Raw genomic sequence first — 282,027 nt, 5'->3', positions numbered from 1 at the left:
TGCCATCCTTCTGCCTCAACCTTCCGAGGAGCTGGGACTACAGGGGTGTGCCACCACACCAGCTTAAATTACCCTTATTTGAATGGCTCCATTACCTTTGCATTTCTTTTAGTTTTAGGAACGCACATAGAGCTCCCTCCTGTTCGCTTCATGGAACTGACCGAACTGGACAATCTGGGGAGGTGCTGAAGACGGGAGGCATCCCAGAGACTGGACTGCACATGGGGGCCTTTTCTTAGACATGCGAGTCTCTTTCCAGTGCCTTCTTTCCAGTGAGATTCCTTATCCCCAGGCTGGAAACCAGCTCCCCAGGGAGCTATTGGGGAACCCCTCAGCCCTCCGCATCTGTCCAGCACCCAAGCTCCATGCCTCCTGATACTGTTTCCCAATTATTGTCTCTTGGGCTCCCTACCTGTGCCCACCCCCATGTGGATTATGTCCAGGCAAAGGCTGGCTGTCAATTCTGCTGTGTACCTTTTGCAGAGTGCTGATAAGGTGTAAAAGTTCAGTAAACCCTTTCTGATTCCTTTATGAAGGCTCAGAAGAGACGAGGTGGGGATGAACAGATACTTTCTGCTCCCTAATAATATGCAGGCTTAATGTGTAAGGGTTACAAACAAACAAGCAAACCTGGAGAACTTAAAAAACACTACATTTCAAATCACTTTCCACAACTGGTGCTGTGGCTTCAAGCTGAAACTGCAGATGAACTCAGACAGGAGTGGGAGGCTCTGTGGTCCAGCCTCCCTTTGGTCTCATTCTCTTCCTGGCTGAGTCATTTGCCTTCTTCCAGACGGTGCTTGCTGGTCCTCCCAACTTGCCTGTAAACTTCTGGGGAGAAAGGACAGAGCTGTATCGCTCTGTTCCTGTGTAATCTTTCCTTCACTTCTGCACACTCAGCCTCCTTCACTCGTAGCCGCCATCCAAAACTCTACAGCAATGTGTATATTAAATGCCCATCCTCGGTTTCTTCTTCTGCAAAATGGTGATAATAAAACCGACTCTGCCTCAGAGTGGCTGGGTTGATTGAGATGAGGCAGTCCCCCCGACCCTGTGCTTTACCCAGTGCTTCACAAGGTTAGTAACTAGCAGGGGCCATCTGTCCAGCCTGGTCTCCTGTGTGCAGGGCTACCCCCAGAAGTGGGTAAAGGTCACTCATTAAGTCTGCCTCTGCTCTTTCCTCCTTCATGCATCCAAATCAGCTCAGGCAGAGTCTAGTTAATATGCTTAATAATATCAGCACACATCAGAGATGGGCTTGCAAGACTTACTATTTATTCCCTAGAAGACTGTAAGACACAGAAAGCAGACTGCCTGGGTTCAAATCCCGGCTGCACTTTTATTACCCAGGACAGTTTTAGGGAGAAGGGGAGTGACTTGATTTCTGTTCTCACTACAGGGATTAACTTCTGTCCTACTTTACAGAGTTGCTGTGAGATGTCATGAATTCATAAATTTGAGGTTCAGAGTCTGTGTAAACCTTTGTCATTGAAATTGATACATGTATATACCAAGAAACTCAAAGTGTTGCCACCTGGGCTCAGTGGTAGATCAGGTGCTTTCTGTTCCTCAGGGTCCTGGGTTCACTCCCCAGGGGTGGAAAAATTGTTGCCAGTTAAACTGTGACCTTCATCAGCAGGAACTGAAATCACATACTTATTCAGATATGAGAAACAAAAGGCGTATTTTAAAATAGATCAAATACAGCATTGTTATTACTAGAGGCTGGACAGGAACAGGCTAGTATTTTGTGCCTTAGGATTCAAATCCCAGGACTGCATTTATTCCTTGGGTAACTTTATGCAAGATATTTAACCTCTGTGCCTCAGTTTCCTTCGCCTGCAGAAGAACAGTAAATGCCCAGCACCCAAGACAGTTGGGCAATTAAATATGTGAGCGCTCCGAGTACCTGGCACATAGTAGCACTGTGATTGCTATTATTTGGAACACAGTTATTGTTTCCAGGTCGGAGGTTGGCTAATGGAGAGGACACACCTGCTGGGCTTCAGGAAGAGGGAACCTGGGCTGCGCCTCCGCCCCCGCCCAAAGTCAGCCAAGTCTGAGACCCGCGCCCCGCCCCCGCCTGGCCCCGCCCCGCCTCGCCCCGGTCTGCCTGGCCCTCACAGGTCTCGCGCACTTCCGGGGCCGGCGGTTGGTCGGGCGAAACTATCTGCTACGTTACGTAGGGGGAGTTAAAAGTCTGCGCGTCCGTATTTTTTTTCAGTCTCTAATTTTTTCAGGCCCAGGTTTTGGTCTTATTGTAGCATTTAAATCTTCTCTCCTCACGCTCGGACTCCCAGCAGGGTGCCCAGCCCGCTGAGGAGAAGGTCCTGGCGTCTTGGCGCGGCGCCCTCCCCTTCTTGACCCGGAGCCTGTGGGAGAGGACGACGGCCGGCGTGGGGGAGGAGGCGGCCCTAGCGCCATTTTGTGGGAACGTAGAGGTAGTTGGGCTGCTCTCGGATCCCTCGCTGCTTCAGTTTCGGTGTCGCGCTTCCTAGCAGCGGCCTAGCGGGTGAGTCGCGGACGCTTCTCACTGTGGATCCCACGGGTGTCTCGCCTCCCGCGTTGGGGGCGACCTGAGGTGGGCCCAGAGGCCCGGTAAGGGAGCCGCGGAGCCAGGCCTACCTCGCCCTGCCCGAGCGGGCTCGCGCGGCAGCGTCGTTAGGGCCTGGCGCGGGCGGCTGCGGGCGCCGGAGCGGGGATGCCCGGCCCGCGGTGCCGAGCAGCCGCAGGCAGCAGGTCGGCCTGCGCCGGGGCCCGGGCCACGCTTGTGCCTGCGGCACCTCGCGCCAGGGGACAGTCGGTGCCCGCTCGGGCCTGGTGCCCCTGCGTCGCCGCCCGGGGCCGCGCTGGGAACTCCTCCCTCGGCTACACGCACTGGCTTCTGGGAGGCGGCGGCCCACTTCACGGAGGACCTGTCGCCGCTGTCCTAGCGGCTCAAGTTTGGAGAGCCGCCCCAAAATTAGGAACAGAGAGGGACCGTCCCCCTGTTGGCGTCCCCTGGCCCCCTGCCCCTCCATCTCAAGGCTCGGCTTGTGCCCTGCCTTCTTAGGAAGTCTGCCTTGATCCGCACTCGTACGAGCCCCGGCCAAGTTCAAGTTCTCCCGCGCCTTCAGGGTTATTTACTTTCACGGTTGTAATAAAATAACTACTTGTTTACTTTCTTCCCCTTGCTTACTCCCGCCTTTGTAACCAGTGTGCCACGTGGGGACCCAGTTACAGTTTCAGCGCCCGACGCCTAGTAAGCTCTTACTAAATGGGCACCGAATGAATGAACTGTTGAGGGAGGCATCAAAATTTTAATAGGAAAGCAACATCCTTGCCTTCGCCGCGGTTTTCGGGGATAGCCAATAGGTGTGGGAATTAAAAGAGCAAGAGTTTCTTCTGGAAGTCCGAACAGTAACGGGATGGTGTTGTCAGCTAACTAATTGCTTTGACGGGACTGTTGCTCATTCGCTCTCTCTTTTCCTTTTAAGAGAAGTAAGAAAAGATGTCTGAATATATTCGGGTAACGGAAGATGAGAATGATGAGCCCATTGAAATACCATCAGAAGATGATGGGACAGTGCTGCTGTCCACAGTTACAGCCCAGTTTCCAGGGGCATGTGGGCTGCGCTACAGGAATCCAGTGACCCAGTGTATGAGAGGTGTTCGCCTAGTAGAAGGAATTCTGCATGCCCCTGATGCTGGTTGGGGAAACCTGGTATACGTTGTCAACTATCCCAAAGGTTTGTTACTTTTTGGTTTTGCAACATTGCTGATGCTTAGTTGGGTTTGTGTCTTGTCCCTAGTGTTAGATGATGACCTCTTTTCATGGAAGAACATCTCTTATAACCCAAGTAAATATACACATACTTCACTGTTAGACTAGTTTCGAACACCACAAGTCTAAATTAGTGCAAATTGGAAATTACAGAACTTTGTTTTCCCAGAGAAAACTATGTATTTAATCAATTATCTGAATAAGCATTGCTAAGTTAATGCCATATCTAGGGACTTTCTAATGTCTTGCAGTTTTGAATTGATTCTTCTAAAGTGCCCCGGTATTTTGGTTTGATTATTGTCTTTCCATCATTCATATATCTTATCTGGCTTATTCCCTTCTCCTCCCCCCCTTAAAATGTACATCAACTGTAGTAATCCAAATCTTGAATTAGTGCAGTCCCATTTTTGAGCTTCTGGTCTTATTCTCGCAGCTGGTTATCACTGACATTATAAATCTAAGAAAAGGGCCATGGGGGTGGGTTTGTGGCTCAGCGGTAGAGCGCTTGCCTAGCATATGCAAGGCCTTGGGTTTGATCTTCAGCACCACATAAAACTAAATAAAAGTACTGTGTCCAACTACAACTAAAAAATATTAAAAAGTGGGGGGAACCATGAGTATTAAGAAGCATACCAAGAACATTTAGCAGTATGAATTTATGCTAGTTGATAAATACGTATGTTATTGCAGACTGGATGCCTTGGTGCACTCCAGTAGTCCCATCTGCCCAGGAGGCTGAGTCAGGAGGATCACAAATTCCAGTCCAGCCTTGGCAACTTAGCCAAACTCTGTCTCAAAATAAAAAAGGCTGAGAATGTGGCCATTGATAGAGTACCCCAGGTTTAATCTCTGTTGCCACACAAAAAAATCACAATATTGTAACAAAGTAGTTCACCAAACTTGGTCACTATACAAGACATTGACTTATGTTTGATGGTGTAAACTAAGTTTTTTCAGGAGGCTGTTTCTTGAACTATTGACTATAGATTTAATATGTGTCCAAATTTCATTTAAAGCTAGGCAAGATGGTGCACGCTTCTAATCCTACCTACTCGGGGTGCTGAGGTGGAGGATCGAAAGTTTGAGGTCAGCTTCAGCAACTTAGGAAGGCCCTAAGTAACTTGGCAAGATCCTGTCTCAAAATTTAAAAAAAGAGCTGGAGGTGTCACTCAGTGTTAGAACATTTGTCTAGCTTGTGTGAGGCTCTTGAGTTCAGTCCCTAGTACCCAGCCTCAAAAAAATCACTTAGTTCTCCCCTTCCAAATAACCCAAGGCTTTTAATAATAACCTCTGGTTTTCTTATTATGAAATTGATGCGTATTGTTGGATGTTTGGAAAAGACGAAAATTAAAATTGTCCTTAAATTCACATATGGAGATTAAAGTTAAATTAGTATGTAGCCTTTAAATATGCATTAGGCATTTCAATAATTAAGGAAATATATTTAGCCAAAAATTAAGTTTTTATGGTTTTTGTGAGGGAAAACCTACCATTGATTATAGTCTTGAGATATTACAAAACCTGAATTTGGGAATTCCTGAATGTGCCTTCATTCTGTGAGAGCTGACATTACTCCTTGCCATCTTTTCATTGTCTTGTTGTTCTTAGAATCTTCTTTTAGCTTCTCATTTCTAGACATAAGGGGTAGTATGTTTTTAAAGGAGAGCTAAGTGAAATTTTCTAAAAGGTGTCTACTAATTTTATTTAGATAACAAAAGGAAAATGGATGAGACAGATGCTTCATCGGCAGTGAAAGTGAAAAGAGCAGTCCAAAAAACATCTGATTTAATAGTATTGGGTCTCCCGTGGAAAACAACCGAACAGGACCTGAAAGAATATTTTAGTACCTTTGGAGAAGTTCTTATGGTGCAGGTAAAAATTTACTTCATTTAGCAGTTTTCTTTACCAGTGAATGAGCATGTAGCAATCTTACTACTTTAGTGGCACTGTTCCTTTGTTACAAGAGTTTTAATGTTTGTTAGGAAGTGTATGTACATAGGGATGCTCACAAAGAAATTTGGCTTTATGCTTATGCATTGCATTTGATATTATAAAAATGAAGCTAGCTGGACTAGGTGGCACACACCTGTAATCCCAGTGGCTTGGGAGCCTGAGACAGGAGGATCACAAGTTCAGAGCCAGCCTTAGCAAAAGTGAGGCACTAAGCAACTCAGTGAAACCCTGTCTCTAAATAAAATACAAAATAGGGCTGAGGATGTGACTCAGTGATTGAGTGCCCCGGGTTCCATCCCTAGTATCAAAAATAAATAAGTAAATAAATAAACCAACTGAAAAAATTCTGTTGGTAAAGACTTAAGGGAAATAGGTGACAGACATTTAGTTTGTTGTGTATATATTGATGAGAAATGTTTGCTTTTCCCATTTGATTAGTTAAGATTTATAACCAAATCTAATTTATATTTGCACTCATTCTAAAACATTGTTGTAATTTTATTGTGTAAATGAGTTTTGCTGTACTATTAACATAATCTGGATTCCCTCCTATTGGTTTTACCTGAAGACTAACTTGATTTAAATCTATCTCATTTGATTAAATCATTTAAATTCTCTGTCAGAGAACTCTGATTTGGGGGTATGAGCATTGTGTTAAAGTAAATATCAATTGTCTTTTCAGGTCAAGAAAGATATTAAAACTGGTCATTCAAAAGGGTTTGGCTTTGTACGATTTACGGAATATGAAACCCAGGTGAAAGTAATGTCACAGCGACATATGATAGACGGACGATGGTGTGACTGTAAACTCCCCAATTCTAAGGTACTTCACTTTTTCCCCTGGGAATTTTGCTGATCAACTTCCTTAGAAGACACTAACATAAAACATTAAGTACACTTGGAAAAGGTCATGGCTGGGGCTAGGGGTGTAGCTCAGTGGTAGAGCATATGCTTACCATGCATGAGGCCCTGGGTTCAGTTGCAGGGTGTGTTTGTGAATTGATCTTTTTTTTTTTGTTGAAGTCTTTGAACCTTAATGCATGCTGAATATTTTATGTTGCCTTGAAATATTTAATCTGTTATTCTTCCAAACTAAAAATTTATTTGTTTTGATTTTTTTTTTTTTTTTTTGGTGGTGTTGGGGAATCAAACCCAAGATCTTAGCATGCTAGGCAAGTGTTCTGCCACTGAGCTAAACCCTACCCCAACCCAAATATTATTATTATTATTTCTGTCAGGTTTCTTACAGTATGCATTCAAGCATGAAGTCAATCAGAATACATTAATCCTGTTATAAAGGCATATGGGAGCATCTGTGCCAGGATACTCATTGATCATCATAAATACAAGTATACTTTAATAATGTAAAACTGTATTCTTGCCGGGCGCAATGGTGTATGCCTATAATCCCAGTAGCTCAAAAAGCTGAGGCAAGAGGATTGCAGGTTTGAAGCCAGCCTCAGCAACTTGGTGAGGCCCTAAACAATTTGGTGAGACCCTGTCTCAAAAATAAAAATGGACTGCAGATGTGGCTTGGTGGTTAGGCACTCTTGGGTTCAATCCTGGTACCAAAAAAAAAAAAGAAGAAAAAACTTTATTCTTCATTAAAGGCTTACAAGATAGAGAAGTACTGATGTAAGAAGTAGTATGCCTACCCTTTAATGATTTACCTGTTGTACAAGGCAACATCCCTACCCTAATGCTCTTTGCATTGCTTATAAAATATTTCTGATGTTTTTCTTTCCTTTTGATTTTACCAGCAAAGCCCGGATGAGCCTTTGAGAAGCAGAAAGGTGTTTGTTGGGCGCTGTACGGAGGACATGACTGCTGATGAGCTGCAGCAGTTCTTCTGTCAGTATGGAGAAGTGGTAGATGTCTTCATTCCCAAACCATTCAGGGCTTTTGCCTTTGTTACATTTGCAGATGATCAGGTATTTTTCTTCTTACTAATTTCTCCCAGCTAATTAGGCATTTTCTCTTGAATTTTTTTCATTCAGCTAAGTTTTTGACTTTCTAAGGGGTGGGGTACATAGGCCTAGATATTAAGGAGATACTCTATATATTTTTTAGAATGTGGTCTTCAGAAATGTTATGTATCCTTTTTTTTTTTAAGTTGTAGATGGACCACAGTATCTTTATTTTTATGTGGTGCTGAGGATCAAACCCAGGGCCTCACACCTGCAAGGCAAGTGCTGTACCACTGAGCTATAGCCCCAGCCCTGTTATGTATATATAAAAATATATAAATATATATTTTTTAGTTTGACACAATACTTTATTTCATTTATTTATTTATTTTATGTGATGCTAAGGATCGAACCCAGGGCCTCACAGGTGCTAGGTGAGCGCTCTACCATTGAGCTGTACCCCCAGGACCTGTTATGTATCTTTTGAAAAAAGTTACCACTGTTATTTTTACTAAAGCTGAAAGGCTATGTTGAAGGTTTCGGTGAAATGAGTATTTATTACTTATTTTTCCTCCAGTTCAGATAAATTATGCTTAAAATCTAGTTTTTTATTGCTATTTTGAGGTATGAGTCAGTGGTTTAATCTCCTTTGTTTATATCCTTTATTTTTTGTAGGTTGCCCAGTCTCTTTGTGGAGAGGACTTGATCATTAAAGGAATCAGCGTGCATATATCCAATGCTGAACCTAAGCACAATAGCAATAGGCAGTTAGAGAGAAGTGGAAGATTTGGTGGTAATCCAGGTGGCTTTGGGAATCAGGGTGGGTTTGGTAACAGTAGAGGGGGTGGAGCTGGCTTGGGAAACAATCAGGGTAGTAACATGGGTGGAGGGATGAACTTTGGTGCTTTTAGCATTAATCCAGCAATGATGGCAGCAGCCCAGGCAGCGCTGCAGAGCAGTTGGGGTATGATGGGCATGTTAGCCAGTCAGCAGAACCAATCAGGCCCATCAGGTAATAACCAAAGCCAGGGCAACATGCAGAGAGAGCCAAATCAAGCTTTTGGCTCTGGAAATAATTCCTATAGTGGTTCTAATTCTGGTGCTGCAATTGGTTGGGGATCAGCATCAAATGCAGGGTCAGGTAGTGGTTTCAATGGAGGCTTTGGCTCAAGCATGGATTCTAAATCTTCTGGCTGGGGAATGTAGACAGTGGGTTATGGTTGGTTAGTTAGAATGGTGGGAATTCAAATTTTTCTAAACTCATGGTAAGTATATTGTAAAATACATATGTACTAAGAATTTTCAAAATTGGTTTGTTCAGTGTGGAGTATATTCAGCAGTATTTTTGACATTTTTCTTTAGAAAAAGAGGAAGAGCTAAAGGAATTTTATAAGTTTTGTTACATAAAGGGTTGAAATATTGAGTGGCTGAAAGTGAATTGCTGTTTGCCTGATTGGTAAACCAACACACTACAATTGATATCAAAAGGTTTCTCCTGTAATGTTTTATCCCTGGACTTGTTAAGTGAATTCTTTGCATGTTCAAAGTGGAAACCATTGATTAGAACTACATTCTTTTCTCCTTTTTTAATTTGAACCCCACCATATGGATTTTTTCCTTAGGAAAATCTCCTTTTGGGAGATCATGGTGTCACAGTGTTTGGTTCTTTTGGTTTTGTTTTTTAACACTTGTCTCCTCTCATATACAAAAGTACAATATGAAGCCTTCATTTAATCTCTGCAGTTCATCTCATTTCAAATGTTTATGGAAGAAGCACTTCATTGAAAGTAGTGCTGTAAATATTCTGCCATAGGAATGCTTCTGTCTACATGCTTTCTCATTCAAGAATTCGTCATCACGCTGCACAGGCTGCGTCTTTGACGGTGGGTGTCCCATTTTTATCCGCTACTCTTTATTTCATGGAGTCGTATCAACGCTGTGAACGCAAGGCTGTGATTTGGAACCAGAAAGCTGTTTGAACTTTTGAAACCTTGTGTGGGATTGATGGTGGTGCCGAGGCATGAAAGGCTAGTATGAGCGAGGAAAGGAGAGAGCGCGTGCAGAGACTTGGTGGTGCATAATGGATATTTTTTAACTTGGCGAGATGTGTCTCTCAATCCTGTGGCTTTGGTGAGAGAGTGTGCAGAGAGCAATGATAGCAAATAATGTACGAATGTTTTTTGCATTCAAAGGACATCCACATCTGTTGGAAGACTTTAAGTGAGTTTTGTTCTTAGATAACCCACGTTAGTTGAATGTGTTAAGTGAAATGATACTTGTACTTCCCCTGCCCCTTTGTCAACTGCTGTGAATGCTGTATGGTGTGTGTTCTCCTCTGTTACTGATATGTAAGTGTGGTAATGTGAACTGAAGCTGATGGGTTGAGAACATGGACTGAGCTTGTGGTGTGCTTTGCAGGAGTACTTGGAAGCAGAGTTCACCAGTGAGCTCAGGTGTCTCAAAGAAGGGTGGAAGTTCTAATGTCTGTTAGCTACCCATAAGAATGCTGTTTGCTGCAGTTCTGTGTCCTGTGCTTGGATGCTTTTTATAAGAGTTGTCAATGTTGGAAATTCTTAAATAAAACTGATTTAAATAATATGTGTCTTTGTTTTGCAGCCCTGAATGCAAAGAATTCATAGCAGTTAATTCCCCTTTTTTGACCCTTTTGAGATGGAACTTTCATAAAGTTTCTTGGCAGTAGTTTATTTTGCTTCAAATAAACTTATTTGAAAAGTTGTCTCAAGTCAAATGGATTCATCACCTGTCATGCATTGACACCTGATACCCAGACTTAATTGCTATTTGTTCTTGCATTGTCCAAAGTGAAAAGTTTTTCTTTTTTCTTTTTTCTTTTTTTAATCTAGTTTTTAATAAGTCTGGGTGACCGCACCTAAAATGGTAAGCAGTACCCTCCAGCTTTTTCTTAGTGCCTCTGTGCATTTGGGTGATGTTCTATTTACATGGCCTGTATAAATCTCCATTGGGAAATAATGCCTTCTAAAAATATTCTTGTTTGGGAGAGTGGGCAAAACATTATTTTCAAATGCTTTGTAGCAAAGCCTATCAATTGAAAAGAAAGTATCAGTACCTTTCTGTTTGGGATTTGAAAAGTGGAATTAATTGCAATAGGGATAAAGTAGAAGAAACCACAAATTACCTTGTGCCTGAAATCCATTAAGAAGCCTGATAGCTTTAAGAACCAGTAGGGTGGGTTGTCTGTCTGTGGAAGTGTTAAGTGAAGTGGGCTTTGCCCTCCAAGGGAGGGAAGTATAATAATGTTGAATAAACTCGCTTACAGAACTCAGATTAGACTCTCACAATGCATTGTTAAGAATGTAAAAGCAATAATATATATTGATTCTTTATTGTACTTTTATGTAAATGCTAATCCTGTGAGAATTAAGGATCTCGTTTTCTAACTGGAAGAATGTGACAGTTTTTGTGTTGGTAGTTTACTTGATGCCCTTACCTACTTAGATTACCATAAATAGGTTTGTCATTTTGCAAGTTGAGTGTTTTAAACATTTATAAATGAAATCATCCTTTAGACTGTGATTGCCACATTTGTTTTGTTATGCAGTTTCCTCTGTAAAAGGATCTTGAGTTGTTTTAATTTTTTTCTGCATCTGAATCTGCATGATTTCCAAACCCTGTACCATCTGAATTTTGCATTTTAGCACTTGCACTATTACTCAGCAGCAGTAACATGGTAACACTTAAAATGGTATTCGGGGACCTCCAAAGACTAAACTGACAAGCCTTCAAGGAGCCCAGGGGTAAGTTAACTTATCGATGGCATGGTTTTAATACCTTATTTACACTTGTTAAAGCTAGTTGCTGGTCATAGAAGGCTTTCAATGTTGAGTAGCCTTTTATTTAACATGTTTATGATACTACATAGTGGGTAGTTATTCTACCCTTAAAAAAAAAAATTAAAGTTTAGAAGTACTTAAACTATTTGGCAAAGATTTGTTTTTAAAAGTCTTATTTGGTCATCTAAATGCATTCATTCTAAAAATTTATTTGAACCACAGTTGAATAAAAATTTTATTGTCACCACAGTTTAGTGTCTGGAGTCTTACTGGAAAAACATGATTTCTTTTTCCTATGTGACAAAGATGCTGGAAAGTTACCTTTAAAAAGTGATTATCAAGAAATTACACTTTATATGCACAAGAGAAATTAGATATCTAAAGTCAGTGAATTTTCATATAATGTTAACTAACTAAATTGAAAAACTTAATTAAATATTTACTATTAAATTTTTTAGGGAAGAAGGCTGGGGATGTTCCTCCAGCAGAGCATTTGCCTCACATGCATGAAGCTCTGGGTTCAGTCCCCAGCAGTGCAAAATAAATAAATAAATAAAAAGTTTTAGGGATAGCCAACTAAAATCAAATTAAATTTTAAGGCTAAATCAGCACCTGTATTTCCATAATAGGAACAGTAAGTTGTTACACAGTAATTCAGTTGTGTCTGATAATTAGAATTTTTATTATTACACACAGGAGAGTATCTCTGAGTTGAATAATAGGACTGTCTACTCAGCTCTGGTAGAATTTGTCTATTGTTAAGCTTACCTGTGCCCGAGAATTTTGTGTTCAGTTAAGGAAAAGGGAAAAAAAAAAACAACTTCAGATTTATCTATAATATGACCACTTGTTTCTAGTACATTTCATTTTGTGGAAATACCAGATTTGATTTAGACAGTATTCTGAAGTTGAACATTATTTAGGTTATTTCCAATTGCTAGGAACATCTTATCTACCTGGGGAAAAAATGATTTTTCAAAGTTGCTCCCCTAAAACCCATACTCCTATAATATATAAAGCACTCTTTGAGATCAGTAAGAACAAGTGGGAAATAGACAAGCAATTTGCAGAAATGCAAACAACTAGTATGAAAAGGTGGGCTTTGTAAATAAATGCATCTTAAGCAGTGAGTTATATTGGGGTGGTGAAGGTGAATGTCGTAATACTGTGATGGCTTATGTCCCCTTCAATCAACAAGTAAGGGTGGCATTATACTATTAAATGGATTAGTACCTGTAACAGTGTCACCTGGAGTTAGTTTGGGTTATTTTGTGTGTGGGGTGGAGGTGGTAGCTGCTATGTCACATTACTGCTAAGATCTTTTACAGGGTTCTAAAAATGACTCATTTACTGATTGAACACATGCAAATTAAAAATTATTAATTATGTTCTCAATCCAGGGAATATAGTTAATGACTTTCGTGTACACCCCATACTGACCTGCTTCCCCACAATTAACAGAACCCCAAGACACTAATCCCCCTACAAACCAAGTCTCTGTCTTGTTGTCTAGAAATACTAGTGCCCCACCACTGTCACCTCTGCAGCTATCCTTGCCTCCAGTTTCTAAGCCTGCACAAAGCATGTTATCAGTTACCCTTCCCCCTGGATACTGCTTTTCATAGGCAGCAGTACATTTTTGATGGTCAGCAATTGGTATGTCGACAAACATTAGATTTCTAGCAAGAAAACCCCTTTGGGTTAATCCCCAACCAGACGCTGTTCCAATGTCATTTGTCCTCATCAAAAATTCAGCTTCTTTTCCTGGCAGACAAATAGGCATGATGTTGCTATTGATTACAACTTTGTTCTTCAATTTAATCAGTGCTATGTCATTGTCGAAACCAGCCTCATGAGTGTAACCTTCATGTATAAAACCAGCCTCAGCCCAGGCTTTTGTGTAGTTATGCGATAGTCTATTCAGGATGCCCATTCGAATGTCCAGGGAAGATACCTCTTCTTTTTGCCCATATATGGCGTGAGCAGCTGTTAGAATCCAGTTGTCATATAAAAGTGCACCTGCTGCTGTAGTTTGACCTAGTAACAGGACTTGCCAGGGGAAATCACCAGGCTGTGCCCTTTGCCCTCCATATATACGACCTCTTGTAGTCCGGGCTGATAGTCCACACACTGGGGAAGAAGCAGTGAGAGAGACTTTGTAAAAATCCAGTGGGGCTTTTTTCAAGTTTTTACCACTTTTGGTGGTGTGTGTGTTTAATGTCAGCCAAAAATTAGGTCCTACAAGTAGGAGTGTTTCCTTACATAGGTGCGTAAGACTATTCTAAAATAGCACAATTCAAAGTTGTAAATACTTTTGGTATTTCTTAGTTCCTCAGGAAATGTGAGTGAAATTTAAATTTTGGAAATAAAATATTTTTTTTTTTTTACTAAAAGAATTTGGTCTATAAGATTTGGGGAGCTGTGTGCAGTGCACATGCCTAGAATCTCAGCAACTCAGGGGATCCAAGACTAGCCTGAGCAGCTTCACCCCGTCTCAGAAAATAAAAAGGGCTGGGATGTGTCTCAATGGGAAAGTGCCCCAGGTTCCATCCCAGTACCATCCAGGACCCTTCAGGTCAGAAATTATTGTTTGTGGTCTGGTTGATTCTTCCAAACACTGAATCTTACTGTGTCCTTATTGCAGATTAATTATGCTCATTAATGTAGCATATGTTTCCCGTTATGGCAGTATACTTGTATTAAACTCACAAACGTTGTGTCGGCCAAATATAGGTTTAAAAAAAACAATTTAAGCCAAATAACAGAGGGGTAATGAATATATTATTACCTTTCAGATTTTTTTTTAAAAAAATCATTCTCAACTATTATTGTTAGAGCCAATTCTGGTTAAAAAAAAAAGCACTATTAAAAAGCAAATTGCATTAATGTTTAAAAACCTAGATGTCATTGAAAACAATTGCTTAGGGAAATAATGAAGTTATTAGCTTTGGGTTTTAATAGCATTTTTACAGAGAAGAAAAGTAACAACAGAAGAACTCGTGTTTATAAATGTATAAATGGTTCAAGATAATTTAAAAAATCATTTAATTTTTTATGCTTGCCTAGTTATAAGGTCAAAAATAATCAAATGACTGATGCAGTCAGCACTGCACAACCTCTCTGTGTGGAAGGAGGATAATGAGAACAGATTATTTGGAAATAATAACTTGGTCTAAGAGCCAAGTGCTAAAGTTCCATTTCTGCCTACCACAGCTAAAGCACTTCTTATTGTCTCCCACCCAGTTCTCCTTTCCGTCAATTACAAATCTTGTATAAATGTGTCCATTACCAGGCTCACAGACTGGGAGTGATTTTTCTCCTTTGGAGCTCGTCCAGAATCCATCAGCCTCACACACATATTTACCTGCAAATCATTGGAAAAGCAAAAATGTTTAACTGCATGTATAAGTTGGTTGTCATTTGCTTGAATACCCCCTTGAAAAATGTTGATTCTTGAGCATCCGTGGGAGGTAGAGGTGTCTGACTAACCATTTTACATGATTTCATAAATAGGAGGTCTCTGCATTACCATGTTTGCTTGCAAAGTAGAAACCTTTTAGATGTGTAACTTGAATATGTATCAAGATCTCAAGTGCTTAATGATAACGTTTTGACTTGTTAAATTAAACCATTTGGAATATATTGTGTGTTTGTAGTAGTCATTTACTAGATAAGATCTGTTTTCAGATTCTTGCAAATTGACATTAAAGTCACTTTAGCTGTAATATTTCACTTAGCGGTGGGAGAAGTGCCTTTTAATCTTCTGTCTTCCTTAGCCAAAAATGTTGGTTAAAGTTTATTTCCAGAACATGAAAGCTTAAGTTCTAAATATCGCCACACCAACTTTGCAAACCTTTCTTACCATTATTCCTCTTCATTGTATAGAAGGTCTCTGTGCAGTGGTACTGAATCTCAGCTCTATAGGTGGTCACTTCAGGACCAGTGAGATATTCCACTCGGCCATTGGGCAGCTCCTCTGGAGGGCCACAGTCCACCACTAGTGAAGAAATATGGGAAAGGAGGGCTGGGGGTAGACTCCGTGGCAGGGCACTTGCCTTACAAGACCTGAGTTTCATCTCCAGAACCATAAAATTAGTGAAAAGTTCCGAAGACCACTAGCAGCTTATCTAGAAGGTGGGCTGGACCACATCATTTCCCCCTATGTGGTTGGTATTATGAATTTCATCTCTAGGAATTAGTGTGATCTCAAAGCATCACTCATGTCCAGATTCTAATTAGATGGCTGGGCCAGGAGAGGAGCAGGGCGGTGCCTTCCCTAAGGAAATACCTGGAGTTCCTTAGTTCTCATGAAACAAAGACTGGCCAGGTGCAGTGCACTCGGGTTATTAAGGAGGATTACAAACTGCAAACTGACAAGGCCCTAAGTAACTTAGCAAGGCCATGTCTCAAAAAGGTTTTGGGGTGTGGCACAGTGGTAGCCCTCCCCTGGGCTCGATCCCTGGTGCAGAAAGAAGACAAGGCTGCCGTGTAGCAGCACTCTGGGAGGAGGAGAGCAGCAGGCCTGGGTCAAGATAAGCCAATGAACCCAGGGCCTTCTCCTGGTCCTTTCCAACCAGAACTTTAGACCACCTGGAGTCTGAGCAAAATAGTTGTGTTGAGGGTCGTCATTTCATCCCTTGAGTGTGGACCAGAATTCACAGTGCTTAGGACATCACTAGCCAATTTGTGATACAAATGAGATGGAACGATTTTTGTCTGAAGTCCTGGTTCTCTCCACAGTAGACACGAGTTGTTGGTGTAGTTCTATTGGGGATATTAAAGCTGCACTTTGGCAACCTCATAGCTGTGGGCCTGACTCTGTGTCAAGTTCTCCACCTTCCTCCTCAATGTCACTACAGCTCTTGATAGGGCCAATCTGCCATGCTGTAGATGAGAAGATGGGGCTGGTGTTTTGCCACCTGGGCACAGCAAAAAGTGGCAGGATCAGGGTCAAACCCAGACCAGCTCTTTACTGTTTCTCATTGGTGGAGATGTATATTTATAAAAAGAAAAAACTTAAGTTTCTTGTTCCATAGAATTTGTTCTATGAAAACCTTTGCAAAAAATACACACACAAAAAAAAGGTGTACAGACTTAAATCTACACATGACAATAGCAAAACTCTGGCAACAGAAATTGGATAAAGTAAAAGCACTGAAGTGGTTGGGGCTGTACACAGATCCAGGAGTAGGCCTCTTAAAGTCAGGCAGATGAGGGAAGGTGTCCCACCCAGGAGGAAGCAGAGTGCCATCATTTGGTTCAAGGCCATCATAATGAAATGCATATTCATAACAGGAGATAAAGAATGAAGGAATAGGGCTGGGCTGGGGCTCAGAGGTAGAGCGATCGCCTAGCCTGTGTAAGACAGTGGGTTTGATCCTCAGCACCACATTAAAATAAATATATTAAGAAAAAAAGAATGAATAGAGCCCCTCCACCCAATTTTTTTTGGGGGGAGGGCATTTCAGGGGATGAACTCAGCTTCGTTCAAGCCAGGCAAGTGCTCTTAACTGAGCTCCATCCTCCAGTATACCCCCCAAACTCAGTGGTAGTTTGGAGAGAGGTAAAAGATGCTTTTGCTGTATATTGTAAATTCCTTATTTTTTTTCAATTTACACGTTTGTATTTTTACAATTGAAATGCTATTTTTACGATTCATATGATTCTTAGTCTACAAAATGGTGCACCATTATCCCAGTTTGTGAGTGTGCATATGTGTGTTTATGTACATACATATGGACAGAATGACTCCAATCTCAACATGTGGCATCAAGTACATGTTCATACATGTGAGATATGTGTAACTGGAGGGATATACACCAAAATAATAACGGTGATTATACTCTCACTGGGTGGTGTGATGGGTTCTCAATGTCACTGTGTGTGTGTATAATGTATGCAAAGAGCACACTTTGACTTTTCCCTAGTAACCTCGTGCTGTTGGAGCCTCTAAGTGCCCACTGAGAAGGAGAAGCAAGTTTTGAATCAAAGCCCTGATATATGGGTAACCATTGTTTGGGGGGAGGGGCAGAGAAGTGACAGAAGCAGTAAGGGTAGCAGCAGGTGAGGGAGTTGTCACCACACGGCCGTACAACCGCACTCTGGCATGGGTCGGTCCCAAGATCCATCTCTCTGACAGACTGCAGTGAATGATTTCAGAGGCAAAGCACCCTAAAGAGAAATTCAGACAGTAATTTCCTTGTTTACATCCTCTAGTCACCGAGAGCTGGGCCCCAAAGCAGTTCCTATTCCAGTGCTTCACGAAAGGGAGGTGGCAGCCACATGAACAGAACTCATGTGTGGTGGTACACGGGGGGCCTGGACTTGGTGCACACCCAGCTGCCTGGTGCATATGCACAAGCTACACAAAGCTCTGCTAGGCTAGGTCACCTGTTAGGTATCTCAACTCTAAACATGCATCGGTATTTCTGCTGCAGTGATTTATGTTTTTTTTTGCTTTCCACAGTAATCCAAAAACACATTAGAACTCATTAGTTCACCCTTCCTTTATATAAAGTGCCCGAGGTGTGTGGTCCAAAGCTTGGGAAAGGCTGGCATGATCAGATACAGAGCCCCTGTGTGTCTTTCTGACCTGAGGCCAGTAGATCAGCCAGAGGAAGGCTACTGAAATATTGTCATGAGCTTTGCATGTAATCAGCTTTCCCATCAGTGGGATTTAGAGGGAAAACTATTTTGACTTTCTGAAATAAAACCAAACAGTAAAATGAAAAAGGATGGCCGGCTGTGGTGGCGCATGCCTGTCATCCCAGCTACTAGGGAGGCTGAGGCAGGAGGATCACAAATTGGAGGTCAGCCTCAGCAACTTAGTGAGACACTGTCTCAAAAAAAAAAAAGGGCTGGGGATGTGGCTCAGTGGTAAAGTACCTCTGGTTCAACCCCAAGGATACCTCCACACACACACACAAACAAAGAGGGTGGCATTGGCAGAAGCTTTATGCTTCAGAAGACCTCAAGGTGTCTTTTTTTGTTTTGTTTTTTTAAATCAAGTGAGAAACTGACAAGTTTATAGTCAAGGAATTGTAGGAAAGAGCTCGCAGGGTGGGAATTTTTTTTTTTTTTTTTTTTTTTTTTTGGGTTTGACCCTCCACAGGACTGTGGGTTGCATCGCCAGCTATCATTTCAGTATTATTACTTTTTACCACTGGGATTCAGTGACAATTTTGAAGAACATAAAGAGGATGTGTTAATCTCTTACCTGTGCCCCTAAAGCAACATGCTAAGCATTTTTTAAAATTATACTCCCTCTCCCTTAACAGTGATCACTATTTATAACTTTGCAGAATATACTCTTTCCCAGCACTGTCTAATTTTTTGTGGGCCCAGAAGTTGTTCCATGGGAAGGTCATCCGTTGACCAGAGGGAGGACCTTGATTTAATATGCGGTGTTGCCGCAGAGCTCATGGAACAGTCTGGTGAGTGCCTCTTTCTGTCGTTTCAGCCACTTTATGAAGAGTTAGCTGCTGCAGCGAGCGAACAAAAGTTCCCCTTTTAATCATCAGCTCTCCAAGTAGCTTGTGGTAAGCGTTTGCCTGTCATGTGTGATGCCCGGGTTCCATCCCCAATCCCCCCCAATAAATGTAAAAATAAATAATTTTTAAGAAGGCAGGATTCCCAAGGACGAAACTCTCCCTGGCCGTCCCTGTGGTCTACAAGCGGATCTTCTTTTTACTGTTGAAGCACTGACCGCAGAGCTGCCCTGCCTCTTTCACACTCTTTCCGCTTTCTTTTCACGCATCTGTTCACACGTGTGTGCACATCTCGCCATAATTGTGACCCTGTGAGTATGGTTTGTAGTAACTCACTTGCAGAAGCTCATAGCCAGTCTCACAGAAGACAGAGATGCTGTCTTTGAGGATGTACTTGGTTTGCACAGGTGAAATGTGACCATTAGGTGGAGCCATCGGATCAGGACACGGCTGCGCTGTGCAGAGGAAAGCAGGCTTAGTGATTTTGATGTGGTCAGTAGCAGCCAAGTCTGAATTTAGCAATCTGAAGTTCTTGACTTATAAAGCAACCTTTATGATGCAAAGAAAGTCTCAAAAGCAAGATTAAACTCAGTGGCTTGCACAAATTAAGATCTGTTGCTTTGCCGGGCGAGGTGGCACACACCCATAATCTCAGCCACCTGGAGGCTGAGGCAGGAGGACCACAAACTTGAGGCAGCCTTGGCAGCTTAGCAAGACCCTCAGCAACTTACCAAGACCCCGCTCAAAATTTTTAAAAAACTAAATGGGGTGGGGATGTAGCTCGGTGATGAAGTACCCCTGGTTCAATCCCTGGTACCAGACACACAGACACACAAAGACAGACAGACAGACACAAAGTTATTTGCCTTTGCTTGGCACTCAGCCGTGGATAGGTAAGAAGGCCAGGTGTGCAGAAAGACAGTGCAGCCGCCACACCTGCAAGACCAGCCCAGCTCGGCCTCAGAACCACCTGGAAGGGCCTCTCCCAGCCCCTTCCCCAGGTCTGTCCTGCTGCCCTCCTTCCTCCCACAGCCAGGAGCATGACACATGCGACTTAAAATCAAGTGGGTTTAAGTCATAGCTCCTGGGGACGGGGGAGAAGTACTAGGACAGCACTTGGACAAGTGGTTGGAAAGAGCCAGCTGCAATCAGGCCTAATGACACCCCATAAGATGCCAGGGTGACACAGGGAGAACACCAGGGCTCCGAGATGGCCAGAGACCAAAGCCCCGGGGGACTTGGGGAGCCTCAAAAAGATCCAGATGGGGCTGGGGCTGGGGCTCCGTGGCAGAGCGCTTGCCCGGCATGTGTGAGGCACTGGGTTCAATTCTCAGCACCATCTATAAATAAACGAAATAAAGGCCCAATGACAACTAAAGAATATTAAAACAAACAAAAAACATTCACAACTTCTTAAAAAAAAAAAAAGATCCTGGGGAGCCTCAGCCTTCCGTGCTGGCACCCACCACAGTACTCAAGCCCTGGGGAGACAGCCCTCCACCAGCCCCAAGCCCCTGCTTGCTCTCACCCCCAGGTTTCAGGCCATAGCCTGTGGCCCCACTTCTCCCTGAGGCTCTTCCCTCCAGCGACCTGCTAAACTGCTAGAGCAACTGGGTTCACCCCACCCAGCCAGGGTCCTGAGGTGGCTCTCATCACACAGGCCCAAAGCCTTCCCCCAGGGAACCAATCTCCAGGGATAGCCTTGGCGACCCCTTGGGGGCCCAGGGCTTCTAACTTTGAGGGTCTGTCATGAGGAAGAGCTGCTAGCACTGGGCACATGTCGTATTCCTGTAATCCCAGTGGTTTGGGAGGTTGAGGCAGGAGGATTACAAGTTTGAGGCCAGCCTCAGCAATTTAGCAAGGCCCTGAGCAACTTATTGAGACTCTGTCTCAAAATTTAAAAAATGAATTAAAAAAAATGGCTGGGGATGTGGCTCAAGCAGTAGCGCGCTTGCCTGGTATGCATGTGGCCCGGGTTCGATCCTCAGCACCACACACAAACAAAGATGTTGTGTCCGCCGAAAACTAAAAAATAAATTAGATTCCCTCTCTCTTTAAAAAAAAAAAAGGTGCTGGAAGGGCCCAGAGGGCAGAATCAAGGCCAGGGCAGCCCCTGCAGACAGAGGTCGTGGGTCCTGCTGACCCCCTGCGCTGTAGTTCTAGCCCAAACCCTCTGCAGCCCACACCTCACCCCCTACAGCTCCACACCCTGAATGGTGGCACCTTTGGGCTGGTGCTGACATGTCCCCTTTCCTGGGCCCAGATACCCTGCCACCCACTGGGTCCTCCATTGCTGTCTTGGGGGTCTCCTGTTCCAGGGCACCTTCCCTAGCATCCAGCCCCCACCTGGGCCAGGTCCCTCCTCTGGACTCTCACCATGCCCAGACCTTGGCTCTGAGGCTGTGCCTGCCACGGGAGGCTGGTTATGTTACTGTCCCCACTGGACAGTTCCATGTTTCATGTCTCTGGAAGGGAATGTGGGTGAGGGGGCCAGTGGGTGGGTGGAAGGACGTGTTGGGGGATGGGAGGGCGGGGGAGGAAGGCACCAGTGGAAGGCCCTTGCTTCTGAGGCCACCCACTGGTCTTCCTGGCTGGGCCTGGCCTGGGAAGAGCTCTGCTCTCCATGGCTCCCTGACACACGGAAGAGAGAGGAGAGGCTCTGAGCTTCCTGCCTGTTGGGACCCCGGCTCACCTGTGCTTGTGTAGTGGATCTTCCAGCCTGTGTGGGTCCCTGACTTGTCAGTGACAAAGAGGATGGTCACGTTGTTGCTCTTTGTCTCAATTCTGGGGGGCAATGTCTTCCCACAAAAAGGGCCATATTCCTCCTGGTCTGTCTGAATCTGAAAAAGGAGGAGCTCTGAAGTCCCAGGACCTGCTGCCGGGCTCCTGCCGGGGTGAGGGAGCAAGCTCTCGCTCAGGGGAGCTGGTTGGGGCATGTGGCCCGTCCCCCCCCAGCCGGCTGGCCTGGACGGAGGTGAACAGGAGCTGGGCTGCGGGCTGTGCTGAGGGCAGCGGCGCTGAGGGGGACCCCAGGGTCGGGGCTCAGGCCATACCGTGAGGGAGTCGTAGGGGCACTGGGCCTCGGGGTGGGCCTCCACGTCGAAGGACTCCACGAAGTCCAGGGTGACGCTGAAGCCCTCCTCCAGGCGGATGCCGTAGGAGCAGCTGGAGAGCTTGGGGTAGGGCCCCGGGTACTCGGGGCTGCTCAGCTCCCCAGACGGGCGGCGCAAGACCTGGCCCCAGCACAGGGCTGGGAAGAGGAGGAGAGCGGTGGGGTGGCTGTGCGCCCCCTGCCCGCCCTCTGCTGGGACAGCAGGGTGGGTTGCTTCTGAAGAGCAGGGCATGAGGACAGGGATGTGACCAGGACATCTGTGTCCCTGAGTCTGGTCAGGCCTGCACACAGCTGGCCCGAGGCGCTAGAGGAAACGAAACACCCCACCCGGAAGGCTGAGGGGGCCTTTGGGAGAGGGCCCCCGCCTATAGGCCGCCTGCGTCTGCTGCACCAGGGACAGAAGCCTGCAAGGGCCCCACTCCCGGCCCTAGAGGGTGGGCGTCCTCAGCCAGGGTCTCAAAGCTGGAGGTGGAGGGCATGGGGGGAGGGAGGTTCTGCCAGAACAAGAGGCACCCAAACACGGACGCAGGGAGCCTCCCCTCGGTCCCTAGGAATCCAAAAAGGGGAAAAGGAGGCAGGAGGGGACTTCCTGCTCCTTAGAATTCCCCACGCCCACCCCAGCAATTCCCAAGTGCACCCACCAGGTGGCTCCCACCCACACCTGCAAGACCAGCCCAGCCAGGTCTCAGAACCTCCTGGAAGGGCCTCTCCCGGCCCCTCCCCAGGTCTGTCCTGCTGCCCTCCTTCCTCCCACAGCTGAGGACCCTGCTCAGCACCGGCGTGGGCCAGGCTCCATCTACAGGGGGCAGGGGTCTGCCTCCCAGCCCCTGTCCCAGGGTGGGGTGCTGCATTGGGGCAGAGGCTTGTGAGAAGCGGGGTCCCTGCTTCCATGGGGCTGCTCCCTACAGAGCAGAGGGAATAGCCTTGTGTGGGGGGCACCAGCCCAACCCCTCTGTGAGCACCTCCCGGGCTCAATGCACCTCAGGTCAGGCTCCCTTGGAGCAGAACAGGACCCTGAGGGGCTCCCCAATAGGAGCAAGCCCCAGGATGCTGGGAGCTCAGTCTCTGAGGATGCAGTGGGGAGTCAGAGCGCTCAGTCCCTGTGTGAGCTTAGGCTAGCCCCTGCTCCTCTCTGGGCCTCAGTGCCCAACTCCAAAGTAGGGGGCTGCAGTAAGCCCTCTGGCAAAGGAGTCTGTGGCCCACGGAAGGGCTCCCACCAGGCTGGGCTTCATCGGGCTCTGTGGAGGGCAGGGACCTAGAGAAGAGGGCCAGGACACACACCACCCACCTCCCTGGACCCTTCACCCAGAGACACACAGCAGCGGTGGAGGGAGAGCCAGGTTTATTCTCAGGCCTTGGGGGCGTGAGCTGGGCGCTGTGGGCAGCAGCAACCAGAGCTGCAGCCCTTGGGCTGGGCAGGAGGAGCCAAGGAGGGTCAGAGGCTCTGCTCTGGAAAAGAGATCGAGAGGGGACAGCGAGCGGGGAGGCAGGGTCAGAGCCAGCTCCCAAATGCACTGACCATGCAGCACTTGGCAGGGGTACAGCAGAACCAGGGTCTGGGCCATGGAGACCAAAGGGGGCCAGGAACAGGTGGCTGTGGGACATGCCCTGACCCCCACTCTGAAGTTGGTGGAGGGAGGGGACCCAGGTATGCCAGACTTGGCCAGAGGAGCAAGGCCTAAGACCCCCATCTCCCCTCTCTGGGAGCTGGGAGCAGCTGCCCAGGAAGGGAAGGTGGCTGTGCCAGGGACTCTCAGAGCCCAGTGGGGCCAGGAGCACAGTGAGGACAGGGCACATGCTAAGGAGCTGAAGAGGGACGACCGGGCCAAGGCTCTGGGGGGAGTGGGTGTGGGTGGGCAGAGAGGAGGAAGGAGGTCCCTGCCAAGGCTCCCCAGAGCCGGTAGTCAGCGACGGCCCTGAGGGCTGGGGGCCTTGGGCAGGGTGGGCTCACCTGAGCAGGTGCGCTTGTCCTGGTGGAGGACGTAGCCGGCGCGGCAGGAGCAATAGAAGCCACCCAGATGGTTGTGGCAGTGGTGGTCACAGGCGGACTCCTCTCCCGGGGGCTCTCGGCACTCATCAACGTCTGGGGGAGAGGTGGGCCAGGCAGGGGCTCAGGAGGGATGGAAGTGGGACGAGCTTGGGCCTGGCCTGGGGCTCGGGGGACAGCGAGCTCAGTGGCTGACCTAAGAGGAGCCTTGGGTGCTGCGCCCAGCCTTTCAGTCCCAGCTGTAAATAGCACCTTTTTGAAACCAGTGAGGGCTGCACGCGCCCATGTCTGCCCAGTAGCGAGGGAACGCTCAGCGGCAGGATCAGTGAGGCGCCACCAAACCCTGGCCTTCTGAACACAGAGAGGTCATACAGCTGGTCCCTGCAGGGCCAGAAGCTGAAGTCTAGTGTCCACGTAAAGCCCACGCACAGCCGGGCCCCTGCGGTGGGCCTCGTTTTCCCACCTGTGCTTGGTCAGGAGCAAGTGAGGGCTCAGTCCGCAGAACTGAGATTTGCATTGCGGATGGTGTCAGCTGGAAGGGGAGATGGGAGGCTGCGGGCAGGGGCAGGGTTGGCTGGCTCAGAACCCCACAGCTGTGGACAGGCCACCTCAGGACCCTCCTCTCCCTCACCCTCAGCAGCATAGAAGGCCTCGAACCCCGTGAAAGGCTTCTCGTTGGAGTAGTCGGAGCAGAAGGTGACGTCCAGGCTGGGGCCCAGGGAGTAGAAGGTGTCGTTGCCCGGCGCCTGCTCCGTGTCCGTGCTCTCCTGTCCGCACAGCGTGGCCAGCACCTTGGTCCCCGAGCTCAGCTGTGGGGGCAGGGGTCACAGGGAGGGGAGAGAAGACCCAGGCCTGCCCTCCCTGCTGGCCAAGGCCAGACCCTGTCCCCAGGTGTCCCCCCAGCCCACAAGAGGGTCTTGAACTTGCCCCCTTCCCACAAGAGACCCCCAGTCTACACCCAACTGCACCTTGACGAAGTCGTACTCGCAGCGGAAGGAGGGCTCCAGGTGGAAGTGGGTGAAGTAGAGGCGCAGGCGGTAGCCAGGAGGCGCCCTCAGGGCCCAGCGCCATTCCTGGTGATTGCCATACTCCCTCGGGAAGCCAGGGGACGTCAGGCGCCCGAACACAGGCTCAGGCCACGTGGGGCCCATGGGGACGGCTGCTGAGCCCCCACCCAGCAGGCCCAGGAGGACCAGCAGCCTGCAGGCTGAGCCGGGGCTTGGCGTCCACCTTGGTGGCCTGGGGGCTCCCACCCACCTCATGGTGTGCCTCCGGTGGCCTGCGCACCACAGCCTGCCCCTCTCACCTTTGGTCTGTTTGCCCAGCACCTGGCCCTGCCCCCAGCCGTCCGCCCCAGGATTCCGGGAATGCACACCAGGACTCCTGCCTGTCCCGGGTCCCTGGCTAGAAGGTCAGGTGGCTCCAGGAGACCAACCTGGGCAACCACAGCCTGGGGACAAATCCCGGCCCTGCCCTTCACCCGTGGCATGTGACCTGGTGACCTGCGAGGTGGGCTTCCATGACGTGGACTTGAGGGGAGGCCGAGGAGCAGAGGTGGCTGCTGCCTCACCCCTCTCCAGGGCACCCTGAGCTGGGAGGGGAGAAGCCAGGAGCGCCCGTGGGTGGGAGCCTGGGCAAGGTGGGAGCGAAGGTCCTGCAGACACTGCCAGGTCTGCAGGGGAGTCAGGATCAGGGCACCAGGCCTTCTAGAAAGTAGCCATCCCTCATCCCTACCCCAGCCACAGGAGTGAAATGGAGGGTCCCAGCCCTAGCTGAGGGCAAGTGGGATGTTGAGACCCCCAGTTCCCTCACTGCTGAGCTCCTAGAATCCGGCAGCCACACAACATGATATTTAAATCTATCTATCTATCTATCTATTGGTGGTACTGGGGATGGAACCCAGGGCCTTGCTCGTGGCTCAATAGCAGAGTGTACACATATTTTTATATTTTGTGGTAGCAGGGATTGAACCCAGGGGTGCTTAACCACAGAGCCACATCCCCAGCCCTTTTTATGTTCTATTTTGAGACATGGTCTAAGTTACTTAGGGTAAGTTGCTGAGGCTGACTTTGAAAGCGGAATCCTCCTGCCTCAGCCTCCTGAATCGCTGGGATTACAGACTTGTGCCACCATGCCCAGCTGTATTTTTTATTTTGAGACAGAGTCTGGGTAAGGTGCTTAGGGCCTCGCTAAAATTGCCGTTTTTGGCTTGCAATTTGCAATTGTCCTGACTCAGTCTCCAGCATCGCTGGGTTTACAGGCTACCACACCCGGCTCTTTATTTTTTATATTTTATTTTGAGATGAGATCTCACTAAGTTGTGAAGGCTGGAGTGGGGATTTTAAACAAAACCGTTCAAGGAAACTCCCCAGAACTGGACCCCTTGGTGCTGACTGAATGTCCTCAGGGCTAGCTGTGGTGGAGCCTTGCCTGGCCTGTGAGCACGTGCTTGGTGTGCACGAGGCCCTGGGTTTGATCTTCAGCACCACAGAAAAACATGTCGTAGCTGGATGTGGTGGGGCCAGCCTGTAATCCCAACAACTCAGGAGGCTGAGGCAGGAGAGTTACAAATTCAAAGCCAGCCTCAGCAATTTAGTGAGGCCCTAAGCAACTTAGTGAGACCCTGCGTCGAAATGAAAATAATAAAGGCTGGGGATGAGGCTCAGTACCAAAAAATAAAATAAGCAACAAATAAATAATGAAAAACAAAGTGTCTCCAAGGGCCCCGAGAAACAGATAAAAATTTAGACATTTACACATACCATTTCAAAACACTGGAGGGAAAAATCATGTCCTACAAGGAGAGTAAGATAGCAGAGGGGGAAGGAAACTCCTAGAAAATCACACTCAAAGGGTCAGGAAAAGGGACACCTTGAGGGCTGAGGCTGTGGCTCAGCAGTGCAAGGTGCTGGGTTCAATCCTCAGCACCACATAAATAAAAACAAATAAAAAAAATAAAGGTATTGTGTCCAACTATAACTAAAAATAAAAAAGGGGGGACATCTTGAAACTCTCAAGAGCTAGAAGGGTTGTACAAGCCCACACTTGTAATCCCAGTGACTCAGGAGGCTGAGGCAGGAAGATCGCAAGTTAGAGGCCAGCCTCAGCAATTTAGTGAGAACCTGACTCAAATTAAGAAAAAAAGGCTGGGGATGTAGCTAAGTAATAGAGCACTCCTGGGTCCAGTCCCCAGTACCCCTCCCACTGCCAAAAAAGAAAGGAGCTAGAAGGGTACGGTAGTCTGACTCTCAGATGGCCTCTGGTGACTCGTGCTTTGGGGTGTCACACCCTCTTGTGGTCTTACACATACAACCAGGCCTTCTGGGCAGAGTACTGCTGAAGGGCTGGCGTGGCCTGGCCACACACGACGTGGCAGCGTCCACTCAGCTCTTGGAGCACTTGTTTTGGGGAAAGCTAGCCGCCAGGTCAGGAGGCCACTTCAATATCCTCTGGGAGGAGCTGAGGCCTCTAACTGGGGTGGAATGTCTGGCCACCCACCTGTGAGCTCAGAGTCCTCCACCCAAGGCTTTACCTATCAGTCAAGCAAGCCTGAGGGTGGAAAAAACATTTTCTTAACATGTCAAAACTTAAAAGCTTGCTTTCCACGTTCCTTTCCTCAGAAAGCTACTGTGGGATATGTTCCACTAAAACAAGGGGGGAACCAACAATGAGAAGACTTGGGGCCCCTGAGAGGGGCTTCCACTGGGGTAGTGAGGAGGCTGTGGACAGATCGTCTAGGAAAATGAAAATAAGCCACCTGTTGAGCCTAAAGACCATAAAAGGAGCTTTAGACAAGTGTGAAAGTTTAAGGGTAATCAGTGATGAATTCATTAAGAACAAAGGAAATGAAAACCAACCAATGACCAAGCTCCTGGGAGCTGTGTAGGAGGTCAGAGCCACAGAATCCCCTCGTCATCCGGGCCAGCGTGAGCCAGGCTCATGTTGATGTCACAGTGCAAACACTGAAGACCCAGCTAATCCAGACCGAGTTTCAGCTGTGGGGAGTGGGGCAGGGGCAGGGAAGGAGTCCTCATTTTCCCGAGCTGGAAATCAAGGGATTATGGTTTGAGCTGTGTGCAGTGGTGCGCACCTGTAATCCCAGCTCCGGAGGCTGAGGCAGGGGGATTGCAAATTCAAAGCCAGCCTCAGCAACTTAGTGAGGCTCTAAGCAACTCGACGACATCCCGTCTCTAAATAAAATACAAAATAGGGCTGGGGATGTGGCTCAGTGGTTAAGCATCCCTGAGTTCAAGCTCTGATACAAAAAAAAAAAAAAAAAGAGAGAGAGAGAGAGAGAGATTATGGCTAATATAAATCCAGAAGTAGTAATATGAGCATGTTATCTAGAGACACAAAAATAAGAAACACACAAACCAACAATTCTCTTCCACTGCAGACATACAACCACACGAGTTGTTTCCACGAGTTGTTCTGCCCAGACACCAGCTGAGGCTATCAGGAGATGGCGCTGTATCCCACAGGGTGAGGGCTCAGTCCCACAAGACTGGCCCCACTCTGATGCCGACCTACTATAAATCAGAGGTTCCTCTGGGACCCTTGGGTTCCATGAATTTGCTAGGACAGATCACAGAAGGCGGGTCAGCACCTGCACTGGGTTACTCTAAAGAGTGTTGCCAAGGCTCCGCTGACACTCACCTGTGAGCCGAGAACCTGCAAGCCACCAGATCTCTTTGCTTGGAGTGCTTACAAACCAGGTGTGGTGGCACCTGCCTGTAATCCCAGGGACTGCAGAGGCCGGGGCCAGTTTGAGGCCAGTCTTAGCCAAACTCTGCCTCAAAAATCAAATAGCTGGGGGCTGCAGCACACAGCTGTAATCCCCGCGACTCAGGAGGCTGAGGATCACAAGTTCGAAACCAGCCTTGGCAACTTAGTGAGGCTCTAAGCAGTAGTTGAGGGCCTTGGGTTCAATCTCTGGTGCCCAAATAAAAAGGTCTAGGGATGTAGCTCTGGGTTCAAGCCTTGGTACAGGAGGGAGGGGGAATGAAACAAGAAACAATAAAACATACAAACAACAACAAAAAAACCTTCAAAAGTGTTTACAAGGCCTAAACTCCACTCCCTTCCTGAGTCCTCTGGCAGATGGGGCTGTAAATCCTGTTCCTCTGATCACCCCATCTGCCCCGTGGCCCTACCCTAACTCACCTCATTAGCATACACTCAGGTGCCTTTAAAAGGAACGGATTTAGAACCCAGAGTTTTATGACTCTGTGTCAGAAATTGGGGACAAAGACCAAATATATTTCATTTTATATCACAGAAGATAAATTCCAAAATAATCAGCTCAAAGAGAATAAGGGATTGCTTCCAGCAAGGACGGAGTGCCTGGTGTGGATGGCCAGGCCAGAGAACGATCTGAACCCTTCAACCAGGGATGCAGCTAATTGAGAAGAAATTTTGCTGGGCACAGTGGCGCGCACACCTGTGATCCCAACGGTTCAGGAGGCTGAGGCAGGAGGGCCATGAGTTCAAAGCCAGTCTCAGCAAAAGCAAGACCCTAAGCAACTCAGCCAGACCCCGTCTCAAAATAAAATATTAAAAAGGGCTGGGGATGTGGCTCCGTGGTTAAGCTCCTGGGCTCAATCCCTGGTACCAAAAATAAAAATCAGGTAGGATCGAGTTTATTTCCCTTGTCACAAACTGGGCTGTTTTGCTGCCCTCTTCAGACTGCTGGGACCTTGGGGGGACCTGGGTCCCATCTTCACCAAGGCTGCTGCTGCTCCAGCATATCAGTCCCCTGCCCATCCCAGGGCAGGACCTTGAAGATGCCCCTTTGTGGTGGGTGGGAGAGTTCGGGTCCCTCCACCCTGCAGGGGAGGCTGTGCCCTGGCCGTCCACACCAGGAAGGACCGTTTCTGCCCTGGACTCTTCTCCCCTGCAGACAGGTGTCCTGACACAGGGATTGAGGACGAGCCCAGGGGGCGCTCTACACTGAGTTGCAACCCCCTGGTCCTTTTTATTGAGACCCCCAGAACTTCAGGGCCTAAGGTTGCCCCCACCTTTTCCTCAGCAGTGACCCCTGCCTGGGCCACCCTAGAGACAGGGCTGCCGGGAAGTGGGGAGTGGAGAGGGGTCTGGGCAGGTCCCCTGCCAGGAGCCCTGGCCTGCAGGGGTGGGATGGTTCTTAAAAGGGTGGCTGCCTGCTTGGGACCCCTGTCACCTTGGGTATATCACCTGCCTCACCTTCAGGGTGGGGAGGGGATAGCTCCATCCTCAGAGGACTGTGATCAGTAAGATGCCTGGTCCCCAGGCTGGAGCCTGGCCCTGCTGGACCCTACAGGAAGCAAGTGACAGCCTCCCTGACCACCAGTGGCTGTGCCCTGTGGCCGCGGCTGCTTCCTGGCCTCACTGGGGCCTCCCTGAGAGTTGGGAGACACCAGGGAAGACCCCAGGCCCCTAGCCTGGCTTCTAGGACTGCCTGGGACTAGGGGGTAAAGGGGAAAGATTAGACTGAGGTCAGACCTGCTGTGGGGGCAAAGGTCAGAACACGTTCAGAGACCAGTGGGCCTACGGGGGTGGGAGGAAAGCAGGGTGGGCAGAGCCCAGAGGGGCAGTAGCTGGCCTGAGGCCAGAGTCCTGGTGAAGCTGGGCCCTGGCTCCCCACCGCCATCATTCCAGATGTCCCCGAATCCCTCTGTCAACTCAGGGCCCTAAGGTGGAGGCCCAGGAAGGAGAGAAATTCCAGTGCCACCCCCCAGCCAGGGCTACTCCCTAGTCCCAGCGTCCTTGTCAGCCCCTCCACGGGACCCATCCCTGACCAGGCTTTTTCAGGCTGGTCTCCAGAGCCGGTGGGGCCAGGCCCTCGTTTCCCAAATCTGCACCTGGACCCAAGTCCCTCTTGGTGGCTCTTATATTCAGTAAGCCCCTGTCCTGGACAGCAGGAGGACGAGGCTCCCGGGACACTGAGGGCCACAGGTTCAGCACCTTGGAGAGGTAACAGCCGTGTGTACTACCACCCCTGCGTTCAGCCTGAACCCCTGGGGGTAGCTGAAAGGAATGTTCCAGAAGGAACTGAAGGTGGAGGGTGGGGAGGCAATGTTTGACTCAGGCTTGAGCCAGAACCCGGCCAAGTTCCCAGTGTGCTTAACAGGTCCCACGTAACTGAGCCCTCACCCTATCCAACCAGCCCCCTCTGGGTCACACCCAGTGCCCACCTGGTGCAGCGGTGGCACTTTTCATCTTGTGAGGTGGAAATCCTGGGATACTCGGGGCAGCCCCAGGAGAGACTGAAGCCCTTTTAGCAGCACCCCCCACCCTCTCAGTCCCAAGGCCCTGGTCCAGGGGTATGAACCTGGGACTTTGCTAATAAGGGTTCCAATGGCTCATCAGCTTCCTGGGACAGATTAGGGCTGGTTTGGTGACTGTCGCATCACTGGCCGAAGGTCAAGGGGCATGCAGACCCTCACTCACGGCAGCACCCACAACCACAGATGGGGCTCCTGCTGGGGCTGGCGACGGTTGGGGACACAATGGCAAACTTTGTTATAAATACACGTGTTTGCTGAGGGGCGAGAGGGCAGAGGCGCGTCTGTACAGAGCTGGTCTAGGCTTGGGCAGAACGCCAGAGAGACAGACAGACAGAGTGCCCAGCAGGGCAGGCCGGGCAGCATTCCGGGGCCTGTAACACTTGGTCAGTGGGCCAGAGCTGGCGGGGGTCTGGTCCGGGCCGGGGCCTGGGCACGCTGGAGACGCCCCGTCCAGTCCGCGGTCCTGGGCGGCACTGCAGCGGCTCCGGTCAGCGCACGTCGTGCAGGGCCTGGTAGGACAGGGGGCCGTCAGGGGACGCTCAGGGCTGCATGGCACCAGGTGGCTCCGGAGCCCGGCGGCGGCGCTCACCTTGCGGGCGAACTCGGGCAGCACGAAGGCGGCGCGGTGCACGTCCGCGTTGTAGTAGCGCAGCGCCATGTGCTCCACCTGCGCCGGCGACAGTGGCCGCGCCGGCTCCCGGAAGTTGGTGCTCTGGGGACCCAGGACACAGGGCATCAAGGCGGGGCTCTGCCCACCGGCGCCCGCCCTGGGGGCAGCCGCCAGCTCACCGGGTTTTTGCTGCAGAGCATGAATCCGATTTGGCCGCTGGGGTAGGTGGGGATGGAGCAGTAGGCGTAGGCCACCACGGGGAAGAGGGACTTGCAGAACTGCCGCATCTCCTTGATGAGGTCCAGGTGCAGCCACTGGCACTCGCCTGGGGGAGGCCCACAGCGTCAGCCCGCAGGGCCACCCGCCCCTGCCCCCTCAGCTCCCGGCAGCCTCACCCTGGCAGCAGAGGATGCCGTCCTCCTTGAGCGCCGTCCTCATGAGCTGGTAGTAGGATTCCTTGAAGAGGCTCTCCGCCGGGCCTTCAGGGAGGGGATGGACACGCCGAGGCTGAGATCTCGGGGCCACCCACTGCCATCTCACCACAGGCCCTCACAGCTGCCCAGAGGTGGAGCTCACATTTCAACCCAGGTCCGTGGGATTCAGGACCTGGCCAGGCATGGTGAGGCTCACCCCCTCAGTATGTGAAGGGCCCTCTACTTCATTAATCCCATTCTGGGGGGATTCTTGTGGTCAGAAAAACACTCTAGCCTTGGTTTTAGACTAGAACCTGTGGGGCGTGGTGGTGCACGCCTGTAATCCCAGCTGCTCAGGAGGCTGAGGCAGGAGGATGGGAGTTCAAAGCCAGCCTCAGCAAAAGTGAGGCGCTAGGTAACTCAGTGAGACTCTGTCTCTAAATAAAATACAAAATCGGGCTGGGGATGTGGCTCAGTGGCCAAGTGCCCCCAAGTTCAATCTCTGGTACCGCCCCCCCGCCCCCAAAAAAGGACTAGAACTCATTCTCTACCCCAATGTAGGCCAGTCAAGGGCAGAGGGGAGGCCAAAGAAGAAACTGGACCCTCAGTGGGCCAATGCCTAATCCCCACTCTCAAGTCCCCGGACCTGTGAACTTGGGGCAGTGGCCTGGTCTCTTCCCTCCTGTCAGGAGGGTAGCAACTGACGAGGGAAAGTGTAGCTGTAGTCGCAGGGACCCCCTGTCCTCTCCTTCAGAGGCTGACTTTAGAGCAGCAGCGGCTGCAGGCTGTGGAGGCCTCAGCCCTTGCTCACCCATGGGGTCCGAGGAGTCAGTGATGATCACATCGAAGGCATCTTGGTTCTGTTTCATGAACTCAAAACCGTCGCCCACATGCAGGGTCAGCTTTGAGCTGGAGTAGCCAACAGCCATGCTCGGCAGGAACTGCTTGGAGACCTGGATGACATCCTGAGGAGGGAACAGGAAGGGGCAGGAAGGAAGCTGGGCTCTGGAGCTAGTCAAGTGGACTCCCAGGAGTACTTCTGGGAGCCTGGTCACCTTGGACCAGCCCTTCCTTTTTGGAACCTCAGTGTCCACACCTTTAAAATGGGGAGAACTCTGGGACACAGTTCCTCATGGGAACGGGGTGCTGGCTCTTGCCTGCAGCTCAGACCTCATCTCCCACTACCCCTGTCCCCTCCCCACAGGCCAACTACCCCAGCTGCACCGCTTGCTTCCCATTTCCTATGTCAGAGGTTGCAGCGCCAGACCCTGGCTGCGAGAACTCTGGTCTCCGCCCCACCAGCGGCTTCTGCTCAGGCTCCAGCTTAAATGCTGCACGGGGAGGCCTGTCCCGGTTACCCTGCACTCTTGGGCCTGTGTCTTCCCACCTCCGCCACACTCCCTGGTCTGTCAAGCCTTATCACATCCCCCTCTGAGGTCTTCTCCAACTTGTAACATCATCGCCCAGGGTAAAGGACACTCCTGTCTACAACTGGACCCCAGCACCTCCAGCAATACCCAGCAGAGTCAATGAGCACTAAAAACAGGCCCAGTATAAAGAGTCCTACTAACTGGAAGTGTCCCGAGCCTATTAAGAACTAGCACCGTGGAGCTCTGCGTGCCATTTTCCCACAGAATCCTCCTCCCAGCACGGTGCAGCACCATGCCCAGGGAGCGCAGCCAGGTCTGGGCGAAGCGGGACAAGCAGGCATGCACTCACCTCATCAATCTCGCACTGGACCACAGACTCTACGGAGGGGTGCTTCACCACCTCCCGCAGGACGCCACCATCTCCGCCTCCGATGATCAGCACCTGGAGTGGGGGATAGTCAGAGGCAGGGGTCCTGAAGGTCTGAGTGGCAAGGAGCAGGGCCACCCTACAGAACCATCTGGAGCAGGGGGTTCTGGGCTCCGCTGAGCCACGAGCCGCCTAACTTCATTCACTACTCTCAGAAATGCCTTCCAGCCTCAGCAACCTGGCTAGGGCTGTCCCCTTTTCCTGGAAGCCCCTCCCAAGGTTGCTCTAAGGTTCAGGGCTCAGGGGGACTGCTCCCCAGAGGCAACATCTGCCTCCATCCACCCAGGGACTCCCCTCAGCCTTGCCAGCGCTTTCTCTGACAGGCCTCTAGGCAGCATGGGCCAGGCATGGGCATGTCCGGGGCCTCTTCTAGCCCAGCCCTGCTCCTCAGAACTCACGGCTAACTCCGGGCTGGAGCAGGGTACCTTTCGGGGGTTGGGATGGCTGCAGAGAGGCAGGTTGGCTATCATCTCTTGGTAGGAGAACTCGTCCCTCTCCGTGCACTGGATGACGCCATCCAGCACCAGCACGTTACCGTAGGTCTTACTGCGGGTGGAGTGACAGTCGGGGGCCTGAGTCTTCTGGGGTGAGGGAATGTGCCCCAACCCCGCCACAGGGTCTCAGGGGTAAGTCGAGAGGGTGACGCGTGGCAGGGATGGCAGGCCAGCCCACGGGGTGGGACTCGGGGTCTCCTCGGCTGACGTGTCCTGGGACTGACACGTGGAGCGTGGCGCACACTGGCTGCCTCCTGCCCGAGGCCTGCATGGAACGCCTCCCCCAGCCCCTGGGCACGGGTGCACGGCGGGGAGTGGGCCACGGCAGGAGCAGGGCCTAGTTCCTAAGAACTTCTGACAGTTCTGCAGGGGGCGGGCGGCAGGCAGCGCGCTCGGGGGCGTCGGGAGGAGGAAGGCAGGACAGCGGCTCGGCCAGAAGGGGTGGCTGGGCCGGAATTAGGGCAGGACGAGGGCCGGCGGGGGTCAGAGCTTGCAAGGGTCCCGGAGCCGGGCAGCTGCGGTCTGGCTGGGAGCCGGTGGCGGTACCTGCGGAAGACAAGGATATCCTGGTACCGCGAGCGCCGGTGGTGGAGCAGCTGCTCCACCTGGAGCGACAGGGCCTGGCCAGGCCACAGGCTGCACGTCTCGCGGAACCAGCCCTCGCGGATGGCGGCGGGGCCGTCGGGGCCGGGCTCCATTGCGGGCGGCGCGGGGCGCGGGCCCGGGACTGCAGGCCGCGCGGAGCCGCAGCACAACGGGACCAGCTCCGCCCGCCGCCCGCGCCGCAACCTAACCCGGCCTGAGGGGCGGGGCCTGCCGGTGGTGGGCGGAGCCCTAACCCTCCAATGGCGAAGCGGCAGCGGGCCCGCGGCGAATCGGCGGCGCGGCCTCGCCGGTCGCTCATTGGCAGCCAGTCCGCAGCGCGCCGCCAATTGGCTGAGGCGCGCTGTCCGTCGGCGACAGCACGGTAGTGCGGTCTGCTCCGGGGCCACGTGGGGGCAGGCCGGGGCTGCGGCCAGGCGGTCCGGGTCGCGGGCAGGTTCCGGGGCGGGCTGCGCGGGCGGAAGGGGTCCGGGGTCTCTCCTCCGGCTTCGCGCAGGCCAGGCCCTGCTCCCTCGCAGGGGTCCGGAGGGGCCGAGGGCCGCCCGTCTAGGTCCGGGCGAGCAGCTGGGGGACTCCGGAGGGAAGGCGCGGAGCGTTGGGGCGCTGGGACCTGCTGGCGGGGGCTCCAGGCTGTGGGCTGCAGGAGCGGGCGGCTACATTGTCAGACCAAGGGTTACGATGTTGCCGCGGCGGGAGTAGAATGTATCCTCCTGCGTCCGCAGGTGTGGCTCCGCGGTGGAGCCACGGGTCCCGGGGTTAGTTGGGGCTCACTGAAGATTTTTTTTTCTTTTAATTTGAAAGGTTCATCACAGCCTGCGACTTGATAAGCTGAATTCAGCCACTTCCCCTAGATTCCCTGCGTCTTGAACGGATGGCTGCCGAATAAGTTTTTTTTTTTTTTTCCTCTTCTAAATGAGTTTCTAAATTTACTGGAGTGTCCAGGAAGAGTCCCAACACATGCATATTCAGCATCAGAAGACTGGCATGCTTTTTTCTTTTTGACACATTGGGTCTTGCCCTTTGAAGGGTGGGCGGGAATGTGCTGTTTTTATAAAAATGTCAAGGAACTCCTCAGAATCACATTAAGCATGCTAATTACCAAATATTAAATGCTAATTGCTCTCTGCGCAGTTCGAATGCCAAGGAAGGAGATGAAGCTGGTAATACGGTCTTCATGACAGTGTCAGTGATGTTTTTTTGACTGACGTTTTATAGCCCCCACCTGGAGTGAGAGCACGTTCCCCCTCTATTAGGCAAGCACTCTCCTACTGAGCTACATCTCTGCCTTTTCCATTTTATTTTAAGAGAGGGTCTTGCTAAATTGCCCAGGCTCACCTGGAACTTATGATCCTCTTGTCTCAGCCTCCCCAGGAGCTGGCATTACAGGTGTGTTCCACCACAACCGATTTTCCGTTTCTGTAACTAGGATGAAGGGCACAATATTGTGTATCAGTAGGTGCAACTTCAAGAGCAATATGGGCCTTGGCTGACTGCATGCTTCTAGAGGGATGTAAGCCAAAGCAGTTGAAGAATTGCTAGGAGACTGCCTGGCGCAGTGGCACACATCTGTAATTCCAGCAGCTCAGGAGCCTGAGGCAGGAGGATAGCAAGTTTGAAGTTAGCCTCAGCAACTTAATGAGACCATCTTAAAAAATAAAAAGGAGTGGGGATGTGGCTCAGTAGTAAAGAGAAAACCCAAAAACTCCCAGGAGACAGTTCCCATGGAACTGTTTCAGAACTTAAGGATAAGGTGGAGTCACTCTGCCCAGCTAGTAGAGTTGGTCCAGTCTGTACTTGGGTCAAGGTGTTTGCATAGCCTGTACTTCCATCTAGACAGTCTCGCTTCTGGCTGTAGAGGTCAGTTTCCTTGTGTGTGTATCCTGAGCTGGACTAAGCTCCAGGAGCCTAGGGATGGTGTCTGTAGATGGGAGGCACCAGATGATGGGCCGAGTGAATGTCTGAGGCCCAGTGTCCTGTGGGCCAGTTGGCTTGGATTCCTATCTAGATAGGATGGGATGGGCATAGCCATGTACTAACAAGCTGAACAAAGCTGCCCCATGTGGATTGTCCAGTGAGACTGTGATACCCTTTGCCCTCTGTGGAGCCTTGGCCTTCAGGTTAGAGTGTGCAAGAGTTGCACACACTTTTCAGGTTCAAGAAATAAAGGCCCTGGAAAAGCTATTGACAAAATAGTCCCCAGATGGAGAGCACTAGATGTCATGCCAGATCATGAGGAGGAAAACCTGTGGTTTTTCCCTAAGTAGCCTCACTCCCATCTGAACCATAGATACTGAAAATCAGGGGAAAACCAGATTACCTATGAGACATTTTCCCCAATTCAGCGAAAGGAGCATGGGAGCTTAAGTGGTAAAGCATAGTTGGCTGGCTGATGGGGTCACTGTCCCAACCCCTAAATGGTGGTAACTTTAAAGGGGAAGGAGGAAGGCGAGGAGAGGAGAGCCCATGGCCATTGTCCAAAGTAATGGTTTTGATGGTTTCGGTGGGACTGCCACCAGGTGTCTCTGTTGTGGAGAGATTTATTAGGCAGTTGGCACTCAAGAGAGTCATTTTAAAAGCATGTGTTCATCCAGGCAAACAGCTGTGGCTGACTGGGAACAAATTTGGCCATTACATGGTCTGGCTTGGTGGAAAATGCTTCCCGCAAGTTATCAGAGCACGGGGAGCCAGAGCAGAGCCTCCCTGAACCGGAGCCCTTCTGAGTGCGCCTTACCTCCAGCTGGGGGCCTCCAGACCCCTTCCCAGAGCATAGCCTGGGCCTCTGTGGTTGTCACCGAGCAGTTCCTGACTGGAGCACGAGGCTTCAGCAGGCCGAGCCACAGCTGTTCTCCAGTCCCATGGTCATGTGACTAGGTTTTGGTCAATGGGAAGTGGAAAGAGGCTGGGTGCTCTTGGCTCCCTTCCAGCTGATTGGAATGATGATGTGATGGCTGGAGCCACTGGGTGGGGAGGAAGTCCTATGTTCAAACTGAAGCTGGCTTTCGTGAGCCACCATGCTGCCTCTGGACAAACCTTATTTACAAAGGGAAGAGAACATCTGTCTTGTTCTCAGAGTTTGACTTTCTTGTCACTTTCAACCAGCCTGGTCCTAGCTGATACAAACCCCGGCCCATCTGCAGACAGGGCTGCTTTTTGCTGTCCTCCTGACAAGGAAGTCCTACTGTGAAGGGCCACAGCAGCGTGAGGCTTAATTTGGCCCAGAGCCTTCCCTGCCTGTGGCTGTCATGCATAGTTGGCCCTCAATAATTTGTGAGCGAAATTTCAAAGAAAATGGTTCCTAATTTAAGTATTTGTGGTAACAAAAATAATGGTATTCTGCACTTTGTTGATTTCATTGTTTCAGTAAAATAAAATGGAATTCTTAAGAAATCATCAGTTTTGGTCACAATTATGAAGTTCAATGTTGTATTCAGAATAGTATAAAATAGAGCTGGTGCAGCAGCTTGTGAGGCTGAGGCAGGAGGATCACGAGTTCAAAGCTAGCCTCAGCAACTTAGCAAGGCCCTAAGCAACTCACTGAGACCCTGTGTCTAAATAATTAATTAATAAGTACCCCCAACACATATACACACACAAAGTACAAAGCAAATCGATGAAAACCTACATGTTTGATTATGAGGGTTGGCTTTAGAATGAGAAAAATCTTATAATATAAACTTTAAAGGTGAAAAACAATAGGAACTTAAACCCAAGGCTGTAAATTAAAAAATATGGGAGACTGGCTCAGGACCTACTGAAGATGACCCAAATATGCAGATGAAATGGTGTGTATCCGCTGAGAACCCACACATCCTGCTGTGTACGTTTCTGGAGAGCTGGGTCAGGGCCTCCTGTATGCTGGGCACGTGCTCTACCACTGAGCTACATCCCAGCCCATCTTGTATACCCAAATCATCTCCAGGTTACAGATAATACCTAATTTATGTAAATAAAAGCCCACTGCTCGGTATGGGTGTAATTAAAAAATATTTTCCCTTCCAGGCCGGCTGAGCTCATGGATATGGAACCCATGGCTATGGAAGACGCCCCTACAACTGTGCATCTGTACCCACAGTAAAAAGCCCACAGGAGATACACAACAACCGGCGATTAAATTTCTTGTTTGCATTTTTCTGTGCCATCCACATTTACTACAGTAAACATGTTTCCTCTTGTTTTTCCAGTGCTGGGGATTGAATCCAGGGCCCTGCACATACGAGGCGAGTGCTCTACCACTGAGCTACCTCCCCCTCAACCCAATGTTAAATTTCTTTTATAATCAGGAAAAGACAAAAAGTTTATTTTTTATTTTTTTTTTTTAATTTATTTTTTCTTTCTTAAAGGAAGAGAAAGGAACAGAGATCAAGTTCTCCAGAAGCCACACTGGCTCCAGGGCACTCCAGCCCCTCTTTGCAGCGGCATACCACAGCTTCACCCACATTATCCCAAAGCCCAGATAGGAGTCAGAGGCCCACAGAACCCTCCTAAGGTGAGCAACACCTCACTCTTTTGAGTCACAGGCTTTTATCCTGTGTTACTCCCTTGGGGGTTCTGGCTTTCTCTAGAAATCACAGTGACCTTTCAGGGCACTCTCCTCTCTCACGGACAGCTGAGGGTGGTGGCGTGAACGGGACGGGGCCTGTCCTTCCTGCCAGGGCTATGATGGCAGCAAAAGAAGAGTCAGGAATCAGCTTTCTTCCAGAAGGAATTAGTTTTAATGGTTTAAAAATGCGTTTATATAAAAGCAGCACCACCATTTGGTGCTTCCAGTCCCTGGGGTCCCAAGGGTCTCTTCCAGCACTATCTCTTTGGCCAGTTGTACCTAAAGCCTCTGCAGAGACAGTAGGAAAACAGAGTTACTTCTTCCAGAGCGGCTGACAGTTGAGTCTCAGCTGCTTTATACAACATACAACCCTCTAGAAGGCAGAACTGAAGAATGGCTTGCTTGGGCCCTGGGGACTGAGCTGGATGGCAGTGGGGTGGCGGGGGCAGAGTGCGGGGCCCACAGCGATGGCAGAGGTCCTGAGCAGAATTTTTCCTGTGCCAGGGCCCAACCTCAGGTACTGCTCTAGTATCATCTGGATTTCACGCTCTTAACTACAACATTCTTCAGCAATGACAACCCACATTTGCCAATTTTTTCTTTCTTTCCCAAGAAACAGGCTGACCTAAGAAAATTTCATACATATTTGCTCTGAGGTGACCTCAGGAAACTAAACAGGAAAGAGCAAAGAATAAGGGGTCTGAATGCTGGGATGCAGTAAGTGGCCATATGACACGTGGCACACAGCAAATCACGTCCCCTCCTGTTTTTCAAGTGACAAAGAGAGGCCTGGCTGTGGAGAAAGCCTCTGCTCTTCTAGACAAAGCCCTCTGAGCTGTGCTCTGCTGCAGGTACCCAAGTGCAACAGGGAGGGTGCTTTCCTGCTGGGCTCCAGGGCCCGCGCCTGGCTGCTTCCACATACCTGTCTGATTTTCCAGTTGGAAAGGACATGCTTTTGTTTCCCACTGACTGTTTCAGTTTTTTGGCTGCAAAGCACTTCTGAAAAGATAAGAGATGTTGAAGGTGGGGGACAACCTTGACCAGCAGAGGAGAACACCCAACTCAGATGGCTAGGGAGAGGGGGTACCCAGCACACGGGTGAGCCCTGGTTTCCAGCAGTGGGCACCCCTGTGCACTTCAGAGACAGAGCTAGGGCAGGAACAGGAGGCTCTGCACAGCCCTGCTCCCATATGCCAGCCCCGCTGGGCCTGGACCCCACAGGGGGTACACACTGGCCATACTGGCACCTGAAGGGGTGCTTCTGACCTGATGTTAGAATTCCCATGGCTACCTGGCGCGGAGGTGCACGCCTGTAATCCCAGTGGCTCAGAATGCTGAGGCTAGAGGATCTTGAGTTCAAAGCCAACCTTATCCACTTAATGAAGTCCTAAGCAACTTAGCAAAACTGTCTCAAAATATAAGAAGGGCTGGTGCCCCTGGGTTTAAAAAAAAAAAAAAAAATTCCCATGGCTGCAAAGAGAAAAACTGCATACCAGGCTGGGTGGGAGCCATGCCTGTAACCCCAGCAGCATGGGAGTCTGAAGTAGGAAGAAGGAGGATCACAAGTTCAAAATCAGACTCAGCAAAACTGAGACACTAAGCAACTCAGTGAGACCTGTTTCTAAATAAAATATAAAATACAAAATAGGGTTGGGTGGCTCAGTGCCCTCATTCAATCCCTGGTAAACCCCCTACCCCACAAAAAAAAAAAAAAAAAAAAAAAAAGGGACAACAAACAACTGCACGCCATCTTTTACAGCCACTTTAAAAAAATGGCGGAAGCAGCTGCTGGGTGCCATCTCCCCTGGGAAGGAAGGAGCAGGAGAAGTCACAGAGGAAGAGGACTGCTGGATGGTGCACCCTCTCAGCAGAGGGGCTGAACCAAGACTGCGGGGAGCGCAGTGCTCCTGGTGCGGCCTTACCTTGCCAGACACGGCTTGCTTACTGGGGTCAAACTGGGAGGAAGGTTTGGGTTTGCTGTCTCCTGCAAGGTAAGAGATGAGGCCAGTGCTGAGGCAAGGAGCTTACAACAGGGCCCGCCCGGGGTTCAGACTGCTGGCGGCCAGCCTGCCACCTGCTTTGCGATGACATAAGTTAATGTTTCCAATCGCTGCTGCTGAGACCAGGCTTAGTTCTCACAGACCTGTTTCCAGGCTGTTAGGGGCAGGTGGCTCCTCTGACATCAAGATCCAGCGCCACAGGCAGGGACAGGGGCTCCTGATGAAGTCCCTGTGTGGACTGTCCTGCTCTCTTGCTCCTCCAAGGGCTGTGTTGCCCTGGAGGCAGCTAGAGGGAGCCAGGAGTTTGGGCTTCAGGTGCTTTCAATCAACAATAGCTGTGAGTGTGTGTATGTGTGTATGTGTTCTGGGCACAAGTGACTGTGAGAAAGGACGAAGCCATTAGTCACACGGAGGGCTGAGAGCTAGTTCTGGGGAAGGGGGCTTCTGGCGGTCACTGGCCACGGCCACGTCCTGGGCAGGGCTTGCTGTGCCTAAACTGTGCCTTCTTCACTGGACAGCTTCCTCCCACCTCGCATGGCCAGATGTCCCAGAGTGGGGCCCCAGTCCTGTCCTCACCAGCAAAAGCCTTGAAGTCCGACTGGCTGTAGTCAAAAGGGGTAAAATCTTTTGCTGTTGGATCTGAGTCCTTTGGCTTCTTGGAAGTCCTGAGTCGTTTCTTCTCCTGTTTCTGCTCCAGGGTCCTCGGGTCGCTTGTTGTTCGCTCTCTCTTCTTAGCAGCATGCTCTAGCTGCAGGGCGAGCACACCCAGGGAGGGAAGCAGGAAGTGCCTGAGAGGGGAAGACCTGCCGCTTCGGTGACAGGTGAGGAGGGCCTAGAAATGCCTGGGCCACAGGTTGTAGAGTTTGGATTTCTGGGGGAACATCTACACATTATATGATGGGGCACCCTAGGATGGGGCTCAAGTCTAAACACCAAAATCATTTGTTTCATTTTCTTTTCTGCAGTAGAGGGAGTGAGCCTACTGCAGAGAGCTCCAGGCATGCCCCCCCGCAGCCCTCTTCTGTGCTTCCTATGCCCCTATGCACACAGCACAACGGGACTGGACACAGTATGCTAAACGATTTTTGGCACAAGCCAAGGTTCGAAGGTATGGAATGTTCCCCTGTGGTGGCGTGTGCCTGCTCAGGGAGTTTGGATTTGGGAGCATTTCAGATTTGGATATCAGGTTGGGAGGCTCAATCTCTATCAGCTGGGGACTCAGCTGCCTGTATCATTTAAACATGGCTTTGGTGGGGGGAGAGGCCATGGCTGGGTACGAGCAGCCTGGCACTTCAGGACACTCTCACTTGGCTAGTGCCAGCAGGAACAAGTTCCTACCTGGACAGTGATGTCAGTCATTAAGAAAGGCAGGGGTTAGAATTCCAGAGTGCTCTGGGGGTGGTGAGAATGAAGCATTTCCCGGGGCCACACTGCCACCCACAGAAGGGCCTTCTGGCAGATTTGCTATCAGTAGCAGGAGGCGCCATCTAAGGGAAAGGACAGCATCAACCTGCTTGAGGGGAGATGAGGCAGGCACCAGCTGAGGAGCCAAGGTGCCAGGAGTCACCACTTCCTCTGATGCACAGGGGACCCCTCCTCCTCAGATGATCAGGGAGAGCCTGACCGCAACAGGGCGTCCTGTTTCTCACAGGTAAGAGAAGCCAGCACATACCACTGCCTGCTGGCGCACAGAGGTGGCCTGCTCCGCTGCGGCTTTGTACTCTTCCTTTGCCTGTTCCTGGGCAGCTGCAAGAAAGAACAGTCCGTGGAGCTGCCGACCCGGAGCCAGCTCTCCAGCCCTGGCGGTGAGCACAGCTGCCCTCCTGCCCACCGGCCCCTGCAGCGGGCTCAGCCTGGCTGATCTTCTCACCTACACCTGGGCGCTCAATCTCATGTTCCCACCTTCTTGCTCCTCTCCCATGAACCCAGGCCAAATACCCAGCAGTGTCCCTAACACCTCCCTGAGGATGCCGGGTAGGATCACAGCCCTCTGTCAGGGCCAGAACCAAAACCTCCGCTCTTGAACCAACTCCTCTGCTGTCTCCATCTTTCCAACTGCTCAGGACAAAACCCTCCGGCATCTAAGTCTCCTCCTTCCTGTCACCTGCCACATCTCACTGCCAAAGGCTGAGTTTCTGCTATGGGGCATATCGGGGTCCAAACAACCCCTCCCCTCCTGCTCATCTGGTCCCTGGGTGTCTCCCAGCAGGTCCCGCCTTCCCTCTACAACCCACTGCAACATGACAGCATGAGGGACCTGTGACACATCAGCCCCTCTGCTGCTTCCCAACCCACTCAGGGTGAAAGCGGGTCTTTCCCATGCCCTGCCTGGGGTCCCATCTTCTGCCCCTCTTCCCAGCCTCTGTGCTGCTGCTATGGGCAGCCTTGGCACTCCTTGAGAATGCTCAGGAAGCTGCCACCTGGGCCCTGGGACTCACTGCGAGGTCAAGGTTGGTCCAGACCCTCTTCTCCTAATCGCTCCAGGACTTAGGCTGCCTGCTCCAGCCACGGCCGAGTGGCGGCGGCACCACTTTCCTCGTCTCTCCTGCAGGCACCTCCTGGCTTTCCCCAGAACACACATTTGCTATCTCCTGTCCATCCTGCCAAGGCAGGCTGCCTGAGGCGGGGCTGGGCCTGTCGTGGTCACTGTTCTTTCACACTTTGTGGAACAACTGAGTCAAGTGCCTGACGTGCGAGGGCTATTCTTATCAAACACTGCGTTTACAAGGAAGTGAGGCTACCTGTTTGCTCAGCTGCCTTCTTCTTGGCAGTTTCTTTAGGTTCTTTTTGTACCTGAACCTGGCTGGCCAGCTTCCAACGGTTGCTGATCTATAATGAAAACAGACAAGGCAAAAACACTCCCAGCGCAGCCGTATCAGAGCGCCTCCTCCACGAGGCAGAGGTGGGCATGCTGACCTACCAGCGCCACACGTTCCAAGCCAGAAGTTCCCCATCCAAGGACACAAAAACCAAGTTTCCTGCTGGCCTTTATTTATAAGATCCTTATTGACAAGGACAAAGTGCAACTGCATCCCCGGCGCTAGGCTAGAGGCTGCACACCCAGCAGCTCCTTCCATGCCTTCGTCACACTGGGATGGAACTACCTCACCACCATCCCTTCAGAGGCAAGGGAACAGGCCTGGGAGGCTCTGTGCCTTGGGAGGGACGTGATCAGGGAGTAGTGGAGCTGGGAGTCAAGGCAAGTCCCACTGTTCTGTGTGACCTGCTGTCAGCTGTGGTGCTGGAACACATCAGGGTGATGCCACACAAGGGCAGCAAGCACAGCCAGCTGCTCGTGCCACAATTAGCAGGAAGAAGGGAGAAGGCACAGCTCGACCTGACCCCCAACTCCAACACCAGTAGGTGGACCCTCGGCACCATGGCCAAGACCTGCTGACATCTGTGCCGCCAAGGGGGGGCCTGGCCTTTGCTGTGAGAGTGGGGCTTCCGCAGGGAGAAGGGGCTTTCAGTTAACGTCCCTGGCAGGGGCCCAGCACAGGAGCTCATATTCACAATGCTGCTAAACACACCAAACAGTGGAGGCAGGGAGTCTGAAAGCTTCAGCTGAGCTCTAAGAGCTGAGAGTGACGCACAGTGCAAAACTGCATCAAGCTGCACGTTAATGCTGTGCACATTTTTTACATTTTAAATCTCAGTTATGAACACCACAAGACAAAATCTTTTCTTGCAATGCTGGGGATGGAACCTAGGCCTCCCACATGCCAGGAGCCACAGACCAGTCCAAAACCTGTTTCTTAAGAGGTTTCCAAGATTCTGCCTGAAGTCTACCTCTTGAAGCTTCTCTTCCTAGAAGCAATGCTTAGACAGAAAGGGCTTTTGCACCCACAGAAGATCTCAAGCCCATCCACATGGAACCTCTCTAAAACAGAAACCTAGTTTAAATAATTAAGAAGTCCCCTTTCTTTGTGAATTGCACTTAGAAAAGGTGCCGAATCCACTTACTTCATAGATCTTCGAGGAAGGATCGAGCTTTGCTGCCTGAGAGATGTGGCCCCGGTGCTCTAGCGAAGGCAGGAACTGTGGAAAGGGAGACAGTCGTGGGAACTGCTGGGAGATGGCACGTGGGCCCAGTCAGGGTGCTCACAGGACTGTTGTTGGGGTCACTTAGAAGGCCTTAACTCATAGTCCCAGCCAGGACGCTGAGGACAAGTGACAACTGGACTCACAGGCTTCCCTCCCCAGAGATCCGCTGTTTCTTTTCAGGTAAAAGGCACACCAGCCAGGAGCACATATGGCCAGGACTCACCATCCTAAATGGGTTTTCAAAGGACTCCATTATGTTCTGGGCTTTTTTCTGTGCAACTGTTAATGGACTCTTTCCATTTTCCTCAGCAGTAGGTTCCTACAGGGACAGACAAAACTCCATGACCATATGTGACATCAGGATGCAAACAAGAGAAAAAGAACAATAATGACATTAGTAATATCAGCTAGTCCTTTAAGCCTTCCTGTGTACAAGGCCCTGTGCCTGTAACAGCACCTTGTAGGGCTGCAAAACTAATCTGCTGAATTGATAAATTTTCCGTGTCCCCACAACCTATGAGGCACGAGGTACTGCTCTCGTCTCGCAGCCTCTCACTGAGGCTTGGAGCAGCTACGGAAGTCTTCCAGAGCCTTGTGGCTAGCAGTGGCAAGACAAAGATTTAATCCGACACCTGCCTGGTCCGAGAGCTTAAAGGCTTTTTTTGTGTGTAGTACTTGGGGATTGGACCCAGGGGTCCTCTACAATGTTTTGTTTTTTTTTTTAAATCTTTATTTTTATGTGTTGCTGAGGATCGAACCCAAAGCCTCACACATGCAAGGCAAGTGCTCTATTGCTGAGCCCCAGCCCCAGCCCTCTCTTGTCTTCTTTTCTTTACTTTTTTGAGACAAGGTCTGGCTAAATTGCTGAGGCTGGCCTTTGAACTTGTGATGCGCCTGCCTCAGCCTCCCCAGTTGCAAGGATTACAGGTGTGCACCTGCAGGCCGGGCTGGAGGTTAACTGACATAGGAAAGATAATTATGGATCTTTATGGGAAATCAATTAAATTATGCTCCCCGTTCTGCAGAGTCCAGGGAGACCACAGCCCCTTCTGACTAAATAGCATTTCCATGTCAATGCAGCCTGGAGTCTGTGCTCACACTTACTGCTGAGCCTCTGGACGGCTCATGCTACCTTGTGGTCAACTGAAGCTCCTAGTCTTCCCTGCCCTCTTCTGCAGTGCTGGGAACTGAACCCAGGATTGAGCATGTGCTCTGCAACTGAGCTACATCCCAGCCTGACTCTTTTCCCGTGAGCTGCCAAAGCAAGATCCCATCTAAATTCATGTAATTACGTTAAAAAGGAAGTGAAGTTCAAGGTAGTAAGTACATTTTACAAGCGACATTTCATCTTGGCTTTGTCCAACATTCTGGCATGAAGGGATGACTACAAATTTACTCCTGTAACCTCCTATACCACTTAGTTTTTGTCATCTGAACATTTGGCAAGCTTGATTACTGTCTTTACCCAACAGGCAAGATTCTTCTCTCAGTTCTTTCTTTCTGAAAAATCTCTTGTTCCCAGTACTCCACCTGCTATGGTGCCCAGAGTTGCCCCTGCATGTTCTGCTTTTATCTCTGGTTTTTTGAACACTCACCCATCCTGACCAGCTCATGTACTCAGCCTTCCTTTTGTGAGGAACCTGGAGCTCCAATCACTGGTGGAAACAAGGAGCCCAGGGGTGTGAGCAGGAAGGCTCCCCGTCACAGCTCAACATGTTCTGGGAACAGGGCCCTCCACAGGTGAGTGACATGGAGTCTCCAAAACAGTGTCACTAACTGCTATGACCACTCCACAGACCTGCCTTAGCTGCACTTCACTTCCTCTCAGGAACCACAGTGCAAACCACTGGTAAAGTTTGCTCTTCTTGGAGAGTATATGTAGACAGTGCTGGGCACAGGCAGGAAGGTGCACACAGCACGGACTCCATATTTGATTAGACAGACAGTGAGTTGGATGTGGCAGGTGACAGGAAGGAGGAGCCTTGGATGCCAGAGGGTTTTGTCATGAGCAGTTGGAAAGATGGAGACAGCAGAGAAGCTGGTTTACTCAGGGAGGTGTTAGGGACACTGCTGGGTATTTGGCCTGGGTTCATGTCAGGTGGGAACATGGGATGGGATTGAGCAAATCAATGAAATGCATCTTTTAATCCAGTAGGCTTGAGAGATGCCCCTGCTCAAGGCATCGAGATGGGCAGCCCCTGCTGGTGGCTGTGTCTGAAAGCTCTGCATCTGTCACCTCAGCCACACCCTCTCCCCTACTGGGCAGTTTTCCCTTGAGGGGAAGCCCCGGCGTGTTCTGCAAAGGACCTCCTTGGAACCCTGTCTCCCTGCACTTCTCCCGCTGCAATTTCACTCTGGCGTTAGTCTCCAGGGTGTATGAATGCTCCTGGCAGACAGCCTGCTGGACGAACCCCACAATACCCACAAAGCTACCTCACCTCACCGGAGCTTCCTGTTACTTACATTAAACAATGTGATGACGGCTGTGGCGAGAAGGCATTTGGTATCCAGCAAGGTCTCCTCTTTTTGGTTAGTGAAGAGGTCCGACTGTTTCTGAGCTGGCACAGACCCTAGCCGCATGAAGTCAGGAAGGTCAAAGCCTGTGGCCTGAGGCAGAGCGGCTCTGAGCCGTGCCAACCCCACTCTTCCTGAGCCCAGGGGTTTCTACTTACTGGCAGTGGGGGTGACTGGGTAGCCATCTGGAGTGGCATGGGAACAGTCATGAGGGCCAAAGAGAACATTCTCCAACCTCTGCATCAAAACAAAACCAGCAGGCCACATGTAAATCTTGGAAGCAGCAGGAGCTGGCCCGTAAGGTTTGTGTACATGGACTCTGATGGCTGTCCCTTCCACCCACCACGGGGACAGAGGCAATGACACTCCACCTCGACAATGGGCAGTGGCCCGCTCTTCTTCACTCCAGCTGCAGCTTCAGACTAAGGAGGAAAGACAAGGGGCAGTGAGGGAGGCTGCATAAGCTTGAGGACACGTCTCCCCGCAGACTGTGGTTCCCGGGGACGTGTTTCTCTAGAACCCAGAAAGACTGCTGCGTCCTCATCCCTCCCAGTGCCTGGCACTACAGATATCTGGTGCTCAGGAATCGTGCAATTAAAGGACAGAGCTCTTTATCACGATGAGGCACCACAGGAAAGATTCCAAAGAGCGTGCAAGAGTGTCTTCTCTAGCGGTCTGGGGCTCCCTCTACTTGGACAAACTGCAGAGCTAAGAAAGACATTTATATTCTTTCTTGAGGTGCTGGGGATGGAACCCAGGGCCTTGCACCTGCTAAGCAACCACTCGACCATGAGCCACAGCCCCTGGCCCCCAGAAAGACATTTTAACATGACAAGTGCTAATGTGTTCATGCTCAGATTCTTCTTTGATTTTCAGTCTTTCTGGACCAATTATCTTTCAAAAAAACTACCACATGCTGCTATTACTACTGAGCCAACACATTGAAAACTGTCCCAATATTATAAACCAAGAGAACGCATGCTGTTTTATGGAATGATTTGCTGCCCAACCACATAATGGAAGGTAAAGCCAATTAAGAAGGTGAAACAAGGGCTGGGATTGTGGCTCAGCGGTAGAGCGCTCGCCTAGCACAGGCGGGACCCAGGTTCGATCCTCAGCACCGCATAGAAATAAAGGCATTGTCCATCTACATCTAAAAAATAAATAAATATTTTTTTTAAAAAAAAGGTGAAACAAAAAGCCTCAAACCAAGACATGCTGTCATGTCTCCAGGACCCACGAGACATGCTCATGTCCCTACTCCTGTGCACTTTGCACTTCACCATCCTGTGGATGCCTGTGTTGCAGGGGCCGTGTCACTTTCCCCGAGTCTGTCTAAACTTCAGCCTCTCCTTCACACATATTCTTTTTCTGAATCTCCGATTTTTTCTTTTCTTTTCTTTTTGCTGTGCTGGGGATGAAACCCAGGGCCTTACACATGCTGGCCAAGTGCTCTTCCACCAAGCTCTACCCTAGCCCTAGATTCCCACTTCCTACCTTCCCAATCACCTAGGTTTTGAATGTGGAGAAAATGGTTTTGGATTCCACCTTCATCAGGCCCCAAATTCAGTTTAGATAACAGGTCTACATACTTCATGCTGAAGAAAAACTGGCACCTGTTACAAAGTCCCTCTGATCTTTCGATCTGCTACCTCCTATATCTGTTCTTTCCATTCCGTGACAACCACACACTCTCAGAGCATTCTCTCTTAACATCTGGGCCACTGCTGGGCTTCCAACATGAGCTCCCTGTACTGAGATCCCCACCTCATCACATTCTGCCAGATTAACTGCCTTACAACAGCTAACTAGCCCAGTCACTAGATGCTACTGGCTGTCAGATCAGCAGAGATAAGGTCATAAAATGATCAGGATGAATTTTAGCTCCTTTTTAATATGTGTGGTATTGGGAAGAATTTTATCTTTCGACTATCATAAAGTAATGCACAGGTTGGGAGTGAAGTTCAGTGGTAGAGTGCTTGTCTAGCATGTGTAAAGTTCTGGTTGATCCCCAGCACCACACACACACACACACACACACACACACACAAAAGGCAGCTAAATCCAAAAGGACACACCTACTTAGCAGGATGAACAGCCTGTTGAGTTGGGATTCTTACCTTGAGCAGGGGCATCTCTCGAGCCTGCTGGATTAAAAGATGCATTTCATTGATCTGCTGTCGTACAAGAGGCGGTACTGGGTTGCAGCAAGCTATGATGCCCTGCGGTTCCCTAAAGACAAGGGAGAACATGTTCAACTCACTTTAGAAACAGTCCTTAGTGACTTCCCAAGAGAATAATGACTAAGAAAAGCCAGGGTCCATGGCTAAGAACCAGAAGAGAGATGATAGGAAGGCAGCCAGGCCAGTGCTTACACTAGGCCCTCTCTGGCCTGAGTCCACACATGGGAGAGCTGGAAACAGACACTCTGGCACTGCTGGTTCTCAGCTCTACAGGATGAGCAACAGACTGGATTCTGATTCTTACTCATTCTTCAAGTGACATTACAAAATGCTCAAAATCATGAGGTCTTGCAGGCACATGGTGCACACCTATATATAATCCCAGCAATTTAAGAGGCTGAGACCCTAAGCAACTTAGTAAGACCCTGTCGTAAAATACAAAATAAGGTCTGGGGATGTGGCTCAGTGGTAAAGTGTTCCTAGGTTCAATCCTTATATAAAACAAACAACAGCAACACATGAGGTCTTCTTTTTTTGGTTACCAGGGATTGAATCCACGGTTGTTTAACCATTGAGCCACATCCCCAGCACCTGCCGCTTTTAAAGTTTTTAAAAATATATTATTTAGCTACAGACAGACATAATACCTTTATTTTATTTATTAATTTTTATGTGGTGCTAAGGAATGAACCCCGTGCCTTACGTGTTATGTTTTATTTTGAGACAGGGTCTTGCTAAGTTGTTTAGAGTCTGGCTAAGTTGCTCAGGCTGGCCTAGAAATTGTGATCCTCCTGCCTCAGCCTTCTGAGTAGCTGGGATTACAGGTGTATGCCACCATGACCGGCTATGAGGTGTTAGTTTGGAAGAAAGTACAGCTGAGGCTTTTCAAGATTTTTTTCTTTCTCTGTAAGTGGCTGCTATAGCTGCCAGAGACTCAAACACAACATAAGACGTAATTATTAAAACATTCCAGTTTAGGGCTGGGGATGTGGCTCAAGCGGTAGTGCGCTTGCCTGCCATGCGTGCAGCCCGGGTTCGATCCTTAGCACCACATACAAACACAAAGATGTTGTGTCTGCCGAAAAACTAAAAAAAAAATAAATAAATATTAAAATAATTAAAAAAAAATTCCAGTTTAGAAGTTTTAGATCTTACATGGCAGCTCTTGGGCAGTAATTTTCCATTTCTTGGACTTGCTACCTTCTGAATTTAGTACACTAATCTGAGTAAACAGCTTTGCGTTAGAGTAAACAAAAAAGCCCAACTCTGAAGGACTTGTGGTCTACTGAGACAGCTGGAATACATTCACAAGCCCAGACTCACTTGGGCAGTTCTTCGGCTATCTTCAGCATCATGTGGTTCGGCAGAACGTATCTGGAATAGAACACATGGGATAACATAAAAATTCAGCTAGTAAGTTCCATTTGATGCTGGGGACATGACACAGGGGCAGAGTGCTTGCCCAGCATGAGCAAGATGCTGCGTTTGATCTGTAGGGCTGCAAAAAACACACACACACACACACACACACACACACAGAACTATAACACAGAGGCAAAAACCAGCCTTCAGAGTGGAAGAAAGAAAAAAAAAAAAGTCCAGGTGGATGTAGAGGCTCACATCACACCCCTACAGACCCGTGGGCTGAAGCAGGGTGAATGCAAGGCCACCTGGGCAACTTGGCGAGAACCTGTCTCAAAAGAGTAAATAAAGACTGCTGTGGATGTAGCTCAGTATTGTGGAGTGCTCCTGGGTTCCATCCTAGGGCTACAAAGTCCCTTTCCTGTCATCAGACAAGCCCGGCCTAGAAGAAAGGATTAAAGGACTCTGGATTCCCTTACCCATAACTTTCATCCTCCCTTCGAGCTGTTTTATCCCTCCAGGCAAAAAGCAGCTGGAAAGCTGTCAACTGCTGTGAGTTGAGATGCTTCTTTTGCTTCCGATACAGTTCAAGGTAGGACTCATCAGTGAAGATAGGTTTGACAAATTTCTGTAGAATGTTAAATATGCAATGATCAATAGATTGAAAATTGTGCCCTGGGCTCTTGAAAATGTTTGGCTCTTGTCACAGATGTGAAGAACAAAAGTGAGAACTAGATCCTAATCAGAAGTGAGCGCTGACTGTGGGGCTTGTGTGGGCCTGGTGAGGGTGTACCTTGAGGCAGATGTCCCTGCTCCGCTGCCACACCACCTGCAACTGGACAGGCTGGTCTCCACCTCGCTCCCACAGCTCTACCCTCATTCTGTCGTAGATGTAGAGCAAGTAATGGGTGTCGTCCCGGGCATAGCTGAGCATTTCTTCAGGCAGAGGGCTAGAATTTAAACACAGGGCTTGGTTCTGCTTACTGCCCCAGGGACAGCAATCCACTCTGTCTACTCACTGGATGCTAGGGCTTTCTTGAACCCTTCTGGTTTCAAACAGTCTTTTAAAGCCAGCTATTATGGTTATACCAACATTTCTTGCATTGTTTTTTTTTTTTTTTTTTGGTACTAGGGATTGAACCCAGGGGCACTTAACCACTAAGCCACATACATCCCCAGCTTTTTTTTGTATTTTATTTAGAGACAGGGTCTCACTAAGTTGCTTAGGGCCTAAGTTGCTGAGGCTGGCATTGAACTTGTGATCCTACTGCCTCAGCCTCCTGAGCTGCTGGATTACAGGTGTGTGCCACTGTGCCCAGCCTCATTTCCTGCATCTTAATATGACAAACCTTTACTTTAACAGTCAGGTGGAAAGGGAGGCAGCCCTAAGGTGACTCTCCAGCTGTATGTCCTCCTGAACCTAATAGTCTTTTTAAATATATATTTTTTTGTCCTGGAGATTGAACCAAGGGATACTTATCCACCAAGCCATATCCCTAGCCCTTTTATTTTTTGAGACAGGGCCTTACTAAATTGTATCCTCTTGCCTCAGCCTCCTAAGTAGCTGGAATTACAGGTGATGTCATCACCAGACCATTTGTGAACTTTGTTGGTCCAAATAAATTTTGTTACTATTTAGAAATTCACACATGTTGAAATGGAGAGAAGCTCAGAGGCAACTTACAAGGCATGGTACCTCAGGGAGGTAGCCAGCCATGATCAAACCTGGGGCTGTGGTTTCCAGAAAGCAGGGTAAAACTGCTACAACCCCGTGCTACTAAATCAACTGCGCACCTGAGTCTTCTCTCACACCTCAGGAGATAACTCATCCCTGCTAGAGCCAGCAGAGTTGTAAACAAGGCGGAATGGCACTGGTCAATGCTGACAAGGCATGCTTCTTTTTTCAATCGCTACTTCCAAGAAGCAAAGTGTAACAACCAACCTGATATAAATTCCACATTTCCATCCTAAACTTTTCTATTTGTGTTGCAAAAAACTCCCAGGAAAAGTCTAATACACTCATTTGAAATAAAGCAGTAACATGAACATATTCTTCCCGGCAAGAGGTTAGTGGACCCCAGGCCTTGATCTTGCCACCCCACCCACGATCCTGCCAGGTGCAAACTAACCGTATCCTCCAGTCAGCTAGCTGGTACTGCTTGTTTGATTCCACGTTGCAGTAGAGTTTCAGCAGGTGATCGAGCGAGTGCCTGCCCAGGTTAAGAAGGCGTGCTGCCTGGTGGGTATCAAACATGTTTACTACGTATAGCCCAAAGTCTTTCTGTAGCCACTCAATGTCGGAATCGGCACCATGGAAGACCTGAAAACAAAACCAACGCCATGTGATACACCAACAGAAGCCCCTTGTCTCTGAAGACAAAGCTGCCTCAAGGCCATCAGCGCCTGGGATTGGAGGCCAGCCTGGAGATGAAGATGCATGTAGTTTTAAATGCTTCCTTTAATTTGGGGCCCAGCCTTTGTCTGTACTTCTATTATACAAGGTTACAGGCTGAAGCAGCTCTATTGGCTTTAAGCAAGTCCTCAAGTCCATGCAATCCTGATGGATTAGGTTCTTGGCTGCAGCTGCTAACATGACCTGATATGGCTCCAAGTGGCAGCAAGCTAGAGACAAGAAGTTAGCATGTGCAGGGCAGGAAATGACATGATTTCTTTTAACCGTGTGCTCTAGCTGAAAGACTGCAACCCCACCTCACATGCTGGAGCTGGAGAGGGCCAGCTGACCTTAACGATAGCTGGGTCTGTGAGGCTCTCGTTGAGGATATACATGTCACTGCGAAGCTCCAGGGTGTCCACGATGAAGTCTTCTGTTCGGGTGGAAATCTGCATCAGGCAGGTGAGTCCCAGGAAGCTCCTGTAAGAGTGGTGCTAAGACAGAGAGAGGGAGGGGACGGGAGGATGGTATCCGCTAGCCTTTCCTTCACCAACTGTTTTATCTATTAACTTATATTTGGTGCTGAGGACGGAACCCAGGACCTTGTGAATGCTAATCAGCATGTGCTCTACCACTGAGTTATGCCCCAGCTCCTCCTCCACCAATTTTGAAATCAATTATACAGCAGCAAAAAATTCCATTAAAATTTGTGCTAATTTCCTACTTCTCAAGTAAGTGAATTCCCGAAAATGTAAAAATTTCACTCAAGGGTCAATTACAAGATACCTCTAAGTCTACAGCAAATTCTTGACAATTCAAGAGTTTTTCGTTGAGTTCCACAAGTTTGTCCAGGGAGGATACAAAATGGCAGGGTGTTTCTTCTACAGGTCTGTACAACTGGAGCAAGTACAGTGAGAAAAAGAAAAGAATATTAAAACCACCCTCACTAAAATACCAAGCAAACTATAAGTCCAAGCAGTGGCCTAAACTCCCTACTTTAAACATATTAAAGGAAACTCAAAATTAGATCAAATAATCTGCTTTCACTCTTCTTCCCAGGCCCCTCTGACATCACTATAACTAGGCACTAACCTGGGGTTGTGGCTTCTGAAGCACTGACTCTGGGGGTGTGAAGTGATCTAGTTCATATTGATAAGGATGTGCAAACCTAATCAATAAAACAAAAAGAAACCATTTGATTAATTCCATCAGTCAAAGGAAAAGCTGTTCTGATACAACATGTAAAAACAAGTGAGAACCAAGCATTGTGAAACTACCTTCCCTTTGCAAAAGCATCATTGGTGCAGTGATAATTCATGAGCATCAAATAAATAAGGCAATGTGTGATGGCCCTGACCATAGGACAATTTGTCTGTTTCTTCAGGGAGAATTGAAGAACCGAGACTTGATGAACATGGGAGTACTTTCTTGCAAACACTGGATGGTTGGTGTTGTAGATGACACAAAAATGCAAAATACATAATTCCTTATGATTTGGAAAAATAAACTGATCTGAGAGAGAGTGGGGCAAATGTTCTGGTTGACCTTGGGCTAAATGTTTTTTCCCCTTCTTCTCTCCTGTATTTGCATAAACACCCCAAGCCTGTGGTGAGTTTGAGGGCAGAGTTATCTTTCATTCCCTCTATTTCTCCAGCAACTTAGTCTGGCCTCATAGTGTAGAGAGGGGGCAAGGAATGAATGTAAACAGCCCCTGGCTATGTGTGAGAAAGAGGCCAAAGCCAACTTCATTATGCCAAAGCCCATATGTCTATTCTCTCTCCCTTTTTTGAGATGGGATCTTGCTATGTTGCCTGGGCTGGTTTCAAGCTCATGGGCTCAAGTGACCCTCCCAAGTAGCTGGGACTATAAGTGTGCACCTTCTTGCTGTGTTTTTGATGCTGGAGACTGAACCCAGGGCCTTGCACATGTGAGGCACACACTGCCACTAAGCAGCATTCCTGCCCATTTATCTATTTGAAGTGAAGTTTTCGCAAGATGCTAATGCTGCCAGTGAACAACCCTATTCTTTGCCTCACCTTAAGGTGAGTCCCTCCTGTGAAAAGGCAGGGTAGCATGGGGGAAAGGCAACTTGAAGAAAATGGGGGTTTACAGTTCTAGTCTCGGGGAAGTCAGCATCTTTAATATCATAGCAAATGGGAGCTAGAGTACCTGCCACTGCTTGGTACTTGGTGAGGGTTACCTGGGACAGTGCTGTGTTGGTCTCTGTGAACACAAACAGGATGCTCAGTTGCTAATATTTGTGTGAGAATGAGGCAAAAAACCACCTGTTTGACTTTTTCACATACACATTTTATAAAAGTGAAACCAAGTGAAAATGAAGCAAAAATTTGAGTAGAAGGCTTAGACACAGGCAAACTCTTACATGTCCTGCTCAACCTGCTGGGTTCGCTGCTGATGGATGAAATCCGCCAGGGCAGGGGGTACATCCAAGTCCTCAGGACGGTCCTGGGGGCGTTCCCGCCTTTCTTTAGAAAGAGCTGGAGACCCAAGCAGTGACAAAAATACCATCACAAAGGGACACACACCTTAAGGTCTTTTCTAGCTTTCCGGGTATCACTGACTCCCTTTGAAGAAAGGAAGGCAGAGAAACCTTCACCCCTTTGCTGCCTTTGGCATCAGATGGAAGAGAAGATTCACACACAGCAGCACATGCAATACTCACGTGGAGGGAGTGGCTTCTGAGCATTGGGCTTTACGAAGATCTTAGGAAGAAATGGAGTGTTGGAATTGTCAATCTTCTCTCGAAACTTGAGTTGAGGTCGGATAATGTTTTTTGCATGAAGTAGTCGAAAAGTTTCAGATTTTGCTTTCCTGCCATATTCTCCTGCCTGTGATCAATGCATACAAATGTCTTATGCCACAGCAACCTGATGAGTTAAAAAAGCAAACTATAACCAGGCATGGTAGTGCATGCTTATAATGCCAGTGACTCGGGAGGCTGAGGCAAGAGGAAGGCTGATCCTGAGGAGGATCATAAGTTCAAGGCTAGCCTTGGCAACTTTGTAAGATCCTTACAAATTTAATAATAGATAAAAAGGACTAGGGGTGCAGCTCAGTGGTAGTACATCCCCTGCATTCAATCTTTAGTACCAGAAAAAAAAAAAAAAGTAAATTCCAGTTGATGGTCTTCCAAGGAGATAAAAACATTTTGAGAGCTACTCATTTCATTTAGAATGTCTGTGCATGGGAGACTAGGAGTGCAAAGTGGAAGGGGTAGAGTCAGGCTCTATATATTTATGAGAACAAGCTAAACGAGGCAGTGCCAGCTCTGCCCAGCAAGTCAGACAGAAGTACACATTCGAGTGGGCAAGAGCCCTGTGGAAAAGCTTCCATGAAGGCCCTCGTCAAAACTGAAATGATGCCCTCACCTTCCGGTTCCAGCTGGACACTATTGTTTTGGGGACCTGTAGTCCTGCAGGGAGGACAGGTTGTTGATGCTTATTCACACCTGATGCTTCATCCAGCAAAATACCCTAAGAGCAAATGAGATATTAGGTTAGTATCTTCCTTTTGAGGTTAGCAAAGTTAATTCCCTGACATTTTTAAGAAATTTATTTGCAGAATTATGTGAGAGAATATGTACGTATCAATGCACATATGAAAACATATCTTAAGTATATACAGTTTTTATTTGTCAATCAAAAAATAACCTTTTTTTTTTTTTTTTTTTTTTGCCACAGTGCACACCTATAATCCAAGCAACTTGGGAGGCATAGGCAGAAGGATCATAAGCTTGAGGCCAGCCTTAGCAACTTAGTGAGACTTTTTTTTAAAAATTTTTTTAAAGTTATAGATGGACACAATACCTTTATCTTATTTATTTGTTTTTATATGGTGCTAAGGATTGAACCCAGATACCTCAGATGTGCTAGGCAAGTGCTCTACCACTAAGCCACAATCCTAGCCCAGAGACTTTTTTTTTTTAAAGTAAAAAAGGTTGATGATGGCCAGGTGCAGTGGCGCATACTTATAATCCCAGCAGCTTGGGAGGCTGAGGCAGAAGGATTGCGAGTTCAAAGTCAGCTTCAGCAACTTAGCAAGAAAGCAAGAACTTGTCTCTAAATAAAATATAAAAAAGGGGTGGGGACATGGCTCAGTGGTTGAGCACCCCGAGTTCAATTCTCAGTACCAAACCAAACCAGACCAAAAAACGTTGATGATGTAGCTCAGTGGTAAAGTTAGGGCGTTGGGGTTGTGGTCCAGAAGTAGAGCACTTGCCTTACACCCCCCATGCACACACACATGTGAACACACACACACAAATGTGCATCATTGTGTGAGAGGTGGGGTGATTAGGGAGTTATACCAAGCAACTGAAGCATTATATGTTCACAGACAGGTAGGGCAGTAATTACTAACTCCTGACCTGATTGACCTTCTATAGCTATGAACTTGGCTGAATGTCCAAATATGATTTCACAATGTAATGTGGCCACTAAAATAAAGATAGAGGACTGTGTCTGTTAAATAAAGAAATATAGGGGCTGAGGGTGTAGCTCAGTGGTATAGCACTTGCCTAGCATGCACACAACCCTGGGTTTTGTTCCCAGTACAGGGAAGTGGTGAGTGCCAAGGGAAGTACACTAGTTAGAATGAGAATAACAGTAGCCTGTCTAGTGTGCACAAACAGGCGTAGAAAATCAGTTTGTGCACTATTAAAAGAAATGCACCCACATGACAGATGATAGTATGGCAGGACCTAAAGTCATAAAACGTGAGACTCCTCTAAAAGATTGTGGGCATTTAGGCTGGGAAGAGATGACCTCCTGGGACAGGAGAGCAGGATGTCAATATCTCCAGGGCTGTCACTGGTTGAAGGTTAGACTTACTTGAATGATCTGTGAGTATTTCTATAAATATGCTCTCCTGTGGATTTTGAAATAAATTGATACTGACCTAGATAGATATGAATCTCCTTTCAATTCTGCAGGTTGGGGTGTTAGAGGCAGATTGTGAAAAACAATAAAAAAGAACTAAATTTTGGCTGGGCTGGTACAGAGGCTGCCTCTCTTGCAATACAAACAGAATTTGCAAATCAGAAAAATGGATTCATAGACACTTAAAAAAAAAACAAAGAGGTTTCCCCAGGGAGTGATTTTTTCTTTCTTTTTTTTTAAGCCAGTGATATTTTAAAGACAACTGTTGTTACTTTTGAAGAAAAAGATGCCAATTATCAGAAGGAGAAGTTATTTCCTATACCAAATGCTAAAATCTCTTCCTTTTCATTTTCTAAGGTGCCTGGGTTACTCCTTGCTTTCATACAACACTCTTCATTTGTCAGTGAAGTGTCTGGCAAAGTACTCACCACTCTCTCCAGAATCACATCATTGGTGTCCACTAATAAATCAAACTTGTCCTCCAGCTCAGTCACCTTGCTCCGATCCTTAATGTTGCTGCGACATCCATGGTACTGCATCACCCTACTCATGCTAAGGAGAGGAAAGCTAAGGTCAGTCTGTGCATCTTTATCTCATGATTTGAAGGAGAAACTTATCTCAAAGCTTCTTACACATGAATATATATATGTACACATATATATGTGTACATATATTTATATATGTATGTGAGTGTTTGTACACACACCGGGGATTGAACTCAGGGGCACTCAACCACTGAGCCACATTCCCAACCCTATTTTGTATTTTATTTAGAGACAGGGTCTCACTAGTTGCTTAGCGCCTTGCTTTTGCTGAGGCTGGCTTTTAACTCACAATCCTTCTGCTACAGCCTCCTGAGCCGCCAGGATTCCAGGCATGTGTCATTGCGCCCAGTCACATGATACTATATTAATAATGTATGCTGTGTTTATTGTTTTAACATGGCAAATGTGAGTTTTTCTAATTTTTCACACAATAGTTAAACAAAAATTAATGTTTATGTATTATCTGTCCTAATACACTGATTTTCAAGTTCCATGTTAATTCAAAAAGATCTGCTCTCTAAAAGTGCAAAAGTTGATATCTTTTTTAAAAGTTAAACTAAGCTGTGTGCAATGGTACACAGCTGTAATTCTAGCTATGCAGAAGTCTGAGACAGAACAAGTTCAAGGCCGGCCTATGCAAGTTAGTAACACCCTATTTCAAAATAAAATATAAAATTGAAAAAAAGGCTGGTAATGGAGCTCAGTGGTAAAGCATCTGCTGACATGCATGAGGCCCCGGGGTTCAATCTCCAGCACCACATACACAAAAAAGTTAAAGTAAAAATTATTTCCCTAATGAAAATATACTGTGTCATTTTTACATTTCATCGTTGTTTATAGTGCACAAAACTATGATTGAGGAGAAACAAATTTCAGAAAAAAATTATCCATCTCTTTGTTTTCATTTCCTTCATTAATACAAGAAAATATATAGTACTCACCATTGAAGCAACCTGTCTCCCTGTGTCTCACAAAATGCCTGGAAGCCAGGAAAACTTCGATAAAAATCATACTCATCACCAAACTGTGGTAAGCCTCCAGATGCCTTTGTGACTGCCACCACTGATCCAAGAGCGAACTGTCAAAACCCCAAAGATACAGCACATTTAAAACAAAGATCAGCATTTGCTCAGTAAGTCCCTGTTGGAAGATATGCCCATACAGCATGTTGTACCAGTACTGAAGAGAAGCGATAGGCATCCAATCTTATCTGTACAATGAATAACCCACTTGGTGCCACTCTACCCCCAGCCCTGTTCTGGGCCGTGAGAATTCAATGAACCAAAGAACCCAGTTTGGAGCCAATGTTCTTGAAAGACTGTGGGGTGACAAAACACATACACATACAGGGGCTAGGATGTAGCTCAGTGGTAGATAGCCTGCCTAGCACCGTGAGGCCCAGGGTTCAATCCCTAGTACTGCAAAAACAAAACAACACAAAGCCATATAAAGTCATGTGTCCCTCTGCCTCCTTAGGTGATTTCACCATCACACACACCAGTATACACACACTAAGACAGCTGTGACGTCACTAGGCTACATTATCTTGTATGTGGACTCTTGCTGACCAAAGACAAAATAACTTATATTTAAAATGGACCAGGTTTGATCTTGGCTCCACCATCTATGATTTGTAATTTTGGTTAAGTTATTCCACTTATTTGGACCTTGGTTTCCTCCTCAGAAAAATGGGCATAATAAAAAGTATCTACCCCACAAGTTGCTGTGAGGATTGAATGAGTTAATAAAATCACCTCCCACAGCACCTGGCACATCAATGCTATTATTACCCAAGTTCAAATCCATGTGCTCTATACAAGATTTACTGTGCTTCTGTGTTTTTACCTTGACGAACACCTAACATCAATACAAGCGTCCTCCAGACTCGTTCGGTGACCGATTTACAACTGGCTCAGTGGCTATCAAGCAGCACTCTACTGAAATTCTTGGGTAATGAGAAATGACCCGTCACCGACAAAGGGGGCGGGCGCGTGTAGGCCAAATGTCAGCTTTCCGAGCTTTGTGTACAAACGTCTCCCGCCAGCCAAAAAATGAGAAAGGAGGTGGAAATTAAGTCGCGGTGTGGTAGTGGGTGGCGCCGGGACCACACCTCGCGGTTCGGGGCCTGCTGGGGCCAGGAAGTGCAGTGGACGGTGCCGCAGGTCAGACACGGCGGAGCGGGGACCGCAGGCCCCGTGGCAAACTTGCCGGGCTGGCAGTGCCGCGGCTCGGAAAGGGCCACCTTAAGGCCTAAGCCTGGCCGGAGGTCGGCTCCCACTTGAGCTGCTACACAAGTAACTCCAAGGAGTCCCGCGTGCCCACAGGGAGGGCCTCATACTGCGTCCCAGCTCTGGGGCAAGGATGCTGGGGTGACAAGGCGGCACCTCCGAGGGGGCCGCGGGCCCGTGCGGAAGGCGCAGCGCGGCCGAGCCCGGGAGCCGGTCGAGGGCCAGAGGCCCTCCCCGCGACAAGCAGCCGGAGCTCCGCCCCCGGGCCGCGTGGGCTCACAGAGAGCGGCGTCCCAGGCGCCGGCGTTCGCGGCCCGGTCCCCATCGGGCTCGGCTGTGGCGCGCGGCTCTTCCCCAGGCCCGCGGCCTCCTCCCGCCCCAGCCAGGGGGCGCAGCTGCCGGCGAACCCACCTTCACGAAGCTGTCCGCGTCCGGGAAGCCCGGCAGCACCATGTCACTATCAGGCTTGGTGGCACCAGTGGCCGACGGGGACTTGGGCTCCCGGGGACTGGGGGGCGCCATCTTCCTGGCCCGCAAGGCTCTTCTCGCGAGAGTGCCGCTGACGCGCGGTTAGCGCTCTACGCGTGCGCAGGGGCCCCGGTCCACGAGCACGGACTGGCCTGAGCTTGAGCTGGAGTGTCAGGTCTCGTAGGCGTGTTCACGTACTCCTATAGCCTTACCGTGTATCATCCCAGCAACCTTGTGATCCTAGGCGGGACCGGAGGACTCAGTTCTTGCATTTAAAGCCAGCTCCCGCCAACCTCTGGTTCCCTTCCGCTCTCACCGCGAGACCAGCGCCTGCAGTTACTCCCACCCCTGAGGCATCGTGTCTTTTCCCTTGGCCTTCACTCCTAACAGCCTGTACGACCTTGACTTATGATTGTTCAACTTAAGAACTTCCCCATTTTATGTCCGTATGAAATCACAGCCATACGACCATTCTGTTTTTCACTTTCAGTTACTAAAAAAATGACATGAGATATCTTTCCATCTTCTAAAGTCTTCAATTTCTTTCTTTAGTGTTCTGTAGTTTGTAGAGGTCTTTCACCTCTTTTTAAAAATTGAGTTTTTTTTTTTTTTTGGAGGCTATTGTGAATGAGGTAGTTTCCTTAATTTCTCTTTCAGAGGATTCATCACTGGTGTATAGAAATGCATTTATTTGATTTATGGGTATTGATTTTATATCCTGCTACTTTGCTGAATTCATTTAATTTCTTTCAACTGTCTAATTGCTCTAGCTAGAGCTTCAAGAACTATGTTGAATAGAATTCGTGAAAGAGGGCAACCCCGTCTTGTTCCAGTCTTTAGTGGGAATGCTTCCAATTTTTCTCCATTAAGAATGATGTTGAGGGGCTGGGGATGTGGCTCAAGTGGTAGCGCGCTCGCCTGGCATGCGTGCGGCCTGGGTTCGATCCTCAGCACCACATACAAAAACAAAAACAAAACAAAACAAAAAAAAGATGTTGTGTCCGCCAAAAACTAAATAATAAAAAAAAAGGATGATGTTGATACAGTGAATCGAAGAGCATTCTGTCATGTATAATTAATTAGAATAAACAAATTTTAAAAACTATATGCAAAACTCTTAGTGTGATCTGTAAAATTTAGTGCTCAATTACGTACCATCTTGTATAATTCACTAGATTCTGATAGTAGAGAATGTGGACCATACGTGTCTTTCTATCTCACTGTGTTTTGTTTGGTGTTAAGCATTCATTAAAGGTTAATAATGAAAAAAAAAAAAACTGATATGAGCTTTCCTGTGCTTTGTTATAAAATAGGCTTTGTGTGTGTGGATTTTGCCCAACTGTGGGCTAATTAATGTAGATGTTCCCAGCATGTTTAAGGTAGGGTAGGCTGTATTAGGTGAATCTGAGGACAGGGAGAGTGGCTCAGTGGTAAGTGCCCCTGGGTTCAATCCTCAGTATCACAAAGCAAGCAAGCATAGAAAAATTAAATAACTTGTCCCAAATCACACACGTAGTGTGAGATAGAGTTGAGATTTGAAACTCAGTCTTTTGCCCCTATAGCCTTGATTCTTTTTTTTTTTTTTTTGGTGCTGGGCATGGATGGATGGTACAGGGCCTCACACATACCAAGCAAGGGTTCTGTCACTGGGCTACATTCCCAGCCCAGCCTTAGCCGCCTCCTCCTCCTCCTCTTCCTCCTCCTTCTTTTTTGGTACTGGGGATTGAACCCAGGGGCACACAACCACTGACCACATCCCCAACCCTATTTTGTATTTTAGTTAGAGACAGGGTCTCACTGAGTTGCGTAGAGGGTCACTTTTGCTGAGGCTGGCTTTGAACTCACGATCCTCCTGTTTCAGCCTCCTGAACTGCTAGGATTATAGGTGTGCACCACTGTGCCCCTCTCCAGTTTTGATTATATTGCCTCTTAGTTCTAAGGCCCTGGTTTATGAAAGCTGATGAATGCAAGGATCTTGTCATTCTTTTCTGCATCCTCTGGTCACACAGGATTACATGAAACCATTTGTGATTGAGGGTTAGACTTTTTTTTTGGCGGGGGTGGGGTGGTATGAAGGATTAAACCCAGGGGCACTTTACCACTGAGCCACATCCCCAGCCCTTTATTATTTTTTCGTTTTGGGACAGGGTCTCACTGAATCTCTTACAGCTCCCTAATTTGCTGAGGCTGGCTTTGAACTTGTGATCTTCCTACCTCAACCTCCAGAATTGCTGGGATTACCAGGCGTGCACCACTGCAATTGGTGGTTAGACTGTTCTTAAAGGCCTTCATTAGCTCTTCCCTGCCCCTGGTAATTCATGTCTACAAAGCCATAAGACTTTGCTTAGATAACTTAAAAACCTATTAGATTCACCACAGTTCAGACTTTGCTTTCCTAATCTTTTATGAAAGATAATAAAATATCACTGAAGACATGAAATTGTCTCATCTGGAGCCAAGGAAGTTATGAGGATCATATTTTTGGGAGCAAAATGGGTTATACATGGTGTTTTAGTCATCTTTTGTGTTGCTGTGGCCAAAACACCCAACAACAGCTTAGAGGAAAAGTTTCTTTGGGGCTCGTAGTTTCAGTCTCAGTCCATAGACAGCTGCTGACACCACTGCCCTGGGCCCAAGGAGAGGAAGAACATCATGGGAGAAGGGTCAGTGGAGGAAAGCTGCCGGGGGTGGGGTAGGGAGGGAGATCACAGGCAAGACCCCCCAGTGGCCATCTCCTCCAGCCATACCCCATCTACCTACAGTTAACACCCAGTCCCTTCAAGCTAGGATGGACTGATTAGGTCACAGCTTTCACAGTCCAAGCATCTCCAAACATTCCTGCTTTAACACTGGAGCTGTTGGGGTATCTCATATCCAAACCCTCACACATGGTACGAGACTTTCTAGCTGTGAGTGTGCAAACTTACTAGTTTCACTGTGGGATCCAAATTCGTTTTGTGATTTTAAAATATTTTATTTATTTATTTTTAAAAATCTTTTTCAAGGGCTGGGACTGTGGCTCAGTGGTAAAGTGCTTGCCTCGAATGTGTGAGGCACTAGGTGTGCTCTACCACCTAGCTATACCTCCAGCCCTTAATCTTTTTATTTTTTAATATTTTAGTTGTAGTTGGACACAATACCTTTATTTTAATGTGGTGCTGAGGATCGAACCCAGGGCCTCTCAGGCACTAGGCAAGTGTTCTACAGTTGAGCCACAACCCCAGCCCTTAATCTTTTGTTTTTAATGCAAGAGTTGTCTCATGAACCTTTATGGAGCACCAATCGGAGATGGGTCTTCTGGCAGTTTTGGGGGAAAGACATATGATTCCTATCCTTTAATTATCTTCTTCCTCCTATATTAGTTCTCTGAATAGTTTTTGTTGGTGCTGGGGATCAAACCCAGCTTTGTGCATGCAAGGCAAGCACTCTACAAACTGAGCTTTATCCCTAGCCCTCTGAATAATTTTTAAATGACGAAGTATTTTTATTAAGTAGAAGTAGACCAAAGAAATTTATTTTTTTTATTTTTATTTTTTTTTTTTAAAGAGAGAGTGAGAGAGAGAGAGGGGAAGAGAGAGAGAATATTTTTAATATTTATCTTTCAGTTTTCAGCGGACACAACATCTCTGTTTGTATGTGGTGCTGAGGATTGAACCTGGGCCGCACGCATGCCAGGCGAGCGCGCCACCGCTTGAGCCACATCCCCAGCCCCGACCAAAGAAATTTAGAAAAAAATAATTCCCTTAAACAACTAAAAATTTTCTCTGGAAGTTCTCTTTAGGCATGTTCTTTCTTTTGAGGGAATGTAGGGCTGGGTATGTAGCTCAGAGATAGAGTGTTTGCCTAGCATACATAAGCCCTTGGTTTGATCTTCTGTACCATAAAAAAATAAAAAAACCCCCAAAAGACCAAAAGTGCATGTGCCATCTGTAGGATGCTGACCAGCTCTACTTAATGCCCCCTCTTATTACTCCAGGAGCTTCCTCTGCCCACATGCCTTCTGATTTTCTTTCCGTCTGTTTGCTACCTATTGCCCACTCCTGCCTTGAACCTCGCAGCATCAGGTCCAGAGGCCTTGAGGGGACAGTGAGGAGGCTCTACTCTCTGGCATCCTTTCCCCTTATCTTCCTGTTGTTCCTTTTATTCTCTTCTGATCACTGAGCCACACATACTGAGCTATGAGGTTTGACCCTGCGAACGTGCCATTTCTCTGTCAAATGTGGCTGGACACCGCAGCTCCATATGGGTCAGGTTAACACTTGCCTTTGCTGCAGATATGATGCTTCTACACACCTCAGCATCTTGCGCTTCCTTTTCTGCTAAGGCTGTCCCCATGTGCGTCACCTGACAAAATCCCACTCCTCCTTGAGCTGTCCCAACATGCACTTTTCCATGAGGCTTTCCTGGTATTCTGGCAGAATTAGTGCTTCTGTGTATGGCTCCTCTTATCACTTAGCGGGGGTAGAATTCTCAGTTCTGCTGCAGGATACCCCACAGAAAGGGACCACGTCACATACATCCTTGTGTCTGTTGTACTCCTCTCATACTAACTGTGACCCCCTCCCCTTTAGTGGTGCCAGCATATGAATCCAGGGCTTCCCACAAGCTAGGTAAGTGCTCTAATGCTGAGCTACATCCCCAACCATCCCTCTGCTTCCTTTTTGAATTTACTAATAATTATGAATAAAAAGCTGCTCGTGTACATGTTTTTAAAATTCTGATGTCATTTATTGGCACAAAAATTATTCAGATACAACATGGTGTCTAGACGTGGCTACATCCTATACTCTGTGCATTTAGTCAAATATTTACTTTGCTCATAATTCTGCACACAACCTAGCCTGTCCCTCTGTGTTCAGTACTTCTGTGATAGCATTTGTGTTTTAAACCCTTGCTTCAAACACAGTGCATTCAATCCACTGAACATGGGGCCAGCATGGGCCCCAATGTGTGGGAACTACCAGGCATCTGCACAGACTGCCCTCCTGGCAGTTCTGGTCTGGGTTAAGTGTGAGCTGCAGCAGCACTGGGTCAGGCAGAACACTGACCTGTCCTGGCTTGTCCTGCACATGTTGCCACTGCTGTCCAGCGACCAGTGAGGTAAAGGGAGGAACTTCTGCTTCTTCATAGTCTAGGACCCTGATCCGTGTTCTCCACTGCCCCAGCCTTTTTGACTGTGCCGAGTTGCTGGACCCACCTTGAGAGGAGCGGCCAGGCCAACCTCTGTCAGAAGTCATTTGAGCTCTCTTGTGAGTAAAATCGAAACCCGTATTTCTGAAGTTATGGATCTTCTGTTCCCCAGAGTCGATGGCTTGATCGTGTAGTATTACTGTGTTTCACTGACCTGGGAGCCGCATCAAGCCTTGTGTTTCTGACAATATCTTCTTTAACAGCAGCTAGAAAGTTGGTTCAAACCAACTTCGAATATACAGTAGTTCTTTTCATTTACATTTCAAAATATTAACAAACTTTTTGACCATAGTTTCAGTTTGGTGAAGCGTGGACCAAGTATGAAAGCCTCAGGGGAGATACTGTGGGCATAGTGGGCCTCCCGTCACCAGAAGGGACACCTAGGAAGGGATACAGCAAAGGCAGAGACACATGGTTCAGTAACCTGAGCTTCTTCAAATCTCTACCCTGATGCTTTGAAAATGAAAAGACCAAGGTCTGACAACCCTGTAGCATTCCCTGGACTCTCTCACGCTTAATCGTGTGGGACACACTCCTCTACAGTCAAGGGCCAATGCCACTGAGGTCCCACAAGGACATTCCCTGCTGCCCTCTCTCCAGTTTCTGCCTTCAAGTGTGCCTTGGGCAGTTAATCAAAGGAAACCCGGATAGTCCCTCAGGCCACATGCAAATCATCAATGTGTCTTCATCTTCTTCCGGTCACTGCTCTAGCTTCTTTCCTATGCCCTTCCTGAAGTGATGGCAAAAATTCAAAAGAGCCCCCACAAACAAGCCAGCTGGCAGCCCTGCTGTTCCAAACCACTGCTCTTTGGGCAACTGTAACTTATTTTGGTGGCTGCCTTCTGAATGTGCATCTGCAACTCCCAGTTTTCTTCCTTATGGAACAAGGGGCACAAACAGTGAATACCAGCTCTTAAAGGATCAACCTGTCACTGCCCTGTGATTACTTCACTGAATCTGCTTTAGCTTCCGAGGCTTGGGGCCACAGTTGGGGTCCTCACTGCTGATTTTAACAATGCATCCTTGAGATGCCCACTTACCAGCCAATGTAGCACTGGCAGAGGTTTTCATGGGATGTTGCTTGTTTGATGAGCAGCTCAACTTGTGTTGGAACGTCCAAGGTATCATCATGGGAAAAGTCCCGACCTGGCACAGAAGAAAGAGCAACACAGCCATCAGCACCTGGCATTAACAGGTCCCTTGTCTGCTGTTTTGTACAAGAGTCTAAGCAGCCGCTGTCAGTCAAACCTCACATGTGAGTTTGAAGGATGCATCATGACTGCTTTTAAAAACCCATCTCCAGCTGACCTGAGGGCACACTGTCTTGTGTCAGTATAGGCTCGGTTCAGGGAAGACAAAGTCTTGCAGTCAGCTAAGTTCAGGAGTGGCGAGGATCTGGCCTAGGGATCTATCCCAAAATCCTTTTTTGAGTTGAACAAGCACAACAAAAAGCCTGTTCTGTTTGAAATCCACAAGCCTCCAGTTTTGAACAGCAACCTCCATCGCAGATTCATAATCTCAGCTTCAAACAAGCGCTCTGTGCAGTACGGCTGGCCTAAGGCACTTCTTTGGTGACATGCCTTTCCACTTCCATAAGGGCCATCTCAAGTTCTTTCTCCCCGCTGACACCTGAACCCCTCCTCCTGTTTCTCACCCTCAGCAGATGCCCTCACCTTCCACTTTTAAGGTAATTAACCATCACGAGCAGCTCCAGACCCTGCTGATGTGTGAGGTCATGTCTGCGGAGCTGTGCAGCTGGCTTCAGCTCACATAAGCTGCTCCCCCAACCGCCTGGGAGGAGCACCCCTATGCCTTGAGCAGTGAGAATGTGGAGATGGGGCAAGCCAGCCATGGGCTGTGTGTGAACTATGCGCATTGAGTGCACAAAGTGGACTGAACCGACGTTGCCCTCTGTTTGGGCAGGCCTTGCTCTGGTCTTTTGCAGCTCATGAGATGGGCATGGCCTCCTAGATGTCAGTCAACCTGCTGACAGCAGACATCATCAAGCTAGACTCAACCCCCTGAAACCTAACCCCTTCCCTCATTTGAATGTCTTCTTCCCCAAAAAAGGGGTCAGCACATGCTCTTCTCTCTTTCCACTGACCCCTAAGGTCAGAGGAGCCGTCACAGGACCCAAAGAAAAAAGTATTTCTCTGTCTCTGTGTGATTATCTCATGCAGCCCAGTTCACCTGGAGCGACCTTGAGTGTTTAGTGACACTGACACTACTGCTCCGCCACCTCACTCAGGCTAATTCTTTCTCAGGAGACTGGCAGGACTATCTGTTCTCTTTCTTGTATTTCTTGCTTTCTTTTGGTAGGACTGAAGATCAAACCCAGGACCTTGCGCATGAGAGCATGTGCTCTACCACTGAGGTACATCCCCAGCCAATTTTAGATTTTATTTTGAGACAGGATCTAAGTTGCCCAGTCTGCCCTTGAACTTGTGACTTTCCTGCCTCAGCTTCCCACATCTCTGGGTTGTAGGCAGCAACCACCATGCTAGTTCAACTCCACCTAACTGCCCCCTTTCCATATTCTGTAAGCGTGCTCCTCTCTCACTGAAGGAAAACAGCTGGGGCCAGGGGTGCAGCTCTGCCCCCATCATGGCTCTGGCTGCCCTTTGATTCTTGCTTTTCTGCATAAACTACTTAAGAGCATTTAACCCCTCGCTCCCTTCTTCTTCCTTCGCTCTCTCATCTCCTTAGCTGCTTCAGTCTGGCTGTCACTCATCATAGGTCTCAGCTGGTCACCAGTGACTTGGACCTGGCTTGATTCCTGTTGTCCCTCATGCCCCAACATCAATACTTCTGATTTTTTTGGCAGCGCTGGGGATGGAACCCAGGGCCTCAGGCATGCTGGGCACACTCTCTTCCATTAAGCTACATCCTCAGCCTGATCCTTTTGACTTGAAAACCTCTTTGAGATCTCTAGCACCCGGCTCCACTCCCACCACCTGAGTCTAATCAGTGCTGCATCTACCTGGACCCTGAGGCAGCCTCTTCCCTGGTGCACCTGCACACCCTCCCTCTGGCCCTGTCCTCGGGCCACAGCAGGCAGTATTCGCCACACATGCTGGGCCTGCCCACTCCATGCCAAACCCGCCGGTTTTTCCCACCGCTCTAGGGTGGAAACAGAGGCCCGAGCTCTGCCTGGTGTGCTCTGTGCTCCTTCTACCCTGCGTTTCTGGCCTGCCCTTGGACCATATTTCTCGCCATCGCCCCCTTGCACGTGCTGTTTCCCGTGCCTGCAACAGTGTCCTCTGAATTAGCTCCTTTTTCAGAGTATCGCTCATGGGTTGTTTCCTTAGGGAAGCTTTTCCTGCACTTTTTTTTCTTTTAAAATATTTTTTAGCTGTAGATGGACACAATACCTTTATTTTATTTATTTTTATGTGGTCCTGAGGATCAAACCCAGTGCCTCATGTGTGCTAGGCAAATGCTCTACCACTGAGCTACAGCCCCAGCGCTTTCCATGTACTTCTGAACTTGATTAAGTTCTCCTATTGTGGGCACCACAGCCCCAAGTCTTTTCTCTTCTATTTAGTAATACTGTTCCTTTCTGGACTCTAAGCTCCCTGGAGGTGAAGAACCTGTTTCCACCACCTTGGCCCTTTCAGCATTAGGTACATGCTGGATAAAAATGCCCTGATTACAAAAATTAAGGTGGGAGACTCCAATGCTCAGTGCCCAGCATCCTGTGTCTTGTCTGACTCTCAGCTCCCTCTGAGGGGGCCACTCAGCATCTTCTATAGGAGGAAACAGGCTCAGGCACAGGCAGTGGAGCTGGAGTTTTGCTTCCTGGTTTGTTACCCTTCATGTCATACCCTCCCAATATCAGTGTGAGAAACTCCTTTTCAAAAGCACCATCTCTGCATTCTATTCTCTCCCCTCTGTAATGGCTGCCAGAATCTAGGCGGTCAGTCCAAGTGCTCTAACATCATACCATAGTGACAGAAGACATCTCCCTAAATTTGGCTGATTTTGGAGCACACAGAACTTCCTATATCCTGAGTTAAATGAGGCAGAGTTATGTGATGGTGGTATCAATCATTAGCAAGAAGACCCATAGGGCGTGCTCCAGTGCTGGCCACAGAGGTAGTCTGTGAGCCACACAGGGTCGAAACAGGCGTGCAGCCCCTAGAGTAGGGCTGCCTACCCACTGGAGGGGAGGACTGTCTCCTCAGACTTTATGTTCCGTTTAAGTGAACACACTCACCAGTGAGCTTATCGCGAACCCGGTTAATAATCTGAATAGCTTTCTTGTTTAGGGCTTCTGGCTTCACCAAACCGTCTCCAACTGGAATATAAAAAGTAGGAATTAACAGTAAGAACTGTCATCAGAATAGATAAAAAAACGCTCCTGCTTTTTGTAAACATTCAGCTTTTGAGCATTGAGCAATCCTTCCTCTGTATCCACCTCTGTCCTCAGAATGTAATGAGATCATGGAACCTTTCCTCTCAAAGGCCATTTTGTTACTGTGTCTTGCTGACCCACTCGTGGTTCAACACAGCTTCTATTTTCTTAATGAGCTAGTTGTTGGTACAAACCCCCAGAGGTTGAACTTACTGAAAGAATGAATAGATTCTGGCACCGTGGTCCCTGTTTTCTTATGAGCTGGTTCTCCAAGTTCCACACCATCCAAAATTTCTAGGGGGAAGAAATCAATTAGCAAAACATACAAAAACCACAAAGTCATTGTTAGCGCAGCAACTATGGCCCTACGCTCCACAGTCCTTTACTATGTGCCTCTCCTGTCTCAGGTGGAGGACAGAACTTTATGCTACTCTTCATGTATTAAAACCTTTTGAAATCTGCACAAGGGACCCCAAAGGCTGCAGGTAATAGGAAGCTGGGCAATCTGAGTATCCATAATCCTGTCACGGGGCTGTAGAAGTAGCTAGTGGTAGAGCACTTGCTGAATGTGTACCAGGCCCTGGGTTCCATCCCCAGCACCGTAGGGGCAGGCGTGGTTGGGGATCCTCACAAATCCTATCACAGTGTCCAGGGTATAGTCCACACTTGTTCACATGTGACTCTGAATCAGCAAAACTCTGTTCCTTCTTATCTGACGAGAGTCTTTCCATTCAGTCAGGATGAATTGTCCTTTTTCTAGATAGGTGGTTGTTAATGCCTTTTGCCCAAGTGCCCCTTAACTGCTAGAACTCAGATTGAATCCAAGAGTGCTCTGCCACTGAGCTATATCCCTGGTGCTTTTTATTGTGAGACAAGGTCTCGTTAAATTGCTGAGGCTGGCATAGAACTTGCAATCCTTCTGCTTTGGCCTTCTGAGTTGCTGGGATCACAGTGTGTGTGTGTGCCACTGTGCCTAGCCCCACGCCACTTCTCGTTGAAACCGAAGTGCTTGAGGACTGAACAGAGTGTATTAGTCTCTCCCCCTCTCTCTTTTTTTATCCCCAGTACTGGGGACTGAATGCTGGTCCTCATGCGTGCTAGGCAAGCGCTCTACCCAGCCCCGTTCTCTTATAATGTCAAGTATATTATGGTCAGTTCAATAATGTGATTCTGCACATCTGCAGGACAGCCTTTGTTTGTATAGTACCTTCCCTAACTTATTTGGTTTAGTTAAGTAACTAGTTGCAAATGTCCCATAAGGTATTTGTAGAGAATATTTTTGTACCCAACAGTGTATTTCAAAGTGTGAACTTCGTAGGATGTTGTTAGATGTCAAAGAAAAAGGGTAGGGGAAGAGAGAGAAAGAAAAAAAAAAAAAAGCTAACAGAGCTAAACACCTGACTCAAGCACTTCTGTGTTTTTAATATACAAAAGGTACTCTGGCTCTTGGAGGGCCACATGTCTTCCTGGACTACCGCCTGTGAAGGACACACATGGAAACAGTGTTTCCCATGATTTCAGGGCTCCTTCAGAGATATAAGCAGATTTCTGCTGCTTCTACCTCCCTTGTAGAACTATTATTAATGCTTCAGGGGTGGAAGGCATAGTTCGGTGGTAGAGCACTTGAGGCCCTAGGTCCCATCCCCAGCGGAGCAAAACAAAACAAAGCAAAACATGTGAGGAGCGAAAATCTCCACCTGATGCTGTTGAAGGGCTTGCTCAACACTGGCTGATATTCAGACATACTTTTAACTGTTTTTATAGACAGATTAAAATCAGATGATAAAAATCTTGGAGCTTAAGGTACCTACTCCATCCCGCTAGATAGTAAATAAAAAACAAGTTAGTGCTTGGTGCTTGGTAAATATTTTTAGACCATGTTTCTGAAGTTCAACAATGCCTGCTGGGTGATGTTAGCAGTGTAGCATCTCTGCCTGCGCTATCACTGTCAAGAACTTGAGAAAAGCATGCTGACATCCTTAATATTAAGTAGCCAGAACCACTTTGAATCTTGCCTTCCAGCAGAAGGAATGTCTCCCCATTCAGATGCTCAGCTCCTTGGGTGCACTCACCTACTGACTGACCTGCAGAGTAGGAATCTGTCCGCGTTCGAGACCGCTTGTTGCCTTTGGTATTTGCTAGGGAAAGAAAGAATTAAAAGTGCCTCAGACTTTCACTTTGAAGAAATTGGTTGATATACTTGCTTACAATTTCAAAAATGAGATTTTCCCAAAAGGTACAATTCTGAAGAAAGAACAAAGAAATATTACTCAGTAGTAAAAGGGGTTGTGAGCATGGAATAGGACATCCGGGAGGTTACTCTATACTGTAGAGTTGGATTTACAGCATCATATGGAAACTGTAAGGTCAAAGTCTGATTTAATCACAGTGGATTAGAAGCCTCATATTGGTGAAACATCCTCAAAGGAGGCAGAAACAGGCTAGACGATAGATACTGCAGTCTCAAGTTACAACTGTTCACATTTTTATTAAAATTCCAGCTTATCCAAATCAGCTTATCACTAGGTACCTAAGTTTATCCTAAAAAAATCTTTTTTTTTTTTTTTTGGTACAGAGAATGAACTCAGGGGCACTCGACCACAGAGCCACGTTCCTAGCCCTATTTTGTATTTTATTTAGAGACAGGGTCTCTCTGAGTTGCTTAGTACTTTGCTAAATTGCTGAGGCTGGCTTTGAACTCACCATCCTCCTGCCTCTACCTCCTGAGCCGCTGGGATTACAGGTGTGTGCCACCACACCCAGCCCATTATTTCAATTAATATTGGAGTTTTCTAGTTTAGCTATTAAAAATACTTGAAATTCTTTTCTAGCTACCTGAATGCTCTAGGAGAAGAGAAAGCAATAGTTGGTAATACAGCTCAGGCTCCAGGCTCAAAGGAAGAGGTCAGTGGAACGTAATGTGGCAGGTACTCTAATTTGGAGGGATGCAAACCCCAGCCTCCCACACTTGAAAACACTTACTGTCCATCAGCCTCCAGTTCAGCAAGGGATCATAGACAAAGGCCTCCAGTACAGCCATGACACTGTCCTTGTGTTCCCGAAGCACTTCCATCACCGTGTGGCATGTGATTCTGTAGTTGCCATCTAGACCTGTAACCTGGAGAAGGGACAGAACATTGCACCTCAGGAGTCATTGGTGCCTCATGACCAACAGTGATAGAGTACCTGTCACCATCACCTAGGAAGGAAGCATGGCAGGACTGTGATACGTATGACACCAGGTCTGATGTGAAGTGGTGAGACTTTCAAAGACCACTCCTAATACGTGAGAATCAAGAGGAACCTGCTACAGAAGTCATGTGGCCATGCTGGGGAACTGATGAGCTCTAATGAGCAAGTCTGTTGGTCCCATTTCAGTGCAGTGTGTTCCCAATATCCACTCACCTCCATAGCGTTGGTCAACATTCTTGTTAGTCTAAATGGAATCTTCTCTGGAAATTTTTCTCTGGTCATAGCAACCTATGGGATAATCAAAGGTAAAAACAAATGTTTAGACAGTTTTCTTTAACTAAAGTAAGGTGAAGGCAGGTAGCTTTCCTTTGTCTCATCTGTACTGATTCACATGACAACACAGAAATGAAGCAGCTTGAGTTTAGTGAAGGGACTGATTATGGGGATCTGAATGAGGCTAGGAACCCCAAAAGATGGAGAAGGAAAAAAAAAGAAAAAGAAAAAGAAAAGGACAAGGGTATATTGCCCAAGTGCTTGACCAGCAAGCAGCATGCAGGGTGGTGGCAGATTCCTTCACTTAGCGAAGGGTGTGTGGAGAGTGGCCCCTGCCCACAGGGCTTAGAGTCTGACCTCAGCCACGGATTTCAAGGCTGCAACTGACTTGATCTTGTCGGCAGGAGTGATGCGGGAGAGGAGGGATGTTTGGGGCTTATGTTTGCCTGAACTGTCAGAGCAGAGTGAGGTCTGTCTGACATGGTTTCAGAAACATGTTTACCTCAAAGCAGTCCCCAAAATCAATGTGCAGGATCTTTCCACTCAGCCGGTCCAGCATCAAGTTAGATGGGTGTCTGAGAAGCAGAAGGGAGAGACGGGAAGGGTCAACAAGCAGCACTGACAAATGAATCAGTGAGGATGTAAAACTCCAGACCAGGGGCTGGCAGACAATAGTTCTGAGGTAAGTCTGGCTCCCACCTGACTTTATAAGCCACGTTTTATTGAAAAATGGCCTTCTTCATTTCTGTACTCTTTCTAGTTGGTTTTATGCTACAGTGGCAGAGCTGGCACTGTGACAGAGGCCACATGGCCCACAAAGCCCAAGATATCTATCATTTGCTCTTTACAGAAAAAGTGCCTGTTCCTGCTCTGGAGCCACAGTGAAGATTTACCTGTAGGAGTCATCAGGAGAATCTGCTTCTCCAGGGTCTTGGGTCACCTGACAAACAGTTTACGGCAGTGAAAGCCCCTCAGTGGTAAGTCTCTGTCATTACTATCATGTAGCTATCACAGGATCTGTCTCCATGAGCCCCTGAGCCAATCCGGGGAAGGTCATCTGGCTTTTGTCAATAGGTGTTCTACTAGTTTTTTTTTTGTTGTTGTTGTCATTTATTGTATTCTTTTGAGACAGGGTCTTGCAATGTTGCCTGGACTAGTCTCTAACTTCTGGGCTCAAGTGATATCCCACCTCAGTCTCTCTTTTTTTTTTTTTAGCAGGGATCGAACTCAGGGCACTTGACCACTGAGCCACATCCCCAGCCCTTTTTATATTTTATATAGAGACAGGGTCTCACTGAGTTGCTTAGTGCCTTGCCATTGCTGAGGCTGACTTTGAACTCATGATCTTCCTGTCTCAGCCTCCTGAGCTGTTGGGATTATAGGTGTAGGCCACCCAACCCGGCCCTGAATTATTTTTTTAGTCAGTAAGTTTGGATGAAATTTATTATGCAAAAATATCATAAGGATCTATTTTGGTTGGTTTCAATTGCAGAAACAGAATCAACTATCTTAGCATCATATTAATTATTTAATATTTACTAAGTCAATGTAATCAATCTTATTTATTGTAGCTTATTTAGCACACCTAACCAACCTATGGAGAAAGTAGTACTCTTGAGCTACAGTTTTGTTTCTCTCTAGTTGAAGTGTTATCCTATTAGAATAAACAGATGAAGGCTAAGGTTGATGCCGTAAAAGAGGTCTAAGTAGCTGGGCACAGTGGTGCATGCCTGTAATTCCATCTACTTGGAAGGCTGAGGTAGAAGCATTGTAAGTTCTAGCCAGTTTCATCAACTTAGAGAGATCCTCTCTCAAATAAAAAATTAAAAGGGCTGGAGATATAGCTCAGTGGTAGAGCACTTGCCTAGCATATGTGAGCTCCTGGAGTTTATTCCCTAATACTGCAAAAGCAGAAACAAAAACAAAAAACCCCAAAGATGTCTAAAGTAAAAACACAAATAGTTATTTGCCAAAAAGTCATAAATCTCACCGGAAAACAAATAAAAAGAAAACTACTAAAACAAAAGGAGACTAAAAGAAATAAATTAAATTCACTCACCTATCTCCTAGGCCCAAAATATATCCAACCATTGACATGACTGCTAAAGAGCGAGTGTAATTGGTTCTTCGGTCAAACCACACCTACAAAACAGGAACATTAGTGAACCCAAGCGCTGGAAACTTTATTCCAACACAGCCAGACCCCAATCCCTTCTGTTCTTTTATTCCATTAATAATCAGTGGGAACATAGGATGGAATAAAGATCCCATTCATGAGTATAATAAACAACTATGTCTCAGAATAAACTTAATTGGAAACATGTTAGGTTTCAGTGAACAAGTAAACTTTTCTTCTTAAGAACATAAAAACTTAAGTGAAGACTTTATGAAAAGACCCACTTCAGGATTCATTTAAGATTGCAGAGATGCAATACCTTCCAAATTATCATTTGATACATTTAATATAATTCCAATATAATTTCAGTGGCATTGAGAGGCATGGTGGCACATGCCTGTAATCCCAGTGTCTCAGGAGGCTGAGGCAGGAAAATCCCAAGTTCAAAGCCAGCCTCAGCAACTCAGTGAGGTCCTGAGTAATTTGGAGAGACCCTGTCTTCTCAAAATAAAATATAAAAAAGGCCTGGGGATGTGGCTCAGTGGCAAGGGCCCCTGGGCTCAATCCCTGGTTTAAAAAAAAAAAAAAATTCAGTGGCATTTCAACCTTGACAAAATGCTCCCAACATTTATCTGGAAGAAAAAATACGTGAAAATAGCTAATGTGAAGAGTCTTATATTAATGGTATGGTACTTATGGAGGAACAGGCAGAGGGAATAATGAAGCAGAAGCCACAGAAAGATATCCCTGGGCATGGAGGAATTTAGTGTATAATAAAGACAGATTTTGGGCTGGAGTTGTGGCTCAAGCGGTAGCACGCTCACCTGGCATGCGTGCGTCCTGGGTTTGATCCTCAGCATCACATGCAAACAAAGATGTTGTATTTGCCAAAAACTAAAAAATAAATATTAAAATTCTCTCTCTCTCTCTCTTAAAAAAAGAAAAAGAGTCTAGGGATGTAGCTCAGTGGCCAAGAACCCCTGAGTTAAATACCTAGTACTAAAAAATACAAATGAAGATGGAATTTTTCAAATAGTGGGGAAAGATGGGTTATTTGGTAAATAGTGTGGTGGCAGCTAATCATCTTTTAAAAAACAAGTTACACTGTAGTTTTATTGATTTATTTTTATTATTGTTATTTTTTTGGTATTGGGGATTAAACCTAGTGGTGCTTTAACCACTGAGCTACAGCCCGAGCCTCTTTTTTTTTTTTTTGGAGACAGTAAATTGTCAAGGCTGTCCTCAAACTTGTGATCCTTCTGCTTTAGCCTCCTGAGTTACTGAGATTACAGGTGTGCACCATCAAGCCCAGCCCACCTTAGTTTAAAAATACATTCTAGATCCTTCCAGCTCGTAAGTGTGATGATTGAGTATTCTTGCTATTGTGTGAGATATGCCTCCCTCTGAACTTTGTTATGTTGTTGGCACATTACCCATCTGACGTGAAAAAAGAAATTCCAAACTGGGTTAGAATTTAATTGTAAAAGCAAATCTTATAAGAAAATATAGGTAAAAAGAGACATCAGCTTGAGGTGGAGAGAGCCTTTCTAAATGTAAAGCCAAAGGCAGAAACTTCAAACTCGGATATATCTAACTTTTAAAATAATGTGTAAAAAAGAAAAACCCCAATCCCCAGAACACTAATCAAATTAGAAAATCAAATAAACAGGAAATTTACAACATATATGAAAAAGACCAACTACCCTAAATATAGAAAAAAAGGTTAAATACTATCATAATCAATAGGAGAAAACAGCAAACTATTCAATCTAAATAGCATGTGATTTTTGCTATAAAAGGCTGTACATAATCCACAGTTAACAGTAGCAAAGAGTAGCTAATCGGCCCTTTTAGGAGTGGGTCAGAGGCAGCTGAGTGGCCCTACCTCCGAGCTGGGGCTCTTCAGCCACAGCAGCTTGGCCAGGTCGTCCCCTGCTGTGTTGTTGACAGCGTGCTCAAACACTTCCACCTTCTGCATCAGGGTCAGGTGGTCGTAGTCTGGAGCCATCTGCATCAGGACACATGTTCAGTTAGAGCAGCCGGAGGCACAGGGCTGGGCCAGGCAGACCTGGTTCTAACTTTGCTGCTAGTCAAGAGGAGATGGGAAGTGCAGCATAGTGGCCACACTGGCTCCCAGGGCATGGGTGGGGACACCTGGACTCACCTCAGTCCAAGCCTAGTGCAGTGGACGAGGGGAGGAGGTTTTAAGGTCTGCATAACAATCCTTCCTAGTTCTTAGATGACTACTCACCAGGCCTTCCAGAGCTTGGTATATGTTAGATAAATAGATGCTGCCTATATTTATCTGTCCAGTCCCATACAGGACAATGAAAACATAATTTCCAGGCTTTAGAAGACTTTGATTTCTTTTTAAAATTTATTTATTTATTTATTTAGGGTACTAGGGATTGAACCCAGGGGCACTTAACCACTGAGCCACAGCCTCAGCTGTTTTTAATTTCTTTTTGAGATAGGATCTTGCTAATTGCTCAAGGCCTCACTAAATTGCTAAGGCTGGCTTTGAACTTGTGATCCTCAGCCTCCAGAGTCACGGGATTATAGGTGTGTGCCATCATGCCCGACTTCTTTTTTTTTAAAAAGAACCTCAGGCTGAACCTGTTAGGCCTCACAAGCCATGCTGAAATCTTTTTTTATTTTTTTTAATATTTATTTTTTAGTTTTCGGTGGACACAACATCTTTGTTTGTATGTGGTGCTGAGGATCGAACCTGGGCCGCACGCATGCCAGGCGAGCGCGCTACTGCTTGAGCCACATCCCCAGCACCATGCTGAAATCTTATGCAACTTTATTCTACTTTATATTTTGCATTGCTGGAACCATATGGCAGGCAAGCACTCTACCATGAGTTTCATCCGAAATCCCACTTTGATTTCATAGAGAATGTTTTCTGCTTTAGGATTCACCTCATTAAACCTTCAATAGCAAATTCCCCCAAATAGACTTCACTGATGGACACACAAAGAACAGCCCTGTGTGGATCCCTGATGTGTGAGTCCTGCCTCCAGGACCCTGAGGACACTGGGCAGCAAGCCTCCTCATACCCGCAACATGATGCGATGCTCAATGTTGAGGAGGATCTTCTTCTTTTCCCTGTAGTCCCGGATGAGGGCATGTAGCGTGTCACAGTGGGGGACCCAGCCAATGAGGCCTGAGTTGGTGGACAGAGGGATGACGGCATATCTCTGGATGCTGGTGCCACAAAAGAACAGGGTCATTTTGTACAAGAAGAGCATATTTATGATCCACTCAGAGCACACACAGATTTGGTATAGGGTGTACCGGGTACCCAGGTGCTTAACCACTAAGCCATATCCCTGGTCTTCAAATTTTTTATTAGGATCTCACTAAGTTGCTTAGGGCCTCACTAAATGCTGAGGCTTACTTTGAACTTATTATCCTCCTGCCTCAGCCTCCCAAGCCACAGGGATTACAGGTGTGTGCCACTGCTCTCCACTGCAGACTGTCTTTAATGAGCCCTGCATGTGGTTTTTGTGAGAGGGGGAGTGAGCAATACTTGGTGAAGAAAACAACATCACAGAAATAGGGTGCTTGTAACATGAAAGCCACTCTGGCTTTCTCATCCTGCCCAACAGACCGGTGGCTCTGGAAGCATCATGTGACTATTATCTGAGATCAGGAGAAGGAAAAGCAACAGGGCCAAGGATAGGAAGGCTCTGGCTGAGCTTACGCCCCACAAGGAGTAACATACTGTATAATCTTGATTAACAGTCTGTATAATCTTCATCTCATCTCAAATCACTCCCTTCTGAATTCTTTGGAGCTTGTTAAAGGCATATCCCATGTGGAGACCCTTTCTTCTTGTGTTTGGCAGCTGGGTTACTGATAACCTCCTGCCAGGTCATAACTTATTTGATAAAGGAGCATGGTTCTACGCACAGTCGTAGGAGGGCAAGAAGACTTCTCAAAATTTTGCCATTTCCACAGCACTCTGAATACCTGAGGTTTTTCCGAAGAGATGTCGGGTCATTGGCCAAGAGGGTGTTAACCAGGCCGAAGAGCTGCATCACCCGCTCGTCCTGCCGCAGGTCTTCGTGGCCCTTCAGGAGGAACACAAACTCATGGCCGTTGCTGCCTGTAGGGATGGTGGCAACTGTTAGTGCAGAACACAGGTTCTCACACCCGTAGCTGAGACCAGCAGAGTATCCCAAAGATCCCATAGACTACACACACACTCTCCCTAATCACAATCCCCTACAAATGGAAAGAACACTCTACAACTGAGGAAACAGCTCTGCTTTTGATGTCTACCAATGACCAAAGTTGTTTAAATTTAAAAAAAGACTGTTACCAAGGATCAGGAAACGTCATGCAGAGATTATACATTTTCCCTCTCCCTGACCCACTCTGATCTGAGAAGCCCAACTCCTATGGCCCACATCCCTTGGAGTTCCAGCTGGTGTGGCCAATGAGGCACTGGCAGGAAAGGACAGGAAGAGGTGGAGATCAGGATATTTGCCCCCACACCCTGCCTTGGTCACAGTTCTAGAAGCAGCCATGTCCCTCCACCTGAGTTACAGCTTCTGCTAGCTGGCCTCTCTTCCAAGGCAATAGTTCTTGTTGGGCTCCTTGCCCTTTCAGGTCTGGAGGGATGGTGGGAAGGACGAGGAACAGCTTATTTGCTCACTTCTTTCAGAAGCAGTTTCTTCATTAAACTTTTTAAATCCAACACGCTGAGAACATGACTGACCATGTTTTCTTTTGTTGTTGTTGTTTATTTTAAAAAAATTTTTTTTTTTCAGTTATAGATGGATACAAAACTTTTATTTATTTTTACGTGGTGCTGAGGACCGAACATGCAAGGGAAGTGCTCTACCACTGAGCCACAACCCCAGCCCTGTGATCATGTTTTTTATTGGAAGATACCAGCCCCTGGAGAGACCACTACCTGTGCACCATGATTGATCAGTGTTGGTGAAAACCATTACACTTGAGAAATGAGCGTCATTAAAAGGGAGAGACCTCAAGATGCCACCCCAATACACAAGTCTCCTTCAACCATTTCAGGTAGGTATCACTACCCCTAAGCCAAATTCCAGACGCCATGTGTTGAATGTACCTCCAATGAGGATTCATTGCTATTCTAGTTTGTTTGCTTTACACAATTATTTCCCACAAAGGGAGAACATTCAAGAACCCAGATGCTCTTTCTTCAGTGGCATGGAACCTCAAGTCTGCATCAGCTGCCTCTGCTGGCTCATTTCAACACCTGCCCACCACCACCAGGGCTCCACACATGAGATCTGGCTTCACTTCAACAGGTACAGCTCTGAGTACACTCGGAGCCATGAAGAGGTCCTGGAAGGGGAGGGCCACTGTCCTCCATTCTTGTCCCAAGAGGTGGGGAGAGTTGTAGCACATGAAAGATTAGCAGCTGGAATGGCAGGCCATAATTTCAGAACAGGGGGCAGGGACTCATTCAGGGAGGCAGAAGTGCAGTGATCCTTACCCATGAGAGTTAGCTTCCGGGGCCTCTGCTTGGATGTGATAACTTGCAAAGATGGGGCTATGGACTGAATGCGAATGATTGGCTGGTTGGGGTCATATGTTCCTGGCACAGCCAATTCAAGGTCTCGGCACATCAGAAGTTTTGGGGAAACATACTGCAGCTCTAAGGATGTAAGCTGTGAATAATTACCAAAAAAATTTAGTTAGAAAATTAAACTCCAGGGAGGAATTTAGATATAATTTAGGTCTTTTTCAACAGACTGCCAGAAGCAATTAGTTTTCTACAGGTAAAAGTGAAAGCAGGCTGGGTGCGGTGGCACACGCCTGTAGTCCTAGAGGCTCGGGAGGCTGAGACAGGAGGATTGCAAGTCCAAAGTCGGCCCCAGCAACGGGCGAGGTGCTATGCAACTCAGTGACACTCTGTCTCCAAATAAAATACAAAATAGTGTTGGGGATGTGGCTCACCCTGAGTTCAAAACAAAATTCCAAAACAAAAAACAAAAAACAAACAAAAAATCGTGAAACCAGATGCTTAGGATGAGTATCAGGAAGTTCACAGATAATAAGACAGAAAGGACCACCTGAGGAACCTACCTGGGGTAGCTGCTTTGAGATCCGTCTGAACACATGGTAGTAGAGGTCCCAGGCTTGCGTGAGGTCCTTGACATTCCCTGACTTCATGTACTTCCTGCACCATTCTTGGGCCTCCATTAAATCTCGGCCATATGCCTGAGAAGGAAAGCAGGGCAGATGTGCAAGTGGTCAAAGTGGCCACCAAAACAGGAGCTAAATTAAATGTCTGAGCAGACCACAGAACTCCCTGGGAACAGACTGTGGCCAGAAAGTGCTAGCAGGTGAGCACAAGCAGCTGAGCAGTTCCCCAGTCCTGGAGCTTCCCGATCATAAGCAAGACTTGTTAGGTTAAGGGAATGTCAGAGGACAGGTGGGGTGGCCTCTCTTTTGATTTTCCAATTAAAATTTCAAGAGGAGGGTTGGGGCTATGGCTCAGAGGTAGAGCGCTTGCCTAGCACATGCGAGGCCCTGGGTTTGATCCTCAGCACCACATTAAATAAATAAAAAAAAAAAAAAAAAAAAAAAACAAAGGTATTAAAAAAATTTAAAAACAAAATTTCAGGAGGAGCTAGAAGTGTTCTAAGTGATAGAGCTTGTGTAGCATGCATGAGGGGCCTTGGCTTGATTCCCAGCACTGCACCATTAAACAAAAGGAAAGTAAAAAAGAAAGAAAAAAAATTCAGCACTGTGCTACACTAGTGCCATGTGCATGGTGGCATATGCCTGTAATCCCAGCAATTTGGGTGGCTAAAGCAGGATTATCACAAGTTTGAGGCCAGCCTTGGCAATTTAGGAGGCTCTAAGCAATTCAGTGAGACCTTGTCTCTAAATAAAAAATAAAAAGTGCTGGGGATGTGGCTCAGTGGTTAAGTGCTCCTGTGTTAAATCACCAATACAAAAAAGAAACAAAATTAGGCAGGTTCTTGAAACTTAGAGACAATTAACTTCTGGTGTTTTTTATCCCTATGACCTCTGGAGTCCTTGTGTTAAGGCAGAAGAAAGGATAGAGGGAAAGGAATCATGTCCTTGGTGTTTTCCATCCCATACCTGATTAAAGGACGTTTCCTTCAGAGTTTGGGGGCCCCGTTCCATCATAGCGTGCAGGGGTTCCAGCACCTCAAACATGCCCTTCACATTCCTCTCCCCGAAGTACAAACGAGATGCCTCTTCCAGGCCTTCGTGCCACATCTCATGCCACAGGATAGCCACCCGGATCAGCTCCTCGCTCACCTGGATCAAAGTGGGGAAAGAAAAGCACCAGGGATGAACACTCTCAGGAAGTCTGACTTGGAGAATTGGAGGGACGCATCTGGTGGGACAGGGAGTGTGCGGTCCCATGGTAAGGAAGACCCTGGCTGGCTCTGGACTCACCATCATGGCCTGCTGGACCAGGGTGTTGCTGTGCTCACACATGTTCTTCAGAATCTTGTTGGCTGCATTGTGACGGGCTGTTGTAGTTGACTTGGAAGCCACAGTCAGAGGGTAGATGAGGGCCTGAAGCAAAAAGGAACATTTGCAAGAGACACATGTAAGGAGCCTGAGGGGTTTTCCCTGTATTGGGGACTGACACAGTGGCACTCTATCACTGACTTATAACCCCAGCCTTTTTTTTTTAACTTTTAAAATTTTGAGGCAGGGCCTCTTTAAATTTCCCAGGCTGTCCTTGAAATTGTGATCCTCCTGCCTCAGTGAGTAGATGGGATTACAGGTCTGTGCCACTGTACCCAGACCAATGCAGGTTTTAAGGAGAATGGCAAAAGACATGGTGAAGGTGACATTAGTACCATGAGTCTACCACAAAGGAGAGCTCCATCTGGAGGCGACTCTTTCTTTTCAGGATGGTTGCTGGGTCCTTGGGACTATTAGCTGAGTAGACCTTCCTAGGGCTGGGTGGAGCACCTAGCTCCCAGTTCCTGTACTTGTGTTTCTCAAAGGCTGGCCATCAAATCAAAGGTCAGTGATTAGATGAGAAACTGCCCAGATTCTCCACATACCTGGGGGTGGTACCGACCAATGTCTGTGAGAAGCTGGTGAATGAGGCGTCCCACCAAGGGTCTGGGTGTATCAATTCTTGCAATGAGCTGAGGAATAACCTGGTATTCAAAAAGTCACAGTATGTGGCATGTCAGGCAGGGAAACAACTCTAGTTATTCTTCTAAATGAAGATTGATCCTTACAACTTGTTTGGTTGATACTTTAAGCTCTGAAATGGTTCATTATTTTCAGTTCTCTAAAAGAAACTAAAGAGTATATGTAGTCCAGACTTTGGGTCTAAGTTCTGTATTCTTTTTTTTATTTTTGTAGTTCTAGATGAACATCTTGCCTTTATTTTGTTTGTTTATTTTTATTTGGTGCTGAGGATCAAACCCAGTGCCTCACACATGTTAGGCAAGCGCTCTGCCACTGCACCCCAGCCCCAGCTCTACATTCTTAATATTGTAAACACATGCTGCCTTGCCCCTCTGACCACTGCATGGTTCCAAGAGAAGAACACAGGAGACAGAATCTGGGCCACCCTCACCTGTAACCAAGTATCAATCTGGATTGCTTTCACCCCTTCCACCAAGGCTTCATTGACATCTGGCCAGTGACCATAATCAAACCACAAAGTGAGAACTCTGGAAAAGACAAATGAAAAGTCATATAAAATTTAGTTTTCCAGCTTTTTTTCCCTGTTTTTCATTTCTAAGGCTCTGGAGAAGAGAACCTATGGCTGTGATGAGTGGCAGGGTTCTGGACTGATGTGCAAGGATTATTCTGGGCTCATAAGCATTCCCAGATCATGGCACAAGCTCAGACACGGAGAGATGAGCCAGCGTGACCTAAGAGAACCAGACTGGGACAAATGAAAAGGGCAACAGGAAAGCCTGGCACTCAGCTGGTCAGAGACTCACAAATGAGGAGGCCATGGCTGTGCCTGTCATGACTAGCCTCTGGACTGACAATCGGTTTGGGCCAATTGTTCAGCCTTGTCAAAGTTGCAGGAGAATTTTTAAAAACGCTGTGATGAACAAAAGCCTTGGTCCCTACGTAGTAAACCACATAGACAGCCCTCACTCCACTTCTAGGTTTTTGCAGGTTCCATCCTCCTAAGTGGAACCCGGCCATTGATCATTCCTCAACCCACAGGTGGAGAAAGGCCCAGAGCCGAGCTTGGGTGTACTGGCCAGAGTGGGGAGGGCTTAGATGACCTGGATGTGTGACATGGGTGTCCCGTCATTAGCAGGATCTTCCAGAGTTTCACCTTCCCCTTCCCTGATACCTGAGTGTATCCTGGAGGTTGTTGCCTCGTGACAAGGAGATAGAACGGAAGAAGCCCTGGACGGCCGGGACAGTGTACATCAAGAGGGTTTTGGATAAATCCTGTTAGAATACACATGTGTTAGTGACACTTTTATCTCAGCTTTCTTTTTCCTGTGATGCTGGAGATTGAACTAAGGCCTTGCACACACTAGGCAAGTGTTGTACCACTGAGCTGAATCCCTGGCCCTTTGCCTCAGCTTTCTCATCTGGATAGTGGGAATAGGTGCATACTAAAAGCACTTCCTTCAAAGGGCAGTTGAGTGTTCAGTCAGTTGTGCATGGAAAGCCTTTTTTGGTGCCTGGAACATGGCAACTGTGTCAGAACTGTCACTGTCTTGGGGTATGGTGGTTTCCTGAACAGAGTGGCAGAGGGTGGGGCTGCAGCTTTGAGTGCTGTTCTCCGGACCTGATGGCTACCTTGGTGCATTACAGACTGACAGCCCAAGGAGAGGTGGAAGGGAAGACAACAGGGCAAAGATGATCCCCCAGGCCCTGTCCTCAGAGTGGACTTGCAGGTGGACGCTGCCCCCAAACAGGCATAGCACAGTTAAGAGAAGGAGCTCATTCTCCAGCACAGGCCATGACAGCCCCCCGGAACAGGGTGTGGTCTCCTGCACTGCTGCTAAGGTGGCCAGGCAGGGCATCCAGCTCCACCTTGCACTTCAGAGAAGCCTCGGGCTCCACTGAGCTTGGACTGCTCAGAGGGCTGCGCCTGGCTGGTCCTCAGGAGGAGAGGGGAGCCCACCTCAGTGACTTTCTTCTGCAGAGGGGATGGAGTGGGGCTGTTCTCAGAGCTCTCGGCTTCACTCTCACTATTGCTGCCCTCTGTGCTGGTGGCGGCAGCAGCAGTGGCAGCAGTGGTGGACGCTGTGGTGGTGTTGGTGATGTTGGCCCCACTGGCATGACGCAGTTTCTTCTTTTCGTCGCGGGCTTGGTTCTGGTGCTTGTAGTGCAGCACAGCTTCGAAGTTCATCACTGCCCACGCATGCCAGGCCTGGGTAGGGCGAGAGCCAGGGGTAGACGCTGGGCTGTGAGCAACAGCTTTAGTTTTCCAGCTTTTTTTTCTATTTTTCATCTCTAAGGCTCTGGAGAAGAGAACCTATGGCTGTGATGAGTGGCAGGGTTCTGGACTGATGTGCAAGAATCATTCTGAGCTCATGAGCATTCCCAGATCATGGCACAAGCTCAGACATGGAGAGATGAGCCAGTGTGACCTAAGAGAACCAGACTGGGACAAATGAAAAGGGCAACAGGAAAGCCTGGCACTCAGCTGGTCAGAGACTCACAAATGAGGAGGCCAAAAGTGATGGATGTATAGAAGTTTTCATTTAAACCTTCCAGGTAAAGAAGAAGACTTCCTCGCAAGGGGAAGAATGGGACAGAGGCGCACAGAGGGCAAGCAGTGTTCAAAGGAAACAAGCAAAGAACATGCCTGCAGTTTAGGGGACGTGCAGGAAGCAAAATGCAGGAAGGCTGGTCAAGTGCCAGGGCAGAGGGCAGAGGAACAGTCACACTAGGTCCAAGGGCCTACTTCTAGGCCCAGGAGCCCACTTCATCTATGGGAAAATGAAGCTTTACTGGTTTTTAAAGTAGACAATATGGATTATTTAAAAGAGCAGATGTTGAGAGGCAGCTGTCACATTTAGGGAGTGGTGGTGAGTCCTAATAAGTCACATGACAGGGGGCAAGGGAAGGCACACACTGAGAGGTATAAGGAGGACCACTTCTGCATGGTACAGAGAGGCTGAGGCAGAGTTTTGACTCAGGGCATTGTAACTCTGCAGTGACGATAGCATTTTAAGATAATCCACTAAGAGTTGGACTTTCTGGATAATCAGGAAATTCCCTGTCTACTGCTAAAGATGATAACATAACTGTGCCCATTTTCCCAATTAAGCAGAATGGTCTTTACTTGACAAGTTAGAATGCTACAGTGACTCAAGTTCAGTTCCCCAGACCTTCATTTATTCAACATATGCCTCTTACATATGGAGGTGTCAGGCACTGACCTGAGGTCAAGGTGAACAAGACCAAAATGCTGGCATACACACTATGGGGATTGATGGTACAAGACCTAGAACCAAAGGGACCCATACTAGAAAATGCTTTTAAAAACTAAAACCAATTTACCTGGAAGCAAGTTTTTCCTTGTGATCTGTATTTTTCTAAAGGGTGAATGATAGGTAACTAGTCAGCAAGTCCCCTACTAAACCTCTCTGGACTCACTTCTTTGGCTTTTGACATGCAGCTGTCCTTGAAAGACAAGTAATTCTCCTATTACAGAAGGGGCATTTTTGGATCATCAAGAAGCATGCTTAGACAAGGAGAGCTTTTTATTGTGAACTCTTCTGTGGCTTTCAGATGCAAGTTTTGACCCCAGAGGGATTAATTCACAAAGTATTAGTAAGTTAAGGAGATTCTGGAAAGAAACTGATGATACATGCTATGTTAAGAAGGAGGCCCTTTGGAAAAGATATTTAGAAAATGAGAATGTGAGCTCTTGCCAAGGATGTACTTCCAAGACTCCCCAGTACCAGCCAGTCACATCTTTTGTACATTTCTGTTTGTCCTTTTGAAAAGTTTCCTGTAATATAACAGGATGTTACCCAGATCTTTCCAATAAAAACAAAGAAAGTTAATTTCTTAGCTGAGGAGTAGCCGAGGATGGAGATCAGAAAGGATCTGGGAAGGAACAGATTACCCAGGGGGAAAATAAAGTTCCTGAGATTAACTGTGTGTCCAGATGCTCCTAGGAAAACAAGGAGCTAAGAAGTGAAAAGACAGCAGCAGCCCAGTGCCACACATAGGACATGGCACGATGCCTACTTCTCAAGTGAGGAATCAATGAAATGTGTAAGGGAAATGCAGGCTCCTCGGGCCTCCCTTTTTTTTTTCTTTTTTGATTTTTTAGTTGTACATGTACGCAGTATCTTAATTTTGTTTATTTATTTTTATGTGGTGCTGAGGATTGAGCCCAGGGCCTCATGTGTGGGAGGCAAGTGCTTTACCACTGAGCTACAACCCCAGCCACTTCCTTGGGCCTCTTGACAGACAGGCTCCAGTCACTTGGCTCCCAGGGGCCGGGCTGAGGGGTCCTGCCAGGTGGCTGTGCCCTGCCCCCCTCACCTTGTACCAGCTGCGGTCATGCTCAGTGGCGGCGCTGTAGTACTGCAGCACTTTGGGGATGGTGCTCTCATTGATGCCCTGGAGGTTCAGCTGCCACTCCCCGAGTTTCAGGAAACACCTGAAAAGAGAAGCAAGCCCCCATGTTGCTCCTCCCTAAGAGCCCTCCTGAGGGGGACAACAAACTGCCAGGGGTGCCTTAACACCTTTCTGGTGCAACCCAAAGGAACCAGCAGAATGTTCAACCATTTGGAAGGAAGGAGACAGGGTCTGGGAACAGGTTTTCAGGTACCATCTTTTCTTCTGATCTCTGTGTTGCAATGACAGCATAACCCAGGAACCTGGTAAAGGTATGTCTGCATGGACCTATTTAGCCCAAATCCAATTTTCATGGGGAACAGCTGTTGAGTTATTTTTCCTATTGATTGCCTACGGCTTCTCCCTTACTCTTCCCCCTCCCTCCCTTTGTTAAGGTGATGACGGCACCAGCTGGCGTTTGCACCTGCTGATGTGTTCCAGGCACTGCTCTCAGTGTTTGACGCTGTGGCCTTTCCATAAAGTCACATACCTTACACCACCCTAGGAAACAGGTACTCTTCCTATCTTCCAGAGAGGTTAAACAGTTTATCTAAAGTCAAATTTATCCACACTTCAAATTAGCAGTGTACCTGACACCTGAAAACAAAAAGTCTAACCCTAAAGCCAGACACCAGGAGAGGATAGCACTTGGGCTGAGTGCCCTTGAGCTGCTGAACCCTGGGAAAATGAGTGGGGACTATGGAGCACCGCAATATGATGGCTGCCTGGGATCCCTACTGCAAAAGGTGAGAGGTATGGGCAATAGGCCCCCCAAGGAGCCTGAATGTGTCCTACTACAGAAGCTGCTGGCATGGCAGGGGCATGGTCCTCACCGGGCCATGAGCTTGTGCAGCTCCTGCTTATGCTGCTGGTCCTCAGTGGCAATGGCATGCTGGGCCTGCTGCTGCATGGTCTGGACAAAGTGCTGCATGTGCTGGAAGGCATCGATCTGTGGCAGGACAAAGGCACAGAGAGCCACTTGGCATGTGGCAGAAGCTTGCAGGCACACAAGTCAATCCACACCAAACAGAATACCCTAGAACACAGGATGCTGTTGGGAGAGGGCCAGGCTTTTCCAGAACATTCATGATTCATTCAGCTTAGGTCTTAGCTCTCCTCTGCCAACTGTAATTACCAGTTTAACAAGTCCTGGAAGAGCCACATGTCTGGCTATCCCAAATAATAACTCATGTGAAGTGATCTGAACAAGTGCTTACTTAACTATCAATATACTGCCCTGAGGGAATCAGACTCATGGGAAACTGTCTCAGGCTAGTAAAACCTTGGTATTTGTTTACAAAGCTATGGTGCCCTGGTTGCTTCAGCAGAGCAAAAATTACAGATTTAAAAAAAACAGATGGAACTCCCTGGTACCTGAATAAGAACAGAGAAGGAGTAAAGGCCCTCAAGTGCTTAGTGGAAGAAGATGACACTAGGTAAGCAGCCACCCAGGGACAGGGGGCTTGGGAACAGAATCTTCAGAGAATCCTCTTGCAGTCCCCTCTACTTTTCCCTCTACTGCTACCATGGGGTCTGACTCAGTGAGCAGTGGCATGTGAGTTACCAGGGACCAGACAGCTGTACCAGGAAGAGCAGCACAGGCCTCAGATCCGGAAGTACTACACGAGCCCTCTGTGCCCAGACCTGCCAGCATCTTGACAAATTCAGTCCGTAGCTTCTTTTAACAGACTTCTAGGATGGAGACGGAATGCATAAACGTCTAAAGCTCATATGGAGAATGGTAAAATCTAAATCCACTAACATAGGAGAAGAAATATTATGTGAGAGAACGTGAAAAAGGATATGTGTTCTTTGTTATACAAGGAGGGGAAAATCCACTTTTCCAAGAATAATAGGTCTCCTTATGGTAAATCGTATAAGAAGTTTTTTTGTTTTTATTTTTGTTTATAGAACTCAGAATCAATTGGTTTCAAGATACAGGGTTTGACCCCAAGCCGGAATGACATGACCCTGTAACAAGCAGCTCATGCCTGAGGACAGGACAGACACAGGTTCCCACAGTGAATAAGACACCTGTCTTCCATAGCATCTGCCTTCACAGAGTTCCACTTCTCACCAACAGCTTAGAAAAAGAACTACATAGCATTCCCCCACCTGGGAAGTGATACCTGTCCTTTAGGTTTTCTTCTAGGAGTCCTACACTGGCCAGATTTACATCTGATTAAAAACAAAAACAAAAAACAAAATGACAGTGGAAGCAACACTAAAAAGGACAGCCACTAAAAAGGAGATCATGAGTGCGACTGTTAAGCAGGCAGGAGCAACCCCAGGAGCTCTGAAGCCAGGTGCTTTTTAGAGCCCAAACACTATGTGTTGCTGACAATCCAGACAGGGTGTAAGCTCTTTTTGGAGCTCAACAAGGAGCTAAACAAAAAATAAATGGCCAGAACTGGGGAATCTGGGTTTGGGTGTGAAGCCTGAGATAAAAATTTTATCCAGCAGGGGAGAATCTGCTACCTTTTTACTCCATAGCATGAGGCAACTTATTTTATACTTTTTGCAGTACTAGAGGTTGAATTCAGGGATGCTCTAGCATTGACTTACATCCCAGCCCTTTATATTTTACTTTGAGACAGGATTTTGCTTAGTTGTTTAGGTATCCTTGAACTTGTAATCCTCCTGCCCCGGTCTCCCAAGTTGCTAGGATTAAATTATGTGCCACCAACTTATTTTTAAGGAACTGAATATATTCTACCTAAAACTTTTTTTCTCCATCCCAAAGAAATGAAGAGGGGAAAATGATTCTTTCCATCTTATAAATGAAGGACAGTCACTTGGAAGAAACAGCTTTCTCAGGCCCACAGGACTGAGGCTGGGCACAGTCCTCTGGTTCTTGAGAGCACTATGTCTGGGTGGTTTGTGGGCTGGAAGGACCTTAGCCAGTGAGATTTCACGCATGGCCCTCCCATCTCTGGTTCCACGGTGGGATCACGCACCCAGCTATCCCTGATGCCTTCCTGCAGGCAGGGTCTGCTTTCCCCCAGGACATCGCACTTGCTGCACCACCCTGTTTATAGTGCAGGAGAGCAAGGCACAATCACCAAACTTTCTCCAAGTAGCTCCTGGACCATGAAGAAGTGATGCTGCCAGATCTAGGCTTGAAGTCCCAGCACCTAGCTTTAAAAAGGTTTTTAAATTTTTAATTTCTCCAGAACTCGGTCTCCTAAGAAAAGGCCATATTCTGTGGAGAAGTTGGGCGTGGGCATATATTGAGAGAAGCCACTCCTGAATTGAGTCACCACCCAAAAGTCTTCTTCTGCCTCTTTCGGCAAGACAGTCAAAGACTTGGAGGCTGTACACAGAAGGAAACCAGACTTTTCAGATTCACCACCTTCTGTTTTTCTCCTTAACCTGGAGAGGTCAGGACTGAATCAGAAATGCTCTGGCCTGAAAGGCTCACATAGCTTGAAAAATAAAACAACAATTACAAAATCCCAAATATGCACTTTAGAAGGAAACTCAGGTCATTAGTAATGAGGTAAATCCCAGTTAAAGACCAGGTTCTTAGAGAAGGCTGTTGATACCACTTTAGGTGACACTGAACCAACCATTCACAGAAGCCAAATCCTAGGCCCAGTCTGAGGACCCTTGGGCATGCCTTCTCCAGGCAACCCTGTTTTTTTTTTTTTTTTTTTTTTTTAAATATTTTTAAATATTTAAATATTTTAAATATTTATTTTTTTTTAGGTGTAGATGGATACAACACAATGTCTTTATTTTTATGTGGTACTGAGGATCAAACTTGGGTTCCACCTGTGCTAGGTGAGCGCTCTACCGCTGAGCCACAATTGCAGCCCCTCTAGACAACTCTGTTTTAACCACTCTTTCCACAGCCTCAGCTCTGCTGGGGACCACAGTGGGGAGGGGAGGCCAGCATAGGTACTCTCTTTGGGGGAGCCAAAGCAGGTGGTTTTGCCCCAAGGGCATACATTTTGTTAGTCACCAACATCACCCAGGGAGATTGTTAAAAACAAAACCCAAAAACAAAACAAATACCAAGAGCCAAATCTGTTTCCCAGCATGCCCTGCATGCTGCTGCTTTTGAATCCAAATTGATGATACAAAAGGTGACCAGAAGTCTGGAAACCAAACTGGTCTTATGAAAGATTTAGTCTATTTTCACAAATATGCTACCTTTGTTTTGAACAGCCTATCTTCTCTTCAGGGACAGAAACTGTGCTTTTTCTATGATTCAGCACTTTCTAGATACCAATAAATACAACTGGATCACACTCATTGGTTTGGTCAAGGCACGCGGATATCTCCTCGACCGTGACTCACAGGGTTAAGTCAGGAAGAGACTGCCTGCCATTGTGGATAGGTGGTTTTGACCCTGGCTCCTTTTTGGCCTTTAGGGAGGCAGCGAGATTAGATGAGTGTTCTGAAGGTGGGCCCTGGTGGCTGGACATGGGTACAGACCTTGCGAGCGCTCTTCCACATGTTCTTCATGTAGGCATAGGTCACCTGAGGGTGGACTGTGGGCAGAGGATGGTCGAGCTGCCGAGATGGATCGACTCCCAGGAGCAGCACTAAGGTTTTATGAGCAAGAGCCTTAAGAACAAGACAGGCCAGGTTATGAACAGAACCAAAGTAGGCGCAGCACCCGCCACATGGTGGGGGAACTCACCAGCCTGCCGCTCTTGCCACACAGGCTGGCGTACTTGAGCCAGGTTCTCATGTCCTCATGAGGACTGACCACGAGGGACCGCACCATAAGGATTTTCTGCCAGTCCTCCACGATACGCTGGCAGCCCTGGACACACAGAGGGGAGGGTTAGACACGTCCTGCTCTAGCTCACTCCCCACAAGCCACAGCAAAATCGACTCCCAAACAAAAAGGAGACTCATTAATATAATCTCAACTTTCTCAAAATAAGGGCACTGGGAGTTGAAATACTTCTTAAGAACTTCTCAACAATTCGAGAAGCAGTAGGGTGTGGGGTCTAGAGTTTGAATTCTGGCTCTGCCACTTGCTATGTGACTTTGGGCAAGTTACTAACCTCCCTGATTGATCTCTAGGGTGGAATAAAAATAGTATCAACCTCACAGGGATATGGTGAGGATTAAACAAATTAAATTATTTTCAATTTCTTTTGTGGATTGTGAAAAATACATTAATATTTTGCTTTAGTCTTTGATTGAAGATGACTATCACTGACAAAGAAATTAAATTTGAAATGTATTGTTCAAAATTCAAAAGACTAAGTGTATAAGAAGTTTAAGTAAATTTTCAAATGATCCTGTTTGTAAGTTGGTGATGTTTATAATTCTGAGGTTATGAAAGCCTAAGTCTGGGACATCCTGAATGTTGGTCTTCTTTATTTCAGTACATATAGAAGGAAAAGTGCCTCATTAATTTACACAGTTCTTTGTAATCAGAAAAAATAGAGTGAATTAATTATCATCAAAGGGGCTAATCTCATTTTATATCAAATTACTGCTAGGAGTGAAGGCAACTTTTCCTTTTTCACCCTTGCTAGTAAGAAGGAAGGGAAATAGGTTCCTAAGATATGTCAGGCAAATTCCACAAATCTATGGAGCTGCTCTCCCTCTCTCTTTTTTGGTACCAGAGATTGAATCCAGAAGTGCACTGCTGAGCCATATCCCCAAACCCCTTTTTTATGTTGCGTTTTTTTTTTTGTGTGTGTGCCAGGGGCACTCGACCATCAAGCCACATCCCCAGCCCTATTTTGTATTTTATTTAGAGAGAAGGTCTCACTGAGTTGCTTAGCGCCTCACTTCTGCTGAGGCTGGCTTTGAACTTGTGATACTCTAGACATAGCCTCCCAAGCCGCTGGGATTACAGGCGTGCACCACTGTGCCAGGCTTTACATTGCATTTTCAGTCAGGGTCTTGCTAAGTTGCTTAGGGCCTCACTAAATTGCTGAGGCTGGCCTTAAACTTGCAGACCTCCTGCTTCAGCCTCTTGAGTTGCTAGGATTATAGGCGTGCACCACGCCCAGCCCATGGAGTTTTCTCTATAGTGATAAAACTGAAAGTCTAACAGTGATCTCCAGATTTCAGATTTGACAGGATGTTGTCTTGAGCCTGACCTGAGAACCTAAGGCAAGAGGACATGTGGTGCAGCTGAGGCTGACCTCTCAAGCTGCCCTGTGGCAGACACTGGTTGGGGATTTTAATTTAAATGTCTTGGCCACAAATGGCAGTCTTCCAGCCCAGGCAGCTCATGGAGTGTTTTGACAGCAAGCCATCCATGAGAGCCAATTTCCCCCACGGAGTCATGCTTTCAGCCTGGATAATACGCTTTCCATCCCATGAACACAATGATTTGGAAAGTTAGGGGAGCAGAAAAAAGTACACTGAGTGATTGTTTTGGTTACTTCTCACTAACGACTTGTTTGTCCCAGGTGCTGAAAAACTTTGGCTCCCTGGGAGCCAAAAGAGCATCTTGTTGTCTCAAGACAGGACAGTTTTGAAGGTTTAAGGTGATGATGCTGACCTGAACTCGTGAAGTCAGGCAGGAGCCTCTCCTTCCCAGGACTCATTCCATCCATCTCCCTTCCAACTCTGTAAGTCCCACTTGTTAGAATATCTGAAGATTCATCAGATCTCTGATTTAGAAATTCTTCACTCTACGATAGGCACTTAAGAAAACCAGGGTGTGTACAAGTGGGAAATGCTCACTTTGTGGAATTCTTTCTGGTGCCCAGGAGACAATTTTCCATCAAAACATTTACTGGGCATTTCATAAATACTAATAAAACATGTAAAAGAACTGTGTGTGCCTATTTCAGAGCCATAAATGACTTGATTCGTAAGATGTTCCTTTGCCCACTGCTCTTTCCTACCCAGTGGAATGTGCCCTGAGCTTCCTAGGCAGGAATGTGGCTTTGAGTCAAAAGGCTTGTCATAGCCTACTGAAAAGCTTGGAAGCACAAACCTTGACTGGTCTGGAGAGAGCATTTGGAACTAGGTGTGGATCTGGTCAAGAGGAAACCACCATTGGGGGTGGGGGTGCTGAATATGAGAAGCAGGGGACTGACAGTTTCTAGAGCAGTAAAGGTACTTTGTGTTGTCTCTCTCTCTCTCTCTCTCTCTCTCCCCCTCTCTCTCTGGTGCTGGGGAACAGAAACCAAGGCCTCATACAAGCCAGACAAGCACTCTACCACTGAGTTACCCTGCCAAGCCCACTCTCTCCCTTCCTACCTACTCAAGGAGGAGGACAGATATTTTTTCCAAGGGTACTTGAGACTGCAGACTTCCAGGTCTGGAGTCCACATTTCCTCAGGCTACAATGACCAGAATGCTGCATTAAAACTCTAAGACAGTCCTTGGAAAAATTCTTCTACAAGGGGAAACTAGTAGAAAAGTCTGATCAAGAGGCTAGGTTGACTGCAACCTGGCAGGAGATAGTGAAGGAACACATTGGACAATCTGTTTAAACAGAGGGATGGGGCCTGGCATGAGGCTGCACACTTATAATCCCAGCTACATGGGAGGTTGAGGCAGGAAGAGCACAAGTTGGAGGATGACCTTAGTAGCTCAGAGAGACCCTGCCTCAAAACAAAATTTTTAAAAAGGGTTTAAGTGGGAGCTCAGTAGTCGAGTGTGCATGAGTTCTGTCCCCAACTAAATAAAACAAGGGAAAAAAAAAAAAAAGCTGCCAGATGCTGGGGGCCAGTACATGTGTTTAGATACTGATTCTCAGCTTTGGTTGCAGGGGGCCATCTGGGAGCTAAAGACACCAATCCTGTGTCTAATCCCAGAAATGGTGACTTCATGGGCCTGGGCATCAGGATTTTTAAAAGCTCTCCTAGTGATCACACTGTGCAGCGAAGGTTAAGAACCACTGATTTTGAGGTTCTGATTCCCAGCTGGTTGCTCAGAGTGTCACTTATTGAGGTTGTTTTCTTTGATTCCTAGAGAAGTTGGAGGAGGCTGGAAAACTGGTCATTCTCCCACAGCTGACATTTAGGTGAAGAGCCTTGAGTGCTCTGCTCAGCATAGGAGGCAGGAAAACTCATGGAGTGAGCACAGGAGGTGTGGGGCACAAGGGCCCCCCCTCAGCGGGGCAGGAGGGTGAACTGGGGCATCTCCAGGCTCACCTGCAGTCTCTCCCACCAGATCTGGCGGATGATCTCTCGTCGCTCAGGGACAAGTTTGTACTGGATAACCTCCTCCAGCTCAGAGAGCATGTGGCAAGAAACCATGGCCTGATGAAAGCAAAGCACATTCCAACCTAATTACCCAAGGAGCAATCCAGAGTTGGGGTTAACGTAGCAGCCCTGGCATCTGGGTTTCCGATGACCCGGGCATACAAGCTAGTTCCCAGTAGCCTGTAACATCTTTACTAGTTCACTCTGAAAACAGAGCTGAGATAAGCTTCCAAAATGATAAAGCATGGAGTGTCCACCACTCACCCCATAGGCCCGACTGTAACTCTCTCCTGCCATGGCAGTTAGCTCAGCATCCAGCAGGTCCCGGGCCTTGTCAATGCACTATGAAAAAAACAAAGAACACTGGCACTGGGCTCTCGACTTGGGCACTTACAATTCTTTTAGGACTTTCCAGCTAGCTGCAACTTACTTAAATGTTAGTCATGAAGATAACAATTTACCAGAGAAGGGAAGTGACCTCTTCCTAGATCTGAATGGCTAAGAGGGTAGAAATGTATGGTGTCCCAAACCTTAAACTCTAAGGAAACATTCACAGTCTTGGGCGGTGAGGGCGAGGGCAGATGTACTGTGAAGCAGAATCGCTGTGTTCTTGCATCGCACGAGGACGTCTGGGACCTGGCTTCTTTCATCTTCCCTTGCGGGGCATGCCTGTGAACCACTCAGCACACTGCCCAGCTCCAGCTGGTCACCTCTGGCTTCAAACTTCCCATCCTCACCACGGAGCCCTCTGTGAGGCCCTCCACGGGATGCGGCCTCTTAGAAGGCCTAAGTCTGGACTCCTGTCACAGACATCAGCCTGGGGATGCCACAGGACTGCAGTTTGGAATTTCCTGTGCTGCCAATTAAAACCTCATGTGGAGCTATTACCTTTTTGAATGTGTAGGGCTAAATGGCATCCCTGTCCCTGAAGTACTCAGATACATGAGCACCTTGTGTAAGACAGTCTGGAGCCTCACAGGGCAGATATGATTGCTTCCCTGGAAGGCATTTAAGGAGCACCACCCTGCATGGCCAGAAGACTCTCGTGACGGCCTCTGTTACTATGGAGATTGCTGGCTCTCTGATTCTTCCTTTGGTGAAACATCTTCTCTCTACTATAAGGAGTGCTAAGTCTAGTTGATAAAAAGGTGCAGCAATGATCCAAGAAGCTAACTCCCAAAGCCACGGCAGCAAAACAGAAGCCCCAGCTGATGTGCTGGCATCTTCTCAGTAAACTCTGTGCATTATGACCCAGAGACAAGCGTGCTCTCAAGCTAAAGTACATGAGTCTGTTTACACTGGTGCCTGTGCCCAAGAGTACTATGGGATAGCCTTTGCTCTGCTGGAAGGTGCGAGGACGTGTAGGTTTTCACCTGTTGTGCCAAGGAGAAGAGGTCCTGATGGAGTGCCAGCACAGCTCTATAAAATGCCCCATCATGGGTGTCCCGAGGTATCATGCAGGTGTACTCTTCCATGCTGTCCCACTGACCTAGTGCACACATAAGAAAGCATCAGGGTGGTCAGCAGGCTGGGCTAAAGGGGTGTCTCAAATAAACCTTGCCATCCTACTTTCCTTTTGCTTGGGGTGCAAACAAACCAAATGAACTTGAGCCCGATGCACCCAAATCCTACAGAGGCCCTCTATATGCTGTGCAGGTTGATTTAACAAACACAGCTACATCTGTCTTAAAACTGGATTCCACTAATGCCCCAGGGAACTCCTGAAAGACAGAGAAAGTGCGTGGGCTGCACCTCATTAACCTGAGAACTCTGGCAGGCTCTCTGGGCAAGATGAAATTGCTTCCTTCCCTACTAGTGATGGCCCTTGCAGGGCAATGCTACACTGGGAAATTATATTTTTCTCTAAGTAACTGAAAATGGCCATTATACAGACAGGGGACAGGACTAGACAAATAGTTTGCCCATTTTACTCTGGCAGTATCTTTGCCTCAGGAGGGAGGAGTAAATATTTTAAGAGGTTGTTCTAACAAAAAGGTGGCCGGGTCATAGTGTAGTGGTCTGTGTCAAGTCAGACTAGGGAGATGGCAGCCTCCAAGCCCAGGCATTCACTTCCCCTGGGGGGCGGTGAGCTCACATGAAGTCCAAGACTGCCAAGACCATCTGCAGAAAAGAGGGAGCCTCATTAGCTGCAGGCTGCAGGGCTACCCATTTTACAAGGCTTGTCCATTCTGGATGCCTCTGGGCAGATTCAAATAGCAAAGGATGACTGCTCAGGAAGCAATTTGTTTTTGAAAGATGTTTCAATCCAGCCAAGAGCCCATGACAGGAAAGAATATAAGCTCTGTGACTCAAGAAGGATAGAGTGGAGGTGGAGGATGTGTCACCTGCCTCTAGACTCCAAGCTTTCATCTGGCACATTCTATGGAAACTTTCCCTTCTCATCAAGAACACCTCTGGAACATGCACTGTCAAGCCTCTCAGCTGGGGCCTGGCATTAGGAAGCTACACAACTGTAGGAATTAAAAGGAGGTTTCTGGATTATAATACTCCAGGAGAAGGGATAAGGTGGTCAAGTGTCAGGCAGCAGGGAGAACAAAGAAAACAAAATGGTCAAAATATCTGTAATTGTTGGAGAAGGTAACGGGCAAACATTATACCCTTCTCTCCATGTCTATATATGTTGGGAAAGTTCTAGAATAAATGGCAAAAATAACTAAGAGATAAACAAATGCCTTTTCCCTTTATTCCTGTCTGGGGCAAAGACATCTTGGGTGGTGCTCTAACAGCCATACTGGACCATGAGGTAGCAGAGCATGCAATGCAGAAATACAGAAAAGGGCTATTGATGACAGAGCTCAAATGCCAGTCTGGGAATGCCTACCTGTAGATTTCACTTGTAAGAGAGAAAAACAAACCAGTATTTTGTTGAAGACAAAACAAAATCCCACTGTGGTATAAGAAGAAATGTATTTGGCCTCTGTCCCTGTCTCTTAGCACAGAGCTTCATAAACCCTGGAATTTCCTGAGCAACAGGAGTCAATTGCAGAATGAGACCCAAAGGGTTGGTGAACACATCTGTGTGCTAGAGGGCAGCAGTGCATGCAGCTCCTTGGGAAGAGCAAAGAGTTTCCCAGAGTCCTGTGAGGCACCTGGGGAGAAGACTGAGGGAACTCTGCTTTACATTAGGTCAGTTAGACACACAAGTCACAGCTGGGCACCTGAGACTGGCATTTGAAGTGGGGCTGAGTCCTTAACCTGTGGGATCCGATGCTATGTGTACGTAGACTATGTCAGAACTGAACTGGGTTACAGGACACCTGGCTGGTTCTGCTGGAGAAGCTCTCAGTGAGCGGGGAAACCCTCGCACACTGGCGCCCGAAGTGTTCTGCGACTATGCAAAGTGTGGTTTTCTCACCTGCAGCTTCTCAGTTCTGATGCTTACTAACTTACTTTCCTCAACCTCCCACGAGGATCTGTTTTTACCCACGACTCCAAAGTGAGTAAAAATCACTAGGTGGAAAGGACAGAGTGAGGATGCAGAAGCAAGAGAATTTAGACTGCTCTAACACTTGCATAGACCTGCAGCCATAGCACCTTGGCTTCCTTTCCCCACCTTGCCTGGGGCCTGGGGGGGAAGCCTCACCTAAACCCCAAGCAGCTGCAGCAGCCATCCGGGCCATCTTGGCTTGAGTCTCATCATTAACCAGAGTCCACTTTTCACAGCACTGCTGATGGAGCTGCCCCCTGAAGGAAAAGAAGCACATCATCAGGGTGACCAAAACTGCTCCACAACCCGACAATCTTCCTCTCCAGCCCGGAGGGTTAGCTGGGGCCACAGGGACCTGGAGTAAGAGGGGCCAGCCTTGAGCTGGGAGCATTTCAATAGAAACTACATTTTACTAGGCCCTATAATAGAGAAGTGAATAGCTATTTGTGGTTTCTAAGGCCTGGTGCTCATAATTTGAGAGTAAGTTTATCAGGGATAGGGACCGCTCTAACTCTGTGATGTGAAATGTCCTGAACATCTGGCCCCTTCATAAATATTAAATAACCTCTCCTTTGCCAGTGAACTCTGGGCTCTTTCCCTTTGGCAGGCCTACAGAGAAAGCAATCTGAAGAGACACATCTGGATATTCATTTTGGGCTAAAGCTATAGGGAGAAGTGGCTCTTAAAAGCATTATACAAATGGTTTCAGTCTGAGATGAAGCCCAAATGAAAAAAATCTGAATAGAAGAAATGCTCTGGGATGAGCATGTTTACCAGAAACCTAGATACTGCCTACTCTCAGAATTTTTCACAATTACTAAGAGTGTGGGTAAAGATTGTAAGATTAAGATACAAATGGTGCTTAAGAGACCCCAATACAGAACAAAAGTGAAAACCCTTTCCAGTTCAGGAACTTCCTTCATTCTTTCCTGTACTGGGGATGGAACCCAGGGCTTGTGTTCACCACACAAGTACTCCCTCACTTTGAGCCTCACCCTTAGTCTCTTTTATTTTATTTTGAGATAGGGTCTGGCTAAGTTGCCCAGACTGGCCTTGAATTTGCCAGCACCCTGCCTCAGTCTCCTGGGTAAGTGGTATTACAGGTGTGCATTTCTAAAAAGCTTTTCTGTGATGCTGAAGTTGCTGGTCAAGAGGCCACAGTTTGAGAACAACTGGCTCAGAGGAGAGGAGCAGCTCACTTGTTCAGTCTGTTTTGGGACCTGCCTGGAGATCCCTGGGGTCTCATGGAGGTAGAAGAGGAAGCTCTATAATATCTCAATGGCACTTCCAAGTCTAAAATTCAAATGGTTATGGCTGGTGGACACGGGTAAGTTAGGCTTCCTTTACTCTTCTGTCAGGGCCACTGGTTTCTGTGACACAGGTCTAGGGATCTAGCTTTTCTTCTCATGAAGAGGTAAGGAAGCAAGCTCAGTGATCAAAGTCCATGCTGTTACCCCAAGGGACACACCAGGGAGGGCTGGGCAAGGGCAGCATCCTGACAGCATCATAGGTACTACCTTCACTATGTGGCTGAGAGCAGCTATCAGAGCCCACATAGGACATTTATATAGGAAGACACCGAGGTAGGGCTCCTTTCTCCCACAAACATTTGATACAAAAGAGAATGCAGAATGTACTGAGCCCTAACTCTCCAGGGTGGGTGGGGAGGGGGACAAATAAACCAACAATATGAGATTGTGGAGCAATAATTAGGATAGGTGTTCTGACCCTCGTGCTGCATACCAGGGAGGACAGAGCACAGGGCCGCCTTCCAAGACTCTGACTTTCCCACCTAGAGCTGTGGCAGAAGCTTGGCAAGTTCTTTCATTTGCAACTCCTGTGTGAGGTGGCAGCCAGGGATCTCAATCCAGAGGAATCTGTTTTCAAAGACCCAGAGGCTGTATCTAAATAGCGTGAGGAGGGGGTTCACTTGGTTCATCTTGGCTGCATTGGCACTGCAGGGGTCACAGGGCCAGGGGGTCTCCTGGAGGCAGATGAGCACAGGAAGTCTTAACTACTGGTCCACTCTAGATCATTCCTGCTGCCACTTCCAGTGAACTCTGCTTCAGGCAGGGTCAGGACATATGCTCAAAGCAAAAGAAATTTAGAAATTGCACTCTAAACAGAATCGACTGGACAAACTACATCTGAAATCTGCACGTGGTCAGGGAAAGAATTCTGCTTCTTTCACCTCTTTTTAAATCTCTCTCCATCTCCCACATTTGTAAATCCCTTGGTCAGCACCACCAGCCACTTACACTTTATAGGTAATTAGAAAATTGGAAAGAGCCCAAGAGAGCAGAAGCATGCGGGACTGAGAACTGTAATGTCAGGAGACCTGTATCACTGTGCTCTTGGAACACCTCTGGCGAGGTCTCTCCCTCCTGTGAGCCTCCGTTTCCTCAACCACACACAAGGGGACTGACAGATCACATCTTATCCTTTCAATGCATCCAAGTGATCCCTTCCTAGTCTAGCAAGGGACAGGTCATCTCCAATTCCAAAAGGGAGTGGGAGTGGAAGACAGGGTTCAGAAAGGTTTCCAGGAGGAAGAAACAGTGGAGAGGACTCCAAAAAGAAGGAAAAGGAGAAGAAAAAGAGGAGAGCAACCCAGGGAAAAAAACGAATAGGTGCACGGTAGGGAAGAGAGTGAATGATTTAGCCTGAGCTCGGATATGAGATGGAGTCCACTGAGCAACTGGCTGAGCTGAAGCCACAATCTGAAAGGCTCTGCAAACCAGGCTGTGAGACTTACGTCAATCCAAAGATCACAGGGAGACACCATGGCATACCAGGAATTGATTAGAACTGGGTTTTAAGAATACTTACATCTTGCTTTATCCTTCTTTTAACAAGATATGACTATGATGCAGATTTGAAAATAGGAGAAAGTGTTTTTGGCACCAAGTGGCTAGTCCTCACTACACCTGTCTTTTGCGTCAGATCAGTGCTGTCCAGAAAGCTTTCTGTGATGATGGAAATGTTCTGTGTCCCTGTCCCCCAGAACCATCCACTAGCCAGAGGTGGCACTGAACCCCTGAAATATGGCCAGTGCAACTGAGGAGCTGCATTTTAATTTTTATTTAACTTAAAATAATGACATGTGGCTAATGGCTGCCACAGTGGACAGTGTGACTTTAGAAACCCATTGATTTCAGCAAATAGAAAATATTGTACACTGGTGAAGCTCATTTGATAGGGCATGCTTCTTCAGTTTATTGAAGGGAATGAATGTGGAATATTGATTTATGAAAATAAATAATGATACTTTTGAATCTTCCTAATAATGATTAAATTAGACAATTAAGCTGAGTTGAGATAATTTTACAATATTATCGATCTACTTACCTATCTATATGTGATTCAATGCCCAAGGCTAAATTCACTGATATGAAATTTTTGGAAAAAAATTTTTAAGTTGTAGATGGACAATACCTTTATTGTATTTATTTATCTTTTATATGGTGCTGAGGATGGAACCCAGTGCCTCACACGTGCTAGGCAAGTGCTCTACCACTGAGCCACAACCTCAGACCCAGATATGAAATTTTAATTTAATTTAATTAATTTATTTATTTGAGAGAGAGAGAGAGAGAAAGAGAGAGAGAATTTTAATATTTATATTTTTAGTTTTCGGCGGACACAACATCTTTGTTTGTATGTGGTGCTGAGGATCGATTCTGAGCCGCACACATGCCAAGGCGAGCGCACTACCGCTTAAGCTACATCCCCAGCCCTGAAATTTTTATTTTTGAAATTTATTTTGAAATTTTATGCAAAACATGACAACACCTTCTATCTTGGGAATTAGTAATATCTTTCTATTGAGAAATAAAATCAATAATGAATTTACCAAAATAATATGTATAATTATGTACAGAAAAGACCACTCCTTTAGAAGCCTTACTTTGATTTTGCTCACAGTATTTTAAAAACTTTTCAAGGTATCAAATTTCTAAATAAATAAAAATTTGCCCATATTAAATAGACTAGATTTAGCCACATGATGGAATATTATGAAGCCATCAGAAATGAGGTAGTAGCTCCATTTGGAACAGTGGCCAAGAATTGGTAAGTAATAAAAGCAAGGCACAAATAATAACAGATACACCATTGTTAATGTATATGCTTATGATGGGGGTTCAGGATGCCAAAATATGACTCCTTAGCATAGCAAATATTTTAAGAAACAGGCATCATGAAGGTCTCCCTGACCTTCCTCTGTCTTCCCTAATCAGTTCATAATACAGTCAAGGAATAAATGTCAAAATGGAGTAGCAATGGTTCAGAGCACTTAAAATGCAATCAGGAGGCCACTGTTAATCAGATCTGGAGTAGTACTGTTTTCCTCCGTGTGGCCGGCCACACTACATCTCTGTGACTCACCTCCACTGTCCTCACCTCTTTCCCAGATGCTCTCTTAGCTGGAGTAGCTCTCTCCTCTCAGGCCTCCCTTCAGGCTACTCTCTAATTTGCTCTTTTTATAATGGAAGCCTGATGATGATGCTCTCCAAACACAAGAGCAGCTTTCCAGTAGCTCCTGGGTTTAAGCCCCAACTCCAGCAGGGCCAACGAGCCTCATGCATTACAACCGCCCTGTTGCCTGCCCTGTGAGCTCTTAGAAGGCAGGACTCTGACTTGGTCCTGTTGTGTCCTCAAGGCAGACACTGGTGATGAATGAGCACTCACTAATGGTGGGTTGAACGAACAAGTGGGCACACTCAGTGTCACATTCAAGAGACAGTGGGTACAGCCTGCTACTAGGGAAGCAATGAGAAACTGATGTGACTCCCTTTTTGAATATAAATAAATAACAGCAGCTTCTACCTCAAGGCCTATCCTAAGGAAGGGGGCGTGACCCTTGTCCTTGGAAAAATCCACAGAGACTTTCTAGGCACATACCCACCCTGCTGAGTTGTTTGTCTGCAAATAACAGGAGAGACCTGCAGCGCCAGGTGTCCCTGACTCAGTTAGGCTAGGTGAGGACCCATAGCAACTACCTAGCAACCACCAATCACCATGAGACAGGGAAAATACCTGGGATGCCAGATGACCCCCCCCCAGTAGTTTATAGTGGTTGATAACATGTTGGGAAACCACGTAGTTTATGGTTTAATCCGTACACCCCTCACGGATTAAACCAATCAGTTCAAAGGAATCCCTGTCTTGTACTAACCAATCATCCTTACCCAATTTGTTCCCGCCAGTGAATGTGCTTGCCAATCAATGTTAAGAATGGTGTTTGATTTTCCTGTGGTATGGAATGATTTGCTGTGTGATGTTGTGACACATAGAGTATCCCCCCAAAACCTATAAAATTTCACTGAACAAAGGACCGGTTGTGAGTCCAGGCTCGAGCTTGCAATAAAGACTCTTGTGTGATTGCATCGGATTCGGCTCCTGGAGGTCTATTGGGGTCCCATGAATCTGGCATTACAGCAGCACAGCATTTTGTTTCAGTCATTTAAAACCACAACTGAGCTATTAAAAACGACAGCATGTGGGGCTGGGGCTCAGTGGTAGAACGTTTGCCTTGTATGCTTGAGGCACTGGGTTCAATCCTCAGTACCATATAGAGTTAAATAAATAAAATATTGTGTCCATCTACAACTAAAAATATTCTTTAAAAATGGCAGCATGTCATTTTGCTTTAACGATTTCTTTCTTTATTATTACTATTATTATTATTATGTAGTAGTAGGGACTGAACTCTGCCACTGTCTGGGGGAAGACTCATCACCAGCCTCTCCACCTGCCAATCAGGCCACCATCCCCATGAAACTCACCACTCGCCCAAGGCCTCGAGGCAGCGCATGCGGCCAAGCATGAGCTCGGGGTCATCCTTGTTGGTGTCCATCTTCTTATCGTAGGCTACAAGGGCATCCTCCCACTCGTGCAGTTTCTCATACCAGGTGGCCTGGATCTCCTGCGGGTCAAGATAGAGAGTTGCTTGAGGCACAGAGAACAAGGAGTGGCAGTTTAGATCCCAAACCTCCCTCTCACAGCTCAAATGGACTTGGACTGAAAAGAACTTCTGCCCACCTGGAGGTAAGTTGTTTAGTGGAATGGAAATGCCCGCTGCTTGGCACACTGATAGAACAACCCTGGGCCCTGGGACAATCTGAGAGCACCTATTCCATCCCTGGCACTTCCTGCCCAGACACAGGTGTCACCAGACCACAGCATGTGGAAACACATGCGAGGACAGGGGAAAAAATTCAGGAACAGTGAGGTCCCTGACCAGAGCTCCTGCAAAGGTGCCAAGGCCAGAATCTGCCAGAACACTGATGCTGGGCTGCGTGGCAGGGATGGTAGCTGCTTTCTTGATGAGCCAGGAAGAACAGGCCACATCTGCTTATTTGCTGGAGGCTTATTTGTTGTGGCCCTTTTAGAAGTCCCGAATTCTCTGCATTCTTAATACATATTTAAACTTTCAGGAAATAATAATTTAAAATACAATAGAACACTACCACTTAAAATTCTTTGGAAAACCTTTGCCTTCTTCTCCAGCCTCCCATCCAATGTTCCTCCTGTGTAGCGCTTGGCGGCTTTACTAGTGTCAGCAGCCAAGAAAGTGATTCCATCACGCTGGCAGATGGAGTGTGCCACGCCGATGGTGAGTGTCACCCACGTGAGTAAGAGGTGCTGCAATCCTGAAACTAGAGACCAGGGTTCGCCACATGGCCAGACGGTCTTATGTGTATTACATCTGCCTTCCACCTCTGTCTGTCCTCTGGCTTCTTCATCAGCTCAATAAATGACTATTTCTCCATCAGACCAGGGTAGTGGCCCTCTAGGGAGTTCTATAACAATATGATTCTGCAATGGAATCTGTACGACATGATGCAGGACCTACATTAGTTTTCTCCCATTATCCTCTACTCCTCCCTATCTCCTTTTTTTGGTACCAGGGACTGAACCCAGGGATGCTTATCACTAACCCATATCCCCAGCCCCCTTTATATATTTTATTTAGAGACAAGGTCTCGATAAGTTGCTAAGTGCCTCACTAAGTTGCTGAGGCTGGCTTTGAACTCGGATCCTCCTGTCAGCCTCCCAAACTGCTGGGTATACAGGTGGGTGCCTTGGCACCTGGCCCTAGCCCCTTTTATTTTTGAGACAGGATCTCACTAAATTGCTTAGGGCTTCACTAAGTTGCTCAGGCTGTCCTGGAACTTGCGATCCTCCTACCTCAGGCTACTAAATTGCTGGGATTATAGGCATGTACCATGGTAGCCGGTTCTTCCTCCATTTCTAAATAAAACTATTTGTGTAGTATCTACGCTACAGCCACTCTTCTGAGCTGCCTGAAAGAACCTCTTTTTCCTGAACGTCAATTAGGAGGTACAGCCAGGTGCAGTGGCATACGCCTGTAATTCCAGCAGCTCAGAAGGCTGAGGCAAGAGAATCGCAAGTCAGAGCCAGCCTCAGCAACTTAGCGAGGCCCTAAGCAACTCAGTGAGACCCTGTCAACATAAAAAGGGCTGAGGGGTGACTTAGTGGTTAAGTGTCCCTGGGTTCAATTCCTGGTACCAAAAAAAAAAAAAAAAAAGTCATAGTAGAATAAATCAGACATAACTTTCCTACGCTCACATATGAGCTACACAACCAGTGAAACTCCATATCATGTATGATTACAAGAATGGGAATTTATACTTCCATGTATGCCAAAATGCATTCTACTGTCATATATATCTAAAAAGAACAAATAAAAAAACAAAATAAGGAGATTGCTTCTGCAGACCGTTAACTTCTTTCTACCTCTTTCCCCTACTTAGTTTTGGCAGCATCAATGTCCTACCTGCGGTCCCTGTACCAACTGGTGGGGCTGCCACAGCCAGCCTTCCCCCATTGCCAGCGGGGTTGCCAGAATGAGCGTTTGTGGCTCCATGCCCATTTTAGGTAAACTAAGCTTCATTTGCTAAGACTGCCTAGATCATGCCCATTACGCCTACACATGAAAGACAAAATCTACAAGAGTGACTTACAGAGACAGTGTAAAATGAGAAGCCCTTAGATGAGCAGGAGCTTCCTGTGCTGGATTTCTATACCAGGAGCCAGTGAGCAATGCATGGCATGTACCTGGTGAACCAGCAGAAAGGAGCAGGGGCAGCATATGGAGCAGGTCAAGTAGGGGGCAGGATATTTTGAATTGCAACGAATTGCAGAAACTATAAGGTTGAAGCAATGAATCACACAAAATTCTAATGAGATTGCTGTTACATAAATTGTGCTGAGAAAGCACAGGCTCTGCCAAGAAAAAGCAAACCATTGTCAAGCTTAATGTGATTCAGCTCCCTAAATATAACAGAAAATCCACCGAGGTTTAGCAGTAATCCTGGAGCTAATGGTCACCTTAAGAACCTGAAGATGCAGGAACTTTCACTGAAGCTTGGCATCTGAACCAGGGTACAAACTGTCTCTTGGCAGATCACCTGAACACCAGATGTGTGTGGAGCCCTTGTGTCAATCAGTATTCACTGGAATCCAAGCTCTAAGGATGTCAGGGCAGAGCACAGTGTAGTCTAGTGGAGACAATAAATGCCCCTGGGCCTGCTTCTTCCCTCTGCAAAGGAGCACTGTGGCAAAGATGGACCAGGCAGTTCTTCCTATTTTTTCATCATCTGGAGAGATGCTAACTTAGTCTAGTTACAGATAGTACATGCTGGAGATGACAAAAAATCGCCTTAAAAGTCTTAGTCCAGTTACTAGCCCTTCTAGGAGGCAAAATGCTAGACAATCAAATAAAAGCCTATGAGGTACTCATTTTCTTAATTCTAATCTGTAGCTCTTGATTAAGGCAAGTCATCACAAATGACCTACATGACTCATAAAGGACTCCTCATCAATATGTGGACCCAGAGCATCTAAGCCTTCCAGGAATTCAATACTAAGTTCATTAAGTTATGCTTTATATATTTTTGGATTATCAAAGGACCCTCTCCAGACCCCTAAGAGTAATGAAAATGGTTTAGTATTGGTAGGGCAAAGACAGCACAGAGAAGCAGCTATGTAAGCAATAATGGAATAAAAAAATCCTTCAACATTGGGCATAAATTACAGAATGCATTTTGCCTGGAGAATTGGCCATATTTTCTTCCAGAATGTATACAGAGTGGTCACTGTGGACCAGACACATGTGATCTGCCACAGGGACATAATAACTCAGGTTAAATGCCAGGCTTTGAGTCCAGACTGCCAGGGTTCAAGTCTTGGTTCTGCCATCTGTTTGTGCTGTCAGCTCAGACAGATTCATTTTTTTTTTTTTTTTTGGTACAGGGGATTGAACCTAGGGATGCTTTACCACTGAGCAACATTCCAGACCTTTATTTTTTATTTTGAGACAGGGTCTTCCTAAGTTGCTGAGGGTCTCACTAAACTGCTGAGACTAGTTTCCAACTTGCAATCCTCCTGCATTAGCTTCCCAAATAGCTGGGATTATAGATATGTTTCACTGTGCCTGGCCCAGATAGGTTCTTAGCCTACTGGAATCAAGGTTTCCTCTGGAAAATGGATAAGAACAGTAGCTACTGCATCGCATCATTGAGGACTAAATTAGATGAGGTACATACAGCACTTGGCAAAAGGTAACACACTAAGCTTGATAAATATCAGCAATTCTTTATTAGATTCTACCCTCACCATTTATGTTCGGTTTGAATGTAATCCCTAAGGCCATTGTCTTTAAGATACAGGCAAGCCAGTGTTATACTGTTATAAATTGGGAAAGAACAAAAAACGGAAAGTAACTTTCTCAACATCTTGGCCAAGTGCCTCCCTTGCCAGTTCTCTACCTCTAGCTTTTCTAGAAGAAATGAGGCACTCACCAGCTCTCCAAAGTGCTTCATGGCGTATTCCAACACCCCGGCAGCTGCCTCGGGCTGCTGTAGCTTATTATTAATGCTGAGGAAACAAAAGGAAGAGGGGGTTACACTTGGTGAGTCTGAGGCAGGAGGTGTGGGCTGTTGGGGGGCAGATGGTTCACCTGAACGCAGGGATACAGTAGGGCAGATGCAGGGAAGCCTCAATTACCTATCACCATCTGGAAGGCTCGGTTTGAGGGGCTTCATATGAGAATTTTTTGACCCGTTCTCCCTAATTTTGAGGAGCAGTAAAGTGAATGCTAACACGTGGGGCTCTGACCCTGTCACCCAGCATAGCCAGATTTCCTCTCAGAGGCTGTCAAGCAGGCAGCACACATCTTTTTTGTTGTAGCAGTGCTGGGGACGAAACCCAGGGCTGGGGACGAAACCCAGGACGAAACCCACGCACCCTACCATTGAGCTACAACCCTCACCCTGCGTGTCCCATTTTTAAAAAAAATAATTATTTTTTAGTTTTAGGTGGACATAATATCTATTTGTTTTTATGTGGTGCTGAGGATTGAACCCAGTGCCTTATGCATGCTAGGCAAGCACTCTACCTCTGAGCCACAACCCCAGCTCCCTGCATGTCCATTTTTAAAAAAATCTAAAATCCTGGGCTGGGGATGTGGCTCAAGCGGTAGCGCGCTTGTCTGGCATGCGTGCGGCCCGGGTTTGATCCTTAGCACCACATACTAAGATGTTGTGTCCACCGAAAACTGAAAAAAAAAAAAAATAAATATTAAAAAATTTTCTTCTCTCTCTCTCTCTCTTTAAAAAACAAACAAACAAACAAAAAAAAAAACTAAAATCCTGGATCCCAAACTGTCCCCACTGTAGTGCACAACCACATGAGAGTCCTCTGAACCTTTAACTCTTACTTCTCATCAGTTGCCTTCAGAAATAGGAAGAACCCAAATCAATGAAAAAGTCAGACTCTAGGTACGGAGGCTGAGCATCCACCCCATGCCAACCCGGGGGCAGGGCTGGGCACTGCACCAACTGCTCCCCAACAGTGCCCGGTATCTTCGTAGTGCCTCTAAAGGGACCAGTGAGTTCCTCAGGCTGGCCTCTGGTGAAGAAGTGCTTGTCCCTAAGATACTCTGTTTGGCTGATGTCACCTGCAGGCCACTTGGGGCCCATGGAGCTAAAGGACTGCATCCCTGTGGGGACAGCTGGGCAGTGCCACTGGAAGGCCTGATGTCTGGAGCTGGTTAATCAGGGAGGTCACATGGGGACCCCAAAGCAGGAGAGCTACGGGGCTTAGACCCTTGTTCTAATAGGAACTTGTGCAACTAAACCCAGCACCAACCACAAGCCTGAGCTGTGGAAGAAGGGGAACAGGGAGAGTGAAGAAGCAGGCTGGGGACAGCCACAGAATAATGATTTCACCAAAAATGAGACATATCAACTTGGGAATCTGGACTGATTTAACAAGCAAGGATCTGGTTTATTGCCTTGAGTACAAACTGTCTACTTGAGTAGGATTAATATTAAGTGGTCTGGGGACAGGCCAGGATTTGGGTTTGATGTGGTAATATGGTAAGAGATTGCTGTTATAAATATTATTTTAAAAATCCAATTCCATCATATTTCTTCCAAAAAAACTGAGAAGGAACTGCTCAGAAATCTGATGAGCTAAAGATGTTAACATTTGTGAAAGTAACAATCAAATGGCCCAGGTTTACAAAGTGCATTTCAAATAATCTTTCCAACCTGTCACTCCTTTGGCCTCATGTATCCCTGCGTCTGTGGGGAGAGAAAGGTAAGATCAGCCCTGCCTTACTTATCCCCCTTAATGGGGAGATGGAGGCCCTGGAAGGGGGGTGATTTTCCCATAGGGAATCAGGATGGCCCTGCAATATCTACAGTGATTGTACGACTGATAAGAATAAACAAGGGGTGCAGCAGCTTTGGGTTGGAATCAGAAGATAGATTCCTGGAGGTCTAATTCTGCCACTTACAAACCAGTCACCTTTTCTGAGTTTTGAACTATCTATAAAGCAGGATAAATCCTACCTCCTCCACAGTCTTCAGGGAAATGAATGGAACAGTGGGTATGAAGTTGTTAGAGACACAGTTCAATGCTTGTCCACAGGTAGGTTTGAGTCTTAAGCTAGCATTAGGGATCACCAGTGTGAGCTCCAAACTCTTCTGAATAGGTTATTTGGGCATCCGGGCTCCAGCCTCTAGGGTCTGCAACCAGAGGTGGAAGTCTATGCCATGTCCCTCTCTTTTGCTTGTAGGAGTAGACAGGTGATCTGATGGGGGAATCTAATGGGAGGACACACTGGTGCTTCCTGTACTAGTCCTAAGCAAAGCAACAAACCAGAATGTTCTTCATAAGCTAGTCTGCTGCAGAATTCAGAAATATTTTTCATCTCCAAAAAGTGAAACCAAAGTTTCCTTTAGTTAGCTCTATGGAGCTTTCTACACTAAGAATGAAACTAAATCAAAAGGGTTAAACTCTATCTTGGACTTACTGCAAAGTAGGTCCCGATGCCTCTTGGCCCAAGCAGTCTGGTACTAGACTCAGGTCCACTCACAGGGGGAGGTGTGAACTGTGTGGATAATTACCACTACTAGGTATAAGTGTGTCATTACTTAATTCCTTGAATCCAAATATAGTTTTGGGAAGCATTAGGAAAACAGAAAGCCTGTATAGAGTTTACATGATATGTAATTATATATTTCCTATATGCTCTTCAGTGGATCTTGGGGTGGCCTTCATTGGGGTAAACTCCTAGAAGGAGAATAAAACTATTCTGATGTAGAAGATAAAGTACTGTTTGCCCAAGCAGAAGGAGCTAACTCTAAGAAACACACATAAAAATCCAAGAGTTCTAACAACTGCCTTCCAATCTTGTGTTCTAGAACATGTTCTACTTTCAAGAACAATTATAAACATTACCAAAGCTTGACTCATTTGGGGGATAAAAAAACACAAAACCAAAACCAAATAAAAGCCTGTTCTTAATCTACTCAGCCACTAATTATGCAGAGAGCTTAACAACAATTAATCAGAAGTAGGAAGTAGTGGTTAGAGTCCTCAAAGGAGAAATTCAAACATGACTTTAACACTGCTGTGGTTTTGAAGTGCCTCCTCCATGACAGACCAGCACAGCACTGCAAACCAAAGATGACATTTCATCATGTAGCCCTGACTCCTTTAAGAGAAAGCCCGACTGAGTCATCTTCAGTGATTGCAGGGGACAGGGGCCTGCAGCAGGGCTTAGCTGGAAGGAGAGAGAGAAGCAGGTGGGGCTCCATGGGGAGCTACTAACCAAGCTTTCAGCAATGCCATGATACTTGGGGTTGCACACTGACCTGCACAGGACACTCCTAGGTTTCTACTCTGGGCATCAATTGGCACCCATAATACCTGTAAACTAGGTGGGTAAAAGCCAGGGAGGATGTTTCAATTAGTCAACTCTCTCTATAACTTGCTGTACAGGAGAAGGGAGCCCTCTTGGGCCTTCACATTAACTCCCCCACTGACACTGTGGCAACACCCCCTCTGACCCCAAGCTCCTACCCATTTCTATTTCCTTTCAGAAGCTACTAATACACCTTAATGCTTCCCATGTGACAGCTGGCATGCCACCGCTGCAGGCTTTTTTGAAGCAGCTCGTTGGAGGCTGCCAGGCTTAGAGGCCTGGGTTGCAAAATGTAGAATAAAGGCTCTGTGGAAACTCAGGAGTTCCTACTATAAGTCCCTAGTTTCCTGCTTATTAGGTTAATACAGGGAGTCATTTGAAATATTCCTCTCCTAAACTCGGTTGTGGTTTTATGAGGCTGAAGGGAGACTGTGTGGTCAGCTCATGTGAAGAAGTCACCTTTGCTCACAGCTCCCTTAACAAGGAGCTCCCGTTTTATGGGGCAGCTGGGAGTTTTGAACACTCCCGTGTGCCCCTCAGTCTGTCCATGTTAATGCTGGAAGCTTATAAAGGTAAATCATTCAAAGCCCCAGCTCAACAATGAGGAACGTTTAATGGTACAAACCAGACCCCACCGATGCCAGTCTCGCAAAAAGGACCCCACAACAAGGCTCTGAGGCTTGGGCAGCTGGGTGCCCACAATGCATAAGTGAGGGATGGACCAGAGTACCCATGTCCACTCCACCTGCAGTGGCAGGAGAGACTATGGCACAAGCTCTTCTCAGCTGGGAAGTTCTGATGCCCACTGCTCTCTCCGTGGCTGTGCAGTCTGTCTGCAGTCTCCATTTTCCGGGGACAATTTCCCATGATCTTACATAGCTATGAATCTATGGAGCAGACAGACACAGCCTGCCCCAAAGTAAAGCCCAGAGCCCACAAATGAACCTGGTGTTAGAAAGCTAGACTGAAAAGAGAACAGAGTGAACTGGGATCAGCAGCAGAAGAGGCATATTCCTTCTTGTGTATTCCCTACTCTGAGGCCAAATTTTTACTGAAGGAGGCTGAGCTGAAGGGCTGGAAAACTGAGGAAAGTGCTCTTGAGCATTGAGAAGAGTGAATTAATAAGGATAAGCAGCTGCCTGGATGCCTACAAAGACCAAGCAGATCACACACAATGCCTTCCTCCCTACTATGTGCAAATGCAGAGGCCCCGAGAGAAGAGCACCGGGCGTGCTTGTGCTTTAGAGGTGAGGACCGTTCGCGGTCTGGGTAGGTGGCCATCGAGAGGTGGCTGAGAAGGCGGGAAGGGAGCATAACTTCTGACTGAGACCCTCTGCTTGAGCTGTCCCTCAGTGTTCTTCACAGGGAGCAGGAGGGTAATGAGGGATCAAGATCTCAACGCTAACCCAGAGCAAAGCAGCCTGACACCATTCCTGCCCCCCAAAGAACACTGTGACCCTAAGGGTTTCCTTCCTCAGTTGCTGCTCCATGTCCCTGGACTGAGATGAAGTCTAGGCACTGGCTTGGTTGTCCTTCCTGGTGTGGCCCTGCTGGTGATCCCCTCACCTCTCAGCCTCAGCACCTTGGTGACCTCCAGGCACAGTGTGAGGGGCCTCCATGCCAAGCCAGGGCAGGGCAGAAGGTCCTCGGGCAACGGAGCAGCTACAGCACATCTGGGAGCGCGGTGCCCCCCTGGGCCCCCTCCAGGCCCTCGGGAGGACATTACCTGACTGCTTCCATATGGTGGGGCCTCCTTCCTCCTGTCTATTTCTAGATTGGACTACTGTCTGCATTTTGTTTGATTCCTGGTCAAGGAAGAATTCTCTGAATTCCCATGGCTCTTGGTTGGTGATAGTCAACAGGGGGCCGTGGCAGGTCTGAGTGGGGCATCCTGACCAGCTCCAAGACCACCCTGGACGTTACTTTGGGTCCATTCCACTGTATAAAAAAGTTCTTCTTGTTTCTTTTACAGAGTGGAAACCGCTTCAGATCCCCCTCCCTGCCCGTGTCACTTCTCCCAGCACTGAGACTTAGCTCTGTGCCCAGTGACTGATTAAAAACAGAACAGTTTGGTGCCCTGACAGAGCCAGACAATCTGGGGTTGGCTGGGCCCTGATGTCTTCATCAGGCAGCTCCTCTGAGCAAAGGAGATGGTCTGAGGAACTCCAGGGTGGACCAGCCTCTTTCTGAAGAGTACTTTAAAGCAGAGGACAGCAATGAAGGCAGAAGTCGAGGTGAGAATGGAACTGCGGCACACAGGAAGCAGGGGCGGGACATCCCAATGCCGCAGGAGGGAGAGTGGAGGTCAGAGTGGCCCACCTGAGAGTCAGAGGCAGGTGACGAAAACAGTACCCAGGTCTGGTAGAGTCTCTGGTCCTTTCTCTGTATTAAGAGAGAATCTGCCCCATTACAGGGTTTCAAACCTGGCATGTGCTCCTGAGCTCTCTGGGACCAGGGTACAAAATTCTTGGTGTGAATGAGGTGGCTGGCTCTGGACACTCCAAATAGGTTCCTGAGGTCTTAGCCCCACTGGAGCCTCAGGGAAGGGCTCCTACTGCATCCTGGCCCTCTGCTGGTCACAGTGACTAGAGGACAGGCTAAATCTCCATATGACAAGGTGTCAGTTCTTAAGAATAAAAAAGGCTCAATAATATTCAAGATGTGAAGAGGGGGCAAGAAAGTCTGTCTTTTCAGGGTTGATGGAGGAAGTGTACCTTTTTCTCTTAATTAAGAAAAATTGTGGGAAGGGAAGTTCACTGCAATAGAATCACCATTTTGAAATAACTCCACCTGCACGTGTTCTGTAATAATTAATGTGTGTTCTCTATACAGTGGTGACCAGGGCAGTTTTATATTCTGCCTTTTCACATAACACATGCATTTTTCTCTTTTCTCAGACTCTTTAGAACTCCTTTTAAAGACAGCGAGGTTGTGTCACCTGCTGATCCAGGGCTGGCTGAGAGCAGCACCTGTTGAAGCTGTGCTGCTCATGAGCTCTCAGCTCAGTGAGCGATCTGTCCTCTACAAGTCTACAGAGTTGGCTCTGGGAATCGGTGTCTACCCTCCACCCTGAGGACGTACACTGCCCAGAGACGGGCATCCTCCACACCCACCCCAGGCTCTCCTGGCTGGACATGGCCTCAGTGCCCTAGCACGACCCAGCATGGAGTACAGAGAGGTGCATGGTCCTAGAGTGTCGAAGCACAAGCTCTGTGCTGGCTGCATTGCCAACTGAGAGCCTGTCAGAGGTGTGCTGTAAAAATGATGAACGGCCTGTCACATTTCCAGGCTCTGGCTGATTTAAGGAGCTATTGGCAGGCACATTGCTCCCAGCATGTCAGCCAGTTAATTACTTCCAACTTTATCTTTCTTGTCAACACTTCTTGACAAATTGGCCATTATCTTTTTATTCTACAACAATGAGCACTACTCCTTTTCTGGTGATGCCTGGAGGGTTTTCTCCCCCTTTCTGCTTCTTATGTCCAGAGTGAAATGAAGAGCTCTGGGAGGGACTATTACAAAGAAGCTGCTGGGAAAAAGAACAAAAGCAGGGAGGCTGCATTGACCCGACCTAAGCTGATTTCCATCTACCTTAACTCAAACAGAGAGCAGAGTTTGGGAAAAATCCACATTTCTTGGCTTCTGAATGTCCAAGAGCTCTGACTCAGTCTATGTGTGGATGCAGCTGAGAAACCAAAATGAAGTGAGCTGGCACCTCGTGACCTGGCAGCCTCCAGCTCTCCGCACTTAATTGTATAAGCAGATATGACTGAGGCTTCCACTGTGTTAAGGAGTTGGGTCCACTATAGGACGGTCGCCTGGGATCAAAGGGAAAAAAAATGTGCCTACCTTCTCGGTGAGGAAAAAGCTGACATAAGAGAAGTGTGACACAATATAATCGGAGAACCTAGATTCCCAGGCAATGAACTATCTGAAAGAATTTCGAGAGCCGGGTGCAGTGGTGCACGCCTGTAATCCCAGCGGCTCAGAAGGCTGAGGTAGGAGGATTGCAAGTTCAAAGCCAGTCTCAGCAACTCAGTGAGGCCCTAAGCAACTCAGCGAGACCCTGTCTCTAAATAAAATATAAAAAAGAGCTGGGGATGTGGCTCAGTGGCTAAGTGCCTCTAGGTTCAATCCTTGGTACCAAAAAGAGAGAGAGAGAGAGAGAGAGAGAGAGAGAGAAAATTTTGAGAGACCATTGGTGTCACCACTAATAATGGGATGAAATCAGAGGCAGCCAGATGCAGAACCTGAACCTGTTCTAAAATGTCCACTTTCTTCACACCTCTGAAATCAGGATGCAGCACACAATTCAAGGTTGAATTCAACTCTCAAGCACAGTTTAACTGTAGCGGTTTGTTCCCCCTGCCCCCCACAACAGGAGTTCATAAAAACCAGAGGCCGTTTCTCTAACTCACTGTTAGGAGCAAGCCCCATTAAATCTCCTGGTGTTCCAGAGGAAGTGCCAGATGCTGAAGACAAGTGGAGGCTCACTATGGAGACACAGCGCACTTCTCCCTTACTGTGCAGCAGTAAAGACTTCTAGCTTCAGGAGACACCCAGAATGCATCTCAGCTTCCCTACTGTCAGGTGGCTTCTGTACTCAAAAGCTGTCCTTGGGCTTGCAAGATCTCGACAAGGCAAGCTATTAGGGGGTGAACCCATGGGAAGTCTCTAGAGCAGCCAGGAGTCAATTTATGTCATCCTGATGCTGATGAGGCTTGACCTGTGGGGCACTGGAGAAGAAAGGGCTGGAAAGATACGAGCGGAGCTTGTGCCTTCACTACACAGGTGCCCTCTGCCTCCTACATGCTAGGCACACACTCTCCACTGAGCTGCACCCAACCCTTCCTTCCTGAGGCTCTTCTACAAGGGGCACTTGTTCCTAGAGGCACACTGGTACCTGTGCAGTCAGTGTGACCCAGACAGGGGATTGTATTTTGCTGAGCAAATCCTCCCTCTCTGGACCTAAGGCTTTTCCCCCAGCAGCAGTGCGAGATGAGGACAAGACTGCATACCTTTTCTGGAAGCCAGGAAACTGTAAAAGCATGGCTCTTGCTTCCAAGGAGCACAACTCTGACACCTCTGAAACATGTGTTTACAATTAACACACAGAGGGAAATTTGCTGGCCCTTCTCACCCTTCTCCTACAGACTGCAAAACCCTGCCACCCTTGCCATTAATTGGCTGCTCAGGAATGACTGGCACATATCCCCTGACATTCTTAAAGAATGACAGGCATGTTTCCAGTTTGTGGTGCCCAAGTCAGAATGAAGGTGGCCCAGCCCTGCAGTCACGGGGTGGCTGGGGCACAGACCTATAATCTTGTCCTGCAACCCCAGCAGGGTCTTGTCTCTGGCTAAGAGTGATCTACTGAAACTGCAATGTAATGAGCTTTGATTTCCCTTTGAGACAGATGAGACTATTAGGTTCCTAGGCAAATTTTGGAGAATATAGCTATCTAGAGAAAGGCTGGTTTAAATATATATATATATATTTAGTTATAGATGGTCACAATTATCTTTTATTTATTTATCTATCTATCTATCTATTTATTTATAGGTGGTACTGAGGATCGAACTGAGGGCCTCATGCATGGGAGGCAAGTGCTCTACCACTAAGCTACAATCCTAGCCCAAGATAAGGCTGTTTTTAAGGAGAGATGTCACTTTCTTTGTTCCTTCTTCAACACTGGTGATTGCCCATGACTCCTTAGGCTGATGAAGGCAAAATAATTTTTTATTTTATTATTTAATGTGCTATTTACACAGGCCTCCAGAATAGACAGGAGTGGGATCAAATCCCCCTCAAATACTCTGTGATCCTGTTGCTGATATTCACAAGCAGAGGAGGAGGGGTGAGACTCAAATTGGTGGTTTCCAGGGGAGTGAAACGATTCTACAGAAGGATGCCACTTCAAGTCACTGACTACAAAATGACCTCAACTCTTCTAGTGCTTATTTTTTTTTTCATTCTATGACTAAGACCTAAAGGAGAAAAATGGATGCATAGCAGGAAAGAATGTGAGGACCTTACTATGACCAAATACGGAAATGACCATGGAGAGAGGATGTTTAAGGGGTGGGAACCTCTGACTGGGGCTCACAAGCTCATTCGACAGGTTCCAACAGAGTGTTCTGCCTCCGCAGAGTGCACAGGTTGGGATGAAGACACACAAAGAAAGAACAAGACAAGCTGAAATAAGTGCTGCGGAGGAGAACACAATGAAGAGAACAGCAAGTGTCCAGGGAAGAACATGGGACTTATTTCAGATTGGGAGATCGGGGAAGGCTTGCCCAAATGATCTACCTGATACTACTGGACGTGGACTGTGTCAGGACTCTGGTCTGTGTCCCATGTGTATCACCTGTTTTTAGATAAACTTTGGAATTCAAGTCTACGAAGTACACAGGAAAGCATACACCTAAGCAAACAGCTCCAGGAACGAGTGTTCATACATCCTGGGATCTCCTACCCAGACCAAGAGAGCCCAGTGAGCCGCGCATTAGGGCTGGGGTTGTGGCTCAGTGGTAGAGCGCTTGCCTAGCATACACAAGGCACTGGTTCGATCCTCAGCACCACATATAAAAATAAATAAAGTTCATTAAAAAAATTTAAAAAAAGAGAACCCAGTGCGCTGCCCACTCCCCAGCCTCCTCCCCAGGGCTAACCACCACGCCAACTTCAAAGGTTGGTTTGTCAGATTTTGAATATTGCATGAACACTATGTATGAGGAGACCATAATTTACCTAACTGCTGATGGATGTCTGGGTTGTTTGGTGCTTTGCTACTATGCGTGATGTTACCATGCACGTTCCTGCATGATTTTTTGGGAGCACGTGTGTTCCCATTTCTGTTGAGAAAATACCAAGAAGTGGAACTGCCGGGTTCCAGGGTCTGTTCAGCTTTATAAGACACTGACAAACTGTTCTCCCAAGTGGTTTTACTGCTGACATTTCCACCAGCAGTTCGCCAGAACACCAACTGCTCCACGCTCCTGCCGACATTTGGTATTTTGAGTCTTTTCCATTTCAGCTCTCTGGCTGGAGTGCAGGAGCATCTTGCTATGGTTGCTATTTGAATTTCCATAATGACTAATGAGGACCAGCCTTCCCTGGGTTTACAGGCCTCTGGAGATCCTCTTCTGTGAACTACGTGCCTGTTCACATCTCTTGCCATGTTTTAGATGGGCGGCTTTTCCTGATCTTATTGTTTGTGAGTCTTTGCATACTCTGGACACAGTACATACGAGAGTCTATGTTGGAAATATTTCTTGCCATTTCATTCTCTTCATGGTGTTTCCTACGAATAGAAGTGAATACTTTTCCTTTATGATTGGCTAGAGATTCTGGTGTCGTGTTCAAGAAATCCTTGCTTATTGCAAGCTCTCAAGATAATCCCCTCGTCTTCTATGCCATCTTCTAGAACCTGCTTTATTTTACTTTTCAAGTTTCCCTCTTCTGAACTCGAGGTTCTGTGCATGTTGTGAGGGAAGGATTGAGAGCCTTTCCCTAGGAAACTCTCAAGCTGACCCAGCTGTACATAGGGCAGACTGTCATTTCCTCGCCATTCCACAGTGCTACCTTGTCATAGATGAACTATCCACATTCATGTGGGTCTGGACATTTAATTCTGTTCCAGAGTTGTCTCTTAGTCTATCCTTGTACCAAATATACTGACTTAATTACTGTAACTTTATGACAAATCTTGATATCTAGTAGCACATTTCTTCCAAATTTATTCTTATTCAAAACTGTCTTGCGTTTGTGACAACATGGATGAACCTGGAGGACATGAAGCCAAGTAAAATATGCTAGACACAGAAAAAGAAACACTGTGTGAAGTCACTCAATGCAAAGTCTAAAAAAGTTGCTCTTGCAGGAGTAAGATCAGAATGGTAGTACCAGGGCCTGGGTGGCTGGGGGAGGGGGTGCTCCCTGGAGTTGGGGAGATGCTGGTCAAAGAATACAAATTTTCAGTTAGGAAGAATGTGTTTAAGAGATCTATTATACACCATGGTGACTGTAGTTAATTGTATTCTTGAAAAAATGTTAATTAAAAAATAAAAACTGTTTAAAACCGTCTAACCCAAAACTGTCTTAGCCCTTCCTAACCTTTTGATTTATTTAGTCTAATCCTCACAAAAACCCCAATGAGGTGAGGTATCTGGGGTTCTTTGATTTCTTGTTTTCAAGGTTTTTTGGGGATCAAGCCCAGAGCCTCATACACGCAAGGTAAGAGCTCCACTACTGAGCCTGAACCTCAGCCTGAGCCCCAGCCCCACCCCCTTGTGAGGTAGTTCTGATTTTTATCTCCATTTCAGGGATTGGAAAACTAAGAAGTAATTTTCCCATGGTCATATGGAGCTATCAAGTGTTAGGAAGGGAACAGAGGTCAAATTGGTCTAATTCTAGAAATAACTACTTAAGCTCTTCATGTCTGACTCCTGAACACAACAGCCAAGGCATTTAGCATGAAGGTATACAATTAAAAACATTCAGTGGACTGGGGTGGTGGCTCAGTGGTAGTGAGCTTGCCTAGCACATGTGAGGCACTGGGTTTGACCCTCAGCACCACATAAAAAATAAATCAAGTTATAAAAGATGCTTAAAAAAAACGGAGTGCTCTAAGTTACTTATTTCCAGTTAAAAATCTTATTTGGCAATCACAAAAGGCTGCTTTCCTGGTAAGACTCTGGAAAACAAAGAGACAAAAGGCCAAAGCTGCTTGGATTCCTTCCACAGCCTTTGTCTTGAGAGGGAGAGTCACACTCCTCACCTGGACACATGGGGTCCCTGGGGCTGGCTGCTTTCCCCATCTTCTGCTTTAACTCTGCTGAACCCGTCTCACTTCTGGACTCTCAGGCCACGTGCACAGCCTTACCTTTCCCCACTGAGCACGGCCTTTCACACAGCTGCCCTGTGCTCGGATGTCCTCCCCATTCCTGGCCACTTTCTCCTCTCCTTTAGTATGCTTTTTCTGGGTACATGTGCTTGGGAGGCCCTCCAGGGCCACCTGGGTTGGGCACTCCTTCCCCACTGTGCTTTATTCCCACATGTCACATTGTCCTAGAGTTCAGTTACCTGTCTTTCCAAGACTTTCCTAGACCATGAGACAACTGAGTGTTGGAAGGGACTGATGGGGGCTGGGGTGTGTGCACCATCATTGTGCTCTGCTGCCTGAATGCTGGTTAACAGGTTTGATTTTTTTTTTTCCCCCTAAGAGGAGTCCTGAGAAAAATGATTTTGTTTCTGGTGCTGGGCTTTGAATCCAGAACCTTGTGCATGCTAAGCATGTGTTCTACCAGAGCTATACCTATACTCCCAGTAAGAACAATGACTCAGTAGGTCCAGGGCATATTCTTTGGTAGAGATAGTGCATTAGAAGGTTTAGGGAAGACGCATCTACGGGTACACCTTCTCTTATGGACTCAAGCACCCAACTGAGACAAAGAAGGACTGAGTGAGTGACAGAAAAGCCAGTCAATGGCTATGTATGGTTTGGCAGGCTGTGATCATTGTTGTTGTTGTTAAAAGCTGGCTTATTAGCAGGCTGTGGCTATTAAAAAATGTTGGAAGCTAGGGAGATAGCTCAGTTGGTAGAGTGCTTGCCTCGCATGCATAGGGCTATAGGGTTCAATCTCTAGCACCACACACACACACACACAAAGATATTGGTACTAAATCAACAATGAGACAGCCCCTTCTGAGACAGACTCATTTCATATTGAGACCTGGGTACTAGGGACACGGCTTCCTTTCTTTCCAGTATTGAAAGTGATGTTTGGCAGCAAGCAGAGGCAGGGTATACCAGAAAGGAGGAGCACTTTCCCTACTGGGGCCTCCTCCAGCAACTGAGACTAGACTCTTCAAATGGTTGGAAGGAGCCCACCTGGAGACCCTGACCTCTCCACAACTCTTGGGCTGCTCCCCTGCTTCCAGTCCTTGGCCAGCCTGGGGCAGTGCAGCTCAGATCTGAAGTCTTCGAGAACTTCCAGTCTGGGGGAAAGCTCACTGACTCTTTTCATGAAGAAACCAAGCTTTATTTTCATAAACATCTTCCCTAGGAGCAGCAAGTTAGCCCTCTTTCACCATCAGTGAAATGAGAAAAACTATATGGTATCCAGCCCACATTTCTCACATTTTCTCAGTTAATTCCCATTTTCTTTTTCTTTCCAGTAATAATAGTTACATTTTTTATTATTATTATTATTATATTATTTATGAACTGCAAACATGTGCCTAGTATTAGGCTATAGATTTTTTTTTTTATTAGCTACACATGACATTACAATGATCTTGGCAATTCATTCATTTGAATCATGGGGTAAGTTAATTCCCACTTTCATGGTTACTGTGCTAGTTGAAAGGTAGACAATAGGATGAAGACAGCCTCACCGAGAAGGGAAACCATTGTAGTCCCCCAGGTCTACAGCTTCCCTCTATGGATTCAGCTGTGCTCAGGACAAGGGCGGACTTGTCCTTCTTTTAGAAATTTAGAATCCAGGACATCACAGGGTTGTGCATGTTTAGGAAATTAGATAATATTTGGGCATGAGAAATACCCTTAATTATTTTTTTCAAAGTTTGGAGGAATTTATTGACATTTGTGCAGCTTAGGTAATTTAAAAGAATCTTTGAATAAGAAAAGCAACATCCTTATCCCCAAGCGGGTAAAAAAAAATGAGGAATGTGAGGTCTACCTGAGCCCCTCCCTACTACTTTTCAATTTAGAAACAGAGTTGTTTGGTTACTCCAGCTGTCCAAACAGGAATCTCTCTCCAGGGAGCTAGAAGCCCTGACTGGAAAAGAGCTCCAGGGATCATGGCAGAGAAGAGCTGAGGCCTCAGGCTGGAGTGGGGAGGACCCATGCTGAGTATCAGCTGTCAAGCAACTGCCTCAGTGGCTTGCTCTCCAACATGGAAACAGAAGGAACAACTGTTCCAAAGACAGCCACTGTCCTAAGGACATTTGTATGTAGTTTCAGTCAAAAGCTTTTTTTTAAGAATGTCTGCTAAAATTTCATGATTTTACATTTGTCTTCAAAAGAGCAGTGTCCTTCAAATATAGTGTATGAAAAATTACATACCACAGTTTTTCATATATCGACAGAAAATTAATTTCAAATTACAAACACTACTGCATAAAAAAAGAGAAATGAGGTTTTTGATAAGAACTTAGTAAGTGATGGGGAGTATTTTCTCTATTCTTTGATACATGTTCCAAGTTTTGAACCATGGGCTGAGGGGAGGCCTGTTCTGCTCTGCCTGAAGACTGACAGCGTGGGTGACCAATCCAGAACCACAACTGGCATGGCTGAGTCTTCATTGCTGCTGTGATCTTCTAACAAAACCATCAAGCGTGAGAAGCCAGTATTAACTGGCCTGTTCTTTGTTGAAAGAGAAAGACAACTAACTGCACACCCCATGGATGCAAACTACAAAGTCTTTCTTGCTTCTTAAGAGATTTACTCTGTCCTCCTATTTCTAGATCTTTCTGAGTTGGAGATTTTAAAACCTGAGACAGTGCTAAAGCCAGGTTGAATAAGGATTGTGGAGAACACTGAATGATGATCAGAGAAAGGGCCATCCAGCCTAGTTGACAGCATACTCCGCAGGATGCTGAACTACATTAGAAGCTCATGTAAACAGCGTGGATAATAGTAACAGGCTCCCTGGGTGAGTGGAGTTTCATTCCCAATTCTCTCTCCTACCTCGCCTCACCCCATGGTTACATAACCTTTAGAAAGGAATTTGGAAATCCCTCTGACCCTGCCTGCCTGCTGACAGAGCCGAGCCAGTGGCTGGCAGGGGCATAATCTAACAGGCAAAACTGGAAACACACAAATTCACAGTCCTTCGTCTCAGCCCAGAGACTGCAGGCAAGGAAAGACAGACTCTCCCAGTCTCCCTCCTCCCTTCCTCTGGCCTAAGTTTGCGCTGACTTCACCGGACAGGCACCTGACCCTCCCAGATGAGGTGGGAGGAGTTATGGCACTGTGCAGGGCCACCGTGGGGGTGGAGGTGCAGGCACAAACAATATTTAAGATGCTGACTTGGTGGAGCATTCATGCTTGGGAAGGCAAGCCACTGGTGTCCAGTACACTCCACTTTCAGCAACTCAAGCTTTGACAAAGGCTACGGGAGGGCAAGGAAAGAAAGGGGACAACGAAGTGTGAGGCCATCCAGAGTGAGCGTGTAAGGCGTGAGCAGCTCCTCAGGCCTCCACTGGGCCAGTCTAAAGGTCCCCAAAGGCAAAGCCTTCTTTACCAGGCCCACGAAAGATGCTGAGCAAGACTCTTGCAGCTGGGACCTGGCTCTGCATTTTCATTGTGGCCTTTGCCAGCCACCCAGTACAGCTGCAGAAGCCCCCTAAACATAAGATGCCAGCAGAGCTCAAAGCGGCCTCCTGCTGTAAGGAGGTGAAGGAGCTCAAGGCCCAGGTCGCCAACCTAAGCAGTATGCTGAGCGAACTAGGCAAGAAGCAGGAGAGTGACTGGGTCAGCGTGGTCATGCAGGTGATGGAGCTGGAGAGCACCAGTAAGCGCATGGAGTCAAGGCTCACAGATGCTGAGAGCAAGTTCTCTGAGATGAACAGCCAGATCGACATCATGCAGCTCCAGGCGGCACAGACTGTCACCCAGACCTCAGCAGGTAAGGAGGTCACACCTCCCCTCAGAGGGGATCCTGGTCCACAGCAGTGTTTCTAGACAAACTGCTCATCAGGGCAATTCCTGGGGCTCTTTTGGGATATACTTTCCCTTGAGGAAAGATTTATGAAGCAGCTCTTTTGGTTTCTGCTGTTCTAAAAATGTACCCAGTGCCTTCCCAGGTCTCTGAATCTCTCAATTCAGCATATTATGAATGCATGAATTCCCACCTTGGAGCACTGGGCGATTCCATGGTTTGCCCAAAGTGACACAGCAAGTCTTAGAAGAAGGGTTGTCATCTTTATGATTGGGGTAGCTATGCCACTTCCTTCTCAAGAGCTGTTGACTACACCCAAATCCCAAGAAAGCAGGAACATCTGTTGCTCTGGATGTAAAGTTTTGTCAAAACCAGTTCTCTGGTGTCCTTAAGATTTAGCAGGAATGGACACTAATGGAATTGTGTGTCCTCTTTCTGCAAACCCACTCCTCTCATTGACTCAGAACTCAGTGTAGAGACTCCACCTGGCCTGTGAAGAAGCCCTTTGTGCTCAGGAGGGACAGGCTCCTCAATTCTGATGTTTCCATTTCCCTCCATGGTCTCAAAATTCTCCCAAATATCATATGACATAAGTAAGTGCAATGTTGAATATGGATTTTAATGGCTAAAAATAAGGCACATTTAATGTTTTATTTTGCAAAACAACTTTCAGTTGCTGCTTAGCTTGGCACATATGGGCCATCATGAATTTACTGTTTAAGAGATACATTTGGTTTTCTGAAATTACCAGGGAAATATTAGTTGAAAGGAACACAACCTATAGACAATGTAATTTTAACTAATATAAAATCTATTGGTTATATTATAATCCAAATTGAGAAAAAGACATGATTAGCTTCTAATGAGTAAGTCATTGGTTACCCTTGGTTTAAATGATGGAAAAGTTTTAAACATGAATTTAAGCTTGAAAATCCTGTTATCTAAACCCACATGTACCAATCACTTCCTTAGCATGGAATTCCTGACCTTTGGCTTGGGATTAAAAAGGATTCTCAGCCATTTTGCAGATAAGTGAGTCCTGATTTGATCTGAAAAAAGAAACTGATGTGTGGAAGGTCAGGCTGAACAGGAGTCTGATGGAGCCACTTTCTGCTCCTCCGAACCAGGAACTCTCACCACTCAGCAAGAAGACTCCTGGAACTGAACTGTGGCCCGACTGCCCAGCCTCCCACTGGTCTTGCCCAGGACACCAGTCCTTCCTTTTTCTTGTCTGGCACCAGGTGCTGAGCCACTACCATACTCCAGAAGTCGGCAGCCCCTGGAGAGAGTAGCAAGTTCAGACTTTGACTAGCAACAGGAAATGCAGAACTCTGAGGGTGATGGCAGGGTGCTCTGGGAGGAAACTGAGGCACTTCAGACAGCTCTCATGGTGGCAGTGTGGCCATCAGTGTTGCCTTGTGCTCTCTCTAAGATCCCAGCCCGAGAAAACAATTCTCAAGATATCCTAGACAATGAAAGCTCTTTGCGCTTTGCTCTCTGAATCCTACCAGAAAGGCTTTTTCTTCTTGATGCTCTTTGATATTAGAACAGGAGAGAGTCTAGTGCAAGGCCACAGCCCCAAGGGCAGCCAGCAAGCATTTAAATCAACCCCAGAGGAAAAGAAAATCTCATTTCCTTCTTTTTAACAAAACTTTCAGGGGAAGGCCTCAAAGACATTTCTCGGGGTTGGCTTTCCTTTGAGGATCTAGCATTATTAGGTGGGAGGGATGAGTTATGATATCTACCTCCCTTGAGCAGGATCCCAGCTGGCAGCAGCCACCACCTCTGAGAAACACTAAAAACAAACAGAGGAGCACCATGGAAGCAGACCCTCTGAGACATTCCTGACTTCCCATGTCATAGAGGTGGTAGCCCAAGAGCCTGGAGCTACTCACAGGGGCATCAGGCACATGCCTTCACACATGGCACCATTCCTAAACTTCATGTCCTAAACTACAGCAGGATAAATAATTTACTTCAGACAACCTGAAACCACCTATTTGACCTGGTGACATGATCCTGGTGAAGGGCTTTCCCACCCTCTACCCCACCAGTGAGGTCAAAACACGTCCCCTCTTAATCTCCTGATGCCAGCTCTCCAAATCCAGATACTGCCTGGGCATTGACACCCATGGGCATCCTGTGGTAGAAACAAAGCCTCTGTCTTTAACCGCTCGGTTTCATGTGACAGGCAGCCCTGCCTGCCATGCTGTCGAGCTTCTGCTTAGCCCACATGTACTCTGTTTGCAGATGCCATCTACGACTGCTCCTCCCTCTACCAGAAGAACTACCACATCTCTGGGGTATACAAGCTTCCTCCCAATGACTTCCTGGGCAGCCCTGAGATGGAGGTGAGATCATTGCAGCACACTGTTCTCCAACATCAAAGGCACAGAGACAACAGGGATGGTCATGGTCCATTGAAAGGGAGCCTCAGAGAAGCAGACATACCAACCACCTGAGAGCTATCCAAAGCTCACCTTCTGGGTCCGTCCCTGGCCCCTTCAAATCATCATTGGCCAAACACCAAACCTTCTAACATAATTTTTATAGCCACCAAATACTAGTTCAAATCTCTGCCATGTCCTAAAGCAGTTACTTTTTGGAAGGAGAAAGAACATGAAGGGGACACATTATAAGCTGTACACACACTCACCCCCATCCCTGATTTGGAAAATTCTTTCTAAGCAAACTACCACCCAGCTCCAGCTTCCCAACACTGGGGACAGCACCGCTAACACAGGGAGCCAGTGTGACCATGGGAGTACATTCATTGCTAGCTCTGTAGGGACAGGAAAGAAGGTGGGCAGTCTGCACTTTCTGATTAGCTTCTAATGAATAAGTCATTGGTTACCCTTGAACATCCTCTTTGTTCCAGGTGTTCTGTGACATGAAGACTTCAGGTGGGGGTTGGACCATCATTCAGAGACGAAAGAGTGGCCTTGTCTCCTTCTACCAGGACTGGAAGCAGTACAAGCAGGGTTTTGGCAGCATCCGTGGGGACTTCTGGCTGGGGAATGAAAATATCCACCGGCTCACCAGACAGCCAACACGGCTCCGTGTGGAGATGGAGGTGAACTCCAGGCCTGGGGCCCTGGAGCTGGTCCAGGACCTCTAACACTATTGTGCATGACTCCTTGTCTGTTCAGTTGAGATCATACATTCACTAAGATAGTTTTCTGCAGGGTGTAGTTCAGTTGAATAAGAAAAATTTTTCCCCCTTTCTCAGCAAACCAGGCCTCTGAGTAGCACAGGATGAAACTGACGCAGGCTAGGACAGAGCAAAGCTGTTGGCTGGGCAAAACACCATTGTCTCTGCTCAGGCCTGGGGCACGAGGTCCTTAGAGATACTGGTTGGTGGCTCTCTAGAAGGCCTTAAAGCATCACCACATCCTCGTGTTGCTCTTTTATATCTGAGTGGGATTCAGCAAAAGTACACATCTATCCCTTCAACCAGGAACATGAAACCTTTTGTCAAGGCCTACGGTGAATCCTGAGAGTAGTCAGACCAGCACCTCGCTAGCTGATTCCCAGTTAGTATGCTAAGCAGGAGGAAGCAAGTGACAGGTCTTGCTAGATTCACATCTAGAAAAAGATGTTTGGCTGTAGGGCTGGAGCGAGAGGAGCAATACAGGGAGGGTATGACAGCAGCATTCTGCAGTCCCCTAAGGCTCTGATTTTCCCCACAGGACTGGGAGGGCAACGTGCGCTATGCGGAGTACAGCCACTTTGTTCTGAGCAATGAACTCAACAGCTACCGCCTCTTCCTGGGGAACTACAGTGGCAACGTGGGCAACGATGCACTCCTCTACCACAACAACACAGCATTCAGCACCAAGGACAAGGACAATGACAACTGCTTGGACAAGTGTGCCCTGCTCCGCAAAGGTGAGGGGGGCGGGTGGGAAGGACAACCCACCTGCGGATGTTGCAGCTGTGCAGCTGGAGCTTGGGCTCTGGAGTCCCTTCTGTTCCGCCCTGTCCACCTTAAGGGGAAGGCACCCCAGCTGACCAGCCCCATCTGTTTCTTGTGCCAGGTGGATACTGGTACAACTGCTGCACGGACTCCAACCTCAATGGGGTTTACTACCGCCTGGGGGAGCACAAGGAACACTTGGATGGCATCACCTGGTATGGCTGGCATGGGGCCAGCTACTCCCTCAAGCGGGTGGAGATGAAAATCCGCCCGGAGGGCTTCAAACCGTGAAAGGAAGCTGCTGTGGAGCCGGACTACAGAAAGACGCAAGCGGAGACTGGGAAGGGCAGAGCCAGCAGGAAGAGGGTATCAAAGGGCAGGGGAGGGAGTGGCCTATAATCCCCAGGTGAGACAAAGGCTCTTAGAGGTGGACAACAGAATTTTGGTTCATGTGCTGCTGAAGCGGGCACGTGCACCTGACAAAATTACATGTACCGAGGATGTTACAGTACATGGGATGAAGGGTTTAAAAGCAATGGGTCCTGCCACATCCTCCTCAGGGGGAGACTGCGTGGGCTTTCTCTGCCCTGATCCCTGCCAGAAACTTACCTATGGGAAAAAGTAATCATGAGCTCACTTTTCCATTTTCTCTAAGGCATAATTCATGTGAATGCAAAAACCAAATCCCTTTGCTGAAAAGAACTGTATTATTTGATTCTCAAAGGAGGCCTTGAGTATTACAGGAAGAAGCAGAGTGGGTACTGGAGGAGAAGAATTTTTATTTTAAAATCCAATAAAATTACCTTCAGAAGTCTACACACTTTTTAAAAATACAAAAACTGTTAGGCTAGTGATGAGTACCCCAGGGTGGACCTGCTGGGAGAAAACTCAAGACCCTGTGCCTCATGATCAGACTCTGGGTACCTTACTGCTTACTTGAGTCAGGCACCACTGAAAGGGAGGACACGGGGTCTGGCATGACAGGGAGCACCAGCATGAGAAGGGTATAGTCCCTCATGGACGCTTGCACAAAACCACCTCAAAACATTCATAGTCAAGACAGATAAGTCTATTTTTATTCATTCCGTAAGAAATGGGCTCCAAGAGCTTCCCTTTTTTATCTTGTCTATAAGAAATGGCTGAAAATGAAGGTAGATGGCGCTATGGTCAACAATTCATGCTGTATATAAGCATCTTGCTTTGGTAAAACAAAATGTTGAGTTTGTGTTTTAAGCATTCGAGGTATCTTTTCCTTCTACAAATAAACACTCTTAAAACTTGAGTATTTTCTTTTGAAATCATTATTATTACCACTTAGAATATGGTAAAAAGTTCAACTTAAAAACCTGAGAGTGCTGGGCATGTTGGTGCATGCATGTAACCGATCTACTTGGGAAGCTGAGGAAGGAGAATTGCACGTTTGAGGACAGCGTGGGCAATTAAACAAGACCTTCCCCCCCCCGCCCCCCCCCGCCAAAAAGAAAAATGGGGGAAAAAAAAGAAAGAAAGGAAAAGGGGGACCGGGGATGAAGTTTGGTAGCAGAGCACTTACCCAGCATGCACCAGATTCTGGGTTCAATCCCTTCTACAACACGTGTGCATACCAAAGAGGGAGCACTGAGAAAGAGACTCTGAGTTTATTTCGGAATTCAGGGAAACTAGGGAGGAGCAGGAAGCCAAAACAGAAAAGGCAAGGGACACAAAGGGCAGCAACTGACTAACCTGTACAGAGGACACCGCTTCTAATCAGCTTCAAAATATTTTGCAAACAAACACTCCTACTTAAAAATATAGAAAGGAAAATTATTTTTAACCTTAAGAGGTGTCAAGTAATGTTAACCTTTGGGAAGTCGTTTTTCCTTTCTCAAAAGAATTGTCCTCCTGAGCCAGTCAGTCAGGATAAGCTACGCCATTTCTCTTATTCAATATTTTTTCTTATACCTATAGTCCTTTGAATGTTGGGGGCCTAATTCATCTTAGAAACCAGAACCTTGGGGATTTCCAAACAAATAAAATGAGCAGAGAAGAACTACACTGGAGTAGGGCTTCCCATGAGACAGATGTTAAAATAGAAACTTTCTCAGGCATGCAGGAGAATCTTGGGCTGCTAAAGACCATATGCTTAAGAGAAAGAAGAGGAGTAGAGAGAGCAAGATGCCCATGGAAGGAGGCGCTAGTAATTGCCTTCCTCATCATCTATATACTCCACAACTAAAAAAACCTCTGAGGCTTGTAACCTAAGTCAACTTCTGTGGTCTCCTTCATCCTGAGAAACTGTGATCACAAAGAAAGCGGCAGAGGGAAAGGGTGAGCAGTGGTCAGATCTGCACAGAACGCCTCCTGCTGCTTCCCCAGTAGTGGAGATGCCAACAGCACCTCCTTTTCTCAGCACCTGTTCTGCTGCAGGTGATACTGAGGGTTCAGCCTAACACTGTCCCTTACCTAAGAAGGAACAGAACCACCAGGAGTCAAAAGCAAGCTCCATGTTGCCTCTGAAGGGAAAGCACTGTTGTTTTGAGCAGATCCTTGAAGGTATCTGGGGAGGAGGCACACAGAACAGCACTGTGCAGAAGGCAGGGCACGTCAACCAAAGGCATGTCCTCATCACGAGCACCGGCCTGTTTTTTTGAGTTTTAATTTTGCAGATGTCTCAATCAGGAATATTTTTAAAAAGATGCTTACTCATCAGGAGCTGGGCAGTTAGTACTCTATTCTATGTAGGACAAAGAAGAAAGGCAGCCAGCAGACCCCACCTCATGCTCTGGCTAAGCCAAGAAGAGCCCCACAGTTATGAGTATGTATTTTCCAACAATTCAAGACCCCCTTAATCCACTGCTCCCCTAAGAAGCAATTATACTTACTGATGTATGTGAGCTTTAAGGACGTGGGAGTAGTTTATATTTCTCAGTGTTAGTCTGGCTTGGGGACTGCATGTGGGATTTAATTTGTCCTGGAGCAAATAGGTAAAATGATCAACAGGTAGACTGAACCAACGCAAAAGTACTATATCGCCAGCAAAGCACAATTTTTCAAAACAAGTACAAAAACTAAGAAATAGCTATACAAAGATGTTTTTGTTTAGGGTTACCTGTTTCAAATAGAAATTTAGGCAGATGATTCAAATATATGTATTACAACAAACTCTAAAAGAATGAATACACTGATGAAAGAAATATAGGGTAGGAAAAACAGAGCAGTGGGGAAGGGCAAATAACTATTATTCCCCAAATACGTGTGAAGTCTGAAATATATTGGGGGTGGCTCTAAGTTCTCTAGCAGGAATTCAGCAGTTGAAGAGTACTGGGGTAGTACAGGCAGCTTCCCTGAAAGGAGCTTTGCTTAACATCGCTCTTCAAAGTCTTCCCCAGTAAAGATGAAGCAACAATCACAATAGTGTGCAATCACAACTGTACTTGGGAAAGGCAGTTTTACAGTGTCGTGATGAAAGCTGCATGCAAATGGAGACAAAACAGAAAGGTATTGGGGAGAATGGGAGACCAGCTGAAGGGAGGCAGGACTTAGAGCTGTGCTGAGTCAGCTGAACTGGCCTGAGGGGATGGGAAAACTGGCTTTCCCTCAAAATAGAGTTTAAAAAATAGTCAAGGCCTGGCATTCTGGTGCATGCCTATAATCCCAGCGGCTTGGGAGGCTGAGGCAGGAGGATCTCAAGTTCAAAGCCAGTCTCAGCAACTCAGTAAGGCTCTAAGCAACTCAGTGACAGCCTGTTTCTAAATAAAATGCAAAAAAAAAAAAAAAAAAAAAAAAAAAGCTGGGGATGTGGTTCAGTGGTTAAAGTTAAAGTGCCCCTGGGTTCAATCCCCAGTACCAAAAAAAAAAAAAAAAAAAAGCCAGGATCAATTTAATTTATAATGAATCTTGAGGATTTATTTTAAATTACATCAGCTTGAAAAGCTAAATGATCTTACTGAGGACATTTAATCTGTATTAACTTTAATGCTTCTCAGCCTCAAATATGGGGAAAAACCAAGGGAGGATAAGGAGGTTTCAGGTGGGTCTCAATTAGAAAAGGGTCAGTCTGAATATTAATACGAATCATTAGTTATGACGCTGAAGTTAACAAACCCAGTTACCATATTTTCTATCAGTTCTCACATGCGATTGCATGAGCTGGAGATGGGAGGAAGAGATGCAGATCTTCTTACTACCGTGCCTAATCTGACACTGAAGCATGCCTCCTGGTGGCCTGTTTGTGACTATCTCTAAGTTCTGCAATTCCACCTCTACTTTCTGGTCATCAGTAAGGTAGGGTGTTGAAAGCAACACTTTGCAGCATCTGTTCAAGGCAAAACTAGTGGAGAACTCGGCTCCTCGACTACCCGTTCAATGGACTAGGCCCATGCTTGGCCAAGTCCCTCAGTCAGTGGACAAACTGATTAGCCAATGATTTTCCCTAAATTACCTACAGCAAAATAATGAACCATGTGAGTATTTCCATGAAGATAATTAGATCCAGAGTTGATATTCTTTGATAATCATTAAGGGAAGTGAATGGTTCTCTAGGAATTGAAGCTAATGTTTCAGACTCTTTAACAATTTCATAACAGCAGAAAATTTATTCAACAACCTCTTTATTTCTATGCCCAAAAGACTCAAAACCATCATATGAGAGGAGAAAATTAATCAAATTAGGGGAAAAGACCATCAGATCTCAGACTCTGCTCTGCCTTTTATACTCACAGGATTCCCAAGAAGACCCAGGCGCCAGATTCAGTTGCCAAAACCTCCTGTGGCTGGCATTTGAAGCCCAGGAGCCAGTACATTCTAATCCTGCCCAGAGAACGCAATCTAACCCAGACATCAAACCTATCTTTCCTAGGCTGCTGCAGTCATGGATTGCTTCTGGACTAACCCACCCCATGGAGAAACAACAGGCTGGAAAATGACGGGAGCTCAGGTGGGAAGAGTCAACAGATGACAATTATGACGAGACTACCAGGGAGAGCTATCTGCAAGCACATGTCACTTAAATGTGCTGGCCCACAACAGATGCCGCCCAATGACTCCAGAAAGCAAGGGGAGCAGAGAGGTCATTATAGCCTACCTGATGAGAGACTCGAGTATGGCGGGGGTGGGACCTTTCTGGAACTCCAGTTCTTTATAGTGCAGTGCTTTGGCATATGCTCGGCACTTGGCAGCTCTTTCACCCAGAAGAACAATGCCGTTGTCATCTCTCAGTGGCAGGGGGCCCTAGAGGAGAGCAAAATTCCACAGCATAGGAAAATGGCAGATGGGCACAAACAAGAGTGGTCTGTGTGGAAGCTTCTCTTCTCCCAGCAGCTGGCTCCCTGGTTAGCCTCCACTGGACAATGGGGAAGAGTCTCACCTTGTCACTGTGCTCCATGAATTCAGCCAAGTTTAAGAGGGTTTGTGTGACTTCAGCGATGTCTTGAGAGGTGAGGGCCAGTTCAATGCTTCTGATGAGCTCATCTTGCTGGTCTTCATTCAGTTCAGACCAGCAGGACACAAACGCAGCGTTGAAGAGATCCCTGAAAGTACAGAAGGAAGTTGGAAACCCTTCCCATTCCTCTGCTTAGTGCCACAAAGTCACACTACCAATCTGCTTCTGGTACTGTTGACCTGAACTTGTGGACCAGTGCTGTCTGACAGAACTTGCTGAAATGGCTGAAATCTTCCCTGAACGACATGTCAGGCAGCTGTTAGGTGTTAAGAGGATAAACTGAGGTATGAGTAACTGAAAAACAAAATTTTAAATTTTACTTAATTGTAATTAAACTAAAATAACCACACATAACTAGTGACTGCTCTGTCCTACAGTGCAGGTAAAGATACTGTGACAAACGGGAAACATGGGAAGGTGGGATGGGGAAGACAGCCATGTAAGCCTGTCTCCACAGGCATGTTCCTTGGCAGTTTCTGTACCCTTCCTCTTCACCGGAAGGGAAGAACAGAAGCAGACTCCTAACACAAGTAACATTACACATTTAGAAAACAATATTCTCAAATGATTCTTGGGATTTTTTTTTTTTTTAATACCAGGGATTAACCCAGCTGTGCTTAACCACTGAGCCACATCCCTGCCCCACCCCTTTTTTTAATTAAAAAAAATTTTTTTTTTAGTTATACATAACAGAATTATTTTGACAGATTACACATACATAAAGTATAACTTAGTCTATTAGGTTTCCACTCTTGTGGTCATACATGATTCCCTAGTCCTTTTTTTATATATATATTTTTTAAATATTTTATTTTTTTTAAAGAGAGAGAGAGAGAGGGAGAATTTTAATATTTATTTTTTAGTTATCGGCGGATACAACATCTTTGTTTGTCTGTGGTGCTGAGGATCGAACCCGGGCCGCACCCATGCCAGATGAGCACGCTACCGCTTGAGCTACATCCCCAGCCCCTATATTTTATTTTTTAAGTTTTAGGAGGACACAATATCTTTATTTTATATTTATGTGGTGCTGAGGATTTAACCCAGTGCCTCGGGCATGCTAGGTGAGCACTCTACTGCTGAGCCACAACCCCAGCCCCCCAAAAAGAATTTTTAATAAACCAAATCTTTCATAGCTGTTTCAAGATTTGCTATTTAAAGTATTTCCCCTGTACATCATTAAAGTTCTGGGTAGAGACAAGACTTGCTCAGTAAACTGAGTATCAAAGATCAGAAGTATGCTATAATAATATCAGAATTTTTGCTAATAGTAGTAGAGCTTGACCGGAATCTGGGCACAGACATACACATCTATGCACCTGCATAGCAGGTCCAGTGTTAAAAACCCATCTGAGATGCTGGGCCAACAGCACATGGGTGGAACATGTCTTAGCACTACACATGGGTGGAACATGTCTTAGCATGTGTAAGGACCTGGGTTTAATCCCTAAGACCAGAAAGATTTAAAAAATAAAGTGAAATGATATTTTCCCAGAAAATTCTATTTTGCAAAGATGTTTGCAGCAGTATCTTCTGCTCCTTCTGCTTTTCTATAATCTTGCTACTCCCCTAGCAAAAGGTGGTATCCACATATCCATACCTTGAGGCTGTGTTGACCTTTGTGACTGCCTTGAGGCAGAAGTGACACTACACAATTTCCAAGGCTAGGTTGTAGAAACAACATGCACTTTAACTTCATTCTCTTGAGGAACTTACTCTTGAGCCTAGACATCTTCTGTGGGAAAGCCCACATGACCCACAGAATCACTGATCCACACGGAAAGGACCTAAGGCCCTCTGCCAGAGCTGAGTTCCCAGTCAGGAGCCCCAGCATGCAAGACATGCAAGTGGACATCCTGAAGGTGGACCTTCCAGTCCCAGTTAAACCAACCTTGCTGACACCAGGTGGGGCTGAGACACGCTGTCTCAAGTGCTCCTGAATTTCAGATTCATGAGCAAAATAAATGACTTGTTTTATTGTTTGTTTTTTGAGACAGGATCTCCTTATGTTACCCAGGCTGGTTTTGAACCTGTGATCCTCCTGCCTTTACCTCTGAAGGTGCTAGGATTACAGGCCTGCACCACAGTGCCTGGCATATTTTTATATGACCTTTTTTTTTTTTTTGTAGGATTGAGGATCAAAACCAGGGTCTCCCTTATGCCAAGGAAATGCTTTACCACTGAGCTGCAATCTTTTGCTTCATTATGAGATGATGCCTTTGTATCTACTTGCTATTACGTATTAAAATTTTAAGGTCAGGGGCTGGGGAAATAGTTCAGTTGGTAGAGTACTTGCCTTGCATGCAGAAGGCCCTGTGTTCAGTCCCCAGAACCAAAAAGAGTTAAGGTCAGTGGGTATACTTTTAGAATTCAATGAAAAAAAATTTTTTTTTAGCTGGGTGCAGTGGTGCATGCCTGTAATCCCAGCGGTTCAGGAGGCTGAGGCGGGAGGATTGCAAGTTTAAAGCCAGCTTCAGCAACAATGAAGTGCTAAGCAACTCAGTGAGACCTTGTCTCTAAATAAAATACAAAAGAGGGCTGGGGATGTGGCTCAGTGACTGAGTGCCCCTGAGTTCAATCCCCGGTACCCACCTTCCTCCCCGCAAAAACAACCAAACAAAATTTGAAACTCAAAAGAAGTCCCATACTACAATTAGTCACGTATAAAATAAGAAATAAACTAACTTTCCTGATCTAGATCAGAATCCACAATTTCTGCATCTGTTTTGTGATAACTATAATGCAGCAATCAATAATTAGAATATCATTAGTAATGGAGATAGGTTACTTTCAACTATTACAGAGTTGTTTTCGGAGTTTTAAATGTAATTAAGTTCAAGGAAAGGAATTTATCTGTGGTTTATTAGTAAGATTATGCTTGATGCTTTCCCTGTAATGTGAAATTGTTCAACTGCCTTTTCTTTTTTGTTCCACAATTAGCCAAGTTTAAAAAATACTATCCCGGGCTGGGGATGTGGCTCAAGCGGTAGCGCGCCTGCCTGGCATGTGTGCGGTCTGGGTTCGATCCTCAGCACCACATACAAACAAAGATCTGCCGAAAACTAAAAAGTAAATATTAAAATTAAAAAAAAAAATACTATACCTTTTATTATCACCTGTAATAAAAACTAAGTCACTTTCTCTGTGCTGATCTTTTTATCCCAATGGGAACCCAGGCAGAAGAGAGCCGGACCCACCATACCTGGCCATGGGGTTGTAGGCCTGTGCCAGGGCCCAGCACGAGCGCAGGGAGGGCGAGGAGGAGTCCTTCAGCAGCTCCAGGCTCAGGCGTCTCAGCCATTCCAGCCAGTCATCTTTGGAGACCCTCCTGGCAGCTCCCCAGGCCTGTGAGCCCAAAGGTGACAACAGAAACCATCAGTCTCCAAGGGCCCATTGTAAAGAGCCCTCATTCACTTGATAATTTTTCTATTACTTTGATTTATAAAATTATACCTCTCATGATGAAATTCCACCAGAGCACAAATACAAAAGAGTAATATTTAATTAAAAGGCTCAAAGCAAAAGCAGCAACCTCTGGAATATACCACATGACAGAAAAGGCCTGTTTTATAACTAGCTTGTGCTACACTCTGACACCAAAGCAGAGAGCTCTATGGAAGCAGAATGGACAGGGAGTGTCAATATGCAGGTGTGTTCAACAAGCCTAATGGCCTCTAGTGGTGCATGGAGGAAGCTGGGCACTCTGCAATGTAATGAATTTGTAACTGTGCTTGGCACAGCTGGCTGGGTATGAGTGCCTATTTCTCTGCAGTTAAAAACACCCAGCTGGGATCCTGGTCCTGCCTCTCAGCAGTTGCACCACCCTGAGAAAAACACATATGTTGTGTGGAGTCTCAGGCTTCCTTATTTAGGAACAATGTATCCAGAGGTAAGCCAGGAAAGATGAACAAAAGTGGTAACTACTATTAAAATAACATCCATCTAAACTGCCCTGGCCCTAACTAGAAGCCCTACCTTCCTCTTCTAAGCCCTTTCCAGCAGAATAGACATGTCGATCCTCTCTTAACTGGGGAAGTCATGTCAGTTAGTGCAGCAGTCTGTAAACTGGACCAGTAAATCATCGAGGGAGTGAAAGAACCCCTATGTGCTACACCACCAAACATCAACAACTTGACCAATGGGATAAACTGGAGATCTGCTTCTTCTCAAGACTTACCAATGGATGATGCCACATAAACTAGTAATTTTTGTCAAAACAAACTGAACTAAAGTACCACAAGAGGCAAACCAAAATATTACACTGACTGAACATACAATGAGAATCCCTGAATAAGGAGAAGTAAGACTACCTACCAAAGACCTCTGAAACCTGCTAGGTGACACAGAAACATTGAATCCTTTTCTGTTCTCGGATTCGGGTTGCTTAACCACAAATTGGTCTGTGCGCAGCTGTACTGTGAAACAGCACTTAAAAAGTTGAACCCAAACAAGGAAGTAGTATGAATTTCTTTCTCTAAAGATATGAGGTTGGGCCTTGGGAAACAAAGGTAACTTAATACAGTGGTTAAGAGAGTGGTCTCTGGAATTGTCCAGGTCAGATCTGGAATCCTGGCTCCACCATTTACTAGTTGACAAATTGGGCAAAATATTTAACCTCTCAATGCCTCAAAGTATAATCTGTAAAATGGGGACAGTAATGACAGTACCTAACTCAGGGGGTTATTGTAAAAATTCAAAGTCAATGATTAAATACATGAAATGCTCACAACATTGCCTGAAACATGGAAAACTGTCAACAAATGTCAGTTGTTGCTACTGCTGCTGTCATTACTGCTGTTGCTACTACTTGATAAATGGCAGCCAACAGGTCTTCAAAAATCAAACTTAATGGGCGACTGCACTGTCTATCACAGGCCAAATCCCACTTGTGGGCCTTTCCTCCCTGTGCCTCTGACTTCTCCAGGTTCTATAACTGTAAACTCTAGCCAGGTTCCTCTTGCCACCTACCCAATGCTAATGCCTCCTCTGGGGTGCTGGTCCATGATCATGGGCAATGCCAACTTATTCCTTGTGAAGGAGAGGCCAGATAGACTATCAAATGACAGCAGAGCTGCTGGAAATCCTACAGGCCATCTTGAGATATACACAAATGGTATTGTTTTCTGTACTGTGTAAAACCACTATTAGCATAGACAACAGAACAGTAACTAAGGTGGCAAATGTTATTTTGAAAGCTGGTTAAAGAGATAACTATTCCAATCTCTGATCATCTTTACATGAGGGTTATGTGGAACACAATTTACTTTTTGATGAAATGGATTCAATAATCAGCTGTGGAGAATTCTGCTTAGGGTTTTAAAACTTGATCTATTCTCTCAGGTGAAGTAAACTACAATCTTTCATTTGTCTGGCATGACTTATGCTTATTTTCCAAGTCCTGGGTAAAAAGTCATACTTCCTGAAAGCACATGTCTATAGTCCCAACTACCTGGGAGGCTTAGCTAGGAGGATCTCTTGAGCTCAAGTATTCAAGACAAGCCTGAGCAACAAAACAGCAAGACCTCATGTTAAAAAGAAAAAGGAAAAAAAAAAAAAAAAGGGGGGTGGGGAAGCAACTTCCTGAAAGTGAGCCAGAATATTGGGGGAATCTGCTAAAAGAGAACAAAGCTTCCTAAAGCAGGCGGACAGCTATCTGGAATAACATTCTGAACTTAGGCAGGATGAAAACATCTGTGTGGAAATGTGCAAACTGGCTTCCTTGCCTGCCCATCCCTCGAATGTGAGGTGTCAACAGGTGGCCTCAAGAACTGCCTGGGAATGCCAGGTGACTGATGACCTGTAAGTCTCAATTAGCAGTTAGGAAATCCCCATGGGAAAAGCAGCATCCCTCCGACCCAGCAATATTTGACCACTTTCAGCTTAAATTAGCAAGTATTTCCTAGTGGGGTCACCTGACATTGTGTGGGTAGACTCTGACACAAGATAAGTAGAACACCTGCAATGTTCCAAGGCTAGGTGTGAGCACACACACCCATGCACACAAGACTGTGTTCCAATCTTTCTGGGCTTGGCCAAAAGAAGAGGATGAGTCAGCTGGGACATAGGCTTGCCCAGTTTTTTATTTCTCTCTGTGCGTGCACATGAAGAGTAGCTGTTGTGTCAGGTTCTAATAAATGAAGAATAATAACACGTTAAAAATATAAACTAGAACTGCCTGCAGTCTCCAGAGGCACTAAAGATTAATACAAAATGTGGAAAATAAGCAACCTGGGGTATTTATTTAAAAGTTGGTGAAGTAACTATGATTACTCTGCTCAGATTCACTAGAAATGCTATGAGACTGCCTGCTTTCAAGTGGACGGCCAATGACACACAGGTGAAAAGCTGGCCACACCCTGGCTTTGGTCAGCAAAGACAAGTCAGTACTTAACCTGCAAAAATATAAAATCTCACTACTCAAAGCAGCACCATGTTGCCTGAGAACCTGTTAGAACTACAGAGTATCAGGCCTGATTTCAGACAATCTGCATCAATGTAAGCATTAAAAAATATATATATATTGGAACCTTGAGGTGTTCTACCATTGAGTTATATCCCTAGCATATTTTTAGATTTTATTTTGAAACAGGGTCTCACTAAGTTGCCCAGGCTGGCCTTGAAATTGTGATCCTCCTGACTCAGCCTCCTGAGTGGCTGGGATTACAGCTGTGTGCTACCACACCTAGCAAGAGTAAGCATTTTAACAAGATCTTCAACAACTGATAAGCCCAATGAAATTGAGAAGTTAGCAAAGCTTTGCTTTAAAGAGCCTGCATCAGTCTTAGTGCTAATTATGGGATTCACCAGCTTTGTTCTATTCATGTAAAAAATAAGAGTGTTATTTGCAAAAGGTTCTACTGCTGAAGTTTCAAGGGAGCACAAAAGGATATTTGGTTCTCTGCTTTTCCTCTATTAAAAAATATGATGAGCTTGACATCTGGATAAAGACAAAACAGCCTAAGTTCATGGTATCTATATTACTGAGAAAATGCTGGGCTAGTTCCTGGGTGATTTAAACTTAAGAGATCAAGAGCTGAAAGCTTTGAACGAGAGGGATAAAGACAGCCGTCTTTCACGAGTCCTCTGGAAGCAATGGACCTGCCTTCTGAAGGTTGATGGTGCTGACGTGCAGTTTCTTCATGGGTCCTGTTTCTACTGGTCCACTAGCCAACGCATCTCCTTGGCCACTCCTCAGCATTCGATGCTGGTAAATCAAAGGGTCCTCCTCTTCATCTGCAAGGGTGTATCCCTGCAAACAGATTTACAAAAAATTCCTGCAATTCCTTTAGAGGTTGTCAGTGTAGAAAACAAGCATAAACCTTGGGAGATCAGACATTCTGGAAGAGGCAGGGTTAACAAGCAGTAAAAGGTTGCATGTATGGACAAAGTGAGCCGAAGGTGGATCAAGTTTCCCAAGACAGACCATTTTTTGTTGGTCACTCCTGGTCACCAGCAAGCTCTCACTTTAGTAGTGTGGGCATGCAACCATGCAACTGGCAAAACAAAACAACTATGAGCAGGGAAAAAGTGATGACATGTTTAGAGCAAAGGTGGCAAACAACCTGCCCAGTTTTTGTATAGCCTGAGAACTATGAAGGGATTTCACAGTATCAAATGGTTGAAAAAATAAAAACAAAAAATTAATACTTTATAATACATGAAGATTGTTAGAGAATAAAAGTCTGGTGTCTGTAAAGTCTTTCCATAATGCAATCAGCTCACGTGGCTTATGGCTGCTTTCAGGCTGCAGTGGCGGAGCCGAGCAGCTCAATAGATACCATGTCTACCAAGAAAGTATGCCAATCCTGGTTCAGAGTTAAAAAGCTAGACATGCTCATTAGCTAAGAGGACAAGAATGCCAACGAGGAAGACAAAGCAGAATGGAAGTGTGTTCACCTTGACGATTCTGCAGATGAGCACGTCATAGCGCTGATGGTTGATTCGGTGTCGCACCAGAACTTTGTTCACCATTGGAATGAAAATTTGGTACTATAACAGGAGTGGAAAGAGATAAAAAAACATTACTTTGGAGGGTGGAAAGAAAAGAATATTACACAATTACAGGATAGCTATTTCTGCTGGGTGTTCTACAGAACCCTTTATACTACACCAATCCATAGCCTCATCTTCCATCTGGCTTCCTGAAATAGCTTCTCCCAGATTTCTGTTTTTACCCTTGTCCCCATAGCCTATTCTTCCTCCCAACATTGAGTAATCATTTTAAAATATTAAGTCAATCATATTTTTCCTGTGTTCAAAATCCCCCAAAGACTTCTGGTCTTGCTCAGAGTAAAAGCCACTTACAATGGGCCACAATAGTGTCTGCATGCTAGTGGGCAGCAGCATCACCAGGAAGGCTTGAAACTAGAGACTGCTGGGCACCACAGTCGGAGTTTGATTCAGCAGGTCTGGGTTAGGCTGAAATTCTGCATACCTAAAAAGTTTTCTGGCAGGTGGATGCTGATATTGCTTGTGAATGGACCACATTTTGGACCTGTTTCTAGTCTTTTCCTACCCACCTGCCTCATCTCTATTACCTCAGATCCAAGCCTTCCTCCTGTCCCCTCCTGAAGTCATGCTGCTCTCCATCTGTGCTTGCTGCCAGCTCTTCTTGCAAGCATTAGCCTGGGCATCTGCTGCTGACTCTGGGACTGACCATTACTGTATTTAGGTCTCTAGACATCCTCCCTATCTACACTGAGTAACAGCATTTTCCCTGCTTTCACCCATTACTCTTATGAGACAAAATGGGTTTCCTTGCTTTGCTCCATTGGAATGTGAGCATTAGGAGAGCAAGACTTTGTTTTATCATGTTATTTCTAGAATGCCACTTAGCCCACACAGGTGGCTTAATACATATTTGATGAACAAATGAAGAACAATAACAAAAAAGTAAATAGTTCTGTTTTCTGAAGGTGCTTAGGACCTACAAGACTAAATAAATGGAGAAGCTCAGACAAAGTCTTTCTCTTGAAAGAGGAGTACTTGTTTGTTCAGGACTCCTGTCTTACCTTCTTCCCCAGCTGAAAAACAAGTGAAGACAATGTGTCCATGGCTGTGGAACGCAGCTCTGGGCTCTGGTCCAGTGTACGAACAATCGGGTGAATGATCCGGGAGGCATAGTCAGTGAAATCCAGGGACTCCGTCAGGCGGTCCACTGTCTCCAATGCCGCCCTACAGCATCGGGAGCATACAGGGATTGCTACACACAACCCAGAGGAAGACAAGTGCCTGAGCTCCCTTAACAATCAGCACTGAATAAATGGGAAGCAAGGGCTTCTGGGGTACATGAGTGACATGGATCCAACACATGCTGCAGTGGGACAGAGACAATTAAGACTTCCATAAATCTAGGACAATTCTGGACTAAAATAATGAGGGTTGAAAGTCTGAAAAGAAAAAAAGTGAAAGAAAGAAAGATGGCCTGGACATTTGCAGATAAATGGATGGGGTTAGAGAAGATAATGCTAAGCTAATCAATCCCAAAAAACCAAATGTCGAATGTTTTCTCTGATATAAGGAGGCTGATTCATAAAGGGGTAGGGAGAGGGAGCATGGGAGGAATAGAATAGATGAACTCTAGATAGGGCAGAGTTGTTGAAGGAGAAGGGAGGGAGCATGGGGTTATAAATGATGGTGGAATGTGAGGATCATTATTATCCAAAGTACATGTATAAAAACACGAATTGGTGTGAATATACTTTGTATACAACCAGAGATATGAAAAACTGTGCTCTATATGTGTAATAAGAATCGTAATGAATTCTGCTATCATATATAAATTAAAAAAGAAAGAAAGAAAGATGACCTGGGAACATAAGAAAAGGACATTTTCTACAAAACACCAAAAGCTTAATGATTGTTGGTCCTCAAGGGCAGGTGCTTACTTTCGAGATGGCAGTGGAACTTCAGGGGCATCGAACAGCTTCACGATTGGAGGCAACAACAAATGCAGATAGTCATCCAGGTTGGCACCAAATAGCTGGATTGCTGCCAACAACTGCAAGAGGGAGTAAAGCACAGCAGAGAACGAGTAGAGTCAGGTGTCAGGCAGCCAAGCACAGGATGGGGCAGTAGGATGCTAAGTCAGAGTTCTGGGGGACTCTACCAAGCCATCTTGAGCCACTCTGAGCGATATTCTTTTTTTCTTTTTTAAATATTTATTTTATATTTTATTTTTTTGGCAGACACAACATCTTTCTTTGTATGTGGTGCTGAGGAATCGAACCCAGGCCGCACGTATGCCAGGCGAGCGCGCTACCGCTTGAGCCACATCCCCACCCTGAGCTATATTCTTTTGGTGATCCCTTCCCAATTTTATTTGCTTTCATATCACTTTGCCTTCTGTGCTTATTTCAATTGATAAGAAATAGAGAAAACTTGTCTAGGATAAAATATTTACCAAGAACAACCCTAAGAGGAGACAGAACTTAAGGATAATTAAGAGGGAACGGCAAACTTGGCGTAAACTGCCAACAGGCAGCATCAGTTGTCAGTGTTCTTGATTTGGTCTTATGGAGTGAACATTGACTTGTCACACAAGATGATCTCACTTCTCAGTTGATCTTCCAAGGATTCTGAGGAAGCTGGATATGTCCCTGGAGGATCCCAGGCTGCTCACCTTGATGGAGACGATGCGGCCTGGGCTGTTGTCATGCATGAAGACACGCAGCATGTGCGGGATCAGTTGGGGCAGATATAGCTTAAATTCACCCCCAAGAGCTACCACGATTTGCTCAATGAGAAGAATGATTGTGCTCTGGATGGAAGTGTTCATCACCCAGAATTCCTAGAGAGAGGAAGAGAAAGAAGAACAGTCAAATGTCTCCCTGCTGAAATGTGAATGCAGAACTAAGATGGCCAAAAAGAAGCGAGTACGGTCTGCCCCAGAGGAACTCCTCCCTCCTCTCACTGGGGCTTACATAGCCTACTGTCTGTCAGCTAGAGAAATGAAACCACACTTCTCCAGGGCTCCCTCACTCTCCTGTGTTTTGTTCACACTATACCTTTTTCCTAGAAACCCATTTCTTGCTCAGCTCAGCCCCATCTGTCTGTTGAGCACCTGCTGAGCCTTGTTTCTTCTGTGAAGGCATTCCTCTTCCTCTGCCATTTGGGTCACTTTACACTCCACCTTTAAGCACCTGTCAAACTCAACATGCTTCACACCCTCCCCTACTAGACTGTAAGACAACTCCAGGTAAGAAGCCATTAAAGTTCACCTCTGATCCCCAGAACCTGCTAAAACACCTGGGATACTATAGCCACTCAGATGCATGCTTACAGAATGAACAGATGACTAAGTCTCACTCATTCTAAGAGCTCCAAAGTGACACAGGGTGGACTATTTTGGCATCACCTGATCTTATTGACATTTCCTATCCGTCCTGGAATTACATTTTGCTAGATAGCATCTGATATCTATCCCAAAAACCTATCCATTAGGCCTGAATAATGCCACAAAATGAACACTTTTAACATCCATGCAATTATAATTCACAGACATTACTAAAACAAAAATTTGGCCAATGGGCCACAAATCTTGCCTTGAAAATTCAAGGCAGACTGGCTTAAGTCCCTAAGAAAAGCTGTCATTTTAAATCAACTCAAAAAGAATAGTGCCAACTGCCTTCTTTAAAACCTCCGGAGTAGGAGCGTTAATGATAACAGAAACCCTCCTAATGATGGAAACACATGAATATTAATACTCTTGGGTCCCTAAATAATTCAGGGTAGAAGTCAATAAAAACAAGGATAACTTCTCAGACAAAAGGTTTTAGAGAAGGATAAAATATTTTTAGTGGGCTGGGATGTACGTAGCTCAGCCATGGAGTGGTTGCCTACATGTGCGAGTCCCTAGGCTCAAACTCTAGTACTGCAAGAAAAAAAATTTTAAAGAAGCATTAACAATTTAGAAAATAAAACCCAGACAAGAAGAGGCTGATAAAACTCTCTCTCTCTCTTTGCTGGGAAAGAAGTATTCTGAGAAAGCTATGTTCACTTTAGATAAGAAGCTTTGCTAAAGAAACACCGCAGACCTTCAGGCCCCTCAGTTGGTACAGGGCTCATTCGCTTGGCTGCACTCTGCCTTCTTCAGAGAGAGCCCACCTACCCGCAGCCGCATCACCACAGGCTCCTCACAGGTTCTCTACTCAAAGGCCAGCAGCCTGAGGGGGGATGTCGGCTGGATCACTGTTCACAGAATGTTCTCTTCCCGGGCTCAGGGGAGCTCATTAAAATGCCCAGGATCAACAGCCAAAGGGGGAGCCCAGCTACACCTTCTCTACCCAGGACAGAGTGGAAGATGTATCTTGCAGCTGTGAGGCTTTCGGCCTCAAATTCTGTTTTGGTCAGATGTCTTTTTGAGGGAGTGAGTCAAAGATCACTTCAGCTCCCCACCATGAGTACACTGCTTCCTCTGTGTATCTCCTCCCCCTAAGACCACCCACTAAGCTTTTTAGTATTCAGCCTCTATATTCCCAGTACAGAGGCCTCAGTGGTAGGAGCAGCTTTTAAGTATTTATACATGCAGGAGTTCTGCTCTGAGAGCCAGGTGCTAGGAGTTTCATTTAGAAAGACAGCCATTTTGATTCTGGCCCTGCTGCATCCTCCAAGCTAACTAAATAGGAGGGAAGGACAGAAACCATTGTCCACCTCTGTCCAACGCAACTTTCCCAACAGAGATATGTACATTACGCAGAACAGCAGGGAAAAGGATCTTGCTGGAAGGGGCTGTCTCCTGACACCTGCCTAATGCCTGCCATAAACGACCCTGGTCCAGCCCTCAGCAGTGGTCTCACCTTTTTCCTTTTGCAGTTCTGGAAATGGAACCCAGAGTTGCTCTACCACTGAGCTATATCCCCAGCTCTTTTTAATTTTTATTATTTTTTAAATTTTGAGACAGGATCTAAGTTGTCCAAGTCGAACTAGAACTTGTGATCCTCTCGCCCTGACCTCCTGGATAGCTGGGATTACTGGCGTACACCACTATGCCTGGCTGGCAATACTCATGCTTTTGGAAAGCAGGGCAGAGCTTCACCTTGTTCCTTAGTGCCTGACAGGAGACTGCGGTATTTAATATCCCTAGGAAAACCCAATCCCAGTCCCCTCTTTAGGCCGTGGTTTTATGGGCAGTAAGAAGAGGGCTTTTCTGGGAATAGAAAAGCACTGTTGTGATATTAAAACAAAATTGCTTTGTTATGTGTGAGGCCAGTAATTCAAGAATATCTCTGCCAGAACAATTACTTTGGGATTCCTCCTCGGACTTCACATCTTGTACTCACGTACTGGAGCCAGGAGCCTGGAGTGACAGCCCCTCCTCCTCCCCAAAATGCAGTGGGCTACTCTGCTCTACTTTTTATACTTGAGCTGTAACAGCTCCACAATGACCAATGAAAAGAATGTGTATGTCACCCAAACTTGCGTCTGAGCTTCCCTTGACCCAAACACGGAGGAACAGGCAGCAACTTCTACTCACTCTCATGAGGGTGACTATTTCATCCATATAAGGCCTGATGTGGCTCTTCACAAAAGACACCAGCATTCCCAGCTGCTGGAACAGAAACTGAAAGAGAAAAAAGGTTGGCAAGTTGGCACCAGGAGGGGCGCACAACTCCCAGGCTTGCCCTGGGTCCACATAAACAAATGAAGACCACTGTGGCTTGTTCTCTGCACCACCTCATCTACTGAAATTATGCTCCAAAGACCAGACTTAAACCCCTAGGTGTTGACAGTTGTGGGCCTTTGCACAGCAGGCCAGCTGGTTACTGCATGACAGGGGCTCTTGGCCAGGCCAGCTACTTTGAGTCACTTTGTCACTTATTAGCTTTGCAACCATCATTTAACCTTCCTGTGCCCAACCCGTTCACTTGGAAAACAAGATAACTTGTAAGCAGGAAGATGCCGCAAAGCACTAGTATGGGGACCTGAACCCTGCTCAGTGCCCAGGGAGTGCCAGCTAACATGGAAGGATTTCTAGAGTCACTAGAGACCAAAAATGGCCACTGAAATTTAATCACCCATAAACATTTCTTTTGTCTATTTTGCCTTAATTTATTGTCATCTACTTTCTAAATTAAATATAGTTTACTCTTGATTATGGGTATTACAACTCATTTACAGTAATTAACTCATCAATTAATTAATTGTGACTCTAAGAAACTGAGCCAAAATAGCAAGCAAACTTGGGGAAGGGCTAGTTAAGGAGACCGTTCAGGTTGGTACTCTGCAACTGTAAGGAGGACCTGGGCGAGGAAAATCCAGTTACTTCCCAGGTTAAAGACCTGTCTTCAAGGTATAGATTTTTATTTTATGCTCTTCAGATAATGCTACATGTCATATTAAGTCACAAATCGTTCTAAAACTCCCTTTCCCCAAACTTTACAGTCCTGTATGCCATTAACAAGGATAACATATATATATATGTAATTTATACATATTATAAACACACGTATATTTTCACTCCTATTGACATCGTAAAACTTGAGTCAGTTGAGGATAAATAAAAAGTATTCAATCCTCAGCATCATATAAAAATAAATTAATTAATTAAGGCAAAAAACAAAAATAAATTACAAAAACAAAAAATATACACGAGTATTAGATTATTAAGCTTGAATCGTTTCACATTGAGCCAGACTTTCAAAGGGCTACATCTGAAGAGAAATCATAATTAACAAAATCTGTTCAATGGGCAAAGGAGACAGAGAAATGTGTCAGTTTGGAAGTGGGGTCCCGGTGGAAGACACCTCCCCTGAGAGATGATGACCCTAGGCTTCCTTTCACATGGGTCTATTTTAACTACCTATGTGGCTTGGGAAACTTTAAACCAGCCAAACAACTTCAAGTTCTCCCAGATCATTTCACAAAAGCAAAAGCACATTTCCCCCTCTCTGGAGAGATGCAGCTTCAGAGCAGATGCTCTAGTATTGCTTCACAGGCCCCAAATTATCAAACACAAGGAAACAGACCACTGCCAAGCGTTGACTCAGAAGAAACAAGAGCAACAGAACTAGGCCCATCAAGGATTTTATATACAATGGCATTAATGAGCAGAAAAGTACAAAGTGAGTCTGTTTAAAATGTTCACAGGAGTAAAAATGAGAAGGAAAAAATGTTGGTAAGGAACAAAATACTACCAAAAAACACTAGGCATATTTGAAAAAACCTACTATAACTTCAGAATAAAATGCAGTTGAAATTAAAAACTCAAAGGCAGGTTAAAAAAAGACACAGTGGATTGGGTTGTAGTTCAGTGATAGAGTGCTTGCCTAGCTCTTGTGGGGCACTGGGTTCAATCCCCAGTGCCACATGAAAATAAATAAATTAAAAAAATAAAAGTATTGCATCTATCTGCAACTAAAAAAAAAAAAAAAAAAAAAGACACAGACCCTGGGCATGATGGTGTGCAACTGTAATCCTAGCAATCTGAGAGGCTGAGCAGGAGGATCACAAGTTTGAGGCCAGCCACAGCAATTCAGCGAGGCCGTAAGCAATTTAGTGAGACAATGCCTCAAAACCAAGAAGTCTAGGTATGTAGTTCAGTGGTAAAGTGCCACTGGGTTGTATTCCCAGTACTGCAAATAAATAAATAAAATTTTTAAAAATAATTTAAAACACACAGCAAAAGAATTAGTGAACAGAATTGTGAATTTAAATATCCAGAAAACATTTCTGAGAATCAAAGATGGAAAATATGGACAAGAAACCAATAAACACTAAGATCACATGTCTTATACATTTCTAGTCAGAATTCTTTTTTTTTTTTTGAGAGAATTTTTTAATATTTATTTTTTAGTATTCGGCAGACACAACATCTCTATTTGTATGTGGTGCTGAGGATCGAACCCGGGCCGCACGCATGGCAGGCGAGCGTGCTACCGCTTGAGCCACATCCCCAGCCCTAGTCAGAATTCTTGAAGAAAAATACAGAAAGGTAGAAGTCCAGTTTCTTAAGAATTGACAAAATACACCAATCCTAAAGAAGCAGGAAGCCCTGAGTCTCCCTGATGCACAACACCAACATTTCAGAATGACAAAAGCAGTGAGGAGACTGGTACGATCTCCAAAGAGGGGCCATATGAACAGAACCTCATTTCTCAGCTGTGATAAAAGGAGTCAGTAAACACTGGGAGACTGTCTGCAGCTATAGGAGGATCCAGAGCCACATTCTCAGCTAAGCCAAGATTTCATTTTATTTATTTATTTATTTATTTATTTTTTATTTATTCTTAAGTTTTAGGTGGACACAATATCTTTATTTTACATTTATGTGGTGCTCAGGCTTGAACCCAGTGCCTTGTGCATGCTAGGTGAGCACTCTACCACTGAGTCACAAGCGCAGTCCCAAGCCAAGATTTTAAAAGAGGGTCAAATGAAGACTTTCAGAAAAGCCAGAGACTTTATTTCAATGAATACACACAAAAGGAATCTGCCTTGGGAAGAAGGAAAACAGTCTTAGGAGCAAGCACTGAGGTGGAGGACAAAATGTGGTCAGGAAGGGACAAATGTGAATGGATATAAACAGACTCTGCAATGTTGTTTAATTTGGCGGTAAATAAATAATACTATAGACAATAACATAAGAGGGAAGGAAGATGGTTTGAGTAATTATTCAAAGTTTTATACTGTTCATGGAAAGGACGGAAACATTGATTAATTTTAGACTTTGTGCAAATCAAAATTTTAAGGGCAAAAAAGATAAAAGTTAGATCTATTCCTCATACTAGGACATAGTCCAAAGAGCTCAAAGATCTAAATGCAGAAAACAAGGCCAATCGACTACAAGAAGAAAGATACAGATGAAAATGATGTGTGTCCAGCACTTCTCATGATAGGATTATTATAAATAACAAAAGACTGAAACACACACATATACCCATCAACAGGGACTGGTTAAACAGGCATGGCATGGCATGGTATGGTTCAGCTCACACAATGAAGTGCCATGTAAGTGCAGAAAGGAAATTCTCAACACAAGGCTCTGGCATGAACTCCAAGATATGCCATTATGTGAAAAAAAGTAAGGTTCAGAAACGGTGTTTATAGCATGTTACCTTCTGAGTAAAAAAGATGGAGAAAGACATTTCCTTATATTTTAAAAAACACACAGTGAAAAGGTAAATTTTAAAACTGACTAAAGTGATTCCCTTAGGGGGAAATGTAGAAGGCAGAATGATGATACCCCAAAGATGTCCACACCCTAGTCCCTGAGACCCTCACATGGCAAAGGGTCTCCTAAAGATATGGTAAAGGTTCAGGTCCTTCAGATGGGAGATCATTCTGGATTATCCAGATGGGCCAAATCTATTACAGGAGTCCTTACAAGCAGCAGGTGGCACTGGTCGGAAAGAAAGATCTGGGGACAGAAGAAGGTTCAGAGAAAGTAAGTTTGCTGATTCTGAAGATGGAAGAAAGGGGAAAGGAACACAGCTGGCCTCCATAAGCTGGAAAAAGCAAGGGGATGGATTTGTCCCTGGTGCTTCCAGACAGGAACATCACCTGACTGACACCTAGAGAACTATGTGGGACTTGAGATTTATAGAGCCCTAAATAAATCTGTGTTGTTTTGAGTCACTAAATTTGTGCTAATTTGTTACAGTAGTCCTAACATATAATACAGGAAGGAAGAAACAAGGTACAAGATCTTGCTAGATATCTCATTTACAGTGTGACTTTGGAAATGTGCTAATGTTTTTTGAACAGCTAAAATAAAAGTTAAATTCAAGAAAACTAATTTAAAAATTGAAAATAAACAATTGTTTAAGTACAAACCAAGTTGGTTGCACCACTTAAAGAACAATTTCAAATGATTTTAAACACAGTATTTTGGTTGTATATTCCTAGTGGGACAAATACTAAGAAGGATGATGCCAAAATACAAAACAAGTCTTAAATTGTATTCAGTAATCTTTTTTTATTCTTCCTCTCCTCCAGTACTAGGTATTGAACCCAGGGGTGTTCTGTCAGTGAGTTCCATTCCCAGACCTTTTTAGTTTTCTAAAAATTGAGATGGGGTCTTGCTAAATTACCCAGGTTGGCTTTAAGCTCATGGGCTCCAGTGATCCTTCTGCCTCAGCTTCACAAGTAGCTGGGGCTACAGAAGCCTATCATTGTGCCCAGCTATGCTTTCAGTAATCTTATTGTTAATACTGAAATTGATTGTTTACTATTTATATGTATGCAAAATATATATATAGCTGGGCACAGTAGTGCACACCTGTAATCCCAGTGGCTAAGAGGGGTGAGGCAGGAAGTTTTCAAGTTCAAGGCCAGCCTCAGCTACTTAGGGAGTCCCTAAGCAACCACCATCCACAAACACTAAAACTCTCATGAGAAAGGCTCATGGGGGCGCCTGAACTCACTGATTACCCTTCCATGAGGAGCAACAGATCATCTAGAAAATATCTATTCACTAAATGTTGAAGTAGGAGGTATACAGTACCATCCAATAAGTATTTCTTCCCCAAAAGAACAGAATATGAACCTAATCAGGTATCTAAATCTAACCAGTTTATAGCAAGCTGGACCAAATACAGATGGGAAATTCTATAAGTTAAATGACCTATATATAAAAACATATGTCATGAAAAAAAGTGGAGGAAACGGGAAATAGAGAATTATACTCATTAAATGCCATGTGCAGACCTTATTTTGATTCTGATTTGAGTAAAGCAAATATTTTTAAAAAATCATTTTAAGAAAATAAGAACATTTGAAGAAATGTTAATATTAAATGAAATTAAGGAATTATTACTAATTTTGTAGGTATTGTAATTGTGTCATGGTTGTAAGGGGATAAGTGTTTATTGGTGAAATAATGACGTCTGGAATTTGCTTTAAAATACTCCAGAAAGAGGGCTGGGGTTGTGCCTCAGCAGTAGAGCACTCGCCTCACATGTGTGAGACCCTGGGTTCGATCCTCAGCACCGCATAAAAATAAATAAACAAAATATAGATATTGTGCCCATGTATAACTAAAAAAAAATATTTAAAAAAATACTCCAGAAAGAAAGAGTGTGTGTGGTGGGGGGGGAGAGAGAGGGAGAGAGAAAGAGAGGAAGAGGGAGAGAGAGAGAGAAAGAGAAAGAAAGAGAAAGAGAGTCAAAGTGCTATTAACTGTTGATGGGCATAGAGAACCTAACAGGTTGTCTACTTTTGTTTATAACTGAAATAATTTCATTACAAAATGTTTTAAAAAATCAAAAGCGGTCAACAACTAAAATCAGAAGATGAAATAAAAAAGAAAGCATCATGTGACATAGTAGAAATAAATCCAATTGTATCAGCAATCAAAATATGCTAATATTAGGCAAAATAAATTTTAAGATATTTCAAGATAAAGAGGGTTATTTCATAATAATGAAATTAAATTTACCATGAAGATATAATTTTAATTTTGCATGCCTATAATAATATAACCTTAAAAATACATAAAATTGGCTGAACTATGAGAAATTAATAAATCTACTACTAAAGAAGACTTTAAACTTACTTCGCTCAGTGACTGAAATTTGAGCTAACAGAAAACTAATAAGGATATAGAAGATCTGAACAAAGTATGTAATCAATTCAGGCTAATAACATGCAGAATCCTGTGCATAACAGTAGCCAATACATACTATCCCCACCTCACAGGAGACATGAAAAGCCATTACGTATGAGACCATTAAGGCAATTTCAGCAAACAGAGAATCATAAGCACAATGCAATTAAGTTAGAAATCAATACAAAAAGAGAAATTTAAAACCTTATAAATTTCTATGTAAAATATCCACTTCTAACTCACTCCAGGGTAAAAGAAACAAACCATAAACATTAGAAAATATTTCTGAACAAAAATGAAAATACATTATTATTATTCAGCAGTGAAAGAGAAATAAGCTACCAAAATACATTACAATATGGATGAACTTCAAAAGTATGATGTTAAGTGAAAGAAGCTAGACACAATATCACATGTCCCATGATTGCAATTATAAGGAATATGCAGGAAAGGCAAATCCATAGAGACAAAAAGCAGATCTGAGGTTGCCTAGGGATGGGATAAGCGTAGAAAATGAATGCAAACAAGCAGGAAGTTTTTGGTTGTGGCAAAAATTAGACTGTGTGATGATTGCTTAACTTTATAAATACACTAAGAATGTGAATTTTATATTTAACAAGGGTGAATTTTATGATATGTAAATTTTATCTTAGTAAAGTTTAAAAATGTTTTTGGAATGCAGCTAAGTAATACTTGAAGTTTATAATCCAAACAAATTGCATTAGAAAATAAGATTGACAATTAATGACCTAGAATTCCAACACAAGAATTTTTCTTAAAAAGAAAAAAAAAAAGGGGCCACACATGGTGGCGCATGCCTGTAATTCCAGCGGCTTGGGAGGCTGAGGCAAGAGTATTACGGAGTTCAAAGAGAGCCTCAGCAACTTAGCGAGGTCCAAAGCAATTTAACCAGGCCCTCTCTCAAAATAAAATATAAAAGGTCTGAGGATATAGCTCAGCTGGTAGAGTGCTTGCCTCATATGTACAAAGTCCTAGGTTCAATCCCCAGCACCACAAAAAAAATTAAAAAAAAAAAAAAATTAAAAAAAGCAGAAAAAGAAGAAAGTAATAATAAAGAGCAGATTAATTAAATAGAAAATGAAGATACAAGAGATAAAATTAATAAAGGCAAAGTTTTTTCTCTGAAAAATAAAAAATACTAAGACAAATTTCTAAGAAGCAATTATAAGATATAAGAGTGACACCTATAATTCCAGTGACTCTGGATGCTGAGGCAGGAGGATTGCAAATTCCAGTGACACCCTGTTTCAAAATTAAAAAAGGGCTGGTGATGTGCCTAATAATTAAGTATCCCTGGGTTCAATCCCCAGTACCAAAAAAAAAAAAAAAAAAGAGCAAATGATGTCATGACAATAAATTTTCTCATTTAGAGAAAATTAAGTTTCCTAGAAATACGTGACCAAACTGTATCAAAAATTTCTACAAGAAAAAAAAAACATGAAAAGTTAAATAGATCTCTGAATCTATAGTTTAAAAACAAGCCAGGCAAGGTGGTGCACTCCTGCAATCAATCCCAGCTACTCAGAGGCTGAGGCAGAAGAATGACAAGGTTGAGGCCAATCTGGGCATCTATGGACACTCTCTCAAAAGAAAATTTAAAAAAGGGTTGGGAATCCTCAGCACAGAAAAAAAAAAATTCTATTCAAGAACATAGGTGCAAAAATTCTAAACTAAATATCAGACATAAAATCAATATGTTAAAATATATATCATAACCTTGGTGGAATGCTTCAACATCAAACATATATCGATGTAATGCAACATATTAACACACTGAAAGAGAAAAACCAAATGATCATCATTGCAAATAGATAGAGAAAAGGCATTTGAGAGGCTGGGGGTATAGCTCAGATGTAGGGCACTTGCCTACCACGTGTGAGGCACTAGGTTTGATCTTCAACACCACATAAAAGTAAATAAAAATAAATAAATAAAGGTATTGTGTCTATCTACAACTAAAACATTAATTAAAGGCATTTAGTAAATTCAATATCTATTTATGATAAAAACTCTTTGACAAACTAAGACTATGAAGAAAAACTTATAACCCATATAAGGCCATCTACCTAAATCCTGCAGCAAATAGTATACGTAGAGGTGAAAGTTTATCAAGTGTCCTGTTAAGTATCCCTGGGTTCAAATAAGAAACAAGGTTCAAGATTTCCACTAGCACCACATCTAATCAACAGTGCAGCAGAGGTCTGAGGAATGCATAAGGAAAAGTGATAAATGATTTACTAATTAAAATGAAAACAACCAAACTACCCCTTCTCCCTGTTTCTTTTCCTTCCTTTGTTTTTTCAGACTATATGATTATCTAGAGTAAAAATTTGGGAGAATCTATGAGTGAATTGTTAGAATTAACAAGAATTTAATGAGGTCAGGTGGGTACAGTGGTGCACACCTATAATCTCAATGACTCAGGAGGCTGAGGCACGAGGATTAAAGGTTGCCTTGGAGATTTAGTGAAATTCTATTTCTAAAAAGGAAGAAGGGCTGGGGTTGTAGCTCAGTGGTGGAGTGTCTTTGGGTTCTGTGCCTAGTACCATAAACTAAAACAAAAACAGGGGCTGGGGCTGTAGCTCAGTTATAGAGTGCTTGCCTAGCATGTGTGAGGTTCCTCAGCACCACATAAAAAAATAAACAAATGAAATAAAATAAAGGTATTTTGTCCATCTATAACTACAAAACATAAAAATAATAATAAAAAAATAGAAACAAAACCATTCAATAATTTGATAGTTGTAATACAATATTTAAAAATAAATTGCAAGCCGAGCATGGTGGTTTGCATCTGTAGTCTCAACTATTTGGGAGGCCAAGGCAGGAGTTTGAGACCAATCTGGGCAGCACAGTTAAACCTTGTTTCCAGGAGAAAAAAAAAAAGGCACTTCTAAACTCCAAACACAAAGTTTAAAAAAACACTTTCAGCCAGGTGCAGTGGCGCATGCCTATAATCCCAGCAGCTCAGGAGGCTGAGACACGAGGATCACCAGCCTCAACAAAAGCTAGGCATTAAGCAACTCAGTGAGACCTTGTCTCTAAATAAAACACAAAATAGGGCTGGGAATGTGGCTCAGTGGTGGAGTGCCCCTGAGTTCAATCCCCAGTACCAAAATAAAAAGACTACTATCTCCTTTAAATGTATATCAAATTGGTAATATGATCACAGAGGAAAAATAATTAATTCAAATATCTTTTAAGCACAGTACTCTGTATATTCTTAGTATAATCTAAGAAGAGCAGGAACTGCAAAGCCAATTTGAACTTTACAGATTAAACTACTAATTGCAGGTTGTTGTTGCTAATGGTATGGGTATAGTAATCAAGTAGCCACTCTGCACTTTCTGTGGTTGAGACAAAGAAAGTGGTGGTGGTGGGGTCATCTTTACAGAAAAATGCCAGCTAAGACCAGTGGAAGGGATGGCAGAGCTGGAGAGACGTGATTTTGCAACTAGCACTTCAGGAACTGATTTAAGCAAGGGTATCAACAAACACTAAAATCACTGGGTGAAAGGTAGTTGAGGAACAGCACAGTCACATCATCTCAAAGTGAAATCCCATGGGTAATTATCAATGACAAAGGAAAAAAGTTAATTTTATAATAGAGGAGTCTGGTAGATACCAACTTAATCAAGTGCTGAAACTTAGAATGGGCAATAACTAGACCACTGACATTATGAGATCCAGTATGACATATGTGACTTCCCTCATGTAGGATTTTCACTAAAAATGTGAGACTTAAGTCTATTCATGAAGAAGCTACCAGAAATCCAGACTGTGAAATATTTCACAACTGGACTGAACTCTAGAACAACACTGTCCCTCTTCCCCACAAGACCGTGCTTCTTCAGCTATCCTGAGAGGACAGACCAGGAAACTGGACTGAGCTGACTATACAATCAAGTGTCAGAAGTTAAGAGAAGGAATGGCAACAGGCCCCAGCAAGCCAAACGCAGTGCTAGGAACCCGAGACACAGACAATCTGTGCATGTGTGGCAGGGCAGAGAGCAGAGTGGGGTTTGGGGTACTTACTTCCCGGATGGCCCCGTCACAGACCCGGATGACATTAAGGAATGTGGGCATGACTTGGGGCAGAAACTGCACACACTTGAGCCCCAGGGACTTGAAGATGAAGGTGATGGCCTGGACAACCATGGTGTGATGGTGAGAGAGGGACTGGTCTCGGAAGATCCGCATCAGGGCCACCATGGACACAGCTGGGTAGAACTCGTCCAGAGGCAGGTTTCCCATGTTGACCAGCATTTCACTGGTGCTATAGTCCGCTGGGACAAAATGACAAAGAGAACCATAAGCTATCGGTGACATGACTTTAACTTCAAGCAGAACAGGGCTAACAGTAAACTAAAACCTCCTCAAAAACATTAGCATTCCTATTATTTTCCTGGGTATATTGTAGTAACACCACTGGGAATACAGGGTCTGTTAGGAAGTGATGAGCAGCGACTCCGTGAGACCCTGTCACCATCAGGGACCTGCTATTACCCATACCACCAAAGCCTAAAACAGCACATGATGGGGTTTTTAAATATTGCTGTTTAACTCTTCTTACCATTACCGTTCACAACCTCAAAGCTAAAGTCATCAATAAAAACAATTATTCACACAAATGAAAGTAAAGATAATTAAATTAGGCAAGCCCATCTGTTCCACAGCTGCCTGACCCCTCTAGGGAATTCAGACAAGTTAACAGGAAAATGCTCCCTGACCTGAACAGCAAAGATTCCAAGCACTCTGCCCAGGGTATTAACATGCAGCAAGGGTGAGAACTGAACCAGGTGGAGAGAAGGATGTGGCTGCAGCTGTGTTCTTCACTTTCTTTCTGGTACTGGGGAAGGAAACCACAGGCACTCTACCACTAGCTATATCACCAGCCCTTTTTATTTTTTGTTTTGAAATAGGGTCTCATTAAGTTGCTCAGTCTAGCCTCAAACTTGTGACCCTCCTGCCTAAGCCTCCTGGTCACTGGGATTACAGGTGTGTACTACCCCCAGGCTCAAGCTTTGCTCTCAACAGTGGTGATCTAACAAGATAACATCAAAAGTACACTTTTCTAATATCTAGAAGGAAGAAGGAATTGGAAACAATATGATCCTACCTATAGTGTTTAGAAATAAATTACTTTATTTTAGGAAAATAATACTCAGCTGGAATAGTTGGGACAGTTAGTATGAATCTTGATTTTCAGGAACAGGTCTGCCCTGATAGACAGTGGGCCAAGTCTAGAAAACTATCCTGTGTCCCACCCCTGACCCCATTCTCTTGGGCTACTTGTCAAAGGCAATAGGGCTCAAGAGCCAAACCTTTCATGGATTTCTATTTGCTACTAGTTTTTCTATGCCCTCGGCCTTGCATCTGATGGGAGAATGAAGTCTATCATTTTCTTCCTTGGGTGCGAAAATAACAAAGAACCCCAGAGAGGCACTAACAAAAGAGTAAGAGATGAACAGAAGTGATGGGGTGATAATTCCTATCCCACTCATTGGTACCAAGAAAGGAGTACAGAGAGCCTCACTAAGCCTGTTAACCACTGGAAAGAAATCTGGACAGACGAGGGGACTCTGGCCACACTGTGAGTGGTATCCCCAGCCCACTGAAAAACAGGAAACCGTGGACTTTTCATTTTTTTTTAATCATTAATTTTTTAGTTGTAATTGGACACAATACCTTTGTTTTATTTATTTATTTTTATGTGGTGCTGAAGATGGAACCCAGGGCCTCGCATGTGCTACGTGAGCGCTCTACCACTGAGAGCCCTGGGTTGTGGTTGCTCTAAAAATGTGCTATCATTTCAGTATCTGGGCCAAGTCTCTCTCTAAAAATGACCAGTAAGGGCTTCTTGAGTCAGAATGTGGCAGATCGTTCACAGCCCCCCAACTTACAGGAATCCTGACTTGACTTGGATTCTGACAGGCTGACTGCAGACGCGTCCCGGGACTGGTCAATCATGCCGATGTTCACTTTGTGCTTGTAGGGATCCAAAGCCCCTAAAAGCCCTAACACACGGATAGCCTAAATAGGAAAAGAAAACATTCACCACAACATCTGATACCACAGCTTTCACAAATATTCCTCTCAAGTTCCAAAATCCCTAATTCATAAACCAAAATGCACACGTTCATGATCAAAATGGAGAAGGATAGGAAGTCTGATCCTACTGCTTCTCTCTCCACAGTCCTAGCAAAGCCTCCTAAGACCAGGTTCCCATGTTTCTTACCTCTCTCCTTGTGCCCTGGTTCTGTTCGGTCTTCAGAAAATTCAGCAGCACCTCAAGCAAGGTGGGGTACTTCCTGTAGGGCTCCACCACATAGCCAGTGCTGGCTACTAATTGCCCCAGGGTCCACAGAGCCACCTGGAAGGGCAAAAGATCACTTGGTTCATTGAATCAAAGAATAGAAAGCATAGTCATACTCTTCATATCAGGATTGTTAGAGCCTATTATAAGAAAAAAGTTTCTAGAAGAGACACTGTGAACAGAAATCCTGAGAGGGCATAAAAACATGGCTGTTCAAGTACAAACACAATCACTATATCAAAAGATAAATACTCTCAACTCTCTTAAAGGAAACAGAGTTCTTTCATATCCCACATGATTTATAAGTGATTCAAAAGGAAATTAAGGTTATTTTAGATTTTAATCTAGTCATCTAATAAGCTCAAATGATGGGAGGGTTATTTGAAGCTGTCTGAACTACAGCCTGTGGCCAAGGCTTTGTTTCTCCTTCAGGAGCTGAGGCTCTGATAACAGAACTACATTCTCCTTGGCACAGGGGAAATGGTGCTGCTCATCACTAATGCTGAAAGGGGTTGCAGGTCAGGATGACTGTAATTCTAGCTCCAAGTATTTTTCAAAAATTTTTACTTATTCAACAAATATCATCAAATGTCTACTATATATCCAATTCTGTGCTAGGTAGGCACTGGATGGAGAAATGGAGGTGAATAAAGAGAAGCAAGGTCACTGGCCCCGGGGGTGGGGGTGGGGGGGTCTTCCCTGCTCCAACAGGAAGTGTAGTGCTCACCTGCCTTTTGGCCAACAGAGAGGAGTCCTGGAGCATGTCCATGATGATGATAAAAAGTTCATCCACCCACTTCCTCATTTCTAGGCCACTGACCTGCAAAATAAAGAGGGAAGTAGAAATTACACATTAAAAAGGATTTTGACTTCCTCAGAGGTTAAATATTCCCTTCCACAGTGTAAAAAAAGTGGTTGTCATCTCACCTGAGCCAATTCTCCTATAGTGGCCAAGACGTTATTGATCACCCCTGGGTTTGGATCAGGGTCCGGATCTTTCAGTTTCAAAATTAAAGCCTATAGAAAGAAGGTAGGAAAATATGATTACACGATAGAATCTAAAAGAAATATATATATATATATTTTTACATAAGTAAAATTCACCCAAGAGGTCATTTCAGTCAAATTATGTCTAGGCTTTATGAATCTAGGATCTTCTGGATTCCCAACTTTTCTTTGGATTCCCTAACTTTTCTCCTTATCAGGTACAAGTCTAACATCTGAGAAAGCTGGGAAACACCATGATTTAAAAACATCTCCATGTCTCCTCTCAGCTCTATCTCTGATCATTTATCCAGATGAACAGGTATTATTAAAAGAAAAAGAATGAAACAAAACAGGATTGCAGATATAGCTCAGTTGGTAGAGTGCTTGCCCCACATGCAAAAGGCCCTGGGTTCAATCCCCAGCACCACAAAAGCAAAACAAAACAAGAATAAAACAAAAGAAAAACTTCACATAACTCTAATGCATTCAGATTTGAAGGTTGTTTCAAGTTTTAAATCTCATTTTTCTTCACGTTGGGGAGACTATTTCAGGCAGCTGTCCAACTCCTTTCCAAGCACATTTGACGAGGTACCTGAAGCATCATATCTTATACCTTATAAGATGAGAATTTTTCTATAACTGGTGAGATTCTTGGTACTCTTTAACTGAAGATACTTGAGGTGGTCCTTGTCCCCAAGCCTGGGAACAATGACATGATCTCCTTTGTTCAGTGTACCAGCTAGCACCAAAACACTCCCACGCTATCCCAATCAGGAGAAGTGTCTATCTTGCTGTCTTTTGTGCATTACCTTCAGAATAGGCTCCATGTAGGGGCGGATGAGTCGGGGGGCATTGGAGACCAGGTGCCCCAGCATGCGGGCACTCTGTTCTTTGATTCTCCCAATGCCACTGTGCTCCAGCTCTGTCAAAATCTATGGGAAAGAAAGGCTTACTATGGTAGAGGACATTACAGAGAAGAACTGTGCATTACTAGGGAAAACGTGGCAGGGCAGGGGAGAAAGAAACCAGGTCTCCACAGTGGATTAAATCACTGCCAGATACCCAACAAAGGACTTCTCTGCAGCTGACATAGTAGCCTTGGGATACAGCTACGATTGGAGAAACATGATTTGAATGCTGCCCCTGCTCCTTCCATCACAGTACTTAAGTCCCACAGTCCTCTCTTAACAGTGCAGCAGAGAGAGCTGTGATTAGGGTTTGCAGAAACGAGGACTGAAGAGAGGGCTCCTTGGGAAAAAAATCTTTGTCTAAAAAGTAAATCAGTAAAAGGGCCTATAAATAATGACAAAGGAATCAAAGAACAGAATAGCTTATGATGATGAGAGAAATGTTAATATTCCATATCTGTCTTAAGCACATCTAAATAAATCCAAGAGTTAGAAATTACATCAATGGGACCCCCTTGAGCCTTACTGAATAGAAGTGACATGTTTGTTCTCATTGACATCCTTAAAACACAAGGCACCAGAACATCATGCTCACAGCAGTACAGGTGGCTACAACTTGATACAGACTGACTTATGGATAGCTGAAGTTGTCAGAAGGAAATCTCTGAGCAGTGAGGAAAGAAATATCAAAGCCCCGGTTAACTCTACTACTACCCAGAAGAATCTCATTGTCTGAGGTTATTGGTTTAATAACCCCGATCTCTGGATCCCCATGACAGCCTGTTTTTTTCCCAGTCACAGCAGACAGCAGCAGAAAATGGAGATACCAAGAACAGACCCATGACAACAAAAAGAGATGGCCGGCTCAAGGAAATGTGCCCTGAGGAGCAAAGCACAACCCTGTGGGCAGGGCAGAATAGAGCCAGGGAGCTTGTTGCAACCTGATGACCAAGACCTTAAGAAAAAGCTAGCACTGACCAAGCATGAACACGTACAATTTAATTTTGGAAAATCTATACTGAAGTTAAAAAAAAAAAAAACATGTATTTTTAAAATTTTGAATCTTTAAGGGTTAAAATCGGTACCTTCATTCAATAGAGCTTCCCATTCTCCAATAGGAGAAAACTGAGATGGCCTGAGAACTGTTAGTCTCAAGAGGGCAGAAGCCATGACTGGGTGGCTCACAGATATCCTGCCAGAATCCAGTAGGACCCAGGATACAGCAGGTGCTTCATAAAGTCTTGCTGAATGAACAACATGCTATTTTCTCATTAGGAGATATTTCCAAACTTGCTGAATGCAATACGAGCTGGCAGGCTCAGCGACGACTTCTTTTCCTTACAAAGCTTTAGTATCTTACAAAGACTTAACATGACAGGCAATCCTAACAAGGGCAGCAGTTAAAGGGATAAATCACTAGGCTAAACACAGAGATGCCAACATAATTACAATTTCCTAATTCATTGATTGATGATATAATTTACAACCCCTTTTACTGTGGTTGTAAAAGTGACAAATCGTGACAAATTGTGAATAAATGACATTTCTCCAGGGTCTAGAGTTACATATATTAATGATTTTCTGTTTAAGTCCTTTGTATGTTACAAAAAGCAAACATTTCAAAAGAAGCCTGGGGTAGGATCAGGAAGCAGAGGGCGAGGTGGGGACAGGGTGAAGGTGGGAGGTAGGAAATGACTGGGTGAGTGACATAAAAGACCGGGAAGAGGTAGGTGGAAGTAATTTGGGGCAGGAAGGACTGGACCAGGTATCACTCACAGAGAGCTTCCTTGGTAACTGAAGACAAAAATTGAAAAGCCAGGAGCTAGGGTTGTGGCTCAGAGGTAGAGCGCTTGTCTAACATGCGTGAAGCACTGGGTTTGATGCACAGCACCACATTAAAATAAAAAAACACAAAAAAACTAAATAAACAAAATAAAGGCATTGTATTCATCTACACCTAAAAATATTTTTTAAAAAAATTGAAGAGCCAGGTTTCAGCAGGAATTGAAAATTCTGCCTGATCTAGTAGTTACGCCAGTCTGAAACTCCTGCAGGCTGTAGTCTAAGCTGTGTAGCTTGGCAACTCACATTATTTAAGAATAAAAGCCAGGGACCCCCAGTCCAAAGGCAATGGCCACTGAAAAGGTGTTGGAACCATGCCCACATGTTATTTTTAAGAACAATGACCTCTGTGCTTGACCTGGCATCAGCAAGAAAAGTTGTAGAACAGACGGGAAGGTACCAGTGGACTCCACCAGCCGCAGCAGATGAGTGAGTGCATGAAGAGCACCGAGACAGGGGATCACTGATGACTGCCAGGAAGAAAGAGCCACATGAGAGATTATCCTGGAACTAAGATGCACTCTGGAGTCACACTGACAAGAGGCTCATGAGGTAAAAAGCACTAGAATTATAATAACAAAGCTAGGAAATAAGGAACTCCTGAGTCAAATGTGGCTTTACCAGTTATCTCCACTTTTCCCCCTCTTTGTCCTCCATGCTTCTTCCCTAAGCAGCTCTCACTCTCCACTGCCTGTAAGTCTGTCACCCCCATTACCTGGATGAGCATCTTTCGCAGGAAAGGCATGACGAAGGCAGGGTTCATGCTACTGAGTCGGCCCACAGTGCAGATGGCCAGCTCCCGGATTTCAAACACCTGGTCATTTAGGGCTACAAACAGGGCCTGCAAATTCTCTGCCTGGGCAAGGTGTGCATCAAAGCGCTCATCCAGGGATGCCAAGACGCAGTAGCGGATGTCAGGGTCTGCAAGAGTAATTAAGCCTTTGAACCCCTCTTCACCATTCCATTTCCCAGCTTCTACTTCCACTGCCATCAGCCTAGGGGGCGGACTCTGGACAAACTGCTCTCATCTAACCTACTGCTATTCTTTTCTCTCCTTAGGAGTAAAGGAATCAAAGGCAGATTATCTTATATCAACAGGCTGTAACAGCCAAGCCTTATGCCTTCACAGGGAAAAATCTGAACATCACCTGCTGCAGTTCTCCAGAGAGGCCATGTAATAAAACCAGCAACTTCCAACTGCCCCAGCTTTTGAATCTCCCAGACTGCTTTTATCGTAAACTTTACCAGGATCTGTGATTCCAACCACGAGCAGTTTGCTGAGCACATCTGCCACCACCTGCACAGCAGTCTGGCTGACCACATGAGCATGGCCACTGACAAGGTGGATGGAGGGCGTGAGCAGGCGGGAGCACGTGCGGGCAGCTTCCATGCGGATCTCCTTGTGCTCACTGTTCAGGAAATGATCCGCACAGTGGCGGACAAACTGGGTCAGGGAGTGGCCTGGATAGAAAAGCAGACAGAAAATAGAGTAAGCACTGCTACTTTGACAGGTAGGTCTGCAATTTGTTAGCTGCACTTTCCATTTTGTGGCGACTCATTTCATGTTGCACAAGGTGTTAATCAATAAGCCTGGCTCAGAACTCTTCCCTGGTTTCCAGTCAGCAGAAAGGCAGGAGAGGTGGAGAAGGAGAGAGAAGGTGCCCCAGCTCTAATCCTTCCTGTAGTCCTTCCAAAAAATATCCTGACTCAAACTCTTCCACTTCCAGAGGGGGCAAAAACATTTTGATCAAGATTATCTTGTCTATTTAGTTCCCAGATTTGAACATCAAAAAGGGAATAGGCTAGGTTTAAATTCAGCCCATTTTATTCATTAGAAAGAAATTATGGTGGGTGTCAGTGAATGTTACATGGGGGAGCCATGATGGGAAGCCACAGCTGGCCATTAGTCTCAAGACAGGGGACTTAGGTTTTCTATACTCCTTGTCTCTCTATAGCCCTGATAAGCCTTCCCTACATGATCTGAAATTTTGCAAGTATCCATTTTTCCTCCAAAAAGCTTTCTCTCTAGGTATTAATGTGGATTTATCTGCAGCTTCGAATTCCAAACTGAACTACATAGTATAGCATTCTTGGAAATCATACTACCACAGGAACAAACACCTAAAGCCCCTGCTCATACATTTTCAAGCATAAATATTTCAGTTCCGTGGAAGTGGGAAGGTGAGGAGGTAAGGGGTTCCATCTCTGATTTTTCCATTTCTGAAGCATTATTTCCTTGGATCAATCTACCCCCCAACACAGTATGGGACAAAGAAGAAAACAGTAGGTATTAATGGTACATGGACAGATCCTGGGAAGGAGAAGCTGCTACAGAATCAGCAAGTGGAAGACCTTGGCAAAATCCAGGAATGATAGGCAGCTTTATCCCTTTCTCAGATTCCTGGCATCGATCCTTGCCTGGGCAAGAGTCACTGCATTTCTTACCTTCAAACTCAAAGCTGCCAAGGGTTCGGAGGGCAAGAGTGATGCTGCCCACATCACTGGCCTCAGGGAGGGTGGTGAGGCCAGGAGAGGCCAGCTGATGAGCCAGGCCCTTGGGCATGCCCGGGTGCCGGAGGGGTTTGTGCATAAGAACCAGAGATAACATCTTCAGTAGCCCGTCCTGAATGTCCTTCTTCAGTTGTGGAATCTGGCGGCTCAGGTCATAGAGCACAGCAGTGAGAGCAGGGCTAAGGGGAAGGAAACCAGTAATAAGGGATTGGGCACATGACGTTCTATCAGTTCTTGGTAGAAACAGCCCTTCCTGCCAAGCCAAGGGATCAGGCCCCATCACTGGTTGGTCTCCAAGTAGAAAGGATGTTATAAAATAGAGTAAATGTGCTGAATTCTCTTGGCCTGGTCTTAGATTTCAGAAAAATCTATGGGTTTCTGGTCTTCATCACAGGAGAACTTGTTAAAATAATTCAGCCACCACAGAAGACCAAGTCTCAATAAGCAAATGGGGAAGGAGATTAAGACATCATCCTTATTTTATAGATGAAGAAAAGTAAAAAGAGAGCTTATCCAATTTGCTCAATAACTTAAAACAACAGCTACAAATATTTACTGGGTGGTTCCGATAAGCCAGGTAGTGTGTTAAGAATGGCCATTATGAACTCTATTGACTCAATCCCCACAACCACCCTGCACAATAGTAACTACTACTATATTCATTTTTCAGATGAGAAAACAGAGGCTCAAATAAGTAACTTAATCAAGATTGCTTAGCTAGCTAGTGATTCAACTCTAGTCAAACTAGAATCCAAACTAGCCCGTGTCTAATCTGAGCACTCCTGCTTATCCAAACCAATATGCAACAATCATGCCATGTCTTTCCAGTGCAGTCCTGACACCATGAGCCAGGCCTCTCGCTAACTAAGGCAGGAAGGGCTCAAGTTTCCAACACCTACCTCAGCCCCACTGCCAGCATGGGCTCCAACAGCTCCTTGATGTCCTGCTGGATGCCTGGTCCCATTGCTCGTGCCAGCATGCTGATGCACGTGAACACTGTGGCATCCACCTGTATTGCTTTCTGCCTCCTACAGAGAAAAAGAATGGCTAGTTCAGTCACAATGACATTTTGTGATGTCCCACCTCAAAAGCACTTTGTGGCAAGGGCAAGTTACTCAGGCAGGGCCACCACACATGGGTGTGCAGATTGTTTGCTCACAATTTGAGGGGGCCCATCATATTGTAGTCACTGTGGATTTAACCATTTATGACAACAATCCAGCAGAGGGCATTTAAGCGCCTTAAGGAAGGAGCCCCTTATCTACATTCAGAGGCATCATGTGGGTGCTGACCAAGGTACCTATTCAGGAAGCAAACTATTCAGGGCAGGGATAGCCATCATATCGAAAGAAGTTCTTCTCCCTGTGATGAGAAAACTGGGCTTGGGAATGAGTGGAACTTAATAATTCACCAGAACAATCCTTGCCAAAAATAAAGGGAAGAGACACAACCCTATTAACAATGACTCCCGGCCTTAGCCAAGGGACCATGGCGCTTCAATGTGGTAGGGTGCTGAAAGTTTTGCTAGTATTTTATTTATAGGAGGTTCTTTTAGTGATAAGGAAAAAGATACTGTTTCTCTTCAGTTCTACTCAAAGACTCCTCACTTTAGTTCTTCTATCAAAATAAGACCCCTGAATGCCATGGGCAAAGCCAACTTAGATAATTTGTAAATAGTAATATAGAAAACAATGTTGGCAAGTAACATGTTCTCAGGATATTCAACTTCTTCAATTATTTACATATATGTCATTTCACTTGGAAAAGGTTAGAATTCCACTAAGAAAGGGCTATTTTTTAATACAATCTGCAATTCCCTGCAGTGAAACGATGCATGGAATGGGCTTAAGCTCTGTGGACCTGGGATGAAGCATCCTTGTTCCCCAACCAAAGAGTGCAGAAGGTAAAATCATCACAGAGATGCTTACTTATGGGCAAAGTCCTTAGGCGGCAGGGCTGCTCGGATGATGTCCAGCACCCGAGGCAAGTACACTTTAAACTCAGACCTCACAGCCACAGAAAGCAGTCCCAGGGCCTGGAAGGCAGCTGTACGTTCCTTCTCCTTCTTGACACAGCTCAGGACGTGGTTCATGGTATCCTGGAGGTACTGGGTATCTGTGCAAGAAAAGACAAGAGTGGATGGCTCAAGGTCAGAGGTCTACATGTGCAAGTCAGAGTTCCCAGAGAGTACTCAGGTTTAAGAATCAATTAGGAAAAACTGCTGGAAAGATAAGAATTTAGAGGGCAAATCTGAGAGGAAGCTTATGCTTGATAATCAAACCACAAACACATTTTTAGAAATATTAGAAATAGAAGATGTTTTCCTTTGTGTGTATGTGCAGGGGCTACTGAAGTTTGAACTCAGGGGCACTCAACCACTGAGCCACATCCCCACTCCCTTTTTAAATCTTTTTTTTTTTTAAAAGAAAGAGTGAGACAGAGTGAGAAAGAAGGGAGAGAGAGAGAATTTTAATATTTATTTTTTTAGTATTTGGCAGACACAACATCTTTGTATGTCGTGCTGAGGATCAAACCCGGGCCGCACGCATGCCAGGCAAGTGCGCTACCGCTTGAGCCACATCCCCAGCCCCAATGAGCCACATCCCCAGCCCCTAAATATCTTATTTAGAGATAGAATCTCACTGAGTTGCTTAGGACCTTGCTAAGTTGGTGAGGCTGGCTTTGAACTCATGATCCTCCTGCCTCAGCCTCCGAAGCTGCTGGGATTATAGGCATGTACCACCATGCCAGCCTTGTTTTTCCTTTTAATTGTAAAGAAAAAAAAAAGGCAGGTCTCCAAAACAGTATCACATAATTTCTCCATCTAAACTATTTTATATTATATTGAAATTTAAAAATTATATTCAATATTATTTGCAATTAGCAGGCCATTTCACTCAGCTTTGGCCTGGAAATCCTTTGCTATTACTTAGCAATTTTGCTATAATCATATGTAATAGAATAAGTTTTAGTTTACAATTTGAAAAGTCATGTGTGTTTTCACTAAGTTTATAAAAAACTGAAGTTTAAAATTTCATAAAGTCTACATGCAAAGGTATGTGATTCTTGGGTAAGAAGTGCCGTGTCCCCTCTGAAGGCTAAAATTTCTGGTTCTTGCCTCTCTTCCGTTTCTCTCCCACTGAGGCTGACCCTGACTATGAGCACCAGGTGCACACATGACGGCAGACAAGGCAAGACCACATATCCACCAAGAAGGCAAAGGGACCAAGGGCTGCCAGAATCACCTTCAGTCAGCGCACCAGACTCCCACACTGCGTGGACATGTCACGCATTTCCTCTAAAAAGAAACATCTTCTCCCACAGCTACTGTGGTCTAATATCAAGGACACATGCTGAAGGTTCAAAACAGAAGACAAAGCTGACAGAGCCCTCAAATCAGACCAAACCAATGTGGAAACTATCCCTTTACATACAGGGGTAGCATTTTAACAGGAAATGAGCTTAAATTAAGAGTATAACTTCCTTTTCCAGATGCAGCACCCTAAGAGATTAGGTGTCTGACACTGAAGAGAGTCCAACCTGGTCTTAAGTGAGTACTTTTATAGTTCTGAAGCTTTTACCATCAGAGAGTTCAAGCAATGACTTCTCAACTGTAAGTTTTAAACAGGTGGCACTTACGCAATGAGGAATGCCCGGATTGAATTTCACTGACATATTTTGGGTATTATTTAATAAAACAACAAACCCACATCAAAAGAATAAACCAGAGGCCCTATGAGTCTTTGAATTCTGCTGCTAGGCAATCTTTTGAACATACCAGGATAACTGATTCTACAACATGCCAGACTTTGATCAAATTTGGCCTAGTTATTAGTTTCTTCTAAAGTAGACTCTGAACCCAAGATCATTTAAAACTCTACTGAGCAGGAGTGTGTCTGGTCATTAAGAAAGAAAAGAACTTCTGGATGCAGATGTCAGGTGGGAAGAACAGAAAACACAGGTGATTTTCATTTTATCACTTCTCTGGTTCAGTGATTTTTTACGTGATTGTTTCATCATGATCTAACATGTTCTACTTAACACAGCCTGTATAATACCTTGGTAGCTAGACTTTTCCTACAGTTTCATTTGGGTTGGGCAGCATATAAGTCTATGTTGGGACAGAGAGGCTGAGGGTCAGGTGGCCTTCCCCTGGTTCTGAATGCTTACTAAGCATAGGCAACATGAACCACGGTGAAGTGCAAAGATGGTCTCACACTCACTAAGTCCCTAGGAAGTAAGGCAAGGACTGGAGTGTTATTATCTGTGCACTTCTACCATCTTTCCAAAATGGACTAGAAGTAGCTCAAGGAGGCAGTAATTAATATAATAATGGCTTCCATTATTGGAGCTTGTTCTGCCAGGCACTGTAGTAGGTGCTCAGACACTCATCCTGTTTATCTTGGGAGGCAAGGATTGTTATTCGAATTTTATAAGCCAGGGAGTGGAGGCCCAGGAAGTTGAAATAAACTGTCCAAAAGCTCACAGTTAAGGCTAAGGCAGGATCCACCCAGGACTAAGGCTAAAGCCTATGTATTGCTAAGGGATATAATGGAAAAGGAATGTAACATTTCCAGCTGCAGCGATTCAGGAAGGCCTCCCACAGGAGCCAGTATCTGAGCTGGGCCAGAAGTCATAGCCAGGAATCCACACTGCCCACTGAGGGACAGTCAGGAGCATGGACACCCATAGCCTATGGCCTGTGGAACCTGCCTTTGAAACATCTAGTCCTTTTTTTCTGAGAGTAGTGAGGCAGCTCAGTGACCACCTTGGAGGCATAAGCAGGAAGGTAACCAAGCCCCTTCCTGCCTCATAGACATGCTGCTACTGCATGGTATTACCTGAAACTGCCCTTCTTTTGGTTTCCTTTAAGTCAGTTCAGGGACTTGTTGGCTTCCACATGTGGGAACTTGCCTAGCCCTAGAGCTGCCTCTCTGCCTACACATTCTGACAGTTCCTGTATCTGCTGCCTCAGACATTACCAGAAAACTGAACATGAGGCAAAGATACCAGACACTAGCCCCTGCACTGGCGCTGTTTCCAGTGAGAAGCAGACGTAACACTTGGGAATCACCTCTCCTCTGTTTGCTTTTCCTGAGATGGGCAATGATGTCTTCCACGGACAGCCTCACCTGTGAAGGCAGAAGGTCGGAATGCGGCCAAGCGGGGCAACAAGTTAAGGATTGTCATTTGGATCAGCGAGTTCTTGCTATTCCTGCATTTCAGCACCCACTGGCACACCTGAGAGAGGAAGCATAAGGGGTTGGCAGAGGAAAGTGAGGCATGGAGCTGAGAAGAAGAGGGAGAGGTCCTCTCACCACTTACCTGATCGAACTTCTCCTCCATCAAGTCTCTGCAGCACCGACTCTCCACCAGGGTGGACTTAGCGGGGCTGGGGGAAGCCCCAAATCCCATGAGGCCTTGGTGAGAGCTGTATCCCAGCAGCCCCACCAAGGCATTTGACTGCTGGGGCTGTACAGCCTGGAAGCTAGTGAAGGGGGTAATGTGGCGAGGCTTCGTCCCAAAGCCCAGGAGGTCCTTGCAGTACTTATCATGCACCAGCTGCTGCTGTGTGATTTCTTCCATCTCTTCTCTTAGACGCTACACACAAGGGGAAAAAAAATCACCTTTATCTGTGAGTGGTATTCAACCTGGGCACCGTGCTATCTACAGGGTAACGCATTTACCCAATTCTGAAATGTAACTCCAAAGCAGAGGGTGGACACCCTTCATCTTTAGGATTATGACTTCCTCCACAACTTTGCAGAGGACCAATTTTGTTCAATTTTAGGTGAAAGAGCAGAACTTATTGAACACCAAAGAAGCCATAGGGGACCAGCTGCCCAGGGCTCTTACTCCGAGGGTTTCCTGCCAGTTTTGGGAAGGCTGCTTAGCTGTGATTATGGACCTAAGATCACAGCAAAGATCCCCCTGCAAAGGTGATGGGCAGCTCATATTAGCACCCTGCTAAGGATGTTCTGGTCTCTTTCTTCTCCCCAGAAACCTAGGTGTAAACTCAGGCTAGTAGCTGTCATGGAATCCTGGTCCACAGGAGGTATGGAGAAGCTGACTAGTGAAGCTGAGTTAGTTGCTTAACAACTCACTTTCCAACTGCTCAAACTGACGAAAATATGAAAAGGTTTTCTAAGCTTCCAAACTTTCCCAAACATATGTGCATTGTTCAGATATCCTGCCCACTGTTTTTATCAAGGTCATCAATGACTCTTATGCTACTAAATCTAATGGCCACTTCTCAGTCTTTATCTCATGTGACTTATTTGTAGCATTTGATTCAATGTTATTTCCTCCTCCTCCAGACCCCCTTTTCACTTGGCTTCCTGGACCCCAAACTCTCTGTGCTCTCCACTTTCTCTGGCTGCTTCTTTTCAAACTACCTTGGGTCTTCATCTACTGATCTCAAGTTCACAGACCCCATGTTCTCCAACTGTGCTAGTTCCTCTGTGCTTCTCATTCAGCCTCATGACTTGAAATGGCATCTGCATGCTGACAATTCCCAAACGGCTTCTCCTGCCCACATCCCTCTCTAAAACTACTGGATATCTCACTCAGATGCTCAAGGCACCTCAAACTTAACATGCTGAAAAACAAACTCCTGACTTTCCCTCCCAACTTGATTCCCCCATCACAGTCTTCCTGTCTCAGATACAGCAACTCCCTCCTTCAAGGTGCTCAAGCCAAACACTACGATTTTCTTCTTTCTCCATTCACCACCTATGTATGAGTATATCAGCTGCTTCTTGCACTTCTATACTTCCCACTATGGTCTGAGTTGCAAAAAAAACCCTATTAATATTGCTGCAGTTCCCTCTTAACTGGATGCCTGGCTTTAGCCCTTGACCTTGGCCCTACAACAATCCATTCTCAACGCAGTGGCCAAGGGATTCTTTGGATACATGAGTTAAATATCATTCCACTGCTCAAAATCCCCAGTAGCTTCCCACTGCATACAAAGTCCATTCAATGGCCTCCTAAGACACTACGTGATCTGCGCCCACCCTGCCCCAGCTGTTCCTCTGACCCCATCTCCCAGCACCTCTCTCCTACTGGGTCTGATCAGCCCTAGGGCATTTGCTGCTCCCACATGCTCTAGCACGCTCCTGCCTGGGGCCTTTGTACCAACTGACTCAGTCCCCTGGAACGCTCTTCCCCTGACTCTGGAGTGGCTTTCTGCTTATCGCCTTCATGACTGTGCTCAAACACCCATCTGAGCATTCTTTATTCCCCTTCTCTCCCTCCTGGTCTCCATAGCGCTCACTACCATGTCGCTCATCACAATATATCTTTATTTATTTGGGTACTCTGTCTTCCTCTGCTAGAAATGTAATGTATTATTCACTGCTACAGTGTTCTGGCTCTTAGGGCATAATGTTGCTGGCATGCATTAGGTGCTCACTTGGTATATGTTAAATGTGTGCACAAATCATGAAATTAGAACCTTTATGTTTGCGTACTACTTTATAATTAAGCACCTTCACAAGAGCTATTTCACTTAAGTCTGACGACAACAACCTTATGTGTTAGGTGCTATTGTCCTCTTATACTGAGAGGAAACAAAGATCCTAGAAATGCCTGAACTACAGTGGAAAGCACCACGTTGAATTTGAGTGGAGAAATCTCCTAGTCCTGCTATTTGTAGAATGCCCTCTACATATCAGGTGCTGTGTTGGGCACTTCACATGTCATCAGAAACCTCATAGGAGTCCCACGGGAAGGTATGAGCCCCTGTCAAAAATGAGGAGATTGAGAGCCAGGATTGTAAGTTTGAGGCCACTTGGCAAGACTCTGTCTCAAAATAAGAAAATAAATAGGGCTGGGAATGTAGCTTAGTGGTAGAGCCCCCTGGATATCATTCCCAAGACCACATACACACACACACACACACAAAAAAAAAAAAAAAAAAAAAAAAAAAAGGAAGGAAAATAAGGCTAAAGGAGTATAGTAACTTGCTGGGTCATACAGTCTACAGAGGAGTGGGGATGTGACAGACACATCCTATTGTTGTGTGGGCTGCCCCCATACCCAAGACAAAGCTATTTCTAAATAATAATTATGTCTATTAAAGCAGGAAGCCCTTGGGTGAAATTCCAGCAGATACTCACAGGAAGTCTCAACATGGAACTCCATCTCCCAAATATATCCTGAATCCCACCTTCTCAGTATCTGCACCACCACCCCTAGTTGGAGCCACCAATGTAGCTTGCCCAGACTACTGTTATAGCTTCCTACAGCAGCTCAGAATGTGACCTCCAACCACAAAAACCTGGGTGCCACAGGCCTGCTCTGAAGACTTCCTAATGGTTTCTCACGGTGGACTGAATTTCTATTCCCTTTCTTGTTCACTCATCAGGAACATGTTTTTTTTTTTTTTTTTTCCCTCAGAGGCCATTTCCCTAGTAAGATTCTTGTACTTTAAAACCATCTCCTCAACCCAACACACCTCACTCCTGCTTTTTCACACCTCCCTCTCCACATGCTTATTCCCACAGATAGTGGTTATTAGAAATGCATGACACCACGTAACTTCTCTGTGTGACAACTCCAATATGCAACCCCCCAGGGGAGAATAAAAGCCGAGTTCACCAGGAATGAACAGGCCTATTAATTGGGTCTTGCTTCCTGTCGGCCTCTGCCTCCCTCCTTTCCCCTTGTTCACGACGTACTAGCCACATTTCTTTCTGTTTCACTGATGTGTGGAACTCAGCTGCTGCCTGGAACACAGTCCCTCAGCCAGCTACAAGGTGGCTCATTTGTGCATGGTACACTTGAACGGCACCACTGCAGGGGCCCCTTCCTGACCTTCACTTAGTCCATTCCCTGCTATTTTCTATCCTATTTGTTTTGTTCCATAGGAGTTGTTGCTATCTGAAATTATCTTGTTTACTGTTTCTCCAGATTCTTGCTCCCAGAGGGCACGTGAGAGCCTGGACCCCATGCCGCTTCTCACCTCTCCCTCCATGCTGCTGATTCGGACGAGCTCATTGAGGATCAGTAAGGCGCCATGGATCCGATCATCCCGATTCATGCCCTTCTCTTTGGCCAACGTCTCATCAAACCCCTTCTCTGCTTCTTCAAACGTGTGCTATATAGCAAGACAGAATGCCTTGATTAACCCAGTGTCCAAAATTAGAAAGAATACAGACCCAGCCCAACTATACTGGGATTCGGAGGTATTAAGGTGACTGTCTAGTGCCTTGTGCCAGAATCGACCATACTGACTTATTGAGATCTCTTTAATTTAGCTTCAACCCTCACAAGTCCTCAAGGCAGATACCAGTGTCAACCCTATTTACTAGCTAAACAAACCAAAAAACCCCACAGGATTAAAGGAATTAAGTAGTTTGTCCAAGGTCACACAGCAAAGTCAAGAATGAAACCCAGGTGTCCTGGTGTGTCCAAAGCTCCTTCTGGCACACTTGCCTCACCAGTTAGTTCTCTTGCAACAGCCATCAGCATAGGACACCTTCTAAATTAGTATAGCCACATTTCATGAATTTTGAGACACTTATTTCTCCATATTCTAACATCTCTGAAATGAGATATCTTTTAATTTTGACAAGAAGGCACTGAATCAGTTTATTTGGCAATTTTCATTCTTCATGATGCATAAAATAATACTGTGGCTATTAGCAGATCTGTGCTTTAATGCAATGCAATAATAAAGTAACTACTCATGCCTACTAAGCATAAAAAACTATGGAAGGCCAAGACTGATGTGATATTTGCTGTGGCCAGGGGCTGTTGCTACTTTTTAGGCCAGGGGATTTGCCAGGTAAATATGCTTTGGTAGTGGCTGGAAGGGCACCATCTCCTCACCCGGTACCACTGTGGTTTCTGCATCTCCTTTGGCTCCCGCTGGGTGGTGAGAATCAGACAGGCACGAAGAGCTGCAACTGCTCCCTCACGGATGGCCTGCTTGGGGTCCCACACAGCCACAAAAATGTTATCAAAGAAGGGTTGCACTTGTTGGAAGAAGAAGGTGGGGACACTGATGGCCAGCTCACGGAGAACCAGGACCTGGCAGAGAAGGGCAAACTGAGAATTCTCATTTGTATCAGGAGTTTTATTTTCTTGGGACAGTCTCCTGTCACTGTAGGGCCTCTACACCCAAGGAAAAGAGATGCTTTACCCTTCTAGCCAGGAACCTCGGGCCATAGGAGGCAAAATGAAACTGATCAAAGACCTCAGTGTTGACTGCCCTAGGCTACTTATAAACACAGAATGCTGGTAACAATCAAATGTAAGTTCTGCAAGGACAAATGTGTTTCATGCTTTCTGTACCACTACACTGACAGCCTAGAACCATGACTGAACACAGCACATTCAATAAATAAGTACTGAATGAATAAACCTGTTGAATGTTCATTTCATTTCAAATGATATTATTCATTTTACAGAGGAAGAAATTAAAGGTCAGAGGTTGTCAAGTTGGAGCTCTTAAGGGGCAAAGCCAACAATCAAACAGGGTGCATATTCATGTTCTCTTCACATAGTACTGCTGCCTAAAGGGGGAGCCACCTGGAAAGCATCTGAGTGACCTTCCAATCCCACCATACCCACTACTAGATCCTCTCAAAGACATACTCTATCCCAGCTCACAGGAAGGGACAATTCTCGGGAGGAAACAAGGGTCCAATACAACATCACCACTCCTCAGCAAGCACTCACAGCTGCATGTCTCCGGCCCTCATTGCGATCAGCGCCCAGCCATTCCAGGGCTCGCTTCACCTCAAACTCCACATACTCAGCAGTAAAAGTATCCCCTGCCATGGCAAGGCGGCCAATGGCCTTGGATGCCATTTCCATGACAACTGGGTCATTAGAGGGGAGGAGGTTCCGAAGATAGTTGGCAAATCTGCCAATTCGGGTGGCATTCCCGCCTTCTACTCCTATGAGGCTGGCTGGAAAAAAGAGGACAGCAAAAGGTGATGATGGTATACATGATGGCCAGGAATGTATGTGGCTCTGAACTGGAGGATAAAAGAGACACCCTTCATTTACTCTGAATAACTTTCTAGATAGTCAAGATGCATATTTTCATTTTAACCAACAGATTTGATATCCATGCCAGAAACTTAAAGTAAAATGATCTCATTTTAGTATACATAATTATTTTCCCAAGAAAAAAGGGAAAACAAACTGAGACTGAATAACTCCTCAGAGGATTAAACACCAATTCTTGGGAGTTGAAAGTGACCTGCCTTTAATTAACTGTACCTGATTCCACTTTTCATTTGGGAATCCCACTATGCCAAATCATGCTCTACTGAAGCAGCAAGGCATGCAAAGGGTACGCTGGGGCATGGAAAGGCAGCTAGTTCTAGGCTCATCTCTGGCAAACTGGCTGGTCCTAGAAAAGTCACTAATGGTTCTGAGACAGTTTCCACATCTAAAAATACTTGTTTTGCCTTCATCCCAGGTCTGCTGCTAGAATTAATGCCCACATAAGTGCACTAAAAGAGGTTCCTTAAAATTCTTTAAACAAAGATGAAACAAAGCCTCTAGTAGATATTGGATGTAGTGGACAAGAAGGTGAGTGGCTCTTTATTCCTAATTGTAGTAGTGAGTATTCTTACCAATGGCCAAGATGCCACCTTTCCTCTCATTGGCATCTGAGCTGGAAACCAATTCAAAGATATGATGGTTCAGCTGATCATAGAAGCGTGTAGACTCCTCTTGACTCATCTGCAAAGGAAGACGAACAATTTCTAATGTTTCTCTGATGGTGATGGTGGTGGCAGGCTGGCATTTCAAGATAAGGAACTGAGAGGCACCAGGCATAGTTCAAACCAAAGACAAAGCAACTATCCCTTTCCATAGTTTTAAAGTGTACAGCAACCAAACTCATGATTTATCTGTTTATGTGACAACTGCATACTGAAGCTCTATTCTTGTACCAGGTACAAGAATGAACAGGACTCCAAGTCTCTGACCTCAAGTCTGTCCTCTATTTAGAAAGCCCTGTGTGATCAACTTTGCAAACCATCCCAATCACTGTTATCAAAAGGAAAGAACAGAGGAACTGGCATGCACTGGGGAGAAAGGAAAGAGAAACAGCTGAATCTATGCTAACTCCTGAACTGTGACCACAGACATGAACCACCACAGAAATGTACAACCACCACAGGGAATCTGCACACTCTCTGCACGGGAGAGGCAGCAGGTCTCCCCAAACAAAATCCTTACTCAGAATCTCCACCAACCTCTCGAAGCTCCATGGTGACATAGTGCTGGAGCTCCTTGGCAGCCTTGGCCCTGGTCTCTTCATTCCGGCTCTTGAGGCCACTGGCAAACTGCTGCAGAACGCTCACATTGCTAGACGTGGTGGTGGCTGTGGTGGCGGCAGCAGGCCCGGTTCCCAACATCTTGCCTGAGGTTCCTTGGGAAGAAGCTTCCTTCAATATTCCAGATAAATGACTGCAATACATTCATTCATAGCCCTAGTGCCTTGAGAGAGATCTCCACTCATCTCATGTCAGTTGGGGGGCTCTACAAAGGTCGGGAGATCTCACCAAGAAACTCAGAAAGCCTACATTCAACAATTGGTGTTTTAAAGTAGCACTGCACTGGAGAGGATGAGAGTGTGGGCTACAGAGTTAGACTGCCCGGGTTTGAAGTCCATTCCAAAGTCATACCTTTAGGAAGGTAATTAAAATTCCTGTTTCCTCAACTAAAACAAGTGAATCATAGTACCTAACTGACAGGTTGAGGTGAGGATTGGATAAGTTAATACATGTTAAAAAGGTTTTCAAGCAGTGCTGGGCACATGGAAAGTTCTTAATCATCATCAGTTATCAATTATTGTAGCTATGTACATGGTACAGTGCCAAGTATCAGAGGAAGGGAGGTAGGGAAAGAATAATAAAAACTGCCCCTTTCCTCTAAAAAGAGCTAAATATAAGGGGAGAAAACTCTTATTCTATACCAGCACTGTCCGGAAGAAACAGGATATAAGCCACAAACATAATTTTAAGTTTGCTAGTAGCTCTATTTGAAAAGGCAAAAAAGAGGTGAAATTAATCTATCTAAACATGCTTTTTTTAAAAAAAAAAAATTCCCCCTCCACTGGGGTTTGAATCCAGGGGTGCTCTACCACTGAGCTACAAACCATTTTATTTTGAAAAAGGATCTCTCGATTTGGGTTACATTTCAAGTGTTCTCTAGCCATGTGAGACTGCTGGTTATTGCAGTGGCCAGCACAGTTCTATATAATACTAGTACAGTCAGAGCTGGAGTATGTCCAGTGGTAGAGTGCTTGCCTATCAAATGCAAGGCCAGTAAGGCCCAAGAACTGGTGGGGGGGGGGGAGGCGGACACAACAACACATGAAGTGCTCAATGCTCCATGTGATGGCACACACCTGTAATCCTGGCTACTCAGGAGGTTGAGGCAGGAGGATTGCAAGTGGAAGTCAGTTTGCACAACTTAGTGAGACACTGTCTAAAAATAAAATTTAAAAGGCTGTGGATGTAGCTGAGTGGTAGAATGCTTGCCTAGAGTGCACAAGGGTCTGAGGTATTCCCAGTACCACAAAAAACACCAACGAAACCACCAGAATTACAATATAGTCTGCTGGCCACATCCATGGGTTCTACCTCTGGGGATCCAACCAACAGAAAATCTTCAGGAAAAACCCTCTACTGAACGTATAGGACTTTGTTTCTTGCCATTATTCACTAAACAATACAGTATAACAACTATTTATACAGCATTTACATTGTATTAAGTATATAAGTAATCTAGAGAGGATTTAAATATACAAGAAATACAAAAAGACAGTGTGTAGATTATATTCAAGAACTATGCCATTTTATATGAGGGACCTGGACATCTCAAGATTTTGGTATTTTAGTTGTGTGTGGGGAGAGGGGTTCTGAAACTAATCCCCTACAGATTATAATGGATGACCCTACTTCACATTAATTCTTAAGATCATTCATTCCTCAATTATGTATTATTCCTTCCCTTGATGAGCTTACAATCTAGGGGAAATAAAAATAGTCAGACAACCACAATAAAGTGGCCATAAAGGGGCTCAGCCCTGACTGCTATCAGAGTAACACAGACCTATCTCAAGTATGCCTGGATTATATGAGAAAATCTGTTTCTCTTTTTTTGTGCGTGTTTGTGTGCACTGGGGGTTGAATCCATGGGCATTTAACACTGAGCTACATCCCCAGACTTCTTGGGACTGTTTCATTAAGTTGCCCAGGCTGGCCTGGATCTTGCGATTCTGTGGCCTCAGCCTCTCCAGTAGCTAAGGATACAAGTGTGTTCCACCATGCGGGTCACAAAATTCTCATTTTTGAATCAATCTGTGAGGCACAGTAGAAAACCAAGAATAACTGGTGAACACTTTTCAAATACTACAACGCTGAGAAAAACACGGTAGAAAAAACCGCCTCCTCTTAGGGGAGAGGAAACCTAAGGATCCCGGGTTGTGTGTGTGTGTGTACAAGGAAGGAAGCCGACAAGGAATTTCTCTTCCCAGGAAAGATGGAGTGTGTCTTTTTGGGTCCCAGGCCCCCAGGCCCTTGCTCCGGGCTGAACTCAGTGCAAGTACAAGTCCAACGCCTCAGGGGTCCTGGTACTCCAGGGCTTAAGGGAGTTCCCGTTGGAAGGCTGACGCCGAGGACGGCCCCAGGAAGGCACCCAGCTCGGCACCCAGCTCAGCCGGGGAAGCGTGCGCGGCGCTGCAGTGAGGCCGGCGCCCCCGAGGCGGGGTCCACCCTTCGCGGGCGGCTCAGAGGAACGGGTGATTGCCACCGGGAAGGAGACCCCCAAGGCGCCGCGGCGGGGCCGGAGCTCACTGATGGCCGGCCTTCTCGGCGCCTGGCACGCACGGCGGGCTGAAGGGTCTGGGGTCTCCTGGGGGACCCGGGGGGACGGGCACCGCCTCGCGGGGTGGGGGTCAGGTGGCGTCCCAGTCGTGGGGCCGGTACTGAGGCGACTCCACGTTCCAGACGCGCGGCTTCCCCGGACTCCCCCCACCCCACGGACCAGGCTGGCGGTGAGTCTGGACATTCCGCCGCCTCGTAGGGGTCGGTGCCAGGCCCCAGACTCACCGCCCGGCTTCGGCCAAGGGCCTAGCTGCAGCCGCCAGCGCCCGTACCGCCGCCTCAGGGCCCCCGGCCCCACCACCCGCCTTCCCCGCTGTCCTCTACGCCGGGAGGGAGAGAGGGCGGCCTTCCAGCCCTAAAGACCAATCGCAAGGCGTAAAAACAAGATAGACTGAAGCACACACCAATAGTGATGAAGGAGAAGTGAAGCTTCAGGACCCGGCTTCTCCAGGGGGCGGGGACTGTTCAAATAGACAAACCACGCGGCCAGTGGCAGGCGAAAGGTGGTTTAGATTCACTCGGGAGAACCAATCGGTGGTGAGTTGATGTCTATCACTTCCACGCACACTTCCGGTGCATCGCTACTATGATTCCCCTCTGCTTGGGGCAGTGGCGATGTGGAATCAGCCGGTGGCTAAGATCCGTGGCGGGGGTTCGCGACCGCTCTCCCTGTGATTCTTGAGGAGAGGGTGTGAGCGTCGCACGCGCCCTCTAATTACTGCAGCAGCAGATGTACAGCCCCAGGACTAGCTCTATTTAGTGGTTCGTGATTTTTGTTAAATTTAGTGTGCATTTGGAAATGTTTTTAGATTTTCTCACTTCCTGAAATCACGAGATCATCCTCGAGAAACCATTGCCAAGTTTTAACTAAAAGAACTAGTAAGTTTAAAAAAAAAATCAAAGAACATCATTTTGGGCTGGGGATGTGGCTCAAGTGGTAGCGCGTTTGCCTGCCATGCGTGCTGCCTGGGTTCGATCCTCAGCATCACATACAAACAAAGATCTTGTGTCCGCCAATAAGTAAATATTAAAATTAAAAAAAAAAAAAACAAAGAACATCATTTTTAAAATTATTTGAAAAAAAAAAGAATAGCAAAAAGAAAAAAAAAAGGGAATTAGATTACACCTCTCTTGGTGGGGGGCGGGGGGCGCTCTCCCACTAAGCCACCTCCCCAGCCCTTTATTTTTTTTTATTTTAAGACAAGGTTTATTTTAAGACAAGGTTTATTTTAAGACAAGGTTGCTGAGGCTGACCTGGAACTGGTGCTCTTCCTGCCTCCGGCTCCCAAGTTGCTGGGATTACCGGTGTGCACTACACAACTGGCCTGGTTTGGAATTCTTAAATGATTTTTGAATAAAGGATCCCATGTTTTAATTTGCACTGGGCACTGCAAATTATGTAGTTAGTCCTATATATATACTTGTATGCTATATATATGCATTATATTATACACTGATATGTGTAGCACTCATTTTTACAAATAACATGTACGATATTCTTTATTGTAAATTCCATATTGCTAGTTTTCACAGTGTACTTTCTTTGATAATATGTATCTATCTTCCCTGTGGTTGCAGTTAACCAATGAGTATAGTTCTGACACGAATGCTGGTTGATATTTTTTTTTAATGTTAATCAGAAAGGGGAAGTGGGCTAATCAATAGATATGTCAGGACCTCACTAGTGTGGCAAGGCCATGAGCCATGAGAAACTCTGCTGAATTGGATAGAAGAATGATTCTTCAAATCTTTGGTGTCATTCACAATATAATACTACAGAGTAGACACACTTAAGTTTTATCTGCCTTATTAACTTTTTCTTTGCCACTTTCTCAAGTCTTGGCGACTTAACAGTTATCAAGCATTTGCTGATTTGCCTGGTGTAAATATTCCCACCCTGGCAGATTGCCAGCTGCCAACAAATGTGACTGAATGAAAAGTTGGGAAAAGGTAAACACAGTCCCCAGTTTTCAGTAGTTTGATTTATATTTTTTTCAGCTTTACAGTGGTGCAGAAGCACACCATACAACCACAGTTTTCCACTTTCTGTATTTAATAAATTACAGGAAATACTGGCCTGGCATGGTGGTGTACACCTGTAAACCCCATGACTAGGGAGGCTGAGGAAGGATTGCCAAGTTCGAGGCCAGTTCCAGCAACTTAGTATGGATCCTTCCTCAAAACAAAAACTTAACAATTAATAAAGAAAAAGGCTGGGGATGTAGCTTAGTCATATAGCACCCCTGGGTTCCATCCCAAATAAATACATAACATGAGCTAGTCAACACTTCATTATAAAAAACATTTTATGTTAGACAATTTTGCTTAACTGTGGGCTAATGTGTTTTTGAGCGTGTTTAAGGTGGCAAGGCTACGATTCACAGGCTAGGTGTATTACTGAGTGTTTTCGATGTACAAGATTTTCAACGTAGGATGGATTCATTGGGACAACCGTTCCCATCGTAAGTCAAGCAGCATCTGTATTTCCACAAGGCAGACACACGCGGCATAACCTGAATAGTGTCTGCTCACAAGAGCCCAGTAAATTGTTGCATGAGTAAATTAGCAAACCTATATGAATGAGCGAAAGTGCCCGCTAAATCGCAAAGCCCCGCGCCTTGGGGTCTCGGGATGCTAAAGGAAGCGGTTCGCAGTAGTCGGGAAGCAGCAGGGCCGGGTGCGCCGGAGAAGTCACGGATCCCGGGTAGCAGCGGTGCCCCGCCCCACCCTCCTGCGCGCCTCGGCTCGGCTCGGCTCGGCTCGGCTCGGCTCGGCTCGGCTCGGCTCGGCTCGGCTCGGCTCGGCTCGGCTCGGCTCGGCTCGGCTCGGCTCGGCTCCGCTCGGCTCCGCTCGGCTCCGCTCGGCTCCGCTCGGCTCCGCTCGGTGTGGCCCGGCCCTGCGCACGCCGCGGCCTTGGTTTCCGGGCGGGCCTCCTGAGGCCGGCGCACAAGATGGCGGCCCCGGCGGCTCGCGGGAGAAGGCCGAGGCGGGGTCTTGAGCTCTAGGCCCGGGCGGGGGCCGGAGATAGGCCTCGCCTACTGGCGGGTGGTCGGGGCGGCGCCACCAGGCCTCGAGGAGTGCAAGTCCGGCTGGTTGCTGCCCCCAGCCCCACCGCCACTCAGTCCTGCCCCGGGTAGAACCCAAGAAAGGTCAGGCCCGGTAGCCCCGCCTGTCCTCGCCTCCAGGCGGTAACTGCGAGTGGCTCGCCCTTAGGGTTGATTTTAGCCACGTGCAGCCTCCATGGCTGCGTTGCAGGCCCCGGGGGAGAAGATTAACATCCAGACGGGAGAGACGGCCAAGGCCGGCGACCGCGACCCTCTGGGGAACGACTGGCCCGAGCAGGACAGGCCACCCCAGCGCTCCTGGAGGCAGAAGTGCGCCTCCTACGTGCTGGCGCTGAGGCCCTGGAGCTTCAGTGCCTCGCTCACCCCGGTGGCCCTGGGCAGTGCTCTCGCATACAGATCCCAGGGCGTCCTGGACCCTAGGCTGTTGGTGGGTTGTGCCGTGGCTGTCCTGGCTGTGCACGGGGCCGGCAATTTGGTCAACACTTACTATGACTTTTCCAAGGGCATTGACCACAAAAAGAGTGATGACAGGACCCTGGTGGACCGCATCTTGGAGCCCCAGGATGTTGTTCGGTTTGGAGTCTTCCTCTACACCCTAGGTTGTGTCTGTGCCGCTTGCCTCTACTGCCTGTCCTCTCTAAAACTGGAGCACTTAGCTCTCATCTACTTTGGAGGCCTATCTGGCTCTTTTCTCTACACAGGAGGTAAGAATCGGCCTGTTTCCTGTGTTGCTGGTCTCAGTTGCATGTACTGGAAACTGCTGCTTTGCATAGGAATTGTAGACATAAGTAAGGTTCCTTCCTAAATTAGGCTACTTTATCTGAAATCTGTAATGTGTGGTTCATGAATGTTTTGAGAACAGTAAATTGTGAATATCCTGGCTTGGATAGTGGGCTTGACTCTCATAGATGTATGGACATTTTGTATCTAGTTTTCATTTTGTTGAGCGGTATTCTATAATGCCACAGTTTCGAATTGTGGAATTAAATCTGTAGAGCTCAAAATTATATAGCTAATAACTTCCAGCTAGCTTGTTAGGTGACATCTTGTAGCAGGTTGATTAAGGTGATGGACAGACAGTAGGATTGGGCATATAAGCCCTATTTATTGAGCACCTGTTATGTGCTATGTACTAGTCTATGTATATCTAGTAGGCACAGATCCCTGCCCTTCTGGAACTTTTTATATTGGAGAGAGAAAGTAAAAATAGATTGATCAGCATTCTGTTTTGCTCAGGACTAAGGGGGTTCCCTGGAAGTGGGCTTTTGTTGGTCACCTGACTTATAGTACAGTTATGTATTTCTAAATAGCGGATATACATTCTGATAAATGTATCATTAAGCAATTTTGCCCTTGTGGGAATGTCATAATAGAGTATACTTATACAAACCTAGATGCATGGTCAGTCATTCATATGGCCTCTTGATGCAGTCAAGAGACATGGTAGACATGAGACACATGAGGCTGATGCTGGCATGATCCAGCATGCTATCTTATAGTAAACATTCCTTTAATACGTTGAAGAGTATACTCTTAAAAATAATGGTAAAATAGTACCTCCACTCCCAGTACTGGGGATTGAACCCAGAGATGCTCCCATTAAACTACATCCCTAGTCCTTTTATTTTATTTTATTTTATTTTATTGAGACAGGCTTTTTCTAAGTTGCTGAAGCTGCCCTGGAACTTTCTATCCTGCCTCAACTGGGACTATGGGCTGTTTAATCTTCTTTTGTTTTCTTAATCCATTTTAATCCTATGAGACCATCTTTCCATATTTGGTTTTGGTTCATCATTGACTGAGTGTTGTAGTGTTGTTTTGCAGCCTATGATATGAGAGGTGATAAGTGATTTAGTGGTGGAAAAGTAGAGCAGAGAAGGGGCACCCAAGTTACTATTTTAAGTAGTTTGTTCAGGGTGAGCCTCATCAAAAAGGTACCATCTTAGACTGAAGCAGGTAAGAGGTGAGGGAGTTGGCTACACAGTTATCTGGGGGAACAGCATTCTAGGAGAAGGGAACAGCAAGTCCAAAGTTCCTCCAGGCAGGAGTGGGCCCGAAGAGTTTGAGGAACAGTAAGGAGTCCAGTTGGTGGAAGGGGTTTGGGGAGAGGAGGGAGTCACAGATTAAATGGGCTTTTTAGGCCACTGGACTTTATTCAAGTGGAGGAACCATTGCAGGTTTTTGAGTAAATGAGTGATATGATGTGACTTCATGTTTTAAAAGACTCTCTGACTAAGGTAATGAAAATGGATAAAGGGGAGTAAGCCAAGGGTAGAAGAGGGAAGACTAAGCAGAAAGCTCTTGAGTAATCCAGGCAGGATGTTTGGATCTTGCCTTGGGTCAGGGTGGTGGTGGTGGGGAGTGATTCTGAACACTTTATGAAGCTAGGCAGGGTTTGCTGATGGGTTGGGTGTGAGGTTGAGAAAAACAGAAATTAAGCATAACTCAAAAGTTTTAGCCTGAGCAACTGGGAGATAAAGTTGATAACATGTGAGATGGAGAAAGGCAAGGCTAGAATAGATTAGGGGGGGATCAGGAGATTGGAGCTCTAACCGCCATTAAGATATCCAAAGTCAATCTCCTTACAGATGTCAAATGATAGTTGGATTTATAGAGAGGTCAAGTTCAGAAATGAGATCTGGTTAGAGATGAAGGTACTTGGAAGTAGGTGAAGTTGTAGGACTGAGCGAGATCATGAAAGGGGGCAGTGTTGGTAGAAAAGAGAGGAAAACCAGGACTGAGCCCAACTTAAGAGGTGGAGGAGATAAGAAGGACAAGGTAAAGGGGACTGCGAATAAGCATCTAGAGAAGTAGGAGAAAAGCCAAGGGACCATGGTGTACTGGCAGTCAGTTTTAAATTTGGGGCAATTTAAAACATTCAATAAAGGAAATCAATAGAAAGCTATGAAAGAGTATAAGATGGTAATAGTGAAGGGAAGAGGCCCTTGGTATTAGTTGGTTTTCTGTTACTGTAACAAAATACCTGAAATAACCAACTGAAAAAGAAGAAATGTTTATTTTGGCCCTATTTTTGGAAGTTTCAGGCAATGGTTGGTTGCCCGTTGCTTTTTGGCCTGTGGAAAGACAGTACATCTTGGTGGGATGTACTTTCCTTTGTGTGGCAAAGGAAACCTCTTTACCTCATAGCCAAGAAGGAAAGAGAACAAGATGAAGGGGCTGGGCACCCAAGATTCCCTTCAAGGACAAGTTCCCAGGGACTGAAAAACCTCCCACAAGGTCTCACCTCTTAAAGATTTCCCTCCTGCCAGTACACTATGGACTAGAAACCAAACCTTTAACACTGTGATTTTGGGGGGGACATTTATCTAAGCTGTAGCACTTCCTTGGAGCAGGTGACATTTAAGCTAAGACTTGAAGCCTAAGGAGGAGGCCAGAATTGGAGTCTGATTGCAGTGATCGTTTCAGGCTGACAGGCCGGCCTGTGCAAATGTCCTGGGTGGGAGGGAGCTTCACACTGTATAGGATCTTCCAAAAGGCCAGTGGGGTCCTGAGGAGAATGAGATGCTGGTCTCAGAGTTCTTTGTCTGCTCTCCTGACTGCTAGCTATTCAGCAACTTCCCGGCCCGGTCCTATCTCCACTTACTTCCTTGGTGACTTTAGCCAGTCTCATGACTTCATATACCATCTAGTAACCTGGCAACTGTCATGCTCCAACCTTTTTTTTTTTTTTTTTTTGGCAAGGGAGGGTGCCTGGGGTTGAACTGGCCTCATGTGTGGCCTGGTGCTAACATTGAGCTACACCAGTCCATATCCACTTCTTAGCGACCCTAGAGGTCTCAGATATCTCAAGGTCTTTTTGCATCTGCCCTGGGTCTTTCTGGTGTTCCCAGATGAGCAGCCAGAGGAGCTGTTAACATCTGGCCCTTGGTCAGTCCTCTGCTGGGAGCTCTTCAGTGTGGCCCGCCTCATTTGGACCTGCCTCCTCCTCCTCCGTTCCTCCTGCCCACTCTGAGCCAGTCACCCTGCCTTCCTTGTGGGCCTGGAACCTGCCAGCCATTGCCTGCCTCAGGACCTTTGCAGGTGCTGTTCCAGTTGGGAACGCTCTTCTCCATCTACCTCACCTCCTCCACCGTTTGCTCGAACACCAGCTTCTTTGGAGGCCTTGCCTTCTACCTTGTTGAAATCATCCACCTTCCCCATGCAGTCCCTCTACCCCAGTGTCGTCCCTGTGGCTCTTCTCTGCTTTATTTTTCGGCACAGCACATATTACTTTCCAACATGCGTGTAAAATACTTACTGGGCTGATCGTTTCCTCTGAGACGGTGTATCTTTTTGTTCTCACCCTCAGTGCCCAGCATGGCACTAGCATGTGGTGCTTAATTAAAAGCTCTCACCAAATGAACAAGTGGGGACCCTTTGAAGACACTGAGTGATGACATGGTCTGATTTACCTGTTTTAAACATTGGCTTTTTGATGTCTAGTTGACATGCAGTGAAAGGCACAGCTCTGTGGAGTTGCAGTTTGGTGATCTTGACCTGTGTGTACAGCTGCATAACCCACGCCCTTATCGTGAGGCAGAACATTTGCGTTACCCCAGAAGCTTGCTGGGCTCTCCTGCAGTCCCACTCTGTCCCACTGATGTAGAGTACCGTGAGGGTGCCATTCCGGGAGGACCATGCGTGTCTTGGCTGCGTGCTTCAGTGTGCTTCAGGTCTGGCTTTTGCCCAGCGTGAGGTTTCAGAGCTCTGGTTGTGACTGGTGGTAGCTCCCTGCAGTGCTGTGCCGTTCCAGCTGTGAGCCTACCAGAGTCTGGGTCTGTCCTCCGTTCAGGGCCTCTAGCGGTTCCGGGTTCTGGCGTTGGGACTGCAGGTTCATGCTCAATCTTTGTGGGTATTCGCTTTCGTTTCCCCTGGATAAGTGCCTGGAAACGGACCCGCTGGGGCTCAGGGCGGGTGATGTTGATCTTGTGAGAACTCCAAGCTCTTTTCTGAGGTTGTCCTGCGCGTTCCCACCACTCTCAGTTCCACGCGAGAGTTCCGGGGGGGTCTCGCATCCTTGCCCACCTTAGACTCATGTCTGAGCAGGTAACTGTGGCTGCTGAGTAGAGCCCTGGCTGGCATTCATGGTGCTGGGTCATCAGAAGATGGTGCCGGGAGGGCTGCGAAGGCCTGAGAGAAACTCCCCGCGGGGAATCTCTGATCGGACCCTGGTCAGGCCTCCCACGCTCCAGCGTGTCGGGTGACCTCGGGGAGGTTATTGGACCTCTCACCCCGAGTGGGCTGTGCTTGGCGTCGGTGGAGGGCCTGTTTAAGTGGGTCACAGGTTTCTCTGAGGAGTGTTCTCCGAGGATCCAGCTGAAGGTCAAGGCCATTGCACTGCTGTTGCATTTTCTCCCACAGTCAGAAATGCAACCTGGGCTCAGAGCTGAGGAAAGAGGCAAGAAGCGGCGGCAGCGAGGGGAGACTCGAGAGGCCCAGTGGGGAGTGCTCCTGCCTGGGTCTTCTTGGCAGAGGAGTCCCCAGACGTGTGAGATTGCCGAGATAGCAGCTCACTAACTCAGGCCTGGGCCTGGGGCTCTGCTTGAAGGAACCCTCCGGAGGACATGTCCGTCCTCCTTAGAGGATCAAGTTACTACTTAGCCCTCGGCTTAGGGCAGGGAGTTAGCTGCTGGTGCTGGAGAGCTTGGGGCCACGCCTGTGGTGCCTCTGGGTTGCTGCATTTTGAAGAACTGAGGGTGGTCAGTTAGCACCAGCACAGGTTCTTCTGTGAGGGTGAAATTAGGGGTCTGGATCCATGGCTTCCGTGGTTGTCAATCCTTTGGAGACCATCGTCACTTACCACTTTGACCCTTTAAAATGTCATCGATCACCCAGTGACCCTGAGGCCACACCTATAGCTAGTTAGATCTGGAGGTGTTCTAGGCTCCTGGAGCAACGTAGGTGTGGATGGCCTCTTCCTGTGGGCAGCTGTCACCCACTCCAGGCTTCACGGTCTCAGTGGGAGCAGGAGGTTTTTTGTGCCGTGCTCTGTGCTTGTGACTGCAGCTCTGGGTTCAGTTCAGCCCTGGTGCCCAGCACAGGGAGCAAGTGGGAACAGGCACGGGCCCTGTCTTCGGAACCAACAATCTGCTGAGAAGACAGAGATGATATAATTGGAGGTGTGAGATATAATTGGAGATGTGATGCGTGACACTTGGAAGTGGCGTGTGGCAGGCGTGTTCACAAGATGTGGCTTGGGGGGTCATGGGAGGCTATCTTGAGGAATGTTCTTAAAGTCTGAGGGGTGTGAAGGGGTTGCCAGGCAGAAAGAGGAGGCATGTGAGAGCAGGAAGGAGGGACTTTCACCGGAGGCCAGGCTGAAGGGGTGTAAGGTGTGTGTTGGGAGAAGCGGGGGTGGGCAGGCTCATGTTTTTAAAGGGTCACTGGGACTGCAGTGTGGAGATTAGGTGGGGGCATTATAAGATTGGAAGCCCCCTAGGAGGTTGTGGCGGTGGGGACATGAAGTGACCATGATTTGGACCTGGGAATGGAGTGAGCTGGGATAGAGCGTGGCACCGGGGATGGAGGAATGGAGGGTGGGTAGGTTAAAAGAAGTGGGTGAGGGGCTGGGGCTGGGGCTTAGTGGCAGAGCACTTGCCATGCACGTGTGGGGCACTGGGTTAGATCCTCAGCACCACATAAAAATAAACAAATCAAATAAAAGCACATGGTTCATCTACAACTACAAAAAAAAAAAAAAAAAAGACAAGTTCGGGAGGCCAGCTTCAAAGTGGGAGGTGGGCAGAGCCATGGAGCCATGACTTAGTTTTAACTTCCTGGGACCAGGCAGGGGAAACTGGTGGCCTTGCTGCTTTATTCATTTTGTGGTGAACATTGATGCGGAAGTTTAGGGGCCTTGAAATGTCACTGTGATTCACTGGGAGTTTTAAAGGCAGAAGAAGCCTCTGGAGATTGTGGGGAAAGGAAGCGGGATGTCGGAGGCTGGGATAGACTTCCTGCATCAGTGCAGGACTGATCTCAGTGCCTGGCGGGAGTTGGAGAGGCTGATGGAAACCAAAGAACTGGACTGTGAGACCGCTTAGGTCCTCCTTGGGCTCTTCTCTTGAACTGTACTTACTGGGAGCCTGGTGTCTTTAGCTGCAGAACTTTGTCTTGGGGAACAGTAAGAGGGCAGACTTGGGTGTGTCCCCAAGCTGGACTCTGAAACTAACTGGGAATTCTCTCTGTGCCTGTGTCATTGGAAATGAGTCACATTTTGCTCTGGGGAACTGCGAGTGCCCACATTCTTAAGATGCTTAAGAATTGAGCATCTCGGGGCTGAGGCTGTAGCTCAGTGGTAAAGTGCTTGCCTCACAAATGTGAGGCACTGGGTTCAATTCTCAACACCACCTTAAAAAAAAAAAAAGATACTGTGTGTTTATCTACAACTAAATAAATATTAAAAAATAAAATGAGCATCTGGCCAGCTGTGGCCCTCCCTGCCTCATGAGCAGCCTGTCCACCCCCCTCCTCGATCTCACATACTTCTCTGGGTTTTCTTGGCTGCAGGAATTGGATTCAAGTATGTGGCACTGGGAGACCTTGTCATCCTCATCACTTTCGGCCCACTAGCCGTGATGTTTGCCTACGCTGTCCAGGTTGGGTCCCTGGCGATTTTCCCTCTGGTCTACGCCATCCCCCTGGCCCTCAGCACTGAGGCCATCCTCCATTCCAACAACACCAGGGACATGGAGTCCGACCGGGAGGCGGGCATCGTCACGCTGGCCATCCTCATCGGCCCCACCTTCTCCTACATGCTCTACAACACGCTGCTCTTCCTGCCCTACCTGATCTTCAGCATCCTGGCCACACGCTGCAGCATCAGCCTGGCGCTGCCCCTGCTCACCATTCCCATGGCCTTTTCTCTCGAGAGGCAGTTCCGCAGCCAGGCCTTCAACAAGCTGCCCCAGAGAACGGCCAAGCTCAACCTCCTGCTGGGGCTCTTTTATGTCTTTGGCATCATCCTGGCTCCAGCGGGCAGTCTGCCCAAACTCTGAGGGGACCGGCAGCACCTGCACAGCATGGCCCTTTTTCTTAGAACGCCAAAGTCCTAAGAAGCAAATGTGAACTTGGCAGGGCGGGTACTGAGCATGGGCTGTGAGCTCCTGTCTTTTTATATGATTATAATGTTCTTAAAGGTGATCTGTTTTGTTTGTTTTGTTTTTCCCTGTTATGAAGAATCCTGAAAACCGCTGTGCCATCAGAAGAAGGCGGACTGGACAAGAGTCCTTGTTTTATGTGTGGTTTCCACTAGAGGGTGTTGTCAGGTCACTTTAAAATGTCTTGTTCCAGACAAAATGTCCCAAGACTACAGGAGCTGCTGGGTGGCCTCCTATCCTGATGAGCCATCAGCTAGGCACAGTGCCCACCTATTGTCCTGGGCACATAGGACATGGTAGTAATTGGTGTCAGGGCCCATTAATATGGAGGGTTCCTGTCTTTTACTCAGCACTCGTGTCCTGAAATATGCTGCTTGGGGGAGAAAGTCCCTCATTAGCAGTGCTGTGTGGCTCCTGGCTTTTTGCCTAAATTATGATTCAGACACTTTTGTCCTTCATCTCTCCTTTTACTTATAGTCACAGTTGAGGAAAAGTGTCGGATCACCCTGCAGCAAGTCAATCAAGTTAGGGACCGGGAAGAAAAAGCCCACCCTGAAGGCAGCTGAGAAAAACCACTCTGCTTCTGGATAGAAATTAGTAGGGTATCTCTTTCCCTTTGTAGAATCCACTAGAATGACAGGAAGGACTCCCAGCCCTTTTGATAACCTTCTGGAGCCTGGAAATTGTAGAAGCCCAGCTGTCCCTGCAGGCTCCTTAGAGCCCGTGGTGATTTTCCTCTGAATTGCCTCTCCTAATTCTCTCCCCTGTGCACCCTGCACCCTGTGCCTCTGTCCAGTCCCTGTGTGTGTTTCCCATCTGTGGAGCCAGACTATTTGGCAACACCTGAGTCAGGGACAGTTGCCGCTTTCCATGGAGCCACAGTTGGGCAGCGCATGGACCCAGTGAATGTACAAGCCACTGCACAAAGGTCCCAGGCTTTGTTCAGCCAGAGTGACAGGCCCTGCGTACAGAGGAACACGTCTTCATCCTTGGAGACAGACATCCAATATGGACCCTGCCTCTCTCTGGGCTTCAGTTGCTTTGTGCAAAGGTATTCAGGGCTTTGGCAAGGTCACAGCTCAGGGGTCATTCAGTGTCCACCGTGCTGCTCTTCATCACTTTGCCTGTGAAGTGTAACTTCTGGGCTGGAATCACTAGGTTGCTTTTGGTCTAAGACTGAACTAGATTGAGTCAGTCGTGCTGTGCTTCCCTGTGGTAGTTGTTGTTCAGGGAGGAATAGCAAGATCTCGGCCTGCAGAAAATGATGTAAGAACTCAACCCTTCAGATCAGGGTAATTGTGACTTTGAGTGAGAATTGGAAAAAACATATGGAAATTGCAAAAGTTGCTCTGAAGTTAAGGTGATTTGTCTCCCAGAGAGTGAGTGTCCTGGAATTGTGATCGGGGCCCAGGGACAAGGGGCTTCTCTCCTACACTTCTTCCCAGCACCGTTTTTGTTTCATGCCAGGTGTGTGGCATTTTGGTGCTCACAGGGGTCCTACCTTCAGAGATGTGCCTCTGACTTCTGTTTGGAGCTGACCGTGTTCATGTGGGGCTCACCCCAGAGGCTGGAGGCTGAGGCCCCAGGCTCCCAGCATCCACAGACCAATCCTGCCTTGAGGCTGCTGCCATTAGAATTATCAGTCAGCTCCTGCACTGTGCTCTGGTTCAGATTTTAATACGTATTTTTTATATGAATGATCCCAAAAGGCCATATTTAGTGCCAGGTTTTTTATGCACGTGATCATAATTTATATTATGTGCCCAGATTCAATGAAGGTTTTCTATAGACTTGTTAATTTGAAAAAAAAGAAAAAAAAATGTTCATCAGTGGTCCGGCCTCCAGTTTTTCTTCGCCTTCCTCCTACTTATGTCAGATTATAAACTCTGATGCATAAATCTCTAGGGAGACCAGGGCAGGGACGTTGGGACATGTGGGGTGGGGGAGGGGCCCTGATCTTTGGTGATGAATTGGATAGGGTTTGACCAGATTTGACAGGCCCTTTGGAAAGGCAGTGGGGACCACTTGGAGCCAGTCAGTGGTCAGGCCACATTAACCTCATGTCCTTCTCTCCTACTATGTTTTTCTCATCTGAAAGAGTCCCTGTGCTAATAGATTGAAAACATGTAGTAGAAAGAATGTGTTGGGTTTCAGCTAGGCATATGACAATATATCCTAACAAACAAGGCAGAGGTACATGGGATGGCTAGTACTGTACTTAGCGAAAGCCCAGAGGGAGCTAAGGGGTAGGCTGCTGCCCGCTTGCTGAGCCTTGCCCCTGGCCCTTGGCTGTTATTAAGGACTGGAATGAGAGGCTCAAATTGCAGGTTCCATGAACCTTGGAGGAAGAGCTTATAAAATGACTGACAATTAGGATGCCCATAAATCAGGAGGCTGCTTTGATGGGCCAGAGGAAAAAAATTAAACATGAATAAATACAAAGCAATATACTTGAGTCCTTAAAATCAACAGTATATCATTGGGAAGGGGGCAGTTCATATTGTGACCACAGATATGGGAATCAGTTTTATGAATGACAATAGAATACAACATCACATGCCTTTATTTCTTGGGAGTTAGATTTACTCTGATCCCTTGTTGGGTAGCTGGAAATTAAATCTCAGTTGCTTCTTGGGTCCCCTCCTATTCCTCTAACATTGCCCAGGATTTGGGCCTCTGTGGGAACAAAAGTCAGGTATCTCCTGCTCCTTTTGTTCATCCTCTGCAAGGTTGACCCTGTGTGAACTGGTGCTGGGGTTCAGCCATGGTGCTCTCAAAGGGTTCAGAATACCCCTCCCTGCTGACAAGTGGTGTAGGCTTGTGGAGCACTGGTCCCTGCCACCCTTCTTTCCATGATCTTCCCCATCCACCTCTCCTGTCAAACAGCTCTCCTTCCCTACTCTCTCCTGGACCTTTGCACAGAATCCCACCTGGAGGACCTTGGATGTTATTATCAAACTTGGAAGCTCAGTGCTGGCCTCTCCTGGGGCCAAGAGGGCAAAGAAGTTGTGAATACATCACATTCTGTCTTCCTAATGGTTTTGTTACACCCAAAATCTGCACCTGGGACTTGGCCCTAAGCTCAGTTTGAGTAATGACCTTTGTGAAGGTTGATGGGATCAGAGGTGAAGTGAACGGGAGATGGGTGTCCAGAACAAGGAAGGCAGAAGTCCTGTTCATCCTGTCCTGGCCATTTCACATGGAGTGGGCTGGGGCCAGTCCTGGGCACCTTCTTTGATTCTTTTTCCTAAATGGAGTCAACATGGTGATAGATGGAGTACACGCTGTGGATATCTTAGGACTCAAGGACGCATTTGGTGACGTGATGTGAAATGTGGGTGAAGTGTAGCCAGAGAAGCTTCTCCTCCATGGGCACCCACGTGTGTGCACCTATGTATGTTTTTGCATTGGTAACAGCTGTAGCAGGGATTTGACATTTCTCAGTATGGGGATCACATTTCAAAGATGTTATTATCAAACTGGATCTTGTCCAGAAAGCAGTTGGCAGATGGTCAGGGACACATGAAACCACGTCGGCACATGATGTCGGCATGGGAGACCCGAAAGAGGAGAGACCTACAAGAGGGGTGACTTGGGGAAGGGGCATCGGGCTTTGTGTGTGACTTCCAGGAAAAAACTGGAACCAATTGGTGGAAGCTATATGTCCCCAGGTTTAGTCAGGAAGAACTTTCTAGCCATTAATGAACTCAGCAAGTGGGAGGGTCAGAACATCCCAGTGGGTGGTGAGTTCCCTGTACCTGGAGGCATTCAGAGGGGGAAAGGATGACTCCTTGTTGGGATCATTGAAGTGAAGAGTCACATCAGAGAGGGGTGGGGAGAAGACCTTTAAGGGTTCTCCAGTTCTGCAATACAGTTGTTCCTTTATGGGATCACTTCTTAGTCCCCAGGGGTTGGGAGGACAGAGTGCAGGAAACATGGACATGTCTTCCAGGCGTGAGAGTGCTGTCTACCCCTACCCCCATTTCAACAGGCGTAGCTGGTGTTGGTATTCCTTTCTTGTTGTTTTTTTTTTTTTTTTTAAGATTATATATAGGTACCTGTACAAACGCCTGCACACACAGTACGTTTCACCCCCGAAAGCCCTTGAAGTGAGGTGAGTGACAGCTCCTCGCCTCTGAGCCCGTGGACGGCTCTACTGCTAATGGACTCTCAGCCTCTTTCATTACTGGCTCCAAACTGTGCGAGCTGGTGTAAAAGTAGTGCCTCTGGCAAGAACCTGCACTTGGGTCTCAGCCAGTTGACATTTGTGATTTGCCCTTCTTCAAATTGGGACAGCCCTCCCTTGGCGTGATAAGCCAGGTGGCCAAATAGTGGTGCAAACCTGGTAAGTTCCTGCCTGAAGCCCTGGCAGCAGGGGCTGAGCCTGACCCAGCGGGAAGCTGGGAAATGGTGGAGGACCAAGTGTGGGGAAGGCTGTAATTATAAGGCTCAGACCCACCTCCGGATGCAGGAGCTCTGGAGGGACGATGAGGGTCTCGGTCACATGCTCCCACCAGGCAGTCAGGGAGGAGAACAGGAAGTTGTTTGGGGTCCCACTCAAGGGGGCAGAGCTCTGTGGCGGCTTCAAGGGGGGCCTCCAAGCCCTCATTTCTGCACCAACTCCCCATGCTGGCCCCTCACTTCCCCCATTAAGGCCATGCGAGGTTCACCTGGGACAGCAACGGGACACGTGTTCCACATACAGTTGTCAGCGTGGCTTGAACAGTTCCCCCAGCAGCGGGGAGGAGCTGCACAGGGCTGTGTGTCACGTATCATCCCGTCTCAGAACGACTGCGGTGGCAAGGGTGCACTCGGTTAGGTGGTTGTTGAGTGGCTGAGCTGCACAGACTGGCCGGGCAGACAGGCGTGAGTCTGGCAGACCCGGGCATCTGCTGGCTGGCCCTGAGCAGGGAGGGCGGCAGGTTCCCCTTGGGCTTGGAGTGGAAGGAAATACAACAGTGACTCTAAGGTCTTTTAAGGTCCAGCTCATATTCCTGGCACTTGGAGGGCTCTAAATAAGTGTTGGATGAGTGACTAAGTGACAGTAATAAAGGTGTCATGGGTCGCATGCTCCCTGGGTGCCAGGCGCAGCTCTGCAGCCTCAATATGTTGTCTTAATGCTCATAGGAGCCCCACGAAATGGTGTCAAGGTCTCTTTTTCACAAGACAGGAAGTTGAGGTTCAGAGAGATTATTGAACTTGTTCAGGGTCACCCAGCTAGTAAGTGACAGGTCCACGATTCAAACCTTGGTCCATGTCAGTGCAAGCTCTGTGCCTGTGACCATCTTTGTGTGCCCTGCAGCACCCTGTGCACGAGGTCTCCACCCACTGGTCCGCCCTTGGAGTGGGAGGTGGCGGTGAAGGGGAAGCGAGGCTGACTGGCCAGTGCCTGGGAGGGGCTCCAGAAGGATCCGAGCCCAACGTGGCCGTCACAGTTCCCAAGATTCTTAGGCAGAGGCTCCTAGAATTGCCCAAGTACGTAAGTGACTGAGTCAGCTACAGCCCCTCGGAGGCGGCCCACGTGTCAGTGCTGTGGAGGTGGCTCCCATCAGGGTGGGCCAGCTGCTTCCTGGCCCGCAGCGTTCCAAGGTGGGAAGCAGAAAGGCTGAGACCCTGTGGAGGAGGCGGGCAGGTCGGGGAGAGGAGGAGGCATGAGCCTGCCGAGCTGCCCCCAGGTCAGCCCTGGCCTGCTATGCTCTGGTCTCCACATTAGGTCCCCTCAGCCGGGCCCTGTGCCCTCCAGCCCCCCAGTTGGCTCTGTGGGCATAATAATTAAGTCTGCTTATCTAACCTGCTCTGACTTGCGGGGTCAAATTTTCTTGTCATAGACTGTGCTTCCCTGCACAATGGAGACCCACCTACAATGACAGGGAAAGGTCCATTCTCAGGTTCAGTCTGGGTTTCTGTCCCTCATCTGCCAAGCTTTGATTTCCTCCCCTCTCCAGCCACTGAATCCAGTGCCCACATGCAGGAGCCGCTGCCCCTGTGCCCAGAAACTGCCCAGCAGCTCTGCCTCCTGGGAGCACAGCTGGCCTGCTGGGGAGGTATGGAGGGAGCCCCTCTGCCTTCAGGGAGACACAGAGGCTCCACCTTTGGGAGAGCAGTAGAATAACACCAGCATCTGCAAGGCATCCTGGGTACAGTTGAGGCTGAGGGACAGTGCCAGTCAGGAAGGCTTCCAGGAAGAGGTGACAGCAGGGATCAAGGTTGTGGAAAGAAGTAGCCATGAGAGATTGATCTCCTGGACACTAAGGTGCTGGTGGACAGTTGTCCCCTACTGCCTGCCTTTTCAAACTGGGGAAAGCCCCCAACTGCTGCCTGAGAGAGCCAGTGGTGGATTCCTGCCAGCCTCTCTGGCTGCGCAACCAGAGGACTAGAGTGTCAAGGTCAAACCTCTTAGAGGGTGAGAGCCTGGCACCTCCCCGCGGAGAAACAGCCAGGAGGGGTGATAGGGTATTTAACCAGATGAGGCTGGCGCTGCCTAATCAGATGAATGACCTGAGGGATGGGCCAGGAAGGCTTTGCGTGAGCAGGGCACGTGTGCGTCTCCTGTGGACGGCAGGTGCCCCCAGGTCTGGGTGCACTGAGGCCAAGGGAACGCTCACCGCGGAAGAGCGCACACAGGGGAGGGGTTGCAGAGCCTAGGTCTTCCAGCTGGCCCACTCCATCGCAGGAGGACTCACACCGAGCTGGTGGAGAAAGCCCAGGCAGAAGTCATCCCAGTGCCACCCCACCACGTGTCTTGACAGAGGCTCAAAGGGCCGTGGGAGAAGGAGGGCAGAGGACACTCATTTCTTCACACCCCGCGAGCAGGCCCTTACCATTTCCCACTAGGATTAGCGTCTTTCTCAGTCTTGGGTCCTCTGATCCCTCCCTGGCGACATCTGTAGGCGGCTGCAAGACCCAGCGCAATGCATTGAGCAAGTTATTCCCCAGGGGAGTGTGAAGGTGAGGCCTGGTCCCCATCCTCAGGAGGTGGTAGTAGATAGTCGCAGAGGGAAGACAGACAGACAGACAACACTGCTCATGGCACTCCTGCAGCCTGGTTGATGGAGTCCACTCTGCCTCCGACACACGCCTGCTGGATGCCCTCACACAAGCTGCGGAACTGCAGGAGCGTCCAGTTCCTCTAATTTGCTGCCCAGGGTCATTTTGAGGTATAAATGAGCCGGCGTTCACAGAGCACTTGGCAGGTGCCGAGTTGCTTTTCCTTGTTGATGTTGGAATGTGGCTGCTTTTATGTGACCCCAGACTTCCCACCGAAGGGCAGAGGACCTGACACTAACTACTCTGTTCTTTTTGAGTACCTGACACTACATTAAAAACTAAAAAGAGTCAAGTGTGATGGTGCACACCTGTAAACCCAGCTACTTGGGAGCCTGAGGCAGGAGAATTGCAAGTTTCAGGCCAAACTGGGCAACTTATTGAGACCCTGTCTCAAAATGGAAAATTAAAAGGGCTGGGGCCCCAGCACTGCAAAATAATGAGTGGACAAATAAACAGCCCAACTCCAGACAAGATGAGCAAGACCCAAGTCCCTGCCCTTGCAGAGGTTAGAAGACAGTAAGGGACACAAAGAGAAACAACCATTCACTGTGAAACTGCTGTGGTCTGCATCTTTGTGTCCCCTAGAGGTCATGTGTTGAAACTCAGTCCCAGTGTGATGGCGCAGAAGGTGGTGATTTTGGAAGGTGAGGGGTCCTGAGATTGTGGTCTTATTCAAAGGGTCCCTAAGAGCTCTCCATTTAAGGACACGGCTAGAAGGTGCCATCTATGAGCAGAAAGTGGACCTTCCCCAGACTCTAAGTCTGCCTTGCTCTTGGCCTTCCTAGCCCCCAGTGCTGTGAGAAGAAAGTTCTGTTGCTGTAAGTCACCTGCTTTATGGTATTATTCCAGCAGCCTCAGTGGACTAAGTGCTATGTGTGTGGGGAGACAGTCCCTTTGGGGTTCCCTGCAGGGCTGGGCTCTGGCACCAGCACAGGGGTCTGTGAAGTGACCAAGGGACAACTCCTTTCTTTCAAGAGTGTTGAGCCTGGGGCTGGGGATGTGGCTCAAGCGGTAGTGCGCTCGCCTGGCATGCGTGCGGCCCGGGTTCGATCCTCAGCACCACATACAAAGATGCTGTGTCCGCCGAAAACTAAAAAATAAATATTAAAATTCTCTCTCTCTCTCTCTCTCTCTCTCTCTCTCTCTCTCTCACTCACTCTTAAAAAAAAAAGAATGTTGAGCCTGGTTTTGTTGAGATGGGAATGCCAGTGGGGTGACTGTGAGAAAGTTGGGGGTCAGACACTGTCACCGTGGTTTTTCATCTGCGTGCACCACAGTCTTGGCCTTGTGGGGCAGGTGCTGAGGGACTGCTGGAGAAGTGGCAGGTCCTGCACACAGTTATGAGTAGCCCGACCTGTGAGGGGCTTCTGGGCACTGGGTTCAGGGCAGCATCTCCCTGGGTTGTAGAGTTCAACAAGGTAAGACCTTCCGGAAAATGCCAGAAGTCCGTTTTGCCGGAGCTACTACCCTGTGCATGGGTGTGCATGTATGTGTGTGCAGTATGGACACATGAGTGCCCCTCGACCCCCACCAGGGCCCTTATCCTGGGTATTCAGTAGGCGCTGACAATTAATGGCACCCAGTGCAATGGTGACACCTTGTAAAACAATCTCAATTACCAGATAACCAATTTCTGCGCAGTTGCAGGAAGGATAAGAGCAAAACACGGGGGCTGTGAGCAAATGTGAGCAGGGCAGCGGGGGGGGGGGGGGGGGGGAGCCGCTGCCGCTCCTTATCCTCCCAGCTCAGAACAGAGGCTGGCGGGGCCAGGCTGCTCTGCTGAGGGAAGCCCGTCCTTTCCCACAGAGAAGCAGCTGGGGAGGAAGAGCAGAGATAAGCGGGTCCCTCAAATGAGGCAGAGCGCAGCGTTGTGCCCTGGCCCTGCGGGGGGCTGCAGGAGCTGGGAGGAGACTTCAGGCCCTACCTGGGAACCCCACTGCCTGCTGGGCTGGTGGGGTGACAGCCACCTGTAAAGGCCACCTGCCCATACGCAGTGAGAGCCACTGTCCTCACTGTGGACACTGGGGTTCGCCAAGCCCTTCTCTGAGCAGCCTCCGGGGCTCTGATGCAGCAGCGCCTGCTCCCCAAAAGCCCTTGTCATTTCCAGCACTTCCCCTTTCATTGGAAGGGGGAGGGGAGCTGGTTTTTATAGGTCTCATTTTCAATTTAAATCAACTAAAAGTTGAAAGAGCCGCAGCTGTCCCTGTTGTCATTGTCTTTCCTCTGGCCTCTCTGGCCTCCTCTAACCCTCTCCGTGGCCCCCCTGCTTGTGGCAGCTTCTCAGGCTCCCGCTGCTGCCCTGGGTGTGACGGGAGATGGAGAAGGTGGGGAGGGGCCTTGTCCCACAGTCATCTTGGTGGCCTCTGCTTGAGAAGGGGTGGGTGGCTCTGTTTGCTCTGTGCAGTGCCACCGTGGGATGTCATCCTAGCCCAGCTGGGATCTGGAGTCAGCCAGCTTCAGGCCACAGCAGCCTCAGATGAAGCCACTTACAGAAACACACAGCTGCAGGGGGCACCACCCTCGCTGGTCCTCTGCCATCTGACCTGAATTAGGATCCCACAGTGAGGAGTTGTCACACTGAAGCCTGAGGGCAATGCGACCACTGAGTTATGCTGCTCCCATTTTATAGATGAGTAAACTGAGGTGCCTGCAGCAAGTCAAGCATCTTGTGGTTGATGTCCCAAGACAGTACAGGAGCTCAAAGTCACAGAGCTGGTGGCAGAGCTGGGCTTAGGAACCGGGTCCTTTGGCTCTTGATCCGGGGCTCCTTCCATAGTGCAGCAGGGTTCCAGCTTGGTCCTAGCCTCAAGAAGGTCAGACTGAGGCTAGAGGATTTGTGGCCTCCAGGTTCCTCCTGAAACCAGGGCCCAGCCTGCCATAGATAAAAAACCAGGAGGCGGCTTGATCTGCCTCTAGCAGCACGGCTCCGATGGCTCCCTGGGTGAGGATAAACGTCGACAGGCAAGGAACCACTGATTGGAAGCTAATCTCCCTGAGAAATGATCTTGCGCCAGTTGCTTCTGCAGCTGCAGGGCTGCATCTGGGCCCCAGTACTGATGCACGCTCCACCCCCAGATCCGCATTGTCACCGGCTTGTTGGAAAAACAGATGTTATTGTTCTCTGTTCCTGTCCCTTTGTCCCTAATAGGTACTTACGCACAAGAAACGGAGACAGAATCTGTGATTATTTCCGGAGGTGTGCACTTGTGCAGGACTTGGGGTCTGGGTAGAGTGGGTGCAGGGGAGCATCCTCCCCCAGCCCTGGATGCTCCTGGGTCAGCCCTGGGAGAAGCTACCTCGTTGACCCAGGGCTGTGGATGCTGAGGACTCGTTTGTGGACAAGGTACCTTTCGGTCCATCGCCTGGGCTGGACCTAAAGGCCGTGTCAGAGGAAAGGGATCTAGGGACCTTTGGGCTCTGCCCAGACTCCCAGAGTTTGCAGGGTTAGCAGCCAGGGCTGTTGAGATCTAGGTCTTTTGCTCCATTCTCCTGTGGGCCTCATCCATCCACCCATCACTCACTTGCTAAGCACACTGAGTACCTGGACGCAGCCCGCTGTTTTGCAGGTAAAAACTTTCCCTGGAAAGGACAGTCCTTCCCCTTGCAGCAGGTCCGCCATGGCTGTGATTTAACGGGAGCTCAGAGGTTATCCTGCCCCTAAATAGCTCTGCATCAACCTGCCTTGCTGCTTCAAATGCCACCATTAGGCAGCCTTTGAATGAAGGCATTATATTTCCCAGAGGTCCTTGCTAAAATCCTGGCATGCTGCTGAGGAGGCTCTCACGGAGGCAGGGAAAAAAATCTGCCTGTCATCGTGGAGAACAGAGGATCAAGGCCTCTGTAGCATTGGCTACATAAGATGGGTAAGCTTTGATAAGAGGAAGATAAGAACACCCAGCCCATGGGCTGCTGCCCTGGGAGGGAGGACCTGAGGGACTGAAGGAGAGAATTAGGAATTTAGGGGACTGTTCTCAGAGGGACCTGGCTCCACACATGACTGATCTCACCCTTCTGCTTTGAGGCCGGCAGAATAAGCAATAACCTGCAAAGAATGAGCCCAGCCTTTCTGACACTAGCTGGAGAGGGGATGCATCTTTATGTTTGAAACCAGGGTCCTCAAACCATCTCTGCCCTCATAGGCACCTCTGTGCATATCTCAAGGGGAGGGGGGCAGAAGTGGAGGCCCCAGCTTCTCATTCTCTCCCTGACCCCTGCTGTCTCTCTTCACCTCACACCTAGCTCCCAGCTGCTCTTGTCCTACCCTGAGCTGAGTGGCTGACTGTAGGTGTGTGCAGCCTCCCCGTCAGGAGCTTGCTACAGGCAGAAGGTGCCCTTGTCCCTTTGGTACCAGGGATGGAACCCAGGGGTGTTTAATCACTGAGCCACATCCCCAGCCCTTTTTATATTTTATTCAAAGACAGGGCCTCTCCAGGTTGCGCAGGACTCACTAAGTTGCTGAGGCTGGCTTTGAACTTGCAAACCTCCTGCCTCAGCCTCCTGAGCTGCTGGGATTAAAGGCGTGCATCATGTGTCTGGCTCCACCTGGACAATGTGATGAAAGAAGAGAGCCCAGTCATTGAGGGGACGTGGAGGGACCCTGTTCTGCCAACCCCTTCACTGACAGGTATTAGGGAGCTTGTTAACTGGGAGGTGCCCACCCCCCTAAGTAGAGATGCTCTGGGTAACATCTTCCTTCTTCATTTTTTTTCAACCTGTTTACACAGGTTCTATTTTTTTCCCAATATTTTTTTAGTTGTTCATGGACACATTATCTTTATTTTGTTTGTTTATTTTTATGTGGTGCTGAGGATCGAACCCAGTACCTCATGTGTGCAAGGCAGCCGCTCTACCACTGAGCCCCAGCCCCAGCCCACATCTTCCTTCTTAACGGTCACAGTAGAGCTTCTGGCAAAATCGTATCACGGGGGCTGGGGATGTGGCTCAAGCGGTAGTGCGCTTGCCTGGCATGCGTGTGGCCTGGGTTCCATTCTCAGCACCACAAACAAACAAAGATGTTGTGTCCGCCAAAAACTAAAAAAATAAATATTAAAAATTCTCTCTCTCTCTCTCTCTCTCTCTCTTTTTAAAAAAAATCACATCACGGAGCACATTAAAACTCACCTTAAATGACTTCCTTAAGGTGATTATTATGAGCAGTTATATTTCTAGAAGGGTGCATGGATTTACCAAATGCAGCTGAGGAGTGGGAGAGTGGGCCCTGTGGCCCACGCACCTTTTCTGCTCCAGGAGGCACTGAGGAAGGGTCTGTCCTGCCTTTCCCAAAGCCCCATCCCCACTGCCTCCCCACATCCCACCAGCAATCCTGCCTTTGCATAAACACAGCACCCAAAAACTTACCTAGCACCAAGCGACCGGGGTTTAGACATCCCACCAGCAATCCTGCAGCACCCAAAAACTTACATAGCACCCCCAAGTGACAGGGGGTTAGATGAAGAACATTGTCCAGGAGAGAAAGGAAGGAAACTGGCCAAAAAAGTCCCCAAAGGCTGGCTGACCTCTGGTGGCCCTTCCTTCCCCCACTCTTCCTCCCCTCTGTCCACCCTGCTTCATGCTCAGATCCGGTGTGGCAAGAGATGCTTTATGGAGCAAAGGACTTTGGCCAAAGGTGAACACATGGACTTAGGATGGGGGAGGCCCCCACTTGGGGGCTCCTGATCCAAAGCCCTGTGGGCAGTAATCATGGCCTGTGTCCAGGACCCTGGACATGGCTCCTTAAAGAATGTTCCTTAAACATACGTAACATTGTGGAACTACTCCACAGTGTCAGAGGCCAGGATAGCCCCTTGTTGAGGGCATGGGTGGGGCTTGTGAGCACTGATAAAACAGGTGTAGTCACTTGTGAAGGGTCATTGAACTTAAAAGAGTTCACTTAAAATCTCTGAACTCTGCTGAATGTATGTGACCCCTTAATGAAAAATTTATTCAAAAAGCCCTTTGAGAAGTGGAGGCTGTGGTACTGCTGCAGCATCATTGAGGTGGAACAGACTCTGTGGGATGGGCTGGCACAGGTAGGTGAGGGCAGGGGACAGTCCACAGTGGGTGACTCCTTAGACTTGGAATGAATGTGTTCTACACAAAATGCCCTTCTTTGCATAGGATTTGCTTTTGTAAATGTGCATACTCTCACTAATATTAAATTAATTGGGCCAGGAATGGTGGTACATGCCTGAAATCCTAGCTATTTGGGAGGCTGAGGTAGGAGGATCACAAGTTTGAGGCCAGCCTCAGGAACTTAGCAAGACGCCATCTTGAAAAAAAAAATAAAAAGGGCTGGGGATGTACCTCAGTGGCATCCCCTGGGTTTAATCCCCAGTATAGAAAAAAAGTACATATATAAAATAAAATTAATTAGCGACTTCTGAACACATATTACTCAGCTTAGGGGGTGAGATGGCCTGGAAGCATTCCAAGGGTCAAGGAAGACAGACTGAGGCAGGATGGAGAGTCGGACACAGATCATCCCTTCTCTCCTGTCCCTTGGCTCAGCCTTGAATGTGGTTGCTGCTCAGGCCACAGCCGTACACATTTCTGTCCTTGGAGAGGGACCAAAGAAGAGCCTGGAAGAAAGAGAGCCCCTTCTCTTGGATCAAAAAGAAACTTCCATGGCAGGAGGCCCCAGAGCCCGATCACAGCGTGGTACCGTAGTGCCCTGTTTGGAACAGGCCTCGCTTCCCCGGGGTGGACCCCTGTGCCACGTGCCTTTGCCCGCTCTTTTCCAGAGGTGGAGTCTCCTGCCCACCCTTGAATCTGGATGGACTCACTTTGACCAGTAGGTATGTGTGTGTGGCTTCCCAGCCCAGGCCTCTGCCTTGCGAGGCCTCAGCTCCTGCCCTTGTCCTCGGGGGACTTCCTGAGTCGGCCAGTGATGGACTGTCTGCTCCACCCTCCTGAAGGATGAGAAGCTGTGGAGGAGAGCCGCGTCACCCCAGCTGAGGTCCCTGGACCTCCCGGCTGATGGCCAGCACCGAGCACCATGTGTGTGAGGCTGGGTTGGTACCTCCAGGCATCCCAGCCACCCGCTGGCCGCAGCCACCTGGGTGAGCACAGCCTGAGATCCACCCACGAACACGCGCAGATGAACAAGTGCTGCTCTAAGCCATTAAGTCTTGGGGCGTTTGTCACGCAGCCGTCCACAATTGATAGAGTTACCAAAGCTCTTGCCTGGCACCGTGGGCCGGCGCCACATCCTGGGGGACAGGATCATCCCACCTGGGCTCTGTCCATTCCGCCCCCTGAGAAGCTCCAGAAGCAGCTCTCTTCCCAGGACCTGTGTCTACTCGTCCCCACCAGTTTCCAGGCTGACACGGCCGTACCCGCGGCTCTGTATTAGTTTGATATAACGTCGAAGCGCCCAAACAGCTTCTGGGGCTCAGGTGGAACAGATGAAATGTGACTAAGTTCTGGGGGATGATTGATAATGAGTAGGGACTGGAAATCAATTGTGTTAATTCCTGGTCTGTCACTGGGACTGAGAATTAATGAGAAAATCTGTCTAACTTAATGGTATTTACACATTATACAGAGAGTGATAAAATTGTCTGCAGGCGCCGCCTGGCATGCCAATGACACACGGCCCACGTGGCCCCAGGGGCAGACAGGGCGGGACAGTCCAGGACCCAGGCAGGCCATTTCCACACTAACTTCTGAGGGGGACCCAGGCCCCTGCATGGATGTCGTGGGCATGGCTGGTCCCTGCCAGGTGTGGGCAGCATCTTAGGGACTGGCTGAAGGGCACATCTGGGGCATCCTTTGGGGATAACCACTCCAGAAGCCGTGAGGGCAGCTGAGCAATAGCCAAAGAGGGCTCAGTCTCATGTATTGGCAGAGTCCCTGTTTGGGGACACAGATTATCCTTGTGACCCCAGGCCCCTTCCTCAGGAGGTCAGCATCAGCCATGCCCAACCTGCGCAGCAGACCAGTTGCTGCTGGAAGCTGTCTCTAAGAGCATCCTGGAAACTGCTGGAAGGGCCAGCTGCCAAGTCCCTTGCTTCCTTGAAATTCTGAATTCTGGGCTTATGGTGACTAGGGCTACCCAGGTGGGTGGCCAGGCAGCCAATCTCCAAGATGGCCCCAGTAATCTCCAGTTCCGGATATTCCCATCTGCGGGTGGTCGTCTCTCATCCTGAGGGAGCTGACCTGAGTAACCAGTGGGCCACCATGGAGAACCGCGACCCCCGAGGCCAATTTATAAACAAACGTGGCAGCTCAGCATGTTCCCTCTTGTACCCCTCGCTCTAGGAAGGCCCTTCTCACGTGGCAAGGCCCCGGGGAGCCCCGAGCCTCCTGCAGCAGCCAGCACCATGGGGTGGGCCCTCTGGGAGCAGATCCTGCCACTGGGTCCAGCCCTCAGGAGGCCACAGCCCCAGCGCACATAGCTGAGCGTCCGAGCTCCTGACCCAGAGAGGCCGGCAGGGACGGAGATGCCGACGGCTGTTTGAAGCTGCTAAGTTTGGGGGTGATTAACCAACACAGGTGGGGAGGAGGTGGGCAGGCGAGACCAGGGTGACCTCACCCTGCAGTGTGGAGGGCCCTGGAGGACTTCCGGGGTCACCCTGCACTTCCACCTGACCTCTATTCTTGAGCCCCACTTCCGCGTCGCCCCATCTGGAACACCCGACTTCCGCCTCTGTGCCCTCACTGCGCCGCTTTCTCTGCTCGAATGCCCTTCCTGCTCCTCTTTCCTAAGACAAACTCCTACTCAGTCTTCAAGACCCAGCTCAGATATGCCCTCCTCTGTGGAGCCTTTCCCAGTCTGTCTTGGAAAGATGTGGTCACTTTGGCACCCCTTACTCCCGAGGGACTCCCCAGAGGGAGAGCTATCCAGAGTTCAGAACCTGAATTGTGGTCAGCTCTACCCTTCTTCCCTGTGCCCTGCCGCCCGGGGCCATCTTAGTGAATGAGTGAACGTGTGGGCAGCCTGGGGAGGAGAGGAACTGGACGCCCTGCCTTGGGGAGGGGACGGGGCTTGCCTGGTGGCTGGGCCTGGGCTGCTGCCCGGCTGCCCCTAGGTTCAGAGCTGCTCTTTCTGACACCACAAGGTGCTCTTCTCTCCTGCTGTCCTCCAACCTCTGTGGGTCTGGGGACAGGGCATCACTCAGGAGGCTCTGTGTGTCACTGTGCTCATGCCCTGCTATCTGCCTGAACCCTGCCCTGCCTGGAGCACTGTTTTCTGGGGGTTCAGGGAGCCCTCCAAGGCCCCTGACATTCATTCCAGGCCTGGAGGGCAGATGCGCAGCCATCAGACAAATCTGATTTCTGAAACAGGTTTAAAGGTCTTTTCCCAGAGACCCGGAGCTCATTTCTCCTTTCTGTGTCTCCAAAGTGCCAAGGCAGCAATTCAGATCTCAAATGCCCCGAGCAGGGCCCGCCCAGGTCTTCATGGCACAGAATGAATTTGTTCTGTGCGAATTCCTGGCCTGAAGGATAGATGTCTTAATGTCCTGATGTCGCCTGGCTTCCCAGCCCAGCCGGTGCTAGGGGCTGGAGAGAGCTCCTGGCTTGTTGGCCCAGAGGAAGGCTGAGGGCACCTGTGGGTGCCTGAGGTCAGGGAGGTCACCTGCAGACGCTGGTCCTAGATGCTCCTACTTATTGAGCGCTTTGTTGCAGCCTAAAGATACCCCGTCATTTGTCTGAGGTCCCACAGCCAGAAAGGGCAGAGCTCGGAATTGTTCCAGGTCTCTCTGACTTCAAGTCTCTGGTCTTGACCCGTTTGTTACCCTGCCCCACCCCACCTGGTGAGTCCCTGGGCTTGGCCACTTCAGGGGTAATGAGTCCCCCAGACCCCAGTTCTTGTGGGGGGACTTCCAGGATTTGGGCAGAACAGAGGTGGAAACAAAAGGAAATGGCATTCTGGGGCTGAGGTTCCTGAGTCCCTCAACCCACAGGCCCTTCTCTTGTAGAGGCAGGGGGAGGGGCGGTTTGTGCCTGTGGTGGTGGCCTTTAGCTCTTGAGACTCTGCAGTGCATGTGGAACCTGTGAACCGAGGGAGGAGAATGAAAGATTAAAGAGGGAAAGGATTAAAATCTACAGGGCTCCAGCTCCGGCTCCGCAGAGCCTCTCTGAGCAGCAGCTCTGCCATCTCTATGAGACACAGCCGCCAGCCCCATGGCCACAGGGCCCCACCCCATCAGCCTGGAGGAGCGTAGTGAGGGCACAGAGGCGGAAGTCGGGTGTTCCAGATGGGGTGACACAGAAGTGGGGCTCAAGAATAGAGGTCAGGTGGAAGTGCAGGGTGACCTCGGAAGTCTTCCAGGGCCCTCCACACTGCAGGGTGAGGTCACCCTGGTCTCGCCTGCTCACTACCTCCCCATCTGTGTTGGTTAATCACCCCCAAACTTAGTAGCTTCAAACAGCCGTCAGCATCTCCGTACCTGCCGGCCTCTCTGGGTCAGGAGCTCGGGACCCTCAGCTCAGGGTATGCACTGGGGCTGTGGCCTCCTGAGGGCTGGACCCAACGGCAGGATCTGCTTCCAGCCCACCTCATGGTGCTGGCTGCTGCCAGAGGCTCAGGGCTCCCTCCCCGGGTCTTGCTACACATGGGCGCCTCCCTAGAGCGAGGGGTACAAGAGAGAAGAAGCTGAGCTGGCCTCAGAAGCCACAGTCCGTCCTACAGGGTGCTCACAGACTCCCCAGACTCCTGGAAACCATGGCCAATGGCTGGGCTACCAGGGATCCCTGGGGTGGCTGCATCTGTGACCAGAGTGTCCCCAGCACCCTTTATCAGAATCATGGTATGAGCAACCTCAGTGGGGGAGGCTGATCCTTGCTGACCCCCCCCAGCCTCTGCCACCCCCACCCCCGTCCCTTGCTGCAGTTGTCATTGGCACATCTGTCATCTCTAGAGAAGAAGCTGCGAGTGTGCCTGAGCGCCGGGGAAGCTGGGAACAGGAGCGCACCTCTCACGCAGAGCTGGCTGCAGGTCGGCTTGGTCCAGGACACGGTCGTGAACTCCTCCAGCCTCTCTGTGGGGAAGGTGCTTCCTGTTTCACAGATGAGGAAACTGGTGCCCAGAGAAGGTAAGTAGCTTGCTGAAGCCACACAGCTCTGATGTGGCCGAGCTAGGAGTTGAATCCCAATCATTCTCCTCCAGAGCCCAGGCTGCCAATCTTATGTTATTACGTGGGTCAGGTGAGGCTGCTTTCCCTTTCCACGAGGAAGCCACAATCATCGTGTAGAGATTGGGGTTCAGAGTACAGCAAGAAAGACAGAGGTTACTCTCTTGGAGGTCCCTCTGGGTCGCAGGCTGTGGAGCCTCAGTGCAGCTTTGCCCTATTGTTCAGAGAGGGATTCTTCCTGGGCTATGAGTGTAGCCAAAGGCCAAGGGCTGTGGTCTTCTTTGTTTTGTTTTTTTTTTTTTTTTTAATATTTATTTTTTAGCTTTAGGTGAACACAATATCTTTGTTTTATTTTATTTTTATGGTGCTGAGGATTGAACCCAGCGCCCCGTGCATGCCAGGCGAGCGCGTTACCGCTTGAGCCACATCCCCAATCCGGTCTTTTTTGTTTTAATTTAAAAAATTATCAAAGATGTTAATGTATACATAACAAAGTGTCATTTTAGCCCCTGTTAAGAGTACATTTCGGGGCCCTCGGCACCGTCCCTCTGTTGTGCATCCCTCGTCACCATCACGTCCAGGCCTCCTTCTTGTGGGAATTCTGGAAGCGTGTGCCAGCCTGGACCCCACCTCCCCTGTCTCCCTGAAGGACAGCTGGAAGCAGGAGGGGTGCGTGGGGAGGAGGAGGCGGTGGAAGCAGGAGGGGTGCGTGGGGAGGAGGAGGCGGTGGTAAGTGATCCGCCTTAGAGGGTCCTGCTCTGCTTCAAAGGCCCGCGGGCGGCAGTTCTGCAGCTGGAGTGGCAGCAGGAGGGGCTTATCAACAGCTCCACCTCCTAACCCTTCCATTAGCTGCACATCGGTGTTGGCTCAAGTCCTAGGAAGTAGATTAGGCTGGAAGCGGAGGTCTCCATCTTTGAAAATTAGGGAGACGGAGAAGCGCTTTTATAGGATTTCCCAGCAGCTACTGGGGCGCTTCGCTCTCCTCTCCATGCCGAGCCGACACCGGTGCTGTATCGAGTGTGATGTGCTCGGATGGAAACTGCAGAAGAAGCTGGAGAGGGGTTCGTAGCGCAAGCCTCCTGGGTCTGGGACGCCACCAGAGGCCCTCCCCTTCCCAGGCACCTCCAAGCCAGGAGTCTGCTTTTATGACAGCAAACAGGTTTCTGGGAGAGAGAGAAACAGAAACAGGAGCAGCTACTAACAGCAGCACCGAGTGCCCACCACGGAGGCACGGCGCTGTGGTCAGCCCTCGTGATGAGCATTTGTTAGGTGCCATGCACTGCATTAATGATTAATTTTCCCCTATTCTTTCACTACCCTCCCATTCTACAGACAAGAAAACTGAGATCAAAGAGGTGAAATGACTTGATCACAGCATCTGCTGGGACCCGACCGGGTCATCTCCACTTCTCGGTTTCCTTATCTCTGTAGGAGAGAATCAACTTCACTCTGAGCTCAGGACGCTGCACTCCATCACCCACCTGGTCGGCATCCGCATCTGGATTTCCTGGCGCCTTCATGCTCTTTCCTAGGTAGACTTGGCCAACGTGGCTTATTCCCATTTTACAGATGGGGAAACTCGCTCCTCCCAGCCCTGTGCTGCAGTTACAAGGCTGTCATGGGCCAGGCTGGCTGCCTGCGGATCATGGCTTGCCCTGGGGAGCCCAAGGGTAGCCCAGAGGCTGTGTCAGGACAGGAGGTCAGGGTTAGATAGGACCCCGCTGCTCCTCCAGCTTAGGGGTCCACTGGGGTGGTTCCCCTCTGCGTTGCTGCCTTGCCTCAGTGCTCCCACCTGGCCTTCTCATCCTCCTTAGAACGTCCCCCAGGGATGCCCCAAATGCTCCCCCAGACTAATTACAGGATCAGAACCAGGAGTAGCAGCCTGGGCTTTAGGACTCAGTGGTTCCCAGCCAGGCAGGCTCCCAGCAAATCAAAGCCTTTTCAATTTCCTTTCCACTCCCCTTGCCTTGTCCCCTGGGGGCGAGCAAGCCAGCTAGCAGGGAGCAGGCAGGAGCCAGCAGGAAGTGAGCCCCTGCGGTGCATCGGTGCATCGTGGGCCCCTTGCCAGCAGCGTCCCAGGGGACTTTTATTCAGGAATCATATGCACGAGGATTTATTTCCTCCTGTCCGGCTTCTAGCTGAAGTGGCGAACTGTCTCCGCTGGGCTCTGGCAGGAGGAGAACTGAGCTCAAAGGTTTCAGAGAAACAAAGGAAGATTTAGGTTCATCTAACACTGAACGCAGCCCGCCTGCCAGCCACCTCACCTAGCCCTCCTAAGAGCCTTCTGCACTCGGGACTCCTATTCCCATTCTCTAGAGGAGAAGGATTTCCTCAAGAGCACCTGGAAGTAATGAGACTCCACATGACGTGACTCGCTGCCTTCACACACTAATCATGCTGGTCATCATGTGCTTATAATCTCCTGAAGCAGGTCCTGCCACCATCCCCATTCTACATTGAGAAAACTGAGGCCCAGGGCGTTAAGTAACTGCCCCAGATAACAGGGGTTGTAAGTGATGAGCTGGATCCAAACCAGCCCGGCTGTCTCCAGAGAAAAGAGGTTAGATCTAGAATCAGGTCTCGTTCTTTGAAGGTGAGCCCCGATCCTATAAACTGCAGAGGTTTTTATTTGTGTGCTTGTTTTTGTTTTTGTACCAGGGATGGAACCCAGGGGTGCTTAACCACTGAGCCACATCCTCAGCCCTTTTTATTTTTTTATTTTGAGACAGGGTCTCACTAAGTTGCTGAGGCTGGCTTTGAACTTGTGATCCTACTGCCTCAGCTTCCGGAGTTGCTGGGATTACAGGAGTGCACCCCCGCCCCCGACCTACAGAGCTAGTCTCCATCTGGATGCCCTTCATGTCCATGGAGCAGGTGGGGCTTGGAGGGACTGGGCCAGGTCCCTGAGGACCTTGAGAGCTGTGAGGCAGAGACTGGGCTGGCAGTCCCCGTCAGGACGCTTCCGTAGCAAGTCACTTCAGTAGCTTAGGCAGAAAAGGCACTCACAAGACAGGGGAGTCCAGGGTGGACCTAGGGATCAGATGGCGCCATCTGTCTGTCTCTCTCTGGGGCCTCATTCACCAGCAGTTCATGGCGGGAAGGCAGGGGCCACATATGTTGGCATCTGGGCACTACTCAAAGGCCCCCGCTGAGAGGCCGAGTAGGAGCTGAAACATCCCCAGTGCTCTGCTTGCCACCCTTCGTGCCCTGGTTCAAGGAAGTTTTGACCCAGAGGGACACTTTCCCTAATTCATCTGCCAGGAGGAGTCCCCCATTTCTAACATATACAAGATACTGCATGGCTAGTTGTAGCCCAGGTCCCTGAGGTCAGCCCCACGGCAGCACCACGCGCCTGGCGACTCCATCAGATTCGCCTGATAAACCAGTGAGTATATACAGAACCCTGCCACTTGGGAAGGCCCTGGACAAGTCCCTGCCCACCTGCAGCTTGCATTCCACAGGGATGGGAGTGGCTTTGCCTGGCCACAAGCCCACCACTGTTGCTGCAGGAATGAGTGCAGGCTCTGATTGGCTTATCCCAGCCAGGTGCCCACATGCCCGACTGGATTGACAGCTTCACCAGGACCAATCAGAATGAGAGGAGGGCTGGGCTGCAGAAATAAGTGATAGGTGAGATCCTAGGAAAACCTCAGTCCTCCGTTCCTTTGGCCAAGGACATTCCTACCTGCCTCAGGAGACCCCCCTTTTTCCAGAATTCTTCCAGGGGAGGATTCAGGGAGTCCCCAGAGGGCTCAGCCATTGGTTCATCACAGGTAGAAACTCCCCACTTTCCTGCAAGAGAAGGGTCCAGGTCAGGACCAGTTACCCAACATCAATACCAGCATGAGTTCCATTTGGGAAGAAGAAAAATAGTGGGCCAGGGGGTGGGCCAGGGGGAGACCATGCCCGAGAGCAGGGACTGAGGGTCCCTGGCCATTGCTTGCTGGAGTGGTGAACACCCAGTTCTGTCTCACCTCCAGGCAGGCGTCAGAGTCTTATTCTGCTGGGGAAGAAACTGAGGTTCGGAGGGGGGAGGTACCGCTCCCTCGGGGGTGCTGACTCCAGAGCCCCTGCACAGAGCCCACAGCGCGTGAGTCACAGGGCTCCTTCCGCTCACACAGCGCCCACGCCATGCCACCTCTCACTCCCAAGAGGAGCCTCACTTGGACCCGATTTCCATCCTGATCCCTGGCCTGCCACCCCTGGCAACCGGCAGGTCCTCCCACAGCCTCACCTCTAGTGTTTCTCTGCTCTCATTCGCGCCAGGAGGCCTCTCCCGGTTTCCTGAGCACTGTCACGTGTTCTCACCATCAAAGGATGAGTAGCATCCAGTCCCCAGGCTGCTTCATTGTCCTGGGACACCCACCTGAGCATCCTGCACAGGTCAAGGCCAAACGGAGCGGCAGGGCCCATCTGCCACTAGAGGGCGCTCCCAGCATGGCCATATGCCTTTCTGGGGTGATGAGGGGTGGGATGGGGCAGAAGAACTGGCCCTGGGGATGCATTTTGCCGAGAGGCTTCCAGAGTCAGAGACGTCCTGCTGTCCCCATCTGGAGACACAGGAAGCTCTGGTTAGTGAGATCAGAATCTTCAGTATTAAAATGCAGATCCTAGGAGATGTGAGGTGCGTAGAAGAGGAGCCTGGGGGTCTTGGGGTATGTATGTGGGGGGTTCCAGGCTCTACCTTCCCTCCTGTGTCCTGTCTGCTGCTCAAGCCCAGCCCACTGGAAGCCAGAAGAGCACTGTGTGGCTCAGGGCAGGTCATCAGCTGCTTTCCTGTTCCTCAAGCACTGATTCACTGACTTGTCACACAACAGATTTACTGAGCAGCTACTATGTACCCAGTGCTGGGCTAGCTCTTGGGAACACCATAACCCCCCTCTTGTCTCGTGAGGCACAGAGAGATACATACCCGACCAATTGTAATGCCATGTGTTAAGTTCACAAGGGGCATAAGCGTGGGAGACTCTAGGTGCAAAAGAGGAGGAGCCAATCCTCCCTGGGAGCCAGGAAATCTGAGGCTGAGGGGTCTGGGACTGGTGCTCACATGCGAGTGGACTCTGGCTGTTCAGGTAAACCACGAAGTCTTGAGGCCAAAGGGGACGTATGGAGGGACAATGGCCTCCCACCTGCCCATCCTCCATCCTCCCCTGGTGGATCTGGCAGCTAACCCCAGGCCTCTTACACCAGCCAAGTGTGGGGAGGCCACACAGGCCATGGGGAGAGCCTTGGCAGCCTGTGGACAGCCGGCCTGGAGGCCTGCTGGGCAGCTCTGCTAATTACAGTGATGAATGGGTTTAATTTACTCGGAGAGAGTAATGTGCATCACTCTGTTGTCACAGCTCAGCTCCAAGGCCTCCTCCCCACCCAGGTGCCACCCAGGCTCTTGCAGTCTCCCGGTGGTGGCCCAGCCCATCTCCATGTTGGTGTGGGGCCTGTGTGTCGCACTGCTGGTGGTGAAGGGAGCAGCTCTCCTGTCCTGCTTGTCAGCCATGGGGCCACGCTGGCCAGGAAGGCGGAGGGAGGCCCCGCACAGGCACAGGGAGCCCTGCCTCCCCACCTGCCTCTGCCTGTCACAGGCGGCAGTGGCCCCCAGCTGACGTCATGTCATGTGGTTCCCTGCTTCCCGGCCACCTCGGGCTCTGGAACGGGACAGGACCTTCCCGGGTGCTCTTTGTTGGATGCAGGCCTATTGTCCATCTTCTGTGCCTCACCCGCAGGTGACTGCGGATCTGGTGCTTTTCTCCCCCAGACCTTGTGTGTCTTCCTTCTCAGCTGTGCTCCCAGGTGACGTCTGTGGTGACAGGGGCCTGGCTCAGTCCATCCGTCTGCTGGAGGACCATGTCAAGGCTGGACTGCGCCTGCTCTGGTCCGTGTCCAGGGATGGCTTCAAGCCTCGACTCCAGCTTCCTTGACTGCTGTCCTCTTCCTGGTGCTTCCGGCAGAGGGTGGGGGGCAGAACGTCCCCAGGATTGATGGAGCCTCCTGGAGTCTGACTGGACCCTCCCTCTGCGCCCAGGCCGATGTCCAGCAGGGCGGGTGGGTGGGGCGCTGGGGTAGGGTCAGCTTTGCACAAGCCTCATACCACCTCCAGGTCCGACCTGGGACACCTCCAGGTCCCTGTCCCCTCTCCTGGCAGGGGTCCCCTGTTACCCGTGCCTTGGAGAAGCGGGGGGGGGGGGGCTTGTTCTAACCCCCCACTGTCCTGCTGGCCCAGCAGCCGCCCCCTGGCCAGTGGTCCCCGGGAGCCCGTCCCTCAACCAAGCCAGCATGAGCCGAGCTGCAAGGGAGCAGGATCTGTGGGGACAGGCTGCTCTCCTGTAGGGTGCAGGACTCCCCTGGTCAGTCCTGCAGCCCAGGTGGACGGACAAAGACCCACAGCAAGAGGGACTGAGCCAGGCGCAGTGGGAGCACAGCTTAGAAAGGAAGTGAGAGCACAGGATGTCACCCCGGGAGCCGTGGCCTCAGCCTTGTCACTAGCTGGCTGGCTGACGTGGTCACATCTTGCTTGGCTTCAGATCCTCCACCTGCAGTGGGGGAGAAGGCTAAATGGGCCCCAAACTAAGGTCTCTTCTGTTCCATCTTTAATTCCTGCCCTGAGGCGCAGCTGAGCACAGAGCGGGTTGGACTCCTGACCCCTTGTGGGATGCTCAGCACTCGCCGGAGGCGCCTGGGCAGAGCCAGATCCTAATGACCAGCTCCCCTGGACAGTGGGAACGGCGGGTCTCCGCAGGCGAGAGGCCAGATTGTAATTGACTCCCGTGGCGGAGAGCGGCCTCATCAGCATGCAGCGCAGTGCCGGGCGCTTAAGAAAAACTTATTAATCTCCCCTCCACAAAGACTGAGGGTTCGACAGTAATCACAGTATCAAGTCGTAATAATAATAAAAAAATCCCTCCGTTGGAAATAGCGGTTGGGACCCTGGAGAGTTCAACAGGGAAAGATTGTATTAAGATAAAGGAGATTATAACAGAGCAGGCATTAAAGGTTGTCATTGTCTGGTAAATCACATCAGGGAGGCCCTGGACTGCTGTATCCCAGCGAGGAGGGGGGACCCTGGACTGACCTGCAGCCCCACCCGACCCCACACTCCTGGACCCCAGGGCTCTCCTGGACCCCAGGACTGGTAAACAGGTGGCTCTGGAATAAACTCAGGAATCAGATGTCCCTGAAACTCAGAGTCCCCTGATGTGGGGCCGGGAGGGTCCAGTGTACAGACTCCGCAGGACAGAGACCTCCGATGATGGCTGGGTTCTTCTAGCCCTGGCTGACAGCCGGCCTCAAAGCATTTGCCCCCCGAGGGACCTGGGGGCAGGCTGGCCTTTGTCTCCTAGACATAGGTGATTGGAGAGGGTGTCCCCACTGGCCAAGGCGAGTCCCAGTCCAGGTGGAAAAGCATGGAGGATCCTGGCGGGGAGTCATCAGCAGGAGGTGCCCATGCTCAGACACCAACCACTCCCCTGGGGGCTTCGCCAAGCTGAGATGGCGGGGGAGTGGGGGGAGATGGTGGGAGGTGGGGGGTGGGGGGAGGGTTTGCAGGGCAGAGCCTGGGGCCGAAGCTCCTCCTTGACATCTTCACAGGAGAGGATGCTTGGGCTCCAAAGATGCAATGAGGTCTCACTGGACTCAGGATGAGAAGTTACCAGGTGCTAATGACTGGGAGGCCACGTGGAAGAGTGGAGTTGATAATGTGTCCCCGTCATTCCCAAGGAGCAGTCTAGTGTGGAGGTTAAAGGCAGACTCCTCTGCTCTGCTGTACATCCTTGGGCAAGTTACCTAGCCTCTCTGTGCACCAACTTTCTTATCTATAGAATGGTGGTAATAGTAATTGAAATGATGATTAAATGTATTATTATTGTAGATGAAGAGCTATAAACACTAAAGGTCCACTCTGATCTCCTATTTGCCCTTGCCTAGGTGGCCACATCCTGTCAGGTGACTGCCTCCTGCCTGTCGCCTACTTTCGGCAGCCCCCTTCTTATGTAGTGGCCAAGGCTGGACGGGGATAACTGGGTTCAGATCCTGGTTTCCTTTCTCACACTCAGCTACATCACCTGCAAGATGACAGAGTCACTCTGCAAAGTGAGGCTGTGGGTACCCTGAGAAACTCAGAAAGACAGCTGTCCCCCGGGCTCTGTCCCCAGCCCCTGCCTGAGTCCAAGTCCAGCAGGACAGTGCCCTGCCCTGGGCCCTCCAGGTGGCATCTGGTCCTCTGCAGCTGGAAGCCACAGGCCCTGGGGACTCTTCTGAGGTTTACGGGGCTGAGCAGAGAGGACGAGCCGTGTCAAGTATAATGGGCTCGTGCGAAGATTAACGCGAGTCGGGTGAAGTGGCGAAGGCAGCCGTTTGCTCGTTAATATGCCCATCTAAGGAATGGTCGGAGAGTGTGCACATGTTCAACAGGAGTGCTAATTTCAGCAGGAGACATACATCTGGGAAGGAGAGCTCACAGAGAAGGACAGAGCTGGCTGGGCCTTGGGTAGAGGGGCCCGTGACGCTGCTCAGAACCTGGTGCCGGGGAGGAGGTCGAGATCCTGCGGCCCCTCTGTGCCCACCCACTTCAGCAGCACCGGGCCGCGGGAAGACACAGCAAAAGCCCATAGGAAGGAGCAACCGTGCACCTAGGTTTGGCCTCGGCGGGGCCGGGAACTTGTGGAAGTGGGGTCCTTGTCTTCAGGGAGAGGAGTCGGGTGCAGCTCGGAGGGCTTCCTGGAAGGAGCGTCACTGGAGCTGAGCCTTGAATAATGGGTGGGAAAGAGGGGGCGGGACCTGAGGGACTTGGATCTTTTACCCAGGAAGAAAGATGCCTGTCACCAACCTGGGGGAGACCGGGGTGGGATGGGGCTGCCCATGTGCAAGGGAAAGGCCCAGGGTCCTGCTGGCCAATGTCCACTGTCCATTAGGGCACCAAAAAGCAAGAAGGGGGCCAGGGACCCAGCCTCTTCTTCCTCAGGGGACACTCCTGCCCCAGACCCTCTGTCTGGGAGAGGCGGACTCTGCTCCCAGGTGCTGCAGAGTGGCTGTGGCTCTCAGCCCTGGAGGCGAGGCTGGAGGCTGGAGGCTGGAGGCTGGAGGCGTTCACCCCAGTGCTCACCCCCTTCCCCACTCCCCTCCCAGAGCCTCACCTCTCATCACCAGAAAGCGATTCACCCAGGTCTTGCAGGGCCCTGAGCTCTAAGCGCCCCTTCCCATCCTCTCCTCCAGCCCGTGGTGGGGAAAGCCCAGAGCTGGGGTCAGCGCGCCCAGCTGGCTCTGGGAGCGCGGGTGGTTATTAGTACCGTCGCCGGCGTCCAGTGCCTCTTTGACTCCTCTGCCTGGACACTCTGGAGTGGAGCACTTGCCCCTCAGCTGTGCCCGCTCCACTCCTTAATGGCCTTCGACGGAGGGACCTATGGAAGCTTCCCGAGCCTGAGTGACCATGTCCTCTGGTCATCTTTGCCTGTGTTCTATTAGCTTCTTACAAGAAGTCGAGGACACAGGGAGGCCAGGGTTCCCATGTGTCCTGCCCTGCCCAGCCTCACACTGTCCCTTGCCCCCCTGGGGTCTCTCAGGGGGAGGTGGCTAGGGACCCTGCAGGTAAGAACAGGTGAGCGGTCCCCACCTATGCCGCCGCCGTGTGCTCCTCCTCAGATCCTTTGGGGCGGGAGGGGCTGGGGCCAGGGAGGACAGCACCCACATCAGGGACCTGGGTTCCGAGTCACTGATGTAGCCAGCTGGGTTGGCAGCAGGGAGCGGGGCAGAACCAGAACCAGAACCGGACTCTGGGGTCCGGCTGGGAGCTGGGAAAGGAAAGGGGTTGGTAACCGGGTGGCTGCGCGCAGAGGCGGGGTGGAGACTAGTGTCTCCTCGACTTCTCTGGAAACCTGCAGCAGTTTTAATAAAATAAATTTCATTTCATTAAAAAATAAAACTTGTTAATTATTTTTTAAAAAACAAAGGTTCCCCCGATGCCTGGGAGAGCAAGGTTCCCCTCCGGGATGGTCTTCCAAGGGCGGGGGGGCCTCTCTTGCCCACCCCCCCACCTCCGGGGAGCAGTGGGGAGTGTGGGAAGGGTGGGTGGGGAGGACAGAGTGGGGCTGGTGTCCAGGGAGAGGGCGCAGGCTTTGGAAGGGGGCTGGCCGGCTCTGCTGTCTTGTCCTTGGGCTGAGGGAGGGGCACTCCACAAAGAGGGGTGTGTGGACCAACAGCCCACCGCCTGCTGGGCCGACTCTGAACCCCTGAAAGGTGTGGCCCCTCCCTTCCCGTTCGAGAGAGCTCTGCAGCTCAGCTGGGCTCTCTCCGCAGGAGTGTTCCATAGCTAAGGGTGCAGGGGATGGGGGGGCGGACAGGGCACAGGGGCTCCTCCAGGAGAGGCCCAGAGCAGCTCCAGCCTGGGGACCACCGACAGCAGAGGGTTTGAAAACTCTGCCTGGAGCCTAAGGGGTCCTCTCACAGCAGCTCTGGGAGGAGCCGCTCTGCCCGAGTCCCACCACCCAGGTCTCAGAGCTAGGGGCCTGGGAATCCTCTCTCCTGTCACTCAGCCAGGGCTCCAGTCCCTCCAGTCCTGCTTCTCACCTGTGCTGGGAAAGAGCAGCCTCCTCCCTCAGCCAGCCTGATCCCAACCCCTTCCCCCGGGGTCCTACTTGTAGTGACACTGGCCATGTGCTGGGCTCCATGCGAGACTCGTTTTATTATCTCATTTAATCCTCACAAAGCCCTATCTAAATCGAGGCTCTCTCCTGCTGTGCCCCACCCTCCCCTTCTGAGCGGGGAGCCAGGGCTTGCGGCTGCCCAATTAGTCACTGTCTGTCTTCCCTTTCAGATGGGGCGTCCCCAACGGAAAAGGTTTGACTGATGAATTTCCAACTTTACCAATTGTTGTACCAATTCAATGATTCTCTATTTCACCTTCAGACAGTTTTCAACAAAGTTCGAGAAGGATTCAACATCTCATTATGAATAGGCTTCGTGTCAGGTGCAGGCTGATGTCAGTGCTCTGCGCACATTCTAGGTAGCTCGGGGTTAGCTGCGACTGGTCGGTTAGGCATACTGAATGCATGGCTGACCCACAGGATTTTCAATGTGCCGTGGGTTTATCAGAATGTAACCCCACCATAAGTTGAGGAACACTTCCAATTTCCTCTTGCTGACTGTAGCATCTCCAGTGTTCAGTGCAAGACCAGGCACATAGTAGGTGGTTATTAAATATTTGTTGGACAGATAAAAGACTTAATCCAATGAACAGGCTCAGAAAGGCCAATCATTTTCCCGGAGCCACACAGGCTGCCTTGAGTGAAGCTGGAATTCACTAGATACAGGGGATTTGCTGGACTGCAGTGGCACAGTCTGAGCTCCCTATGCAGCTCCCTGCTCCCTAGAGATGCCCCGAGAAGCTCAAGTCCCCAGAACCCCGGTGCCTTCAAGTTTAATCTGCAAAATGGTTTAAGCTGCCCCGTGGTCCTGGGAGCAGAGCTGAATTCTCCCCTGATTGGAGCCTGGCTGCGGCACACCCTGGACTCTCTCTCCTTCCCAGGTAACCACAGATTGCACGGGGTGGACCAGGAAAGGAAGACCACATTCCTAGTCCCCAATCAGAGAGCAGGGATAGGTCAGGCCCAGGGCATTCACCAGCACTGTCCCCCACCCACCCACTACCTCTCACCTGTACAGCCCAGGTGGGCCCCTCCTGCCGCCTCCTCCCACCTTGACCCCTGCCGTCTGCTCTCCACCCAGCAGCTGGAGTGACAATTGTTTTTTGTAGTTGTAGCTGGACAGCATCTTTATTTCATTTGTTTTATTTTTATGTGGTGCTAAGGATGGAACCCAGTGCCTCACACATGCCAGGCAAGCCCTCTGCCCCCGAGCTACAGCCCCAGCCCAGCTGGAGTGACTTTTAAAAGAACAAACCAGATTCATGTCATTGCCTGCTCGAAGCATCCGATGGCCTCCTATGCTCCTTCCAGGAGGACCCAAGCCTGGTCCCCTGAGAGCTTCCTGCTTCTTCCTTCTCCAGCTTCCTGCGCTGGCCTTGCCCTTTGACCCCAGATGCCCTGTGCAGCCAGAGCTCTGCCCGCCACCCTTGTCCTCGCCCTTCTCTCTGCCCACCTCTTTCCTCCTTACGCGTCACCTCTTGGAGGGGCTCTCCTGGTGCCCCAGGGAGTCTACTCATTTCCTTTCCACCTCCCCCATCAGAATGCCAGGCAGCTCCAGGAGGGCAGGGACCGTGTCTGGCCCTGCTCTGACCTGGGACTCAGCACAGTGCCCGGTGCCTGTCGAGCGAGTGGATGATCCTTTCACCTGGGAGGAAGGTGCCTGGGCACCCCCGTCGGGCAGCTTAGCTTCCTCTGCCCAGGGCCTCCATATGCAGCACTGGGAGGTGGGGAGGCGGGAGGGAAGGGGTCAAGTTCAGCTCCAGCCCAGCGCACCACCAGGGTGCAGAGCTGGGGTGACAGCTGCTCCCAGGGAGATGGATGCCCCTGAAGCAGCCGGCTGCCCCCGGGCAGCTTCCTATTAATAACGGCACTAGCACCTGCCAGAGGTGCGGAGGGAGGGGCGTGGGGAGGTAGGAGGATGCCCCTCCACACCGGTCGGGAGACTCGGTGGGGAAATGGCCGCCTACTTTGTGGAAGACAGGAGCACCACTTTTTATTAGGGCTGGTTGTCTGTGGCTCCGGGGCCTCCTGCGCTTGGAGTGCTCTGCCCCAGCTGAGGGGACCCTGCAGGCAGCTAGGGAGAGGCAGAGGAATGTCCCCTCCTGCCCTGGTCTTGGCTGCCTGGCCCCTGCAGAGGCCACCGTGAAGTGGGGTGGGGTCTGGGCCCCGGGACTGGGGCAGGGGACTCTGCCTCCGGGTGGTTTCTGGGAAACAAAAAGAAAGGTGAGAATGAGGGAGGGCAGGAGAGGGGCACACAGGCCGCTGCAGACCCACCCGACGCCGGCTGAGCCCTGTCCTGCTGGGCAGAGGTCCTCGAGGAGCCCACGGAGCTGCCAGTTGAACAGCTGAGCTGTTCTCTCTCCCAAGAAAAGAACCCCTGTCACCGTTATTTTTAGAGGAAACAGAGCACTCCGCCACCTCCTGGGACACCTTCTGTTCCCAGCAGACAGCAGCTCCCTGAAGCTGACAAGTGAGGACAGCCCTGTCACCCTGCCCAGGCTCTGCTCGCCCACCTTGGCTCAGGTCACTCAGCAGGCCCTCCGAGGCCAACTTGGGGGTCACGCTGGTTCCCCTCCCCGCAGCTGCCCGCAGCCCCCTCCCCAAGCCCTGCCCAGCCCTGCCTCTGTCCTCTCACTCGGTCCTGCCTCCCACCGGCCCTGCAGCACCCAGCCCTGGCCCTGCAGCACCCAGCCCTGGCCCTGCTCTGACTCCTCGGACATGCCCCTGATAAGGGGCTTTGGAAATCCCCCAGGAGTTGTCCCCCGCTGCCCTGCACAGCCACACCCAGCTCACCCCCCTGACCTTCCCCACAGACAGGCCCACCCCAGACAGGCCTCCCTCACCACATGGCCCAGTCTCAGGCCCAGCCCCTGAGGGCTCCGGTTGGGGCTGGAGTTGGGCTGGAGGCCTGAGCTGACAGGATGTCATTAGCAGGTTCCTAACTGGGCCACGCTTCCCGGCTGTCAGGACACTTTGTGCCAGGGAAATGTCATGCTCCTTGTATCTCGCTGCTGGAGTCAGGGGACCCAGCACTGGGGACCTGTGAAAAGTCACACCCTCCGCCCCCGGCACCCCCCAGCACCTCTCTGCGCCTGCCACTTCTGGGTTGGCAGGTGTGGAGCAGAGTGCCATCGCCTCTGTGGCCGTCACCCTGGTTCCCATGGCCCTCCCCAGCCCCGGGTGGCTTTCAGCTTGCAGGAGGGGGAGCAGAAACCGTCTTTGAGCAACTTCTCAGCTGGGCCCTGGGCTGGGCAGGAGCCTCAAGGCACGTGAAGCAGGGCCACCACTGTCGAGTGTTTGTTCTGGATGAAAAGGAAGGACCCAGCCCGAGCAAGAACCAGGAGAGAGAAGAGCAGGGTCTTGCGAGAAAAAAGAAATATTCCAGTCTCTGCCTTTCCTCGGCAAAACACAGCCGGGATGACCGCAGACAGCTTTGAAGAGCACGTCCAGGAAGGCCTTGGGGTCGGGAAGCCGGGTGGGGTCCTGGGGTCCTGGGGTCCTGCCTCTAACCTCTGTCAAGGCGCATTGCCATCCCCACTCTGGCCCCTAGGGGGCAACTGCCCTCCTCCAGACCAGAGCAGCCTCCCCGGATCCGGAGAGAGGTGGAAACTTTGCTTTTTCTTTAGACAGATTTATTATTGAAGCAACTTAAATTGGCTTCAAAGTAAGTTAAATGAGAGAGTTCTTTACCCCCAGCCTCATAAATCAAGGGGGACACAGAGAAAGGGGAACAAAGAAATCACAGGCGCCTGGAGACAGATGGGCTTGCAAGGCCCCAGGAGGACCGGCCGACAGGTGTCCTGGGAACCGGCCTCTTTCCCTCCTCTGCCGAAGAGCGTGGCCGGGGCTGCTCCTCCTCCTCCTCCTCTCCAAGCTGGGGTGGGTGAAGTCTCTGTCCTCCCTTGGACAGCAGCACCCCAGAGGCGGGGTGAGACCGCCTTGGGGCGTCTCTGTGTGGTGGGCTGGGGGCTGGGAGGGGGTCTGGTTGAGAGGCCCTCGGAGGCTGCTCTCAGGGCATGTCTGCTGGGCTTGGTGTCCCTGGGTGTGCCCACACGAGTGTGCGAGTGTGTGTGAGTGTGTGTGTGTGAGTGTGTGTACACGCACCTGAGCATCTGCAGGGCTTGGCCTGGAATATCAAATCCACTCTGGATAGAGAGGTGCCACTGGCTGCCTGATCTGTCCCCTGGCTGCAGGTGTCACCTCGGTGCTGAGCTGGCTGCTGCCCGGGGCGATGTGGGGGCTCCTGCCCTCTCCAGCAGATCCGCCCCTGAACCTCATCTTCCTGCTCTGCGGGCCACTTGGACCCACTGCCCAGGGCCAAGCAGTGGGGAGGACACTTGAGAGCAAGGTCAACGGCCAGCTGAAAGACAGGGCTGCATGGGAGTGAGGCCCAGGCCCCCAAGAGGCAGCGAGGGACATGGAGAAGGGGTAGCAAGTGCCAGAGGAGGGAGACCAACGGGACAGAGGGGCAGAAAGCCCACTGAGCAGTGCCCAGGAAGCAAGAGGGAGGCAGGGCCCAGGCACCAAGCAAGAAAGCAGAGAGGGCGGAACGGAGGCTGGGGGCCCGGAGGCGGGCGAGAGGCTGGCTCTGGCCCCGCTGGGGCTGCCGACACCAGGGCGCGGGCTGACTTGTGATTTCAACCAGGTCCTCGGGCTCCTCTGCGGAAAAGCAAACCCTGCTACAGTCCCTCACCGTCTGTCATTTCCATTTTGCTTTTGTCTTCAGAATAAAGAGAACCAGAAACTCCTGAGGTGGATTTTACCATCTGACTGCCAACCCTGTGCCCCTCCTGCCCTCTTTCTTCATTCTTTTCTGCTCTGGGCGTCTTTGTCCCGGGGCTGTCCCCGGCCTGGCCCTGGTGTGGAGGGTCTGGGTCTCTCACCTCCTCCCCGGTGCCCCTCCCCCGTACCCCTGCCTCCATGCCCCTCCCCTGTGCCCCCTCCTCTCCTGCTCCTGCTCCTTCCGGCCTCTCCTGGGCTCAGCCTGCAGATTGACAGGGCCCATAAATCACCAAGGGGGGCGAGGAGGGAAAGGGGCCAAGTGCTGACACAGCCCCAGCCTCAGAGTCAGGGTTCTTGGGCTTGTGCGCACCGTAGGGGTCTGAGCCTGTGGCTTTTCCCCCTCCCGGTTCAGTGAGGCATCCCGGCTACAAAGCCAGTGTCGTACGCCCTTGTGCCAGTGTTGTCCAGCTCCACCAAAGGAGGGGCAAGAAGAAAGAGACTGAATAGAAAGCAAGTGGGATTTAGGTTAGACGGAAGGAACAACTTACTTTGATGAGGATGACATTGGAATGGGAAATGGTGAAATCCCTTGGCAGGGAGTTCGTAAATCAGGATGGGAGGCTCTTTGGTTCCAACACTCTGAACGGCTTGGACCTCCTGCGGCATCTACCTGTTCAAGTCCTGGAGATCAGCCAGCCTGAAGACCTATTCTCTGCCTACTGCTGTCTCTTTCTGAGCCATGTAATGCTGCTATGAGTTTTTTAATTTAAAAAAAATCCTTTTTTGCCATAAATGGAGAGGAACTTAATGTGTGCAACCTCGTCTCAACCCAGCAGCTTTATCTTTGTTTTGAGAATGTGGCAGCGGCGCACTGGGGGCTCTGTACTTGCTGGAGGCGCACAGGCCATATGGAGTGCAGGAAAGGGACTTAGTTGACCACCGGTTACGAGTGGCTTTGTAAGTGTGCATCTTCCAAAATCAGAGAAAGAGAGAGAGAGAAGCTCCAGTCCCAGGGTGACGGGGGCACGGGGTCTTTCCCCACACGGCCCTTGCCAGAGGCATGATGAATGCCAGCAAGCCCGACACATGGCACGCTCCCCGCCACCTCCCAGGACGCAGCCACGGCAGACATGGCCAATCAATCACCGGCTTCTTCATGCTGAGCTGGGATGCGGCTCGAGTTCTGGAAAGCCGCACAGCTTTGGTTTTATAAAAGGAAACATTTGCCATCTCTGTGGCAGGAGCAAGTTGTCCTGGGGGTTCCCTCCTGGGGGGCGGGGAGCAGCAATGGCCTCATGCCTGGGCTCGAAACCCTGTCCTTGAAACCTAGAGGGCTTCCTCTGCCTGACCTACACCCTGACCGCGGCTCTGACACAGGAAACGCGACCGCCCAGCCTCAGGGGGCCGCCCTGGAGTGTGGCCTTCTAGTGTGGGGCCTCCTGCCCCCTCACAGGTGTTCAGAGGCGCTGGAAAGCTTTGGATGCACGGTCGCATTTGTCCCAGCTGCCAGACACGGAGCAGGCTTGTGACGGGGAACAGACAAGGGCGCCAGGTGTTCAACGAGCTGGAGACAAAGGTGGTTCCTGTGAGCACGGCAGGTCCCGGCTCAGGTGTGTTCCAGGAAGGCTGCGGAACTGCGGTGCCAAGGACCAGCACGGGGAGAAGACAGGCACTGAGGGGGGGGGCGGGGGAGGAAGCTGTGAACCCGCTTTTGTCCGCATCCCAGGGCTCTGCTGCAGGATCCCGGCCTCTCACCTCTTTTCCTGTTGGATTCATTGCTCCCTGGGGTCCTGGGGTCAGGAGGCACAGGTTAGAAGTAGATCTACACTTACACCTGCCAGGGCCCCCCCGAGCTGCAGGCAGGCAGAGTGATCAGCGGAGACACAAACCCGTGTTCAGATATCTGTCCTCCACTCACCTATGAAATGGGCTGCATGTCTCCGTGAGGACGTGGGCAGTGACCCTGGCCTTTCCCTAGCATCACATTCTGCAATCGGGCTATTGACCAGTTCTCAACCTGGCAATTCCCCCTCTGTCCATGGGACTCAGTGGGGAGGGGGTGCACGGGGTCTCCCACACTGGACCCTGCTCCTGCAGTATCCCCTGTCCGGCCCTCTCTCTTCACGCCTGTGCCATCCAGATAGCCCCAGACTGGCACTCTGTTTAATTTCATTCGGTGTGGTCCCTTCCTGCCAGGCTTCCTCAGACGCCACTGCGGGAGGGGGCCGAGAGCCGTCCTGCGCCTTCCTGGAAGGACGGGCCTTCCCTGGGGCCAGTGGAGCCACTCACCAGGGGCAGCAGCAATCTGGGCAGCTTCCTGCTCCTGGCCCTGATCTCGAATGTGTAATTAGCTTCCTGAGCAGGGAGACCAGGGGACGCTTTTAACTCTGCTTCTGCCACCAACAGCCAAGGGTGACCTTGGGGAAGTCCGCAGCCAGGCCTGGGATGCAGGGCTCTGAGGGATGGGTGTCAGGGCACAAGTCAGGGAGGCAGGGCTAACTCCAGAGGCTGTCCCATCCGCTCAGGGGGCCTGCTCCCTGCCAGGCATGGTCCTGAATACCAGGCATTGACACCATGACTTTCCATCATACAAATCACGAGAATGCCGTCGGACCACGGTTCCTCACAGAAACCTTTGGGGCCAAATGCACTCGATGTTGAATTTTATTTTAGATTTTAGAAACACAGCGTTCTCTGTATTTATGAACTACTCCAACACATTCATATTTCTGTAGAGAAAATACGTATGAATAATCCTGGTGAGTGGGATAAATAAAGACTCTAAGTACCTCCAGGGTCAGTTCAGTTCAGGTTTTGCTGCCAAATGAGTTTTCAAAAGCTTTTTGGTCCTCAGAGCTCTGGGGGTGTTGAGATGGTGGAGAAGGGGTGAGGGGCTGTCCACCTCCTGGGCTCCGGGCAGGCCCCAGGCCAAGCACTTTCTATGGATTCATATATTGAAGGCTCCTAAGAGCTCTGAGGTCAGTTCTATTCTTGTTATTCTGCCATCAGAGAAGAGGAAATCCAGGCACAGAAAGGCTAAATAACTTGCCTAAGGACACACAGCTCGTAAGAGACAGAGCTTGGGTTCAAACCACTCAAGTCGGAAGCCTGCTGTGGTCTCCCAGTGAGGTGAGCCCATGGGGAGGCTGGGCTTTAGCAAGCAGAGCCTTACGGAAGGTTACTAAGGCCAGCCTCCTGAGATCTGGTGGGCCCTGTCTTTCCTTCCCTCATCTGCCCCTTTCTGTGGAATCTCTTGACAGGAAGAGGTCAGCTCTTCCTGCCCTCTGGCCCAGGAAGCATAGGACCACTTCCCAGGTGGGCAGCATCTGGATCCAGCACCCCAGCTGCTCGGCCTCCTAGGGCAGTGGAGGCACATGGAGCAGACTCCTCCTCCTGTTGGCCAGGAGTGCTTAACAGACATGGAACACTGGGACCTGCTCACTGCCGGGCTGGGGCTCATCCCCCTCGCCCAAGCCAGCTGGGTGCCCGGCTCCACCATTACCAGGCGGGCAAACGCTCTGGGTGCCAAGAATGGATGAGCCGCTCCCTCCCAGGGACGAGGCCTCCGCTGACAGATGAAATCTTTATTATGATGATTTTTATTAGGGGCGTGTTTTTGCACACACACGCGATGCAGACACATCTGGGGCCCAGGCGCCGCTGAAACCCCCACAAATGTGGCTCATGAATATTCCACGGCGGTGCCTGCCACACTTTGCAGTCATCGATTATTTATTCGTGGAACAAGGAAAGCTTCATAAATAATGAAAGCGCTGCGTCCCAGCTGTGGCCCAGGTGAGGAGATGGGCCCTGGGGTCCGCGGAAGAGCAGCAGTGTTCCCGTGCTGCCTAGCAGACCAGATCCCAGCCCCTCATAGGAGGGAGGCGCGCGTGTCTGGGAGCGGGTGTGAGCGCGTGCGAGTGCCCCCTTATCCACTGGGGAGGGTCCGCACACACTGCGTAGAGCGCTGGCCTTGTCTGCCCTGGAAATTACAGAAAGGCTCCGCTGGGCGGGGAGAAAAGTCTCCTTTTACTCCCAAGCTGGGAAAACACCGGCTATGTCCTAGTTAAATTCTGTACAACCTCAACCTTGGGGCTGTTGACTCAAGGTATTCTGGTGTCGGATTCACGAGGGAAAACTGTTGGAGGTACTTTTTCCTTACGTTACCCCTTTCCATACACAGCAGGTCTTCAAGGGACACAGGAAGCCTCCGATCGACCTCATCTCTCGAATCCTGTGCTATGAAGATTGCTTTCCAGTTCAGGGAGGGGGAGGCTGCCAGGAAAGCCGGTGCCGGTGTGCCCTGCAGAGTGGAGGCCAACTCCCTGACACTCAGCAGACCCTCGACAGCCTCCTCAGCGAGCAATTTCTATTTCCAGGTGCCTCACCTCCATTATCCATTATCTCCAACCCTTGCAACCCCCTCTGAGGCAGGTGGAACCAACACGCCATTTTGCAGAGACGCTTAAATAATTGGCTCAAAGTTGCTGAGCTGCCCCTTGGAAAAGCCAGGATCTGTGCTGTCTCTCTCGTTTGGTTGCTTCCCGGTAAAGAAACCTGCTCTGGCTGGCTAGCACGGGCCCAGGCGTGGGCATCTACGTAAAGGGGGGCACATTTCCCCTGGGACGGTGAACGGGGGAAGGAAGTGCGTGGACTGTATTGATTGGAACATTGAGTTCTCCATGCGAGGTAGAAGTTAAGTAAAATTCAAGCAGGGGTTGTTCCTGGTGGAACAGAATCACTTAGGGGAGCTTGGGGAAAAAATTTAAATTAAGCACCTTCATTTCAAGATGATTATAGATTTACTTGCACTTGTAAGACAACCCTGACGTTGGTATCATACAAAACTCTAGTATGATATCACACCAGGAAATTGACAATAGAGTCTGCATTCAGTGCAGTCCTGAATCGTGTGTGCCTATGGTTTGTATATCGGACACCAGTCAAGACACACAGCGGTCACGTTGGCACAAGGACCCCTTGTGTCATCCGCATGTAACCTCAGCCACCTTTCCCTGAGCTGTGCTCACACCCCAAACCCACCCCTGACTCCCAACAACCACCAGTCGGTTCTCTGTGTCCACAATTGTTATTTTGTGGGTGTTACCTAAGTATAACCATGTAACATGTCACCTTTTGGGACTGACTTTTTTTATGCACGTAGGGTAATCCCCTTAAAATGCATCCTGATTGCCAGGTGTTATCAGTAGCTGGTTCCTTTTTGTTCCACGGCTCGGATGTGATTCTGCGGAGTGGACAGAGCAGTCTGTTGACCGGGGCGCTGCGGGAAGATATCTGAGTGGTTTCCTGTTTGGGGCTCTTACAAATAAAGCTGCTATCGATGTGGTTTTTAAATGATCAGCTGTCCCTGGGTGGTTCAGCTGAGGGTGGGGCCAGGGTGGGGTCTGGGAAAGTGTGAGAACATCCATGAGTCGCTGACTGGGGCGCGGCGTGGCGCAGAGGTGAGGAGAACGGGGTGGTTTGGATCCTCACGGTGCCCATGAAGTGGAAAACAAAAATATTCATTGTGCAAAATCAAGACTTGCTCCTTTTGTGTTCAGTTCCCGTGTTCTCTGGAATTGCTTCTGTCTCCTCTATGAACAGAAAAGGCAGCTGGGGTTTGGGGAGAAGGTTCTGTGTGGATGTGGGGGCTCCTTCTCACTGGGCCTTTGATCTGGCTGCTGCCTCATCAGGGCCTCGGTCTCTCCCTCTGCCGCACCTCGCCCTCTAGCTCCCTGGGTAGAGAAGGACGTCTGGCGGGAAGGGCCTGGGCTCCTTGGCAGCAGGGAGGGGCTCCTGCCTCTGAGCTGCCTCTGACTCCAGGAGGGTGGGCACCTCGGGGACAGCGTTCCCCTCTGCGGTTCCTGCAGCAGAAACTGCTCAGACCTGAGGTTGGGCTCGGGCCACCGGCGCCATCCACAGATCCGAGAGAAAGGGCAACTTCGGGGTGAACTTCCGGGGACACTTCCAGGCCAGTCCTCCCCCCACCCCACCCGATGGCCGGTGGCCCTCCTCCTCTCTCGCCCCCAGGGTCTTCCTGGGGAAGGGGAGTTGGACCCTCTCGGTTTCCAGACCAAGGCTGGCGTTATTTAATGCCAAATCGGCAAAAGCGTCAGCAGCCTGCAGCTGAACTGCTCTGAGGAAGGATTCATAACCCCAAGCCAGGCACCAGGCACCCCCATCCCCACGGCCCACCCGCACTGGAGAGGAGATAAATCACTGCCATCGCTCTTTATGGTACATAGAACCGGGTGGCAAGATGGCGCCTCGACTCATCTCGGAGTCGTTTACCATGAATTATTCATCCGACTGAAAAAAGTCTTCCGTTGGTGGGGGAAATGGCCTCTCTCCTTCCTGGCCTTGGAGAGGGCCTCCTGGGCTGGGAGATCCGGGCTCCGCGGGTTCCCTCCGGGCCTCAGAGTCCTGGAGTGTGGGCCAGGGCCCCGGGCGGGGTTTGAGCTGCAGAAACCACCTGCCTAACCTGCACCTGGAGGGCCTGCTCCCACCAGGGACCCCTCCTCTGCCTCCCGTCCCTTGTTTCCTTCCATGACGTGGAACATCTCTGACTGGAGGCCGTTCCCACCGGGATGTTGTAGGATCGCACTAGGAAGGAAACATCCCTGGGTTCTTTTTCTTCTCTTTTCCTTTTCCTCTTCTTATTTTTTTTTTTTTTGGGGGGGAGGGGGCGCTGGGGATGGAACCAAGGCTCTGCACATCGCTAAGCCCCCCCCCCGAGTCAGCCCTCCCCACCAGTGTCAGCCACCAGTGACAGTGCAAGGCGCCTTCTCACTCCAGGGACTTGTCCCAGGTCTCTGTCATCCTCACTCTGGAAGCAGCCCGCCATCTTGAATGTCGCTGCCACACGCATCTCCTCTTCAAGTGCTCAGAAGTGACACCTGTCACCTCGGCTTCCATTTCACAGGCCAGAGCAAGCTTCAAGGTCACTCCTAACCCCAGGTGGCTAGGCACGGGCCAACCGTGTACCCTGGAGGGAAGGGACAAGGCCTATCTTCGAGGGCCACTGCTGAAGATCTCATGGTTTTGCAGGTGCCGCATCAGGCCCCGGAAGACGGCAGCAGCAGGGACCTAGTCTCTCCTCTCCTCTAGCTCAGGGTACGTGCAAGGAGCAGGTAGAAAAGGTGGATGCAGATGGCGCTGCAGGGGGCCAGACTCCAGGGAAGGAGTCCCGGGGAACCACAGGAGGGTGACAGGGGCCTGGCCTGGAGGGGCGGGACAGCCTGGGGCCCCTGGTGTTCCTTTCGAGTCTCAGTGCCTTCCTCTTCCACTTGGGATGATGCGGGCGGCGCTGGGAAAGGCTGAGCTCACCTCCACGGAGTACTCGGAGGGGGCGAGGCACCGCGTGGGCTGCTGGGAATTCATTCGCACATCTTTTTTCAGAACAGCACCTGAGTTGCTTCTCACAGGTACACGCAGTTCCTGAGAACAGTGCCACCTTCTTGTGTCGGAACCAGGTGTGGCCTCGCGGGGTGGCTTGCTGGGAGCTCCTGAGGGGCCACCCCGGCTCCGTGAACATGGAGCAATTCCCCGGAAAACCCAAGTGTGGGGGGCAGGGGGCTCCCTCCTGGAAGTCATCGGGGATGATGAAGATGGGGTACCCCTGCCGTGAAGCCCTGGGGCCCCTCCCCAGCTCCCTGCCAGCCCCACCCCCGAGGCATCCAACACCTACTAATGGAGGGTCGGCCTTGTGCTGGGGCGGAGGACACAGCAGATGAGCAAGATGGCCCGGCTCTCTCTTCTCATGGGGGCTGCGTTCCAGGCAGGGATCTGGTCAATTTTGTGGTGGAAAGTGTTGGTTGGCCAGATGCTCCTAGGGGGTTGCTTCGACCATTCCTGTGTGTTTGTCCCTCAGCTTCTGGGTACTTTGCTGCCAAGGGTGGGCCTATACTTGTGACTGTTCCTGAGCTGGTGTGCCACCTGCGCAGAGCAGGGAAGTGCCTCGGTTCACACAGCCGCAGAGGCAGCCGGAGGCGTGACCTGTGAGTGCTGCTGGTGAATGCAACCTGCTGCCCCTAGATGTGCCCCTAGATGTGGCTCCCACTGCAGAGCTCTCCCGCGGTCACGCCAGGCCCAGGCTCTGCTTGAACTTGGTCCTTGCTGAACCCTCTCCTTTTCTTGGTCCTACTGTCCCACCCCCTTGGGAGCTTCTCCCAGGGGCACCTCCTAAAATCAGCAGCATGGAACCCTCCGCCTCAGGAACTTCTCTGGGGAACATGTCCTGGGGGACCTCCCTGAAGCCCAGCTCCTTCTTTCCTCGGCACCAAGCCTCAGTTTTGTCCTGCAGTCCCTTCCCCTCTCCAGGTGACAGCATGAGTATCGATGAGTCTGACTGCTCATGCTCACCTCACCCTGGATTTGGCTAGCCGGGAGCTGGTGACTCAGATGTAGCCAAGGGCACAAGATGGGTTATCTGCTGGGGGCTTCTAGAAATGGTTTTCTTAAAATAATACACAGGAAGGGCATCTACTTGCCCCACTAGACACACAGCTGCATGTGATGGCTGGAACCCTGGCAGCCACACTGAGGAAACAAATTAACATGCTGAGATGGCCTGGTTAGCTCAAAACCGAAAGGCACTTGGGTCCTGGGTGACACTGGCAAGGTTCAGAATTTATCAGTCTGGGACCAGTTATGTAGTCCTGATAAATGATAAATCCCCTGTTTGCAAAGCCATTCTAGGTCAGGTCTGCTATTATTTGCAACCAGAACATCCTGAGGATATCATTTTAGATGGTAATACGGTGCTGAGCGAGGTGGGTTCCATGGGGTTTCTGTCAAGTATGAGGTTTGGGATAAATTACACACCATCACAGAGCACGGGTGAAGGAACAGGCTTTGCTGGAAAAGAGAAAGCTAAGAAGGCAGAGTCGACAGGCAGAACAAATGAAGACTTGAGTTAGATGCAGGGGAGGACTTCAAGTGTGCGGGATCGTAGCCTCTCACTATTCTCCCCATATCCGACATGTCTCCCCAAACATGGTTTTCTCCCTGTGGACTCCGTACATCTTGTTTTCTTCTTTGCTATGGCCATCAGGAAGCTCGGGGCTGGATTAGGGTATGTACGTTTGTGCTTCGCAGATGCGTCCCTCTTTAGGCAGCGATACCTTGTTTTCCCTGTGCTTCAAGTTCTTCAACGGCCCCCCCCCCACCCCCGTTTATTCTGCTGGGCTCTGAGTGTGTCTGCAAGTTCTGTTGGTTGTTCTTTGGAGCAAAGCTGGATATGCCTTGGCTGGTCAGTGCGGCCCCCGAAGCTACCCCTAGAGCCACCCTGGGGAAGTCCTTCTGAGTGGCTCCCCAGGCATCTGGCAGACCAGGGACAGCTGAGAGGCTCTTGCAGGCCACTTCGAGGTCTTTCAGCCACCCTGTCAGCTGCCCCCCAACATTCCTTCTCTGGGCTAAGCGGGGAAAGATGGTTCTGTCCTGGTCCAAATGCCAGGTCTGGCCAAGGAGGTGGAAAACCCTTTGAAAATCCCAATAAATAAATAAAAATAACTTTGAGAGCTTGTCACCATGGAGACCAAAGGCTTGGCTGGTTGTCATGGCCACCCTTGGGCAGGCTCTCTGCCTGAAATGATCAGCAACTCTGAGAAAGAAAGGCCAAGAGGTGGAGAGACAGGACCGCAGGCCCCAGGGTGCGAGCCGGGGGCCAGGGGATTTCTCCAGGCAGGTCACGAACCAGGGCGGGGTGGCCTGACGGTCGGCGGTGGGCTAGGGAGAGCGCACTGTTTTCTGGAACTTTCTTTCCTGGCAAGCTGCCAGTCCTTCTTTACATTATTCCAAGAGGCTCTTGAGCTCTCACCTCCTGTGCCCAGTGCCCCAGGCTGGGAGGGGTCCTGCCAGGGCCTCCTCGTTGGCAAGGCTGCCAGGGAGTCTCCATGACAACACCAGCCCCCACTTGCGGGGACCTTGGGGAGTTGCCTGGGTAACCAGGCTGCCTTGCCCCACTTCCCCACCAACCAAGCCTCCGCGGCCCTTCCCCCTCCTGGTGACGGGCAGGTGAGTGGACTGGTCACCATGGAGACCCAGCTCCCCTCCCACCCCCCCTTTCCAGAGCACCTGCCTCGAGACGGCCGTCAGAAGAGAACCCAGGAAAGAGGGGCTGCTGGGCGAGGAGACCCTTCTCTGGCCGTGAAACAACATCCGGGTTATCATTTTTTTTTTTTAATATTTATTTTTTAGTTGCAGATGGACACGATACCTTTATTTTATTTATCTATTTTTATGTGGTGCTGAGGATCGAACCCGGGGCCTCCCGCATGCTAGACGAGCGCTCTACCACTGAGCCACCTCCCCAGCCCCAGGATTCTTTTTTTTTTTTTTTTTTTTTTTTAATATTTATTTTTTCGCTGTAGTTGGACATAATTCCTCTATATTATTTACTTATTTTTACGTGGTGCTGAGGCTTGAACCCAGTGCCCAGCCCTGGCTTCCCCACCCAGGCAGGTCCCAGTTGGCCCTCCTGCTGGGTCTCCTGGGCTCTGTGGAGGAGTCGGCCCGGGTGCAGGGCAGGGGCTGAGCAGGGACCTTCTGGCCCTGCCCCGTGCACCCCAGCTGCAGGCCCCCGTCCGTTGGGCAGTCAGAACTCAGGTGGTGACAGTGCTCATCGCCCAAACGCGAGGCACTGGGACCAGGTGTCCTTTTCTCTTGCGAATGGAAATGCATAAAAACAAAATGCCCACCTGGCAAGGCCGCCGTCCTCGGGTGTCCCTGGGCAGGGCCTCATCTCTGGGCTGGGCTGGGCCCTCCTCCCCATGCCGCCCCCTGCCTCCCTTGCCCCTGTCCCTGGGGGGCTTGTCACCGTGCAGGCCGCCTCCCCCCCATGGGCGTCTTCCCTCCTGCTGCTAGACTCCCCTCCCTCCTTTCCCGCCACCCCCTTCTCTCAGTCCCTGCTTGCCCCACCCAGGCTTCCTCAGGTTCCCCTCATCTCCACATCTGTTTGAACCCCTCTTCTTCCATGATGGCCTCCTGACAGGCCGCCTAGGCCAGCTGAGCACTGGCTCTGCCCGCTTCAGCCAAGCTCCCCAAACCCTCGCTGTTGGGGAACACTGCAGGGATCCGCCCATCCCCAAGTGTCAGCAGCGTGGCGCTCGGGCCCCAGTATTGGTGGCCTTGGGGTCGGCCCTGAGTCTGGAGCTCGAACACCTGGGCAGCACCTAGGCCCACACAAGGTGGACCATGCGGCCATCAGGCCTCTCTCCTGCAGCCGGTCGGAGATCTCCTGCGGCTCCTAGAAGAAGGAGTTGCCATGCTCCATATTTATGGCCGGCGGGATTAAAGGGAGAGAGGCAGGCGGGGTGGGGCAGAAAAGGAAGGGATCGGAAAGTGAGCCCAGCTGTCCCCCAAGCTTGGTGACAGGAGAGCAGGATCCAACCTCGTTGCTTCACTGTTTTTCTGCTACACAAGGAAGTTAGGTCCCAGGGGGCGGCAGACGGCCCCCAGCTGCAGGACGTGCTATGAAGCATGTCACAGTCTGAACCATGGTGTGTGGGGGACACAGGGAGGAACCGCTGGCAGGAGAGAAGGTCAAGAATCAAGGATCGGGACCCCAAGGACATAGACTAGAGATTCAGAAGGATATGTGACACTGGAAGATACTCACGCAGATGGCAGATGGCACAGGCCACGGGGCACAGCAACCTGCAGGGTTCACACCCTCACAGGTGCCCTCTGTAAAGTGGGACCGTCCCCCGTTTCAAGGAGAAGAAACCAAGGCTGAGAAGGGGCGATGCGTCCCCTGGAGCTTGTCCGCCGGGTGGGTGATTGGAACCCCGGTCTTTCGCTCCACTTGGCTGTGAATTCCCCCTGGACACTTTCTGGCTGAAGGACTCGGGCACACGGTCCAGCCTCCTGTCCTGTCTGTGGACTCTGTGATGATTGTGAACTCAGAGGGCCGTCTTCGGAATGAATGAGCAGAAGACAAGTTCAAAGGGCTCTGCTTGGCACCTTGCGCCGTGCGAGGGTTCAGAAATGGCAGCTACCATCATCACCGTGAGTCTCCCGGGCAGCTGTCATTTCACCCATCCACCCATCAGTGTGTCCACCAAACTTTGTCAAATCCCTGGCACCCGGGTGAGCAAGAGGCTCTGAAACCAGGGGCTCAGGATCTGGCGAGGGAGAGCAACCCCAGCCCCGGAGTCAGGTCTGCTAGGGGGACGAGGGAGGGTGGACAGAGCCTGTGGCAGGGGACAGTGTGCGTGGGAGACGGTGGCCCATTCTTCCTGCGGAGGAGGAGGGTGGGCTGCAAAGTTGACCCTTGAAAAGGTGACGGAGGGTCCTCCTGGCTGGGAGGGTGCGGTAAGCCTGCCTGGCCCTCCATCCGGCTCCTCCTGCCCCGAGCAGCCCTTAGGTGATGGAGGACACGGGTCAGTTTCCCCTGCAGCTGGTTTCTCTGAGCTGCCTCGTTGTCACCTGGCCACCCCCAGCAGGAGTGGGGCTGCTACCTCTGGCTTTTCACCTCAGTTTGTGATTGACGGGGGGGTGGGGGTCCCCCAAAGTCCGTCCTCCTCTCTCCACCTCCTGCTTTTTGCCCTGGCTTCTGAACTGCCTCGCAGGCTTTGGCCCAGGGCCACAGCAGTTCAGTTACCTGCAAGGGCGGGGACTGGAGATTGTGACCCCCCAAATGAGAGCATGGGGGGGGTACACGATTAGGCAGTGGGAAGGGACATCAGCGTTGCCGCCATGTTGCCAACAGACCTGTGTGTGGTTGAAGGGACTGAGTGACAGGCCCCGGTGATACCCGCCCATTAGCTGCAGGGCCTGCAATGTCCCACCGTCCCTCTGCCGAGCCCCTGCTCACATGTGAGCTTTCCAACAACGACCACCGAGCGTCCCTGAAGTGTCCAGGAGACACTTGACAGGGGACAAGGAGAGTTTCCTGGTAGAGGCCACTCTTCAGCAGGGTGGAGCCAACGTGGCACAGGGACTCCGTGACAAGATGGGGCATTGGGCTGAGGTGAGGCCTGGGACAGGTGCTGTCGATGGCCACGGCGCTGGCCTTTCTGGCCGGCTACTTGCTGGTGTGGGGATCACGGAGACTCTCCTGGAGCAGTGGGGGTGCGGGAGGGTGGCTGGGAGCCCGAGCCCCGCGCAGTGCAGAGCCCCTCATTGGGCTGCAGCAGGAAGGAGGAGGCTGGGGCGGTAAGCAGCTGAGAAGCACCTACTTGGCACCAGGTGCTGGCAGGGACTTTCCCCCCGTTATGACCGAGTGAGGCTATTCCACCTTTGTCCCCTCCTTGGGGATGTTTGTGGCCAGTTCCCTCCAGCGGGCTGGTCAGCTCCTGAGTGGGCTCTCCCATGTCTCCCATTTTGACAGTAGCAGCTCATTCAGGCTCCGCACAGGACGAGGTTCCTGAGGAGCCCGCGTGACCCAGGGCTCCATCTGGACTTCCAGGAGCCTGCCAGTGTCCCTGCCCAAGAGTGTCCTCTGACCTGGAGTCCTCGGCCCCCATCTTGACCCCTGGGGCTCCGGGTCCTAACCATGCAGCGTGGGTGAGTCTGAGGAGCTCTCTGCCTGCGCTCCCCGATGTCACCTTGTCTGCCATGCCCTGTCCTGTGTTTCCTCCTCGGCCACCAGGGCTATTGGGCAAGTTTTTCTTGGAGCAGCCTCTGGATCAGAAACCCAGATCTTCCAGTAGTTTCTCAAGCTGCAGGGCTTTCCTGCTTGTGTCACCGGGTGTTCACCACGGTCCCTGTCCCTGTGGGTCTGCAGAACTGTTAGCCTCAGTCGGCCCTGGCCACCCAGCGCAGCGGGGGAAGGCGTCTGAGCCCCCGGGACCCAGGAAGGACCAGTTCCCGGTGCACACAGGGGAGGAGGAGGAGAGGGGCGGGGCATGAGTGACAAGCGCCTCAGCCAGCGGCGGTCCGAGGCCACCAAGTCATCCCTGGAACCTTAGCTCAGCCAGACAAAGGCAGATCAGTGTGGTGCAGCTCCTGGGAAGGGGTTTGCACAGCAGGGCTCGGGGGCCGAGACCCCCGGGCCCTTGACCCCACCAGCCTTTGGCCAGAACACGTCCCTCGGCCCAGCCTGAGTGCGAGGGACGAGAAGGCAGAGGGAGGTGGGGTTCGGCAGCCTGTGACCTGCAGGAGAGGATGAAGGGAGTGGATGAAGAGGGTGAAAGGGGTGGGATGCCAGGGCTCCCCTCCAGCCCGGGCGCCTCTCGGGCCAGGCGTCCCAAGGTCCCTGGAAGCCACACACAGAGCCGTCCCTTCCTTAGGGCCGTGCCAGCCAGAGTCCAACTGTCCCCTCCGGGATTACATTCCAGAAACTCATTTTGAGAGAGACAAGCTGGGCCCAGGGGGGCGGTATCTCTGCGTCCTTGTCCTTGGGAAGCGGAGAAAGGAGAAGGGGAGGAGGAGGGGGAGGGGCAGCGGGAGGGACCTGCCAGGCTTTGGAAAGCCATCAGTGGGGGGAAGGACTCCCCTGGGCTTGGCTTCAGCAGCTAAACTGCCACCAGTCCCCAGGGGCTTCCTCGGGGTGTGTGGAGGGCTGGGCTCAGGTAGCCTTGGCCAGGAACCACTCTGGGGTGGCACTTAGTACTGGGGAAACTGAGGACCTGGATGAATGAGGAAGGTCGTTCCCTGTCCTCCCTGAAGCCCCCTTGAGGTGGCCTTCCCTCCCCTCCCCTGGCAGCTCCTGAGGATCGCACACCTGCTTCACCAGGGCAGGAGTGGCCTTCTATGTCACCCCCACCACTCCCAGAGGCCAGCGCGACCTGGGTGTCTTAAGTGGGGTTCACCCCGTCCTGACAGTGACTTGGGTGCAGGTGGTCTCAGGGGACCAGGAGACAGCCCTCTGAAGTGGCTGCATGGGCACCAGGTGCTGACCGAGGTGCCCGCTGGCTCCCTTCCCCTCCGTTGGGGGGAAGTAACTCCCCAGAATCCCGGCTGCGCTGGCCTCCGGGAGGCCTTTGATCTGCAGCGGAGGCAGGAGGCAGCCAGTGCAGGCAGCTCCCTGGACCTGGGTCTGCCCACTAGCCTCAGAGGTGGCCTCTGGCGGTGCCGTCCTGGGGCCAGAGGCCAGAGGGAGCGGGGTCAGGGACTCCCCCGCTGAAGCCAGCTCCTCGGATGGACGTCTTTCTCCGCCCCCCGTCCTCTTCCCCTAGGCAGCGGCCCCCTGAGGCTGGGAACCTGACTTTTCTGGTCCCCCGCCTGCTGCTCAGAGCCAGCACGTGGCTCGGGGTACCCTCCCAATGGGACAAACGACTTGGTTTTCTTCCTGCTCACCGCCTACGCGGGGCAAGTGCAGGGACACCAGGAAGTGTGTGGGACGTGTCTCTGGCTCGGCCGTGACAGTCCTCAAGGGCAGTGCTCAGCTTACCTTGGGGCGGGAGGAGAAGGGACCTAAGCTGGGGTTGGGGTGGTAAGGCCTCGGCGCCCCAGAAGGGTGGAGGTGCCTGCAGTTTGATTTGCCACCGTGTCCCCCACCTCCTGATGACGTCCCTTCCCCCGTTCTAGGGAACTGTTCTTTTCTCGCATTGTCCTCTACCTGGGTGACCCAAACAGCCACTGTCTCGGGCTCAGGAATGGGCAGTCCGACCCCTCCCCCGGGGTGCAGCAGGAACAGGAGAAGACGACTCCTCTCCTTTGTATGTTGACCAGGAAGGACGACTCTGAGGCCAATGGCCGTGGTGGCTTTCCAGCTGAGGTGGCCACCTGGAAAGAGGGTCCCCGGGAACAAGCTCCCTGTGGGCACCCCAGATGTCTGGTCATCTGCTGCTCTGAATGGTCCAGGCCGAGGCCCTGTGCAGTCCCAGGGTGTCGCCACCAGGGCGGCTTCCTTCCTAGGGTGCTGGTGGCGGGCTTGGGGTCCTCTGGCCTTCTCAGTGTGCCACTGTGACTGGCCGCCAGTCCTGACCCAGGCTGCCCGGCCGTCACAAACAGTCTAACTGCTTGGCAGGAGGAGAGGTCAGGTTGGCACGGCGCGGCTCATGGGAACCACACTTCTTCTCTGTCCCCTCTGCTCACCTCTAACAGCACTGCCCTGTGATGGCCAGTGGAACGCTGGCCTTCTGACTGCCCAGACCTGTCCCCACCGCGATCTCTAGGTTTCAATGCAAGCTTCATGCATAATCGAGAATTCCTTAGCAGTCACATCAGAAAATGTAAAAAGAAGCAGGTGAAATCCATTTTGATAACACAGTTGTTTCCACCAACGTACCTGAGACGCCATGGTTTCTGTCTGTGACGGGTTAGAACGTCACTAACGAGGTATTTTCTGATGTTTTTTTTTGTGCTAAGTCTTTTCCCTCATCGCGCCTCAGTTTGCAACAACCATATTTCAGGGGCTCAGTAGCCACAGGACACGGGTGGCCATTGGGCACTTCCTGGCCATCGTCACCTGCTGTAAGAAAGCCTGGGGGTTCTGGCCTTTGAGTTCTACCTGAGCCTCTCGTTTTCACTAGAACAAATCCGATGTCCACTGCCATGGGTCTGGGGCTGACCTTGAGGGGAAGGCAATGTCCCGACGCCAGGGATTCCTTCCCCTGGGCTGGGTGGGGGCAGCCCTGGGGAGGGGTGTGTTCATTTACAATTTTTTTTTGGTGGAATAATTATAGATCTACAGTAAAGTTAGAAAGTAGCCCAGCGTTCACCTTCCGTCCAGTTCCCTGATGGTCACATCCTGCCCAGAGCACATGGGTCAAGGCTAAGAAACGCACTCGGGGGCCTCGCTGTTACCCGAACATCACGCTTCAGTTACCTTCCGTCAGTTTCTGTTTCAGGACTGAATCTAGGATGCCACCTTGCATCTGGGGGCTTTGATTTTTTAATAAGGAAATCTATCTACTTATCAGCCATCTATTCATAAAACAGTTTAGTGGAGGCAGGGTCGGCACACAGGGGTTTCACACGTGGAAAACGCGCCTTTGGATGGTTTGGCTCGTCTGCCCCGTGAAGCCCCCCGTGACAGGTATTACTTGCTTGGCGTTGGCCAGGTCCGGAGACGGTCTGAACGCTCTTCCTGTGAGCGTGTTCCTCCTCCGCTGCCCGTGGAGGGTTGGACGGCGCTCCCCCTCTTCTCCCTCTGGTACGGAATCGGGTTCCCATACCCTCTGCCATGTCGCTTGGCAGGAGCGCGCTCTCAAGGAGCGGGAGGATATGTTCCCATCTGTTACGGACTGAGTCGTGTCCTTCCAAGCTCCATATGTCAAAGCCCTGGCTTCCAGGGATGGCATTTGGAGAGGGAGCCTTTCAGGGGGCCACTCAGGTGGAACGAGACCGTCACATGCCCATCCGCTTTCCGGAACTGTGATGGAGACCCGGGTGTCTGAGCAGAGGTTGGTCAGAAAGAGAAAAGGGCACCTTGGCTCAAGGTTTTGGAGGTTCTAGTCGGTGACTGACTGGCCCCTGGTTTGGGGCCCGTGGTGAGGCAGCGTGTGGCGGACAGGACCACTTGCTTCACGGCCAGGGAGAAGGAGGGGACGTGGGAGGGGCCAGGGCTCCACGGTGCCCCTCGTGACCTACAGACCTCCCACTAGTCCCCACTTCTTAAGGGTCCCACCACCTGGGGACCGTGGCGGGGCACGTAGGACCTACACCATGGCAGGCCCTAGTCCAGTAGGACTGGGGTCCTTGTGAGAAGGGCCACGCAGAGCAAAGGCCCTGTGAGGACCAGGCAGGGGGGGTAGGCCTCCCCGGGAACAGTCCACCTGCACCTTGATCCTGGGCTTGCAGCTCTACGGCTCAAGGAAAGCAGTTGCTGTGGTCTAAACCGCCCGTTCCGCGGTGTCCTGTCTCAGCAGCCGAGCAACTAACACAGCACCCTGTGGACACCGGGCTTGACCGAGTGCCCTCCTCGGGCAGGGAGACGCTGGCGCCAGGAGGTTTGCAAGGGCGTGAGTGTGCTCCGTGGACTCGGCTTACCCTTCTCTGCTCCCGTGATTCTTCATGGAAGAGACAGGCAGAAAGCCACTGAGTCATAGAGAAGGGAGAAACACGTGGCACTGACCTGAACCCAACCTGTGGCCTGGAGCCAAGATGGCTGGTGCTGGTCAAGCCCAGCAGAAGTCTGCTGACCAGCACACCCATGAGAAGCATGAACTTAGAGGTTATAAACCACTGGAGCAAAAACTGACTAAGAACCAATGAATTGTTGTTATCTCACATTTTATCAGTGAGGAAATTTAGGCACAGAGAGGTTAAGTGACTGGCCCGAGTCCGCACAGCTAGCAAGTGGTGCATCCAGGATATGAACCCAGCAGTCTGGCTCCAGCGTCCATGCTCACCACCTGTTCTTGTATGATCCAATTTCTCTACCATTTTTGACCCAGCAATGTAATCAACTTGTCCTTTGACTTGTTAATTGATCACACACGTAGCACACCACGAGTCTCTCCCCTTCGTTTCTCTCATAACGTCCCTCTTTGCCTTCTTAGCAGTTTTCAGTAGCTGCAGTTTATCCATCTATTTCTGGGCTGGTTTTCCTGTCCCTGTTGCTAGACTTTCAGCTCCACCAGGGCTCTGTTTCGTCCTCACCCATCGATGACTTGCTGAATAAAGCTGAGTCCGTGGTCCAATGCCAGGCCTGGCCACGTGCTGGGAACGTGGACTAAGACACAGCCGTGTTTGGAGGTCAGGTGGGCAGGAGGCGGGGTCTGATCCGTAGAGGCCACTAAAGAGCTTGTGCTTTGGTGCAGGCCACGGAGGAGCAGGTCACCGGGCCCTGCTATGTCAGAGCCCACACCGCCCGCGGGCACCCTTGTCAGAGCGTGAGCCCAGGCATCAGAGGAGGGGAAGGCCGAGGTCCTGTCCAGCTCTGAGACTTGCTGATTGGCCTGGCCAGGGTGTGGCGGAGCGGGAGGCAGACGGGCAGAGAAACACCTGGGGTCTGTGGCTGAAGTGACCTCAGCCAGCGTCGGGGGCACCAGCCAGGGGAAGGAGCTGAGAGGGCCAGTCCTTAAAAGAAAGGTGACAGGAGTCTCCTAAGAAGGCAGAGGAGACACAAAGAAGTGGGCCAGCACTGCCCCTAGTGCCATGTTTCCCAGGCTTGTTCACGTGGGGCCTGTGCTCCGAACGTGGTTCTTTTTTCTTGGCTCAGTAATAGCTCGTTATCTGGGGATGCCACGTTTTGGGTTGACCCAGTCACCCTCTGAGCGGTTTCCACCTTTGGGCTGTGGTGGACGACCCTGCTGTGACTGGGCTTGTGCTGGGTTGATGCACCTGGGCCTCTGTTCAGTTCTTGGGGTGGACACCGGGGAGTGGAACTGCCTGGCACAATTGCCATCAATTTGTCGTACGCCTTTGGTTCCATCACTCCGGGTCTTTGGGGCTATTTTTTTTCTCTTATGTTGTTAAAATGTGGGTTTCTTTTGATATTGTGAGACTTAAAAAGCCAGGCGGAGAGCTGATGTCTGTGGAAGATAAAAAGGGAGCAGGTGCATGCAGGGCCGAGGGGTCAGCCAGTCAGGGAGGGCTGACGGCAGAGGAGCCTGCGGGGGAGGCCGATGAGGGACGCTGGTGGGGGACAGGACCCCCAGTGGGGCTGGGAGAGGGAGTGGAGTGTCCAGGGGCAGCAGCTCATGCCTGCGATCCCAGCGACTCGGGATTGCAATTTAGTAAGACCCCCAGCAACTAGGAGACCTCAAAATAACAGATCTAAAAGGGCTGAGGCTGTGGCTCAGCGGTAAAGCGCCCTGGGCTCAGTCCTCAGTACCAGGAAAAGTAACAATCACAGAGGCGCTCCGGTGGACGAGCCCTGTAGCAGGTGTTAACTTCATTCCATAAGTTTGGGCTCAGCATAAAATCAGGGTGAGGGCCCCAGGTCTCATCCTCCGCGAAGCAGGAGCCGTGGCTCGGGGTGAGATCACCGGCTGCCCGTGAGGTCCAGCTGGTGACCAGGCTGGAGCAGCTGTGGCGCCTCCCGGGGTCAATTTGGGAGAAACTAAAGGACCGCTGGACCTCTCGTTAAATTCATGGTAAAGAAACTGTTTTTGTCAAAGGGAACTGACGTTGGTGGTGGGCGTGCATATTAATTTGTTTATGCATTATCTGTCTTCTGCTGCTTTCTGTGGCCATAGCAGAGGTCCACCAAGGAGACTTTGGAGTCAGAAAGTCCAACAGCAAGGTGTGGCCTCTGGCGAGGGCTTTCTGCTGATCATAACCTGGCAGAGGCTGTCACCCGATGAGACAATGAGACAATGAGACGGTAGGAGCGAGGGCCGCGGGGCCTGGCTTCTTCTCACACAGGCACTAATCCCATCTTGGGGACCCCGCCCACTGGGCCTGTCTACCAAAGGCCCACCTCTAAATACCATCCGTATAAGAATTTGGGGACCAAGCTCCCAGCACATGAGCTTGGGGGGTGTGCCAGTGTGGTTCTCTGGGGGTCAGGCTGGTGTCCCGTGGTGCCTGCTGGTCTGGGGAGAGGCTGGCCGGGGAGAGTGCCCGCCCCGTGGCTAAGGTGTTGGTGATAGTTGTCATTTTCTGAGCAGCTCTTCAGCAGCTGACCACGTCTTATCTCAGTGAATCTCCACACCAACCTGAGGAGGGCAGCCGCCTTTCTGGGTAACCATTTTACAGATGAAGAGACGGGGCTGGGGGTGGGGGGGGCTCAAGGTGAAGAGCAGGGACTGGAGCCGCTGGTGGGAAGGGAGGGAGCGCTGGGCGGGGAGCAGCAGGCTGGGGTGAGTGCCAGTCCCAGGCCTGCTGCTGGGTGACCCTGAGCGGGGAGATGGGCCTCTCTGGGCCTCAGCAGCCTTGCTGTGACCCCCTGAAGAGTTGCGTCCAGTGTCAGGGCTGGGGTGTAGGAGGTCTCTGAACCCCAGAGCTGGGCAGGCGAAGGGCTGTTGGCACTGGCGTGTCTTTAGAGGCGCAGAGGCCTCGACATTGAGCCAGGTTTGGGCTTCCAAAGACCCAAGAGGGAGGACTGACCGAGGGAAGGTTCCAGGATCTGGGTAAGAGGCGGGGGAGGGGGCAAGTCCTGGGCCAGTCAGTGCCTCCCGCGTGGGTGTGTGCAGGGGTGTGCGCCTGGACGGGCGTGTGTCTGTGCGTGTGGGGCTCGCCTGGAGTCTCCATCCCTCCTGCCTTCTAGCGCTGGGCTGTCCACCTGCCCGGCTTGGGCAGCACCTGTCCTCTCCTGGCCGTGCTGGGGGCCGCAGCTCTGACGCCCCCTCCCCCATGCTGCCTCCGCCCCTCCAGCCCCTCCCCAGGTGGTCCCTGAAGCTCCTTCCCAGCTGGGTCCTGTCCCCAGGCGCTCTCAGGCTGTGTTTCTCTGAGCCCAGAGCCACGTCATCCCTGGCAGGACAGGTAGTGGGGTCACGGTGACCCTGCCCGGGCTCGCTCTGTTCTAGCCCCAGACAGAAGCCTGGAACCCGGAATGGCCCAGGGTGAGGGTGCACATCACCCCCCCACGAGAGGGTAGGTGGCTGGACTTAACTGCCACTCTTAGAGTCACTGTCACCCGGTTCAGGACAGGAATAATATTTGAGAGGAGTCACAGCAGGTGGATTCCGCGCTTCATGGACAGGCAGCTTTTTTGTTTTTATTTGGAGGCCCCTCAGCTGTCACCGGGGCGGGGGAGGCCGAGGAGGGCGCGTGGCACTGGCGGGTGGGAGGAGGGAGCTCCTCCGTGCTCTGTGCCTGGGCTGCTGGGCGTGTTGTGTGCACCGTTCCGTTTGGTTAGGTCAGATTCTTTGCCCCAAGTCCCGGTACCCCCTACCTGCTGGGGCGTGGGTCTGCCCTGGAGGGGGGCTTCCGCAGCCCCCACAGTTCCTGCATAGAATTCTCTGTAACTGGATTCTGGATCATATTCCTAACCAAGCCGGCTCAGGAGGACGCAGTCATGGAGCAGTCAGCCGAGCATCTTCATGGCTGCGCAATCGGGGCTCTGAGCCAGGAGCGCCCCGGGAAGTAGCGGGGTGGTGAGGGAAGCCAGGCCAGGCAACAGCGGAACAGGGCTCGGGCTGGGGCTCTGGCTTCGGGGTCACGAGGGAGCCTCCACGTTGAACTCTGGTGGGTCCTGCTGTTGGGACCCTCCCGACCTGCGGGCGCTGGCAGCTCGCAAAGCTGTTACGTCACAGGCATGTGGGGTGGGGATGGGGGGGGCTGGGAAGTGCTGGGTCATATGAGAACCAGGTTCGTGGTCTGGAGACTTTCTAGAGCCCTCAATAAACAGATCATGATTGGCACAGGGAGGGGTCTGGGGGCTCTGGTGGGCTAGGATTAGGACTTCACCCCACCTTGCTGTGCTCTGCCACGTGTGGGACCCCAGCCCGCCAGGGGAACATGGCTGCCATGCTCTCAAAGCCCCTGCCCCCCCTCTGGAGGCCACTATGCTGGGTGAGCTGAGGCCAGCTCCATGCACCCTATAGACCCCCGGAGCTGGGCAGGTGGGTGCTGTGAGTGCCCCCCGTCCCTCTCCTCTGGTGCAGGTGAGTCATGCTGCCCACCTGGCCTCCTTGTCACCCCCTGGTGTGCCAGCAGCCTCCACCTTCCTGAATCAGAGGTGGCAGCTCCTTAGATGCCCTGGGTGGGACCCAGGACAAGAACCCTCGGCGCTCCTGACCCACTCTCCCTTGCTGCCATCGTCAGCACCCGCGGGTGTGCTTCTCCCCCGCACAGAACAAGCAGCAAATAAAGAAACAGACGGGGACTCCTGCTCTGCCAGCTCACTCTTCTGAGGCCTGGGACCCAGCATCCTCCTGTGGCCAGAACTGGACTGAGCCATTTCTCCTTTGCCCCAGGGCCCAAGGCTAGACTACCCGACTGACCAGGGGTTCTGGGTTACATGACCCAGTCCTGGCCGATAGAAAGTGGTTGGAAGTAGATGGTCAGGACCAGACCTGACCCAAAAGCCTCCCATGCCCTCATACCCCACCTGCCCTGGGCCCCTTCTTTTCTGCTGCCCAGATGCAGAGGATCCAGCAGGGCTCTGGGGGGAAGGGGAGGGGGAGGGAGGGGGAGGGGGAGGGGGAGGAGCCCTTAGAGGATGGAAGCCCAGCTCAGCCGTTTGAAGCCATGTGGTCCCGGGAAAGTCACCGGCCCTCTGGTCTCAGTGTCCACTTCTATAAACAGAAGGCAATAGGGCCTTCTTTGTGGGGCTGGGGCTGTAGCTCCGTGGTAGATCACCTGCCTTGCGTGCGTGAGGCACTGGGTTCGAAACTCAGCATCACCTAAAAATAAATAAATGAAGAGATTGTGTTCATCTACAACTAAAAAAATATTTTAAAGAATAGGGTCTTCTTTGTAGGGTTGTATTGAGAGCCAAATAAGATCACTGTATAGGAGACCACCCTGAAGCCCTCTGAGCCCCAGGACCCTGGGGCTGGGGTCCCTGTAGCCGCTGCGTCCCAGCCCCCTCCTCTGTCCAGCTCCATTCTTCCCACAGAAGCCCCCCCTCTGGGTTCTGATGGAGGACAGTGATGGAAGAGGTTGCGGGGAACAGACGTTAACAGTGGGACTTGGAGTGGTGCTGCCTGCTGGTGGTCTGGCAGGGCGTGACCTCCCCAGAGGGAGGGCACCGACACAGCCCACCACGGGGCAGCGTGAGGCCGTAGAAACCGGCCATGGGGGTGACCTGGGATGGGGAATCCGGGAAGGGGCGTTGGCTGATGCGCTGTCCTGGGCACTGGAGGGGCTACAGAACAGGACAACAACGGCCGGGGGCTACACTGCGCTGGAGGAGGACCAGAAATGCTAAGGGCCTTTAGCACCAATTTCAGAGAAGTGCTCGGTCCAGGAGCCTCCTTGGCAGCACGTATCAAGAGGCTCATCTTCTGCAGCTCGAGGCCAGAAGAAGCTGAGGCTGAGCCCAGAACTTAATTATAGGTAGAGCTGGAGAGAAGGCTGGGTTCCAGCTCTGCAAGTGGGCTGCTCCAAGGCCCGAGCCGGGACTGGGAAGAGTGGGCTCTGCTATGGGACATCTGGTGGATGCGCTTGAGAATCTTGAATCTGAAATCTCCCAGGCCCTCTGGGCCTGCAGAGGTGGCCCGCTCCGGGCCAAGCACAGGCCCTGCTGGAGGATGCCCGAGGCCTCTGGCTTTCAAAACCACGGGAGTCCACCAGGGCCAAGGCGGTACAGCACAAGGGAAGAAGGGACCCTGGGCGACAGAGGCTGCAGGAGCCAGCGGAGTTCATTAGCAGAGATCAGAAGAGCTGCCCGGGATTAGGTCTCAGGGGCTGGATCTAGAGAAATGGCGCCTGAGGTGGGATAGGGAGGCACCTCCAGGATGCAGGGTTTCACATTCTGGCAGGGTCCCCAGGAGACGGTGCTCACCTGCTGTCAGGCTGGCTCTCGGCAGCCTGGAAGGAGCCAGGGCTCATATTGGGAGAACCAAATTTGCCAGAGCTGCTGGGGCAGATGGTGGAGGAAGGGACCGTACGACTCAGAGAGTGGGCATGTCCTTCACAAAGCCAGAGACGCACCTGCTCGCTGAGTTCCCGGGGAAGGCCCAGAGACAGCCCGTTTATCACGCACCACGGAGAGGGTGGCGGCGTGGTGGGGAAGCTCAGTGGAAGCTGTCTCCTGGGAGCCAAGTCTGACAGTAAGAGGCCACACGGAACTGGACTCCCTGAGAGCAACAGGGGAGATGGGATCCTGAGGCGACAGAGCCTGGTGGAACTTAAACTCCATATGCAAGGTGGAAAAAATCACTGCAGTGAGCAACGAGGTCAGCGTGGCAGGTAGAAAACATGTAGAGGACTCTGGAAACAGCTAGATGGTGTTCCCAGGGGCAAGATAGGTGGGCAGCCAAAAGAACAGTGTGGATTTTACACAGCCAAATGCATGGCAGGAGGGACAGTGAGAGGGCTGGAGCAGCTGCTGCTGCCTGTAGTCTTAGCAGCTTGGGAGGCTGAAGTAGGAGGATTGCAAGATTGAGGCCAGCCTCAGCAACTTAGCAAGTCCTTAAGCAACTTAGAGAGACCCTGCCTCAAAATAAAATAAAACAAAACAAAATAAAATAGAACAAGATAAAACAAAGTAAATTAAAAAAAAAAAAAAAAAGGCTTGGTGGTAAAGTGCCTCCTCTGGGTTCAACCCCAAGTACTTAAAACAACAACAACAACAACAAAAACCCACCATCCCTCATGGAGCTAGAGCTCAGAGCCAGAAGCCATCTAGTAAAGGAGATGCTGGGTCCCCGGGAAGAAGCCTGCAACACAAGGCAAGTGTGTGCAGCCATGGTTACCCTCCTCTGCAGAGGGACCTGGAGACACTGTACCTGTGAGAGGAGAAGAGCCAACATTTCTCACACTCCCGGATGCAGGGTCCAAGTTGACCTTAGTACGTAAGGATCAGAAGTGTCTTCGAGGTTCCAGGTAGAGTGGCAGCGCACAGAAGCCAGCAAATAAAGAGAATCCTGTTGGAGCTTTGACACGTGGACCCTGGAGTCATGAACCACTCCAATCCCTGGTTCCAAAAGATCCAGCCGCCCTTCCGATCACGTGAACACCAGGACCAACCAACCCGCTCAGCAGTATCTCATTGCAGGGGAATGGGAGCAATTAGAGCCACCTTAGAAGACCCAAGCTGATGACTTATCATTATCCAATTCACTGGTTTGGCCCCAACAAAAACGAGGCAGTCAAGCAAACAGATGAATCCTAGATGAGGGTCCGGCAGGAGTCAGCCGCCACGGCTCTGCTCCCGTGGCCTCTTCTCCTGAGCAGGTCAAGGTGGAGCATGTGTGTGGCTGTGATGGGCGAAGCCCTGCTTTCTCCATCCCTGGTGGGAAGCTCGGGCAGAAGCAGTTTGCATTCGCGAGGAATGGGTGATAATGTTCACGCGCAGGTCTGTCCCTTGCATATGCTGACTCTGCCACCCTCTGTCATGACGTAACTGACATCTGGTAGGTAGTGGTCAGGATGTTGCTGGACTTCCCACAATGCACCGAACAGCCACAAAAGAAAGACCGTGGAGAATTGAAACTGAATCTTCATTTCTTTTTCTTTCTTTTTTTTTTTTTTTTAAGTTTCTTGTAGTTTTTTTTTTTTTTTTTTTTTTTTTAATTTTAACATTTATTTATTGGTGGACACAACATCTTTGTTTGTATGTGGTGCTGAGGATCGAACCCGGGCCGCACGCATGACAGGCGAGCGCGCTACCGCTTGAGCCACATCCCTAGCCCCTGAATCTTCATTTCAATTAGAAAAAAAAAAAAAAAGAATTTTCTGCCCAACAAAGAATTATCTGGTTCAAAAGGTGAACAGAGCCAACGTCGAGGAACCCTAGAGCAGCGGGATTGGGGCCGTCCCTTCATTCCATACAGCCTCACAGGGGTCCCCTGCAATGATGCACACACTCCCTGTCATGACAGTGACATTGTATCTTTAGTCAGCCTGGGTGGGCAAGAAGTGGCGGGCGCTCTGTGGCCTTGAGAAGACAAATGTGCTTTAGAAAGTGAAGACAAAATGTTGGTGAGGGTTTTAGGGTACAGAAGGTGAGGACTAAGTGAAGGCTTTAGGGGTGCAGTGTTTTGGGGTGTGCCAGGACAGCCCCTCTGAAGGGAAGGAGGAGTTGCAGTACCTGGTACCCTTGCACTTCAAGCCCAGCACCTGATAGGCCATCGAGGTTCTTAGGCCACCTACTCCACACTTGACCAAAGCTACTCCAGGCCACTTTACCCAGGGACAGGGAAGGCTGGCACCCGTGGGAGGGGCCCAGGGGCCAGGAAGGGATCTGCAGATCTCCAGACTGTGCATCAAGCAGCCCCCGCTGCGGTCATGTGACCCAGCAAGCTGATAACAGACAGGTCCGTGGTGGAAGAAGACACTGAGAGTTTGCAGCAAGCCCGACAGGTCCCTGGAGCTCCGGAACAAGGCCACGCCACCTGGAGTGGAAAATGACATTCTGTTTGAAAATAGCTTTTGTGTGCTTCTGGGTCTGATGGAGCTGGAGCCTGCATTTGGCCTGATAGAGACCAGGCTTGAGATGACACCCTGTGCGCCTGGAGGGTCGTAGTCCCAGACACAATGTGCACCCAAGTGAACGGCCCTGTGTCCCCAGCTGGGAAGTCCATGGGTGGAAACCAAGGGGTGGAAGGGGGAGTGGGTCACCCCGAGTGACTCCTCAGGAATCCCATTTCCTGTCCCTGCATCATTCAGCTCTGTGTCTCCTCCAGTTCCCAGGTGGGGGCACTTCCTCCAGGGCACAGGGCAAGCTCCATTAGACTGTCACTGCCTCTGCCACCTGGTCACGTCAGATTCCTCCCACCAAAGCACCAACGGGTCAGGAAAGGAGTCACCACACCGACCCTCCCAGGAACCGCTGACCGGCTCCATCAGCAGGAGAGGGAAAGGCTGCTGGTCTACAGAGAGGGCAGGGAAGATCGGTTTGGGGTCCCAGTGATCCATGGGGACCCCTTGCCTGTGGCTTCACAGTAAATGTAAAAGTGAAACAGCCACAAGCGGAGACGGCCTGGTGACCAGGCCCAGGCCCACTAGAGATGAGGTTCTGGGTCCTCCTTCCAGTAAAGTCCCTGGTCAGCTGAGGCTAGTGAGCCTGAGGGCATCTCAAAGGAGCAGTAGGAGGGGGAGACGGTGGGACCAGTCCCAGGACCAGCTGCAGCAGCAAAGAAGCTACAGTGCAACCCCTGGACACGGTCTTTTAAGATTTTTAAGGGAAAGAGATGAGCTGGAACCCCGGAGGAGCTGCTCCTGATGGGTGAGATTTTCCTGAGGGTGAGCTGCTCCTGACGGGCGGCTTGCCATGTGAAGCACGTGGGTCTCTGTGGAACAAGGGTAGGCACCGTGGGCACCACACAGAGCTCCCACTAGGACCAAGGCACTGTTCACTCTCCCCACAGCTGTGAGAGTGCCGGCTCCCCACGGCCCACAGCTAAGCCCCTTCCCCACATTGCTGTCCGCCCAACGGAGCTGTCTTGCACGAGATGATGCACTTCCTCCGAGGGCAGCCCAGGCCCGGTGACTGGCCCCTCGTGTCCTTAAAGTTGCCGTTGATGGGAGTTTCCCCCCCCCCCCCAGAAAACCTCTTGAAATCTGCACCTAGATGTGGGGATGGCGAGGCACTGGGCTTGCTTCCAGCCGTGTCAGTCGGGGTTCTCCAGAGAAAGAGAACCTACAGAGCTCTCATGGACGTGGAGGAAGATGTGTGACCGGGGATTGGCTCACATGGAGGCTGATGTTGCTGCAGGCTGAGAGGCCCACACTCTACCATTTGCAAATGGGAGGACCAGGGGCACTGAGGTTCAAGGGCAGGAAGAGAGGGATGTCCCAGCTCTCACAGATAGTAAATTTGTCCTGTCTCCACCTTTTGTTCTATCGGGGCCCTCAACGGATTAGGTGAGGCCCACCCACACTGGGGAGGGTGGATCTTCGGCACTCAGTCATTCAAATGCTGACCTCACCTGGAAATTCCAGAAATAAAATTCTACTAGCTATCTGGGCCTCCCTTAGTTCAGTTGACACGTTAACATTCACAGTCACATGGTCATATTGATTCAGTGGATTAGCGTAAGTGAAGCCTCAGAGGGCCAGCCTGAGTCCTGGTGGGCTCTGCCTCCCCTTTGATCACAGGCTCAGAGAGGTCAGCAGGTGCCTCTAAAGCTGCTCACTTCCTGCACCCCCACCTGTGGATTTTAAAAATAAGCATAATAGGGCTGAGGTGGTGGCTCAGTGGTAGAGCGCTTGCCTACCATGTGTGAGGCACTGGGTTCGATTCTCAGCACCTCATATAAATGAGTAAAATAAAGTCCATTGTCAACTATAGAATATTTTTAAAAATGAATAAGCATAGGATTCTCGATGGATGGGGAGGAGGTGCCGGAGCCAAAGATGAGAAATTTAGCACGAATGGGCAGACAGGAAAGTGAGCCATGGTATTTAGGGGCACATGGGCTCACACCCCAACTACAGGCACCCGGACTTACAAAGCAGAGACGGTAGGAAAGCTCGTGATGCTGATAAAGAGAACCACCTGGGATTCCTTTGCAGAGGGTGATTCTAGCACATTCAGTGTGTATCTGAAAGATGAAATAATCGGAATGGGTGTGCAGAGGGCACGGTTTCCAGCTCCATTCTCTTGGTGAGTGTGAGGACGGCACTGTCCTACTCTCCGTTTTATACAGGGGGAGACTGAGGTTCAGAGAGGTGAAGTGGCTGCCCACAGTCACACAGCACATAGCAGAATGGGATGTCAAACTCATCTGATTCGTTGTGACCAAAAGAAGGCACAGCAGTAAGGTGTGGCTGTTCCGCGTCCCTCTGAGGGATCTGAGCTTTCTCTGTTGTCTTCCAGGCATGTGCCCTTTCTGCCCAAAACCTGGTTTGTGGGACTGGTGAGCGAGAGGACATGAGTGGGTCCCAGGCCCCTCTCTGCCTCCATTCCTGACCCCGTCTCTATCTGCTCTCACCGGCTACTCCTGGCTGTTGGGTTTGGAATGTGGCCTCAGGAGGTCCAGGCCTCCCACTTCAGTGACCCTGTCTCAGTGCCAAGAGCTGAACGGGATCCCATTCTGACAGTAATTCCCAGACAGTCACCTCGTCAGCCCCGTCGGGGTGGAGTCAGTGTCTCTTGACTGTGATTTTGGGCGAATAACTCAGCCTTTCTGAACTTGGTTTTCTTACCTGCAAAATGGACAAGGCGTCCTCCTCGGGAGAGTGCTGCATTAATCAGAGCGCCAGGGAGCGGGCATCAGGAACCCGGCTCACCCTCTGTCCTCCTCCCCCTCTTCTGGGTCCAGTCTCGGCCCTTGCCTCAGATGTCCCCGATGGAGGGGATCTTCCTGCACAGGAGACAGGCCTGGATCTCACTCCCACTTCCCCAGGAGAGTGACCGGGGAGCCTGTGACCTGCAGAGCTGGCCTCTCCCAGCCTCTCCTTCCCCCTCCCCTTAGCCCCGTCCCCCCCATCTCCTAGGCCAGAGGTTTGCGGCTGATCCCCAGTTCCTGGCAACTGCATTCCCTCCCATAGCCAGCGTAGGATTCATTGTTGCGACTTTTGATTAAATCTCGTCTCTTGTTTCTTTCCCAAGATTATTCCCCTGGGTCTCTGTCTTGCTTGGAACCATGGAGGCAGCTGGACTTTTGGGGGCCAGGCTGGAGAGTCAGCAATGATGGGGTGGTGGGAGGGAATCACCGTTCCTAGACTGGGGGTCGGGGCAGCCCCCAGAATCTTCCCGATGCCCCGTGTTGGCATTTTGGAGTGGGGCTCACTGAGGAGATGTTGAAGGACCATCATGGACCTTCCTTCCCCGACTCCTGCCCGGCGCCCACCTCACCTGCGTGGTCTCCCCTGGAGCCTGTCCACTCTCCAGCCTGGCCTGCCTGCGTCTTGTCCTGGTTTGTGGGACAAACAGGTGTCCACGCCTGGCCTCTCCCCTGGGGCACTTCAGCCTCTTCTGCTTGGATTTCTCACCACCTTCCTCCAGTGGACAGCAGGAGGTGTCCACTGTGGGCCAGAAGATGGGAGCCTGGGTCCTGGTCGTCACGTGATCTTGGGCAAGTCGGGCAGCCTCTGCTTAACGAACCCTCTTTGAGCTAGTTGGAGGGCATCTTATGAGGCCTAGACTGGGCAGCGGCTTCTCCATTTATTTGCTGTGGACTTTGGGGCTGGTTTGGCAACCATCCGGAATGGTGAATGCTTCCGTGGTGTATTCAAAGTGCCTGGCTCAGTGGTGCCCGACCCACGGCAGGTGCCCCATAAGTAACAACCATTATGATTGCTGACATTGGAGGGGGCGCTTATGCCCCCTTAGAGTCAAGTTCAAAGGACGGAAGATGAAAGGTTGCTTTACCAGGAGGCGTCTAAAGCCAGCGTGAGGGAGACCCGTCCTCCGCTCAGCCAGTCCTCTTTGGATCCCAGGCGAGGAGACTTCGAGGAGATGGGGCAGTCACAGGACAGAGGTCAGGGACAGAGAGGGGAAGAGCAGAGGAGGGGAGAGGGGCCACGTGGAGGTGGCTGCAGCGTGGAGCCTGAGGCCAGGCAGGTTCCAGGGGACAACGCCAAGTACTGAGCTCTCCGCAGAGTCGGCCTACGGCACCCCCAGACCCCCAGTGCCACAGAGGGTCTCATTCCGCCTGTCGGGAGGCAGGACGGGGACCTCCTGCAGACCAGGAGGAGCCGTGTGGGAGGCAAGAGGAGGCACAAAGTGACCTAAGGGTGAGGCTGGAGCTTGCAGCCTGAGGTGACCACAGAAAAGGAAGAGGCACCCCCACTGCTTGCTGCTGGAAAAATTTGGAAGGACACGGATTCGTTTGACTCCTTTGAAGAGTCCTTCCCTCTCGGTGTTTATTGTGAGATTTTGAACCTTTCAAGTGTATGGAGAGGTGCGAGCGCAGGCCTTGAGCCCCCGTCTGGTTCACAGAGCCCCTCGTTAACCCGGCTCTTTACTCCCGGCCTTTCCTCCTCGCTTCTGCTAATGGGAGAGTCGACTGCAGGAGTCCGACTCTTTGCCCCCAAATAATCAGCACATATCGCCTCGGAACAAGAACCGGTCCACATAAGCATAATGGTGTCATTATCCCACCCGGGGACTCCAGCACCACCTAATAATGTTATCTCCGAGGCTGTTCATATTTGGATCCCCCAATTGTTCTAGGAAACGGCAGATAGCTGTCTGATCCCTGTTCAGAGCCATTTGAGGATCGTGCGCTGCATGTAATCACCAGGCCCCTTCGGCCTTCCTCACCCTGGTCCTCCAGCGTGTCCGCCAATTGATGCTTGAAGAGTGCACATCCGAGGTCTTGCACAACGCCCCCAGGACCCGAACACATCCGCTCGTTTCCTCGTGACGCCATTCAGTTCAAAGATTTTTGGTGAGAATCCTGAAGTGAGGTGTGGTACCCTTCTTTTTTGAGGGGAGGGTACCAGGGATTGGCACTCGACCACTGACCACATCCCGGCCCTATTTTGCATTTTATTTAGAGACAGGGTCTCACCGAGTTGCTGAGCGCCTCACCATTGCTGAGGCTGGTGTTGAATTCGAGATCCTCCTGCCTCCACCTCCCGAGCCGCTGGGATTACAGGAGTGTGCCGATGTGCAAGGCACGGTGCCCTTCCTGTTACTTTCCCAAGGAGGCAGGCCGCGTCCGTCCATTTGTCCTGTCTTGGATGACCTTCCGTTTAACCAGGCGGTGAGGGCCATGTGTGCTGGGCTTCTTCTTTGGAGAGCCGTCTCCCTTCTGTGATGAATTGGTAAGGGGCCCGGTCATGCTGCGGCTCTGCGTGAAGACACTTCTGTGTCCTCCGAGATCTTGTCTGGGTGGCTTATTACTCTGGGAGTCACAAGAATCATTTGTCCCTCAAAGGACCGGGGCTTCCACAGGTCTGTGGCTTGTGCTTATGGCCATGAGCTGGACCAAGTGGGTGGCTTCATGGGTGTGACAGCCTAAAATCCTCCTCCGTCCGTACCTTTCCTTTGCTGTTTGTCCTTGACCACAGGGACTGGCCCCTCTGGCCAGAGGGGAAGTCTTCCACCAGCTGCAGAGAACTGGTCCCTGGGACAGACAGCAGGGAGGCTGCTAGTCCACTGGGTCAGCGGCTGGTGGTGGACGTGTGTGCACACATGCTCACACGCTGGCACACACTGGCACACACATGCTCACATGCTGGCACACGCTGGCACACGCTGGCACACACATGCTCACACACTGGCACACACTGGCACACACATGCTCACACACTGGCACACAAAACTGGCACACACACTCACACACTGACACACACTGGCATACGCTGGCACACACTGGCACACACATGCTCACACGCTGGCACACACTGGCACACACATGCTCACACGCTGGCACATGCTGGCATACGCTGGCAGGGGGCATCTAGAGACCTGGGACTCAGAGGCAGCACGTCCACTGTGTGGCCAGGAGCTGCAGGGTGCTGGGCTCTGGCCCTGGTTCCCATGTCAATGGGCAACCTCTACAGTCCACTACCCTCTGACCAGCTGATGTGGTGGCACCAGGGGCTGAGGCCAGAGGCAGGAGGTAGAGAGGAGGCTTCCCCAGACCCTGGTCAGCGGATGGTCCATGGCTTGGAGATGAGGCCCCTGGGCAACTGCCCCTCCCCCACCTGCTGCAGAAGGGACTCTCCCACCAGCAAGGGCTGTGACAACAGGCAGGGGCCTGTGGGGCACCTGCATTGTGACTTCAGCCCAGGCACTAAGCAGACACTGGTCAGCTGCGCACCTGGTCTTCACCTTCATGGTCTGCCTGCCCCACCCTCCTGGGGTGGGTGCTGTGACTCTCCCACCTTAAGGGCGTAGGAACCGAGGCTCAGAGGGCTTTGAGGGGGTCCCACAGCCGGCAGGGGCGAAGCCAGATGGGGAGCTCAGGGAAACTGTGGCAAGGGACCAAGAGCTTGAGCTGCAGGCAGGCAGGGCTGGCTCCAGGGCCTGACGAGGTCACTTACCAGGTGGGTGAGCTTGACAAAGATGAAGGCTCACCATGGCCAAGGCAGGGCTTCTCCAGGGCCCAGCATCCTGTGTCCCATGTACAAGTTCAGATGTTCCATGCTCTTTGAGCACTCAGGGGTCTTGGGGACCTAAGCCAAGCAAAGTCCCTAGAGGTGGGTATGTCCAAGTGATTAAATTTCAGTCAATGAAAAGTCAGTATAAGTGATATATTGAACTTTGAGAGGAGAGGGACTATTCCTTTCATCTCTTCTTTCTCTTCCTGCTGCCTAGAAGGTAGTTGGGACAGATAGAGCACCTGCAGCCATGTTGATCTAAGAGGAGACTTTGAGGATGGTGGTGCAGAAACAAAGAGCCTGGGCCCCTGATGACTTGATGGAGAGATCTTATCAGCCCTGTACTGTGTGCCGTGGATTCTTGTGCATAAGATATAGAGCCTTGGGTGTTGGGGCTATGAGTTCTTAGGGATGTGCTGCTGGATGCTGTAGGCTATTCCTTTGTGATGTATCAAGTGACGGACACCTGGAATTCACCAGAGGTTGTGGTTGAGTGTGGAACTGGCAGGGTCACAGCCCGGGAGGTGTCAGGTTTGGGGTGGTGATGAGCCTGGTTGTTGTGGTTTGGATGTGCGGTGTCCCCCAAAAGCTCCCGTGTGAGACAACGCAGAGGAGGAACATGGGGTTGTGAGAGTCTTAACCCAATCAGCGAGTCAAGCCCCTGATGGCATGAACTGTCACTGAAGTGTGGCTGCGGCTGGGGGAGGTGGGAACCGGGGCGTGGCTTTGGGTGTATGTTGGTGTCTGGACTCTCTGGGCTTCCTGGTCGCCATGTGAGCTGCTTCCCTGCCCTCACTCTTCCGCCACCCTGCCCATCCTCCCCTGGAGCCCTGAGGAATGGGGCCGGCCTCCTATGGACTAAGACCTCTGAAACTGTGAGCCTTCAAATGAACTTTTCCTCCCTGAAATCATCCTGTCAGATCTTTCAGTCCCATCGGAGAACGCTGCCTAAAACACCCGTGTGCCCACCCTGCCCACAGCAGGGCCCCTCTCCTACGCGTTCTCGTGCTGCGGGATCAATGTCCCTCCTCGGGCCACCCAGGACTAGCAGGCAGGTCAGGGCACAGTGGTCAGGCTTGGCCCTGCAACCCCATGGACACACTTTGAGAGGTGCCCCTGGGCCCTCTTGGCTGGATGCAGGAGAGGTGGCCTGGAGCCGTGACGGCCATCTCTAGAGACGGCGCACCTGCCTGTTCACAGGTTTTGTGTTCTTTCTGTTGACTTTGAAGGGTGACAGCCCCCATCTAGGTCCAAGTTCTGCGGTGGAGGTGGGGAGGGCTGCTCCCTCTGGAACCCCCACCTCCCTGGGCCCCCGTCACCGTGGGGGCTGGCCCCAGCTGCGCTGGGTGGCCACGTCCTGTGCTGTGGCTCCTCCTCCCCTGGCTTGGGGCTTGGTGGTGACTCTCAGGGTCCCCGGCCCAGGAGCACGGCGCCTCCCCTCCCTCTTTGGCTGGAGATCTCACTGAGGCCCATTCAGGGTCATGTTTGGAAAACATCACCTGGGAATTCTGTGAGCATCCTGGGTGCCGCCATTAGGGGGAAGCCCTGAGTGTATCTTGCCCATGACAAAAATTCAGGACTCATCCATCCGCTCCTCCATCCGTCCACCCAAACCTTCTCTCACTGAGCAGCAGGCGCCGGGGGCTCCGGGTAGCAGGTGCTGTGCCCGGCTTTGGGGGTGAGGGAATGGACGAGAGCCGGCGCCTTCTCCCTGGGAGCCCGAGTGAGCCGGCAGTCGCCCCCAGAGCCGTCCCCGCAGGGAGAAATGAGGCTGCCGGAGCCCAGGAAGGGCAATTCCAGCAGAGCGCCAGTGGCCACAGTCAGCTCTGACTTGGGGGGGCCTGAAGGGAGAGTGGGAGCTGTTTGTGGGGCTGTGAGGATGGGAGGGGACCCCTGGACACCTGTGAGGCCCTGAGGAACCAGAACTGGGCTGGGCCGGGCAGCGGACAGCCGGGTGTGGGGGGCAGGAGGACCCGGAGCAGGGGAGGGGCGGACGCGAGGGGCTGATCTATCCGAGATGCTGAGGAGCCGGCCAGGGAGGCCAGAGAGGAAAGCAGTCTTCATCCATGATCCTGGCAGCCAGAGGGGGCGCGCCCCTGACAGAGCCCCACGGCACCCCTCCGAGCTCCAGCCCCACCTGGGCGCCAGGCCCAGCTCACCCCACTCTACTCAGCCTCCGAGAACTGGCCACCGCTGCCTCTGGGGGGAGAGGGCCATGGCCCACTCTGGGCAGCCGCCGCTCGGCCCTCCGCGGGCTCCTGTCCTGCTGGTGGGGTGGGGCCGCTCAGCCCATCACCCCCTGGCCCTTCGCCGGCTCATTGCTCCTCCGGGGTCCCAGGGCCAGAGGCTCTCGGCTGTCACCGCGGCGTGCACTGCTCCTTGCCCCTGGGTGGGGCGACTCCTCAGGGAAACTGGATGGGCCCCGCAGAGTCGGCCACTCAGGGCTTCCTCCTGAAAGGGGCGGACAGCTCAGCAGGTCCCCAAATGCTGGGTCCAAACGGTGGGGACCCACACAGCACCCCAGTTCACAGAACACACAGCTCACAACACACAACACACACCCTCCCACTGCACACCACCAAGCCAGGCTCAGCACCCCGCGCCCCCTGTCCTTACAACACACACACACACACACACACACACACACACACATCACCTCCCCACAAAGAACACACCCCACCCAGTGCACACCACACCGCATCAGTCGCAGCCTACGGAGAGACACCATAGGGATCACGGGGGCAGCTGGCGGTCATCAGGCACCTTCAGGGTCAGGCACAGCTCTAAGAGCGGCACCTAAACTGATGAACTTGAGCCTCGTAGCTATTGTCATCGTCCCCACTGCGCAGGTGAATGAGGGGAGGACGGGAAGCTGATGTCCCTGAGCGTCTGCACCTTCCCACACGTCCCAGTTGACGGCCATCACTACGCACGCAGTGTCCTTTACCCACGCCAAGCCCCACATTCACGCCCAGCATGTCCAGACCCCAGAGTGCCCGCTCCGCACCCAGACGGCAGCGTGTCCTCTGGCCCTTGCTGACCCCTCATCGCATGGCCCGGCCTGCGTCTCCTTCGTACCCTGTCCCCACCCCCCTGCCATTTGGCGATACTCTTTGCCCGTTTGGCTGGGTTTGGTCCACAGCGTGGCCCTTTCTCCCATCAAACCCTTCTGTCCTGAACCGCTGGCCTCAGGGATTTGTGACGATGCCGTCACTTGTCTGTGCCTTGTCTTCCTCATCTGTAGGGTGGGGGTCTCGGTCCGGAGCTGGGGGGAGCACCGTGGGGGAGAAGGGGACAGTGTGAAATACCAACGCCTAGGCACATGCCCCAGGAGGCCGGGAAGTCAGGCCTCCTTCCGTCTGTCCGTCCCTCTTCCCCCAGGCACCCGCCCAGTCCCAGCGAGCTCCCAGCAGCACTCCCGCCACCGTGCTCACAGGGAGGGTCATGGCCTGTCCCCCCACTGCCTCCCGCTGCGGTGATGACCAGTGCCCCCCTCCTGCATCCCTGGGCCCCTTGCTCAGGATCAGGCACCAGCCAGGCGGGTCCCCCTCCAGGGCTCTGTCACAGGAAGACTGTGGTTGCCACAGTGAGGTTCTGTTCCCATCTCCCCAGACCTGCCTCTGTCGCTGGCCTGCTGCCCACTCAGAGCCTCCCCGGTGGTCAGTGTGCAGGTGGGTGGGAACGTCAGGGGAGGAGGAGCCACAGCCCTGGGGCTTGGGCCCCTCAGCACCCCGCCTCCCTGTCCCCAGGGCCTGCCCGGGCCTCTCCCAGGCTGCAGCCACCTGAGCTGCACAGTGTGTCCCAGGGCAGTGACTCGGTCAACACCCCCCCTTTCTGCCTGGGGCATGTGCTGGGGGCGTAGGGGAGGGAGGGGTCTGCAGTGGGGTCTCCAGGGCAGCAGCCAAGGCAAACCAGAGCTTAGGGAGGCTCAGGGGCATCCTGGCTCCTGTGAATGGACCTCAGAGGAGCTGCTGATGGGCACAGGACAGACCTGGCCACTGGCTGTGCCATTTGTCCCCTGATGAGTCATGACCCTGTCTGCCTCCAGATGAGCAGGACACCATCTGCCCTCCTCCCTTGTGAGGAGTGGCCTGACCCGGGCAGGTCAGCCTTGAGAAGTCGGGCAAGAGTGGCCGCCTCCTCCTGGGGAGCAGGCCGTCCTCGGTTCTACACCCCCGGGAACTTGGGTGCTGTTTCCAGGCAGGAAAGGTGAAGAATGTCCACCTCACCCATGCCCCTCGTGGACACAGAGTGTAGACTTGAGGGTCCTCAGGGTCTGGCTGGAGTCTGAGGCCCGCAGGGCTCAGGCCTGGCCACGTCTCGAAACAGAAGGTGGGGACACCGAGAGGCAGAGTGTCGCTCAGGCCACCCTGGGGTGTTAGCCATCCTGAGGGGCGAGCTGGGCTTGGGAGGGAGAGGAAGAGACTGGGATTGGCAGGGGGAGGTCTCCAGGGGGAGAGTTTGAGTGGTCAGCCAGGAGGGGCTCAAGCAGCCCAGGGCAAACCCACCTGGCCAAGCGCCCTGCTCTCAGGCCCCGCTGACCAGCTGCCCAGGCTCTGGTGGGGCCGTCTGCACCTTGAGCTCCCTCTCCCACACTGGCCTCTCTGGAGCTGGGGGTGAGCCAGGTGTCTCCCTTGACCACTGCACGCACACCTCCTTCCCGCTGGGCACAGGCCCACCCTTTCCTCATCCCCTGGGCTGCAGAGGCCCCTTCCCCAGGTCAGGGGCTTCATGAGAGGGAGTCCCTTTGGGGTCCACTCCTCTTGGTTGACCTTGGCTCTTTGTCGTCCCCCCCCACCATCCCCCACTGTGGCTTTTGTCTGCTTGTTTTTTTAACACTGAGCCACATCCCAGCCCTTTTTATTCTGTATTTTGAGTCAGGGTCTCACTTACAGCTTTGCTAAATTGCTGAGGCTGGCTTAGAACCTGTGACCCTCCTGCCTCAGCCTCCTGAGCCGCTGGGATCACAGGCGTGCGCCACCGTGCCCGGCTTTTCGTGTTCTGTCTGTTTTGTTCACAGATGCGACCTTGGGCCGCAGTGACCGGCACCTCACAGACAGTCACAAGTGTCAGGCACAGCTGAGGGGGTGTCCCTGCGGGTGGGGCAGAGGGCGGGCAGCGGGGCCTGAAGCAGGGGGCTGTGGCTCCCTCTCCCCAGGACCCCGACCCACTTTCCTCCCTGCCTCAGCTCAGACGCCTCGAATGCCGTGTCCAAGCAGCAGGGACCGGCGGGCAGCCCCTTGGGACCCTCCTCAGCCTCAAGAGCCCGAGCCCAGTGCCACTGCCCAGGGAAAGCGTCACGGAATCTTCCTCCTGGTGGCCAAGCTCCCGACGCTCCATGTCCAGTACCGGCTCCTCGGCGGCCTTTGTACATGGTTTTCTGCCCAACAGTGGCCGCTGCCCCAGTGCCACCCCCGGGGAACCTCTCAGAAGCTTCTAGAGGCCTGGCAGTCGATGTGGCCAGGATGAGCCCTTGCTGGCCCCTCCTGATCATGGTCCTCTTCAAGCACATGCCTCTTTCTGATGGAGGGAGGACGGGTGGACATCCCCCTGTTTTGCCTGTGGGGGGTGGCTCTGCTGGGGGGCTCTGGCCCTCAGTGCCCTGGGAGTGTGCTCCGGGCCACTGGAGTCTTCTTTCCTAGGTCGGGTTCCCGATCAGCTTCCCGGACGGACGCCTCCTCAGACTTTCCCCCGTCACCCCACGCAGCCCCCGACCCCATTGGCTACGGTTTGTCCCCAAAGGTTCACTTGCAGAAGCTTGGTCCACGCACGGGGTGGGGAGTTGAGGTGTGAAACACTGAACAGGTGGAGTCCCATGGAAGGTAATTAATTGGGTCCTGGGGACACCGTCCTTGGAAGGGGTCACAGCTGGTCTCAGTGACTCGGTCCTTGAGAGAGCAGGTGTTAGAAAGCAGGGCCACCCGGAGTGCCTGGTCTCTTCTGCAGGGGGCCAGCTCCCTTTCTGCTTCTCTACCATGTTATGACACGGCCAGGTGGTCCTCGCCAGGACGCCGGTACTGTGCTATTTGGACCCTCCAGTCAGCACTATGGTGAGTCAAGTAAACATCATTATAAAGGAACTGTAAGCCAGATAAACTCCTGATAAATCACCCAGCCTCAGGCGTTTTGTTACAGCAACACGAAATGGACTAATTCGCGGCCCCCTTTCAACTCTCTCACCTGCTATGTTTCCCCTAGTTCTATCCAGCCTTGGAGTTCATAAACACTTGTCTCTCTTGGCATTAGCTCCCTGAGAGCAGAGAGATTATTTTGTCAACTGCTTAATTTCTAATGCATGGTCCAATACGGCAGCTACTAATGTCATGTGGCTATTTAAATACCAACTAGTGAGAATGAAGTAACAAATCCACTTCCTCAGTCCCATTAGCCACACTTCAAGGCCTCGATGACCACAGGTGACTAGCGGCTATGGCATATTAGTGCAGAATAGCAGACATTTCCTGGGTCACAGAGAGTCCTGCTGGACAGTGCTGCCTTGGGACACGGGAGGCGGTCAGTGAATATCTACTGAAAGAGGAATGAATGTGCTCTGGGGGAGTCCGGCCCGTGTGTCGGCCTTTGGTGGGGAGGGCTTCTTGGACAGGTTCAGTCTCTTCACAAGGCACAAGCACTTCTCATGCTCACCGTTGACAGGCAGGGGAATGGGCCGAGAAAGGTTAACGATCGTTTAAATGGCTCTACTGAGATGTGCTCTACGAGCCGCAGAGCCCACCTGTTTAAGGTGTGTGGCCCCCGGGTCTGGGTGTATTGACAGGTGTCCAGCCATCGCCACCATCGGCTCTAGGTACTTTCAGCCGCCCTCTGGGGTGCTTCCCCATTCCTCGTAACGCCCACCCCAAGCCCCCGAGAACCGTGCAGCTGCTTTCTGTCCCCGAGTCCCCTGACCCCGAGGCTTCAGGCGTACGGAGATCCTACCCTCTGTGGTGACCAGCCGGCTGGGTTCTACCAGTCCTCCGTCTTGTCCCTAAGTGACCAGCAGTCAAACCCCGCCTTCAGGTTATCAGGGGGAGTGAGGTGAGCGTGGGGAGTGGGGCAGAGGGGCAGGGTGCTAGGTGGGAACCAAGGCCCTGCGCTAGAGGCCAGGAGCTGGGAGTGCTAAGTCCACTCCGTCCCTGCCGTGACCTTGTGCCAGGCAGCAAGCCCTCTGGGGACACAACTGCTCCTGCATGTCACACGGGGACTGATGGAAAGAGGTCTGGTGGCCGCTGTCCCTGGAAGACCAAGTGTGCAGGACTCCCGTCAGGACTTCCCTGGGCACCAGCAGGTGGCCCTGGGACTGCTGCTGCCATCTCCCCCAAAGTCCCCTTGGTCTCTGGCCAGCTCCTTGGGAATCGCAGAGAAGCCATTTTCTGAAAGACCCATGTTCACAGTCCAGCTTGATCCTCAAGCCTCAGTCCCCTGGTCTGTGAAGTGGGCAGTTCACACTCCTGCTCTCGGGCCTCCTGGAACTGAATGCAACAAAGCTTGTGGCCAGCGCCCGTCAGTGAGCGGCGAGCCCTGTGCCCCCGCCTGGCACAGGAAGTCTGAGTGGAGGAGGGAGGCTGGGGGACAGCAGGGTCTTCCTCACCTGGGCCTCCCTTGGGGCCTGGAGCCCACCCGCCCATGTCCCTGTTCCCTGGAGGCTGAGGGGCTGGGGACAGGGCACACTGGGGGGTGACAACGAGGAACGGCTGCTTCTCGACTCTCCTGTTCCCTGCTGGGAACACTGTGGTCTCCTGATGGACCATCGATCTCAGCTGGAACCTTTGCTGAGATTTATCGCCCTGTTCCTGCCGGCTGTGGACTGTGGGGAGGTAAAAAATGTCCTTTTTGAGGCAATAAAATATAAAATGGAACCCAATTTCTCTCCAGGGTAAGAATCATTATGGTTGACAACAACTGTAAAGAGTGCAACGCTGAGGGGTGGGGTCGGCTGCGGGGCCCGGCAGGGGGAGGGGGACAGGGGACACCCGCAAGATGACCGTGGTGCCGTCACCAGAGTGGGCCTGGAAGGAGCCCAGGGACAGGGATGCCCCCCCATGGGATGCCCGGGTACCCTAAGGTCCCCACCCCCTGAGGCTCCCACCCGGGTCATCGCACACCCGTGAGGCTCTACGCGGGTCAGGGAGGGTGATTCGGTGGTACTGCTGGCTGTGCCCGCCACGCTGGGGAGAGAAGAGTAAGCACGCGCTCAGTTAAATCAGCGTCCTCAGAGGTCTGGCTCTTACTCAGGGGGCGCTAAGAGACCAGGCTTTGAGGGTTTGCACGTGTGTTTGCGTTTTTCAAGAGGTAAACTATTAAATGCACAGATCTCAAAGGTACAGTCGGATAATCTGTTTTTCTTATGCACATATCCCTGTCACCACTCCCTGGTCCAAGAACACTGCGGCCCTTGGGAAAGCCCCAGCCTGTGCCCCTTCCTGGTAAGTGCTCCTGCAGATGACCACTGTGGACCGTTTCCCCTCCTCTCGGGCTTCACGTAACTGGAGTCACATGGTGCCTTCGCTTGTGTCATGGGCCAGAGCTGCTCCGTGGCTGTGCCCCGTGGCTCCTGCTTCTCGTCACCGGCCATCACCCACGTTAGGAGCAGCTCACAACAAGTTCGTCCTCACTGCGGTGCTTGGGGCTCTGACCAGTGAAACGGCGGTGGACGTTCTCCTCTGTGTCTTTGATGACAACTTTTAAGCAGGGGAGTGACATAATTAGATTGGCTTTTTATTTTTAAATTTGTCCCTTTTAATTTTTTGTTTTAGGGGCACAGACAAATGCAGACGGAGGTTCAGAGACCGGCCATCTCCGCCCTCCCCGCCCCCCCCCCCGCACACGCGCTGCCTCCCCCGCTGTCAGACTGCCCCACCAGAGGGGCACATGAGTTACAGAGATGAGCCCTGAGATGACACGGGGGCCACCGGGGTGTTGTGCATTCTGTGGATCTGGACAGGTGCCTTCCAACACGTGAGCACCGCGCGGCGACGTCACACCGAGTAGTTCTGCTGCCCTAAAAACCCACCCTCCACGCTCTGCCCTTCACTCTCCTCCAGGCCGCCCCCAGCCACCCCTGCTCTCACCGTCTTCATGGTTCTGGGTTTTCCAGAAAGTTCAGAGCTGGGGTCACGGGGGTCACAGGCTTCGCTGGTTGGATTTCCACCCAGGACCCTGCTCTGAAGCCTCCGCCGTGCCTTTTCATGGTTCATTTGTTCTCAGTGCTGAGCGCTGTCCCCTTGTCTGGACGTGCCTCAGTGTGTCCATCTGAAGGACACCTCGGGTGCTTCCAAGTTTTGACAAGAACGAACGAAGCTGCTGCAGACACCCAGGCCAGTCTTGACGCGCGGGTCGTACATTTTGGACTCATTTGGGTAAACAGGGCACAGCCTGCTTGCTGGACCTGTGCTCAGGGTGCGCTCCGTCTGGTAAGAAATCGCCAGAGCCCTTCAGGTGGCTCCCCCGCACGTTGCCGCCCGCCACGTCCTCCCAGAGCCGGTGGCCTTGATGCTCTGATTCTGGTGCCTCTGCGGGGCATGAAGAGGGACCCGTGTTATTCTGTCTCCTGCTTTCTTTTGAGGGACTTCAATTTTATCGAAAAGCTTTCATGGCCCATTGGTGGGCGCCACCCAGACGCTGGCCTTGCCGCGGCCACGGCGAGGCCAGCAACAGCCTGAAAGACACGTTCTTTTCTCCTCCTCCCTCCATCCCATCACTGCCACCCCGCGAGGTTGCTCCAGGCCAGCCTGCCGAGACCCAGAGAGGACAGTGAAGCTGCAGCTGACACAGCTGGGGTCCGGCCACCCAGGAGCAGATGACAGACCCAGCTGGGTCCTTGGAGTTGCCTTTCTGACCACCTGTGGGTTGGCAAGAGACTTAAATGGCTGTCATTCAAGCCAGCGGGTGGTTTGTTAGTGACACAGCCACAGACGGTTTGTCCTTTACGGGGGACGAACCCTCCAGAGTGGCCCTCGTGCCCTTTGTGCTTCGCTCCTTGAAGCCTGTGAAAGTCACCGGCGCGGAGACTTTGCTGTGCGACTCGTGTCCCCATCTCCTAAGGACATCGCCTTACATAACACAACAGCACGCTCGCATTCAAGACACGAAATGGTGCTGCAATAATCTCGTCTAATAGAGAGTCCACATCCAGATTGCCCAAACGCCCCGCCGCCCCGCCAGCGGCTTTATGCATTGTTTTAGATCCGGGCTCTAATTAGGATCGTTCCAGGACACTGCCTGCTTCCAGGGCCCTGTGCCCGCATGCAGATGTGGGCAGGCCCAGCCCACACCCGCCGGGAGCTCGGGAGCTCGAGGCAGGGAACTTGAAGTGCGCCAGCCAGCCAGCGGGGGCCTGCCTTGTCACTACCCAGCTGCGCAACCCTGGGGACCTTGCCTCTCCTTCCTGGGCCTCGCTACCCGTCTGCAAAAGGAGCTGTGACTGTCATGTGCCACACAGGGTCACTGTGAGCAGCCAAGGGGTTGTCCCCCCACGCAGGGTGCCCATGCTGTAGGCCACGGAGCAGGCGTTAGTGATTTTCTGTCACAGAGACGATTATTACGCTGTGTCTGCTGATCAAAGTGCTTCTTGTCATAGACCCTTTCCAGGCACTCTGAGCGCCGGGGCTCTGTGACCCACAGACGCAGCTGGGAAACCTGCCCATTTAGGCCCTGGAGGATGTGTGTGTGGGGGGGACTCTGGAGTGGGGCTGTGTTCTCACCTGGCCGCCTGCTCTCAGGTCCCAGTTCCCCCTCCCTCCCTCCCTCCCTCCCTCCCTCCTTTCCTCCCTCCCTCCCTCCCTCCTTTCCTCCCTCCCTCCCTCCCTCCTTTCCTCCCTCCCGCCCCCCTCCTTCCTTCCTTTCTTCCCTTCCTCCCTCCCTCCCTTTTTTTTCCCAATTGCACTCATCCAAGGACGGCCCCCGACACTCACATTATTCTGATTTTTCCTATTAATGTGGAAGCTATAATACACACTATTTCTGTTCTCTTATAATTACCCTAGAAGATCAACGTGCGTATTGCAGTTATAATTGTCATCTTTGATTTCTGCCTTTCCCTCCCACACATTTTCAGGACCTTAGGACACATTCACGCTGGTCCCATTCCGTCCATGTTCTATGCCCTGAACTTCTACTCTCTTGTTGATTTGCTTTAATGCCATGTATTAATCTTTTTTTGGGGGGGGTGGCTCCAGGGGATTGAACTCAGGGGCACTCGACCACTGAGCCCCATCCCCAGCCCTATTTTGTATTTTATTCAGAGACAGGGTCTCACTGAGTTGCTTAGGGCCTCATTTTTTTGCTGAGGCTGGCTTTAAACTCGCCATCCTCCTGCCTCAGCCTCCCGAGCCGCTGGGATCACAGGCGTGCACCACTGTGCCCAGCTGCGTATTAATCGTTTTAAGGATCCGTGGGATTCAGCCCCCATGTTCACCCCTTTTTCTCTTCCTGTTCCTTCTTGCGTCTCTGATGGAAGAAACTCGGGTCATTTTCCTTTATTCTTAAGTTAATTTTTTCAGGACTTTCTTGAGGGTGTTGGTTGCCAACTCTGATAGTTCTTGTTTGTCCAGCAATGCCTTCACTTTTCTCTCGTTCTTGAAAAACAGTTCAGAAGCTGAGGAATTCTCTGGTGACAGGGGCCCTCCCTTGACTTTTGAAGGAACGTGCCGCCGTCTCCAGGCCTCTGCGCTGACTTTGAGAACTCTGCTCCGCTCCATCTGACGTTTCCTTTTAGGTAACCTCTCTTTTATCTCTGTCTGCTTTTAAGATTTCCTCTTTGTCTGTGATAGTCTGTATTTTGGCCATGGTGTGTTGAGGTGGAAATCTTTTTTTTTTTTATTTATCCCTTGGATTCACTGAGCTTTCTGAATCTGGGGGTTGGAGCTTTTCAACAATTCAGGAAAAAAACCCTTAACTGTTCTCTGCTCGAACTCGATTCCCTGCCCGTCTCCCTAACCTCCTCTGGGATTCTGGCCAGACACAGGCAGACGGCCTTGTTTCCCCGTCTCTTAACCCCCCTTTTGTTTTCCATGTCTTGGTCTCTCTCTGCCGCCTTCTGAGAAACTCACTTCGTCTCTGTTCCTAGTCACTGATTCTCTTCTCGGCTGTGTCTCATCTTCTGTCTGATCCTAATCAGTTAATATGGAGTTTTTAAATGTTTTCAATTATTAGGCTTCTCGTTGCTACATATCTGATGTGATTTTTTTCCCCCATAATCTCATTTTTCCTTTGTCCTACTTTCGAGTCCCACTTTTACATTTAAATATATGTACATTCATTTCCTGTGTCCTCTTTGAAAACCTGGCCCTTGCCACTTTGAGGCACAGGGCCTCCTCTGTGCGCTGGGCCTCCTCTGTGCACAGGGCCTCTTCTCTGGGCTGGGCCTCCTCCGTGCACAGGGCCTCCTCCGTGTGCTGGGCCTCCTCTGTGCGCTGGCCTCCCCTGCTGCTCCTGCAGCCTCCGCTCACAGGCAGTTCCCCCTCTTTCCCGTGCACTCTGTTTTGCCTGGGAGAGGAACTCTCTGAGGCCTGGGCTTACAGGGCGTTTCCTCAGGAAAGATGGGGATGTCGTGGCTGCTGCCAGTGGTGGCTGGTTTTCTGCTTGTGATTTTGGCCACATGAAGAGAATGGATTCTGGCCCGAACCCACCTGAGGGGGATCGTGTAGCCAGGGCTGTCAGCCAGGGTGGCTTCTTTTTTTTCCTGTTTATGTTTCCCCCTTTCTCCAGAGCCCACTCGCAGGGTTTTGCCCTCGGGCAGGGCCGGCAGGGCTGGCCTCCCCGCCTGCCCAAGCCCAGCCCTCCTCCCTGATCCTCTAATGCAGTGGGTTCAAGCCCAGTTGGGGTGACCAGATTCCCCGGGGAGATGCTGGCTTCAGCGCTGGTCACTCCCTTCTCTGGAATCGCATCAATGGCCCTTTCTGATCTCTGAAGGTTTTCTTTACACTCCCAGGCCCTGCCCAGGTGCTCCACCTGCATCGTCTGGTCCACCCCAGGCGGGGCCAGTGTCATCGACCACAGAGGGGCAAGCTGAAGCACCGGAGCCACTTGCCCTGGGTGGCCACTTGCCCTAGGTCGCCACTTGCCCTGGGTCACCACTTGCCCTGGGTGGCTACTTACCCTGGGTCACCACTTGACCTGGGTCGCCACTTGCCCTGGGTCACTCCTTACCGTGGGTGGCCACTTGCCCTAGGTCGCCACTTGCCCTGGGTCGCCACTTGCCCTGGGTGGCCACTTGCCCTGGGTCGCTCCTTGCCGTGGGTGGCCACTTGCCCTGGGTCACCACTTGCCCTGGGTCACCACTTGCCCTGGGTGGCTACTTACCCTGGGTCACCACTTGCCCTGGGTGGCCACTTGCCCTGGGTCACTCCTTGCCCTGGGTGGCCACTTGCCCTGGGTCGCTCCTTGCCGTGGGTGGCCACTTGCCCTGGGTCACCACTTGCCCTGGGTCACCACTTGCCCTGGGTGGCTACTTACCCTGGGTTACCACTTGCCCTGGATGGCCACTTGCCCTGGGTCACTCCTTGCCCTGGACAGCAGGACCATCATGGAAACCTGGCCTCAGGCTCAGACCTGCGGCCTCAGCTCTGTGCTGGGGATGCCCCCCACTGCCCTTCCCCCTCCCGCCCCCTCCCGTCTCTGCCTCCCTCACCACCTGGCCATGTGGCCCCTCGGCCCTGCCAAGTGGATCTGCCAGGCCCATGCTGGGCGAAGCTCCCTCCCAGCCTGTCCTTAGAAAGACCTGCTCCCTGCCAGGTCCCTGCCAGGAAGCACCCTGCCAGGAGGGTATGGTGAGGACAGCCTCATTAATACTCTTCCCTTCTGTCACCTTGGCAGGGAACAGCGAGGTGCAGGGGGGGGCTCCTGGCATCCTGTGCGAGGGAGGGTTTAGCCCTGCAGAGGGGTCGGGCTTGGGAGGAGTCCTCGGAAGGGGACCTGGGGGTGGGGGTGGATGGTCTGGAACGGATGAAGGGTGAGGGGACCCAGCGCTGCCCACCTGGAGAGACAGGACCAGGCCACCTCTCAGCTGGGTGGACTCCTTTGGGCCCGTAGGGGTGGGGTGGGATGTTCTTGTGCTTTGCCTCCCAGTCCTGTGTTGTGCACCCATGTAAACACGTGCGGGTGTGAACACACACACGCACACACACACACACACACACACACACACTCAACTGGGTTCGGCCTCTGGAAGGACAGATGGCCCAGGATGTCCCCTGGCCCAGCCTGCTCAGCTGTCACTCATACATACCTGCTGCATGGACCATGGCTCTACCTGGTTCAAAGTTTTTTTAGCCACGGCCTTACGCCCGAGGGTGGGCTCCACGTGTGACTAAGAAACATAAAATGGAGGAAGAGCGAGAGCCCCCCTTTCCCCGCCCCTTCTCAGCCCCACACAGAGATGACCACTGTCAGCGACAGGGGGGGGGTCTCCTCTCCGTGGTCCTCCATGTGTGTGCATGTGCTCCCGTGCAGCGGGCCCGCACACCCTGTCACGGCAGCCACCCCCCCCCCAGGGCACACCTCGTGCACACGCACACCAGCAGAGGATACTGCGCGTCTCTGGAAGGAGCCCCACTCTTCCCCTCCCGAGCCCCTCCACGGCCCAGGGATTCGGAGCAGGATGGACGCTGCCCGTTCCCAGAGGCCTCCTTTGCTACGAGGGAGGACATGAGGAGGCGCAGGGAGGGGTCGATGGAAGGTGAGGGGGTCCCCGAGGTTAGGGGGAGAAACCCAGAGACCCAGCTTGCATGTGCTTTCCGGGAAGTGCCCTCGGCTGACCTCTCCCTCTCCCCCTCCCCTCCTGTTGCCTCCCCCTCCCCCTCGACAAGGCCCAGCCTCAAATCTCCTGCCCCATCTGGAACCCTGCGCGGAGGTCCCGGCTCGCTCTGAAGGCTTGTCATGTCTGCATTTAATGAAGTTTAATTATCTTCCAAGATTCAATGAATAATTATAAATCTTTTCAAGATGCAATCACACGGGTTCATGCTTCATTAACGGTGGAAAATCAATTGTAATTCGCGTAATTCCTCTTCTGGAGACGGTCTGTTTGTACACGCGCTCTCCTCCACTCCGCCTCTGGCTCCCCCAGAAGGACAGGGAGCCTGGCCCTCCCCCGGGGACTGCTGGGCTGGGAGGGTCAGGGGAGCGAGGCTGGGGAGGGGGCCAGGGGGCACTTTCACAGCCCAAGGAGCAGGGCTCCTGCGGGGGTTCCGGGGCCACCAGTCCCCGCCTGATCAGGTAGCTCAATGGTGGGCGCAAAGGGAACCAAGGGCCCCCTGACCCCCCGCTCAGCTCATTCGCTTCCCCTGGACCCGAGTTCTGAGCCTCCACCGGCGCTGTTCAGTGGAACTTTCTAGCTGAAGCAGGAGCCACTAACAATATGAGGGTTATTTCATTATAAATTGAGATTAAAGAAATGAAAGATTCGTTTCCTCACCAGCATCTCAGGGCTGGGCAGCCACACAGGTGCTAGCGGCCACTGGGCAATGTTTGCACCAGGGAAGAGAACGCACCGACCAGGCAGGTCTGGGGTCCGGCCGTGGACACCCACCCCCTCCCGAGCTGTGCCTGGCTGTGCTAGATAAACGTCTCTGAATGGCCCTGGATCATGTGACAGATGGCTGTGTGACAGCTGACCACAAACCTAGTGGCTTAATGCCACCCAGATCTGTTACCCTCCAGGTCGGAGATCAGAAGTCTCCTGTGCATTTTGCTGGACTGTGCATCTTGGTTCATGGTTTTTCCGGGGCTTTGGGGGAGAATCTACTTCTTGCTTTTTCTGGCTTCTAGAGATGCCCGTGTCCTTGGCCACCCCACCCGTTTTCTGCCTGCAAACCCGGGAAGGCCAGGACTTCCCTCGCCACAGTTAGGGAAGGTCTCCCGCCAAGGCCCGCAGCTCTGAGACCAGGCCTGTGGCTCCTTCCTTTCTGAATCTTCAGACACAGCATCTTGCTCTGAGCGGTACTTTGACATTAAGTGTGGCACAGCGGGAATTCAATCCTGCCCAGGTCTGTCTCCATTTAGCTGTGTGTCATTGGACAAGTCACCCAACTTCTCTGACCCGTATTATTCTCGGCTGTGAAGTGGCAGCGACAGTCCTTCCGGAAAGTTGTTGTGAGGGGTAAATGGGATTACGCCATGGGAAGACCCCGCCAGCAGCCCAGAGCCCACACACCGCAGATCTCCCTCGATGCACTGGGGGTACAGTTCCACCACGGACCCTTCTGTGCCCCTTCTTGTTTCTGGGGGTGTTCCAGGGTTTAACCAGAGACAACTTTGAGCTGCTTCTAGAACTTAATTATGAGACACTTCCAAATGGGAGTCACAGATCAAATTCTCTCTGTCCCAAGCCCCTTCCTTGTGGGTCAACAGGCCTTTTTGGGAGGTGAAGGTCAGATTCCCTGGGTACTGAGGGTCTCCGACACAGGCTGGGTCCCTGCGGGGAGGACAAAGGCAGCCCTGGTCGGCTCAGCGGGGAGCCACACAGGACAGATTCATCCACCCTCTGCTTAGCCCTCTGCTAAGAACAAACCAGAACCCACAATCTTTGCCTTGCCCGAGCCTCCGAAGCTCACCTGGGGGCTGCGTCCTGCAGGAAGCCCTCCTCGACTGCCCGGGCTCATCCTGGGTCTCGTTTTGCTTTTTCCCCAACTCGCAGCACAGCCTGCCACCAGCTCAGTGTGGCGGTGCTCAAGCATCGGGCCACTAATAATCACCCGTGTTCCGACCTTCCCGGTGATTTGCTTTATATAAAAAAAGACCAAGTAGAGCAGATTCAATGTTCCCTCTCTAATAAGGTCACTGTCACTCACCTGTGTGCTTCTTTGCAGGGAAGCAGGGGGCGCGACGTGTTTGGGAACAGCATGGCCCCAGGGTTGTCTCATCGCCGTGGCAACCCGAGGGTCATCAATGGCCAGGGCAGTTCTGAGGGAGGCAGGCGGGAGCACTGCAGTTTAATAGCCACAACGATTCCCTTTTACACGCAGGATCTGATTAGATTCTGGATGAGGGAATATTAAAGTCCTTGTAATGAGGACGGTCAGCCCCTCTGAAGCACTTCCCCACGTCCCAGGCCCTGTGATCAGAGCGCTACCCAAGACGGTCTTAATCCTCCTCATGCCCATGGAGAGGTTCTATTATTCTCATTTTAGCGGAAAATTGAAGCTCAAAGAAGTCGAGAAATTTGTTCAAGGTCATGAAGCTGCTAGGAGGCAGAGCAAGGAGTGTGTGTGTGTGTGTGGTGCTGGGGGTTGACCCCAGGGCCCTTGCCCATGCTGGCAGGTGCCATAACACTGAGCTACACCCCCAGCCCAGAGCAAAGGTGTGAGCCTAGGTTCCCCGAAAACAGGGTTTACTTTTTGAAATTCCTGCCGAATGCATGGGGGGCGGCCAGGGGTTCACCACCCTCCCGGTGTCTGTGAGTTGTCCTGGGTGGGGAGCTCAGGGACGTCACTCAGGCCCTGGGAGCCAGGCCCCGCAGCTCCCAGAGGAGAGTGATCATCCGCCTTGCCCCGGGCGGGATCCTCTCCCGTGCTCCCTGCGCCATCCATCACCCCCTCACGGTGGCTCTCCCGACGTGGCACCTTGAGAGCCGCGCCCTCTGGAGCCCCGGGTTCCTTTGCTCCTTCTCTCTCTCTGAGCCCCCAGTGGGGCTGTCCTGGAGGCTACGTCACCCTGTCCCTGTCCAGACCACCACGTCCTGTGCCCGCCCTGGCCCCTTTGTGCCCGCCCTCCCCTGCCTTGCTCTCGGCCACACCCTCCTTCCCTGTCCTTCCTTGGGTATCTGGGCACCTGTCTCTGGCTGCCCACCGACGTCCCTTTTGCTGGTGTCTTCTCCATGACTTGACCTCTGTGCCGAGGGCCCCGGGGCTCCGCCCTCGGCCGCTGCTCTCCACCTGCCCACGCCTCAGCTGGGGGCTCCACACACACCTGCTGCCCAAGGTCCAGTTTCCGGGTCTCTGGACTCAGGCTCACAGCCAGCTGCCTGCTCAGGGTGGGGGACAGCGGCGTCTCAGCCTAACACCCCAGGCCACCCTCAGTCTCCGACCCAGCTCATGGCCGCCGCTGTCCAGCTCCCCGCTGCCCTGGACAAAATTTCCGGAGAAGGTCTTGACCCTGCGCCCCACGTGATCTGCTCCGTTTCAGCCCGGAGCCAGCGTCGGTCCTCCTGACCACCCGCGGCACAACCCTGCCACCATCCCTGCCCCTAGTCCACCGTTAGCGGCCCCACTGCTCTCTCTGCTTCCCCCACCCATCACCGTGGTCCCTGCTCAACAGTCGGGTGGTCCTGCTGAGCCTCCACCAAATCACGAGGCTTCTCTCCTAGAAACGGCTTCTCAACTCACTTGGCCTAGAAACCAACTTCTGCTCCAATCCCTGAGACCCGCGATCTCCGTCTCCTTGCGCCTCCTTCCGCCGTCCTGTCTGCTCCGCACCCCGTCCCTGCTGCTCCTGACACTTGCCCTCTCCCTGCCTGCTGTCTGCCTTCCCAGGAACCCACACGCCCGGCTCCCTCCTTCCTTCAGATCTTTACTCAACATCCCTCCTTGGCAAAAAGGCCCCTGGCTTCCTTCTAAACTGTCACCCTGTCCCCTTGCTCCCATCACACTCTATTTTTTCTCTTCACGCACCCCTCGTGTGTGCAGCATAGATTCTACCATTTTGGATTTATTGCCTGAGGCTCCCACTTGGAATGTTGGCCCCTGGAGGCAGAAGGGGGCCAGGGACTCTCATCTCCCCCTGGACTGTACCCCAAGTCCCTGGCACAGGACAAAAAGATCCAAATTGTCCACAGGGTCCCTGTCACCCAGGAGGGAGGCTGCTCAGGAGCGCCCCAGGGCACGGGGATTCTCGGTTCTCCCAGTGAGAACCTGAATTTATATTTTCCTACGCTGTTGGGAGAAGCAGTTAGATACTTAATTGATGAGTTTAATCCTTGTAGCTATTAAGAGGCACCTGCTAAATTAAGGTGTGTGACCTTCCAGGAAGTGATTCCCCTCCAGCCCTGTCCAGGGCCTTCCACACCAGCCTGGGAGTGACCAGAGCCTGTGTCCAGGTGCCCGTCTGGGGTGACTGAGGCGGGCATCTTTTGAACCCTTGTGGGTTGTGGGCGCTGGTGGGGTTGCCCGTCCACGTCAGGTACTTTCCCTGACCCACTGGGTGTCACAGGCACCACCCTGGCCCCAGGGAGAGGGAGGGGGAGGGGGAGGGAGGCTCTGCTCGCACAGTGGACTGTGAACGAGGTGACCGCTGCCCTGGCTCGCCTGGGGCCAGGTGGCTGCTGGGAGGTGGGTAAGACAAGCTCCAGTCCCCCAGCTGCGAAGGCTCCTCACTATTCCCAGGTCACACCCCCTGGAGTGGGCAGCACATTTGGGTCAGTTTTCCCTCCTGACCAGGGAACTCTGTAAGGGCCCACGCTGGCCTCGCCTGAGGCCACCGTTTCCCCAGACTGTTCTCTGTGGGCCGAGATAAGCAACTGGGTCGGGACCTTAGCAGAAGCCTCAGCCGGGCCCTCTTGGGGCAGCCCCCCACCGCCTCCCACTACCTCACCACCCAGCCGCCCAGCGGGACGTAAGCTTGTCCCCAGACTCCCCACCTGAGGGACAGCCACAATAACCACTGGGTACCAAGCTGTGAGTACGATCTCCCGTCCCTGCAGTGGCTTAGCTCTGTTTTAGAGATGGGAAAGTGGAGGTTCAGACCTGCCCAGGGCCAGGCATCTGGAACCTTCTCTGTCCCCTGATGCAACTCACGGCTGGAGGCCACCCTGCCACTCTGGCATGTTGTCCAGGTGGCTCTGGCCTGGCTTTGTCCTCTGGCTGGAGTGGAGGTCAGACCCTTCGCCTTTGGGACCCACTCTCCACAGTGCCGGCCTCCAAGGCCACTCTGCAGAGGTCACTTTTTTTCTTTTTTACACCTCAGCTCTCAGGGTCCCCAGGCCCAAGACCCACAGCACCCCTTCTGAGTGTAACAGAATATTTGACTAAATTGGACGCAGCGATTGCACCTGGCTTTTAAGTCCTGACCTCCCGAGAACCTGCCCAGCCTTAGCTGATCTGTGTGAAGGCCCACGGGCTCCTTCCGGCTGCTGGAGCCCGAGGCTTGGGAAGGGAGCTGCCTTCCTGCAGGTCTGA

General features: G+C 49.6%; 7 protein-coding genes and 1 non-coding gene across 12 annotated transcripts; 4 read left to right on the top strand and 4 right to left on the bottom strand.

Annotated features, from left to right (window-relative positions):
- The first annotated feature begins 2,202 nt into the window (after positions 1-2,202).
- Tardbp (TAR DNA binding protein) lies at positions 2,203-15,075 on the top strand. 3 transcript variants are annotated; one of them, XM_076861309.2, is made up of 7 exons: positions 2,203-2,512; positions 3,477-3,728; positions 5,472-5,635; positions 6,399-6,539; positions 7,477-7,647; positions 8,299-8,425; positions 9,437-15,075. In XM_076861309.2, exons 2-7 carry the CDS (start codon positions 3,491-3,493, stop codon positions 9,502-9,504), a joined length of 909 nt encoding a protein of 302 aa, XP_076717424.1. In that variant the 5' UTR covers positions 2,203-2,512; positions 3,477-3,490; the 3' UTR covers positions 9,505-15,075. The 3 variants fall into 3 exon arrangements, with proteins under 3 accessions (XP_076717424.1, XP_076717423.1, XP_076717422.1); XM_076861308.2 differs by having other exon boundaries at positions 2,206-2,512; positions 3,482-3,728; positions 8,299-9,443; XM_076861307.2 differs by having other exon boundaries at positions 2,209-2,512; positions 8,299-9,443.
- On the bottom strand, positions 12,805-25,283 carry Masp2 (MBL associated serine protease 2). The gene is made up of 10 exons (XM_076862665.2): positions 24,990-25,283; positions 24,653-24,830; positions 23,986-24,117; positions 21,976-22,172; positions 21,615-21,762; positions 19,259-19,377; positions 17,528-17,606; positions 15,298-15,432; positions 14,725-14,799; positions 12,805-13,565 (listed from the first exon to the last, which is right to left on the bottom strand). The coding sequence occupies exons 1-10, from the start codon at positions 25,281-25,283 to the stop codon at positions 12,805-12,807; spliced, it is 2,118 nt and encodes a 705-aa protein (XP_076718780.2).
- A 6,234-nt stretch (positions 25,284-31,517) lies between these two features.
- On the bottom strand, positions 31,518-35,375 carry Srm (spermidine synthase). The gene is made up of 8 exons (XM_076863376.1): positions 35,147-35,375; positions 34,532-34,652; positions 34,029-34,121; positions 33,121-33,274; positions 32,292-32,375; positions 32,076-32,221; positions 31,876-31,998; positions 31,518-31,795 (listed from the first exon to the last, which is right to left on the bottom strand). Exons 1-8 carry the CDS (start codon positions 35,296-35,298, stop codon positions 31,775-31,777), a joined length of 894 nt encoding a protein of 297 aa, XP_076719491.1. The 5' UTR covers positions 35,299-35,375; the 3' UTR covers positions 31,518-31,774.
- Positions 35,376-39,892: 4,517 nt separating this feature from the next.
- On the bottom strand, positions 39,893-62,533 carry Exosc10 (exosome component 10). 3 transcript variants are annotated; one of them, XM_076861305.2, is made up of 25 exons: positions 62,321-62,533; positions 60,623-60,759; positions 59,565-59,688; positions 57,628-57,732; positions 56,922-57,087; positions 56,622-56,736; positions 55,331-55,406; positions 55,025-55,135; positions 54,589-54,732; positions 53,976-54,166; positions 52,640-52,796; positions 52,326-52,474; positions 51,808-51,858; positions 50,422-50,533; positions 48,673-48,723; positions 48,460-48,538; positions 48,251-48,357; positions 46,011-46,106; positions 45,707-45,781; positions 44,485-44,572; positions 43,416-43,489; positions 42,320-42,491; positions 41,666-41,727; positions 40,666-40,739; positions 39,893-40,031 (listed from the first exon to the last, which is right to left on the bottom strand). In XM_076861305.2, the coding sequence occupies exons 1-25, from the start codon at positions 62,429-62,431 to the stop codon at positions 40,001-40,003; spliced, it is 2,658 nt and encodes an 885-aa protein (XP_076717420.1). In that variant the 5' UTR covers positions 62,432-62,533; the 3' UTR covers positions 39,893-40,000. The 3 variants fall into 3 exon arrangements, with proteins under 3 accessions (XP_076717420.1, XP_076717419.1, XP_076717421.1); XM_076861304.1 differs by having other exon boundaries at positions 40,666-40,742; positions 62,321-62,531; XM_076861306.1 differs by lacking the exon at positions 62,321-62,533 and adding an exon at positions 61,527-62,121 and having other exon boundaries at positions 40,666-40,742.
- Positions 62,534-67,081: 4,548 nt separating this feature from the next.
- Mtor (mechanistic target of rapamycin kinase) lies at positions 67,082-184,214 on the bottom strand. The gene is made up of 58 exons (XM_076861302.1): positions 184,122-184,214; positions 181,260-181,435; positions 180,633-180,741; positions 179,725-179,957; positions 178,873-179,073; positions 178,004-178,138; positions 174,364-174,639; positions 174,171-174,279; positions 170,967-171,153; positions 169,938-170,066; positions 168,973-169,217; positions 167,773-167,988; positions 167,243-167,448; positions 164,587-164,709; positions 163,718-163,807; positions 163,518-163,610; positions 162,713-162,847; positions 162,378-162,507; positions 160,510-160,760; positions 150,388-150,474; positions 147,535-147,702; positions 146,801-146,913; positions 145,925-146,087; positions 144,810-144,902; positions 144,016-144,162; positions 140,116-140,258; positions 136,839-137,001; positions 136,557-136,702; positions 111,480-111,555; positions 107,439-107,578; positions 101,809-101,909; positions 99,578-99,693; positions 98,469-98,546; positions 98,154-98,261; positions 94,715-94,840; positions 94,507-94,638; positions 90,900-91,015; positions 89,992-90,109; positions 87,611-87,859; positions 86,825-86,925; positions 86,084-86,180; positions 85,557-85,655; positions 84,934-85,056; positions 84,610-84,792; positions 83,584-83,718; positions 82,991-83,165; positions 81,481-81,616; positions 80,565-80,712; positions 79,388-79,510; positions 77,446-77,528; positions 75,889-75,961; positions 75,327-75,401; positions 74,904-75,039; positions 73,994-74,059; positions 72,135-72,215; positions 71,784-71,864; positions 68,608-68,713; positions 67,082-67,947 (listed from the first exon to the last, which is right to left on the bottom strand). The coding sequence occupies exons 2-58, from the start codon at positions 181,419-181,421 to the stop codon at positions 67,932-67,934; spliced, it is 7,650 nt and encodes a 2,549-aa protein (XP_076717417.1). The 5' UTR covers positions 181,422-181,435; positions 184,122-184,214; the 3' UTR covers positions 67,082-67,931.
- Positions 78,843-78,945, top strand: LOC143405373 (small nucleolar RNA U13). The gene has a single exon (XR_013092074.1). It is a non-coding gene; the product is annotated as a small nucleolar RNA U13 (small nucleolar RNA).
- On the top strand, positions 126,984-132,729 carry Angptl7 (angiopoietin like 7). Its single transcript, XM_076861303.2, has 5 exons — positions 126,984-127,545; positions 129,829-129,929; positions 130,457-130,651; positions 131,268-131,466; positions 131,616-132,729. Exons 1-5 carry the CDS (start codon positions 127,176-127,178, stop codon positions 131,783-131,785), a joined length of 1,035 nt encoding a protein of 344 aa, XP_076717418.1. The 5' UTR covers positions 126,984-127,175; the 3' UTR covers positions 131,786-132,729.
- A 2,838-nt stretch (positions 184,215-187,052) lies between the features above and the next one.
- Positions 187,053-195,103, top strand: Ubiad1 (UbiA prenyltransferase domain containing 1). The gene is made up of 2 exons (XM_076861301.1): positions 187,053-187,665; positions 194,471-195,103. Exons 1-2 carry the CDS (start codon positions 187,137-187,139, stop codon positions 194,956-194,958), a joined length of 1,017 nt encoding a protein of 338 aa, XP_076717416.1. The 5' UTR covers positions 187,053-187,136; the 3' UTR covers positions 194,959-195,103.
- The last annotated feature ends 86,924 nt before the right edge of the window (positions 195,104-282,027 follow it).

The sequence above is a fragment of the Callospermophilus lateralis genome, chromosome 7 (genome assembly GCF_048772815.1).
Source record: "Callospermophilus lateralis isolate mCalLat2 chromosome 7, mCalLat2.hap1, whole genome shotgun sequence".
Taxonomy (NCBI): domain Eukaryota; kingdom Metazoa; phylum Chordata; class Mammalia; order Rodentia; family Sciuridae; genus Callospermophilus; species Callospermophilus lateralis.
Note: the sequence above shows the minus strand (reverse complement) of the source record. Positions and strands in the feature narration are given on the sequence as shown.

Excerpts from the sequence above, each read along its gene's own strand:
- Srm (XM_076863376.1), bottom strand. The coding sequence starts at position 35,298 with ATGGAGCCCGGCCCCGACGGCCCCGCCGCCATCCGCGAGGGCTGGTTC. Across the intron at positions 34,653-35,146 it reads GATATCCTTGTCTTCCGCAG|TAAGACCTACGGTAACGTGC; the intron begins GTACCGCCACCG and ends CTCCACCCGCAG. Across the intron at positions 34,122-34,531 it reads GCCATCCCAACCCCCGAAAG|GTGCTGATCATCGGAGGCGG; the intron begins GTACCCTGCTCC and ends CCCCCACTCCAG.
- Angptl7 (XM_076861303.2), top strand. The coding sequence starts at position 127,176 with ATGCTGAGCAAGACTCTTGCAGCTGGGACCTGGCTCTGCATTTTCATT. Across the intron at positions 127,546-129,828 it reads TGTCACCCAGACCTCAGCAG|ATGCCATCTACGACTGCTCC; the intron begins GTAAGGAGGTCA and ends CTCTGTTTGCAG. Across the intron at positions 131,467-131,615 it reads GTGTGCCCTGCTCCGCAAAG|GTGGATACTGGTACAACTGC; the intron begins GTGAGGGGGGCG and ends TTCTTGTGCCAG.
- Tardbp (XM_076861308.2), top strand. The coding sequence starts at position 3,491 with ATGTCTGAATATATTCGGGTAACGGAAGATGAGAATGATGAGCCCATT. Across the intron at positions 3,729-5,471 it reads CGTTGTCAACTATCCCAAAG|ATAACAAAAGGAAAATGGAT; the intron begins GTTTGTTACTTT and ends AATTTTATTTAG. Across the intron at positions 7,648-8,298 it reads TTACATTTGCAGATGATCAG|GTTGCCCAGTCTCTTTGTGG; the intron begins GTATTTTTCTTC and ends TATTTTTTGTAG.
- Mtor (XM_076861302.1), bottom strand. The coding sequence starts at position 181,421 with ATGTTGGGAACCGGGCCTGCTGCCGCCACCACAGCCACCACCACGTCT. Across the intron at positions 98,262-98,468 it reads GTTACAGTCGGGCCTATGGG|GCCATGGTTTCTTGCCACAT; the intron begins GTGAGTGGTGGA and ends TGCTTTCATCAG. Across the intron at positions 83,719-84,609 it reads AGGAAACGTCCTTTAATCAG|GCATATGGCCGAGATTTAAT; the intron begins GTATGGGATGGA and ends TTTCCTTCTCAG.
- Masp2 (XM_076862665.2), bottom strand. The coding sequence starts at position 25,283 with ATGAGGTGGGTGGGAGCCCCCAGGCCACCAAGGTGGACGCCAAGCCCC. Across the intron at positions 21,763-21,975 it reads GCCCCTACGACTCCCTCACG|ATTCAGACAGACCAGGAGGA; the intron begins GTATGGCCTGAG and ends CTCCTTTTTCAG. Across the intron at positions 14,800-15,297 it reads TACAATGAAGAGGAATAATG|GTAAATATGTGTGTGAGGCT; the intron begins GTAAGAAAGGTT and ends AATGATTTGCAG.
- Ubiad1 (XM_076861301.1), top strand. The coding sequence starts at position 187,137 with ATGGCTGCGTTGCAGGCCCCGGGGGAGAAGATTAACATCCAGACGGGA. Across the intron at positions 187,666-194,470 it reads CTCTTTTCTCTACACAGGAG|GAATTGGATTCAAGTATGTG; the intron begins GTAAGAATCGGC and ends TCTTGGCTGCAG.
- Exosc10 (XM_076861304.1), bottom strand. The coding sequence starts at position 62,431 with ATGGCGCCCCCCAGTCCCCGGGAGCCCAAGTCCCCGTCGGCCACTGGT. Across the intron at positions 48,539-48,672 it reads GGCCACTGCCCATTGTCGAG|AGGTTGGAGAATGTTCTCTT; the intron begins GTGGAGTGTCAT and ends GTTTTGATGCAG. Across the intron at positions 46,107-48,250 it reads CCGTCATCACATTGTTTAAT|GAACCTACTGCTGAGGAAAA; the intron begins GTAAGTAACAGG and ends CTGTCCCTGTAG.